This window comes from Cheilinus undulatus, linkage group 21, assembly GCF_018320785.1.
Source record: "Cheilinus undulatus linkage group 21, ASM1832078v1, whole genome shotgun sequence".
Classification (NCBI taxonomy): domain Eukaryota; kingdom Metazoa; phylum Chordata; class Actinopteri; order Labriformes; family Labridae; genus Cheilinus; species Cheilinus undulatus.
In genome coordinates, this window is record NC_054885.1 from 20,065,790 (window position 1) to 20,296,729 (window position 230,940).

The following is a 230,940-nucleotide window of genomic DNA, read 5'->3' on the forward strand; positions in this document are numbered from 1 at the left end:
AAGAACACCTTTGGGATAAAGCTTAGACTGAGGGTCAGGCCTTCTTGTCCAACATCAGTGTGTGACCTCACAAATGCGCTTCTGGAAGAATGGTCAAAAATTCCCATAAACACACTCCTAAACCTTGTGGAAAGCCTTCCTAGAAGAGTTGAAGCTGTTATAGCTGGAAAAGGTGGACCGACGACATATTAAACCCTATGGATTAAGAATGGGATGTCACTTAAGTTCATATGCGAGCAAAGGCAGTTGAGCGAATACTTTTGGCAATATATTGTATTTCTCTATTGCTCAGGTCCTGTAAAAGGATAATTTGATAAGGCGCTCAGCTACAGGACTTGTGCAAGGATCTGACTTATCTGGTAAGATTTTATTTCCATATGATATAATCTAAAAAATTCAACGTTTTGATTAAAGTAAATTTATGACTCTTGAAGAAAAAAAATGTTAGTTTTTCTTGAAAATTAACAGACCCTAATGTTTTTGAGGGGCTCTAATATACTGTCGAAATAATAGCTAGTTCATACATAAATCTTTTGGCAAGAGTTTATTGATGAAGTAGGCTCATTATGTTGGGACTCAGTCAAATGAAATGATTAAAATTGGTGTTAATGTTTCCAAGTGAGACCTGGAGGGCTTAGCTTTTCTTAGAAATGAGTAGGGGGTCCCTAGGGAAAAAAGGTTGGGAACCATTGCTCTAAGTAATAAGACGGGAACCAAAAATATCTTGTTAAAATCTCAAATACTTTTCAAGTGTATGACTAGACTGTACATGCTCAAATACAAAATCAAAGTCATAACAATTGCTTTCTAACATTTTGAAAATTTACATGTAAAGACCTTAAGTACAGCAGTTGTAAGTCTTTGCTGATCACATGTCGTCAAATGGAACCAGTGACTGGTGGAGAGTACAGCGATGATAAATTCACATCAAAACACAAATAATGCACTGTTTGGAATGAACTGACAGCGATTTTAAAAGTTTAACAAAATAAAAAGCTTCAATCATGCTGTCATCAAAATTCACAAATTCTGTCTCTAACAGAACAATTTTAAACCTAGAGTGTATGTATACTGATTCTGAGGTCTAGGTGATTGTCTAAAAACAAGTCTTGCAAGGAGAAGTCTCACCCTTAAATCTTATGAGAGGTAAGTTACTGCAGGAAAACATTAGAAGTCTGACTCAAGTTAGAGTTGCCAGGGTTCTCTGAATAGTGTGGATAGGCTAATTTAGACCCCATAGCATGTATGGAAAATCCAATAAATTAGAGCTAATGTTAAAATGGAACAAATTCCTGTAAGAAACTGCTACAACAGGCAAATGCTCATCTCTTCCTGTAGTGTGGGTTGAGGTCATCCAATCGCACCCCAAAGTCACTGATGAGATAAAGTGAATGTAAATACTGTGCTGACTGGAGTTTTTACTCCACCCTGAGAGGCAAAAGCAAGCTGAAAGTCAATATTTAGGAGTTCAGCCCAGACGTACACCCAATCAATACAGCTGACCATTGAGCTGCCGGAGCACACCAACAACGAACTCTCTCAGCGTCTAGGAAAGAGCAGAAGGACAAACTCTTAGTAACATAAACTGAACTAGCTGTTTCTATGGTGCCAGATCTGCTGTATAAAAACAGTAAAAACATTCCTCACCTGTGGCTTACAGTGCTCCTCGATCCAGCTGAAAACACAGGCAGAGAGTTCTTGAAAGCTGCTCACTGACACAGAATTACTAAATGACTGAAAGAGGGAGTCCATGATGCTCTGAAAAATGTTGAACTTGACTTGGTCAGACACCTGATCCTCCCCTTGCTGTGGGTTGTTCTGGTGGGCCTTCACTATATGCTCATAGTTCCTTTAAAGGGAAGACATTAGTGAACAATTAGAGCATTAAGAGCAGCACTTTGTTACTTTCAGGACATAAAAAGTTACTTTTCAGTACACTTGGTGTCATTTTTTAATTGTAAAATTTGATAGTAAACATACTGTATACTTAAAGGTTGCAGGTAAAGCATTTCTATCTAGAAAGACATCTGCATTTCTTATCAAATCTGATTATGGTTATCCTTCTCTAGATGCAGATCAAGTCAAGAAGTCTTCGTTTGTACATGAATAAGGAATGAATAAAGTTGAATCTCACGTTTTCATGATCTTCAGCGCCATCACTTCTTTCCTTAGCAGAGTTACTTCCTCCTCTTGCTTTTTCTTTTCTTTATGAAGAAAATGGATGTAGTCGATAGCTGCGAAAAAGGAAAAGCTATCAGTTAGGGATTCTTTTACTCTATATACAGATGAGGATGCTTTTTTTAAGTATCTCCCTACCACTGTTACACATAGCATGGAATTTTAACACAGCTTTTCAAAACATCCTAGTTTTATTTTAGATGCTTACATTTTTTACTTTGCACACAGAAACTAAATCATTTCACAAAGACTACCGGGGTTTGAATTATTACCCCCCTTTAAATCTGACCTTTTTTTGTTGAGCCATATTACCAACCACTGCTGTGCAATGATGTGATTTAACTCTGTAAACTTTGTAAAATCAAGCTTAACTGAGAATTAATGTCCAATTTACACACAGTATAAAAACTTCAGTGAGGGTTTGAGCTGTCACCGAGAAAGCATGCAAAAAAAACAAAAAAAAAACAAAACAGTTTAGACTTAAGAAAAGAATAGTTGATGCTCACAAAGCAGGAGAAGGATTTACAAAGTTATCATAGCGTTTCCAAGTGCCAAGAACTGAAGTAAAAAGTACCTTCAACAAATTCAAATAGAGCCTCACAGTACAGAATAAACTTGGCAGAGGAAGAAGGAGAAAGATTTCAAAGACTCAGGTTAAGAAAACTACTGAGAGATTTCTCTAAAGACCCCAGAAGACACTAGAGAATGACTCCTGTTTTCAGCCAAGTCGGGGATTGTAAGAAGACAATCACTTGGGCCCTGTACAGGAATGGACCGGGAGGTTGCAGACCAAAAAATTCAACTTCTGCAGAAGGGACACCTTCAAGCCAAACTGAAGTATGCTGAGGACAACCTGGAGGAAAATTATGCAAACTGGAAGATGAGGCCAGATGAGATCAAACTAGAGCTCTTTGGCCATAAAGACATTACTTATATTTATAACCCAAAGAACACAGTGAAACACGGCAGTGGGAGTATTATGCTGTAGGGATGCTTCAGTGTGTCTGGAACTGGGAATCTCATAAAAGGAGGACGGGATCATGAAGAAAGAAAGAAATGTGAAGATTCTGAATGAAAACCTCAAGAGGTCAGCTGCAAAACTGGGTCTGGGTCATCGCTTTGTCTTCCAACACAACAACGACCCAAAACATATGTGGCTCCAGAAGACCAAGGTGAACCTTATTGACTGACTTGCACAAAGCCCTGACTGGAATCCCACCAAAAATCTCTGAAGACCAAGAAGAAGAAAGAAGACCATCAAATGTGGAGAACTTGAGAGATGTTAAAGAAGAGTGGGCTCAGAAAACGTGTCTGAGACTTGTTGAAAACTTCAACATAAAAGTAAAAAGGAGATCTAACTGACTATTAGCATCAGGAGCTTGGCCCTGGTGGCTTTGGTGAAATATTTTTTTTTTCTGTGTACAAAGTAAAATAATGTCAGCATTCTCTTATGCTCAACCAATTAAAAAAGACACTGGATAACATTCGAAAGCTTTGAGGTAATACCTGGGAATGCACAGGTATCAGTCTAACATCGGTATCTGCCCGTTACATAATATGGCACAAACTGGTATCAACACCTGTTGTGTATCTGTTGTTTCACATTAATTTAAAGCTGGAGAAAAAGTCTACCTAACTTATGATTCAGATAAATGTTTCTTTAATTGAGCCAAAAAAAATATATGCCTTTTGGGAGTGTTACTCCAACAGATGTAATGATAAAACTTTGAAAGTGGCTGATTGTTATTTTAAGTATCAGTATCAATGCTGATTTTCACTCTCAACGCCTCTCCAGTAATAAAAATCTACATGCTTTTTGAGCTACCCTGCTCTGACATAAACATTATCATGCCAAGCTCTTTAGTGACTACGATTCCAATTAGATCTCCTTCAATGGTGATCTACAAAGTGTTTATCTAATTAGATAAAAAGAATCATATCTTACTTTTCTGCAGCACAGTCGCCTTGCTGATCTTCTGTGCACCCACTGCAAATTCAGACTGCTGCTGGCAGGTGGGCACTATGGATTGGAGGTCTTCATAGCCTTTCTAAAGTTTAGTAGGAAAGGAAAGTCACTGAAACAGACCCTATAAATTCACAAAGTCACAGAAACCTGCATCTTATTTAAATACATGTAACATTAGTCTAATGAAGCTTACCTTGATAGCATCCCTGCGCTTCTGCTCAGCCTGTGTGTGTGCTTGCCTCCGCCTATCTTTATAAGAGTCCTTATATGACGTCTCCTGTCTGTAGTCACTGTCTTCATCATCTGTTTATAAAAGAGAAAAATAGTCACAATAATGTGTCTGACAGTGACTAAGATAAGCAGCTGTGGCGCAAAATTAACTTGACAGTTGTCCTCAAACAGAATAAAGATTTAAAAATGTTGCTTGGTCAGACAGAGCTACTGGACTTCTTGGTGCTTCTGTTTCCAAATCAGGAGTTGAATTAATTGATTTGCCAAAATAACTAAAGCTAAAAGGTATTAAAGACTAAAAGTTAGACCAAATTTCAAAATAGCTGCCAAAATTAACACTGTTAATTCAACACATTGTTGAATTAAACACACAATGACAGTTCTTTGTCAACAGGATTTAACATAAAAATGAAAGATTCCAAGTAAAAGTGGACAAGTTTTGCTCACTATCCTCAAGTACGTGGAAAGCTTTAATAATAAAGAAGGAACATAAAATAAAATTGGCATTTTTTTTATTTAACAGTGAGTTTGCTTGAAATATTAAATATCAATAGGAGATAATAATCTTGTAAGTCTGAAATAAGAGAATAAAATATAACCAAATGATAGACTACAAGTCATACAAAGCCAACAAGTCAAACAGTCACATTAAATCTTAATGTATAATTAATTCTGTCTTAAGATACAAACAATTACCTGTATTTGGTACTGAGGAGGCACTTGTTGATCCAATGCTGTTTGCCCTTGACACAACTGAACCTTTTCTAGTAGTTTCTGAAAAGAAACCTGCAGAGCAAGACAGCAGAAACACATCATCACATCTCCAACAACACTGAAAACAGACTTCACAATAACATAGACAAATAACTGTCAAATTAAAGTGAAAACAAGCGTAAATTAACTGACAGGATACTTACTATGATCAAAGCCACTGTCGCTGAAAGCACCGTCTGTCTGCCGAGCCATTGCCAACAGAAGATGGAAAAAGGAGAAAATAGAGACTTAGGAGCTATGGTAATGATGGGAAAATTGTGCTGCCTAACAAAATAATAATAGACAAATAGCTAGTCTCTGTGATAGACAGTATAAGCCCCCACTGAGCATTGTCCTGAATAGTCCAGCACGAGCTGTAACAAATAAGTACATGAATCACAGATCCACTGTTAAATGTAGGGCACCACACCACAAAAGGCACTTTAATTTGTAGTTTTCGAAGTCTTATTGGATAGTTGAGTTATTGAAGTAGGCACGTGAAAGAGAACGCCAAAATAAGACCTTCATCAATGGCTGCCTATTTGGAGTTTGAAACATCCTCCTGACACCCTGCATGTACGTTTGAACACATTACATTTTGGCTTTCATACAACACAAAAGTAAATTACATTATAATTTTTAGGATAACTGTCTAAAATTTCAGTAGAAGTTTACGTAATCTGCTTGGAAAATTGAGGGAATTTGTTTAATATTTTCTGGATTTTCATGATTTTTGGGGGACTTTAATTGTAAATGTTGGGAAAATGTATTCATTTTTCCTGAAAATTTATGGAAATTTTTCAGATTTTCTTTTAGGTGTTTAGGAAATTTTGTTTAGATACTTTTCATAATTGTCCATGGATTTTGGAGAAATTTCTTCATTAATTTTCATGAATTTTAATGGTAAATTTTGGGGTGGAATATATTTTAACATTTTGGGGAACTTGCTTGAAAAATTTAAGGAATTTTCATGAAAACTTTTGGGAGAAAAGAATATTATTCAATCCGTACGCAGGGATTTACAGAAATTTTTGGTTATGTCTTGGGAATTTTTAAGGGATTTTTATGTTTTGGAAACCAATAATTTTAAAGGACATCTTCTAAGACCTCAATAAACCATATTGTTTAAAAAATTGACTTCCCACAAGCAAAGAAATATTTTGTTTTGCATTGTGCATTAAGATCTAAGGTCTATTATCCTCATGCACATATCAGTTTGGTCAGACTCCTGTTTTAGGGTAGGGCTTGGGTTTTATACTTTCCAGGTCCCACTTGTCCCTAATATGTGGCAGGAACTAAAAATGTCTTCTACATAAAAGTTCAGGTCTCAGGATGAAAACACAACAGCCCCAATGGGGCCAATGTCACCCCAGTGATTGTACAGGCCAAATACCAGTTAATCAACAAGGCAACTGCTACCATACCAAGTATTTTATCGAGGACACATACATAATAATAATTTACAGGCTAGAGGAAAGCTTTGTTCAATGCCTCCAAAAAAGGGACGCGGACAGTCACTCCTAAAACTGTTTACATTTTCTAATGATCGTAGTTTGAGTAAACAGATTAAATCACATTAATGTGTCTGTGAATAACAATAGATTTGCAGGTTTATGACATACAGATGTACTACATTGTTCTGACACCCTCTGTGGCAAATTAGCACCTTCACGGATAAAACACCCGGAAGGAAAAGAAAAAACAGAAATGTTAGATTGAAGTAGATCTATTCTAGGCACTTCCTTCCCGGATGTTTTATTTGCTTACCAGAGCTAACAGCGTTAGCTTCTGACTTTAGCAAACACCACCGAGTTAATGTTAGCTATCGAGCTAACAAAGCTAATACTCCAAATAAATGTCAGCAAAAACTTGAACTTTTCGACACATCTACGCCTTTCCCTTGTTACTGTTATACAGATGCTTAAGATAGCTAAACGAGATGAAGTTAGTTAAAACTAATCACTTACTTTCCAGTGATCTTCTGGGTCCGTCATTTTGGCATAACAAAATATCTACTACCGCTGCTGTCTTCGCGTGCTTCCCGTTAATCCCATGTTCTCATTCGAAAGGATGTAGAAAATAAAATCCTTTCGTTCTAATACACAAATTAGCTAAAGGACCAGTCACAGACCGCTCTGTATTCAGATACAGATATTTTTATTAGTTCATAACACGGCTTACTTTATTTTTAATTTGTTCAGACAGAACTCCTGCGCTGAACTAAAACATGTTGAGTTCTTACGGTGACAACTGACGGTAAAAGAAAAACATCCATAAAAATATATATGTCCATATATTTGTAAGTGTTTAACATATTACTTTTAAATCTTTTAAGTGTTACATGACGCTACTTTCTGCGATCGAAACAATATCCTGTAATTTCCGAGGAGACACGAATGCAGCACACTTGTAATGCTTTGTAGTTAACACAGGGCGTCGCTGTTGTACAGCCTTTTTTTTCCATTCAGGACAAACACTCACCTGACAGACTTGACTGCCACAGCAACAGGAGTTCTCGTGAAAGGAAATGATTACAACAATGCAGCCCTAGGACTGTGCAAGTTATGTTTGGCTGGAGGAGAATTAATAACTCAAATATTGTGAAAATGAGCATGTGAGACGCTGGACACAATTTCCCCTTCTAATTGGTTCAATTTACAAATACACCTGCTTGGTTAGCATGTGCTTCTTTAACTATGCGCACTTTTTTGTTGTCGTCCTTAATGTCTATTCTGCCTTATCTAAGCTTATCTACCTACTGGGTATATGGCACATAACGGTTACCATGTTTATCTTCCACCCTATCCTCCACCCTAGGTTCTGTTGCTGTCATGCACAGGAAGTTGCTCTTCTGCTTTTTGAGTTTCTGTGGTTTCTGTCTATGCTAGGGTGTCACACTCCTCTCTCCTTCCTCTAACACACAGCTTTGAGTTTTCACTTGACAGAGTAGTTTTTAGAGAATAGTGACGCTTAGCTGGGTCTTGTGGAGCTGAACAGGCCCATTACGGCCTTTTATTCTCAACCAGGCACAGGCCTATGATAGGCAGACATGACAACAATCTACCTTCTTTTACCAACAAGCCTGTCTTCAGGACTAGGGCAGATTTGGTAGATCAGAGGTTTTTTGCTCCGAAGGCCCAAAGATTTTGATTTAGGTGTGTTTGTTTTACCATTTGGAGTGATCTCCTTTTGCCACCCTGTTTTGGAATAGACTGATTTCTTGGTAGAAAAAGGTTTGTACACAGCTTTCCTCCTGGATTACCTCTGGAGATTAGTGATGGGGAATGCGGCTGCTGGGGGCTTGGAGCAGGAGCCGGCTGAGGGACGAGAGTCCAGGAACTCAGTTGGTGCAGCTTCAGGAATGAGTGAACCAACTCATACCCTGCAGAAGAAGCAGCCAGCTCCCCCAAAACTGCCCATGCCACCAGAGGAGGAGTTGGAGAAGCGCTTCAATGTGGTGCTGGTGAGTGGCTGCACTTGGGATTTTTCACTTGATTTGTTATTAATGCTTGGTTTTGTGGTAAAGGCTTTGGGGAATGGTTTGGAGTAGTAAGCAGGTACACATGATTGTGTTGTGTTAGTCAAAGAATGGAAGGTTTCCTTGTTATAAAGCCAGACACTTACAAATAGTCAATACATGTTGTTGTTTGATGTAAATGCAGACTAAATGTTTTTGATATTATCAGTCTGTTGCATGCAAAGAAAGAAACTCCAAAAAAACAGTGCCTAAAGTGGGAGCCAATAGTCTAATTGTGTATAATTCCAGCCCAAAACAAATTTTCCATTCAAAATAGGGGCATCACAGTAAAAATAACATTACCAGCAGGTTCTCAGACTCGCCAACAGTCTGTCCTTGACTGTTAAAAATATCAGACTAGGAACATAGTGATTAGTAGCTGGCTGGAGAGTTGGCCTCAAGAGGAAGTTGAGCAACACATTCACACGAGTGAGACCAGAAGACCTGAAACGGACTGTTTCATCATTCTTTCAACAGTCTTACAAGAGGTTGGAAAACATAAAATCTTGTAAGAAATCTTTTTACACATGATGAAGAAAATTTCCAAGCCGTTTGCTTTGTATTAAGAGTACCTAACCCCACAAATGTTTTTTTTATACTATATATTTGGACTGAATAAACAACTGATTTAAAGGAATAGTTAAGGTACATATTAAATTTAATGTAAGGGGTTTCTGGTAACGAACATAATAAGCTCAACAGATACATTTAAGTAATATGTTGACTCACCTGCAGAGGCCTCATTCATATCTCAAACTCAATACCTAGATGGGCTTCTTTTCCGACCTTCAGCTTTTTCTCTCTACCCACTGAGGAAAAAATGCTCCTTGTAGTTAAAGGTCACACATTAGATTGGTATTTTAAGTGTCCATGCTTTGCAAATTATAAATGATGAGCATGCCATTGCTGAAATGAGACGCGTTCCAAAGGTTAATGGGAGACTAAATATTGCCTTTTGAATTCAAAGATGTGCTTTTTCCTATAAACTAGATCTTTTGCAGTAAACTTAATTATTTAACTGCACAGTGATTATTACGTTTGTTTTTTTCTCTACAGTGGATAAAAAAGTTCCAAACACAAAATCTTGCACTTTTAAACCAGCTGTGTTTCATACATGGCCAATGCTTAAATATGCCCTTTAATCTACATTGAAAAACATGTTGTTGTTATGGCCCTCTTTATACTGTAAGATGAGCAACTCATGCGTCACATAATTCCACTCCTCAAACCTCTGCCATGCCCACTTCTCAGCATTTTTCGAAATGAACCAGTGGGTGGAGTTCAGCTTATTTGTTGGGGTGGAGTTACACTTTAAAGCACGTTTGAAACCATTTAAAACAGAAAAAAAAAACATCTGAGAATGAAAATGTCATGAGGCAAGAGGACATGAAAATGTGGCTTTCAGGTTTCACAACTTTTATGAGGCATGTTCTTGACATTAAGATCTAGAGGTGGAAAAAGTACACGGCTGTTGTACTCAAATAAAAGTACAGTTTACTGAGGTAAAAGTCAGTCAATCTATTCAAGTAAAAGTAAAAAGGCTTTTAATTTAGATATGGAGTAGCTACCCAGAGTTGTGCAATAAATATGATCTTTCCTTACTGGCAAGCAAGAACAACAAGAGAATAGATCCTCAGCCAAGTTGTTCAGGTAAAGTCACACCTTTATGGTCAAGTCAAATACACAGCAAATTTGACAGTGTTAATTCAATGTGTATAGAGTTAAATTTAAAACTTTAAGAGTGTCCTTATTAATTCCCACTAAAGCTAAAGTTCCTTACTGAATGTCTTGAATATTTAGTAAATTTACAATTCTGCAATAAATGTTGAAAATCTGTGGCAAAGAGGGTCTCCTCTGGAAAGAATGAAGCAGAGACTCAGCCTCAAAGCAAGGCTGTCTTTACAGATGAAGAATATGCACAATGCATCTTTTAGGAACACCTAAAGTCACAGACGAAAACTCCAACTCAGTGTAGCATCACCTGTGCTGCAAATGTCAAAAACAGCAGAAACATGAGCAAAAGATCCTCAGCAGGGATCACTGTAGAACAGACAACACCCAAACACAACTAAACACATCTAAACACTCTGCCCAAAGGCACGATGGGGAACTCCACCGTGCATCCCCCAGATTTGAGATGGCAGTGGGCTTTGATCAGTTGACTCTCTGCAGAGTTGAACTAACACTGATGGATCAACACTGTCATTCTCACTGCTGTTAGGTCAGATCTTTATAAATGGTCAGATTCTCGAAATTTAACAATTAGAATTTCTTTTAATTTAACAAAAGGATCAAATATGTAGCTTTCACCAGACAAAGGCAAATAGCAATGCTTAATTAAATCAGCTTAACACAGAATGTATTAAGCTTATTTAAACAGATTTCATCATGCAATGAACATAACATTAACTGGTCATTTTTATGCATTTTACATGGTATAATGGTGCGTAGAAAAGACTTTTACAACAACATATAAAGCCAATTATATATTTTTGCTTTCTGATGTACCTGAAATTAAAGATTATTATAGAAATGTTTCTAATTTTTAGTTTAATGGCAAATTTGATCATGTTTTTCTAGTTTTTACAGTTTCTTGATATTTGAAATTAATTTGAGGGCCGCTGTCAGTGAGGAGGAGGGCCACATGTGGCCCCCGAGCCACCAGTTGCCCACCACAGCCGTTTTATGTCATCAATGCCCTCTCAGTGGTTATAAAAAAGTATGACATCACTTCCTCTTTTCCCAAAATGTCAAGTTCAAACTCTAGACAGATGTCACTCTGTATCTTCCTTTTCTGTGAGGGTTGTTGTCTTAATGTTTCACAATAATCTCTATGAGGAAGCTAGAGAAGCTTCTTCAAATCCATGTTTGTTCTACACATTAGAAGTAGCCTCTTAGAAAATCACACGACTGCACACTGATATGAATACGTTTTACAATTATTCTTTGGTGTTGGTCTTGAACCAGAGAACCCGCAATTTGACCACACCCTTACCCCACCTGCGAGTCTTCAACTCCCCGCATGCTAAGCAACAGACTGTTTCCGTTTCTGCTTCTCTTTTTTTTTTCTTTTTGTTTAGAGGTATGAAAAAAAAGAGAAAAGCACAACATGAAAGTGCAAACTGGCAAAACTTGTGATCAACGCCCAGTGTCAAGCCGAATAATTTGTCTTGTCAGTAAAATATAACAATAATCAAAACTCAATCAGCCAAAATAAAGACATAACTGTGTGATTTAGGCTTAAGGGTCATTCTTAGACAGTGCATATTCAAGTTTTAGACATCATATGTCTCCCATTAAGTCTCCAATTACCACATCAATGATTTATTATCCTAAATTTGCTTGGTAAGAGCTAATATGGCAGCGGAGTAACCTTTAAATAAGGAAGGGAGCATTGCCGGGCCGACAGTTGCAGCTGAAATGAAACAGTGCTTTATTGATGCGAGTAGTGTAAGATCGAGAGACGGCTAAGTCAACCTGCAACAAAGAGAGAGGGTGGCTCTTGTTCAGACATCTATGACTAATAATAGCATTTTTGTTTTCTAAATAGTAAAATAATTTCCCCCCTGACAAAAACAGTGAGTTTGTCTTCTTTTCATTATCTATATAGCTTTACCACAGGGTGTTCATGATGGCAGAATTTTAAACATTGATTTTATTTTAGTCAAAATCAAATCACAGCAACACTTAATGATACTACAGTGATACAAAAAAGAAATCCTTTATGCCCAATATTGGCTAATTTCTGTTTATAAATGAATGAGAAAGAACAATGAACCATGTGACAGCACCACCCAGAATGCATTGCACAACAAGGGCGGCCTCTATAATTTTCCCTCAGCCAGCTAGTTTTCAATGAGTCTTTTTACTTTCATTCAGAGGTGGAAAAAACACACAACTATTGTACTGCAGTAATATGAAGTTACTCTGTTCAAACTCATTTACCTGAGGAAAAGTAAAATTACTGGTCTATAAATACACTCAAGTAAAAGTAAAAAGTATTTAAAGTTTAATTTAAGTACTGAGTGCAGAGTAGCTACTGAGGAGTTGTATAGTAGAACATGATCTTTCATCATTAGCAAGAACAACAAGAGAAGAGGTTTTCAACCAGGTTGTTAAGATAAAGTCACACCTCAAAGAGTTAAATTTAACATTTAAAGTGTATATTTAGTGTGGATCATCATAGTTAAAGTACACTTTTAAATGAAAAATATCTAAAATATGACGACAGCTGCAGAAACGCTTGAAATCCTGTGGCAAGGGGGGTCTCCTTTGGCAAGAACAAAGCAGAGGGTTAACCATATAGCAAGGCAAATCAGAACTATGTGTTCTTTAAGAGTACCTAAAGTCATGGACAGGAACTCTAACTTAGTGGATGACTTCACTCATGGTGCAAATGTGTGTAACAAAACAAAAGAACAATCTACCCAAACGTGACCCAAAGAACCCCAGCAGGGATCACTGTACAAAAGACAACATCTAAACCCAGCTTAACACATCTAAAAACACATCTCTGCCCCGGAGCATGATGGGAAAATGCGCCCACACACCCCCTTAGACTTGAAATTAAAATCAGTTGACTCCACAGAGTTGAACTAACACTGGTGGATCACTGTCAAATAACTCCAACACTGTAGACTGATTCACTCAGAATGGTTAAAATCGACTCTGAAATGTTTAACCCTTAGATGTCATTACATTTTCTGCTGTGTCCAACAGCTGACTGGGATGTGATGGCGACGTTCTCTCTCTATGTGCTATTGTGTGGTCAGTAGAGGTGGAAAAGTGTGTGAGTATTGTACTCAAGTAAAAGTACAGTTACTCTGGTTGAAACTTTAATAAGTAGAAGTCAAAGCCCCCCTGCTTACATTGTGGCAGTTTGAAAATAAAGTTTGGACTTTTTCCATGAGTTTTATTTTGTTTAAAGTTACATAGATTGTTAAATATAACTTTGACATATATCATTTTGGAAAAGGGCTAAAAATCAAAATGCTATATACTCCTTTATTTCACCTTTTATCACTTATATAGATTGAAGACTAAATCTACTACAACAAATGGATATTTTATCAATTGAAAAGTAAATATAAGGTTTTTTCTCATTTAATTTAGACTGGTAGATTGATCTTTCTCTTTTAACACTGCAGGGGATCTTTGATGCCCACTCATTTAGATAAAAAGGAAAGGAGAGGGAAACGTTTGAATGATTTATAATTGCAGGGGTTTTCACCATCTTTGTTTGCCTTTTTTTCATCACCAAGCTCATCTTCACTAGCACACAAGCTCCAAAGATTTAGCTTGATAAATCTTTGATGTGTGGTCTGGTAGATTTTAATATTGTTGCAGAAGCAGGAAAGTTGGAATGCAAAATAGCTGGATGTGTGAAGTGGAATATTTGATCATGATCATCAAGACAAGTGTGACAGATGTGAAAATGTAGTTTCTTTTGGGTCTTTATTCTCCTGTATAAGATTTTGTAATCATGCTGTCCTCTCTGTGCTTTTGTAGAGCTACATGAACTTACCTCCGGATAAACTGAAGCTTCTGAGTCAGTACGACAATGAAAAGAAGTGGGAATTAGTCTGTGATCAGGTAAGATTTCACAGCTAAACACTGTTTCACCTCTTCAAGTTGAACTTGATCCTTGCACTGTTGCTAACACAGGGCCAGAGTTGACACAACAAAACACCAACACCCAAAATGGATGTGTGGTTAAGAGCAGAGTGCACTGTGAAAACCTTGCAGCACATTTTCTGTGGCGGCAACTGATCGAGGCGTTGTCTTGGAAACAGAGAGCGGTTTGTGTCTGATGTGTTTACTAGCCCTGACAATAATAGCTACAGATGCTGTGTGCCTGCAAATGTGTCTCAGGTGCAGCCGTCCCTCTAATGAAAAGATGAGCTCTTTTAAAAAGCCTCTTTTAACTGAGCTGGCTGTGAATTGTGCCTCCCCAGGAGCGTTTTCAGGTGAAGAGCCCCCCCTCTACCTATCTGGCTAAGATCAGGAGCTTCTACCAGGATCAAGGAGGGGTTTCTCGCAGGGTCAGTGTGAAACAGCACCTTCTTTATTTGACACGTGGTTAACTCTAGATCTGACTCTGCAGTGATGTCTTAACTGTGCTGCTTTTTTAGCTGAAGAAACGGATACAGGATGCCACCCAGGTCCTTAAAGATTTGGAGATATCACTTCGCACGAATCACATTGGGTGAGCCTCTTATGTTAGGGTGGGACCTACTTTATGTATATCTGACTATTTTATGTCTAATGTGATTTGTAAATGTATTGATTATATATTTTACCTCTGACAATCAAACATATATAAACAGATTGCAAGGCATTGTACAAATAAGTTCGGCAATACCCAGGCCTTCCCAAGGAACCGGTTGTGCCCTGAAAACCAAGTGAATGGGCCCACCTCAGCTATGGTTTAGTGATGACATCAGTGCATGGGTGTGCGACTGTGGGTGCTAGCATTCTAGCTAACAGTTACCTCATTTTGTAACTGAAAAGTGTGTAAAACTATTATTAGATTCTGATGTTTAAAGTATTTATTCATGCCACTTTTTAACAGCTTTTTAACCCTATTCACCACTGTTTTGCTTATTTTTGCCACCCTTTACCCCTTTCACCCATTACTGCCATTATTTATAATAATAATAATAAATTTATTCATATAGCACTTTTAAATTACTGCCATTGTTTCCACTTCTTTACCCAGCCAGTTTTTACCGTTTAAACCAATTTTTGCCAATTTTGGCACATTTCTGCCATTTTAAGCCATTTTGGCCTATGGACACCCTTTTTTCCTCTTCTTGACCCCTTTTCACCACCGTTTCTGCTCATTTTGCCAGTTTTTTTTCCACTTGAACCCATCAATGCCACTGTTGAACCCATTTTCACTACTTAATCCTACCAGTTTGTAACTTTGGGAAGTTTTAACCCCCTTTATTCATCTTCTGCCCAGTATTGTTCCATATTTTAGCCCCTTTTTACAATTTTTTTCCCACCTAGGTTCACCCTTTTTATCCCTTTTCATGACCCATTTTTAATCCTTTAATTGCCTTTTAAACACATTTCCCCCACTAGTTCACAATTTTCCCAACCATTTTTGGAACATTTTTGCATTTTTGTAACCAATTTCCATATTCTTTTTCACCTTTTTAACCATTGTCAGCATTTTTTCCAATCATTTCTGGGATTTTACTGTATTTTTGTAAACCATTTTGCCAGTTTAAACCATTTTCCCCCTTCTATTTAACCCCTTTCACTATTCTTGCACCCATTCGTCTAACTTCTCTTCATTTTGTAACCCAATTCTGTCCCCTTTGTCCTTTTAATCACATTTTTTACACTTTTTTAACCCCTTTTCACCATTTCAGCTATCAATTTCTGCAAATTTTAACCCATTTATGCCATTTTTAACTACTTTGCCAATTTTTGCAATTATTTTTCTCTTAAAGTTGTCCCAGTTCCCTCTACTTTACTTCTGGCATCCTTACATTGCTGCACATCATAACATTACATTCTAAGTGGTCTGCCTATCCACATCGTTAATGTTACCAAAAAAAAGGTAATTCTGTTTTAAGAAAAGGGTTTTACATTTTGAAAAAGTTACTACAGCATAAATGAATAATTAATTGTTTGTTGCTTTGATAAGATTTGTTATTATTCAGGTCAAATATAAAATATGGTTATCACAACTTAATTCTACAGGGGCCATCATCCTCAGACCTGTATTTTTGTCTAAACCCTGGCTCTTTTCCTGCATGTCATTCCCCTCTCTTGTCCTTTAATTTCCCACTCTATCCACTGCCCCGTCTCTCTAGTAGGGTTCAAAACTAAAAATAGGGCATAAATTCAGCTCAGTTAATAAAGCAGCTGCTCACAGGGGCCAGCATGGTAAATGGTAAATGGACTTCAGCTTGTATAGCGCTGTTCCCCTTGTCTGCATAGTCAAAGTGCTTTTACACCACAGATAACACCTACCCATTCACACCCTTACACTCCATCCACCCCACATTCACACTGATGAAGTTACTATGCAGAATTGGCCACCAGTATTAGCTAATCCCATATATACTTATCTAATCCCAACCATTGAAGCAGTGGAGCAAACTGGGGTTAAGTGTCTTGCCCAAGGACACATCGACAAGTAACTACAGGAGCTTGGGATCAGACCCACAACCTTCCAAATGCAGGGTGACAGAGAAGTCAGTCGCCCATCTTGGTGCTGTTTGCTGTAGGAGTTTCCCCACTCTCTCCCCACATTTCCTGTCTTCAGCTATTCTATCAAAATAAAGACAAAAAGCCTGCCTATCAACCAATGGTCATATATTGAATCATAAAATTGTAATAGTAGCAAATTAAATCATGAAATTTAGTAAAAATTTAAAAAGTTTCTTTTTATTTTCAAGTAGTGCAGTCATGTTTAAATCATATGTGAGTATTTAATCTGTGACATGTAATGAGATCAGAACTACTGCCTGGTGTTAATATACTTCCTTTTGGTAGAGTATCCTACATTGAAAGTAATGTGGCTGGTCAAGAGGAAGGGCTGGGGTGGTTCCTGTTGCAGTGCTATTTGTAGAAATTGTATTAGCAAGGGATGAACACAAGGTCCAAAGACCTTGAACTTTCACCTCCAAAATCTAAAGAGATCATCTTGAGTCAGAGTTGACATTAATGCAAAGGTCAAAGAAAACCCAGCAAAGCAGACTTGAGACATTGTATTCACAAGCAAGTAAAGGCCCATTGACCCTGGTCTTTGGCCTTTATAATGTTATGAATTTAGTCTTGAGTCAGATTAGACAGTTGCTCAAAGTTAGAAGAAAATCCCTCAAAGGGTTCTTCAGATATCGTTCATGGCCCAGATGTATAGACAGACAACTCAAAATATAATGCCTCCAGCCTCAGATATCACTAATAAAGAGGTACAAAAATATTTCTCTCTGAGTGCTTTAATCCACATTATTTTGTTTGTAGATGGGCTCAAGAGTTTCTCGATGACCAGAACAAAGGTTTGGATGTTCTTGTGGAGTACCTGTCCCACGCACAGAGTGACACCTCGTGAGTACCAGCAGAGTTTGAGAACTCTCTTTGAAACCAATGGCCCTTCAGTGAAATAATTATTACTCTGGATGTTTGTCAAACTCTCCAGGTTTGATGTGGAGAGTGTTGAAAATGGCGGCACCCTGTCAGACAGAGCAAAACCTGCAGAGAGGTCAATGGAAGACTTGACTAAAAGCTCAAGCAGCTCACAGTCACACGGGATGACCAGAGCTGCTCGAGCTCTGACTGTCAGGTAAGAACTTTTACAGAAAGAGAACATATAGAGTAACTGACAAATATCCTGAATTTGCACCCTCTCAGTCATTCATTCATACATCCTTTGCTTATGAGTGGAAGGCAGAAACATAGCAGATTTCTTTAATATTCCTAGAAGAAGAATAGGCTACAGTAAATGTTAGCTTTTTTGCATTTGTGATCATAGTTGTGAGCCTCAAATAAAACATTTACACACTGTAGCCTCTCTAATCTTAAAGCATTTATTCATGTATACAAACACTTTATTTCCTCTTACAGAATAAGCTCCACTCTCGGAAACAAGATGCACAAAAAGTCCCATTCTTCCTACCAGAGAGATGATATTCACGTGTGCATAATGTGCCTTCGAGCCATCATGAACTACCAGGTAAAACGTTCACAGATCCTCCTTTGTTATGCCTGATAAACACTCTTATTTTTATGAGGTGGTTTATCTCAAACCAAATGGACTTTTCTGCATCTTTAAAAACATCAACTCCATTATGGCAGATGTTTAGGTGATCTCTTTCTTTTTTAGTCTGGCTTCAACCTGGTGATGACTCACCCTCGTTGTGTCAATGAGATTACCCTCAGTCTCAACAGCAGGAATCCCAGGTTAGTTCTTATGAGTGTGGGGTAAAAAAGCATTAATCAGTCTGTCTGTCTGTTTTATCCATATCTAATCCTTCCTCTTCACTGACAGGACCAAAGCTCTCGTGTTGGAGCTGCTGGCAGCAGTGTGTCTGGTCAGAGGAGGGCATGACATAATTCTCTCTGCTTTTGACAATTTCAAAGAGGTGAAATGGGTTCAAATTAGTCATTTTATGATATCAAATAACCTCATTTGACTTTAACTGAAGCCTTTTCAGTCAAGCCATTGTTCCAGACTTCCCCTCTTGATTACTCATCATATGTCTGACACGATACCACCCTCGCATGTGTCGTGGTCACAATTATTGCTCATGGGGAACTGTTACAAACATTTGTGTGGCTGCATTGCAAGGGCAATAAAAGGGGGTTAAAAATCCCTATTTGTGTATTGTGACTAAGATCAGGCACCCGTAAGAGATTTCTTTGCATTTACAGTGCAATGTGAATAAGTATTGCCTTCCTCCTGATTTCTTTTTTGCATATTTGTCACACTTAAATGTTTCAGATCATCAAACAAATATAAATGTTAGACAAAGATAACCCAAGTTAATAAAAAATACAGTTTTAGATAATGAACTAATTTATTTAGGGGAAAAGCCATCCAAACCTACCTGGCCCTATGTGAAAAGTAATTTTTAAATTAAATGATATTTGAGATCAGCTGATCTTAGGCAAGTCCTCATCAGGTGACGGCAAGATTTGCTCTAAGCACACTATTGGCTAATTGCACTCATTCTGCCATATTCAAGCTGCTTTACCCTGGCTATGCTTTGCTGCTACCTTTGCAAGCTTTTCTCCCTGCCCCAGGCTTTCTTTGTAGGCACAGGAGGAGGAGGAACGTGGGCTGTTACTGCTCGTTGTCTTTGTCTAATATTTAAATTTGTGTGATGGTCTGAAACATTTCAATGTGACATATATAAAAAAAGAGATCAGGAAGGTGGCAAATACTTTTAAACGGCACCCAATGTTGCCCTAATGCTGTCATTTGGGGGAAAAAAACACTAAACTAACATGAAGAGAAGCATGTTTTAATTAAAATGTAGGTTACAATGAGTTTCCTTGTTTTTCAGGTGAGCAGAGAAAGGAACCGCTTTGAGAAGTTGATGGAGTACTTCATAAATGATGACAGCAACATTGACTTCATGGTAGGTCTACAAGTGTTTCTCCTCCACATTTGGTGTCCCTTTAACATCAAAAGTAAATTTGTGTGTTTTCTTGAGATGTAATTGCTACTATTTGATTTTTTCAGGTGGCCTGCATGCAATTCATAAACATTGTGGTCCATTCAGTGGAGAACATGAACTTCCGTGTTCATCTGCAGTACGAGTTCACTCACCTGGGGCTGGATAAATATCTAGATGTGAGTGTGCATAAATATTTCTTCTGGTCTCTGCAGGTCAGTCTTCATCAAAGCAGAAAAGTTAAAGCCACTGTTGTAGATATCCTTAAAATAACAGTCTGAGTGACAAGGTAAAAGGAGCCAGTCAGTGATCAAACTATTTAGTGCAGTTCAGTATGTAAATACTACCACCAGGGGGCTTTTAAACAAATAGTAGCAAAAGATATTGTGTGAGACACACTGGTAGCTTCTTAATTTGAACTGAAGACTTTGTTAATAAAAACGGAACTCCATAGGGTTTATTTACTAAACAGTAAACAAACAATTATATATGGAGACGGTGATACCATAAATCAACAAGTATACACAATAACAAACAAATCAAAACAAAACAAACAGCTTAGGTAGAGCCAGTCAAACAAGAAGCTACAGTTCTACAGCTACTGGGGATCAGGTCCAGTATGATTCAACTAGAGCTGCCAGACTTTGTAGAACTGATTTTTCTTTGCATGTTAAATGCTTATGAGATATTCTAAAGGAATCAGTTCTAAAACAACTTTAACCAATCCTTTAACAGAAGGACTCTTATCACTAATCTATATTTACAATTTTTTTTTCTTGCAGTAAAAGTGAGAATATTATACAACCTTTAACTAGCATTGGTGCTTATATTCTGTCTGACTAGCCTCCATGTCTTCAAAGAATCAAAGCATTACAATAATTATTATAATAATTATAATATTCTTATAATTCTTGAAGAATAGCATGTTTTGTAATTCAGGTTTCAACAAAGATGATTAAAAGTCTAACGAGACACAAGAAGACTTGTTCTTTATCCATTGAGATATAAACTTCAAGTGAACACACAGTTGGTATATTTTAATATTTGGCAAATCCAGGCCACACATTGAACTTAGTACTGTAGTTATTAAGCAGCCAATTTGATTCTTGGTCTATATTTTCTCCAAATAAAGGAGCTCAACCAGCTGTTCAAATCCTTCAGGACTCTTTTTGAGAACAATACAGGAATCATTTGAATGGAATAAAGCAGTCTGGATAACACAACTGATTTTATCAAGGCTACCCGACACAGCCAAGAACAGGAAGTGTCTTATTTTTTCAAATAATGGAGGTTTAAACCTGAGGGAGACCATTTAAATGGAAAGGATGGTGTAGTCTTAGGTATGGTGGCAAAGCTCGGCAGAAGTATGGCTTCTGACTGATTTAAATAAATCTTATGACCTGAAAATTTATTAAATCTGTCGACAACATTTATAAACGCCAGAACTGATGTCTCAGCATATGATAAAAACAAAAACCAAATACATCAGCAGCATAAAAAGTTATCTTATATCTACAGATATCACCAATTTTCAGCTTGATAGCCAATGCAAACCAAAGGGGGTGAAAGGGGGCCCACATTTTACCAATACCAAGCCCAAATTTTTCTGATGTGTAAAATGAAAAAGACCACTCATTTCAGTCAAAGGCCTTTTCTGCATCTAGAAAAAGCAAAAGACCATCTAGAAGTTTTTTTTAATATTAACACTGGGGATAGGCCCATTGGACAAGGACAGTAATGTCAGCATGTTAACCAGCTTGATGAGCTTGATCTCTCCCTGACTTGGAAATGTCTAGTGGGGCTACAAAGTAAGAGGGGGTGGAGTTTTCTGTTACAGGGATTGCTTGGACGAGAGAACGTGCAGCACCAAAATGAATAAGATACAGGACTGGAACGGCAGCTTATAGTATCAGGGAACACTTCTTTATGTGGCAGTCTTTCACATGATATCCAGCAATTTCATTGCAACTATAAAATACAAAAGTTTTCTGGCTCAAAAAAAAAATATTGGATGCTTCTGAGACAATGCTATCACGCAACCAAAAAATACATGTTACATGGGAGTAGTCATTTGAAAATTAATGATGACGGAAGATAAAAATGAGAATTTCTGTGACAAAAGTGCAGTAATGACAGAGATCTCTATCATTTCTACCATAACATGAGTTACTTTTTTATAAAAATCATTATATCACATTTGTTTGTTAGGGTCTGAGGGTAACAGAGAGTGAGAAGCTGCAGGTGCAGATCCAGGCCTATCTGGACAATGTGTTGGATGTAGGAGCTCTGCTGGAGGACGCCGAGAACAGAGGAGGGGTGCTGGAGCACGTAGAAGAGCTGCAGGAGCACAACTCACAGGTCAGACATGTATTCAAGTCTCTGAGAACAAAAAAAAAGCCTTTTAGGAAGTTTTGATTTTAAAAGAGTGTTGTCTGTGTCGTAGCTGAACTGCCGACTTCAGGAGAGCGAGAATCAGAGTGCAGAGAGGATATCCGAACTGGAGACTCAGCTCATGCAGGCCACGAAGGAGACCGAGCTGCTCAAAGTAAGGGGTGCTCCATGATAAAAAATAATGTGAAAATGAACCATTTTCACATTGTTCCCTCTCATTGAATGTACACATTATCAAATGCAATGTTCCTTCTCCATATTCGACCTTAAATGCAATGTATCTTCCCATCACAATGACTATCGTGTTAATTATGACTATTACTTCATTACCTGGAAGTTGTATAAAGAAAGCCTGCATTGGTTTCTAAATTGCCAGTACTACTATTAATAATGGCATCACTACTCTTGTACTTGTATAGCTCTAGTTAAGGGCAGATATCTCACTTCAATATTAGGTTGGGGGCAACAAACAGGAATATTTCTCAAGAGCAATTCTTGAGGGGGACACTAACGTTGCCATTCATAATCAACTGTACTGGCCAAGTTCGCTATTTTCCTTTGAGCTGAAGATATTTCCCTCAGTATTCTTAAATGAAACTATCACATAGTATTTAATAATTAAAAAAACGTTTCCTCTGATATAATGTTGATAAAGTAGCTGCGCTAGTTCTCAGATTAACTGGACTCTGAATTCGGTTCAGACTGGACCCATTCTCTAGGTTTTTAGGAGGCCAGCCGACCTTTTGGGCAGCCCTGGCACAATGTTTTGGTTAATGATTTTATTCAAGAGTTAGTTAAGTATGGTAAAATATTTTTCTTTTCCCATACTTAAGGATGTGCTGTTTTTTAACACCTGTGTTTGTGTCTTACAGGAAAGTCTGCGAGAGTCCTGTTCCCAGGTCAGCTCTTTGCAGCAGAGAGAGCGGGAGCGGGAGCTGGACAGGGAGCGGGAGAAAGACAGAGAGCGGCTGAGCACCTCTGCGCCTCAGACATCCTCAGAGCTGGAGCAGAAGATCCAGGAGCTGCAGGACAAAGGCCTCATACGACTGGGACGCAGCGCCTCTGGAGGTCTGGACATCCAGGTGGTGCCTGTGACGGTGGTCGAGTACATCGAGACCCCAGCCTCTGCTGCCCCGCATTCTGCGCCACCCTCTGACACTGCTGCCTCATCATCCAGTGGTCCTGCCTGTCCCCCTCCTCCTCCTCCGCCTCCTCCACCTCCTCCTGGTAGTCCTGGAGCTGCTGCTTCTCCTCCTCCACCTCCACCCCCACCACCGCCACCAGGAGCTCCCCCACCTCCTCTTGCTCCTGGTGGAGGTCCTCCACCACCTCCTCCTCCTCCACCTGGAAGTGGACCCCCACCTCCACCTCCCCCTCCTGGTTCTGGACCACCACCTCCACCCCCCCCTCCTGGTTCTGGACCACCACCTCCTCCTCCCCCATTTGGTGGTGGACCCCCACCTCCTCCTGGAGCACCAAACACTCAGTCTGGTATGTTTTTCAGATGAATAGCAGTACTGAAAACTGTCACAAGTAAAAGTCTTATTTATTTATTTCCCTTCTTTGTTTGATTCCTCAGGGCTCAAGACAAAGAAGCCCATCCAAACCAAGTACAGGATGCCGCTGCTAAACTGGCAAGCCTTAAAACCAAACCAGGTGACAGGGACTGTCTTCAATGAACTGGATGATGAGCAGGTCCTAGGGGTAAGTGGATGAATCCTCATTTTTTTAGTCCTTCAGAAAACTTTGATTTCAAATGACTTTTTTAATACCAAACTTTTTGTCTGCATCAGGAGCTGAACATGGAGATGTTTGAGGAACAGTTTAAGACTCGGGCACAGGGTAATCCTGCAGACCTGTCCAAGGTCAAGAAGAAGACGCTCCAGAAAGCCCCCAGCAAGACCACCCTGATTGACTCTAACAAGGCAAAGAATCTGGCTATCACTTTACGCAAGGGAGGAATGGACCCCTCTAAAATCTGCACTGCCATTGAGGAGTATGCACTTCATTGTTGACTTTTCTGAGCAAGCATTCCTTCCCGTTATGACACAAACTAACTGGTCTGACTTTGATGACTTTTTTCACAGCTATGACCAGCAGTCTTTGTCTGTAGACTTCCTGGAGTTACTCGAGCACTTCATACCATCAGATTTTGAGATGAAGCTGCTGCTGAACTATGAGAAAGATGGCCGGCCCCTCGACGAGCTGACTGACGAGGATCGGTTCATTTTACGTTTTGGGAAGATCCCTCGTCTGAAGCAGCGGATAAACACTCTCATCTTCATGGGCAACTTTCCAGAGACTGTCAAACGCCTGCAGCCGGTCAGTTAGTCAGATCTTCTAAAGACTGAACTGAAAAGTATTGTAGAAATTTAATTCTCATTTAGTTTTGACCTCTTCCACAGCAACTGAACTCAATCATTGCAGCCTCGATGTCCATTAAGTCATCAGTAAAACTTAAAAAGATCTTAGAGGTAAGTAAGGGAGAATATGACATCAGATGGAGCTTTCACATTGAAAATTTTTTATGAAGTCCTCTTATGTGCTTCCTTTTAGATTGTTCTTGCCTTTGGAAACTACATGAACAGCAGTAAGAGGGGTGCAGTATACGGGTTTCGGCTGCAGAGTCTGGATCTTGTAAGTAGCCATTTTGCTAACTCACAGTAATGCAAGTCTATGCTATTTTTTAAACATAAATAGCATTGTGTCTTTAAAAATCATCTTTTTTCTATTATAACCTAATGAGGTCTCATTTCAAAAACCAAATGTTTTTCGCTGTTGTAGCTTGCAGATAGGTATTGCTTTTTCCTTTTGGTAACTAAGATAATGCATAGTTATGCTTGATTTCACCATTTGCAATAATTAAATACACAGTTGTATAGGTTTTTTTAGTAACAGTTACAGTGCCTATAAAAATTATTCACCCCTTTGGACGTTTTACACTTGTAATGATTTCATAAATCAATCATGGTCAAAATAATTTGACTTCTTTTTTTTTAGTTATAAAAAGAGCCTCTTTAATGTCGAAGTGAAAACAGATTTCTTAAGAGTAATGCTAATTAAACAAAAATATGTAACCTAAAATAGGTGGCTGAATCTGTGTGGATAGGCCTCAATCAGGCTTGCACATCTGGTCTATGCAATTTTACTCCATTCTTTTTGAAAAACTGCTCAAGCTCTGTCAGGTTGCACAGGGACCAGGCATTACCAGCCCTTTTCGAGTCCAGCTGCATATTCTCTATTGGATTGAGGTCTGGGCTTTGACTCAGCCACTTTCTTGTTGGAAAATACATCTTCTCCCAAGCAGTAGTACTCCTGCAGACTGAATACGATTGTCCTAGGATTTCCTATATTTTACTGCATTCATTTTACTTTCTACTTTTACAAGCCTTCCAGGGGCAGCTGCTGAGAAGCATCCCCACGGCATGATGCTGCCATCCCCGTGCCTCACAGTGGAGATGGTGTATTTGTGGTGATGTGCAGTTTTTGTTGTCCACCAAACTTAGCGTCTTCACTGGTGGCTATAAAGTACCATTTTTGTCTTCTCCAACCAAAGAACTTTCATTCACTTGACCATGTAATCTCCCACATGCCTTTTGGTGAACTCTAGCTGAGATTTAATCAGTATTCATCAACAGTGGCTTTCTCTTTACCACGTTATCTCCCATCTCAGCTGCTGAAGCTTGTAACTTCTTCAGAGTAGTCATAGGTGTCTTGGTGGCCTCTCTAATGAGTCTCCTTCTTGCACGGTCACTAAGGTTGTGAGGACAGCCTGATGTAGGCATTTACATGTCATATTCCTTCCATTTCTTGATGATGGGGGATGTTCAGTGTCTTGGATTTTTTTTTTTTATCATTCCCTGACTTATACATTTCAATAACCTTTTCTGAGTTGCTTGGACTGTTCTTTTGTCTTCATCTTGTAATGGTAGCCAGAAATACTGATTAACCAGTGATTGGACCTTGTAGACACAGGTATTTTTATACTACAAAAAATCTGAATTATATTAAGCATGATCAATCTATAAAATCAATGAAAGGGTAAAACATTGAAGGGGTGAATACTTTCTATAGGCATTGTATTTATCCTACCTGGACTAACCCAATCAACTTTATTTTTTCAGCTATTGGAGACCAAATCAACTGATCGCTCCCAGACATTACTTCATTTCATCACCAACATCATCCAGGAAAAATACCCCGACTTGTCCAACTTCCACACTGAGCTACACTTTGTAGACAAAGCAGCCCTTGGTATGTTCATTCAAACACTCCCTGTTCAGTTGAATTGAAGATTTGTTTTAAACTTGTTTTGTTTGTTTGGCAGTATCACTGGATGGCGTTCTTCAGGATATACGCTCATTAGAGCGAGGGATGGAAATGACCAAAAAGGAATTCCTGGTTCAGGATGACAGTCCTGTGCTGAAGGAATTCATCAAAACCAACAGTGAGCAGCTGGAGTCGTTCATCAAGGACAGCAAAACAGCGCAGGTTAGCTTTTCACACAACTCTGATCAGCAAAAGATTCTTGCTGTTCTCTGGGTTTCTGCCTTTTGAAAGTTTTTTTCCTACTGCTGGTACTTCATTAATGTGTTGCTGTGCTCATGATTGATAAATGTTAGATCTTTGTAAATAAAATCAAGAAAACAGTCTAGACCTGCTCTTTTTTTAAATGTCTTGAGATTTGTTATGCCGTGGCACTATGCAAATAAAGACTGATTGAGCATTTATCTTACTAGGATAATTTTCTTTATCACGTTGTTGATCTGTCTCTCCAGGAGGCTTACTTCTCTGTGGTGGAGTATTTCGGGGAAAACCCCAAAACCACGCAGCCTTCCATGTTTTTCCCGCTTTTTGGACGCTTAATAAAGGCCTATAAGGTGAGGATGTGTGCCAGCTTTCTGATACTCATCTATAACAAATGTTTCTTTTAAGGTAATCATTTTTCTTCTGTTGAATTCAGACTGCACAGCAGGAGCTTGAGCAGAAAAAGAAGATGGAGAGTGAGAGCAAAGAAGAAAAGGAGACAGTGTCTCCGACCAAGCCGGGGCCACAAAAGGTTGATCATTTTTACATATTAAATGTACCAAATTTTAAATATCTGGTATCATTTGTCTCACTTTTGTGTTATTTGAAGGGGAAGTTCCCAGGAAATTTTTCACACAGCGTTTAAAACTTTTGCAAGTAAACTTAATAATAGAGGGAAATGTACTTCAGTTGAAAAGCTCATCTCTCCTCTGTTAGGGGCCCATGATGCCTAAGATGCCCCAGATGGACCTGATAGCAGAGCTGAAGAAGAGACAGGTGAAACCTCAGGTACGAGAAGGGAAAGACGGCGCCCTGGAGGACATCATCACAGGTACAGTAGCTTTTGTCTTCATGGAGGACATGCATGAGGATGTTTTAGTCATGTTTACTGCATATTAGATGGTAACGGGATGTTGTATTCTGCCTGTCTTCACTAAGATTTAAGGAACACACCATACAGGCGGACAGATGTTCGACGGCCAGCACAGCGCCAAGATACTTGAGCTTCTTCTGTTCAAAGATTTTTTACATAATGAACTGGAATCCATTTTAAGCATCCAGATACAAACAACAGGGTTGAGACATTATGTATTTACATTTTTTAGAAATGAGCAATAAGCCATTTGGCTATGGAAGCCCTAAGAGGACATTAACCCATAGATTTTAGTTTACTGAATTTTTAAGTGATTATGAGTAAATCTTTGCTGGTTTTATCCTATCTCCATTTATTTATCTCTTTATTTTAGTATAACGATGTTTGTGTCCAGATGACTTGTTAATGTTAGTCATTTTCTCTAGATCATATGAAACAGGAAGTTTTTTCACTGGTAGAGTCATGAATCTTACCACAAAACTTTTGAATGAGAAAAGGAGAGGATCAATATCAGTTTTGGAAATTCTGCAAAATCCATTGTAAAGGAAGTTACTGTGTCTTAAACACACAGGGTAAACACTTCCTGTGACTAAAAACAAATGTGAGTGGACAAGGATTTTACATTTTATAAGACAATACAACTAGCTGGGTGAACAGTGTTTCTGTGCAGTTTTTAATTCCATTTAAGCGCTGTTTTGACACCTTTTATTCCACTCTGCCAAGATTCATTGCTCTACCAGTGTTTTAAGACTCTTCCTGTTCCATGGCGAACAAAAAAGTGCCAAGACTACATTTTTTAATGTATCTTGAGCTAAATCTGACTTGAACCCACTGGCCGTTGTAAAAGGTTACAACAGTGACCACAAACTGTTTTCATGTTCATATTACATTTGTTAGAAATTGTTACAATTTTTACCTTCCGGCAAATATGATAAATCATTGCAAATGTCATAGTTATTATATTTGTGGGAATTTTATTAAGTTTGCAGTAGGAAACTTTGTGGGAAATTTATTATGTTTGAGGTATTAGTACGTTAAAATCTGCAGATTTGTATTACATTTGTGATTTATCACATTTACAGGTGCAACATGTTATACATTGCTTCTACTATGCAGCACCTCCATATTTTCCATCAGAAATGTCAGTAAATTTGAGAACATTATAGGTTTTGTTAATCTTGTGCAAATGCACAGCACCAAACACTGATTTAAGGGAGTAATTCACAAGTTTTAAGAGATCCCTAGGAAACACTAATTCCGTACAAATAGTGCTTATTAAATAGATAAGGAAAAGCAAGAAAACAACCAAAATTACTTACAGTGGCCAGAAGGAAGAGAATAAAATGTATGGATTTATGTCAACTTAGGGCCTCCATATTTGGCACTTGTGTATTTTGTTTTTTTCCCAAAAATTTTAATGTGTATTGCATGTGTAAATAAATATTAAAGTAGAAGTTACTGGATATTTTGTTCTAAAGATCCAATGAATTTGATTGCAAATCTTACAAAAAACTAGCCAATTTTTTTTGTCTCCTCATTTCTTGTATGCTGTAAGTTTGTAGTGTTTTTACATATCAAGTAACAAATTAAACTGTGTTTTAATAAACAATTTTTTTTAACCAATTATTTCTTTTATTTCACTATAAGAGGGCTCAAAAACAAACCTAGAGAATGGGCCCTCCCAAGCTGTGATTTATTATCTCCGCCAAGGATGTTATGTGATCGGGTGGGTTTGTTAGTTTGTTAGTTAGTTAGTTAGTTAGTTTGTTAGCAACGTAACTCAAAAAGTCATGGACGGATTTTCAGGAAATTTTCAGGGAATGTCAGAAATGGCATAAAGGAAAACTTATTAGATTTTGGGAGTGATCCGGATCACCATCTGGATCCAGGAATTTTTTAAAGGATTCTGTACCATTGGGAGATAGGGCTGCGCTTTTACCATTTTACACCAGGAGATGGCGGACATGAGTAACTTATTCAAAGTTTTGGAGTGTATAGACTTTGTAAGACACACGCCCAGTAGAGGAGACGAGTCAGAGCGTAACACAGAGAAAGACAGCGAATACTCACAATGCTGGGAGGAATACAGGAATATTCATCATCCGACATGACTGTCAGGTGTCTGGTGAGACCATGGGTGCCATGACAAGTCCACACGTAGCGAAGCCAATGCTTTGCCTCACCGTGTCTCCACCCGACTGGGGAGGGAGTAATCGGTGAATTAGATTTTGGGAGTGATCCGGATCATCGCTGAATCCAGGAATGATTTTAAAGGATTCTTCACTATTGGGAGATAGGCTGATGGTGGAGGTCTGCACTCTCTGAGTGCTTTTCTAGTTGATGATATCCATGCATGTGTGTTGGATCAATAGCATGGATCCTAGTTAACAAGTACTTCATTTTGGAGCTGAAAAGTGTATTAAACTTTTATTGGGTTCTGATGTTGGAATAATTTCTTTGTGCCACCCTTTTGGCCACTTTTCCAGACATTTTTCCACTATTAGTTGCCACTTTTCTAAAATCAATTTTGCTTAATATTTGCCTTTTTTACCCATTTTAGACACTTTCACTTTTAACCATTTTTTGCCTCTTTTTAAAAACCCCACATTACCACCTTTTCGCCCATTTTTGCATTTTTCTGTCATTTGGCACTTTCTGCCTATTGTTGCCTCTGTTGACACGTATTTACATCTACTAACCCCTTTCACCGCCTTTTATGCACTTTTGCAATTTTAACCACATTTCACGATTTGTCATGTCCATTTTTGAAACTTATAACCCCTTTTCACCATTTTTAATAGTGGTTTTTGCCTGCTTTTGCCTCAATTTTTATTTTCCCAACTGCCTCTTCTTGCCACTTTTTACTGATTTCAATTCTGTTTTAAGAAAAGAGGTTTACACTTTTAAGAAGGCTATATATTATGGCATTAATTTTTTAAAAGTTGCTTTGAGTGGTTATTATTAAGGGAAAAAAAATTAATTATGGTTATCACAGCTTAACTTTACAATTTATATATGATTTTGTCGACCCCCCTGGGCCCCAGAAAGCTGACCCCTTTATCCTTTATTCAAACACCACTGGTTTGTGTACACATTTGTAAAGAAGACAACTTAGATGAGTTATTATAGAAGAATAAGAGACATCACCATTGTACAAGAGAGCTGCACTTTATTGGACACACAATCACAGCAAATTATGTACAAAAGAAGGCAGGGTCAACTTATGACTGCCTTCTCACAGGAAAAACACACACATTTCTCACAGAATATCATGGCATCCACACTGATAAATTAGTACCTCCAGTATCAGTAGGCTTTTAAATTTATATATCATTATATTATAGATCTATTTTCTGTATTATTTTGTTCTTATATCACACTACTCTACAAGTGGGAGAATCACTCAGTGGAAAGAGTTCACCATCACTGGTGACCTCTCTGGTTGGGGTGCGTTCAAGCATTCGGAATCCTTCTTGACATTCAACACTCTCGCTCATCGTCTTCATGGTCACATAACATCACAGTAAGACTGAACATGCCTGTGTCACAGATAACAAAATAATACTTCCATGTGTGGAAACCACCTTTCTCTTTCTCTCTTTCTCATTTTCTTCAGAAAAACAAGTAGACGACTTTTTTTTTTCAACTGCACCGTGCGATTGCTTGAGACTATTCATGCATTGTTTTGTATATACCTTTGTACCCATCGCCATAGTTTATTATTAAAACATCTTCTTTTGGACATAACAATTTGTAGAACTCGCTAGGAATGACTCGGCCTATTTACAAGTCAATTTTGTTTTGTTTTTCTACTTTTGATGCCAAGATTTTTGAACATCCACACATTCATGTAAAAATCTCATATACATACTATAGAATGTAGGTTCATTATAAAAACAAGAGAATGGCAAAAAGAAGGTAAAACTTTAAATTCAGACACCTCGGCATTATTCCCTTACTGATCCATCTCGGTGGTTTTGAACATCTTCTGTGTTTTAGTATGCTACTTAGAGCCTTTGTTGTCTTTGAATGCGTCCACATTCACATTGCTACCTCTCAGGTCCACATGCAGACATGACACAGAGGAAAATTAAAGCCATATACTTCCTTCTGTCACAGCAGCAAGGCTCTGTGTAAAGCCTACAAGCCATAAAGTGACCTTTTCACAGTAGTGCCCACGTTATATCTTTGCCTTTGAACATCGCGGTCACTAACACCAGCTGAAGCACAAATACAGGATGGGAGGAAAGGAAAGAAAAAAGACCCCAAACAAAAGAATAGTAGCAAAATAAGCCCCTAAAAGCACAGGCACTAGTCCAGCCTCTTACACCGACAAACGTGATCCTTCACATAAGGAGGCAGAGGTGCAAATGAGCTGGACAAGCATTTTCAGGGGCAAGCATTTCATAAATTAAAATTACAATAAATCTAAATCAGTGTTCTTAAAGAAACCCTGGAATTAAAAAAAAGGAACTTCAGTGTATTTTACAGAGTAACCATTATCTATACAGATATTTTTAAACAAATATAAAAATGTTCTGTGTATGAATAAATAATCTCAGTGTGAAATGTAATATCTCTTTCAATGAATTAAAAAAGAAAAATCTGTACAAAATGGTCACTAATATATAAAAACTGAAGAGATGATGACATTTACATTATATAATTTAATCTAGGCCTATATATATATCACACTTTTCTTCACAATTATAATATCATACACAAACATCTCACTTAGATATATTTATATATGTATATTTCTTCTATTTTCAAGTTTGCATGAGATTTTCTGATTGCCAGGGGCATTTACTGTGAGTGTCTTCAACATGTCCTCTAAGCCTGCAGCCATGTTGAAATCACAGCCCACTAACACTTGTCTTGAAAATATTATTCCAGAGAGCACTGTCACGCATTTCTCAGAGGTTTCATCTCAGACTTAACTTGGGGGGGGAAAGCAGCCAAGCGTGAATACTTCCTCCCCAACGCTCACCAGATGCAATTGCAGCAAATTTAACTCAGAGAGTTTATGGATTGAGTGTGGAACAGCATGAGTAAGTGAATTTCTTTCATTTGACTTCACTCAATATGAAACCCAGGGCTTGAACCTGCCTGGCAGAGCTACAGAGCGCCTACGGTGAGGCTTAAACCGCGCTGCTGTGAGCTTGCAGTTTTGCACATTGTTACAGCTTGGGGAGTGTTTAGTCAAATGCCACCGCTGCAACCTGACACACTCTGCATTTCAAGTGTCTTTTTCTGCAAAAAATGGGAACAAGCCCATTCCAGCAGACTCTTCTTTGGGTAAAACTGTAACTCTGGCATTGTTGCTGATCTAATACTGTAAGAACAAAGTCTTAGAGGCACTGGGAAAAACATGGTAACAGGTCCTTGCAGCCTTTCTTAAAGGAAAAGAGCAGAGCCTTGGCTTAATTACAAGAGTGCTAATGACATATTGCACGCTGTTACTGTTCATAAATCAAGGCCTGTTCAACTTTATCCAAGGATAACCTCCGCTGAGAGGTTTTCATTTCACAGACCAAAGACAAAGCAAAGTGAAAAGGGCAGGAGGAGAACAGCCGCTTATTGGCTCTCTGACTGTCAGACACTTCCTCTCTTATCTCTTTGGGTCTTTTATATCACAAGCACCCTTGATGGAAGGAAGGCGAGTCAAAGCAGCCTTATTAAGTAGCCTTCAAACACATGTCCCCAAACTAATCCCCTCTCCTCAAGCTGCCGACTCTTTAACACAAGATCCTTTGCACGTTTTAATCTCAATGCCACAAAGAATTGATTTCACACAGTCATTCTAGTGAACGTGTGAGAAAAATATCACTGTCTTTGTCTGTGACTGACTGTTCAACCTCGTCATCTCCCCGGTGGGCAGCTTTAAGGCGACTACGCAGGATAGGGAGCTTCAAAAAGGGTCCTTGTGCAGAGTGTGCACTTAGGGAATCACTGGCAGGCCTTTGATGTGCTTTAATTATCATCACTTTAACTGCTGTTGTTTAGGCCGACTACAGGCCGAACATTTAGAAATGTTATCATTGAATCAGCTGGAAGGTCATATGAGGCAACAGCAATGCTGTTAAACAATTACAAATACCAGGGAGTTTATTTTCTTCCTCTAAGGAATGTTAGGAACATTGTGCTTCTCACAGTAAACTAGAGGTCAAATTAGAGGGAAGGAGGTCAACTGTGCCATATTTTTAATTCTCTCGTCTGATATCTCTAGTATGTGCTGTTTCTATTTCTTGCACCACTCATAGTGCACAATAATCTATCTGCCATGGAAGATGCATTTTTGTCTCATTCAAAGACGCTACTGTTTTAAAATGAGACCTGCAAATTGCTGAAAACTTTAGTAGCTGCATCCTCGCAGAGAACCTTTGAAGTTCAAAAGAAACGAAAGACCTGAAAGAAACTACTTGATCTGCCGCTCTGTGAGTTGGATACCTTAAAGGGTGAGATCACGTCCTGGTTAATGTGACAAATTTAACCAGAGTGCTCTTTATTAGTGGGGCCACAGCTGTGACTTAAAAATGAGTCATCACAGACGGTTTGCGGAAACAAAAACCTGTTGTCTGTGCTCCTGCAAACAGCTTTTTAGTGGCTGTGTAATGGAACATGTGTATTCTGTATCACTGTGTGTGCTTTAGTCTTTGGAAGGGATTTTTGAGCTCACGTGCCACAGCAACTTTAAAGATGCTACTGCAGAAACATCCTGATTGTCATAACTAATTAACATCGATTTATACACACAGGCAATAATTCACCAACAGTTTTCAATTTACCATTTCCAATCTTCTGTGTAACTGTACCCTCCAGGTTGTACAGTCATGTGCATACGTTTTAGGCATGTAGGACATTAAGGATTCATCATGGGGCCTGATGTGACCCCGGTCTGAAAGGGGGGTGAGGGCAGCCACAGTCAGGCTTTACAGATGTCAACACAGCCATGGTCAAGCTTGGTCACATCTCCTTTGCTTACCAGCCACACCGTGGCTTGTGGTTTTGGAAAGTTACAAGCCATTCAGCATTTCCACCAACCACAATTTTATTGTTGGGAAACCGTTACAAACTAAATTGGGTATGTATAGTATGAAATGAAACACATGCTCCATTTCCCTCTTTGATAGATATAAAGTTCATACTTATTTCAAAACACTGACTGATAATTAAATGTTTATTAAAAAACATCATAAACTGCAGCTGGTTTCATAAACATCCCTTATTCTCACTCAGATAAATCTACACTGGAGAATGCTGGAGTGGCATAAGTGGCTAGCTGGAGTCACTCTGGTACACACCACAACTGAATTTAAGCTAGTTGGCAAGCCCTGATTACAATAACAAAAGTTACTAGGACATGCTGTTGTTGTAGGGATACTGATATGGTGTGCCTTGAGATTTTGGCTAGATCACGGGTGGGCCTTGGACAAAAAAGTTTGAAAACTACTGTCCTAGACTGTGCTTACTCACCACATCCACCCCTGAGTCTACTATTGAGAGGTGGACTTTGTTCTTTATTCAACAGATTAATTTCCATGCCCTTGGTAATATGCTAGGACATCCAGAGCATGACCAGGGTTGTGTCAATTAAGTCATTTGTCTTCTATCTAAACCCATTTTTTGCAACTTTTTGCCCATTTTTGCCCCTTACACTGATTTTTTGCCACTTTTTCACCTCTTCTTTTGCTATTTTTTGCACCTTTCATCTGATTTATGCCGCGATAGGTCCGTTTTGCCACTTCTTTTAGCTACCTTGACCAATTTTTGCCACTTTTAACCCATTAATGCAACTTACTTTTTTCTTACTTTTTTGCCAATTTTTAAAACCTTTTTTTTTTTTGCCTTTTTTACCCAATTATACTTTTTGTGCCTATTCCGCACAATTAACTGATTTTGTCCTTTTATTAAACCCATCTTTTTGCATTCTTTTTGGCTATTTTTTGTCATGTTATCCAGTTTTTGCCACTTTTCACCCATTTTATCTTTTTCTTCCACAATTATTTTATTGTTTTTCAAAAAAAGTTGTCAGTTTCTTCTACTTTATTTTCTAGTATCCTGACATTTGTGCAAATTATGACTTAGCTATTAAGTCTTCCCCATCGTTTAGGTGAGTGTGCCCATCCACATTGTAAACATCACCAATAAAGAAGTAATTCTGTTTCCAGAAAAAGGTTTTGCATTTTAAAAAAATGCTGTATTGTTCCACAGCATTAATAAATAGAATTTGTCTTTTGTTGTTACCTCCGCCAAGGAGGTTATGTGATCAGTTGGGTTTGTTTGTTTGTTAGCAACGTAACTCAAAAAGTTGTGGACGGATTTTGGTGAAATTTTCAGGAAATGTCAGACACGGTAGGAAGAACTGATTAGATTTTGGGAGTGAGCCAGATCACCATCCGGATTCAGGAATTTTTTTAAGGATTTTGTACTATTGGGAGATAGGGCTAATGGCGGAGGTCTGCGCTGTTACCACTTTACACCAGGAGATGGCGGATATGAGTAACTTCAATCCCAGCAGCAGTTTTTTGGGTGTGTTTCTATTCAAAATTTTGGTGTTTATAGAGCTTGAAAGACGCACATCCGGTCAAGGAGACAAGTCGGAGCATAACAGAGGGAAAGACAGCAAATTGAAGCAAGAATACTCACAATGCTGGGGAATATTCACCCTCTGCCATGACTTTCAATCGTCCAGTGAGACCATGGGTGCATCTGTTGGCACCAGTAGCGGAGCCAATGCTTTGCCTCACCGTGTGTCCGACCCACGGGGGAGGGAGTAATCGGCGAATGTCGTGGTGGGGGGCACATGGGGACGGATCCAGGAATTTTTTAAAGGATTCTTCACTATTGGGAGATAGGGCTAATGGCAGCGGTCTGCGCTCTCCAAGTGCTTTTCTAGTTTTAATAAGAGTGGTTATTTTCTAGGTTAAAAAGTATCATTATAACAGCTTGATTTTACGATGGACTATGATTTACCTGACCCCTCAGTTTGGCCCCAGAAAACTCCCCTTTATCCCCCCTTATGGGCGGCCTTGCCCTCAGGTGGACTTAAACACCATTACACGCCTAACAGCAGCCTTAATTTTTGGCCCAAACATGCCTAAAAGTTCTGCACAGTACTTAATTCAAACATGATATGCCAATATAAATCTACTCCACATAATGTGCTTTTTCAAAGATAAACTTGAAAGTTTTAAATTGTAAATCCTGTAAACCTTTTCTTAACAATTGATACCAGGATCATCTTTTTAGGGGTGATTATGAATAATAAAACAGTGTAACATTAAACCGAAGCACACTCTCAGACAACTAAGCACAAGTCCGAGTTCTGGGAGTGAAGACCATCATGTAAACTCTTTACACATTGTGTACAAACAAAAGGGAAAATATAGCACCAGTTCAGAGTTTCAAACACAGGCGATACAATAAAGAAGACGCCCTTTCAACAAAAAACAGCTTTGAAACCACGATTACCATGATCTACCTTTTTGTGCACATTCTTTTGGATGATGCAGGTAAGTGAGAACAATATTATCCTCAACACAAACAACTACGGGACTCACTTGGTGATTATTGCAGCTCCTTTTTATGATAAAAGTCAGAGACATGATTTCTACTCCACTAACATCCCATAGAGTGAGGGTACAGTATAGCCCTGTCTGCTGCTGTCAGTACAACCCATCAGGACCATCTCAGCTTTGAGCGGGCAGCTGATAGGAGAGGAGGCCTGTTTGTGTGCTCTCCATCTTGAAAACTGGCAGTATAACTTTGTAGGAGAACTGCAGAGGAACGATGGCGCCAGATCAGAGCAGGAAATGTGTCCAAGAAAAAAGAGCATGACTACATTTACAGTCCGGGAGTTTGTTTCATGGAAATATGAAGACTGCAAACTGAGATGAAGCTGAAAGTAGTGAGAAAGAGAAGCAAAATACTCCTGAAGGAAAAAGTGGTGTGATTTTTCCATAATGTAGCCATTTTCCCTTTATGGTCATGATGTGATGGTGCTTTGATTCTCTTATGTTCTCGTCCTCCTCATCACGGAGAGTTTCCAGGGGTGAGATCCTTCTTCACAGGTTGGTTGCTGCCATCCTTGCAGCTGTCGAGGCTACAACCGCTGCGCTTTAAAGCCGCAGAAGAGTGGCTGAGGGGGCTCAGAGGGGTGGGAGAGGAGGGAGAAAGGGAGGGAGTGGGAGTGGTAGGGGAGGAGGAAGATGGGGAGGGAGTAGCAGGGGGAGTCGGGGAGGAGGACTGGCTACTATGCAAGGGCAAAGAGGAGGCTCGCTGCTCTCGTAGGAGGCGGTGATGACGGATGGCGGAGGAGAGGAGCAAGGCTTCAGCGCTCAGGCCGGCAGCTGACAGGCTCGCCAGCAGGGCCTTTGCTTGGCTGGGGGAGGCTGTCAGGGAGGGAAATGACCCATCCTGGGGGTATTTCCTCAGGCCAGAAGAGGGCACTCGGCCTGAGAGAATGCCCGTTTTGATACCAGAGAGGTACGGCTCCATACTGCCGCTGGTGCTGATGGTCCCCAAGGCCTTCAGGGAGAGCAGGGCCACCGGAGACAAGGAAGGGGAGGGGGACATTTTCAGGGATCAAAGGGGAAATCATGAGAGTTAAAGTCTGATAATTGACTGGGCACTGTCCCCTGAAGCACTTTCCCTTCCCATTACAGTCAAACATGCCCGTGCATGCATGCTTGCACACACACAAACTCGCACTCTTCCACTAACACACACAGACTTGGGTTCAGTGTAGATTTTGGAGGGGGAAACTAAAAGGATGTGTGAAGCTCTCCATTCGGGATAACAGGAGGAGGAAGTTGAAGAGGCTGGACACGCACAGGTCGCTTACTGCTGCAGGGTCACACGAACAGTAGGTGGGGTGAGGTTGGCCGCAGGCACAGGTGTCGGAAGAAACATGTAGTGGAGGGGGCGGGGGTGAGGGACAGGAAAACAGAACAAGAGACAAACACAGGAGATTGTTATTCAGGTTGATATCAGCATGTGTGATGCAAGCCGTGAGGCAGGCTGCCATCTACACATGACAACCAAACCACTGAGAAACACAGCCTCTGTCACGGGGTGAAACAAACATACATACAGAGAAATAGAAAATTACACTGTTGATGACCATCTTTAGTTTGATTAATGATGCTCATTCTTATAGACCAGCATCACACTTTCAGTCTCTTCATGTAATGCTGGAAATAGTCAGTAGATGGCACTGCTTCAACAGTATGAAACCTGACACATCCACATGTGTCTCTAGTTTGCAGGTGTGGTGAAATCGAGTGGATCTGTTAGAAGGATTAATTTTATTTGGCTAAAACTTTACCTTTATTCTGCATAATTCTACACTACATTAAAGCTTTATTTATGTTTCATATAAGAAACAACAGAAGTAAAGTTTCGCAGCAGCTGTAAAGTTTTAAGATGTGTTTGTTGAGGGATTATGGGATTATTTCAGAGCAAAGGAGAGCAGGTGTGCTGGTCTGGACTGTTCTGCTGGGAGGCTTTCACCTGCTCTGTTGAAGTTCCAGCATGTGCTGCCAACCGTCCCTGGAGAGCGCGGCTGTTCCTTCTGCTCGAGGAACTCCTCTCAAGCCTGGCCGACACATTTATTCTGCTCTGTGAGTGCTGCAGAGCAGCCGCCCTTCATCTCTGCAAACTGCAAGCTGCCTGCCAAACGACAGCCCCCCAGGAAAGGCCTTCACAACCCCCACATCATGTCCACTACCTTTAACTGGCCTGTTTTACCGCCAGAAGTAATAAGAGGCCAAATGGGAAATGGAAATAGGGTCTTACAGCGTGAAAGTGATTCACATTGTCATGCTCTTCTTAATCTTTGCAAAAGCAAATGGACAGAAATTGTGGCTTTGAACTGTCTGTTTTTATACAGCACATTGATCTGAAGGATCCTCCTGACTGGAATACCTCAGAGTAAGCAGAGCGCAATCAGAAAGGCTGATTTTATCATCCATGATAAACACACAGATTACATCAGATCCAAGACTGACAAAGCAACCTGATGATTTGCACAAAAATATGAAAATAAATACGATTTTTTTTTGCTCCAAGGATCAGGCTTAGTTGGATTACATTATTTGCAGGGGCAGAGCCAGAAGGGTGGCCAAGGGTAGCAAAGGATAACACCTGAAATCTGCCACCGCAGGTGCTACAGCAGAATCCCAAAACTGTGATTGGCTAAACAGTACTTGTTCCCTTGGCAAGCATATTTTTGAATGATGAAACTGGCAACCCACATAAAAATGCATGCCTTCAAAATGTTTAAGTGTCCCTCCAGCTGGTGTTCATGAAAAGTTAATGTGCGGCAGCTGCCTTTCATTCAAACTGTGGGCACATTTTATCACCATACTATTGATAATGCTACTTATGATAAAGGCATCTCTAATTTTCTCTTTTTCCAACTGTTTATTTTGTCTTGTGTTGTGTAATGCCAGAATTCCCCCTTTGAGAGGTCAATAAATCTGATCTAATCTTACCTTCATTAGGTAAAGATTTAGGCTATTGGTCAGTCAAAGACTCAGAACTGGTGTCATCATTCCTTGAGTTTGTATCCTGTTAAAACTGCCCTAGAAATGTCAATCATCCCTTTGCCAGGTGGGAAAACAATGATGGGAGGAGAATGAGGGGATAATTTGGGGTCATGTTTAGGGAATTATGTCAAGGAGAGGTTTAACAAGGAAGAGACACTTTTACCTTCATCTGTTGGCTGAGCAGAGAAATCTGCCAGGGTGGGCATGTCTAGTTGTCAGAGCAATAATATCAGTTACAAATGTGATCAGCAGGTGTGAAATAGGGGGGTGGGGGGTAAAAGTAAGATCAGTGCTGTGGTGGCTCACCTCATACAGTGATACAGTATCTAGCTCAATGATAATATATTTATTCAGACAGATGCTGTGACAATGTGAAGATTGTGCATAGATTTTCAAAATAAGCTGTCAACTTTTCTGTTAAAAGGCAGCAGGACGCTTAATTTAATATTTAAAAGGCTTCAGAAAGATTATGACCATGTCAGTGGTGTGCTAAAAAACATTACTTCAAGTGAATAATGAGCCGACAAAAGTTTTTAATCAGCCTCTAAGGCTGTTCGCAAGTGAGCCAGCCGCCTACATAATGAGATGAGCAGCAGATAATCAGCATGTTTTTCCAGCATATTTGACCCTCAGCTAATACATATACTGAATTTAAAACTATTCTGTTGACTGCTTGTTTTTAATTCTCCATCCATCTGTAGGATAAATTGTTACATCTGTGCAGTTTTCAGTTGACATTTAAGACATCAGGACTCTGACCATGATGGAGTGATTTTAGATGTTCCAGCTTGTGGAAACCAAAAACAGAGCATGGGATAATCTGAATCATGCCACATTAGAGTTTAAATTAAAATAGCCTTTTTTCCAGCTCATGCTGCAGTAGATTGACACTTAAAGTCAATGATGGCTAGTGTTAAAAGAATAGAAAATACAAAAAGTTGTCATAGATCTATAAATAAAAAGAAAAAATTGTTAATTCAAACTGTCATGGATAGCTTTTTCATCCTTTATTATGTCGACATATATTGCAGAGAATTTCCATTTTCATTGAAAAGGCACTTTTCCATCTATTTTTATTTCCTTTTTATCAATGGGTAATTGATCATGTGGATACAACAGGATTTTGATCAGTAAATTTTGACAACAGTGGAATTGTTTTCACACTCTCACCTCCAAGCCTGTCACATGCGGTCTTTCCCTTTGACAACAAGATCAACAATGCAGCCTGAATTAGCCAGCCAGCTCCTGTTGACGTAAAACGCACTTTACAGCAGCTAGAGACTGATGCTGCAAATAAAGGCATCAGTTGTTTTCAGCCTTTTCCACAAGTTAAAGGTTGGCAAAGTTTTTTTTCACATTGGGCTAAGGCACACAAAACTCAATTCAATAAATTCTTCTTGTCAAAATGTTTGTTTACATAATTAGCATGGAAGCACTGCCTTGTGCTGAAAAGTACAATACAGCCAAGCACAAGCTTCGTGTTCAAATGTGGGCCGTATTTTATTTTGTTTCTAGAATTTGCCGTGGGACAATCAAAAATGGAGTGTGGGCCGCATTTTGCCCCCAGGCCACAGTTTGGACACCCCTGGGCTTACGGGTAAAATAAAAGAAAGGCTTCATCTATGACTGAACAATCCTTCATAGAGACCTTTGTAATTTTTCATGACTATTTTAGAACAAATGCTATATGACATGAGGAAATTTGATGTAAAAACAAAGTGTTACCATCTTTTCTTAGGCGATTGTTGGCTTTTTAGCTGACAAGAACAAAATGTTGCTGCAGTTTTCTTAAACATGAGTTTTAGCTCGGCCTCTACACTAACCTCCTCTTTTGAGTTTAATCTGTAATTGTTGTAAACCGCCTACCGCTCAGCACCAACTTTCCATGTACAATACTGTGAAAAATATGTCCCCTCCTTCCTGATTTCTTATTTTTTTGCATACTTGTCAGATTATAATTTTCAGATATCTTACATTTAAGTATGTCTGATGATCTGAAACATTTTAGTGTGAAAATTTGCAAAAGAAAAGGGAAATCAGGAATCTTCACAGAAGCCCTATAACTAACTATACCTTTAGAGAAAACATTTTCAGATACGCAGCCTCTTTTCACCATGACTGTTTTAAACAGTTTGTGGACAAAAAGAGCATGCCATGTGTTAGTGTCACACTGAAATAATAGGAATAATTTTGCTTTCATTTGACAAGAGCAGGCATCAATCTTCACCAAAATTAAAGTGGAAAACAACAAGGGGGATAGCAGGGGTAAATTGCAGAGTACAGGAAGTGTAAGAAGGAAAGACACATAATGCAGAGGAAACGTAAAAGACTTCATGGTTTGAAAAAGAACTTGCCTCTTCATGTTGAATAATCACTGATTGCCAGTGACTCAAGGGGGAGATTATTACTTGGCACTGCAGAGATTACTCCCAATCTTTTCTCAGTCTAAGGCGGCCCAAGCTTCATTACTTCCCCCTTTTCTCCAGCCTCTCCCTCTTTGCCGAAAACATCCTAACTCTGCAATTTTCCAGAATGAACTGGTGTCTGAATTCTGTCATATTCTGTGGGGTTTGTGGGTTTAGGTCCACTTCACTGCTCCTGTTATGTTTTCCACTTATATTGACATTAAGTTTTTCTCAGTGTGCACTGGCATGGTGCAAAACCTTCTTTTGCCTTTACAGGATTGTTATGCTTCAGCAGTCCAATATTCTCTTCTAAAGTGCCATCTAGTATCCTTACACCCAGACAAAAAATATTGTTTATAATGCAAAACATCCTGGGATATTAAAACCCTAAAAATAGTTGAGCCAGCAATCTAGCCACCATTAACCACAAATGCAAAGAAAGAAGTCCAGCAAGTTTGCAAGATTTCTGCACTTAAACCTCACTTAAAGCAAGTTTTTAAAATGTATTATATAACAATATATAACAATCTCTAGATATACATTTTTGTAGGTTTGAGCCACCAGAATATTTTCTCAGTTATACATTTTCAAAATGTATACAGGACTATTAAAGCTCTGTAATGCAAAATTAGATTTATTATTTTAATAAATTGAAGCATAATGACAAGGGATAGCATTAGGCCCAAAGTCCCTTTAAAGTGAGATCCAAAATTTGTGTCTCAAACCACTTATTATGTTGGAATAGGGCTGCTATAAACATCTATAAGTGACTAAATTTTGGATTTATGACCGCTGAAAATTTTTTCACCTCTTTCTTGGCTCGGCTTAATTTGGGCAAGGCAAATATGGGGACCAACAACATCACCAAAAGACACTACAGTTTTTTAAAATCACCAAGCAGGTCATGTCAATACAGTCTTTCTTTTGCTGAGGTCACTTACTTGAGAGTTAACAGCCAACCAAATGCTGTTTTTGCTCATTGTGGGGTAAATTTCCCAGATCTATTAGCCACACAGGCCTTTGGGTCAATAAAAGTATCATAGCAGAAAAATATGTGCCAGAAAACAGTAAACTCAATCCCTTACGTCTGTCTCTCTGCTGAGTCAGGCAGAACCAGATGCAGCAGGAGCAAACATCTTACTGGCTGAAGGTGTGTTTTAATGCTGCGTTTGATTGTACTCGGAACTGGGTCGGAAACTCTGACTTCCGAGGTAAATGCGTTTCATTGCATAAGCTCAGAAAACATGGCTGGCCGCAGTAAGCTGATGTTTGTTTTGATGTTTTTCGAGGATCAAAAATTACTTTTGGGGAAATATATTAGCTACTTGAGGGAGAGAGAGAAAGAGAAACATACGTATGACTTGAACGCATCAGCGAGGGGAATCCTGAATGCATTATTGAACTTATACGGGCATCAAAGCAAGCTGTGCAGATGCCTGTACTGTAGTAACACAAATGCTAAATTAGACGACATAAAAGTAAAAGCTGAGGAGAAAATGACTCTCATGGTGTGCGACGCCATATTGGTACGTCATTCCGACCGACTCGGGCTGCTTGGATCCTACCCGTTCCTGAGTCGGAGTCCCAAGCTCAAGGGCTGTTCTATTGCTCTTTTCTGATTCGGAGGTCGGATTTATCCGAGTTCCGAGTACAATCAAACACAGCATAATCGATATTTCACTTGTCTTTAGTCCTGGATGATTAAAAGAAGCTGGCTTTGTCTGTCTCTCTCCATGCAGCCACAGATCAATCTCTCACTTAGCATTGCAAAGTTAAAGTTTAGTAAAGTATCAGATGATAGATACCATTCTTTGCCTGCCAAGTCTGTCACAATAAAAGCCTCCAATGCTAATCCTTAATGAAGATGTTTTTTGAAAAGAAACATCAGGAAATAGAGCTTTCTCAGCAGCAACTAAACAACAAAAATGTCTTATAAACAGGAAAAAGATATAACTCCACATAATTCAGAAAAGGAGATATTTGTAATTCCTTAAGTGTTAAATACAAAGTGAGAAAATGACACCAACGTATTATCTCTAAACCGTCTGCATCATTGCATCAATGTCATTGTTTCTCTGGTGTCTGGAGACTTGTAACATAGCAGAACAGCAGTCAGATGACTCCTCCATTCAGGCATTTTTGCATTTTTTAAAATTTGAGAGGATCGTATTTCTCATGAGTGGGTGTGGCTTCGACGCATTCAACCGACACGCCTACACCATCCTAGAGCACATACCACTGCCTCATTTTTCATAATTTTGAAGCTTAATTTTATAAACTTAGAGATGTTTGTCATGACTGAAAATGGGCCTGGTGGTTCATAACACAGTGGCCTGTCATACAAAACTTAAATACTGATTTTGTTATCACTTTACAGGGACTTTAAACAAAACTTTGAGCAAAAAAGTGGAGCACGGTAAGGCATGCAGAGATGTATGGAACAAGGAGAGGACTGAGTGGGGATGCAGAGTGATGGTAATGACCAATCCTTACTTGATCTTGACTGTAAAACACAGAAGGACAGTGGAACAGCTGTTATAACTAAGCATCTTTTTTTGTTGGGAACAAGGTCAACAAATTTCTTGGCATAATGTGAGAAAAGTTTGATGATTGATGTACCTCTTTTCTCTCTACGGTTTATTATAACACATAAAAGATCATTATGACCTTGGCCGCATACCCATAGGTTACCAAAACTGATATAGACTGGGAAAGTGCCACACAGTCTGTCTCCACAAACAGTCAAGATCAAGTGTGACTGGCTCCAGCAGTGTTAGGACAATACCTGCTGCTGGCCCTGGACCTTCATGAAGTCGTCCCTTTTGCTGCTTTTGGTCTTGTCTGTGCTGTTCTGCTGCAAGTGCTTCAGTTTAGAGGCAGCAGAGGAGTGTTGAACCTCCCCAATGCCAGAACTGTTCCCTCCCTGAGAAGAGAAAAAAAAAGAAGCGAAGAAGAGTAAATCAGACCGTGGTGACGCAGTATATCTTCCTCCTCTACAGTGCCTTTAGTTAACGCCTTAAACACACATCAAACTGTACAGAGTTTGATTTCGGCAAGCAAGTCTGCCTCCTGAGACCAATGAGGTTTTAAAGATCAGAGCTTGTAGCTGATAAAACCCAACAATCCACTTCACAGAGTTTCAGCAACCATCAGTAGAAAGCGACAAAGACCAGAGTAGGGAAACACAGCATCAAAACCGACGTTGCATAGCCTGCATAGCCTGATCCAAGCGACAGTATGCTTAATGATCTCTCCTGCTGAGTTACTGACTCTAAAATGCACAAAAACAAATACATGTTAAGTCCAGTACTATCAAACTGTGCCTCTTGTGCAAACAGAGATATTAGCTTTAGAGAAAGATTAATTTTTATAGTGTCAAAAAGTCAATGTTTCTTTGCTTTGTTCAAAAGTGGAAGCATTTTCCTTATAAGCCTAATCTTTGATAGTTACTGTGAAAGCAGACTTTAAATACACAATTCGTTTGACACCATCCTTGTTCTCAAATGCTAATTAAAACTGAACTACAATGGTGTTTGGAAGTAGACAGCCTGTCAGTGTGGATTTAGTGCCTAAATGAATGAGTGTTGGACAAGAGTAGGTAGAAGGGTCATGTAGAAAAGATGAACATGGCTGAAGTTGAAGTGATGAAATAATGTGTGAAGACTCTGTAATCCTCAGTGATGCTCTCGGGAACACTCACTGGCTCTACATCAGAGAGCTGAAACTCACCATGACAGTGGGGCTGACAGGGACTGCAGCCCTGCCCTGAGTGGGGGGCTACATTCATAGCAGTAGAAAATGTTACAGAGGTGTGGCGACACCTTACTGTTGTTGACACTGAACAAGGAAACAACAATGCTGAGGAGTTTTGACCAAAGTTCTTAATTATGAAGTAGTTCACGCTCTACTAATATTAAGGTGTTGCATCAGCTGTGATAGCTTCAACACAGTCTTAAGGCTTACCTCGTTGAAGGTAGATGCAAGATTCAAGTTATAGACTTGAATCTTACACCTACCTCCTATGAGGTGTAAAGTCCTCTGTAAAATTTGGCTGGAGAATGACGAGGAGCAGAAGATATTATTGTCAATTTGGTGTCAGCGGTGTGTTCTCAGCAGGGGCGTGGCTAGGGATTTTAGGGCTACAGAAAGAATATTACACAGGACCCCCCGTTAACCAGCTAGCCAAGCAACAAAATGTTTGACAAATATCTATGCATTTTAATGTATTTTTTAACAGTAATTTCCTCATTTATGTGCAATATTTTTACTATGGTTAAATTAAATTTACTTGCATTATTTTGCAGCGCTGAGCTACACTATTTTGACATTTTTAATGGAGGAGCAGTGGCCCCCAGTATTTTGTTTTACTGTATTTGATGCAAATTTCAGTGAGTTGATCAATTCATTTAGTTGCTTTGATTTAACAATGAAACTAATTACTAAGAAAAAATAAATAAAAACACACTTTTCATTCCAGGCTTTTAAAGGACCCCTCCCTACTATGGGCCCGGTTGATCAGTACCCCTTTCCTCCCATGCTACTCCCATATTTCTCAGTGATAAGTAACACTGTTGTTTGCCATGAGTGGAGATAATTTCTGCAAAACACTGTTAAATAATCTCATGTTATCAGCAATTTTACCACTAGATATCAGTATTGTTACTTTATACTGCTATTTTATATCACCTATGCAAAATTCTTTCTTAATTTTAATCCACACTCGGTGCTGTTTGAGGATTAACAGCAGTTAGCATTAGTTATTTTTAGCTGTTGCCTGTTCAGAGACAATTAGACATGACAAGGCAGCACTGGATCAAACATTAGGTTAGGAAATGCTTTTCACTGATTGGTTGAAATAATTGAAAATCTGAGACAAGATTTTGGTGAGTTCAGACATAAAGACCTACTTCAAATCTGCCTTATCTCTGCATGGTGCAACAGAACAATCACACAACCTACTTAAGTTATAACTGAACTAATTTCAACATAGAATTTAGACTGCACCATAACAATAGACAGAGCTCACGTATAGCGAGTGCAAAAGGCTGCAGGTGTGAATAGCCATACTTAGAGCTATACAGGTGTCAACAGCCAGGACTGCTTACACAGACAGGCTCTCACGCTCTCTTTCTCTACTGGCATTAAAACAAGCACCATAAAATAAGCTCAACTCGCTGCCTTTTTGCCTCTATAGCTACATTTACTGTAATTTACACTGAGTGTAACATCTTCATGATTTTTCTCTTCACTTGCATTGCAAACATGTTCATAATATAAATATTTGGCAGGCAACTAAAGCATAGAAATAGTCAGAGGACTGCTGAAGCCCTGTGACGTCACACTAAGTCAGAGTTCTGTGTGGACTAAAACAAGGTGGCATCCTGGTGAGTTCATTCAAACTTTTATTTAAGACTTCTCTTCTTCTAATGGTATCTACTTTTGGGTTAAAAATGGGTTTCTACTCTTATAAAGGTTTGTGAAGTTGCTTTAAATTAAATTTTTTACTTTGAACACACTATTTTTTCCTTAATGATTTTTTCACCTGGAAGTAATGACCCAAATTATAAACCTGCCGGAGTTCTGGAAATACAAAAGCAGAATCTTGGGGCGTGAAATTAAAAGGTGACAGTACATAAAATAGGCTTTAAGGCTGGTTTAAATGCGGCACAACAGCTCTAGCTCTTTGACATGTCACTTTGTTTTACATAATTTCCATCAGGAAGAGAAATGATTTCAACACCAAACAGAAATGAGAAGATGGATTCAGTTTGACAAAGCTGACAAATAAAAGGAGAAAAAAGATAAAAGAAGATAAATTTCACCTCTACTACATTTTTTATTGCTTGTTTGTTGTGACAAATAAGGTAAACTAGCATAGATTTACAGACAGAAAGCAGATGACAGAAGAGATCGATAAAGAAACAATTAACTTGGCAGAGAAGCAGCTCAAGCACTAATCACATAACAGACAGGAAGAGAGGAAGTCTGTTGTCTGTCCCCTCTTAAACATTGATTTTTATAATATTCAGCGGAAAATTTGGTCCGGGAGCAGACATCAGAAGCTCAAAAAGTCCAAACAGTCACCCAGAGAGAAGAAAGACAACAGAGCATGCTACTTCAGAGCAGTAGTCTGCACAACAGGTGGAAGTAATGAACCTGGATCGATGCTGGGCTGAAGGAGGATGGTTTGGGCGGGACAGGTGGCTTCCTGGTCTCTGAGGTCACTCGGTCTGTCATCTGGATGTGAGCTCTCTGAGTGTTTGTCTCTGTGGTTGGATGGCCGCTGATTTCAATCAAAGTGTTCTCCAGCTCACGAATAGTCTCCTCCAAGCTGTCCAGCCTCTTGTAGGTGCTGTGTCGGACATCTCCCCTTGTTTTTCTCTGGCTCTGATTGGATAAACTGTCCACAGAGCTGTCTGATCCAGTGGAGTTAAGACAAGTGTTTACTGAATTGTGTTGTACATCAAGAATTCCTTTCGTGTTGTGTTGAAGTGTCAGCACCCTTTCCCCAGTGTCTACTCCTCTCTTCAGAGCCTCCATCATGGAGCTCTGCCAGCTCAAGTGGAGAGAGGATTTTATTCTGGGTTTGGGCACCGGCTTGTTTGACTCTAAAAGAGAGTACAGCAGCCTGTAAGTGTCCCTCACTGATTTTTCCTCTGTGAGGATCACAAGGAGAGGCCTGTCACTCAGCTGGGTTTCAGAGATTTCCTCAGTCATTGGAGAGATGGTCAGAGTCCGCAGAGATTTACCTGTAGTCCTGGTGTGCTCTTGCACCATAGAGGGAGATACCACTCTCACCTCCAGCTCTGTCAGCAGCACAGCAACTTTCTGTTTTAAGTCCTCATCCTCTTTAAATCGACTCTGCTCTCGTTCTGCCTGAGGAGAGCTCACAAATGATTCTCTTTCTTTTGTTATTTGAGTCCGGGAGATTGTGTAATGTGCAGTCTGATCTTGCGATGGACTTCCTTGTATGGGGTCATTTGCTACATCTCTGACAGGCTCCTCTGAGGCAGTGGGAGACGCTGGCAAGCACTCTGTCAGCACGATGTAGGGGACAGGAGACAAGCGCCTTTCCTACAAATGTGGAGAGTACTTTAGAGTTTAATTTAAACACACTTCACTTGTCTACACCAGAGCATAATAAAACAACTCTAGTTTAGCCCACAGCATAAAAGGATATCTAACATTGTGAATAAAAGGTAATTTTATCGTGCATGTCTGCCTAACTTTCTTGTAAAGTAAGCATAGGCACTAGATGTGCTGCCTGCCTGGCCTGTCACATGCAGCTCCCTGTCAAGTCTAAAACATGAAAGGGGGAGTCAGACAAAAATCCTTGTAAGTCAGACATTATCAGGATTTTTTTTTTCCCTCAATACTTGGGTACTAATTGGCTCTCATACACAAAAGACCAAATGTAATCAAACTGCAAAAAACCCCTCTTCATTTCATTGTGAAGAAATGATGCATAGAACACAAAAAGAATAATCAAGCGTGTTGTCTTTCAGTTCAAAAGAATGTTTAGCTAATTAGCACTGTTATCTAATTTTGTGGAACCTGAATTGATCAATATTCTTAATTTTAACTTCAAGTCAGATGAACTGTGATGTTTACACTAGTGCAAAAATTGCAGAACAACCTCTTACTATAACAACAATTGATTTTTTAGCTTCTCTAAGTACATTGTTTGGGTACAACAAGATTATTTCTTAGCTGACTCATAAAGCTATCATCAAAACAAACAGCTATATTACCAGCAAAAAAGAACACTCTGAATACTAACCATCTGTAAAAATCAAAGGAAATTTTTTAGAAAAAGAACATGAATTAGAATCTGATGTTACAAACTGGACTAGCAAATTTAATGCCGACATCTAGCAATAATATGGCTCTGTGTCAGCCTAAGGTGAGTGTACACAATGTTGTTTTTGCCTCAAAGACTTCACACGCCCATATTATGATAATGCATATCGCTGGCATCAGGCCATAAACTCCAAAATCAACATTTTTCAGGGAATCAAAAAAACATTTTTTAAGTAGTTCATCAATGAATGGTCTTTTTGACACCTTTATTGCCTTAAAAGTGGTTGAAACCCACTGACATGTAAAGAGAAAGGGTGACCAATAGAATTGATCTATGAAAAAAATCATGAAAAATGGAGATACAAGGTTCTGGCCGATGTCAGCGATATTGAAATGGTTTGCAATTTTTCTTTTTTGTGGCTGAAGAAATTTGTGTAAAATTAACACAAAATCAAGTACATCCTAAAATCTATTCCAGCCCCATAGTGCATTTATAATCAGCAAAAAATGGATTACCATAACCTGACTCACCAGATAGACTGTTTTTACATATCCATCATATGGGATGGTCTGTGTTTGGGAAGGGCAGAACCTTTAAAAAAAAATCTATGAGAGTGAATGGACAAATGTTCCATCTGTCTTATTCATTACAGGCCAGTCAGAGTGAAAAAACACATAACGTAGTGGGCACAGCCCCAATGAGTAAGCCATAATTCTATGAAAAAGTATTTGACCATACATTGGCTTTATGAACAGAGCGCAGCTGCCTGGCTCTGTGCCAGAAAAGAGACGAAGTCCCTTTTCTGGCTCAAATCTTCAATGATCCATAGGCTGCTGTGGCTGATATTTTTTGAAAATTTACCTCACAATGAACAAAAAACAGCATTTAACTGACTGTTAACTTTCAGTAAAGGCAGTGACATCAGCTAACAACAGACTGTACTGAGATGAACTGCTCTGTGATTTATATCATAGTGTTAGAGGGGTGGGGTCATTTCCCACTGTGGACTCGTGACATCAACAGCCAACATATTTGTCCCACCCAAATTAAACCAAGCCAGGAAAGAGGCAAAAAAAAAAAAAAAAAAAAAAAGTAAAACAGTCTGAATCCAAAATTCAGTCACATGTAGATCTCAGTGTTTTCACATGTTTACAGCAACCATATTCCAACATATCTCGTGTGTTAAGACAAAAATTTTGGGTTTCACTTTACAGGGTATTTAGGGTCAGCGTTCATGATTCAACTATAAGAAAGAGACCGGGCACAAAAGGCAAAAACCACTGCTAACCTAAAAGAACTAAAAGGCTTGTCTCACATTTGATAAAAAATAACCTTGATGATCCCCAAGACTTTTGGGAAAATATTAACATTGGGATTGTGTTTTTATGTTACCCACTATATTTTAGAAAGTTGCGCTGAAAGTGACTGAAGTGAAATGTCAAAACTAACTACTTAGGCTTTATTGTTACATCAATAGGCCTGGTTGTAACACTTGCCATAAAGGTTAGTTTGAACACAATTAATTTAAGTAGAAAATACTTTTCACACCACTCTAGGTAAGAATGCACAGCTCAACAGACAGCAGCCATCATTGTTCAATACCAGTGGAGTCAGTTGGTGAAACAACCTCATGTTGAAGCTGATCGGGAGGGAAGCAAAAACATCTTTTCTGCCAAGAAAAGCTTTTAGTGTGGTTTTATTGCTCTTCTTTTAGTTTCCTGTTCTGATAAAAACTGCCACTAACGCTACATCCAAGCTAATTGTCTTACCAGCAGCCATTGTTTACTGGCTTGCAGTACAACAAAAACCACACCCATGGCTTACAGCCTTATACTCAAACAATGCTGCACGGGCACAGACATTTCAGACCGAAGCTTTGCTACATGGATCTCATGGATGACAGACATGAAATCTGGCCATCCATGAGGTTTTAAAGGGCTTGTACAACTTGTTTTTGCTATTCTGCATATTCAGAGTAAGGATTAATTATACAAAGCATGGACACATTATCTATTGCTGCTCGATAGTGTCTGCTTTAGGAAGGATTTGAAGGAAAGCATTGACTGGATATTGTGAGAAGGCCTGTCAGTAGCTGGTGGTTTCTGTGTGTGGTAAACAGGTTCAGAGGAAAAAAGACATGAATTTAAAAGGGCAGCAAACCACAGCACCCTGGGTCAGTCAGAGCGTTACCTCTAAGCCTGGGGCCTCACAGGGTAAAAGGTCTGGTCTGCAGGGGGGTACACTTGTCCCGCAGTGAGGGCTAACAGGCAGGGAAAAGGGAGAGGGCAGGGAGGCTCTTTCAAACAGCTGGGGAGGGAAAAGGGAGGTTCAAATGCTGAGGACGAAAACACACAACAGCAACTGAATCATCAAATTCAGCCTCTGTTGATTCTGCTTTCCGTCAAATTCCAGGCACTCATTCTCAAACACAGTCCAAGCAGCCATAAAGGTCCATCTGTCTGACTGTGATCAGTGAGCCCTGGGTGATGATGTGTGTGACTGAGCAGTATGTGATCTTTGAGCTCTCCCAGTGCCACGGGCACAGGGACATATGGCACCTGCTGCTTGAACATGTGGTAATGATGGTGAGTATGGGAATATGAACACGCAAAAACCAGAAGCAGATTGTGGGCGTTACAATAAATGATAAAACAAGAGCAGTTTTCCCCCTCATTGAACAACAGTCCATTGAGAATATAATCAACATAATTCATGACCCATCTCCTACGTTACCTCCAATTCAGCAGCGATTTTCTCCTCCTCACGTTCTTCCTTGTCCCCGGAGGCGAGTGTGGGGGGTGTAGATGCAGGACGTGGGTTTTCAGAGACAGCCCTCCTCAATTTCACATGGGGCTTCTGCACTTCAGTCTCTTCAGATTCAGACTTCTATGAATGCAAACACAAAAAGGCTTCAATCGTATCACACGCCAACCAAAACTAAAGAAGTAATGATTTTCTTTTTGTACTACAAAGTCACATTGATTTATACATGTAAGGAGGGTACTTGTCAGTACATATTAAAACTGTTCTTGTGAATGTTCTCCAACTTACTTTTATACTTTTGCCAGGAATAAGGGGCTCTCCACTGCGGCTGGTTAAGCCTGGAGAGGAGGGGAAACTACGTCTGGGTGGTGGAGGAGGAGGGGACTTGGAGGGTTTCTCTGTGCGATACCGTGGTACTGTCAGCTCATCTGGGAAGAGTTGTGATTCAAGTATCTTGAGAGAGTAATACTACAAAAACATGAAAATTATTCTGCATACATGCTTTAAAGAAATTAAAGACATTGCAATTCTTATGTTTAAAACATATTTAGAACTGAAGTCTTTGACAAGTGCACTATTTTAACTCAGCTTTTACACTTTATTTTAGCTTGGGAACAAGCTAAGAAAATCTGATTACCTTCACGGATTGCAAAACTATTTCCTGAGGGAATGAATGCATTTTGAAAATGTATAGGAAACAAAACTGCTAATCTTGAAAAAAAAAAATTGGCAATGTCAAGAGGCAAAAGTTTCTAATGAAGATTCTGAATAAACACAAGATGGTAAAGATCAAGATCCAAGACCTAAAAATACCAAGCGTAGCTCCCCATTTTCTACCTTAGCTGCCTTAATTTGGTGTCAGATCATGCTTGTGCGTTCTATGCACCCTGCAAAACCTTAGATCCCTGCTTTCTGCTAACCTTGCAAAGCAGATGGATACGCCCGTTTCCTTGTTTTTCACTGGCGAATCCATCTTGCAAAGCTCCCCCCTGGCTCAGATCAGAGGACTCCTTCTCCTTGGGAATCAGGATTAACATTGCTCTACACCAGACTTTTGGGACAGACTGCTTCTCCCAAACTAACTTTAGTAACCGCCACAGAAACCTAACGACATAAGGCATGTTTTTAAAAACCCTGTAGAGGACTCACTTTGGCCCTGTTGCCAAAGAAACCTTTGCATGCCTCACTACATCCTGCACTTCCTTCCACCTTGGTGGTCTATCATCCTAAACTGTGTCTTTCCTGGTGGTGGCATGTCAGGGGGAAGACCTAACTCTCTACTCTTCCCTGGATCTGAATGCATCCTTTTTAAATGCTACTCTACTTCTTGCTTTGATGCTTTATGCTGGCCTCCATTGTCCTGAATAAACAACCCTATATATAAGGTGCTACCCATGTACGCAGGTGGCCCAGGTTTGAATCCGGCCTGGGGGCTTTTACTGCAGGTCTCTCCCCACTCTTGCTACAGTTTCTGACTGTATCCACTGTCCTCCTCTATTTAATAAAGGCATGAAAAGCCCAAAAATAAATCTTTAAAAAATAAATAAATAAATAAAAAGTGCTGTCCTAAACTGCTTCTTCTGCTTCCCCTTCCCATGTAGATGCTCTGCCCCCCCCAAAATGTTACCAGCCTATTTTTTGGCTCCCCTTGCAAAACTCTTTCCTCTCTGAGGCCATTTAACTCTAGACTTCAATTCATAGGTTCTCTTTAACTGACAGGCTTTCCTTAGTATCATCACATCCCTTCCCCTAGGCTATACCCCTCCTCTGCAGTGCCAGAGTTGCTGATATCATGCGAACTGTGGCTTTCTACCTGCCCCTGTACTTCAGCCATCTGACTTCACTGACTTCTCAGGGAGTACTGAACAATGTGAAAACCCCGCACTCCTTTAACCACACACTTCATTTGCCCCTGATGCGTTATAAGGCCTTTAACTGATTCTACTTGCAACTCTTCGTCTTACCAGAGCCACGTCTGTATCCTCCCTCTTTCCCAGAGAGCTTGTGCTGGGGCTTGCTAGCACGGTGCTCTGGGGTTCCTGCCCCAGATTGGGGGTTCTGGGAGGTTGGTGTGTTGGAGGAGGGCTTGATCTGCTTGGCAGCAAAGTCTAAGTCTGGGATAGCTTTCATTAACTCAGCCTGAGTCTCCTCCAACAACCGGTTGATGTCCTGGGCACTGTACTGGGTCAGACTGGCACGCTTCTCCTCCCAATCCCTCTCTGCTGCCTGTGAAGTGAAGAGAGGGATATAATCACTTAATATAACACACAGTCAAGGTGGAGCTTCAGCATTGCTGTGACTTTGTATTGATATCATTCCAACAGAAATATTCCTACCAGTCGGACTTCCACTGATAAAGCTTTGTCAGCAGCAGAGCGGCGATCCAGCTCCTCTAAGGCTTTACCCTTGTGGGGAACAGGAGGATGATTGTCCTTGTGAGGGCCAGATGGGTTCCCATGGCCACGGCTGAGGCTTGAGTGCGGGCTCCAGTTGGACAGGCTGTTTCCTCCAAGGTCGTTGATGGTGAGTGGCGGGCTGGTGGGGATGTCAAAGTCTGAAAACTTTCGCAAGTCATCGTTGTGCTTTGATGAAGGACTAGAGAAGTCTTCCTGCTTCTTCCACACCCCCTCATTTGCTTGTCTGGTAATACATGGAAATGCATTTGTTAGTCATGTCTGAAATGTAACCAAAAATGAACAATGAATAACTTGTGAACAGAAAACAACTGTTGGTGGATACCAAATACATCAAAGACTCTGCACTCCAAAGGGTGAAAACTTTGAGTAATAATGACTGATTCTCAAACACTATCAAAGTAAGAATATAAAATATAAATAATTTGCTCTTCTTATTGGTGTGGCTAATCAAAAAAGAATATGGGGTGCTTTTAAAAACATCTAAGCTATAGGATGGAAAATGCTGAAGGGCATGTTTTTAAAATGCCACAGTCACCATAAAAAAGAATGAATGTTAAATCTTTCAAGGCTGATGATTTTTATTTAAATCAACAATATCTTATCAATTACCTACAATACAGCGCCTGTCAGCCACATTAAAGAAAAAAAGGATAATGATCTGCTGATACAAAAATGAGGCTTAAAAACAATTTCTTAGGTAGAGGTACAAAAAGAAAGACCTTAAATCCATCTAGATTTTCCCACTCTAATTTACCTCAATGAAAGAAGTACCTACACTAAAAGTCTCTTTTACTGTATTTTTTTGCATACAGTGCTGTGAAGAAGTATTTGCGCCCTTCCTGATTTCTTATTTTTCTGCATATTTGTCACACTAAAATTTTTCAGATCATCAAACAAATTTTATTATTATGATATTGAGGGAAAAAAGCCATCCTAACCTAACTGGCTCTATTTGAAAAAGTGAACCTTACAACTGGTTGTGCCACCCTTGGCAGCAACAACTGCAAGCAAGCATTTGCAAAAACTGGCAAGGAGTCTGTCACATCACTGTGGAAGAATTTTGTCCCACTCTTCTTTGCAGAATTATTCTAGTTCAGCCATACTGGAGGGTTTTGGATGGCCAGGATTTTCTGGTTGACAGCAGAATTCATGGTTCCATCAATTAAAGCAAGTCGTCCAGGTCTTGAAGCAACAAAGCAGCCCCAGACCATCACACTACCACCACCATGTTTGACTGTTGGCATGATGTCCTTTTAATAAAATACTGTGTTAGTTTTACACCAGATGTAACGGGACACACACCTTCCAAAAAGTTACAACTTTTGTCTCGTCAATCCACAGTACACTTTCCCAAAAGTCTTGGGTAACATGAAGATGTTTTTGCCAGATGTGAGACAACTCTTTGTTCTTTTTGGTCAGCAGTGGTTTTGGCCTTGGAACTCTCCCACGGATGCCAATTTTGCCCCGTTTTTTTCTTATTGTTGAATCATGAACATGGATCTTAACTGAGTCAAGTGAGGACTGCAGGTCTTTGGATGTTTTGGATTCTTTTGTGACCTCCTGGATGAGTTGTCGATGTATTCTTTGAGTAATTTTTGTAGGTTGGCTACTCCTGGGAAGGTAGTCCAGACTGATAGATGTCAGTGACTTTGTTTCTTATCTGTTCCTGAATTTCTTTAGATGGTGGCATGCCGTGTTGCTTCATGAGATCTTTTAGCCTACTTCACTTTACCAGACAGGTTCTGTTTAAGTGATTTCTAGATTTAACAGGTGTGGCAGATCAGGCCTGGGTGAAGATAGTGAAACTAAACTCAGCCTTCCAAAAAAAAAAAAAAAAAAAAAAAATTGTGGCTAATCCCAGTTATTTAATGATATAACACTTTTTCACCCAGGGCTAGGTAGGTTTGGATGGATGTTCACTTCATAAATGATATCATTTAAAAGTATAATTTTCTTATTCACTCAGGTTACCTTTGTCTATATTAAAATTTGCTTGATGATCTGAAACATTTAACTGTGACATATATGCAAAAAGAAAAAAAAACTGCTGATGCATTTGTTCTTATAGCTGAAGCTGGTTCATACTTGCGCATGGTGGCCAGCGTCTCAGTTATGGTCTTGCAGCGTTTTAAAAGGGCATCCAGCCTGTGTGGCTCTTCTTTTAAGAATTTAACAGCCTCCACCTCCACTCTGAGCACCACCCGCATCTTACTCTGCAAGCCTGGGAACTGATCTGCAAAAGACAGAAGAGAAGGAGGGCAAGCATGTTCCTTTACACTGATCAATAATATTTGTCAAAGATCTTAAAATCATCTATTGATAATCAAACAAACATTTTGAGCACTATCAAAGAGGATCATTGAGACAATGAGCGATCTGAGCAATCTTAGACTGATTAAACGTTTGGCAGATTTGCTGTGGGTGACTAAAGATAATCATTGCCTTGGTGAGTAATTACTGCATTATAAACTGTCTGCCAGAGTAGAGGACTGTTTTCTGTGTTGTGCCTTTGCACAGAATGAGAAATGTGCCAACGTGACTCACTTTTCAGTTCTGTGAGCGTTTCTCCCAGCTTTCTCAGAACAGCCGACTTCTCCTCCAGCTCTTGCACTGTCACCAGCTTGTGGTTGACAGACGACTCCTTTTGGATCTCCTCCACCGATTTCTCTAGGTCACTGAGAAGGAACAGACAGAAGGCAGAACACCAGTGATTCCTCTGCAACACTTTAATTTTATTACATTTTTATCTCAGAACTATGCCACTTGAGTTTCAGGAACATTTCTGCCAATAAACTGTCTCTCAATCCACTGGCAGCTAGTTCTTGATCAGTCCACTGTGAACTGTTCTGGACAGCTGAACTGGAGGAGTGTGGACACGTTTTTAAAAGTTTCATGCAACAAATGAGGTGAGAGTGTAAAAGAATAACTTAACAAATTTTAGTTTTTTAATTTTTAATAAGTCGGTCTTCTTTCATTTCATGCACATCTGCCTGAAGTTAAGTAATGAAGAAAAGTTCCATGTATAATTAAAGAAAATAAATTAGCCATTAGCCTGGCTAAATAATAGACATTGATTAGCTGAGATCATCTAACGGTTCAACCAATTAGTACGCAATCAAAACGTCGCTCAGAGTGATTCAGGAGCTCTTGTGCAGCTCACAAAGAAATCCAGGAATCATTACAGCGACGAATATTTTCCACATATGAGAAAGAGTGAGTTATCAGATTATTAAATCACAAGGTAGCTCTCTGTGCTTGGTTTTGCAGTCACTTCAATTAGACTCAGCATCATCTCACATCTGCGATCTTAATAAGCATCTTGCTCTATGCCAGGCTTAATTACAGTTATATTTTCATCTTATCCCTGCCTCAACCTGTGAGTCATCTTATTAAAAAAAAAACAGATATGAACTTTTTCATGTTTCAAGCACTTACGAAATGTGTAATAAAAACCAATCCTCAAACAGGAAACTGTCAACACATACTCAGTACATGGATCAAATGTCATCCGTATTCAGGCCTGCCCACAGAATTGTCTGAGCCCTTGAAAATTCCAGAGAATGGCCCTCCCCAGTTATGATTAACTCATAGTATTAATGTTGGATCAGTAGCACTGATGCTAGCATCCTTGTTAACAGTTATCTCATTTTGAAGCTGGAAGTGTTTTTTTTCCTACCTTTCAGACACTTTTCTATAAATCAGTTTAGCACTTTTTGGCCATTTTAACAAATTTTTTGACATTTCTTGTCCATTTTTTACACTTTATACTCAGTTTTGCAACTTTTGCCACATTATTGCCTCTTTTAACCCTTTTCTGGCAACTTTTTAACAACTTAGTGCTCATTTTTACCACTTTTCTCCTGCCCATTTTAACCCAATTTTCCTCTTTTTTACCCATTCTTGCCAATTTTAACTCATTTTTGCCACTTTCGCTCATTTTCCACATTTCAATTACTTTAATCCATTTTGCCACTTTGTTTTTACCATTTAACACCCACTCCTTGCCATTTTTTACCCATTTTTGCTACTTTACAGTCACTTGTGACCGATTTTTGACACTTTAGCCCATGTTGTGACATTTTGCCTCCTTTTACCAATCCCCCCCATATTCTCCTTTTTGTTGCCAATTATTGACACTTCTATTTGCCACTTGCAGACCCTTTTCACCATGTATTTTTTGCTACTTTTAACTAATTTTGCCTTTCATCCATTTTACCAGATATTCCCCTCTTTTAGCTTAGCTTTTCAATGGACCATGGTTTCTGCTGACAGAAAACTCTCCTATTTATCCCTGTTATAGGCAGCCTTGCCCATATGCATGTCTTTAGATTACTAACTTCTGAGAGTTTGCTGTGTGAAAAACTCGGAGGTAAATATGGGCTTTCATAACCACTGCTCTTCAATAATCACTGTCTGAGTCTTGTACTAACTGCAGCTGCTGAATGATGAGCTCCTCCTCATTGAGATACTTGAGCCTCTCCTCCTCCACCAGCAGGCGTTGTCTCTGCAGAGGATCTTCCTGCTTCCTCAAGGCATCAGCCACACGCACGTTCAGCTCCGCCTCTGTCCGTTTCAGCAGAGATCGCACTGAATTCTGGTTCTCCAGCTGCATGCACACACATTCACAACAACAACATTGTTACTAATAACACCTCTTCCTCTTACCGAAGGTGGGTATGTTGTACATTCAGCAAGAATTTGGCTATAAATTATGACAATGTGAGCCTAACTGGCCTCATGAGAACAGCTTGTTCAAACTGCTTTTCAGTAGCATTGCAGGCTTAACAACTGGACAAGGTGGACAAGAATTCCAGCTGCCTCAGGCTTTTTAAAACAGATTTTTGTGATTTGGAGCAACTGATTTATTTGTCCTGTGTGGCCTCTTGTTTAACTGAGCAAACTTTACAGACATATTAAGCCCACAGAACATTGTTCTCTTCTTAGCTATTGCTCTAACGTCTCAGTGCTGTGTGAGGTTGTGTATCTTCAGCCAGTATACATACAACATTTCCCCTAACACAGAGCTGGGATGCCCTGAGGAAAACCAAGGATGTCCATGACAGAGGCACTGAGAGTGAACCCTGCTCCCCCTCATTGTTATGAATGGAATATTCAACAGGAGTGCTGCTTGTAATACAACTCCCTGAGATGAAAGCACCTGGTAAGCAAGGAAAATTAAATATTGATAACCCTCATGTTCCAGGAAGTGTAACAAGACAACTATATTCCTAACATCTAAAATTACATTGGATATTATATTAAATTGTCATTAATAATAACAGGGAAAAGACAATATTTTAAACAAATAAATAATATTTTTTCTTTTTATTTTTTTCTGTCCTTCAATGCTGTGTTACCTCTTTCCTTGTTCCCTATCTCTCCTGCACACCTAGTTTTAAATAAATCATGAGTTGCATGTAAAATTTAAGCTGTCAGCCCTGGGTAACAATACAAGTCCAGGTTTCAGAGCTTACACTGGGAAAACTTTCAGGTAAATAGCAAACTGCCTTCAGTGGGTGGCGCAGAGCCTCTGTTTGGATGTCTGTCTCAGTGTTTAGCCAGTTCAAGGGGCCCTTGTGAACGCTGTCAGGGGACAAACAAGCACTGCATGCCTGTCATCTGTCACTCCAATTACTCCTTCTTTTCCCTTCCCCTGCAAGAGACTCTCCTCTGCAACTGAAAGCACTGATCCCATCATCTCTTTTTGACGCCTCCTACAGTAACCATGACCTCATCTTCATCATAGATAGATGGAAAAAAATCAGCTGATCTTGACATTTCTGTTAACCCTTTCCTGTAGCACTTCATTTCATTCTGTATCAGGCAAGACATACAGTGTAAAATATGCTGTAATGTACACTATGCTTTTATCTTTCTCACCTTCTATTTCATATTCAATTCCCTAAAGATACAATGCCCTCAATGTGTCATACAGGACAGTTCTGAGAAGCTGCAGGTGTGATTTATGGTATTGAAGTGAAGATCAAATAAACATCAAAGTCACTCATGCCGCATAAATTTGTGTTAAACCTTGTATATCATAAATTTCACATAATGGCAAGAGTTGGTACAGTAAACCCTGATCTTAGTTATGTTCCCGCAGTCAATGTCTGTCCAGCACCACTCTTTTTAAAGGACCTACACATTTGGCTCCATTCAGTAATAAGAGCTGGTCTTTTGGGTCCCGACCGGCTCTTCACATGGAGACAATTTATTTTTTTTACGTCTATTAAAAAACAACAAAAATATAAATGAGAGCTGGCTCCTGTTATTCACATAAAAGAACTGGCTCTTAGAAAAGGCTCATTTAAATTAGTAAATAGACTTGAGATTGTATAGCACTTCTCTTGATGTTTAAAAGCATGTTTATGACAAAATAAGAGAAGCTATGGAGAAAAGCTATTCAGCTCAGTCCAAAACATGGAAAATTATATTTCTCTATTTTTACTGCTGTTGCATAGGAAGATTCTTTCAATCAATGAATTTTTTTCTTTAGGGTCAAATAGGTTCCCTAGGGGGCCAACAGAAGGGTGCCAAAAATGTCGGACAGCAAGGACCCTTCATTTTGGCACCTTTCCCATCTTTTGACAGTGAATATGCAAATAATTGTGCACTGTACAGAGCCGAACTGCATACAATCACATTCTGGGTTTACTTTAACACAGGCTTGAAGGCTTGAAAACAGTCCCAGATGCTCTATGTAACCCAGTAAACACTGTCTACTGTTTTGATAACACTATGAAAGGTAGAAAGTAGCTAATGACACACTCAGTGCTAGCAAATCTTTTTAAATATACAGTGCCTAAAAAAAATGATTCTCCTCCTTTTGATGTTTCACCCTTTAATTTAATTTATAAATCAATCATTGGCTTTTCTGACAGAAAAACAACTTTTCAATGCCAAAGTGAAAATCAATCAAACTAATGTCAATAATATCAAACATGTAATGTTAAATAGGTGATAGCATACATATTCACACCTTCAAGTCAGGATTTAGATGCACCTATGGCTGAAATCACAGCGCTGAGTTTGTGTGGATGGGTCTCAGTCAGGCTTGCACATCTGGGCACTGCAATTTTTCTCCACTCTTCTTAGCAAAACTGCTCAAGCTCTGTCAATTGACCATTTAACCATCACCCGTCATTGAACCATTTCTGTGTCTCTTTCGCTGTATGCTCCAGGTCATTATCTTGCTGGAAAATACATCTACTCCCAAGCAATGGTTCTCTTGCTAATAGGATAAGATTGTTCTCAAGGATTTTCTGATATTTTGCAGCATTCATTTTAACCTTTACCTTTAGAAGCCATCCACGACCCGCTGCCGAGAAGCACCCCCAAAGCATGATGCTGCCACCACAGTGCTTTACAGTTGGAATGGTGTGTTAGATGAAATTTAATGAGTTTTCTTCAACAGTGGCTTCCTCTTTGCCACTCTCACATAAAGCTTTGACTGGTGAAAAACCCTCTAACTTGTTTAAATTACATAATTTTGTTTTGTTTAATTGACATTAGTTTGTAGAAATCTGCTTTCACCTTGAAATTAAAAACATTGTGAGCCAAAAAAACAAATTATATTGACCATGATTGATTTATAAAATCAATAATGGGGTAAAACATCCAACAGGGTGAATACTTTTTATAGGCACTATACAGAGTGAGCTGCTTAATTATGAAAATGTATGCGTCATCATCTTTTGAAATAGTTTCATGACATCAGTTTGTTGCTGTAAAAGCCAGTGCTTATACTTAAACTAGGTACAAAATGCTTTAGGAATGTTTTGTTTTGGGGAAAGGATTCTTTATAGAAAACAAAATACTGTGTGTTTGTGTGTATATATATAATTTTCTTTTTTTTTTCTCATTGGATGAACTCCATACCTGTGTCTTGCGTAGCTGAGTGAGCTGCTTGCGGAGGTCAGTGGCGTTTTGCTGCAGGCCGTGCAGGTGGAGCTGCATCTGCAAGCGGCTGACGCTGTTAGAGGGTGGCGGTGGCATCAGAGCTAGCGGAGCTGATGGTGTATGAGCTGCCAATCACAGAGCAGGACATGGGGAGTCACCAGCAGGTCATTTGGAAACAAATTGGTTAGTTTGCTGGACTGTGCTCTGGTGGGATTTGTAGTCAGCCAGCATGAAACGCGGTACAAACAGTTCACACGCACACGTACAGCAGAAAGGCCCAAAGAAATACATGTACAGAAAATCTGGGCAAATACACATACACACACTGCAACTTAGTGTGTGAATGCAAAAAAGCGCCATAATCACAAAACTCTAAAAGCCCACTGGGAGAAATGTGAGCTCATGCTATTAGTAACCCATACAGAAGTGCAATTAGTCTATTAAGAAGTGACACACAGGGGGATAACCATGCTCTTATCTTAGGACAGGGCTTTGTGAGTATGGCCAACACAGCTAGCTATTCCCACACACATATGCCTCCTGAAAAAACAAACCCCTTCACTCATACACATTTACAAAGGAGTGCATTGTGTGTGACAGAACAACCCCTCTGAGATTCCCAACGGAAAGAACCAAGGAGAAATTCAAAAGGTAGAAACAGAGACGGGACGAGGGGGGGTCCGCTCTCTGGGAAACCAGCCAGAAGGAAAACGTGAGGATAGACACCGCCAGCTACCCAGCAACACCACACACCCATACAGAGAGCCATGAGAGATGTCAGATAGGAAAAATTAAAAGGGTGATAGAGTAGGAGATGACAACTACCTTTCTTCTTCAGCCGTCCAGCTGGAATATAGAAAGAGTGAGCCAGTTACCGAGGAATTAATGAGAGCGGGAGACACAACCAGCGAGAGTCTTAAAAGTTTATATTTACAGATGATGACACTGGAGAGCATTTTTATTGACTTGAGCAGAGAAAATAACAGAGCTGATGGCTTTTTCTTGGCCAAGTATCAACTTATGAGGTAGCTTCGGTGTCCTTGTAATGGCCCTGAGAATGAATGGCCACAAAAAGCTTTTTATATGCCAAAAAGGTGCTAAAATATGGAGAGGGAAGGGAAAACAACTGAACAGGAATAAGAGGAAAAATTCTGAAGTTGTTTGTTTAGTTAAACGAAGTCTGACATTTTGAAATATACACTTAAGCATCAATCTTTGTGCATGTCGTACAGCATTAGTCAAAAGCAGAGTTATAAGCCTTCCAAATACTTCAAAGCTGTCTGTCTTCGCCAAGAGGGTTATGTTAACAGTCTTGTATATTTGGAGCTGTTGAGAGGTGTTACAGAAACAAACAACCCATTAGAAGGTGCAGGTTCTCATTTTTGATAGAGCTTGGGCAGCATTTTTTTGCTTTAAGGAGATGTGTGTAGTGAGGCTTGGCACTGGAATAATTGATTAAATAAAGACTTTTCTCACTTGGCTGCAAAATACAATACTCAAGTGTCTTTTCCCAGGATTTGTTTTCTTCCTTTAAAGTCTTAAAATACCTTAATACTTTTGACAATTAAGTGGATTTGATCAGCTCTTAGTTTTCTGGAGAGAGTTATCCAGAATCAAACTATTATGCTAGCCTTGTGGTTATGTCTCATGCAAAGAGGCTGTGGTCCTCAAAGCAGGCTCCAGCCTGAGGGCCCTTTCCCCCACACCACCCCCAGCTTCTTACTCCATCCCCTGTCCTATCTAAAGGCACAAAAGCCCAAAAAATCAAACAGGAAGAAAATGACACAAATGGTGAAGTGAAACAGGAAAAGAGAAAGGGGGATGAAAGAAGCACCTTGCTTTGCTCATGTTTTTTTTTTTTTTTTTTTTTTCAAGATTTATCCAGGATTATTTCACTCTGACTGTTAGCTTTAAACCAACTTTGATGCATTTGTTTATTAAGTTCAGGTTATTTGGGCTGCTTTAAAAACTGCAAATCTAACTTGAAGGGTACAAAGAGGAGCTTATTCCAGGATTTGCTTCTGTCTGCTGTGCACTGAGGGGTTGTTAATATTTATTGAACAGTGAAAAGCATATTAAGTGTTCAAAATAACGCAGCTTGTAGCTGACATTTGTAGTGTTGGTAACATTTAATTGTGGTCAAATTATTTTATATGAATAATATTTCCAAAGTTTAACCAGTTAACTGAATTTTTATTCAGTAACTTGCTACTGGAAAAAAATTACATGGTCATAAATCTGAATCCCTATTGTTTATCGAAAGTTAATTTTTTTCATTAGCATCACCATAGTTGCTCTGTGACCCCCTGACCAGCTGGCTTTGTTATACCTTTTGGGTTTTCATTATCTGTAAGCCATAATCATCAACATTTCAAGAAATAAAGGCTTGAAATATTTCACTTTATGTGTAATGAGTCTATATAATATATGAATTTCACTTTCTGAAATGAGTGACAAAAATATTGAACTTTTTCATGATATTCCAATTTGTTGAAATGTACCTGCATAGTCAAGAATGAAAGCTCTCCAAGTTACTCACCGCTGTTTTGAGAAGACACAGAGCTGTTTTGCTATCAGGATATATGATCACTATCACATCCTGCTCTGCTCTTTATGTTGCAGGGTGGGCATGTGTAGAGAGAGAGAGAGCAGTGAAGAGAGTCTGGGCTGAGGGGCGCAATAAGAGAGAAGCTCTGGAGTTTACAACCTACTGGTGCTTCATTAAAATTGTCAAGGGATCACGTCGGCACCCCTTTCAGTGTGGTGTCCTGGGTGACTGCTTTTATCACCTATATGCCAAGAACCAGTCCTGCATGGTAACATAAATGTGCATCAGTGGATATCTTAATCAACTGCACAATCAACAGCTATTCAAACAGCATTGTGTTGTATTGGTATCAAAATCAATATTAGATGGGGATCAGACAGGATTACTGCTCCTTTTGTTTCGTCTCCATGTATTATTGAGACCTATTATTATCACTCACTTGGTTAAGATTTAATCTAATAATCTTTATAATCTCACTATGTCTTTGTTTGCTTGTTGTGACACCACAAAACAAATGAAAACATGAAAAGCATTTAGGTGCTGTGGGACTCGCTGTTAGGCACCTCAGAGGTCCTGAGGGTGTGCAGATGGTGCAGGAAAAAAGGTGCAAGAACTTAAGAGATTAAATCACAGACAACATTTTTTACTCATTTTTCACACCAAGGTAAACTTATCTCAAACCAGAATCATGGCCTGTTGGAGTCCCTCTTTTTCAGCTGGTGTCAGGAAAATAACTCTAAAAGAAAATCTCAAACAGCAGGAATTTTGGCTGGGCAGAGGAGTTAGTAACAGGCCGCAAGTAAGTGTCTGTACTCACGTCCAGTAGCTGAGCCATCGCTGTTGGTTTCGGTCTTCTCGCTGGAAGAGAAAGGTAATGGCCGTGAGAACTCCGTCCCTTGGTCCGGAGGGCAGCCGGCCATCATGCAGAGACGCAGCAGGCCGCATCTGAGGATCAACGGCCACAGGGCAAGGCAATTACAGTGCTAATGCTAAAGCACTACTGCTGGACACTATCAGAATGATGGCTTTAACAAGTGTTCTTGTTAATGAGCCTCTACTGGTGCAGAGATAATGTTCAATGTAAATGAGGAATTCTGCTGGAAAGCTATCTTGCACATCTCTATGTATCAGCGCATAAATCAATAGCACACTGCTCTGCAGCTTAAGTTTAGTGATCTATACCGTTGCTGTGCTCACACAGAATAGTGTACCACTTCACTGCTATGGTGCTGATAAGGGCTCTGATAATGGCCTGCTGCTGTTCCTGTCAATAATGCTGCTGATGTGTCTGAGCTTTATGTGTATCTGTGAGTTTTAGAGGTTTAATGGGCTATAATGGAGAGTCTTACGTGCTGTCACTGTCTGGTGCTCTTGTCAGCACACTTTGGACGAGGCCGGTAAGGCTGGCAATCTGCTTCTCCATCGCCTCCATACGTTCCAGACGGTGATCTCTGCAGAAGCAAATGTAATACCAAGGAGAAGCAGAGTCACATTGAAGAATAATAAGGAAAAGCAATTGAAATTGTCAAACAGGTCTGCAAAGTTACAGAGCCCATAAAAAGTATCCACCCCCTTAGAAGTTTTTTTGAATATTATTGATTTAATACATACATCACTATGGTCAATATCAGTTGGCTTTTAATACAAAGAAACTCTAATGTCAAAGTGAAAACAGATATTGTCAATTAGATAAAAAAAACATGTCAGGAAAAATAAGAGACTGCATGAATATTCACCCCCTTTAATCTGACTGACCTAATTCAACAGAAGTCCAGCCATCCGATGCTAGTAATCACAACTAGAGAAATGGGAATCACCTGAGTGCAGTGAATGTGTCTCAAGTGATTGTGGTATGAAGACACCTGTGTCTGTAAGGTCCAGTCATTGCTTAATTAGTATTCCAGCCACCATTACACCATGAAGACAAAAGAACACTCCAAGCAACTCAGAGAAAATGTTACTGTGAAAATTAGAAATCAGGGGATGATACAAAAAAGTTTCCAAGGCACTAAACATCCCCTTAAACAGTGTTAATTTCATTGACTAAAACTATAACTAAAAATGCTTGTTGACTACCCCTTTTTGATGACAAAGACAAGACTAAGGCTAGCTTAAAAAAGATATTTTATGACTACACTCTGATGAAAAGTATGCTTAGTTTTCGTCAAGATGATTTAAAAAACTAAAATGGAATGTAGTTCTTGTCGGACATTCAAAGTCCAAGATATTTCTCCACTGTGGGTAAATCTACAAAAACACAACATTTCTATAGCTCCTCTTCCTCTCAGCTGGAGATGCAGCAATCCCAGGCTTGGCAGCATGTGTAGAACCCACTCACATGACTTGGTACCAAATTCAGGCAAGAGAAAAAATGTTTGGACTTAATGTAAAAACTTAAATGTAAGGCTTTTTTATTGACTACACTAAACCAAAATGTTCTTGAGTTTTTGTCAACCAAAACTAGACTAAAACTTTAAGGGGTAGAAATGACTGAAATGTGACTAAAACTTAAAGGCTTTTACACTTAGACAAAGACTGAGAATAAAATTTTTAAAAATCAGTTGAAATTAACCCTGCCCTGGAGTTCAGTCAAATCATTTATCAAGAAATGAAAGGAACATGGCACATGTGTGAATCTGCCTAGATCGGGCAGTTCTCAAAAACTGAGTGACCATGCAAGAAGAAGACTACTGAGTTAGGCCATCAAGACTACTCTGAAAGAGTTATAAGCTTCAGCAGCTGAGATGGGAGGGACTCTCCATACAACAACTGTTGCCTGGGTTCTTCATCAGTCAAAGCTTTATGGGAGAGTGAGAGGGAAAGCAAGTGTTAAGTCATATCAAATCTCAACTACAGTTCTTCAGAAGGCTTGTAGGAGATTCCATGGACAAGTGGGAGGAAAGTTCTTTGGTCTGATGAGACCAAAATGGTGCCTTTTGGCCATCAGACAAGACGCTATGTTTGGCATACCAAACACTGCACATCACCACAAACACACCATCCCCAATGTGAAGCATGGTGGTGCAGCATCATGCTGTTGGGATGCTTCTTGGCAGCTGGCCCTGGAAGGCTTGCAAAGGCAGAGAGTAAAATGAATGCAGCAAGTTATAGGAAAATCCTGGAGGACAATCTTACTCAGTCTGCGGGAGAACTATAGCTTGGGAGAAGATTTGTTTTCCAGCAAGACAATGACCCGAGGCATACAGCAAAAGCTAAAATCAGTAAAAGGGGAGTTGCAAAAAAGAACAAAAACAAACAAAAAAAAAAACATCTTTAAGCATTAGTCTACTTAAGGACATAATTTTCTACTGACTATCTGGAGTTATTCAATTCTATGAAGGTATGCAAAACAAACCCTAAGCTGATTTTGCCATGACAACGGATCCTTTAACACTGAATAACTAGAGTTTTATTTTAAATTGGTGATAAGTTTAGTGTTCATGCAGGACTCAGAGGCTGAGTTATAAAAAAGATTGTTAAGGTATTACTTAAACAACTGACTCATACTCACCGGCTGTTCTCAGGGTCTTGTCCAGACAATGAGGAACCAAAGCCAGATGTGGTCCTGCTGCCCTCCCCTGGTCCAGCTGTTAGACACAGAGGTTCTGAACCAGAGCTGGGCCTCGACTTTGGGCTGTCCACAAACACAGAAGAGGAGGCGGAGTCCTTGCGGAAAGACTGCCGGACAGGTGAGGCTCTGCTGGGGGAGCTGGAGTACGAGTCCCTGTCCCTCAGCTGCATGTCAGGGATTTTCTGCGGGGATGAGGGGGGCATTCGGAAACCCATGCCCAGTGTAGCTGAGGAGTATGTGTCCGAGTAGAGTGAACCTCCAGGCTTGTAGAGAGAGTCCTCCAAGTCTCCTTGAAGAGCAGCAGCTGAGTAGGTGCTTAGTGAGCGCACAGAGCCACGGCGGTACAGGCCACTGGAAACAGGAAAGCTAAAGGGGTCACCAAGCGTGGCTAACGACTGGGTGGATGCGATGCTGAGGCGGCCCTCATGCATCAGGCTGTAGGGGTCGGCATACAGAGACTCGTTCTTCATCAGGGCCATGTTTTTTGCAGAAACTTCTTCATCAGGCTTGACATCCCGGCGCTCAAGGATGGCGCTGGGTGAGGGAGATAGGCCTACATTGGCACTATGCCCAGCTGAGGGATGGTGGGGATGGCGTTGTTGTTCATGTTGGGAATGAGACCCGGTGAAGGATGGAGGACGACCCCCACTGTAGGAGAGGCGTGAACGGGACGGGGAGCCAGATGCTGAGGCTGTGGAGGATGGGAGGGTGTTGAGGCGTCGAGTTGGGGAGGAGTCCCGAGAGGAGTACACCATCTCCCTCTGACGAAAAACAAGAAGGTTTGGGGGTTAGCATGGAGACTTGGGGGTTACAGTACCATTTCCTATGTGTCAGATTGACTGAAAGTAGGCAGGCTGTCTTTTTTATCTACTTTAAGGTAAAACACTGAATGTATACAGGACTGAAAGGATTTAAAATACAACGCTATTAAATCATTGTCAGGACAACTGAATAACTCCATTTTTTTAAGCTTCTATTTTCTTAGACCTGCATTTCATGGCAACGCATCACAACATTGTTTAAGTTTTTTGACTTTCTTTAACCTGTCTCTGTCTCCTTTTTTCATTTTTTGTTGCCGTGTATCTTATTTTGTTTCTGCAGTATCCTTGTCTTTTATTATTATTATCATTATAAATGTGTTTATTTGTTAAGTGACCATATACAATAATAAATATAGATGTTGCCATTTAATGCATTGTACCAGAGTTAGCTTAAAGCTAGTTCACATCTATTTTTATTTGCTTCAAAGCATCTTAGCAAACATTTTCATGCAGCAATATGTGAAGCACAGCATACACATACATTCGCAGACACAAAATAGTGGAGCATAACAAAGGAATTTGTGCTGCTGAGTATTCAAAGCCCATTGAAAAATTCATATATTTTAAGTAAACTGAAACAACATGAGTTGCTGCTCATGGTTGCATACTATGTTACATAAAAGGACCATCAATTAAAAGTTTTGGTATGGAATTGCTCCAAGATATCACAAAACATGCACAGGGACCAGTTACTAGGTACATGAAAATTCCAACTATTAGCCCTACAGTATGCACGGCATTAAGCATTTTGGCATGCAGTGTGGGTGTTTTTCCTTTTTTCCACCTGGCGCAGATATCGTTTTTACACCATGCTCTCACATTGTTTGAATAGCAAATCAAGTCATTAAACCTGGTCTTAAGTCTAAAGTCTTTGGGGCACCATGATATTTGAAGGACCCATTTGAAAGATGGCCATAAAGTACTGTGCAGAACTTTAAGGCATGTGTGGACAAAAACTGAGGCTAAAGTAAGGCATAGATATGGCAAGTAAGCTGCCTGAGGGCACCATCAGGCAGGAAGAAGGATTACCAGAACCCCAGTCATGCTCTGGATGTCCTTGCATATCACCAGGGGCATGGGAAAATAATCTGTTCATAGAATAACAAAGTCAGCACCTTAAGGGTGGAGTAAAGGGTGAATGTGGTGAGTACGTATGCCCCAAGGCAGGGGTTCTCAAACTTTTCAGCCCATGACCCCCAAAATAACAGTGTCCGAGACTGGGGACCCACCACCTTCCCTGGAGATGGTTATGGAGTTTCACAAAGTATCATGTGCAAATTTACATTTTAGGTGTGTGCTGTAGGCCATCAAATTAGAGCTCTGTGACTCCAAAAATGGACTGTCCATTTCATACTAAGAGGATGATTTGCACCTTGGGTGTTTCTTAGTTTCCCAATAGAGTGCAGCTCTAAATCATGCTTTTAACTCCCTCCCTTGTTGAACCAAGTTTGAGAAATGCATATGTGCTTCTGCAGTTCCTAGGTGACGGTAAGCACTCTGTCTTCAAGTGCCCCTTTCTCTGCTTTGTATACACCAGAACAAACAAGAATCCCAGCATGCACAAACAAATAATACATGCAGCAGAGAACATGCGCACACAATGTGCACAGCTATAATTGCTGTTTTTCACTGCCTGTTTGTATGGTTAATAGCAGTCGTCTTCTCTGTATTGTGTGAATAATGCAGATGGTAAGCAGGGTTTTGTGTAAAATAATTTAAAAAAATGTCTCCCTCCGGCTTCCTTGATCATCACTGAAGCAGAAATAGCTTTGGATGTTAAAATATGCTCATTTCACAGAGGAACATTCTTCTCTGGTGTCTGCACAGCAACAGATGGCCTACTTGAAGATAAGAAACTACATTTCCAGGAGGAATACCTGTTAAATTGCTAACCCATATACATCGAAACAGCCTGTCAAAGTTACAAAGAAATATAAAAAAAACACCATTAACTTGCTAAAGGAAGCATACTAATCCTCTTTATGCAGAGGTACAGAATTGTTGCTGTTTCACTGACAGCTCCGTTGTCAAACATCCGAACAAGAGAGAAAAGATCAGAGGGGTTTCTTTCTCTAAAATATCACAGTTTGCCCTCTTTACCTCCCCAATCCCTCAGCTCCCTTCTCCTTACCCTCAGGTCTCCATTAGCCAGGTGTGCTGCAGCAGGATAGGAAGCGTAGATGGGCTCTTTGCGGTATATCTTGATGATGCTGCGGTCCTGGATGTCTCGTACGTCCTCAAGCTCATAGAAAACGTTGCGTGCCTCATCTTTGATTAAAATGGCCGTGTTGGGCGACTTCAGCATACCTGCTGTTAACTTCTGAGGGAACATGTGCACGATAAGAGCGTGCAGCGTGTCCAGACTGCTCAGCTCGTGGGTAATGTGCACCCGGCGTGTCTCATCTCCATACTGCAGGAATAGTACACCTACAGAATAACAAAGGACAGAGTTTAATTAGACACTAATGGCTTTCAAGTACAGACAGAATGATTGGCAATCAGTTCTTGTTTTTGTCAAATAAGAGCATTATTTGAATGTTTGTGTGTTAAAAGTTACAGCTTATAAGCAGGGGCGGACTGGGACAGAAATTCGACCCTGGACTTTGAGTTGGAGAGGTTCTCATGTAAACTTATCCATAACCAATTCACATATACTATTTGCTGAAGTTCTCTAATGTTGCCATCAGGTTTACTCAAGGAGAGGGGCACTCAGACGAGATGGACACATCTTATCACCAGAGAAAAAGCAAATATCCAGAGACCAAAAATACAACCTCCAAGGTGTAAAGGCTGAAATATATCCGACCTGGTCTTATACCCTATTTTAGGGATAATGTGATTGCCTGCCATGTGCAATTCATTGCAGCTATACCTGCTAATGTTTCTTTAGTGGTGTCTGCTCTGTTTTCTACATCATCACCACAATCTGACATCAATCCGTCCATCATCACCTCCAAAAGTGACCCTGGCCCTGACAGCTAAACAATAACAGCATGAATACTCATTTACTTTATTTCTACTATATTTTGAAGGACTGTTCAGTCATAATGACACCATCTAATAAATTAAATTAAAAACAAGTCAGTATTAGTTTTGTTTGTTGCATAGTGTGACTTTTCTTACAACCTACATATATAACTACACAGCATATAGCCACATATGGTTTCCTGGCAGAGTGATGTGTATTTCAGGCCAAGACGATCTTTGGTCACTTAAGTGCATCAGTCATGATGTCATTCACAGCCGAGATGTATAGCTGGTCGTTACCATAGACATTAGATACGTATATTATGTCTACGGTTGTTTCTGTACCTGTACCTCCTTGCAGTGTTGCCAAATTAGCGGATTTGTAGCTATATTAAGTGAGTTTTCAGACCCCTCTAGTGACTCGTTTTCTAAAAAGCGACTAGTGAAAAATCTAGCAACTTTTTCTGGTGTTATTGGAGACTTTTGAAGACTCTGGCATGAAAGCACGTATCATTGTACCACCTCTCAGTGAGCAGCGGTAGCTGCCGTGGGCCCCTCCCTGTCCCAAAGCACTGAAAGGCAGCCCACTCCTCTCGCAGCAGTCCCTCCCAGCTGCAGTCAAAGCAGGAGATGCTCACGCCTCCATGTCCAGACTACAGATTAACTTCGCTGTGAAGGCACCTTGACAGTTTTTTCTATTGTCTCTTTTTGGTCCATTTAGATTGTTAATGAAGACTGTATATAAAAAAAAAATAAATAAATTGATTTGTTGTAGGCTCTTAAGTGGGCCATAAGGTTTAAAACTAAACCAAATGTAAGAAAACTAAACTTCTAGGAAAAATAGAATGATAAATGATGAACCAAAAATGAAATTTAAAGTAACTCTGCCAGAGTATCTCTTGAGTCATTTTGCCTAGCCCAGATAAAGGAGGGTTGGAATTGTGACGTTATAAAAACAAGAATCGACAGAAGCAAGTTCATTTGTTGTTCTACACATAATAAGGGTCTTTTTACTCTCTTTTTGTCTCTTTTAGCATACATTATTGCTAGTATTAGTGTATACTATTAAAATATAGATTGAGAATCGCAAAAAAATCGCAGAAGAGATAGAGATATCTCATGATTTGACAGATTTACCCACAGTGGAGAAATATTATGAATTCTGAAAGTCAGACGAAGACTAAACTACCTTTTTAGCCATCTTCACAAAAACTAAACTCACTATTCACCAAAGTTTTAGTCATCAAAGAGCCAGTCTTAGTCTTAACTTCTACTTGGAAAAAAGGTCGTTGACAGACATTTTCATTCATGGTTTTAGTTGAAATTAACACTGCCATGCACTACGACCTGTCTGTGGCCTTGGGCCTTTCGTGTATGAACGAAGCTATCAAAGTGTTTTTCATAGGTTGTCTTACCGTGTAGGCCCTCTAATCTTATCTTAAGCCAAGCCCCCAACTAAGGACCCACTTTTAAACATTAATTTGAACTGTTTTAAGTGACAAAATCCCAAAATAATAGGCCAACCTACACTTGTTCTTGACAAACGATCAGTGTATAAACTACCTGCTATTACAACAGTCTATCAGGGCCACTCTGGAAAAAAAACAATAATAAAGAGGAGCTGTATGAGAAAAATTAAGTATTTTTTTAAACAATACTGTAACATAGCATTTTGTCTTTAAAATGTACAGGGACCAAAACTTCAAATTATTTAGAATAAAGTTGAAACCAACCACTTTTCAGTTTGGTTTCTTGGTTTTTTAGCTTCTGATGTCAAAATTCAAGATATTTTAAACTTAGAAATTTCCAGTTTTGCTCATGTATTTCCAACTTTTAAACCCGCAAATTCTGAGTTTGCTTTCTTGTAAACATGTGACTTAATAATCCTAAACATTTCAAATTTTTCCCAATAATTTTAACTCTTTTGCTTTTAAATTAACAGATTTAGGTTAGCCGTGATACACTGTTATACTTTTTGTTTCAAATCAGGATTTTTAAAAAATATATAATGTCAGACCAGACAGGGTCACGACCAGACAGGGTCACAAACCCACTGAGATCTGGCCAGAGGGGGTGCCAGACCCCAGGCTGGGAACCACTGGTGTAACCAATGTGCTGCATTATTGGGGGCCGGTGCAGGTCACAGGTGTGTCATGATGTGCTGTAATGTGCAAAGGCAAGTAAACCCACACATGTATCAGTTGGGGGCTGAGTACTCGAAGCACACACAAGAGAAAGAGTCCAGCATAAAGGAAAGGGGAGGTAAAGCCGTTTGGTTTCCTTGTTTGCACACAGTTGGCCTACATGTCCGTCTCTCCTTCTCTGTGCAGCCTAATCAGAAAACAGCCTGTCCCACAGTCATGGCAACCCTGACTTTTTTTCTCTTTTGCCCGGCCCATCCCACTGGCCCACGAGGGAAATCCCTGGTGTCCCCATATGTCAGTCCGCCTCTGCTTATAAGAAATGGTGCACTGTGAAAATTTTGCCTCCAATAACAAATCAAAAAGCTATGATGAATACGAATAACCTAAAAGAAGCCCTCTTCATGGAAAACTTTGTGCTGCAACTTGTAAATGTAAAGGTGAGTCTGATGCCTGACTAACCTGAAAATTCATCTTCATACACCGAGGGACAAACAAAAACACCAAGGAAAGCAAAGAAAAACCAGTGATTAAAATTCAAGCAAAATAAGTGAGATATTGCAGATGAGAGAGGAAAACAAAGAGAGTGGTTAGTGAAGAGACATGGAGAGAGACTGCTGGCTTTACTGTCTGAACTCATCAGTCACTGCCACTTTAGTTTTACAGCCACTGTCTTATCTCACCGCAGTGATGTAACACCACACCTTAGTATTTATGAGTCTGGGCCGACCTCATACTAATCCTCTCTGCACTCCAGAGGCCCCTTTGTAGTAAACCCGCCCTTGAATGTGTTGTTTACTCCTAGTGTTGTACAAACACATTTCCTCCTGTATGATTAACACAATCATGCACTGTCACAGTCAAATAAACATGCTTGAATGACTACATTACAAAGTAGACCAAAAATAAAATCCATAAAAGAAGTAGTCTAGCCAAAGTGCATTCTTGCCGTCACAATTTGCATGAAATATATTGTATTCAAAACAAAAAGAGAACTTGTTCCAAGTATTTTTACCATTCTGCTTTACAGTTAGCTGCTGAAAGCTGAAAACTTCAAGGATGTTAAACGGATAATGGGGTTAGAGAGTTACTCCATCTCCTGTTCTCTTTAAGCACAGCGGTACATTTTAGCAGCTACATGAGGTAAACTGACAACTGCAAATCTGCCTTAAGTTCGACCGGCATGTTGTGACAGAGCCTGCCAGCAGAGCATCAAATCTTAACCTGGAGATCGTAGCTTATTCTGGCTGGCGGAGCGGGACAGAGGCAGGCTCTGGCGGAATCGGTTCATCCGGTTGAACCCGATGGGCATGTCGGCTTCTGACATGGTCTCCAGGGATTCAGCGGAGGCGAAGGAGAGCTTGGCGGCCTGGTCGGCAAGCCCAGACTGGGTAGACTGGGAATGCCGTGGACTGCGACTCTGCAGGAGAAAAGGACACACAATCGTTTATTGAGAGGGGAACTCTAGGCGGAAATAATGGATTAGACGGGGACGATGGAACCGGAAAAGAGACAGTGAGCACACAATGAGCCACATAACAAGATTAAAAAGACCTTGACAATGGTTTAGTCACCAGCCATTCACTAAGATTTACTGGTGTCACAGTATTTGACTTCAGTTGAATGCTGTAGCAGAAAAACACAAAAAAGTTGTTCCCTAAATCACACAGGACTCCAGGGAGCCAGCTTTCAGAACCCACCTATGGTGTGCAAGAAGCAAAATTAAGCTTAAAATTTTGCCCCGGCTTTGCATAAGTTATGTCATGTTTGCTCTGCTCAACACACCTCCCACAAACCCTCATCCAAACTCTCGTCCCTGTAGGAACAAACTTTAAACAGCCACTTGTGGGTTGGGAGGAGATGCTCATGCAAATCCTTGGCTGTCACTGTGGGTTTATCCTGCCGGTGTATGCCCGGGCATCTCTCAGCTGAGCTCACTGCACTGGCTCCCTAACACCCCCCGCCCGCCACCACTGAAGCCTCTCCTACAGCTCGGAGACTGCTGTAATGAGCTTCAAGAACGCTGCCTGCAGGTTGTTTGGATGACAGAGGCAGACCCACCCTTTTAGCCTGAACTCAGTGGCTGTTCATGTCTCTCCTCCTCATAGCATGAACATACCTGCTTTTCTAACAGAGACTTCTTTTCTCCTTTCTCTGCCTGAGTCTACCTGAACATGAGGCTCCAGTGGATTAGTTTAAGTTATGAATAACAAGTTTTTCTTCCCCAAAGAGATGTGTAAATATGGCTGCATTTCGAATGTGAACTGCATTTTTTACAATTTTTATAAAGTGCCCTTTGAATTTTATTTGATTCATAAGTGGAACAAATAAAAATTAAATAAAATTATGATGTTGGAGTTCAAAAAACCATAAAGGAGCATGTCCAGGCTCATTTAATCCAAAGAGAACTATAACAAGATTTACTCATTCACACATTTACACACATTGATGATTTTGTTAGATGTAGGATAAGACAGAAAGTCATTCTGCACCATAAGCTGAAGCTGCAACCTGAGAATACTTTCATATGGGTGTGTTTCAGTAAACACGATCAGTTCATCTAGTCCAGGGGTGGGCATCTGGTGGCCCGTAGGCCCCATGCGGGCTTCACCTTACTCAATGCAGCCCTCAAGTCATGCTCAAGCTCAAGCTTGAAGAAAACATGACAAAATCTGCCATAAAAACACGAAAAGAGAAACAACTACCTTATAATCTTTGGCATATAACATATTTGGTATACGTTTAGTTCTCTGAAGGAAATGTGTAGATATAACTGGCTGTGCTTGTTTCCTGTTAACATTTTTATATGCAGCACTAAACACACTTACAAAAAGATATGCACAAAAAAATAGTAAAATAGCAAGCAACTTTAATATTTTACCCCTTAAAATGAACCATTTATATTTGTACTTGAGCTCAAAGGCATAAATGTTATATAATAGATGATCATTTAATTATCAGTAATCTCAACAGTTGAACTGAGAATATCTGACAGTTTTGCCCAATTTGGCCCTCTGCAAATGACAATAGAACAAATGCTAACGTGATAGTCCCAGTGCCAAAGTTTAAGTTCCAAGGTCTGTGCCAAATGTATATAAAAAGAATAAATAAATAAAGTATAAATTCTTGAAATGGAGCTCAGTGAAAGTTCAAGCAAGAAGACTTTTTCTACTCACGTTTAAGTCATCACTTGTTCATATCTCTCCCTTTTCCATTCTTTATTTCCTCCCGCTCTGGGGATCAGCTGATTATATCTTTCACTCTCTTAAGTACTCATCAGATTCTGCCACAACCTTGTTTGACCAATCATCTTGCACCTGCCATATTTTAAATCCATCATTCTCTCTTTGCAGTCAGCCAGTTGTTTCAGTGTGGATGCTGCAACCCTCCTCCACCCCAGCCACCTCCATTTAGTTAATCAGCATCTAGTCCAGATCCTAATTGTCTCATTGTCAACGACTTTGCACCTTTCTCTTTCATTATAGTTGTAAAATAAATTATTGTTAAAGTCATATTAAGTCTCTCTTGATTAAAATATTGTGCTCATAGGATTTGAGGTCACAGCGATTTTGACCTCATGTCTTCAAAACGTATTCAGTTAATTCCTGAGTCAGGGTGGATGCAAGGATGGACAAACTTCCACAAATATGATGCCTCTGAGCCTGGCTATCGCTGACATGGAGGCATGAAAATGCGATTGAAATGATTAAGATTGATTAGCTACAGGTTAACTGCTTGATTTGCCTGAAAAACTCTGAATCCAAAGTTACTGAGTTTGCAGTGATGCACTTGAGAGAGAAGCTGCAAATAATTCAACTGAACAAAATACAACTATCAAATGTTTTCATTTTTTTAAGAGGGATCTCTTTGACTGTCAGAGCAGATTTTCAGTTTAAAACAAATGCTCTTGTTGGACACATCTCCTTCACCCTTCAGCTTCCTCCTCTCCTCCTGCCTCCACACTTTCCATGCCCCTCCCTTCCTGTGTTACCATGAAGTCTCTCTGAGACAGAGATCAGCAGACAAGTGCTGATAAACATCTGAAACAAGATACTGAGATTAATTTCAAGGGATGATATGAATCTCAAAGTTGACTGGGTCATGATTAGTCTGTTTTTGGAAAGTCTGTTTGTTCCACTTCAGTTGCACTCTTCTGACAACACCACTTTAATGCACCCTTACATCTGACAGACACTACAGAGTAACACACGTACCACCAGACTCAGAGACAGACAACTCTAATCATATAATCAGATGTTTACTGCTGCCATTCTGCCATACACTGAGCACTTCACTTTCTGCACTTTAAATTCTTTTATCTTACTTTTACGCTTATATATTTTCTATTACTGACTATCCGTTTTTATGCTTTTTTTTGTTTGAACAAAATTCACCATGTGAGCAGCACTGCAAATTTCATTGTGTTTTAATACAATGACAGTAAAGACTTTCTGATTCTGATTAACCCTGATGGGCAGGGCTGCCTCACCTTTCTAATGTGGCGGCGGGGCTAAAGGTTTGTGAGGAAGGGGTTTCACGTAAAAAGTCCCTGGGATTTCTATTGTGGATGAGGTTCTTGACCCACATCCAGCATGCAAGAGTCTAATTTCAATAGTGTATAATAAGTTGATCGGTATAAGAAATGCTCCCCTGGACAGAATTAAAGTGGCTTGGGAACAGGACCTAAATCTGCAGTTATCTGATGAGGTGTGGGAAACTATGCTAAGATTTATAAATTCATCATCTTTTTGTGCCCATCACTGCCTCCTGCAGATTAAAGTCGTGAGCAGAGCCCATATATCTAAAGCCAGACTTTCTCATTTTGGTCAACCCCTGCTGTGATAAATGTAAAAGAAGTGAGGCTACCCTTATCCACATATTCTGGACATGTCCAACTCTCGAAAATTTTGGAGAGAGGTTTTTCAAACCTTATCAAAAATTCTTAATGTAACTCTGAAACCCAACCCTCTGGTAGCCCTCCTTGGCACTACTGGTGATGACATACACTTGACCCCAACCAAAAGCCGCTGTTTGTCCTTTGCCTCTCTACTGGCCAGGCGTGCAGTATTACTAATATAGAGAGACACTGCCCTGCCCATCCAGTCTCAGTGGTTGAGGGATATCATGTCCTGTTTAGACCTCAAAAAGATTTACTACTCCATCACTGGTGGCAACACAAAATTTGAAAGGGCATGGCAACCTTTTCTGGATCACATTCAAAATCTCTCATCAGTTTAGTAGTATCACACTCCTTCTTATTGCTTATCTCTTCTTATAAATTGCATTTTTGTGAAAACATTCATCATTACATACATTTCCTGATTCAAAGTACTTTTCTGCCACCTTTTTGTTAGGGGAAGGGGAGGGGGGTCTCTATATGTTTTCTCTTTACATATTGAAGTTTTTGTGAATTTCTTATTGTTATAAAACAAATAAAAATATTCATGAGTAAAAAAAACTTCTGGGTGACACATGAACAAGATGAAGGAAGCTCTGTCCAACCATGGTGAACATGGAGCCGAGAACAACAAACCATAACCACAGCGTGTTTGGCTTCAGGCTTTTTAAAGATTCTTTTTCTGGCTTTTTGCTCTAATTAAGATAGAACTAAAAAAAGACAAGAAATATTGGGGGAGAGTGTGGGAGGGACACCAAAAGAGAGGGAATTAATTCTGCAACCAGTGCATTGAGGACTACGCCCTCTATATGTGCCCCTGCTCCACCAACTGAGTCAAACCAGTACCGGACATCAGGCTCTTTAAGGATGTCTATACTCAATTATATGATTACACAGGGATTTTTCATTTTTGCTGTATCAGTATTAAGAATGTTGCCATTTAAGCCTCTGAATCGAGAGCCTGCTTGATCCGAGAATGGAATTATTATTGCAAGTCAGTCCAGCACTTTGGTCCAGCCTTAAAGATCTGTACTTTACAAACAGGGGAATGCTATACATTTTTGTTATACATTTTTAACATTAGCATTGATAGATTGATAACATGGCAAAGCTAGAACTCAGAACACTGTGAATAGCGTCCTTAAGCTCATGCTTGTTGTTTCTGCTTGAGTAATAGATTAAGTAATTAATGATGTTACTCATTCATCATTAAGTTAAATAAGTGTCAAGGTTTAATTCCTGTCAATTAATTATGACGATAATTTTACTACCAGTAAAGCAAATGAGCTTTAACATCATTTAACTGCCTCTGTCCCTGATGATTCCCTCTTCAAACAACCTATCTGATGTGTTTGCAGGACAAGATATGAACATCCAGACTGAGAGGTGGAATGATCCTTTATTATGTACGCTTCTTCTGTCACTTTCATAAAATTCAGCCGCACACACCTACACACAGAGAATTACAGCAGTGGTGTCCAGTGATATTGGTCAGAGACGGAGTCTGAGCACACAGAGGGATAGTGATGCTGACAGATAACCCCCAGCATGTCTTCTAATAGGGTCATTTATCTAAACTGTGACCACTCTGAACACAAACACAGCAGCAACCAAAAAAAAAACAAAAAAAAAAAAACAGCAGGTATTGCAGTCTTTCTCAGCCCAGCTACATATGGGATACAAAACATAAGAGGTATCTAATACTGTACAATACAAGACAAGGCTGAGGTTTGATTGAATTTATCTTCTCTCAATCTATTGCTGAATTTACTAAATAACTTCCATACTGCCATAGTTCTCCTGCAGACTAAATAATATTGTCCTCCAGGATTTTCCTGTATTTTCACATTTATTTTACCCTCTACCTTTACAAGCCTTCCAGGCCCAGCTGCCGAGAAGCATCCCCACAACATAATGCTGCCACCACTGTGCTTCACCCTGGGGATGGTGTGTTAATGGTGATGTGCAGTGTTCATGTCTGCCAAATAAAGCATCTTGTCCGATGGCCAAAAAGCACCATTTGGTCTCATCAGACCAAAGAACTTTCTACCACTCAACCATGGAGTCATCCATATGCGTTTTGGCGAACTCCAATCAAGATCTATAGAGTTTTCTTCACCAGTGGCTATTTTTGAAATTAGAAGAAATTACTCATTATACTAAATTATTAAAACTTTGAAATATGCTTGTTGTGTTTCTTTCCAAGGTTCAAAATGTCTGGATTAATCTAACACACTTAAGTTTTGAAGTAACTGTAAACCTAGCTTAGCCAAAAGATTAGTGACAGATTGAAACATGGAGTCTGGATCTGCAAATCCTTAAGCCAGAGTAAAATAACTAGGTGCCATTTTTAAATTGGATCTCTTTTTATAAGACTACCAAACTAAATTGGAGCTTTAGAATCCTTTAATAATTAATAAAATTTTTATCTGATTTTAGTTTTGATGCAAAGTTAAGCTATCTGGCTGTTAACTCCATCTTCATGCTTACTGCAGCAGTGAAAGTTTAACAGTCTTTCTATAACCTATGATTTCTAGACTAACAAGGCCTTTTAAAGTTGTCTATGAAAAGCTAAAGAGTTTTGAATGTGCTGTTATGAAGTGACTTGGCTTCTCATGTCTATCTTTTCCAGCGGTAAAAAAAAATAACTTTGCAGACAAAGTGAGTCATCTCTATTCACTCAACAACTTCCATGAATGTGCTGCTGAACAATAAAAGCCTGATGTATAAATCTGAGTAAGCCTCCCCCAGCTGTCAGCATATATATTCTTTGTCATCTTGTTTTGTTGCAACAGGCTCCAAACACTGACTTCCATATTGAGGGTTTATGTGAAATGAAAACTGAAAAAAATCCCTGTTCAGTAATTTTGCAGTGTAAATATTATATGTGAATACACCATCTGGTCCTGCATCTGGTCCTGTTGGATATGCCAGTGTTATACATGACCGTGTTCACAGCTTCTTCTGAGGGAAACAGACTCTACCTCCTTCTAATTTTCCTCCCCTCCCCTCCTTCTCTCTAAATCTCCCTCCACCTCAACCTTTACGAGCGATCTAGACTTTTTCAACAGCACTCAATTACTGTTGAAAACTCCACACTATTAAAAGAGCACAGCGAGACAGAGAAAGAACAAGTAGGGAACAGGATGATCTAACAAGGAACAGAAGCATTACTGTGAAAGCAAGACATGGCAGCCTGACAGACCCAAGGCTAAAAGATGCATTTAACTCGCCACCTCCTTCCATGTTTTCTCTCATCTTGTGTGATGTCTTGGTACACACAAACACACACTTGCAGGGTTATCTCTCCTTTAAGATAAAGTGACAGTGTTTTGGGATTTTTTTGATGCTTTTGGGAGCAAATCAAACCGGATCTGACACTTCAGTGTTGTCTTGCTTTATCTGTAATCCTTCTGAAGCCCCATATAAGTTTCCAGTCAATGCAATGAAAACTTGAAATCAGTTCAACCGCAGAATGTTTTCATGAGAGATACAAATAGATGACAGGTTACCCAGCATTGAACCATTCATACTGTGATGAAACCATTCGACTGTGTTTATACATAAACTTTTGAGAAATACGAATCAAAAGAGCCTATTTAATCTGCAGCTATGGAAAGACCATGGCTAAATCTTAGGATCACCTCTCATCAGGCCTGCCCACAGAGTTCACAGAAGCTTTTAAAGCTTTTAAAGTTTCTCTGTGTTACAGGGGAAAATTAATGATCTTTAATGTTCAGACTTTAACATGAGACAAGATTTTTCTCTAATTTTCTGTTTCATGTAGAACAGTGTCTGTGACTAGTTAAAGCTTATGTTCTGCCCTGTGGGTCCAGTGAAGGATACAGCCAGTTTGAGGGCTTCTTGCTGTCACTGTGTCAAGTCTTTTACCTCATGGAGGTAAATCTCCCTTTAAGTCAGGAGTCAAACAGTATCATTTTTACCATGGCAGCTATGAAAAGATCTTAAAGGAACTGAATTTAATATTTTAATGCATGAGACTGTTGTGATATAAAATCAAACACTGGTGCAAAGCAGACTGACAGATCCTATTGTTTGTCTCTTTCATCTTCCTGCAGCTTCTTTTCGCTGTTTTCCTCTCAATTTAACTTTAAAACAAGTGCTGTTGCGTTGCTTTCTTTCTATCAGCCTTATTCAGGGTGTAACTGTCTTGTCAAAATCTACCTGCTGGCGTCTTCACTGTCTCTAGCCAGCAGGTAGTCCCATATTTATGTTGACTGTGAGTAGGCAAGTTCTTGACATCTGGACAGTCTGCACAGACACTCATCACGTATACAACTACAGTCTCTGTCCTAAATATGGTGTCTGCTTATAAAGCAAGTTATTTTGAGCAAGTCCATCAAGCTCTTCAAAACTTAAGGAAAATGTGCCCGCTTAATTACTGCAAACTTATTGCAGGGGCTGTAGCTATCTTGTGTCTGGTTGGTAATAAATGGTATGTAAAGTCCCTGTAAAGTGAAATCCAAAATTGGTGTCTTAACAAACTAGATATGTTGGAATATCATTTCTTGTAAACGTTTGAAAACACTGAGAGCTACGTGTGACTTAATTTTGATTTAGATCTTTCTTCACCCCTTTCCTGGACTGGTTTAATTTGGGAAGGGCAAAATAGTGACCATCACGTCACCAGTTGCTGTGGGGACTTAACCCACCCCCCTAACGCTACAATGATATAAAATCACAGAGCAGTTCATCTCAGTACAGTCCGTTGTTAGCCGATGTCACCGACTTCATTGAAAATTAACAGCCAGCTACATGCTGTGCTGTTGCTCACTGTGAGGAAAATTTCCCAGATCCATTAGCCACAGTGGCAAATGGGTCATTAGAAGTATCACAACAGAGAGATTTGTGCCAGAAAACAGTAGATTTAATCCTCAACTTCTGCCCCTGCTCTGGCACAGAGCCAGGCAGCTGTGGCAACCGATGCACCCACACCATTCTTGAGCCGATATTACTGCCTCATTTTCATGATTTTGAAGCTTAATTCTATTCAAGATGTTTTTCATGACTGAAATTTGGCCTGGTGGTTTATAACACAGTGTCCTGCAACAAACCTAAAATAAAGATTTTTTTAATCACTTCACATGGATTTTATGTGATGGTTAAATCCTCTTTTTAGAGGTATGCTTACCTGTACCTCACAACAGGTGCAAGGATCTTTGTAATATTTTCTATGATTGTCATCCTTTCTCTGTAAAGTGACTTGATGTTTAGCTGGACTTGAACAATGACAGAATATCAACTAGAAATGTCAAAGACAGCTTGGTCTGAGTAAAATGGCAATGAGTGTTTGTCTCCTGAGTATTTTCTGAGATGCTGCTATTCAGTTTCTAATATCACACTTCTAATGCCTGTCTACTGTTTTTATCCTGCAGCCTTTTGTTCCTCATTCTCGTAATCTTTTTGTCTGCAGGTGTCTGTCCTATTCTTCTTCTTTTCATCCACTGTCACTCATTTTCCCCCTCTGATCACTCCTAAAGCTCCCTCCTGATTGTTGCTGAGCTGCTGTCAGTCAAGACATCAATGCCCAACTTCTGTCTCTAAGGGCTCAGGCCGAACTTGCATTCATGTGCCATGCTTGTGCTTTTGCTGTTGGCGTCTACATCAGAATTTTGAGACTGCATCTTCCCCCTCTTTACATAACCTGACCCTTTTTTCAAACAAAAGGTTCAAAGCTCTTGCTGAGAAAATAGAGTAAGAACACTGCTCTGTGCGCTTCCCTGTGTGTCATTATTCCGCTCCTTCTTTTCCTAATCTCAGGCCAATCTTCCACCCAGACACATTATCCCCAGCTTCCAACACCCCTCGAGTCCTGTCTCCTTATAATAACAGGAGACATCAATGTGCGAGACCAGTCACTTTGCCAAATTGCTGTGAAGTGTGTCGATGCAACTGCTTTGCTCAGAAAGAAAGGAGTAAAATGGTGGTTTTAGAGGGCGGATGATGGCTTAGATTGCTGGTTGTGATTCTCTGGTCTGACAGAAAACAGAAACATGTGCCTAAAGTCATGACACAACACTGCATGTTTCAGATTCTTAGAAATATGTTTTAGTACCAAATAATATCTTCAATATAGGTTTAATTTTGCACAGTGAAGAATTGTACGCAGTGCAAACTTGCTAGATTCATTTAGAGAGTTTTTAGCCTGCAGGTGGATCTAGAGAGAGACTCAAGTTTGGATCAAAGCTGGTGGGATGAGGGAGCACGATGCAGCTTTCACAAGCATTAATCCACAATGAAAAGAAACTGAGTGTCGACAAGAGGTGTCAATAACAGATTGTGTGTTGAAAAGCAAATAGCCTCAGATCTGCTGCCACATGGACCATTTAGGTGTTTCATTCTACATTTATTACCTCTTGTGAGGCCACTAAATAAATTACAGCTCTCTCTGTTCAGTGATTAAACTGCCTCTCTTGATGCCTTTCTTGGCTGCTGCAAAGCAATTGGAGAGATTAGCACAACAACTTCCTGTGCAAAAAAGTGCAAACAAATAGAAATAACAGTTTTTAGAGCAACAACACAAGACGGCTAATTAATCCCTTGACATCCATTGAACTGACAAACACTGACTATTTTGATAAACAAGAAACATGTTTCAGTTAATTTTGAAGTATCAACATCAATCGTTTTCTGATCTAGCGTCCAAAGAGTGGATATTTTCTTAAATTCTATGACTTAAAAAAGAAGCTCTGAGTTTTTAGACATTAGTCAGACAAAGACAACACCCAAAGGAGTCCTTTTGGCTGTGATACATGAGGATGAGCGCTTCTACATCATTCTTAAAATATTAAAGACTAGTACATTAAACAAGAGAAGAAATCTGATGATTAATTGAAGGTAGAAATAACCATTAATTGCAGTTCAGCTAGAGGGATGAAATGGTCACCCGCACAGTAAAATTCTCTATAAGTAGTGGTACCCTTCTTATCTTAATTACCATTAGACTTCAGGATGCACATCACCACAGACACACCATGCTCACTGTGAAGCATGGGGGTTGCAGCATCATGCTGTAGAGATGCTTCTTGGCAAGGTAGAGGGTAAAATATAAAGGTAGAGTGTAAAATTAATTTGGCAAAATATAGGAAAATACTTGGGAACAAACTTATTCAGTCTGCAAGAGAACTACATCTTTCAAAAAGATTTATCAACAGCAAGAAAGTGACTCAAAGCATGAAGCAAAAGCTATACAGAAATGGATACTGTCTTCCAGATGCAGGTGCAGCATACAACATATGATTGTTTACTAAGGTAAATTTAATTGTAGTCCACAGACAGGGTTTCTTTGTTAATTCACATCTCAAACTGTTTTCATATTAACTTATAACCAAACTGACAAAGCTTAAGGATTAGCCAGATTCCATGTTTGTCATCAGGCAGATCTGTCTAGCAAAGCTTCAGGCTAACATGTTTGTTCCTGGTAAGAGAATGAATGGATCAATCAGTGTAATTTGATGCTCAAATGTGTTTTAATTGTAATGTAAGGCAGCCTTGAATGAGAAAAGTAGAGGGTTGTTATCAATTTTGGAAAATTCTGCAAAATCCAAGGAGTTCTTTCTGAACGAGTCCTCAGAGGAGGTTCATCTCATCCAGAAATAAGTCATTTTACAGTTCACAGAGAGCTGACAAAAACGTGATTTTTTTTTGCACATGAACAAATATCGCAGGACAAGGCTGTGCTGGCTCTCCCTATTAAAGCATGTTAATGTGTCTTAAACATACAGTTTACAAACATCCTTAGACTAAAACTAATTTTGAGTGGACAGGGATTTTTGGAAGTTATGGAAAACAATAAAACTGGACTTGTGAACAGTGTTTCGGTACATTATTTATAATTTCCTTAGAGCGCTGTTTTGACACATTTTAGGCCACTCTGCTAGATTCATGGCTCTCCCTGTGTTTTCAGACTCTGAAAAACTACTTCCTGTTTCATGGCGAACAAAACAATTGGCATGGCTGCATTTTTTTATGTTACTTGAGCTTAAACTGACTTGAACCCACTGGCAGTTGTGAAAGGGCGACAACAACAATGACCACAAACATTTAGTTTTAATGTTTGTTACATTTGTAGGAAAGAACTAAAGTCTTTACTAGCTGCAGATTTCCCTGCAAATGTTATAGCTCTTACATTTGTGGGAATTTAGCTATTACATTTGCATTTGATAACTTCTATTTGATTCATAGGATATACTTTACATTTCTGGGATATTTACGCTAAAAAGCTGCAGATTTGTATATCTTTCTACATGTTAATATTTCATTGGTCTTGCAAACAAAAAGCGCACGGTGCTCTGTTCTGCCCATTTTAATAGTGTTTGTATCAGTATAAAACTGGGTGACATGATTTCATAGCAACATGTGAGACCTTTTTTTCAAACATCTTTAGCACAATTTCACAATTCTATTATAATACTGATAACACAACTTGACCAGAATACTCACGACTGTACGTCTCGACACTGCCATAATCAAAGCTTTTTGACAGTTTATTTCAGAGTAGATTCTCTTTACAGACATCAGGTTCATTTGTTTAGATTCTAAAGCTTCTTAATAATCCAAAAGAAAAAGGTTATACCAGCCACTTCAAAGTCCTGCGCAGCTGAAGTAGTTCTATTGGGTACCAGTTTTATGTGACAGACAGGGCTCTAAATTCCATTTCATATCACTCTTGTTGGAGGTTAAAGTCCTAGTGGGGGTGAGGGATAAATTGCTTAGCCTTCCCCACGGGTCAGGGCAAATAGCTATTGATATTCAGTGACATTTTCCAACCCGTTCAAATGATACTGTGAGCAGGGATTCAGAGTTGACGACATTGCAGATAAGCCCAGGGCTCTTCCCTCATACTCACACATTGACTCACATCAGTAGATTCTTTCTCTTGCACTGACACAACAATGTTTTACACATTACAACCTATAGCCCAAAAAATATTTTACACTTAAAACTGAGCAGAATGTTTTGATGCAGCCTCTCTCAGGAATACATAACCCACAATTCCTCTCTGCAACCTGTGGATAAAAAACACGCAACAGCCCAGCCGTGACTCAAGCCTGCGTGCTAATGTCAAAGCATTATTTCAGTAATGCCTCAACAGCACGTCTGTAATGTCCTCTTAATGTCTCAGTCAGTCTGAGTCATCCTTCAACAGGGTCACATGGCTGCTAGCTGTTAATGCTTGCTGACTGAGGTATCATAAATCCACTGAGAATCGTCTTGTGCAGATTAAATGGAGCTGGAGAAGTTTAAGCTGTCACCAAACCTCAACACCTCTGCCACTGCAACCCACTCGCTGATTCACACACAAGCATACACACAATGCTCGGAGAACCGAGAGATGCCAAGTGAGCCGGGTGTCACAAGGACCGAGGAGACTGGCTGGTGACGCTGACATGAAACACAGACACACAAATACAAACACAAAAAGGACAAATAGACTCACAGCACTGACCTTAAAGCTCCAGTAGTTCGGCTGTTGCTGTGGAGTTCAAGTCCAGTTTCAAAATGTAAAAAAGACAGAAAAAGAAAAAAAAAAAGTTTTAGTTGTTTCATAATGGCTGAAGTTCACAGATAAAAACAAAGCACTATAAAACAAATGGTGCATAAAAATGCCAGAAAGGAGATGAGATAGAATATGACTGCAGGCCTTTGTCCCCAAAATACAATGCATTTGTCCCGTAGAAGCATCATCAGTTGCATTTCCTGAATTGTTTTATGTAATTTGTTCATTTTCTGACAGGCCATTTATGAAACTCATTAATATTGCTGACAGCTTCATCTAATGACGCAATCTAGACCACGATCATTAAGTTTGATTGGTGTTAATGCAGGGGAGGCCGTGTTTTGCAGACACCTGATATAAGATTGGCTGAAACCGGCAGAGGGGAGGAAATAAAAAGAGCAAAACGGACTCAGACAAAAGCCTCCTCTGTTTTCCAAACGTTGGCCTCCCTCCCAGACTTCTCCCACCAGAGGCAAGCAATAGCTCCCTCCTCCCTTCACTCTCTATCCACCTGCTTTAATCTTTAATCACAACCTTTCCACCTCACCTGTGTGTTTAACCAGCCCATGCTGTATATTTGCTCCTCCTGCGGCTCTGACATGTATGAGAATGATGCTGGTATTTTGCTGATGCCTCAGGATGTAAGCTTTCCATTTAATCATTATCATCCCAAAATCGAATCCAGGCCAAGGCATCAAATGGCCCAGAAATACCTCAAAATGACAACGAAAATTAAAAAAGATTGTGCCGGGTTCATGAATTTTAATTCTAATCCTAACTCTTATTCTAGGTCTCGTTCTTATCTGCAGGCGGTGTCTGAAAGACCCTTATTACTCTCCTGGAGCAGGGACGAAAAAAGTGACAGGGAAGTTTTGATTTATGATAACTAGTGTTTTTTTTCATTATCAGCCTTTCATTTCAGTGCTGTCGCGACAAAAGCAGAATCATTTCGGTAAACAAAAATCAGACGGAGCATTTGCATCTGATTACTTTATTGTAATCTAATCTTTCACTTAATATTTCCTCATGTTGATCTGATGCCAAATAAGGATGTCTATCTCTATTTCCTCTTTCTATGTCACTGCGATGACACTGCTTGCTTGAATTTGGCACATTATAAAGTATCATGAATAATGTTATTTTTATATCATTGTTATTGTTGATCATAATAGAAATTATTATAAATCAGCACTTTAAGCATTCATGTATTAATCCTAATGTGATTAAGATAAAAGAGTAGTGCATTCATTTTTAAATCCAATTATTCACTTGCTTTGTCTTTCAGCACACTTTGTTTATACCACTGCATTGTCTCTCTGCAGCCACAGTGATGTAAAATAAACCACTGCACCTTAACGTGTCAATTCAATTTAAATAACTCACACAGCTCAGTGGATGAGTCAAAAGTCATCTGCACTTTGTGTTATCAAACATCACTCTTGTTTCCTTGTAAGTTAATTTTCCTGAGGATAAGTTAAAGTCATAGTCTTCAATCCACCCGTAGTTCCTATATTCTTTCAAAATAATCTGACTGGATGCCACATTTAACACGGTTGACCACTGGATTCATGTGTCTCATATAGAATCATGTGCTAGCATTAAATTAACTGTCCTGAAATGGTTTGACCTGTCAGAAAGGACTTTCACCCTCAATCTTGGTCAGTTCTTCTCTGCTGTGACCCCATTATGCAGTGAGGTCCCGTACAGTTATATTTTAGGCCCCACTCTCTTTTCGCTATATATGCTTCCCTTGGTGTCCATTTTTAAAAAGCACAATTTATCTTCTGAATACTTTTTGTATTTGAATGAGAGGAAATCATAGAGCTTGAAAAACCTGAACTTCTGAATAGTGTTGACAGCGTTCCTGGTCCATCAGCCTACCACTGTCGCCCCTGTGTTATAAACCTTGGTGTTATTTCTGACAGCTCGTTTAAATTTGACCAGCAGACCAGCTCAATGGTCCAGAGACCAGCTTCTTTTAGCTGAGACTGTTGGGAAGGGTAAAGCCCTACCTTCCTCTACAAATGACTTTGAGAGGGCAATCCACATGTTTATAAGCTCTCTCTTGGATTATTGTAATTCTTTGTACGTTGGTATGGATCATTCATTTCTCCACCGTTAACAGTTATTGCAAAATGCAGCTGCTCAGCTTTTGACAATATTTAGGCAATAGTAGTAGCATTAGCCTCCAGAGATTTCAGTGTGCATTGTGTCTTTAACGAGAGCGCAATCAGGGAAGCTAGGTTACAAGCCCTGCAGATGGGTACAGTTTCTATGTAATTTAGCAAGTTTAGGGTAAAAATTGTCCAAAAAAACGATGTATGCAGGATATAAAACAGACCAAAACAACTGATCAGGCGATGGCAGTAAGCTGACTGCATAGCTGAAGGCTGCATAGCAAAACAGTGCCAAACACAGAGTCTTTCTGGTTGAAAAATAAAACACTTTGCTAACATTGTTTTTTTGTCCTTTTTTTTCTTTTTACCTTAAACTCGCTAAATTATGCAGATAAACTGTACCCATGTGCAACACTGTATTGCCTTGCTTTCCTCAGTGCACTCTGCTTAAAGGAGCAAATGTGAAGTGAAATCTCTGAAGGCAAATATCACTACCACTGCCAAGTACCTTATACCACCTAACATGAAATGTCCCTTTAATGTATCATTTAATTTTTTTTTTACATTAATTTTAAGTAAGTAAGCACCAAGTAAGCACACTTACTTTTATCATTTCCACTGTTTTTAAACCAGTAGTTTAAAACCTTTTTGCCCAAGGCACACCATATCCATTTCCATTCAAAATTGCCCCTTTAAAACATGATACTGTAACTTCAGTTGTTGCACAGATGCAGTAATAATGTCCCACAGCAAACCTAGACTTGCCTTCAGGCACCCACACCATTTGAGAACCACTGGTTTAAACCATACACTACTGAGAATTGATAGTTGCAATTTAAGTATGACAAAACATGGAAATGAGACTCATTTAAGTCTAGCATAAAACAGAGGGTAGTAGGTGTACAACAGAATAACAATTGCAAACTATCACAGCTTTACAAACTTTAACATAAAACCTGAATTATGTGATGACAAAAACAGGACATCATCACTTTCATTCTAAAATGAAGAAGGTTTTCCAAACTATTTTATTCTGTACACCACATACTGTTTGGCTGGGGGAGAAGGGACTATATGATCTTTATAATTTAAAACATTTAAAAAAACAACAACAATAACATTGCAGTTATCCAAGAGTGTCTCGCCATGCTGGCATTGAGACAAGTGGGACTGAGAAAATGATACAGAGCCTAATCTCAGCCCACGCTTTCTTCTCCCCATAGCATAGAAATGTCTACCAACGTATGTCAAAGCAATTATTATAAAAGACAACTCTTTGATGTTCCACTGAGGAGAATTGATGTCTCCTGGCTAGTTTTTTTCCCCCAGAAAATCCTGTATCATGCACAGGGAAAACCAAGTATGTCTATGTATAGTCTGGCTGATTAAACTCTCCATTATATATACGTAAAATTATTACCAAAACAACTTTTAAAAAAGCTTTTATTTCCAAAAAAAATGTATTATCACTCTAAACCAGGCTTGAAAATGATCTGTGTCTGTGCAGGAGAGTAATAAATCATAATATCATTGATTTTTCTCTGACGCTGTGTTCAGCAGGCACATTTTCAGCCAGGTTTAGAGGTGAAGGGTTAGATTTTAAGTGAGTCACTTTCAGGATGTGTTTCAGTTTGGACTTGTGTTCATCTCATTTATTCTGTGCAACCAGCCAGTTAAACTTTTGTCCTTGACAATCTGTTAAAATGAGGGGCACTGTTGATGCTTCATAAATAATGGTTGTTCACACATTCAGACAATGTTAATGATTTTATTTTCCCACAAAGCTAAATGACTGTGAGGGCTGGCTTTAATGGTGCAGAAGTGATTTGTGGTCTTGTGTGTCAGTCTCTGCCAGTGTTTCTCTATTTGTTGCTTTAATGAGGCTTACTCACAGTTCTCCGGTAAAGTAAACACTTTCCCTCTCCACCACCTTGTGTTATTTTAACTGTTACTCTGCTGACAGCTGCAGATATTCTGGACTTTGACTTTTAAATGCTGCTGTGAGATAGCGAGAGCAAACTGGAGTGGCTTATTCAAATATCTCCATCCCGACACTCATCAGTGCATTTTCTCTACACTCAAGACATTATTTTATACTCATTCAGCCATAATCCCAGATGACTGATGAAACTCTTGACTGAGCTTAGCTCAAACGAACATCTTGTCATTTTTAACCTCCAGTTAAATTAAATGTGCCTGAAGGAAATAGTGTTACTGCTGTATGTTAGAGTCATCAGATTAATCTTGAGGCTGAAGGGCTTAATGCCGCTCTGACTGCTAAGTAAAGACACTCACTGATGTATACATTTTAACCCACAGTCGTGCATGTGCACTCACTAGAGTTGCCAACGGAAGGACGTTGCCTCACAGAGAGCAGCTACATTACCTGACCTGCATGTAAAGCAGCCTGCACTCACATCACCCCTCCTCCAGCCCCCTCTTTCTCATGTCGTCATCCTTTCTGCACCCCCACCACCCTGTTCTCAATCATTCTTACTCTTTCGCCCTCAATCCCTCTCTGGTCTGGTTTGTGTCTTACTGCAGCCTCTGCTTTTAAAAACATCTGCACTGGTCTGCACAACAATTCAACACCCACCAAAACAGAAACACAACCAACCCTGTGTACAGTTCACAGAATTGTCCACTCATCCTTCGTCTAGCCTGCTGAGCAGATGCACACCGTCACCACAACAACCACAACAAACACAACACGGCGTGGAATCTAATCCCAACTGGCACATCTCCCTCCACACGCACACATCTCTCTAAAACAGCCTCCAGTTTCCAGTCCCTTCTCACCTGCAATGCACCTGTGCCTGTCCACCACTCCTGTCATTCCCGGCTGTCCGTCAGGTGCAGAGAGTCCTCATCGTGTTTTTACCCGTCTCTCCCTCCCTTGGCTTCACCTACCCTCCCTCCCTCTCCCTTACTCAATCTCCCCCTCTCTCTTTCTCTCCGTCTCGCTCTCCGGTAGCACATGCGGCGGATACTCTTTATTTAATTCATTACAACACCAGCCGATTAACTCCTTCGCAGATGGGTGGCTGGCTCCTGCTGGTGCTGGCTAATTGAGCAGAGGGCTGCTTGACTGGCTGCTCTGCTCCTCTCCAGCTCCTCCTCCCCCCACCCTCCTGCTCTGCTTCCTCGCTGTCCACGCTCTGCAAAATCCACGAGATGACAAGGAATCCTGGGCTCTGCTGCTTCCTCCCTCTGTGCAGTGAAAATGCTCTGTCACTTCAGGATCCGTCCACTCACTGAGCTGCTTCTTACAGTTTTTTTTTCCTGTCTGCTTTCTACGTGTTGTTCCTCTCTCTACTCTCTCATCACTTTTGAACAATTCCTCCTTATCCACACAACCTGACCTTTGCAATGCGATATCCCTACTTGCCATTTATGAGAGAGGTTGCCACGGCAACAATGGACTCCACCTGTGTTGCACTTGCCCACCCTTGCTCACAAGCTCTCTCTCTCGCTCTCTCTCTCTTTCATTTTCACCCATTTCCCCGATGTGCTTTTGTCGCATCATTAAACTGAATTCACACTTTTCTTTAATCCACACATGAGCAGCAGAGCACACACCCGGTGTGAGTGTTTGTCTGTGTAGAGTACAACGTGTACCTGTGTGGGAAAGTTAGTGAGATAGGAAATATCAATGGAAAGCTGCTAAAGCTAAAGAACCAGTCAAAACATAAACTCCACTTTAGAATCAGGTACAAACTGGACAGAAAAATATTTCTCTGGACGTTCAAATAAATAATCTAGCCTGTTTGAACTGAATGTATCTAATTGGTAATTAGAGACTTTAGATCTACTGTCACTCTTAAACAGTCCTGCCTCTTTTTGTAAAAGTTAAGCATGTTCTCATAGATGACCTAACAGATTGATTTTGTCTCCCTCAATATAGCCAGTAAGTAAAACAAGAAGCCTCCAACTTCTTTCTTTCTGTGTTTAATTGAAACAGGCAAGACATTCGTCTTGTTTCCTCACAGGACAGAGTACCTTAAAAATGGAAAATGAGATAAATTTTCAAGATTGTGCCAGGTTAGGATTTAAAAAAAAAAAAAAAAAATTCATTTTTGCTTTTTGTTTTTAATTTCAGTTTGGTTTTAAATTAACTTTGAAAATTTGTGTTTCATATATTATTTCTTTGTTGTAATAATACTTCTTGGCAATAAATCCTAAACTGTTGGTAAGCCTGTTTATTTCCCTTTAAATGGTGCCTCATTTTTAAGGAGCATGCATTTGTGTGATTAGCAGCAGAGCTGAGTATGTGGGTTGCATCCATGAAAAACGTGCCGGGTTTTCTCAGTCAGTGCAAAACAGCTTATTTTGCTGTTGCTATCGACTCCTGCTTTGGGCTTGTACACATCTGGTCAAAGTGTAGAGAAGATGCGAAGAACACTAATCTTTTGGTGGAGGCTGTGTGATGTGTGGGGAGTAATCTCCCTCACTGAAAAAAAGAGGCTCGTCATCACTGGAGGAAATCTCAATGCAGAGAGATATAGAGATACAACAACCATCGGTAATCCCATATCTCTGCAGTCAGGGACTGAACTCCATGCTCAGTGATGAAAACGCTCACCCCCACAGAGCGGGGTTTTTCAGAGACTACCTCTAGAATTTGAGGGTGAAGAGGATGGAATGGCCTGCCAGCAGTCCTGACCCCAACCCTACTGAACACTTGTGGGATCATCTTGGGCGTGCTGTTCGTACCAGAGTGACCAACCCAACTGCATTGACTGACTTGCGAAAAGTGCTGGTTTACTCAGCTCCAGCTGTATTTCAAACTCAAAATACTACATCACTCATGAACTATCAAGGTCCCCTGTGGTGTATTCCCAAATTAGTGATAAGAGCTTTTCAAACAATCCAAAATAGCTCCACTGTTGACTGAGGACATGGCAGTGATGGTAGATAAGATTGATGGATTTCAAATCTGGAGCTATTTAGGCAGAATTTTCCCATGATGCCCTTGGGCAGAGTGTTCATAAGTGTTTACATGTATTTAAATGTGTTAGGTGAGTTTCTGGAGGATTGTTAAGTTTTTAATGTTCAACACTTTTGTCCCACAAGTGAAGAAAGGCACTTCCTGACAATAAGCTTGACTGTCTGTCTCATCCTTATATTTGGAAATGTATGCCTTCATTTATCGTCTCAGTTATGAGGTAAAACCAAGGGAGTGCATTGAGATGCATCATAGCTTTGTTTAATCTACAAAATGAAACTAAACTGGTTTTACAAGTTCCTTTAACTTGAAATCACAAGCAAAGACCTATCAGCATTTGTTCATGAACAAAAATAAGTATATACAAAGATTAATCTTGCTAATCAACTTTAAAAAAAAACAAGCAAGAAGTTGCCTAGGTTTTGTTTTAAGTAGATCTGGCAGGATTTTTTTTTTTTATCAATGTACTTGTCAGGAGTGAGGCCCAAAAGGGTCAATTAAAAGTATGGGCTACTCTTTTTTTTTTTTTTTTTTTTTTAAGATTTTTGGGGTAATTTTAGCCTTTAATTCAATTTTTCATCTCAGACGAGACAGGAAATATGGGGATGGAGAGTGCGGGAAAACATGCACAGAGACTGAGAATCAATCCTACACCCAGGGCATGGAGGACTTTAGTCTCAGCATATGAGCGCCTGTTCTACCAACTGAGCTAAACTGGTGCCCTATGGGGTTCTCTAGTGGTTCCCAATCTGGGGTCCAGGAGGAGTACCAAAGATCTTGAAGCGAGGCTTAGTTGTCTCTGAGGTTGTACATATTAAGTTAAGTCATCATTAAACACTAAAAAACAGTTTACAATGGTCTTTTGGTCAGAAAAATAAGTAGAGCCATTTCTTAGGGTTTTATCAATGAAACGGTTAACTATATGTTGATTTTTGTTGGCAATAATATGTCAACAGTTATTTTGTGTGGGTTTTGGGGGGGGCTCAGGTCCTTTTCAATACGAGTAGTGATGGCTCCCAGGAAAATATTTGACATTTAAAAAGCTCAAGACCTAAAATTATTATTGTGTTAAGACTTGATCATTTTACACTCCCAAGACTTGGGTGGCTTAGAAAAAGGTTGGTTGGCCAAACATTTTTTGTAGTGCTAGAGGTTAAAGTAGATATGATTATAGGACATGGAAATAAATCCATAAATCTAAGTCCATAAATCGATGTCTGAGGTAGGGCTGCTCGATGATGGCAAAAATTAGAATTATGGTGATTTTGATTTGTACTGGGATCATTATTATTAAACATGTTGATTTTTACAACATCTGCATCTTATGCAATTGTCTAACTTAAGCACACCTCGCACTTTGAAAACAAGCTATTTATGAATATAAGTAAGAGAAAATATGACTATCACTGGTGTTAAAAGATGGGCCGCAGATGGTGTATTGGTTAAATTGCAATCCATGTTCAAGTCCAGCCTATGGCTCCTTTTCCACATGCTCTCTTATACCTGTTTCCGAATCTCTCCACCGTTCTCCTCTTTAATAAAAGGCATAACTTTCCTCCCTCCCCAATTAAAAAGACATTTAGTTGACATAAGCTAACAAAAATATTTCAGTGGTTAGGCATAGCTGCATACCTGTTCTCTTGCAGAGCGCTCTGACGAGCCCCTCATGCTGGCATGGGAGGGGGATGGTGATGGCGGGTTGTGGTGTGGGCTGTGGTGTGGATGCTGCAGCTGCTGCTGCTGCTGGTACTTGCTCTTCAGGTGATCCATAAATGCATCCCTCTTGCGCTCGATGTCCGCCTTGTGCAGGTTCGTCAGGGCCTCCAGGCTCTGGGCGGCGGTGACGCCATGGCGGTGCTCCGATGTGTGCACCAGGCCCACATTGGAGAAGCGGCGAGCGCTGTTCCCAAGCGTGCGATACTCCCGTGGATACTCCAAGTCATCTGTTGAGATCATGTGACTGCCACCACGCTCGGGATCTGAGAGTCGGAGAATGAAGAAAGGCAGGAGGGAATAAGGAGATAAGGAAAGGAAGGGAGGGAGGAAGGATGCAAAGAAAGGGGAAGGAAAGTGTGAACCAAAGAGGTAAATCACCTCCCACACAAGCATGCAAAAAGATTTCAGGGTGGAGACATACACACAGAGCAGGCACACACAGGTGGAAGCAAATGGAGCAGAAAGAAGGAGAGTGGCAAAAATACAGCATTAAGAGGACAGAAAAGAGAGAAACAGAGAGAGAAAGAGAAAAAGAAATGGAATGGGATGTTAGACTATTTGCCACCAGGACGGAGCCGTTCCCTGCAGAATTATTGATTTCAAGTTCTGAAGGGAAGAAAAATGAGAAAAGTAAAATGCTTCTGCAATAGATCAAAGGAAGCAGCTCCAGCTGAATTTGCTTTGCTGGATATTCCATTGTGATATGCCCTCTTGTCATTTAAAGTGGCTCTTATTGTTTTCTTATGAAACAGAGAAAAATAGAATCTGGAAATTGAGGTGATTGAAAGTCAGGTGGGAACATGAAGGCACGCTGCTATCCTATCTGTCCTTTTTCTGGCTGTTTCACACCAGCTCCTGTCCATCTATCTGAGCGTTCCCTCCACACCCTCTGCTTCTCCCTCACATATTCTCCCCCGTCTCTCTTCTTCAGGTTTATGATTCTGCTGTCCAGTTTTAATGCACGTCACTCTGACAGCCCCTAGCCTTTTATCAGAGCTCTTACTGACAGACAACACAGCTCAGGGAGGAAGGCACATGTATAGGGAAGGGAGGAGAAGACGGTATGGTTACACAAAAAAAAAAATGTGACTGGAAGAATGATTGAACTCAGAGGGTGATAAAGGAGCAGGTTGCCTTTTGCCGGGTGAGTTACCTTGCTTAGGAAAACAGGCCCCGGCGTTGGCTGGAAGACAAAACATGCCAAAAGAGTTAATTTGTGTTTGTGCACAGATGTGCAAGCAAACACTCGTGAACAGAGAAATATGAGCATCAGAAAGGAGCTATCAGGAGATGATGGCTCTTTCTCTGAATAACAAGTAGTTAATGCATTATAGATGCATTATAATGTATTCAAAGGGTTAACATACAGGGAAATGGTGTGCTATGAATACTAAAATCTCACAATAACCATAAAATGGTATAAAAATATTTCATGCACATACAGAATCTTTATAGTGTTAAATTAACTTTGAGGCATTTTTATATATTTAACCTTAAAAAACTGTTATAAAGCAGGCAAAAATTCCAGCAGAGATAAGTCACAAAGAGTATTTTAAACTTGTAGAGACATGAAGTGGACTTTTTGTACATTAAGACTCATCGGCAGCAGCATGAGGATGAGCTGAGAAAGAAAAGCAGCAAAGAGAAGCTCCTCAGGGCAGCAGGAACAAATGGACTGCTAATGAATGTACAGAAAGAGACAGAGCTGGCCAGACCAAAGCCAAAAAGAGCCACAACACTCTCCAGCGAACAGACTTTACACAGAGGAAGCCTGTTCAGGGCAGTAGGTCTGGGATCACTCAAACACAGCTGCAATCAAACTCGTAAACCAATTTCCTACTCTATTCATTCTTGGAGAGATATCACACTCAAGTGTGATCTGCTGTCTCAACACCATGCCCTTGCATCCACTACATTATGAAGTGCAGATAAACTGTGCAGGGGTGAGGCAAAATGGACTGACCTCCCGGCTAATAGCATTAGCATTGAGCTCTATGCGGCGCACCGAGGCCGCCGGCCATATTCATCTAACCCCCTTGCAGCCTCCCAGATCTCTGGTTTACACTTCATTAGGCTGGAGATTATTGTGCATCAGCTAACAAGGACCTGACTCGAGGGCCCCATTACAAAGGATGGCAAAGCTGGGCCTATGTACTATGGCTTATTAATGTGGTGAATGGGCAGCAGTCACAACAGTGGTGAAAGCTGAGAGGACTATGATGCCTCTGGACAAAATCAAATCTGAATAACCACAGCATCAGAAACACATTACTAACATTCATAAGTAGGAATTTAAGAAGATGCCGAACAGTTTGATAGCTTGTAAACAACTGCTAAAAGATATGTACTCTTGGAGTCTTTTCATGAAACTGGTTCTGAATACAGCCCAGAAACTTTTCAAACTGCGGTTTGTGGATGTACTTTTCAAAGCTGTATGCACAGACCTCATCTTAAAAACAGCAGGAGTAACAGTTGTGTGGGCAGAAGAGTAAGAAAAGAAAATAAGAACAGGTTATTCATCTTTACTTTCGCCATTCAGAGCCAATACATTTCCGCATAAGCTTGCAGACAATAACCCTGACAGCCAAAACAATCTGTGCAAGCCCACGCAATGCCAGCACCATTTAAACCTACATAAAAGAGCGTTGATGGGGTGGGTTCCTGGAGAACGCTTTATCACTAAAAAGCAATGTCTGTCAGCAAGCCTGGGTCTGCAGCAGCCTGGATTGCAACTACAAAGACTCAGAGCTTTGAGGAAAAGGTGCAGTGGGTTGGTCCAAGAAATAATAATGTCCATGAATGACAACAGGAGCCTGCAATCAGACGGGATAAGATCTGCGAGCCCAGCCAATGAGGCCTGGCCTGTATTGTAGAGATAGAGAGGACAGTCAAGAGCATTAACCTGGTGATATAAACAGAGACTCTGCAGTAGGCGCTGAGAGATAAGACACAACACATAGAAGAGGAGAAATTACCTGCACAGAGAAAACGATACAAACTAAGAAAAACAACTTCTAATTTAGCAGTCCAACTCTATTTGGTCCTTCAAGGCTACATCCAGCTCTATTTAGTTCAAGTTTTACAAAAACATTTTTAATCCTTTGGTGCCTTTCAAATCTGCACCCTAATAAGCAATTTGGGGACAAAAATGTCCAAAAAGATGCTTGAAAAATGTTATAGGTGTTTCAATCAACTTCATTTGAACAAATCTACAAAATATTCAATTATGTTCAGGACTTTAACCCTTTCAGCACCACTTTGAATACATGGTTGCTCTTTTATATATATTATATGGTGAGGGGCTGGGGTATTTTTTCAAATAATAGTCTTGGATGTGTCAAAGTTGAGCAATAAAATTGATTTTTTTTCCATTATGTTTATTGAATTTTCTTAGTATATACAGTAAATAAAATATCACATATATTGGCAGTGACTCAGTAAGTCAACAAGTAAACACAACAACCAACAAATCAAAACAAACAGCTCAGGTGGGTCCAGTTGTACACAAAGACACAAGCAATTATCCATTGTATGCTTGTAACAGGTCACAATCCAGGCTCAAGAAACTCCCTTTACAATAACGGCAGAGAGATCAGGTCCAATATAATTCAAATAAGGCTGCCGGACTTTGTAAAACTGATCTTTCTTTGCATGTAACATGCTTGTAAGAGAACACCAGTCTACTTCATCCTTTAACAGAAGGGCTCTTTTCACTAATCCATTGTAACAATATATTTTTCTTGCTGCAAAAGTCAGAATGCTATCCAATCTTTTATTTGTGTCAGTGCTTATCATCTGACTTGGAAGACCCAAAATCAGAGAAATGGCATCCATCTCAAAGTTTTTATAAAATATTTTCCCCATTTCAAAAAGTATTTCTGACCAATACTTCTGCACAATTTGACATGACCATAAACAGTGAGTTAGAGTGCCAATTTCTGTTTTGCATTTAACACACAGAGGGAAAGTGGTGGATTAAAGGAATGCCTGCAACTGGGAGATATATGAGTTTGATGTATAATTCTGAATTGACTGACTTTGTTAGTGAGCATATTGAAATCCTTTTGGCATACTTCCAAATACTTAATAAAATTGATTTTGATGCATGATTAGCTTTTTTGCAGTGTCCGATTAAAAAATTGATGACAGACCTATACCATTTGGGGAAAAAATGTCCCATTTAGTCCCTTTATAATTGAATTGCTTAATATTTCTGCAAACGAAGAATAAAACCATGCATTCTGCAATGTCAGTGACTCTTTTTGAAGAAAAACAGTAAAACTGTTTGTTCATTGTTTGTGTATACACCTAGATGGCGCTATTTTCCCGTTAGAAGTCTACGCATGAAATGCATGGTTAAACAACTCTTTAATATATACTGTAGTAATGCTATTTTTAACTTTCACTACAAAAATGCTTTACACCTCTGAGCCCTAAGCTATTTCAACAGTTTTGTTTCTCCTGGACTTACTGTCTTAAAAAAACTTGTAAAACATCAACCCTGTGGTGCACAGCCAAGCTCTAAACATCCTGATTTTTTTGGGCAAGCTGGACTTGCATGCAGCAGTGATGTCACTGGAAATTAAAGTCCCAAGTTATGGGACTAAAAAGGAAAGAAAAATTAAATGGAAATTAAAACTCAAAGATTTTTATGTGTGACACAAAGTTAACGATAATGACTTTTTTGACAACCTTGTTCTCCCATCTACTGAGGACCAAAAAGTAAAAAATAATCATTCAGTGACAACAAAGTCTCCAAAATATTTTCAAATATTTACAAAAAAGTCCTTGCGTTTTTTTTATCTAGCTGTTTTTGTGGCACTATTTAAAGCAGTTCCTGACTGCAAAAACACAGAGGGCCACATCACAGGCTCTCTGTCTCTTTTTCTCTCTATTAGGAGCTATTCAGTCATGATCTGTGCTGTTAAAGTTACACAAATTGACAAAGCATGAGGCAATGACAGAAAAGCCCATCACAAATTATTGTTGGACACGGGAAAAAGAAAACCTGGGAGGCCTAGAAACACTTGGTGCAGAACTGTGTCACAGAAGCCGGTCATGGGGAGAGGCGCAACATGCTGCAAAGGACAGAAAACAATGGAGAAAGCTCATTGAAGCCCTATATCTCATAGGGGACAAAGAGGAGTAAGTAAGTAATAAGCTAATGCGAAACACCAGTTGTAACTTGTAGGCTTGTCAGCAACATCACGGTTACCAGCTTATGATTGTAAAATAATAGTAAATATTACGCTACAAAAAGGCAAATAATCCATAAAATAACATTAAACTAAGATATTGGAGTGGTTTTCGTAAATTTTAGATCTCTATTAACAAAGAAATGTACATTTGTAGCTTGATATCTTCCCTGCATTCTTTCAGTGATAACCCTCAATACCAAAGGAGCTCCAGGAACATCTCAAAATTGAGGGATAAAGCCCTGAAACTCGCCCCTCAACTCTCGGGAGAATTGGGACAGCCCTCGCACTTCCCGGGAATGCGCATTTTGAAACTAAGGGTTAAGATTGAGGGCTGAGGGGAGAATTGGGATTCAGCCTTAATCTTCACAGACCATAGAAAGACACCCAAGTTCCAGACTTCTGTAAGGAAATCAAAGGCATGGCATCATTAGAATAAAAATAGCGACATTCAGGCGGGCAAAATATAAGAGGCTATGATTTATGGTTCAAAGGTTTTTCAACTTTTTGTAACCTGTGTCTCTTCTTGTCATAGATGTCAGAGGGTTAATTTGGCATCAGATTTATGGAATTTTCATCGTCATTTTGCAACAATTTAGCGAATTGCAATCAACACACAAAATGATTGCAAAAAATAAAAAGTGAAAACTTCCTCGTATTGGACGAAAAATCCTGAGTGATAAAATTACTTAGATTTGAATGCATTTCAATGAGCCACATTCTCAACTTTTCAGTTTTTGAGTCATCAGTCTCCACCGCCTTCTGCAGGTTATTTATATTTGTAGGGAAATTCAGCCCGTGACATGAAGCGTTTGCCAACCCACCCACAACAACCATCAACATGAGGATAATAATATCCTGGACTACCTCAGCCAAACACTGAACCCATACGCTTAAAGACAAAAGTGCTTTTGTTTCCTTACAGAACCTGATGGACTTAAACTCAGAGAAGACAGGTTTTATCTTTGCATGGACATACAGCAGGATACAGAGACTTAAGAGATGAAACAGAACAGTAGGTTTAAGAAGAGGAGGAGAAAGAAGACAGTGTAGACATTTTTAACATCTGGGTCAGAAGAGGAGGAAATAAGAGAAGGAACCTCTGGTCTGAAAAGAGGCAAACATCTGGATTATTTGGTGGTCAATTTCTCTATTGGAAAAGACATGTAATGATGCTGGTTTGGCTCTGCAGTGTTTACCCTACCATTATATTAGGGGGGCGCCCCACCCCCCCTTGAAGATCGAGTTAATTTTATTGAATTTTATCTTCTATCACAACACCACTACGCGCGGATAGCAGGTAATGGCTAGCAGCCGAGAGAGTATCAATATTGTGTTATTTTCCTTTATGTGAAAAGTAACAAATTGTGGTAAATGGTTCACAATATTGTCTAATATCGATCGCAGGCCTCTAAATCGAATCAAATCGAATGGAACCGTGGCAGACTTTGTGATATCGGCAAATATCGAATCGTTGTTCTGAGAATCAATATTGTATCGTATCGAGATGAAACTGGTGATTTACACCCCTAGTACCTATATAGACTGACTGAGCGGCCCATCCGTGGGTCACCTGATGACCATTTTATCATTTTAAAATTCATTCATCTGGGATCAATAAACTGGTGGATGGCCCCTTTTGTCTTTTTATTCCTCATGTGCATGTTTCTCATAGCGCTTGATGCTATTGGCAATATTTATGATCGTTATTTATGTTCATAAATAACCCTCATCCGCATGCAGATTACAACAGAACCTCTTCAACCTTTATAAACGTAGGAGTATTGACAAAAGGAAGACAATGGAAGACAATCAATCATCATAAAGAACATTTACAAAAATACATAATCTTACCTATCATAAATACAATTACAAAAAACGGTTTCTTAAAAAATTATTTGGTTATTTATTTTTTTAAATCTTTCAGATGTCAGAATCATTTGCATGTGGAGAGGCCTTTTTGACAGCATAGGTAAACTTTACACTTAATATTAGTATGATACAGTATGTTGAGAGGCACTGTGTCTAGATTGGTGGATATTGCCTGTGCTGGAGGAAGGTGTGCATTCCTCCTGCACATGAATTAATATTTAAGTGACATAGCTGGATAAATTAGTGCTCATTTTGAGGAACCTTAAAATACTTTAGTTATTAATTAATTACTTTTGATTTTGAATAAAGCACAAGGGGATATGTAAATTTTGTGTTTCTTTAATTAAAATGTATTGCTTTAAGTATCTATTTAAATAGGGTTTTCCCTTTGCTCTTTAGTTGAGCTGCATTTTCTCTCACCTGCTGCAGGTGTAAGATTGATCACACCTGCAGTCAGTGTGGCTGTGATGAGAGCTGTAGGTAACAGAGCATAGAAGGTGTGTGTCACTGTTAAGGTGAGGCTATGAGGAGAGCCTTTTCCCCTATGTTGGACTAATTTCTGTTTTTCCTCTGCAGGGGACTATTTTTTTGAAATATTTGTTGTTGTCTTTGATTTATTTTTGATGATCAGAAAATTTAAGTTCTCCTCTGCGTATGAATCCTCCACCTGGTTGCAATTTTTTCTCCCACTCATTGCCTGCCATCCAAGAGCATGACACAGTACTAAAGTAACTCCTGATGTGGTAGGTAGGCAAAAAAAGTTAATTTAACCCCCCCCCCCCACCAAAGCTGTAAACTTAGAGGAAACACTGCTCCATTAGTGGACCCCGAATAATGAGTCTCGCCTGTCCTGTTCTTTCAAATGAACACAAAAGATCACATACATGTTTTAAGAGGGATGCACATCACTATATTGTGTCCTCTAGTGACCGTCCCTATGTTCAAAAGAGTAAAAGGCATGTGAAATTAAAATGCCTCTCTCTCACACACCAACCCACCCACATGCAGCTTAGTAAGTGATTTGGTGATTCACCACATCACTCAATAAGTCTCCAAGATATCCAAAACAGTCAAGAGTCCAACCATCAGCACAAAACCTAATATTTCAGTCACTATCATACATGATAAAGCAATTCGCTGGGTATTACAGGGGCCCAGCTAATTCTGATGACAGTCATACACTTAGTTTAAGCCGTATTTGTTTTTAAAGAATGCACAAAAGTCTGCCCCTGAATTCCTAGAGTGATTCAAGCTTTTCGAATGTCAAAAAATATACTTAGCAATCTCACTAATAAAAATAAAGATATCAGTGATTAATCACATTGTAATGATTTGTAAATGCTGTAATTTTCCTATAATGATAGATTTATTTAGACAGCTCTTTAATTCATCCGTTTGGTTTCTCTGATATAACACTGTCCTCCCTAGAAGGTCTGTTGTTATGCAGATGGTTGGGGAAGGCACTGTGAGCTCTTCCCTCTGAAACCCAGCCTAATTTACTGCAAGCATGGCAGGACTCCTTGTGGGATACTGGCTGTGACAGCATGGTGTGGATAAACTGGCTGAATTTTAACCAGAGCAGAGGAGGGTGGGCGTGAAATCAAGCAGAAATAGGTGAAAAGAAGAAATTTCTCGTGCCTGTTAAGGCTAAGACAACAGTAAAAATGTGAATGAGAAAATTCCACTATATTTGGTTGTAATTCTACTTACAGATGTTAAAAAGAATAGAGAGGGGCATGGCAGGATTGAATATATACTTTCTGGAAAAAAAGCACCAACTGAGCCTTCAAGAGGCCTGCGAATTCTAAGCTCAAGAGCCAGAAAGAAGACTGCAAGTCAACAAGTATAAACCATTCTACCAGCAGCTATAAGAGCACAGCTGGGAATTCTTGAAGTCAAACACTTAGACACCAGCTCATACACCAGCCACTTATTCTCTGTGACATACAGAGAATTACTTTCATTGAGGCATAATCACCAACCCTGCAAAAAGAACAAGTGACTGGTAAGTGGCACTCATTTTACTCAGTGAAGCAGGCACACAGACCTTGAAACTTACAGACATGTTAAAGCAGACATTTCAATTCCAATAAATGGCCAACAGAAAGACACTCAGTACTTGCAGAGGGAGCGTTTGTCTCTGTCTTTCGCTGCTCTAGCATTCTCACCACTTTCTTTATTTAAAACTAAGAGGCTCCCCATAAAGATGCATCACCCAGCAGGCATGTACACTTCGCTTTTATCTCCATTAAGGTAATCTCTGAAAGCTTTGAACCGCTGCTATGCCAAGAGAAGAGAGTGAAAAGGGTTTAAATTGACATCTGGGTAGCAAGCCGTCAGAAGGTCATCCTGCATGTGCTTGGACCTAGTAATGGACGAAGACAATCAGAGATGACTGCAATCTGTAGCTCTGCTCAAACTGATGAAAATGCTTCCTTGCTTGTTACAATATGTACCGTTTTTTTCACCTTTTGCTCTCCTCTGTCTATCCATTAGCTGCCTCTCACTCACACACCAACCCACCCACATGCAAACTTAGTTTCCCTGGGCAACGCCTGAGAATATTGTAGAGGCATCGAAGTTTAAATTGCAGCAGTTATATGGCCATCGTACACACTCAGTTAATCAGAGCATACCAGAGCTCCACAGCAACATCTCCGGAGCAATGTGCAGCTGAGAAAATGTGTTTTTGACCGGAGGATTAATACATGCTGCGGTCTATAAATATGACAGGGTGGATGAAGCAAGCATAATCCACTTCTTTGTTTAGTTGTCATCTTAGTAAAAACTAGTTGTCTCTTTTGTGGAACAGCAAACCAGCAGAAGGTGAGAGAGCCTCTTAATCACAGCCTGATGTTGAAGCAGGTAAGTCATCACACTGCTGCATGCTAGTGTAAAGAAGAAACCAATTCAATCCACTCCTCATTACAGCACCTATAAAAATGAAAAGGGTGGGGGTGAATATTCATGCAGTTATTTTTTTTACTTTATAGGATTTTATTTAATTACAACAATCTGTAGGAATCTGTTTCACTTTGACATCAAAAAGGTTTATTAATAATTTATTGTCAAACAGCCAAATTATATTGACCATGACTGATTTAAAAAAAAAATCAGGTGAAACATCCAAGAGGGTGAATACTTTTTATAGGCACTGTACATCAGTTCTGCTCAGTTTACTGTACTAGGGGGCTGGATGCTATCTGAATAAAATGGTGGCTTGAGGGATTAGAGGTAAAAAGATGTTAGATGGAGAATAAGATGTTCTAGGAGTGAACAGTCCATGCCAGCCTGCCTGCCTGCATGCAGAGCTGCTTCAAAGAGTAGCACCTCCTCTGACTGTGGTGCATGAACCTCTGATCTCCACGGGGTGCAGCTCTGGCTGGTCCACACAGGTGGAGGGCGCCGCTGTCAGAGACCTTAACAGCACAGCAGGAAAGGATGCAGAGCAGCTTTAATCAGCCTTCAGTTGTTAACTGAATGATTCAATAATTAAAGTGCATACTCGTGTTTATTCTGAACAAGCTTTGGTCTGTTTACAGTAAAAAGCGCTAATTCACAGTCAGTCATGTTGCCATGTTATTGTAGTTAACTCATTTGATTTGAAATTCAGACTCTCTTCGATCATGTCACCATACTGAAATTACAAGAAAATAGTTGCTACCTGAAAGATAGACGTTAGAATGAAATTATTGTACCAACCAAACTTGATGTAATTTAAGTCTAATATGAATGGATCACTGTTGGGCTTTTCATGTTGATCCATTTCCATCATCAGTTTGGCCACTCTGGGCAATGCCGACCTGTGCTCAGAATGATCCTGCCCTTTATCAGGGCCCAAATGAGCAAATTTCAAGACCAATCATCTCTGATGACCACTCTTACAGTCTGTTCATCTGAGATTATCTCTGAATGGAAATATAGCTTAAAAGCCTTCAAAATTTAATCAGATTAAACTTCTGTTTAGGGTTGAGGTAATGTGAAGGATACCAAAAGTTAAAATGTTTAAAGCCTAACCTGCAAAACTAATTACAACACATTTTATAAAGCTGAGTAAACAGTCTGATTACAGGACGTAAAGCCTGTCCTCCATTAAAACATCCTAACACAACCTAATTAGCTTACATAGCTCATTTATCTGTAGCATAGTTAGCTTTAGCAACCTTAGCAGGCGTTGCTAAGGCTAACTTAGCTAATCTAGTTATATAGTTAATGTTAAGCTCACAAAGCAGCTATGAAGCATACGTAAGCTACACATCTCTGAAATCTACGTAGCTAAGTAAGCTTTAGCTATATTTGCTAAGCTAAGATTAGTAAAGCTAACTATGCTATAGATAAATGAGCTAAATCTAAGCTCATAAAGCACCTATGTATGCTATGCATCAATGTTATCTATGTAGCTACCTTAGCTTTAGCTATGCTTGCTAAAGCCCACATTGCTAAAGCTAACCTAGCTACTTTGGCTTTTTTTGGTAATGTTTACTGCATAGCTAGCATAGCTATTGTTAAGCTAATCGAGCCACAGATGTGTGTGGCCATCAGAGACAAACTGCCGCAGCTAGACCCCTCTTGGAAATGTCTTTTTTTTTTTTTTTTAACCTATGACTGTTTTATACACATTTAGGCTATGTTGAAATTATTCATTAGCAGAGGTGTCAAGTAAGTAACAAAGTACAAATACTTTGTTACCTTACTTAAGTAGAAATTTTAATACCTATACTTTCCTGGAGAAATTATTTTTCAGCCTACATTTTACTTCTACTCCTCTCATTTTCATGCAATCATCTGTACTTTCCACTCCTTACATTTAAAAATAGCCTTGTTACTCCTATTTCATTTCAGCTTGTTTTCATTCTGGCTTGGCATCATTCAAAAAAACACAAATAAAAAAAACAAAAAACTACCCAGATAAATCGCACCATCCAGATCAAGTGAATATATTTGTGGTCGGATGAGAAGTATAAACATAATACCATTCTGACACCCTATTGGTTTGTAGGCGATCCATTGCACCTTCGGACATGACACAAATCACGTCACACTCCAGCAAGGAAATAGCAGACATACGTAGCCTAGTATAAAGATGTCCATGGCAAAGACTCAAGAGAATTTGAGTGAAATGTCCCAACCAAGCACCAGCTAAGGGGGTTGGTAGTACACATACATGGTTCTTGAATGTATTTGCATTGTACTAAAATGCGTTCATTTTCAATGGGCAGAAATATGGCTGAAACAGGTGCATCCCAAAAGTGTGAGCAGTCATACTACAAAAATATCAAACATGCCAGAAATTTCTCCGACTACTCAAGAGCAACTGATCAAGCCATGGTTGGTCATTGTGTCCACTCTGTAGCCTACACAGAATGACTATAAGAGTACAACCAGTCGTATGACTCAAAACCAGGTCAGAATAGGCTTGAAAGCTCACAGTGTATGCTGGGCTTTAGATGAAAGGCCATTTACAGTATAAGCCATTAAAATGATATCACTGATTCTGATTATTGTTGTTTATTGTCCCCTAATAGGGGATATTTACTAAGTCAGCAGAGATATGTTGCTGCCAATGATGCAGCCTCTTTATTTGTTTCGTTTTTTTTAAAGATGCTCCATCTCTATGAGCGTCCACCAGTACTATTATTTTTAATCTGATACCTCATTGATCACTGCTGCTGGAAACCCTTCTTCCTGCCTGACCGTGCCAAGATAGGATAGATAAGTGCTCAAATCAAACTCCTAAAATCTAAGATCCATCTCTCTCAGCACCACTGTCCGTTTGTCTCCTTGTAGTGCAGGAAAACATCTCTGTTTACAGAGTGAAATAAATCCGGCAGCAGAAAGGTGACTGCAGACCACACCTTGTTTGAAAGTGCGTAGGTAAATGCAGCATCTCATCCATCAAATAAGAAACACTTCAAACCCAAACCACACATGTTGCCCCTTATATCCTCCAAGAAATCCTCCACAGTAAAGTACACAAAAAAACACAATCTTTATCCACAAAGAGAGCTAAACACACACAAATGCATTTGTAAATGCAAAACCAGCCTGAAGCTGTCAACCATAGAGACACTGCTTCAATGTAAGAGAAGTGCCCAGTGTGCTTTCATGCTAATCTCAAAGGATTCATCAGAGAAGCACGATGTGGAGCACTGCTGAGCTACTGAGCCAAGGGATGAAAGCAGCAACAAAACAAAGCATGAAAGAGCGATTATGCAGTGAGGAACACCATCACCTGTGGTACCATCCAATTGTCTTTTTGCCCTGGGAAAATGCACATGTTGACTCTTACAGCCACTAACTCCTTATGTAAAATACTGTTTTTGTTATTTTAAATTAGGAGGATGTTGTTTTATCTCTTGGACATGAGCACAGCAATGGGTGGGGGAGAAGGGGAATGATTAGTGATCAAGATGAGGATTAGTTAGAAGAAGAGAGCAGGGGCAGAGAGCAAGATTAGGATTATTGGGGACAAGAAAGCAGGGAAAGAGAGCAAGACAAGGATGATGGGGGATAATAAAGCCAGAGAGCATGATGATGATGATGATGAAGGAGAAGAAAGCAGGGAAAGAGAACAAGATGATAAGGATGCTTGAAGAGAGAAAAGCAGGGAAAACTACTTTCTTTCTGTGGCTTGTGGGAAGAAGTAGACGACAGAAGACAAAGGTGAAAAAAATGACGACAATGCAGACAAATTTTTCCACTTGACCCAGGATTATGGCCAGAGACGCTCACTGAAAGAGAGGCAAATGTTTGCAGACTGGCCCATAAAGATGCAGACATACCAAAGATGACGAGTCATTTCCAAATTACCTTCAATATTTAAAGTCAGCCCAAGGGCCTGAGAAAATAAGAAGAGGTTGGCTTATTTCTAGTGAGAATGTAGAGGCCCTCCACTGCGTCACATGCTTTTTGTTTACTCACAAAGTGTCAAAGCCATCCAAAAGTTCAAGGATGGATTGTAGTAGTGAAAATCAAATGGCAAAAATCAATCCCCATTAGGACTGCTATTTGAAATGGAAATGCTGATAACAAATATTTTTACCTAACCACTGTAAAAATATTGCATTGATATCAGGAAATTAGTGTTACAAATACATTGAAATGCATAGATATTCATAAAAGAAAATAACTAACAAACAAGCCCTGAAAATAAGATATTTTAAAAAAGCTTGACAGATAGAGATTTCAGGAGAGAATGAGAGTGGGAAAATAAGTACACCAAGGATGAAAACTTTCCTGAGGGGCTGACCAAGACTGTTTATCATGCAAACAGGCCAACTGTGGCTGAGTCGGATGGATAAAAACCCTCGTCCAATCAGGATCTGCCAGTCGTACATTTATCTCACTCACATGTCGCCACATTTCTCACGACTCACTAGGCACAAGTGGGAAGCTTCAGCACTTGGAATGAAGGTGCAAACATTAACAGGGTTTTCCTAGTAACTGAAATGCACCGCCTCGGCTGATAGAGGAGGCAACATTTGATAGACAGTGAAAAGCTGGCAGAAAGACAGTTGGAGGTTGCTGGCAACACATGTACTCCACACTAAATCATGCAGGTCTAATGGGTCGTTATCTGTCCTATAGGTGCTGTAACATTAACAGACATGCAGACAGAAATTCACATATATGTTGTATGTTAAATGCTGCAAAGCTCCCACTTAGTAAAACATGACTGATGGGGTAAAATTTGGTAGAGCAGCTTAGGCAGAAAAGAATATCTAAGGACATAAATGGAAGATTTAAGAAGTCTCTCTATCTGAGCTGATACAGAGCGCCTGCATATTCATGAGATGAGCAGTGTTATTATGAAGGAGGGGGCACAGCACACGAGCAAGGCTGTAAGGGACTTATAAACCTTTTCACAATTGTGGTTCTGCTTTGTGTGCAGCGGGATTCTTACTGTGGCTGCCTGCAGTACATACTGTACAAGGTAGTGAGGTGGAAACAGTTTAAAAGCTATTTAAAATCACACTTCATAACTTAAGTATGAGTTTAAAATTAGCATTGAGTCAAATAACTTCACATCATATCAAAAGGCTACTCAGATATGAACCCACTAAGAGTTATCACCCAGCTTAGCAGCCCTGCAGAGCATCTCAGGCATTTCTAGTTTAATTGTTTAAGTTTTACAGCTTGCAGAATGACTCTAATGGCTCAGTCTCTTCGTGTGCTTTTTTTAAAACATGCTCCAAATAATTGCCACTATTTGTCCTCCTCTCCTCGATGTGAAAATAGCCAATAGTTTAATTACACAGCCGGTTTGGAGCACAAATATGGAGGCAGGACTTGAAAATAAAGCAGAATCAAGAAATCTGTCTTATACTCAGACAGCAGAGGCTGGCAGCTCTCTAAATGGGCTGGTGGTATGTAGTACCTGCACCTTTGGCTGCAATCACAGCACCAAGTACCTGTGGATAGGTCTTCGTCATGCTTGCACATCTGGACGCTGTAATTGGACTCCATTCTTCTTTGCAAAACTGCTCAAGCTGTGTCAGACAGCACAGTTCAGGTCATTGTCTTGATGGAAAATAAATCTTCTCCCAAGCCGTAGTTCTCTTGCAGACTGAATTAGATTGTCCTAGGATTTTCCTCTATTTTTGCCGCATTCTTTTTACCCTCTACCTTTACAAGCATGTGCACATGCTCCGTCACTCTCAGAGGGTCAAAGGTTTTAAAAAAAAATCAGACAGGAATGCATTAGGAATAAAATTATTCTCAGTATCCTATAGAGCTGTAAGTACTGTTCCTGTCCAAAGAGGCTGCAGGTTCATTAGGTAAGCTCCAGACAGGTCAGGGCCTCTAACTGTATCCCGCTTCCAGACGTCTATGTACTGACAGCATAAGGCTGATCATACAACTTGCTGTAGGCATGTTGCCAAGCCTGGCAATAAGAAACCCAAAGTGTCAAAACATGTTGGAGAGAGGTGGGATTGCTTTTTCAAGATCCTTTATAACAACTCTCAAGCTCTAAATATAGTAAAACGCTCCCTTGGGGAAAACCAGCAGGTACATAATGAGAAGTTGTGTAAAAAGAAGGATGTTCAACATGAAAATCAAAGCTTGTGTACAGGATGAAGCTCTGTGTTTAATCTCACAGTTAGGAAAATCAGATTATTTTGCTGTGACAACAAAACAGTTTGGATAAAAGATTGAATAAACTACAGGAATAAGCAGAGCAGTTGAAATGTGACAAGGAGTATCAAACAATGTATGAAATGACAAAAAAAAAAAAAAAAAAAAAACTGCTGCAAGTGTACAGTTGAGCTGGCAGATTTGTGGAAACAAACAAAAATGGCTCTGACTTTAAGAGGCTGTCACTAAAGATCCTGCACAAAGATGGCTGTTATTGCTGAGTTTACTCCTGATGTGTCTTTAAGAGATGAAAACAACTCTCCTGTAGACATGCAAACAACATACTGTTTTTCTTGTATAAAATTAAACATTTAGGGACTAAAACAAGATTATTATTCTAATATTATTTCACCAGAGTGAGAGCCTAAAAGCTGATTTGTGCTGCTAGGATTGGGGGCCTAAAGGTTTCCTAATGGTTGTGTAATGATGTGTAATTTGCACTAAATCTTGTCATCACTGCTGGTTAAATACTAGGATCTCAGCAGCTGCTGGTGAAGCAACATTGTTAAGGTTACTGCTCGTACAGGGCAGAATTACTGAGCTGGCACTGACATTTAGTTTGTTGCTTCTTCTCCAGGCAGACCTGCTGCCAAACCTCTTGTAGTATTAACACACTGCCATGCTTATTTCAGACAGAGCCAACAGGCTAACCTAACAAGCACTCTCCCACAGGAACACATCTGTTGTCAGATTAGTGCAGCTCCGGCCATGGGTTATCAATCAAAGGGCTGGATTATATTATAACATGCTGGAATTCATTCATCACTCACATCAGCTGATTAAATGATTTACAGGAGCAGATGTCAACCAATAGAGAGGCACAGAGAGACAAGAGGAATGTTAAAAGGAGGGCGTACAGAGCCGTATAGACCAAACAGAAGCTATTGAGGGAACAGAAAGTGAGAAAAATTTGTTTGGAGTTCATCTGCTGTTCTGGCTAATGCATCAGGTTGCAACAAAAAACACGGTATTAGCTAATGACTCATAAAACTACAAGTGTGATCATAACCAATTATTATATGCTGTCCTTATGATGTTATCTGCTGTCTTTGCAGCTGTATTAGATTTCATAGTCTGTTGGGGGGGTGGGTAAAGAAGAGTCAATCATGGCAACAACAGAAGTATGGGGATCACCTGATTGCAGTGAATGTGCTCAGGTGGTTGTAGTATAAGGAAACCTGTATCTGGAAGGTCCAGCCACAGCTTAATCAGTATTGATGGCTGCCATAACACCATGGGGACAAAAGAACACTCCAAGCAACTCTGAGAAAAGCTTATTAAAACGTTTAAGCCAGGGGATGATTTCCAAGGAACTGAATATCCCCCAGAGTTCAGTTAAATTTATCATCAAGAAATTGAGGGAAAATGGCACATGTGTAAATCTGCCTAGATCAGACTGTCCTGATCAGACTGAGTGACTGTGCAAGAAAGAGACTAGTGAGAGAAGCCACCAAGACACCTACAGTATGACTCCTCTAAAGGAGTTTTAAGCTTTAGCAGCTGAGATGTGAGAGATGCTGCATACAACTATTGCCCGGGTTCTTTACCAGTCAAAGCTTTATGAGAGAGTGGCTAAGACAAAGCCGCTGCTGAAGAAAACTCAAATTAAATCTTGACTTGAGTTGAACAAAGGGCATGTTGGAGACTCCATGGTCGAGTACAAGAAAGTTCTTTGGTCTGATGAGACCAACATGGTGCTTTTTGGACATCAGACAAGATGCTATGTTTAGCAAACACCATTAACACACCATCCCTGCTGTGAAGCATGGTGGTGGCAGCATCGTGCTGTGGGGATGCTTTTCAGCAGCCGGCCCTGGAAGGTTTGTAGAGGGTTAAAAGAATGTGGCAAAACATAAGAAAATCTTGGAGAAAATTTTACTCAGTCTGCCAGAGAACTACAGCTTAGGAGAAGATTAATTTTCCAGCAAGACAATGACCTGAAGCATACAGCAAAAGCGACACAGAAATAGTTTAAAGACAATAGGTGAATGTTCTGGAGTGATTTATAAAATCAACCAAAGGGTAAAACATCCAAGGGGGTGAATATGTTTTATAGGCGCTGTAATTGTGTCAAACTACAAGAGTGTTTGTCATTCCAGATGTTCATATTTGGGCCTGATGATGGGCAGTGACAACATGGCTGGGTCATTGGCTAAATATGTGCAGTTTGACCCAGACATTATTGTTTGATTAAGCTGTAACATTTATTATCATTGGGCCTGAAATCATTACAGGTCTACACACTAGCCTTGATACTGAAAATCCAAGCAGCTGATGATAGGTCTTCATAAAGACACTAACAAAAAAAGAGTTTTTTTGTTTTTTGGAAACAGTCTTTGAGCTCCAGGTAACCATGCAGGAGCTGCTGAGGCAACAAGGCCAAACAAAAAGACCAGAAGGAAGAGAGGCAAAGGTTCAGGTGTGGAGAACAGATTGGACTTAAACTTTGTGAAAACACTGACAATGAATGACCTTAAAAACCTCAGAACATGCTGTTACTGCTGGAGGCAAACCCTGCTCCATCAGCCCAGTTATCCTCATCAGAGCAGAATTTTCTGAACCTTGTAAGAGAACCACACCACTAGTGTCACTTGTCCTCTACCTGGAGAGCCATTATTTTCCTCGTCAGGAATTACACTGACAGTTTAATTGGTGTGCCACTGCTGGGATTTTTTTTAATTAAAAGGTGCAGGAGGGAAAAGAAACACCTCCCGAAACTGAAAAATAAAAATAAAAGCAATCAATCAAAACAGCCGGCCATTAGCTGAGAGGGAATATGACAGCAGCTGTCACTGTAGATAGGTTGCCTTGGCAACAGGTCAGCTGTTTAGAGAGCTGAATGTGCTTTGAAAGCCTCGACCCAACCTCCCACATACACAGAAACAGCTACACAGACACATTTGTCGGACATGCAGACAGTGTAAGGTCGGCTGTTGAGAGACACAGTTAGTGACAGATGTGGCACGTGCAGGGTGGCAGATTATAAGTTGTCGAGTCAACATGGCACGGATCTGTGAGATGATGCTGATAGTCATGTGTCACAGTACAAACTGCTCACTGTCGACAAGCATTAGAGCAATGATGAATGCAGAGGCTTTTTGGCTTTAACACAAAGGGTTGTAACATAAACAAAAATAAGCTAAACTACTGTCTTTAAACATCAAATCATGTTTAAATCACTCTAAACGTCAAAACTTTAATCCTGCTCTAAGGGGATAAAAAGATGAAACAATAAACACGTAGACGCAGTGTCACAAACACAAAGATGCTGTGTATTTGAAGTAGAAGAAAACTGTGACACAGCTCTGAGATCAGATCCCATTATCAGACATTCAAGCCTGTTTGGAAAGATTTTGTCACGGCTCTTATGATCCCAGACTGAGTGGGGAGATGAGTGGCACACAGCAGTCCCTAGTGGGGTGTTAGCGTAATTGCTTGTTTCACCAGTTCCCAGAGGATTTCACAAAGTGGGCTACGGAGGAGCTTGTCAAAACACCGCAAAACAGCAGCCCCACCCTCTGTCTTTACATCTGCCATCTTCCTCCACTGCCTGCCTGTTTGTCTCCTTCAGAGAGGACAGACAGACAAAATGGCTTAACCTGGAACACGCGATACCTTTTACATCAGGGGAATGCTTGAAGAAAACATATCAAAGATCTTTTAGTATATTTATGGAAACTACCTATAAAGGGTGGCATGTTGAATATTTGATGATGGTATATAGGAAAAAATTATCAAGAGTGCATAACCTTACATCAGTTTTACCCTTTCAAAATTATGCGTCTCTTTTTATGTGGCAGACTACATGATCAAAAAATTGCCTTGAGAGTCTGTAAATAGGGCAGGTTGTATTAACATGACATTTAGAGATGAAACGGTTACCAGTATTTAGAACTGTGGTACAATTCCCCATGGTTATCATATCATTTGTATTTCAATTATCATGATAACCATTAGTGATAACCATGCTTTAATAGCACAGTAACTAATGTCTGGACGGCATGTGTAGGCTGGGTTACTGGTGTAAATGGGGAAAAACGGTCAGAGAGGAGGCACTCTGTGTCTCTCCTCTGCACCTGTTATTGTTACTGTTGATCAGAGTTTAGAGACACAGAGAGACAAGTAGGCCTAAAGAGCACTTTACCTGTAGGTTAATCAATTCATAAACTCAAAACACATCAGCATTATGATTCAAATTAAACCAAAATACAGAAGCCTACCTTTGCCTGTCAAAAATAAAATTCAAACTGTAGTTATGGTATGAATACTGGCTTTTTCTACTCCTCCTCTTTTTAAAAAGCACTCCCAAACTTTAAAACAGCTCCCTTTTGTTCAAAATATCAAACCAATGTTACAGAAATTAAAACTCAAAGATTTTAATTTGATACACAGTACACAAAAACTCCCATCTTTGTGGGACCTAAAAGTGAAAAAAATAAAAGGGGAGAGAAATGAATCACTTTGTACATTTTCGACACAGTGTACATGCGAGCCAACATATTTTCTTGGCCTATTTTTACGCAAAATGCATTGAACTACACAGATAAAACGATCCCATCTACAGCCTCTATGCGCCGGTTCTCTCTGAGCTTGTAATAACCGCAGGATCAATTTTCAAAGAAATCACTGGAGGCTAATGCCACTACTATAGCCAAGCACCTCATGCAACCCAAGTTCAAAATTCCTGAAATATCCCTTCAATATTTAAATGAATTGTTACTGGTATACATTTTGTTCTTCTGTCCGTGTAACTTCCCTGGCTTTATTAATCCTGATAACAGCAAAAACTAACAAATTTACCCAAGAAGGACAAATTAAAACTAATTTAACAATCAAAAGGGGATTTGGATAGACTGAGCTCTGTGTGTCTGTTAGTACAGTAGACTAAAGGGTTAAAACAACATTTAAAACAGTCAAATAAAAACATCTCTCTATACATTAAACTTTCTTTTTCATAATTCAGTAAATGCTCAGTAAAATCCTATCCTGTTTAATACAAGAGTGGGCTCAGATGTATTGATTATGTCACTAAATTTCAAACTGAAATTCTCTGAGAAGTCAGAAATTAATCAAGCACAACATTCAACCACTAAAACTCATTTTTTTCTGTTCAGGAATGCAAGTAAATAACTATAATTTGACATATTAATCAAGAAATAATAATGTGCTTTACCATTTTTTTCAGTTTTTTTGTAAATCAGTAAACTTGAAAATTCATGGATAATAATAACAATTATATTTTAGCATTAAAAATATCATTTGGGTTAAAGTGCTTCTACATATTGGTGTATTAACCATTGCAGAAACATAATAAATGATTTTGGTAATTACCAATGCTGTTGATTTAGGGCAGCTGTGGCATAAACCTTACTTTGGTTAGGGTTAGGGCGGTCTAATAAATTTGTTAAGCACTGTATATATATAAATTTATTTTATTCAGTTTCTTTAACAATATGGTGTTACTATAACAACATACTGCATTTCGTCCGTCTTTTATACTTGTATGTAAAGCTTTTGAGACGTCCCTCTGTTTTAATGCATAACCTTGAACCTAACTAACTCACAGAAATAATCTATAAATCCTGCTCATCACCTTCTCCTTTGTATCAGTGACTGCCTCCTCCATTCTCTACATTCATAGGACATTAGCATCCATGCAGCATGCATTTAACTGTGTTTGGATGCGCATACCTTCATTCACTCAGCACACAACAACTGATCTGTGAGCACATACATGAAGGTTTTCAGCCTCTTTGCTTAAAGGCAACACTGTTTTCTCCTCCTCCTCCTGTCAAGCTGCCTCTTTCTCTGTCTGCATCGGTGGTGCAAGCATCTGTTTTGGGTTGGTGCGCAGAGGGATGAATGGGCGGGGCAGCCGTATGCATAGATGTGGAGGTTTCTATGGTGATGTACTGGAGGTGAGCAGGGAAGAGCAGCCGGTTGGCATGAGGGAAGAGAAGATGACGAGTTAGACGTTAACAAGCTGTCACTGCCAACACAACACAGCGCCCACTGAAACAAGCAAAAAACAGCAAAGGCAACCCCCTGACAGGCATGGTGTATAAACAACAACCTAACAGGCGTGCACTCTGTTGCACCCACAGAGAAGAGGTACAACCTGCAGAGGAGAAGCAAGAACTGCAGGTCAGGTTCAGGCAAGTTTTGTAGAAATACAGGTGCAGAGAGGAAAATGAAAACTATAATGAAAAGATTTTTTGCTGAAAATTGCAGTTTTTACTTGGTGAAAGTTAGGAAAACAGCATCAAACTTTCTGTCCCCTAACCTCAATGTCTCAGCTCTCTCCCAAATGGCTTACCACAGCAGGACAAGGATTAGCCCGTGTTGCCAGCACCACTTCAAAACTTCTCTTCAGCTGCAGCAGTCAAAATCGATCAGCCTCAATGAAGGGATAAGTTCAAATGTGTCCTGTGTGGGCAAGCTGGCTTTGTTTTGACTTTAGGGAATCAGTAAAACATGTTACACTCAATTTTTCTCTTTCTTGGTGTTTCAGCATTAGCAAGACTTGTAAAGGAGCTGAAACATCAAAAATGGTTTGATCAGAATGCACTGTTTGAGTCAATCAAAGATGAACCACTTCCAATCTTTAAATGTCATGATCACAAACCCCATCCAATGTGATTCTGCTTGTATATTTTAGTTATATGGTATTAGTGTGGTAAATTCAATAGCTGCAGTGCTTTGATGCAGCCATTTGTTTGTAACTACATGATTCTAAATGTCCGTTGGGGGTCAGTTAGTGGGGGACAGCCATAGGAAAGTAATACGAATGGAGGAGTTTGTGCTTTCCAGCTCTAAACGTCTAGGCTCGATTACCATCAGAAAAATTCTACATATGACTACGATTACTACACGTTACATAAAAGTGATTTTTACTCCATTATAACAGACTTTCCTGGCGTTACTGAGTCCTGCACCCTCCAGCGTCAAGCCTCGTCTAGCCAGGCAAAGGGAGACAAGAGCCTAAATGTAAAGCTGAGCTAAAGCTAAATGTAAAGCCAGATGTAGAGCTGTTAGGGAGCCAAACAAACCAGCTGAGCTGAGCTGAGCCAACTGATCTGGATCTCTCAAAATAGATTGATTTCCTTCACAACAAGGGAGGCTGGAGGTTGATGAGATGGACTTCAACAGAGGAAATACAAGCAAGATCATAGTTTGTTTGGCTAAAACATTGCAACACTGTACTGAACCAAACCGGATCACTTGTGGAAACCTTTTCTTTCCTTTGACACAAAAGAAGCGTAAGAATTAGGAGGTTTTTTTTTTTTTTTGCATTCTGAAAAGTTGGTGTAGTCGTAAACTGCTTAAAACATGGCCTTTGAGAGCATGTCTCTATGTAGAAGTCACTACCTGCCCCCCAAGGAGAGTTCTCTGCTGCCATGCGACATCATCTGCAAAGAAACCTACATCTGCCCAAGTTAAAACAAGGTTTGAGTTGAGTTATGACTAACCTTTGCAGGCTCTGTGTTCAACGAAAATTTTCAACAACATCCACAGGATGGGTGCCTCACTGGACTCTCTAGACTGGCTATCACTGGAGCTATAGAGAGAAAAGTAAGTGGTCCTGTGGGTGCAGTTAGCACTTTTTAAAGTGAGAACACAGTTCCATTCAATATAAACTGAGACATCATGAACAGCCTCTATTTGGTGATAGTTCCTCCCCTTTATTCTCACAACCTGCCAGCTGAATGAAACTGAAATCTGACAATTGTTAAGTGTTCCGCCCCAGAGCCCCAGAGCACTTGGCAGAACGGCCCATTGCTAATCCAGTGAGCACTAGCACTGACTCCTAACTAGCTGAGAGACAGATAGAGATTGAGATTGACAGAGAGGCAGCTATAGATGGAGAGCTGCTCCGATTAAAGGAGGATGACAGGAATACACAGGCGCAAATGAGTATGCACAGGCTGGCAGAAGGAGGTTGGTAAAAAGGAGACAAATTGACACCGTTACAAAAAAGTGGAAGTGTAGGGAGAAGTGGGACAAACAGGATGTTAGAACATGAGGAAACAGGTTAAGAGGAAAAGAAAACTAAGGAAGAGGTGGCTATTTGGGCCAGAGTGGCCGGATGAGTGATAGGGGAGGAGGGAGTACAGTTAAGGAAGCTAAGGTGAGAAAGGTGTCCTCCAAATCCATTTGTCACCCAGAGACTCATTAGTGTTTAGTGGACGGGTTGTTATAAATAGGCTGTGGAGAGTTTGTTTGACAGGAGGGAGTCTAAGATTTGAGGGTAGGACATTAATCTCAGCAGAGAACTCCCAGGAAAGATGGAGGGATTGACAAACAGACGGGTCTGCCCAAAGAAGAACATATTTTATGAGTCAGCAAGCTCAATTTATTTTTCTCCAACTCCAGTCTTTGACCTTTCCTTATGTGCACATGACACCAAGCTGACCTTGAACTTCACTTTTAAAATCTGGCTCTTTAAAAGCTCCTTTCTGTCCTACACCCCACTTCCTTTTGAATGCATTTTCACTTTGACTGCAGAGCTCTTCATGCTTCACTTGGCACTTTTAAAATATTTCCTGTTCCCATTTCAAAGCTTGTCAGCCTTACTGCATGTTCTCCCATTTCTTTATCTCATTCAGGCTTGTTCTCTTATTTGTATCCTCTTACCACAGACCTAAATATGCAACACTCACTACCTTTAACTAGAAAATAAAAGCCCTCAACTATTCTCATCTCCGGCAGACATCTGGTACATGTTCTGTTCCTAACCTGCTGTTTCTCTCTCCCTCTGGCCAGCTGGAGCAGATGTGCACAAATGCTTCATTTTCTCCGTCTGTAGATGGCGCTTCTAGCTATAGCTCTGCCCTGATGTCACCCTCCTACCACCACCGCCTGCCACACACAAGCTATTTCAAGCTCTAACAAATCCAGTCCTGCCAAGCATCAGCACGCATCCTCTACAAACTTACAGCCCCCAGGTTCCCACCCGCTGACCTCAGCAAGGCCCTTTGGCCCCCCATGCTGTGGATCAAGGTGACATAAAGCTGTCACTGAGTGAAGGGAATGAATGGGGGCGGCTCAGAGCCACAGCTCAATCAACACCTAAAGCCATCTGTAAATAGTCAACCCTGCTGCTTTAAACAGACTGATCATTACTAATGTTTTATTGATCCTCCCTTTTCCTCACACTCCTCACTGCCACCTTATCACAGGCATCAGGTTTACAGTAACTGATATGATCCATACAGACATGAACTTAATGAAAATGATGAAAATGACTGATGTTAAACAAAGATATTGCTCTTTAAGGGCTGAGTATGTTAGTATGGTTCCATGAAGATGACTTCATTACTGCAGATCAGTTTACCCTGTACAAAGGAAGCACAGCATTACTTATTTAAAACAGACCCGCAACATTTAACAATTAGTTATAATCAGCATTAGGCAATTCTTTGATTTGTGCCATAGTATATGACCTTCTTCACAATGCCTTTTTATTAAAGCATAATCAAAATGGGTTTAAAGAGGCAAAATGGGTGGAAAGCATGCCAAAATTAGTTAAGAGAGGCAAAAAAATTGGTTAAAATGGCCAAAAGGGGTTTGAACTGGCAAAGAAACATAAAGAGCTGATAAATGTGATTAAAATTGGCCAAAATAGTCATTAAAAAGTGGTAAAAAAAGGAGTTAAAAGTGGCAAAATGGGTTAACAGAAGCAACAATAGGTGGACAGTGGCAAAAACGGGCATTAAAAAGTAATGAAAATAGATTACAAATGACAAAAATGGGTTAAAATAGGCAAAACTGGGCAGAAAATGTGTTAAAATAGGATTTTAAAAAATGCCAAAATTGGTTAACGGTGCCAAAAAGTGCTTATACAGGCAAAATTGGGTCAAGTGTTCAAAATTGATGAAAACTGGCAGCAAGACTAGCACCAATGATATTGATCCGACACGCATACATTGATGAAACAATCACAACTTGGTAGGGCCCATTCTCTGGGTTTGTTAGGGGCCCAGCCAATTCTGTGGCCTGGATAGAACTACAGGGGAATTACAGTTCTACTGAACAATAAAAAGTAACGCAACATGTACTGCACTTTATATATTCATCTAATTTCTCTGATCATTTCAGGAAGCTCGAAATGTAGTTATGACAAGTCCTCATATTTTATAGACAACAACAGATGTACCAGTGTAAAAATCAGACATTGGTTCTTTTTCCGTAAACTAGGGCTGAACAAATATATATATAGACCCATGTCATGCTTCCACTTCCTCTGTGTTTGATGGAAACCAATACCATCCAAGCATTTCCTTGAACCATCCACATTAAAAACTCCATCTGATGTGACCATCGGCATTCAAAGAACTGAGCAATGTGCATAGAGAGCTTTTCTGTCTCCTGCATGTGAGTCCTGGCTACAGGTGACACTGCTACTATCACAGATACACTGGCGTGACTCTCCAAGCAGATACCTGGTTTTACGTTATGGCAGATCTAAAGCGAGTTTATCAGTGAGAGGACAACAGACATCCACACTGGACGTTTTTTTTTGTTTTAGTAGAGGTTACAGTTGAGATCATGAGCTTATAAGACTAATATGCGACAACTGACGATAAGATTCAATTTTCTGTTGCGATGCTTTAAGATGGGATCTAGTTAACAGAGCACTGTTATTTGTTTGGATGGTTTGTTTTTCAGTGTACAGTATTTTCAGTGGTTGTTGTTAGCTGCTAAGTTATGGTATCAGCTAATGTGCCAATGGGCTAAGGGTGCTAATATGAAGCTAAGTGCTGATGTTGCTAACGTGTTAAACGGAGGTGTATATTGTGCAACTGACTGCATGTGTGTAAGGAAAAGCTCACAACTTTCACACACAGAGATATAAGAGTCTATCCAAAGTCATTTCCAAGATCTGGTCCTGAGTAATATGTGTGAAGCTGGCTATAACAAGAGTCTAACAATTACTCAGCTTGACCATCAGGCTTGTTTTCATATGTCTCAGTGTTGGGTCAGGATAGGAAAGAAAAATGTGTCCCAGTTCCATTTTGGCACGGACATGAAGCTGTATCACACTGTGTCTGTTTTTATATGTCTTATTGCTGTTAAATGCAGGTTATTGGTCACATATGGCTATGTTAAGTTGTACTTTTTCTAAATGGCTGGAATTCTTGAGGACTGGTCATTTTGGCCAGAGACAAAAACACTAGCAGAAACTCTGGATGGACCACTGCGATGGAGACACATCCTTCAAAATAAAAGCACATCATAGACTTCTGCAACATTTTTTCCAGGCACACATCTGCAACCAACTGAAATGGCTTTGCACCCTAATGTTGGGTCCAGACCCTCCAGTTGAGAACCAAGGATGTAAACTAAACATAACATTAGAAAAATATTAAATGTATCATAAACAAATATCAATATGTAAAAATTAGGGAGGAAAAGGTCAGAGTATAAAAGTGCACCTTTTCTCTCTCCACATTTTCTCTTCCACCATGCTTGTCAGAGCTGCTGTCAGAGGGCTGGACTGTGTGATCAAAGTAAGAAAAGGTTAAAATTATAAATCCAAAAATACTGATTCAGCTAAGAAAAAGATATAGCTGTTTGACAGAAAAATTTAATAAAACAATTTAAATAAAAAGACACTGCGTTTATCCAGCAAACGTTCCTGAAAAAAACTGCAATATCTTGCAGAAGGAAAAAATATTGCAATGTCAGTTATTATGGAGCCTTATCTAGAACTAATGTTTTTGTTAAACAAATAATCTAAATTTTTATGATCGTCTTCGGGTTAAGGCTGATTTAGTTTGCAGTATAATTTTTCTTTTAATTATGCACCTGAACAGTTGACTACATGGAAACAAAGTTTTCTAGGAACAAAGAGTTCCATCAAGAACTGAACGTCTTTCAAATAATGAGCAAAGATTTAAGGAGGAGATATTTTATTAATCCCTCAAGGGAAATTCAAAATCTCAGTGTCCCCAAACCTGACTGTGTGTCCTTGAGAAAAGTTTCACTCGCAGCTAAAGTCTTGTTTTGTCTGTAATTAACACTGACTTCTAACAGGAAATAAGAATCTTGATAAAGAAAAATAGGAATTTTTCCTTTTCAGCAAAATCATTTCAGTACTGTAAGTTGTAAAGGCATCAATATAAGCATTATAGACTAGAATATGAAATAAAACATCCATAGAGAAACTTTTTTAATACACTCATTAATTTTCATATATTCAAAACGAACGCTCCATGAGAGCACAGTCCCACAGAGATCTGATGCCAGAAGTCGACTGTTCCTGTTGTGCCTGTGTAACTCCACAGGAAAAGAAAAACATATCAAAGAAAAGCACTAAGGGGGGAACGCTCAGAGAAACTTTTAGCCAAGGCCCTGGGTTGGCTTCTCTCTCTTTACGACCAATTTCACCCGCACATCTCACTTCTCCACTGCACAGGACTGACACACAGAGCAGATCAGGAGTTACACATTTGATCAGAGTCCGAGGAGAAGCCAGGCAGGCAAAGGTGCATCTTACTGAGTAATCACAAAATTTTATCATTTTTGTTTTAAAATATCGTAATTTGTTAAGAACATATTCCAACAATTTGCTAACCACTATCTGTTTTCTGATCACTCAAATTATTATTTTTAAGTGTTCTCTTATTTTTCCATATCTTAGTTACTGTGTGTAAATTTGGGGTGACACACACATGAGAAACATAAAACCATAACTTATGTTGTTACACTATTTATGTTACAGACAGGTCGATCATTAACATATGAGGAAATTTAATTCAAAGTGCCACTTTGCACTTTGGACGTTTCTCCCTCGGAACCCCAAGCCAGAATCTCAATCCTTTTATGTACAATCAAATTTTAGAAACCAGTTTTTTCAGGACAACCTCACTTCCTGTGACATTGGTGAGATATTGAAACGGTCACCATTGCCACCATTGCGCCACACCAGTGTGGTGTCCTTTGAGAAGACATGCCAGTGTTGTGGACAAATATTGAGGCCTTTATTTCAAAATTTGAGCCAGATTGGTTACGCACAGTAAAAGAAATACACAACACTGTGTCACTTCCTGTTGCCAGTAGTAGGCACTATGATGGGATCTTTATATGCAGGCTTGTTCAGTGGGACACTTTTGTGTTGCCAGAGAATGCTGGAGAACATAGAAAAATTTACAGAAAAGTTACATCAGGTTAAGGCCATTTGACACCATCAAAAACACCTTAATTTGAAACTGAGGTGAAGGTGGTGGACTTCCTGTTGGGATATTGGCAGAGGTCCAAGGGTTTTTTTTTGTAGGTCTACTGATGACCCATATGCAGGCCAAAAATCATAAGCATAGGTTGAATGGTCTACAGGGGCTGTTGGGTTTGAGGTAAAAATTAAAGTTTAGAGGAGGAACTTTTCAATTGTCAGAAGGGGGCGCTGTGACGGAGTAATGATACTGATGCATCAATGTATTCAGGATCAGTGTACTGAGATCATGCCTGTGAATTCTGGTGATGATTGACATAAGCACTGCAGAGTTCTGTATGATTATTGTTCCTAGAAGACGGAAACAAAGGCAGAAAAAAAGTTTTCTAAATTCAGTCCCTGGTCATAGCCTTGCCCTGTGGCGTAAGTCAAGCTTCAGATCACGTTTGGTTTCCAACTGGAAAACGTGCAACTTATCCATTGGCCAAAAATGCCAAAATTTGACCAAAAAATAGTTTGTAGTTCATTTCCTGTATATTTTGGAGGACAGTTCTAAGTGACATTTTTTTCATCTTGACCAGATACATATGTGTAGATTTTCATGCATGTAGTTCTTACCCAGTCCTGCATCACACATTTAGGGCCCCCAAGGGACCACTACACCATTGCCTTGCACAAAAGCACTAAAAAACATACATTTCCACTTGGGGACAATTTCATAAGACCCCTAAATTTGCATTTTTTTTTTTTTGCCAGAAGAATAAACTAGATAATAATTCCTTTAATTAATAGTGCCCTCTCATGCTTGCTCAGGCTCTAATGAATGAATTAAATAATAGTATTCTTAGATCTTGGTAATCCAAATACATTCAGGGTTTCTATAAAATATGCTGTGCATTTTCTGACATTTTAAAGACTTTAAAAGTAAGAAATAATCTGCTTTAGGCATGCATACAGTACACCTACTTATTGTGTGTTATCCATCATAGACATACATGCAGCAATCCTACTCCAGAAGAAAACAGCACAAATACAAATCACCTGCTCCCATTGGTCGCCCACTGCTTATTCTTCAGCTGTGTCAAATCTTTTAAACTCATTTTATGAAAACAAAGGAGTGTAGGTGTGTTTAGAAGAGGTGGATGAGGGAAAATCTTTTCAGCAGGGTGAGTTCCTCTTGTTTAATCTCGAAAGATGCGACTGTTTTTCTAAAAATACACACCTCTAAGTTTTTTTTTGATGGTTTAACTCTGTGAACTCTGCATCATGCTGGCGTTGATCCCTAAATCCACACACACACACACTCCCTATCAGTAATAAGTAGGAACAGAGAGCGTGATGAATAAATAATTGTTTAGACTCTGGAGGTTCACTTGACTAATTATCAAGGGGAAAAGATTCTTCAAGAGGAGCAACGTTACAAGAGAGTGAGAGAAAGCCAAGCAGCACATCAAGGATCACTGCACAGGATTCACACAAACACACATCTGAAATATAGAAACACATACAGATCCACATATCCTTATTTGTGATTCTGTGCTGTGAAGGGAAAAAGACAAGAGAGGAGGTGTTGGCCTCTATTGACTCAGAACCCTGAGAGCTAATGAGAAGTTCACACACAAAAACAACCCCACATACACCCATTACTGTCATGTTGCTGGTCGGAGAGTGATCTCAGCACAACCCTCTTCATCCGAGGTTAGAATGGAATCAGAGTTTGCTAAAGGAATCCCTCTCCCATTGGGCCTCATTCACCAATATCTTCAAGAGATTTTTATTAAATCTGTTAAGAAAATTTCTGAGGGATCTACATGGTATTCCTGATACATTCTTAAACTGCTGAAATGTTCACACTTGCTCTCTTAAAGTGATGATTTCCATGTGCAATTAAGCTGGAGGAACATGAATGATTCTCCTAATTAGCAAAGACAAACACCCATGTAAGGACATGACACTGCAGGTCGGTGTGTAAACACAAAAGACAAAACTGGAGAAAAAAAAAACAACAAAGTACTTAAAAATACTTTGATTGTTCTAAAGTGGATGTAGTGCTGCACCAAAGGAGGAAAATTTAATTGCATCTCAGTCAGGACCACTTTATCAAAAAAACACATATGATTTGAAGCTATAAATATTTTTTATTAGCAGCTATATTTATCACGTAAACAGTCTTTTATGTTTGGTGATGTGGCTGTTCTGGGATCCCCTGCCCTTACAAGCCTATACAGAAAGCATCAAACAGGAACACCACACTGTTCATATGCCTCTAAGGGAAGCCTAAGGCAGGGAGAGAAGCAGCAAAAAAACCCAGAGACACTGAAATCAGGAGAATAAAGGAGGAGCTGGGCTGGAGGAGGGTGGCAAGAGCAGAGATTTCAGGGGGGGTAGGGCCCTGTCTGCTATGGTGTCAAAATCAGATGTACATACATTTTTTCAAAACAATGATAAGAAACATAATGTTATGACAGTGTGTTAAGGCCAACCTTAAAGATAAAAAATTAAGAGATTCCATTAAAGTTATGTTATGTTACATTTACAAGAAATAATCTCAGAATTTCAGAGTTTAAAAAGTCCTAAATTTACAAGAAATTTTTAAAAATATCAGGCATTAAAAGTCTTTAATTTTGACATTAAAATCTCGAAAAGTTTTTAAAACCATACATTTATAACATAGTAAAATCAAAAATTTACAAGAAAACAAACAGAAAACAGTGTTTGGATTTTCAACCTTTTGACCTAAAAAAAAAAAAAAAAAAAAAAATATATATATATATATATATATATATATATATATATATTTCCTCCCAATATTAATGACTTTTTAAACTTTTGATTAAATTAACAGAGCCTCATTTTTGAAGAGTGGCCCTAACACACTGTCATAATGATGGATAGTTTATATTAAGATTTTTACGAAGAACAATTGTCCTCAGACAATTATTAACAATAACATAGAGCAAGATCTGCCAATATGATCCTTTTAGTAGTCTCCAGTTTAAAAATGCCACAACTTTTCCTCTTAAAAACAGTTGTAAAATGCTCTTTTTTTTATTTTTATCAACTTTGAACCTGAACTAGCTAAGGCTTCATGCGTTGGGTCAGTAGAGTTTGCCAGCTACATCCAGTTGTTGTCATCTACAGGCCTGTTTTACAATAATAATTTGAAAAAAATGTTTTTTGTTGTATAACTCAATCCCAGAAACTGCTACAGTGAGTCTGACAGTTTAGGAAGAAACTTCAGACTATAACCTTTCTGAAGACACCTTTTATGTGATTGCAATCTAAATGGTTCAAATGCAGCATTCAATTTAATTTAATAGGTGTTCTGACTAATTTTGAATTAAAATTTTATTTTATTGTGTCATTCTTAATCAAGCACAGTGCTGATGAGTGCAAATTAAACATTTTATCCTGTCATATCAGCACTCAAATGTGCTTGAAAGTGATCTGGAGTGTTATAAAATTTTGTTCTTGCCTAAGAACAAATCAAAGATAAGAAAAAAACTTTGGTGACTGTCAGAATCTTCTTGAAAAAGGCATAAAAATGTTTTAAGAAAGAATTTCCTCTTCAGAATGGTTGGTCAATGAGGCCAATTATTGTCATCGCTCTATGTGGCAATCCTGCCACACGTATTTACCCACTGTTCAGTCATTGGAGTGGTAAAATTCTGAAGAATAGCCTGTCTAGCTGGCCCAGCTGTCCTGCAAACATCATCCAAATAGTTTTCCCCATTCACACTCTGTCAGTAAATATGAGCAGACAGCAAAGGGACGAGGGAAATGGAAATGAGGCATAGTTGGAAAAGGGAGTGGCAACACTGACTGAGTGCTTTTATTTTGCCATGCTGCTAACTTCTCCTCTCAAACAGATGTGCTCGATAAATAAAGAACCGCAGGAACAATTGCAGTAGTGTAAATTCAAATAAGTTTTGACTGTAACAAAAAACATTTTCGCTCATGCAAATATGAATGAACACAGAGGCAGAAGTGACGACAGACATCAAATGAACCAAAAGTGACTGGCAACAAATGGTTTAAAAAGTCCCAAAGGCTGCACAGGATGCCATGACAGAGTTTGTGAAGATGCTTGTCATGAATGAGGCATTGGCAGCAGCAGTTTTGAGTCCTGGAGGAGCCGCGGAGCTCTACAGCCCTTTGAACGTACAGGAGGCAGCAGCGGTAGACAGCAGAGCTACGTGACTCTCATGACAACAGCTACAATCACACAAATACATCCAGAGAAAGTCCCTCAGTGCTAGAATAAAACACCACAAACATCCAAGTAAATGCATCAACTGAAAGAATGTCTTGAAAGCAAAGTGGAAGAGAGAGAAAGGAGTAAATAAACAAAAACAAACAGAAGAGGGAGAGGGGACCACTGTGAGCGCCCACCTGAGGGTTTCCCAGCATTCTCCATCTGTGCTCCTTTCCCTCTATCCCTTACTCTCTGATTTCCTCTTGGTCATTCCATCTCTCTGCCCACTTTTTCCTCAGTCAACCCCGTCACCACCTCACTGGGACACTGGCTCAGATATTGTGTAAAAAAGAAATCAAAGAGAGGAAAGGCAGGGAGGGACAAAAGACCATGAAAGAGGTGGGAGAGAGGAGGAGTATGGGAAGAAACACAGCGAGGGAGAGAGAGTGAGAGGCTGCCAGTTCTAAGCAGTGTCTCTTTTCTCTCTTTGTGATTGTGTGTCCCTTGCTGGAAGTCTTGCAGGCTCCCTCTCCGTTTCCCTCATTATGTCCATCTGAGCGGGTCGTGCCAAGCCAGCAGGGCAGCAGAGAAAGAGAGAGAGAAAAACAGGGCTGTGTGCGGCCTCGCAAAACACCTTCCAGACTGGCCACCTCCTGCCGGACACTAAGCAGGGACCTGTTCACACTGGTGGTATGCTGGGGGCCATGGATGGAGCAGGAGTGAGTGTTTGTGTGGGACTGTCATGTCAGCCAAACGGGGCAGCAGATTACTTACGCTCCACTGGCACGTCCCACTTCATCCTTCTCTCCTGTCACCCCGGCAACACCTCCACTACTGCATCACCCCACCTTATCCACCATCTGCCTCCCTCTTCTCCCTCCCAACCTACTTTCTTCTTACTCTCAACGGAACCTGAGAAAGAGTCTTTAAATTTAATTTCATCCATCTCGGAAATCCACACCAGCAGAGTTAACTCCACATTGCCCACAGGAATAGTAAAGATCGTCAATCTCTGCATCTCAATCCGCTCTAATAAAAGAGCCCTATCAAACCAGTGCATACACATAAGCACACAGCCCCCAGGGTGCTTCCTAGCTCAGATAAAGATAACCAATCACAGGCTGGGGAGGTGAAGAGTGGAGCAGTAATTAACACCAGTGGGCCTGGGCTTAGGTTCATATCAACACTCAGCAAAGCTGAGAAAGCACACTGACCAACATCTACTGTTAAAAATTAGAGGAGGAAGGCAAAAACATTGCTTCCTTCTCCTCTGAGAATGACGATGATGTTTAATTAACTTGTAAGATTCAGGACGGATCTTCACAGAAAGCAAGGAGAGGTCAAGGCTGCCCTCAAGGTGCAGCCCCACCTACAGAAGCCATCAGAGGAAAATAGGCTCTGCAGTCAAACAGGATCAGTTATGCATGAGGGCGTGTGCTAACTTTGTGTAACGAGCATGCTTAAACTCAACTCTGACTATTTGCTGTGTTTCATATTTAGCATTTTTCAGGTCAGAGTTAATGTTATAATTGCAATTAATGATGGTCCAATACGAGAGCATTAAATGCTTTTAATTGCAACTAATCTCATTTTTTATTGTCAATTTCAGTTCACTTTGACACTTCAGCAACTCCCTACAGCTACAGTGGTGTAAAGAAGGACATCACTTTCACTTGGTAAAACTGACAGACAGCTCAGTGGACGTCTACCCAAAGTAAAGTCTACCCAAAGCAGGTCTGTATGCAAACAGGCTTCATGGCGGCAGAGGGGGCAAGGATGTTGCCTCACAGCAAAGAAGGTTAAAATGCCAGTGAGGGCCTTTCTGTGCAGAGTTTGCATGTTCTCCCCGTGCATGCACGGATTCTCTCCAAGTACTCTGGCTTCCTCCCACAGACCAAAAACATACTTGTTAATTGGAGACTCTAAATTGTCCGTAGGTGTGAGTGTGAGCGTGCCTGGTTGTTTGTCTTTACATGTTAGCCCTGTGATTGACTGATGGCCCACCTCTTGCACAATAATGGCTTGGATACGCTCCAGCTCCCCGCAACCCTGAAAGGGACAAGTGGGATAAATAATGGATGGATTTATCCAACTGGAAGTCAATCACCCCCAGTTTAAGACAGTACAAAAATCCAAAATGAAACAAAAACAGTTTTAGATGAAAAAAAAAGTGGAATTTTAAAAAGTGCCACAAAGGAAAGATTAATGGCAATTAAACAGAAATCCTGAGACTATAATCTTGATAACAAATTCTACTCATTGACAGCTCCAATTTGTTTCAAAGTCCCTGTAAAATGATGAAAAAAAAAATCTGTATTTTGGTTTGTTGTATGGCAGGCCACTGTTTCATGAACCACCAGGCCAAATTTCAGTCATGAAAAACATCTGCAAGTTTGTAAAATTAAGCTTCAAAATCCTGAAAATGAGGCAGTAGAATCTGCTCTTGGACGGTGTGGGCTTGTCAGTTTGAATAAGCTGAAGCCACGCACACTCACGAGAACTATGATCCATTCAAATTTCAAACAATGCTTCTGATCAGAGCGCAGCTGCCTGTCTCTTTACCAGAGCTGAGAGACCGAAGATCGGGACTCAATTTACCATTTTCTGGTACAAGTCTCTTCATTACAATACTTTTAATGACCTGTAGGCCACCGTAGCTGACAGATTTGGGAAGTTTACCTACAATTAACAGAAACATATCATGTAACTGGCTGTTAACTTTCAATAAAAGCTTTGACATCAGCTAACAACAGACTGTGCTGTGATGAACTGCTTGGTGTTTTTTATATCATTGATCTACATAAAAAAATCAGTCCCACATAGATCTCAGTGTTTACAGCAACCTCATATATCTAGTGTGTTGACACACAGAGTTTAGATGTGACTTTACAGGGACTTTAAATCATAGGACTCTGATAAGGTTATATAATGGTTAAAATTCTCCGTAATTCTAAGTAACAACCATGAATGATAAGAGGAGCATAACACATAGTAAGAATATGCTTGTCTATTGTACGTCTCTCTTTCACTTATTTGTGTAACTATGTTCTTTTAGTTGCTATTCTGCTGAATAACTGTTGTTGTTTTTTTTTTTGTTTTTTGCATGTCGTCACCACTGACTGTTCAGTTCATTCTTCGGAAACAGGTAGCATGACGGCACATTGTGTTGCTAGCAAATAAGCACATGATAAACGGAAACCCCACCTAAAGTACAGATCCATGCATCACTTGTGGTTATGACTGAATTCAAATCATTCTGTGGATGTGAGAGATTGTGAGACAAAGGTCCACCCATCATTGTCAGCTGGAGATCAGCCGATGACACCCACAGATCTCTCACCCTTTGCAGAGCTTCACCTGCTGAGCAGTGCAAGGTTAACAATGACCACATAGGGCTCGACAACTGCTGAGCATGCAGATTTGCTTCCCACTGAGTTCACACATTCAGGCACACCACACTCAAGAAGTATCTCCTGAGAGCACAACCACATATGTGTGTGTTGAATATGTTTTTTTCCTTATATTATTATTATTATCATTGGATAAATAGTAAAGAAGCTAACACCAATACCTCACAAGGGCGAGTAAACAACAAGCAAACTAAACAGTGTATCCTCTATCCACCAAGCAATTTAACTCCCACAAATACATACTGATGAGATATTAATGGCTTACAGTGTCCTCTTTGACCTTTTAATTATTCTGATTTGTGTACAGAGCAGGCGTGCCGTAATTGCATTAGCATCTCTGCAGGTTTACTTAATGTTCCAGGAGAGGGGGAACAGTGATTCAGCCAACAGATAGGATAAAGCTCCCTTTCTTTTATGTACACTAAATGATCCACTGTGTGAATGTGCGTCCCTTTGCGTGAGCGTGCCTGTAGTTGCAGTAAATCATCAGAGATTTATTAGTTCACTTACCACTACTCAAACCCTCTGACGTGCAATTATGCACTATCAGCAAATAAATGATTTGGCCATTACAGGCAATAATTGGTAATGGAACATAGGGTACAACAATACGGCTGTTAAACACCCCGTCTAGCTCTTTGTCACTTGCCCCCTGATTGCCCCCTCTTCGGATTCCCTGTATCCTCTTCTCCTTCCTCTGAGCGTTTCCCAGGAGAAAACCTCTGTTCCCTCTTTTCCTTTATCTTTAGAGCAAGGCATCTGGAAAACAAGCTCCGTCTCCACCGCTCTCAATCACATTCAATCATCCCAATGTTTATGCAGCTCTCTGCCCCTTTCCTACCACGCCTCAGCCTCCTGTTCTCCCACCCTCTTCCCCTCCCGCCTCCCTCTCCATGCCTATGCTCTTACACACAGCATCCCTTATCACAGCCCTCCATCTTTTCATTTCTACATCTCTGTTCAATTGTTTCTTCTCCACTATCTTCAGCCCTGCCTGACAGTTTTCCTCGAACGTTTCCTCTCTACCTTACACCATATTTGTCCTAAAAGATGCTCTACATTTTTTGTGATATAAGGATGGAAGACACAAAGAAATCTGTCAATATTCACCCATAAGGAAGGGTAATTATTCAGCCTTTCTCTGTAATATATCTCTCCTTTTCTCTCCAACAAATGATTATGGCTGGGCTGTGTGAAGGAAACTCTCTGTTGCCTATGTTGTAGGTAATTTCAGATTAATATCAACATGTATTGTGTACATTACAAACACTTTTATGTCACACAAGTACAGATAGCAACCCTGCTATTCGTCAAGTCAACTCCAGTTTCATATCTTCATATCATAGTTTCTAGTTAGATTATGAAAAAATAACCAGACCACAGAAGAGGAAGTCTTGGTCTGGCTATCATCCGTCCGTCGATCAGATATCAGATAAATCCATCATGAAACATCACCGTTTTACCCCAGAGGGTTAAACTGAAAAATTATAGCCAGGAGACATTAAGTTAGAAGTTAGTTGCAATGATTTGCAAATCTCATGCAACCATGACAGAAAATAACACCTCAGTAGCAATTTGAAAGTGATCAGGTTAATTGGTTGGTAACAAACAGAATATAGAAGGAGCATCAGAGAGAGGCAGACTCTCAGAAATAAGGATAGGCAGCAGTTCACCAAAACATGAAAAACTGTCCTTGCAAAGACACAGAAAATTCCACCATCTACAGTGCATAATATCATCAAAACATTTAGAGAAGCTGGAGAAATCTCTGCGCACAAGGGATGAGGCTGAAGGTCAATACTGGATACTCATGATCTTCAGGCCCTCAATTGGCACTGCATTAAAAGCAGGCATGACTCAGCATTAGAAATCACTGCATGAGCTCAGAAATCCCGGTCAGTCAGCACAGTTCCACATGCCATCTACAAGTGCAGGTTAAAGCTGTATCATGCAAAGAAGAAGCCATATGTGAAGACGATCCACAAACACCGCCGTCTTCTCTAGGCCTAAGCTCATTTAAAATGAACTTGAGGCATAATGGAAAACTGTTCTGAGTTCAGATTTCAAAATTTGGAAGTCTTTTTTGAAACCACTGAAGACGTGTCCTTCAAACTAAAGAGGAGAGGGACAATCCTGTTTGTTATCAGCACAGTTCAAAAGTCTGCATCTCCGATGGTATGGGGTTGCAATAGGGATGCACAATATTATCGGCTCGATATTGGTACCAGCAGATATCAAAATTTCTGCCGAAAATTTTTATTCAATATTTTGGCTGTGAATATCAGCATTTTATCAACATAATTTTGGTGATAAATTCTAACGAATTAGCGGAGCTTAAAGCTGGACCAACAGACATGTAACAGTTGAGGTCTTTTTCTTTATTTATATTAATTTGTTTAAACTTTAAATGCGTTTTAAGGACTAAAGTTTGTTTCTTTGTTTATCCTTAAACCTTAAAATTTGTTCAAATGACTTAAGTTCTAAATCATATTTAAATATTCACGGGCCATGCCCCCCTTATTTCCCACCGTGCCCCCCTACCACCCCCAACACCACTCCACCCACTGTATAGGCCTGTGATGCAGAGTTCAGTAAGGTGTCGGACACGGCCTTCGCTGCCAGCGTAACACCTGCAGAGCTCAAACAGAGATGCAAAGCAAACATAAACCTGCACTCACAGAAATATTAAGGCCTATTCTTAAGATTTATGTATTTCAATTGCATATAAAATTTTGATCCATTTAAATTACTTAGATTTAACATAAACAGGCCAATAAACTTTATGTGCTGCATATATATGTATCTCAAATGTAATTGAAACAATAAAGAATGAGATTTATGTAATAATACCAATAGACCCAATGTTTTTTAAATAAATAATGACAGATTTATGTATTCATTATTGATAAATGCAATTTGTTTCAAATACCTTAACTCAAACTGCATGGACTGTTACAGACTGAGAAAAGTTTAGGTAACAGGTTTACTTTTAACCATTTAACTTTAATATGATGTTCTTATTAAAGGTGCAGTGTGTAAAACTGAATATCAACATCTAGAAGTGGGTTCTAGATTGCATTTCTCTGCTGGAAACTGTGGCAACCAGTTGAATTTAATGTGTATCTGTAATGTGAATACAATACAATACAATACAATTACTTTATTTATCCTTTTTTCCTTTTTTCCTCTATGTTACCATGGAAACATGTAAAAATCCAAGATGGTGGCATCCATGGAGGGGACCATCCCTATGTATGAATTAAAGGTTTATTCTGAGTTGTTTTTTTTCAAAATAGCTATTTTTGAATTAAGATGACTGAACGCTAATTTAGATAGACCGTCTTAGAAATGTTTTGCTTTATTTTACCAAGTTTGTTCAGCTAAATGCTACTAGGCTAAATATTACACACTGCTCCTTTAAGTTACTATCACTCTGTGTTTGAGAGAACAGAAGGATTTCTTCATTTACATTATAAACATCAGTTAGGATGTGATTATACATGTGAATGAGTCTTGAATGTTGGAAATATCTGACAGTTACACTGGTTATAATTATTTTATACCAGGGTTATCCAAACAACGGCTCCTGGGCCAAGTGTGGCCCTTTTACAATAAATTTAAGGTTATTTCTATTTAATTAGAGAACATTTGATTCATTTACATAAACAAGACACCCTTTTTATGATAAAATTAGAAGAAAGGTTAAAAAACGGAATTCTAAAAAAATTAAATGGAAAAAACAGAATTTTGAAAAAAATAAAATGGATTTCATAGGGCCCTACACTGAATCCTGAAAGTGAGAACTTTCTTGATTCAACGGCTGTGAAGCACATAATGAACCTCACTGGATCGCCTGTCATTGAGAGTGAGTTTGAGGTTGCCAAAGAGTTTTTCAGCCGACAGAAAAATCTCAACAAAACGAAGAAAACTGGACAATACAGTGCGTTCTATCAATATATCACGCACATCTGGCCGCAATGCCCAGCGTGCTGACTGCATTCAAACATGCAGTCCACAAACCCATGCTTGGGTTTCATGGTTTTCACATGTTGAATGATGTTTACTTTAAATGTTCTGGAAGGGGGTGCGACCAAAAATTGCTCTTTCAACCAAAAAGCTTCCTGACTCCTGGCTTAGATAGTAGGTTAATTGTGCAAATCCCTAATTAATTCTACTTTGATCAGTACAAATGTAAATGCTTGTATACGTTTAGAAAAAAGTGTAATATCTGAATTTGATACAGATATCATGACAGTAATAGCATGCACCCCTATCTTGGCCCAAAATTGTATTAACAGGTCTATCTTATCTACTACAGCATAGAAAATCAATAAAGGAACAACTAAAACAGTTACTTAACACATTCTGCCTTTGTCTGGTTGTGAAATCCTGATATCACAAAAATTGTAGAGTAGCGGTAATGTGGTCAGGGTGGCAGTGGGTGATTGGTGTCACGCTTTGGGCCACATAGTAGATCAGTCTGCTGCCTAAGAAGCACGACCTCACTCTGGTTCAACAACCTCTGTGCTGCTTTCTTCAACTCAGGCATTTGGAGATAAGACAAACAGGGAGAGTGAGGGCAAAGGAGAGAAACTGTGATGACAGCCTAGCAAAAACAACAGTGACCATTCAGGCCAGATCTTATTTTGACACATCATGAGAACAGTCTGTCCGAATCACAGACGTGGAGTTTTAAGGAGAGGGATAAAGCTGCGTGGCTCATCTCTGTGTGAGAAGCTGCATGAGGAGCAAAAATCCATCTCATTACACTCTGCCTTGGCCACACAGGACAACTCTCAACCCTGACATGCCGAACTAGATAAGAGGAAGCCAGAAGAAAACTTTGAGCCGATAAGGACTGGTCCTGGAAAACGCAGACACTGACAAAACGGAAAAGAGTTTGACAGAAATGCAATGGGAAAGAATTCGGGGAGACAAGAGAGAGAGGATGGATGGGTTTGCTGAGTAAATGACTGCGAGCTAATCATGATGCTAATAGTAATGGATAGGCAAGGCTGTCCAGATTGCCTCATTTAAGGACACTTGAGTATCGTTTAGGTAATCTCTCTGATGCATTCACGGTGGATGTGAGTCGGGAAGACAGAGTAATCCATACAAAGACAAGGCAAAGGCAATTTATTCTGCCCTGCCTTCTTTTGCCAGATCTTAAAATATATAATTAAATCTATGTGCTTCACTATCCTCATCACAGCAGCCAATAAGCTGCACCTTTATCCAGCACCTGAATGTTTGATGATGTAGAAATACTGGCTCCGTGGTGAGCGAACATGCAGCGGCGCCAGCAAACAAAATCAGATGAAGCTCATGATGTGTTTCCCGAGTTTTGCCCTCCTTTGATCCTCAGCTGGAAGCAAAGCACAGGAATGAGAATCCGTGACCCTGAACAACCTTCACTGAGGTATTTTACACACTATCCACACAAACTTAACACCATTACCATCGCCCTGGCTCTGGCCTTCACACCACTCTGCAGCCATCTAAAGCCAGGGTCTCCTGCATCAGCACTTTCCTCTTTTTGTTACTTGAATCACTTCTCTCCCATGACTTTGCACCTCCTCTATATTTTCCACTAATCTGTTTTTTATTCCTGACAGTGTGTACGTATTGTTTCTGTCCTTCTTCACTCAGAACAGTCAACAACACCTCAGAGGATCCCTCAGAGGTGTTGTATACTGTACTATGGCCCACACTGCAGTAATGCAATGTTATTGGGGGTCTATAACTCAGTTTTATGTGATCAGGAGCCCCATGGCCCGAGCCGTTGCACCTTGTGACAAACGACCAGAGCCAGACGAGTGTTAGTGAGTCAGACACGCAGAGAGGCCGTGACGACACCAACTCTGAACCTTTCTTTATTTCTGACTACTCCTCAGCATCAAAATGTGCATCAGTCATTGTTCTCTACTGTGTGGGTGAACTCCTCCATCAGTGACGAGCTGGAGCTGCAGAGTTACATTAACATTAAATGTGATCAGTCCATGAGGAATCCAAAGCAGACAGCACAGCCATGTTGGGAGTTTAGCTTTATGAAATGCTACAATGTATGAATCACAGTGCTGTCTGTTTATTCTCTCTGTGGGAAATTCCCGACAGCTTTTTCTCTCACTTCACTGAGGGCTTCTTTAACAGCACAAACTAAAGCAAACAGAGAAAGACATTTTAAACTGCTCGTCTCTGCTTACTGTTGAACTAAGCCAAGGGTAAAAGGTCTCTTTTTTGTTGTTTATTAGCATTTCCTGGCCCCATGAACCAGCATGTAAGAGGCAAGCAAACAGCAGCTGTCAGGAGATTTGGAAAAACAGAATGTACTGCTACCATTTCTAAACAAGATTAGAGTACATAATATGATCCTGGATACATTATTTATTTTATAGCGAAACATTCTGGATAAGAGAAAGAGGACAGCTTTTAACTTCCAGTGTACTGACATTTTTAAGGTCAGATATGGAAGATTATTGCACTGAAATGTCAGAATACTATATGTTCTTAACTTTTACAGTTGTGTCTTGTCATGGTGGCTCTGACGTGGCCACCACCACAACAAACATGGCATGTATCAGAGTGCAGATGGCCTAGTAGTTAAGTTTAATCATCCAGCCCAGATTCAAGTCTAACCTGCTGTTCATGTCCAGCATGTCTCACCTCCCCTCTCTCACCCCTATTTCCAACTCTATCCACTAGCCTCCACTCTAAAAAAAAGGCATAAAAAGCCCCGAAATATATCTTAAAGAACACTTGACATGTATCAAATACTCAATTATTCTCAGCCATCAGCTGTGTATTCTGTCGCCCAGGCTCCCCCATAGCATGTAACTCCATCTCCATCCCCTGCTGCTGTAACGGTGTGGCCCCACTAATCCTTTCCAAGGTGAGTAGCAATGTTCTTAGCTCTGTCCAACCCTGCTGCTTCTTTTTTGTTTTGAATGTTTTTTTTTTTTTAACTCAATAAAAACTGAATTCATAAGTTGTATTTACTAAATAGAGGCCCAATATTTTAATTTTATGGGCAGATGTCACATAATGAGGGAGAAAGGCTGTTAAAAGTGGCCTTTGTGGTTCAATTTGCTATTTGCAAAGCATCAGGATTTCTCACATCCGAGCCTAGCAGCTCATCTCTACTCGTCATCTTTTGTTATTGTTTTGATTGAGCATCCACAGATGCTGAAATTGATATGGTGTGCGTTTAAGGGCAAAAGTTTTAGGTCTGAACTAAGCTAAGCACAAAAAGTAAGGACATTTGTGTTTGGTAGAGTATTTGTTGTAAGAATGCTTCTTGGCAATAAATCTTATACCGTTGGAAATTTTTTAAATTATCCTTTTAAATGGTGACACACTAGTAAGGATCATGTATTTGTTGGATGAGCAGCAGAGCAGAGTATGTGGGCTGTGCCAATAAAAAATTGCCAAATCTTCTCCGCCCATGCAAAACAGCTTATTTTGCCATGCTGACCTAAAGTGATGTAGAGACAGCATTTTAAATGTGCTACCCACTACAGAATGTAACAAAAGTTAAACAGGTAATGTCACTCAGAGCTATTAATTACTTTCCACAGTCTGTGGTCTTCCCAGGAAGTATTGAAGACCTCAGAAAGTTCTGCAGCAGAGTTAGTCTATAATAACACATAACATTTGCATTAACACTTAAATGCTTAATAGTTTCAGTTATGCAAACTTTCACCAAAACTAAAATTCTATTAAATAACCACATCTCAAACAGATTTTCAGTCCACACTGAGTCTGCTCCAAGTTTCTTACTGTAGAAAATGTTCCACTGATAGAAAGCAAAAATTGGGGCGAAAATACAAATGAGAGCAGCTGATTATGCACCAGAGTCTCTTTAAGTAGGAAAAAAATAGCTGTTAGACTAAAGAGTGTTTGCACTGCAAATGGTATATTTAAAATACAATTTCAGTGTTTTGCATCATTGATTTCCTCCTAGCTTGTTTTTCAAGTTTTCTTCTGTAGGAGAAAAAGAGAATCAAATACGTGCTCTGTAAAAGTAGTCTAGTGGACCATTGTTCCATAGGCTTCTTCCATATAGACAGGGTTTTACATTAATCATGTTGCTGCACTATGTCAGCAGTTCTATGAAGTTGCCCTCTCAAGGTCTATCCATCAATCCTCTGTCCCTGATGACCGCTGATCTCTACATGGAGGGGGGCTGTCTTCTTCCCTCCAAAACCCACTGTTGTGTAATTATTTGTTTTTATAAGACATAATAGTTCCATCATGGACAAGAGAAAGCTCCTCTTTTCAGTTCACTCAGAGTTAAAATGATCCATAATTGTCACAGAACCCTGAAGATGCATTTATGTGTATTAATTATGGAAATTTTTTGGCACAAGAACTGAAAACACTCATCCAAATTAGCATCAATAAGTTTAGGAGGGTAAAAAAAGAGGAGCCCAGTGTACTGTGACAGTCTAAGCAGCTTTTTAGAAACTGTTGGAAAGCACACGCAGGCCTAAAGGCAGAGGGGACGCATTAGCATTCAGCAGCAGAGAACAGAGACTCAGTCAGGTCTGAAGGAGATCCAAAGGGAGTAGAGCCGCTCTTTGAATAGGAGGCTGGACAGGACTATGTGACATATCGATCGGTTATTGGCCCCACAGTACTGCACTGTGAGCTCCATCACCGTCACTGCTACACTCTGTCACTCCCTCTTTTCAGCGGGTAATTTGTGGTTCTTTGGATCTTAACATTCTGCCCTACACTTTGGCAGCCATCACATCCAGAGGGAGGACCACTACATGAAATCACTGCTGTAACAACAGGAATTTTAACCAGCCGTAATGTTTCTATACTGTATGTCTGGAATTTCTCCTCCATGTTACCCTGCCTTCACCTCCTAATCTCTTATAATGTCATACTTCAGTGAATTCCTCTTTTAGTTAGCCTCCACCCTGACATTGATGTGCTGCATAATAGTATTTATATTTCCAGGGTGGCAAATTACGAGCACTTCCTATATAAGAGGCTTTCCAGCTTCAGCAAGCAGCTTTAACTGTTCTACTCAAGCTTATCAGCGCAAATCCAGACGTCCTTGTAAGAAAAAAAGACAAGGTTCTGCTGACAATAAAGCAGCAAAAAAGACTTCAACAGTGTATAAAGTGAAGTTTCTGTTCAGTCTTTGTCCGCGCAGATGTTGACTCGGATAATCTGCGTGCGGAGAAAGAGACCATATTACCAATGAGTCCACTAATTGGCTCTGTAATTGGCTGCAGTTAGAGAGACATCTGTATCAAACAGCGAGTTAAAATATCTGCAGTAATGACCTGCAGTATCTAAAAATGTAGCAAAGCAGATGAGAGAGGATCAAGGTTTTCACAGAGGGGAAAAGGGAAGAGAGAGGGCGATATGATAGGGAGGGAATGGTGGTGAAAGGAAAAAAAAAAAAAACACAAAATAGAAAGGAGCTCAATAGGGCAGCTCCTGGCCTTTAGAGGCCTTTGATAAAACATAATTTGGTCTGATAATTCCTGGCTCAATGTCAATAGTGTCAACACACCCACAACCATACAGCTACAGAGCATTAGTCCTTTTAAGAAGGATGATAATATGCTTGCTTTAAAGGCAATACATAAACAAAATTAAATGCTTAAAAAGGCAATAGAAGGAAGTATAGATCTATAAAACATCTAATAATATTACATCTCTTAGAATGACTACTAATTTAATGCAATTTTCAGCTTCATCTACAGTTAAATAAGCTGTAAAATGTTCAGCTCTCATCATATTTCTTTATACTCAACAAGATAACTGTGTTGATTTTCAGCGTAATTCCCCTCCTCTGACCAAACTCATCAAGGGTATGAGTATTGGATGGTTCTAAAGATTACCTTGACAGATTTTTCTGTGGTTGTGTTGTGATCTGTCCCTCTCTAACTGGCTCCAAAGATGATCAGACCCACTCCAACTTAAGATCATGAATATAAGATGTAATAGTATTGTTGATAATATTGCAGTGTCGTTGGAACATGTGACTCTTTTAAGTGACAGGGAAAAAAAGTGTTGTGTTTTAGTGGAGCTGAGTGAAGGGAAGTGGGAGCTACAGCTACCATCGGCCCTTGCATACCCATCATCCTTTGCCCTCCACTTGCTGGCTTGATCTAACAGCACATAAATTGGTGGATGCTACGAGTTGCAAGGGAGAACTGGGTGAAAAGTTTTAGAGATTGTGGAGCTCTGGTGACTTAAATCTGACTTGTGGAAGCATTTTGGTTTCCCAGAGTCCTGAAATAAGAAAGAAGAAAAGGTGACGGACAAACAAAAAACAAAAGGCAGTCACTGCCAGACTGCAGTGAAACATGATGGGGAATACGAGTAGGCCTGCCCACAGAATTTGCTGTGCCCCTGAAAAACCCAGAGAATGGGTCCTCCCCATTTGTGGTTGATTGATAATATCAATTCATACGTGTTGGATCAGTAGCATTGGTGTTGACATCCTGGCTTACAATTAATGAATCTAGTGTTAGTTCATGCAGTACTTGGAAGTCATATGCCCAGTTGTGATCAGCTGATGGCCAGCTGATCCTAATCACCACCTCCCAGCTACCACAGCCAACCATAGCTCTTTCTCTCAACACAGCATTGTATTTAAAAATGGCTGACTTTTCACTAATTCCTGCTTGCAGTAATGCTGATGCGCCATGCTGCTGCTGCTGGCAAAGCTTAACCTCCTCCACCCCAGCCTCCTCCTTTATAGTATAAAGCTTGCTGCACCCTCAAATCAGAGTCATTCTACTCTGGACAAAATGCTTTTTACCTAATTTCATTGTGTGTGGTATGCATAGTCATAAATGTATCTATCCATATGTAGGTTCCTAGCTATGCACTCCCTAGAAAGTCAAAGCATGCTGTTTGAATGACCTAGGGAACTTCATTAGAGCACAGCCTTCTCTGCCAAGTAAAACTATCAAATCATATATAATATAATAATAAAAAATGATTTATTCATGCCACTTTTACCCCTTTTTAATACTCTATTTGGACAATTTTGTAACTGTGTCACTTTAACCCATTTTTTCTCTATAACCTTTTTTGCAAATTTTCACCTATTTTCCCACTTTTAACCCCACTGTGCCACTTATCAACTGCTTTTCATCATTTTCCAATCCAATTACTTCTTTTAACCTCCTTTCACCACTCTATTTGCCAGCTTTGACCAGTTTATGCAACTTTAAACCTTTTATGCCAGTTTATGCAATTATTAAATTATTTTTCCCTTAAGGTTTGTCTCAGGTTTTAGAAGGTTAGTAAACAGACTGGAGCCAAAGTATAAGTATATACAGTATATTTAAGCCTTTGTAATATTGAAGGATCAACTTTTGTTTAATACATGCCAGCATCACTTTTGTTACATGTCACTTGTTTGTTGGGTTTTCTCTAATACCAAAATAAGAACCATACCATAGACTTGCTACACTTGTTACTAGATTTTGATATCATTACATCCCTAGTGAATATTAAGCTGTTCAGTATTTACTATTATTAATCCTGGGAAATGGAGAGGCATCTGGCTGCAGCCCTCGGGCAAACCTCTACGCTGGGGCGAAACCTCTACGCTGGGGCGTGACGTATATTGCCCGAGCCGGCGGACCTCTCCGCTGGGGCATGACGTATATTACCCGTGATGAAATTTCAGCTCTATCCGCTTGCTGACAGGCTGACCCTAAACCTAACCAGTCGGATTTTAATGCCTACACCTAACCAGTCGGGTTTAAACACCTAAAACAGCCAATAAGGAAGCAAGCTGGCTGAAGGAGGAAGCACAACAAGAATAGCCATGGCAATAATTGTAAATCGCATAAAGTTAATGGACATCAGAAGTGAAGGACCAACTTGTTGATCTGTGGTAACAGCATGAGTGTTTACAACAATCAAACTGATAAGATGGGGAGCTGGACCAACATTTCTACTGCAATACATGTAGCAATTAGCTAGCAGACAGCCACAAGCTTTAAAACAATAAAGTCACATTCAACCATGTGAGATTTGGAGTTTTGAGAATAGAGACTGGTTGTCAGTGAACAGAATCGGTACGTTTTTACTGGGCTGTGTTGGTCATCTCATTACACAACACACTATAAAACAAAACAGCTAAATCTGTCATTATATGTCATCATGTGTGGGGTATCACATTGAACAAACTGGTCAAAATTTTACTTTTTTTGTTTTTTCTTTCAGTGTGCAGCTTTAGTGGGTATAAGTGTAAGAAGTAGTGCCAATCAGAAATGGCCGCAATAGGAAAACATGTTATTTAGGTTGTAAAAATTAGATTTAGCTACACCACATTCACTGAGGGAAGAGAGAGTTATGTAAAACCAAACTAGATACCATTAACACAGAATCTCTGACAAATCTATAGAGTGTGTATGTTGGTGTGTGGACTGGCAGGTCAGGGCTGCTGATGCAGAGTGCAAGAGTGTGGGCGGACAGTCTGCCTCTTGAGCGGGAGTTGGCTGAGAGAAGAGCCATCTGGGAGAAAAACCTGCAGATCCCCACTGCAGCAGAGTGCCGCTTGCAATTAAGAACTCACGAAAAGTTAATCCGCAGTTCAATGTTGCGGTTTCCCTTTGACAAAATAGCTGAAACCAAAACACAAAAACCTCTCACAGCAAAAACCATGGGACTTCGTTTTCCTCTGTAGACTTCACAGTGCCCTCTGATGGCTACAAAGAGAAAGATGCTGAAAAACTGTTTACTCCTGCTTTATAACACACCTGGCAACCCAATACACTAGTGGTGTTCAAAGACAGTGCCAAATATCATTAGTGTTACAGCTGTGAGGATGCTTACTTGTTCCTTGTTCCTGGAAACCTGCTGTGAATTTCAGACTACTTAAAGCTTTCCTGTAGAGCTATGTTTATATGGGTCCCATTCTTGGTATGTTCTTGTGTTTTAAGGAAAAATATACACACATTGAAGCAACAGGATACATACAAAAGCTAGGGAAGCACAATATTGGTATCGGACAGTGGCTAAAAGTTAATCAATGATACTGGTTGATGTTTACATTCCTGCACTAAAGCCAGTTTCATTTTTTACACTTGAGAAGAACATGTTTTTGTGTTATTTCAAGAATTTTCTCACGATTGCTTCAGGGAACCACCCTGCAAACCGGATTTTTTTATGGAGAATTTATTTTACTTTGAAAGCAGAAATTCCATTAAATGGGTCACATTTTTATTTGTTGCACTGTCAGTCATCAGGTTGTTACACTGCTGTTTAAAACTTTCACATGGCAGGTGAGAGTTGGTTTGGCTCTTACTGCAAAAAAAATCATTTTACATAGTACAGTCATGTGCAGAAGACATAAGCGTACAGGATGCTAAGGATTCATTACAGGATCCCATGTGACAGAACTCAGGGCTTGGGGGGGGGGCAGCTAGAGATAAGCTTGATACAAGTCGACCCATTCGGCAGCCAACGTCGGCTAGACAGTATTTATTTGCACAGGTCTTTTGACCCCTGGTGCTAAGCCCAGGCTCCAGCCCCCGCAACCCCCAAATGGAAAAACTGCTGTGGAAGACAGATTATATCTTTCATTTATTGTAGAATCGAATGTTTTCGTCTTGTTTATGTCTGTTTCTAAAAGAAACAGACTGTCACAGGAAGAATAATGCAGTAAATTCCAGTACAGGAAAGGTTTGGTGTTATTTACAACAACAAAAAAGTCTACATATCAGTATTAATATTGATAATTATACAGTGTTAGCTAGTGAGTTTGGGAATATCAGCATGTAAAATATCATCAAAAAGCCCACAACTGTGCATTCTTAATTAAGCCAATCATTAAGCCCATCCACTGATGAACAGATGTATGTCAAACATACACTAATACACCCAAAAGGGTGGTGAGAAGCAGCTTGGACAGTTTGATGTAAAGATTGTCTACTGTCCTATCAAGAAATGTTGGCCCCACTTAATTTAACAAATTATTTCAGGCATAAAAAGTCTTTATTCAACACTTTAAAATGATTAAAAAAAAGGATCCACTTGACCAGATGCAGCTGTAGTGATGTCAGATCAACTGTTTGGTCCAAGTTGTTGCAGTCCTTTCTTATTCCCAATCTTTCTGCATCTTTATTAAGGTTTAAAATTCCCCTAATAAAAGGCTGAAAATACTTTCTTTCTAAAAACTTTAATTCTATTTTGTCTGCTATCAGTTACACCCATTAAGTCATTGTTGGCTGCCCTCGGCAAAAGAGCAACCCCAGCTTCCTGTGTTTTACTCATAAATCACTCTAATCAGCAACATGCAGTGTGCTGCACCAATATCTTTGTTTTTTTTAATAAAGTAATTGGAGAGAGAATCAGCATCAGGAGGTACCCTGAGTTGAAACTAATCAGTTCATCAAGCACCCTAACACACTAAACATAAAGCTTTCAGAAGAGCACTAGTATTGTAGATGAATGGAAGAATGTGTTTAACACCTTACAGAGACTCTAGGACATAACATACATCAGAAATAACTAAGGTTTTTGTTTCTTAAGAGACCCTTTTTTATGATGCGTCTCAGAGGAAATCACATCTCAGCTAAAAAAAAGAAATGTATGTATGCACACTGATCATGACTTTGATCTTCATGTGTTTTGACAGTGAACAAAATTATTCCATACATATAAAAGCTCAAGGCCACACGTCTGTCACCCTCAAACAGTAAAGCAGACTCCTCTGTTAACAGGTGGATACAGAACAAGTATTCCCGGTCTCTGTCGAGGGAGATGTGTGGATTTATCACTTAAAGCCTGACTGATCTATGAGGGACTCCCAGCCTTTACCTGAACCCTGCTTTCTGTCTGAGCCCAGCCCTGTAACCAAAGTAATCACTCTGCAATACTTAACCACCCACTGAGATTGTACAGGTTAAAAGATGCACAGAAATAAATGCTGCATAGCAGACTTTGTGCTGCTGATCCTAAGTACTAGGAAGAGCGCCAGAATTCGTGACTCTGTTACACTGAATCCCAATAAAACTTGAAGGTTGCATAAAGGTCATGTTTTCATAACACACTGACATCATGATGGTTAACGTGAGCAAATCTCCAGCGCCTCTCAAGGTTCATCATCCCTTGGTCATCGAGACCTTCAGGGAGTGAGATTTAATGGACTCCAATCAACTGCTGCTATCTATCCTGGTTAATCCTCCTCTCTGCTGCAGAGATTCCTCATCTGTCTCCATAAAACCACCATTGGTCTCCACGGGACTGTGCTGAAACTTGAGAGGCTTGTTCACCTGTCTGAATATCAAACCGTAGATCTGATTCCCTGGATGCTGCAGAGGAGCTATTGCCATGGAGCTGACACCTAAGAGATTCACGGATGTGATTAGGGCGTCTGCAAGAGTGTGGAAGTGTCTGCTGGAGAGTGTTGTGTTCTCACCTGGAACATTAAAAGCAGGTATAATCATCTTCCATTTCTTCAGGTCATAGAAAGGCTTGACATTTGCTTTGTTTGTCTCTTCTGCCTGACTGCACATCAGTGTCACCAGTGGAGCAAATGAGAGAGCATGCAGAGTGTGCCGGGTGTTAATAATGACTGAGCAAGGGAATTAGAGGGAGGGCTAAGAGATGGAGGAGGGTTTAAAAAGGAGAACTTGTAAAAATAAAGCAACAGATTACAAAAGATGAGAAAAACAAAGAAGAGGGCGAGGTCTGAGTGTGGCCTCTGTCATCTGTTGACAGTTTAAAATAGAGTGGGGGGGCCTGCCCCTGTCATTCCAACATCAGCATGATGTGAGCCCACATAGCGAATTGCAGAATCACAGCAACTCAAGGCTATTAGAGCGCAAATCTGACAAATGAGATCCTGAGCTTTTTTAACCTTTAGAGGACCTGACTCCAGAAGCCGAGACATCACACTCTTATCGCCTCGTGTGCATGTCTGCTTTCAGTCCCATACTCTCTGGGATGTGCGAATGTGTCAAAGGGATGCAGGATCGGACACCCATGGGACAGGATGTCCAATCCTGTTGCCCTACCAGGGGGCAAAAGCACTCCTATTTTCCTCTCCAACCTCCTCGCACTTTCCAGCTCATGGCCTTCTCCTCTTTTGTGTGTCTGAGTGGTGATAATGGCAGGCTGTCCGTCACGCAAGGTCTGACCCAGATTCACTCGGGGAGGAGAACGGAGGACAGTGAGTGGGGTGGTTGGGATATCTCAGTCATTCACCAATGGGACCCATCCTTCATGTTTAGAGCTGCCTGCCCCCCAGACGAGGTCAGCAGGAGGCAGCAAATTCAAGGGTGCTGTCTAAACGGCATCTACTGCTTGTAGCACTGCAGAGACAGGACGACACTGTGGTTGACTAGCTGTCTTGTGTGTGTGTGTGTGCCAGATAAAAACCAATGAACCCTGTAGTTCGCAGTCCAATGTGATCATAGATCAACATCAATGCCAATCTAGATTTTCTCCCATTGCCTTGGCTACAACTTGCTACATAGACATGATTTACGAGGAAGAAGATCAGAGGCAGAGAGAGACAGAGAGGGCATGTACAGACCCAGAGAAGCATAAAAATATATATTATCATAGTTCATAGAGAATAAATGTAAGTTTCTAAGTGGAAGAGGCAACAAAGGACACCATTATCTATGTAAAGAGATGTTACGTTATGGATGCATACATAAAATGATGTCTTAAACACAACCTATAAGGCTCAGCTCTTCAGCCTCAGACTTGGACCAACTTTCATGAAATAATAACTGTAAACCTGTTATCTATTCCAGCTTTCCCAAACCTCAGTATAGTACTCAGTACTCCAGTACTGCTGACCAGTTTGAAACCCTAAAAATCTTTTGAGGCCACCAAAACCCTTGTTCAACCGTAAAATGACACTGAATATTCAAATTTTTATTCAAACTTTTTTAGAAACAGGGAATTTTGATGCAAATGCTTTGCTTTCAGATACATTAGCATTACTCAGAAAATGTTTGTGGGGTCACACAGTACAGCTGATAAGTCACTATATTTTCTATTGTAATATTCATCTGTGTAAATATTCTTTGTGGTCGAGCAGACTCTCCTCAAGTAGCATGTCTGTCATCGAAGTCACTGATAATTCTTAAAATTAGGAAATAAGCAGCATAGTAAACTGTGACACCTGTCGTGTACATCAGACAAAAGAAACGAGAAAAAAGCGATATCAGTTATAACTTAAGATGGTTGGTTACTTCTAAATAATTATGTAATAAAGTATTTTATGGTAATTTAAAATGTGATTTCATTTTAATTTTTTATTCTAATAAATAATCATATAATTGTTCGATGTAAAAACAGAAGAGCAAAAACATCTTTTCTGCTGAAAAAAGATTTTAACCCTCAGAGACCTATGTTATTTTTGCCCGGACTTTTTGATTAAAAAAAAAAAAGAAGCAAAAACTCAACCCTGTATGTACAGTCAAGATCTGAACATCACTTTGTTCAGGACAACCTGGGCTCTCAGAATATGTCTGCTGCAGTATTGTTTCTTGAATGAAAAAAAAAATAATAATGGGACTATAAAGACAAAAGAAAAAAAATCTTTAAATAAAACTCAATGATTTGCTCTCTTCTCCAGTTTCTAAGTCTGTGCACACACGCCCTTCAGCAAAGCATGATGTGATTATGCAGCAGCCTGCCATTGGTTGTCACAGCCCAGTCGCAATGCATTCTAGGATACAGAAAGACAATGTAAAAATGGATTTTAATGGGATAAAAGGTTTTCAAAATTGGAGTTGCCTGTGTAAATTTACTCTTCAAAGACCCAAAAAAATCACCCAAATTCTAGACTCACAAAAAAACATTCTGTTAATGCTACAAAGGCATGGGTAACATCATGCCAGAGGGCTCTCAGAGGAAAAACAAGTTAGTGGCTATGATTTATTGCTCACAAGGTTATTTAACTTTGAATAACATGTGTCTCTTCTTTACATACAAGACAACACTGGTCTAAGAGGGTTACTGCATGATTTGAATTTTATTGATATTTCTAAGATTTTAGTTATAGCAAATGACCTCTTGCGGCCCATCTACAACTACCTCTAGGGCCCTGAAATATACATGTCATTATATCATAATAATAAAGGAGCAAAAACATTTTTTCTGCCAAGAAAAGCTTTCACTGTAGTTGTCTACTCAATGCTGTCCAATTCTGATTTTAAAAAAAATTCTGCTATTATTACACCCAAGCTGATTGATTCACTGGCAGCCATTGTTTACTGGCCTACAGTGCAACTAAACCATGCCCACAGCTACAACTTCATTCCGTTCAAATGACACTGACTGGTCTCTCAATTTCAAGCACAAGCATTTTAGACAGAAGTTTTGCTTTAAGAATGTGCCTGATTAAAAAATGCCATCATAAATTTTAGGGGTTGTATATGGGCTTTTGTTGTGGCAAAACTCCAGACCGCCTCCTAGCTGGCTACTTTTTACTGCAGGCTTACTGCTCAGTGTGTCTGTGAAAACAAAAGCACTGCTTTCTGATAGATGAGCTAACTCTTAAGGTCTTTGCACATCGAACCTGCTCTGTTTGGACGTTTTTCACAGACACTTTGCACACCAAGTCCGATTCATTTTCATTTCATGGAAATATTTCCAGTACAAGACAAAATGGCTTCTTACTGGGGAGACAAAAAGCAGTAAACATAATTTTCTTTCATTCTCTAAAAAGAGAAAAAAAAACTGAAACTACATGTATGTTTTTAAAAATGTTCAGGATTTCATGTTACCTCTGTAGTCATGTTTTTAGTTTTGATTGTTTGGTCCGTCACCTGCGATGCATAACTATATGTGACCATGACAAACTCAACTCCTATTACAATGCATGAAAGAATTAATCCAGACTTGATCCAGACTTAGGTAATTTCAAACTTGGACTGAAGCAGTTTTTAAAGAGGACTTAGTCTTGCAGTCATGAATGATTATGCACTTCCTTTCTAACTTTGTGCCATTGTGTGATTATGTATTTTATGTCTTTGTGTTTTGTCCCTGTAATGTTGTGCTTGTTTTGTGTGAATTTGTTGCCTTTTAATGTTTTAATGTTGTGACTATTTGTGTGTATTTGGGAATTTTATGTATTTTAAAAGCCCAGCTAGGGACGGGCATTGCAAATTAGCTCAGGCTACAAATGCTGTAGTGTGTGGTAATGGTTTACTTGCTTCATACTTGTCCCAATACAGATGAACATTAAATAAATAAATAAAATGTATTGTGTTAAAGTAAAGGCACAGTGTTATGGTAAATGGTTAGACCTTTAAAGTGAACAACTGTGGGGTTTTAAGATGTATGGCATCGCCTATAGATCCATGGATGGAGGAAAATATCTGGCCTTTTCTCCCTTTCGTTCAGTTTGATCGCTCTTTGCCATCCCCCTTCTCCCTCTACCTCTCTCTCTTCCCCTCCCCGTGTCCTTCATTTGTCCTTGCGTGACAGTGCAACCGCAGCGTGCTTCACCGTTTCTGTGGGAGGTAGCTCTGGGATCCCAGCGTGTGGGAGAGGACTTCTGCCTGGCTCCCCATCTATCTGTCGCTTATCTCAATCATGCACGCTCTTGCCACCCCCCTCCCACTGTCTCCCAATCTTTTCCTCTCTGCTGTCACATGCAGGAAATTTATCACTCTTTCCATTAGCTCTGTCTGCCTCACTTTGTTTTCTAAACATAGGGGCATTTCTCAGTCAATCATCCAGATGATGACCAACATGGAACTGTGGCACTCACTGTTGTGGTTTCTGTGGAGTCGTTTGTTAATGAATGCTGGGAGTGTAGAAAATAAAATGCAGCTTTGTTCAACAACCGACCATATGTGGATATTAAGGTTTTTGAATTCACTGTGACAGTTTTGTTATTAAAATGGCAGCCATGTTACTTTTATTATTAAAGAAATCCAACCATTCTTTCCCACCCATCACTGTCAGATTAATTTCCCTTTGAACATGATGGTTCTATAGAACAAAATAGAAGATGTATAAATATAGAGAAACACATGAATTTAGACCTACTTATGGTAAATTGTTTGATAAACAGCTGAAAAGCCCATGAATAGTATACATTTAGGAGGACACTGGTCTCTACTTCAAGGTAAAACAATGCATTTGATTAGTGTTGGGTACGAGTAATCGATTACTCTATGTGGCCTTCATAACTGGAGTAATGTTTCATTGCTCATACACTATGCATGCTGAAAAGCTGCAGAATTTTGACTCAGTCTTGATTTTCCCCACTTATTTATACATTTTAACAACCATCTGTTGCATTGCTATCTCTTGTTTTTCATTCGGATGTCAGATTTGAAGCAGCACACCATAAAAAACTTTGCAAACATAATTCTGATAAGTGAGTATTTGAGTCCTGAAATGACTGTAAAATCCTATCACTATTTGATAGCTCATAGTGAGGAAGCGCTATGTGAGCCTTCCACCAATACTACTGTGCTGTTAGTGAAGAACTTATTATTCTCCCCTAGTAAGAGCCCAGCGGCAGATTTTTTTTTACTAATCATAAGTATACCACATTCCATTCTCCACTGGAAAGCTTCTCAGGATTCAGACAATTCCAGGACAAAAACCTCCACAGCACAATTTATGCATTTGTTAGACTACAAACAGACAAACAAAAATTGAAGTGACACCGCTCACCATAAAAATTCAACTGCACTCTGCTGATCATAATAATCCATCAAAAACAGTTCTGCTACATCAGAAGGAGTAAATTTGAGTACAGGATGATATGTAAATTAAAAATTCATCTATTTCTCCAACATAAAATTTATTTTAAATTATTATTTTCAGTCTTAACATGTATGCACATTTCCATAAAAACTAATATGATGCCTGTATGTTGAAGCACTCAGGAGTAGTGTATAGCTGATTTTCTGTTCTTTTATTATCAGCGTTGAACCTAACTAGCTAAGGCTTCATGCTTTGGTCCAGTTGAGTTTTTAAGCTAATACCTTACAGCTACAGTCATCTTCAGGCCTCTATTACATAATAAAGTTAAGACTGCAAAAAAGTTGTTTTTTTTTGTCATAACTCAATTTTAGTGGCACCTACAGTGAGTCAAACTATTTGGTAAAAAAACTTGAGTGTTATCTTTCAAAAGACACCTTGTACTCCAAATGGTTCAAACACAGTATTACATTTATTTTTGGTATGCCTGGATGGGTTTTTTGACTAATTTTACACAGACTTCTATGGGGTTAAACCGTGATGTTAGCCAGTAAATTGTTACCTTGTATACCTTGATTTCATTCAGAACCATCAGCATCAAGCAGGAACAGCACACATTCAGCCAAATAAAAGAGCAGCTGGGGTGGAGGAGGGTTTATCAAAAGAGCAGTCTGAAGAGAGAGCAGCAGAGTGTAGCCAGGCAAGGGAGGTTAAAATAAGTGTTAATCAGCTGGCCATCAGCTGATGAGGGTTTGCCTGAGATCAGCTGTTTTCATGTAGGGCAACACCCGACTCCGTGGCCTGCCTGAACTATAAGCTCAATATTTCTGAGTGAATTCACTCTCTGTAGTCTCTTAAAAGTGATGAGAAATTTTAAAAAATGAGTTAGATTTAATTGCAAACCTGGAACACAGAAGTGCAACTATTTTCATTGATCCATAATTCTCATCAGCTGCTAAAACTGGGGGACAAATTCTGCTGCTACCTGATAATCATGATTAATCATTTTCATAATCACTCTCTAAAAACATAATCAGCACAGTCACACAAACGTGCACACTCGCAGACGTTTTTCATCACAGCTTATAGCTGCAGAGAAATCCATCTGATTGAGAGCGCTATAGCGCCAGATCTAATTAACAGCGTTTGATTGTCTTGCCGCAGAGGTGGAAGTCATTACCATCATAATTCCTCGTGAATGCTGAATATGGTGGTAAAAATACTCACAGATGTTTGCTATGAGAGTGCACTGTGGGTAAGACTGAATTTAATCTAGTCATATTGGCAAATCATGACATCAGCCCCCATCATGCGGCTAGATGCAGGAATTGACATTGTGTCCTTCATTTCTATGAACTTCTGACAGTTTTTACTTTTATTATCATGATGGCAGAGGAAGACAGAATTGCTGCCTTCTCATTTTTCTACCAGATACTGACTCTCTCGCCAGTTTGCATTCACTTCAAAGTCTTTTGAGCATTTTGAATGGGCTGGAGGAGACTAATTAGCCTCCCTGCCTGTACAATCCTGGCCTTTGAAAGGGAGGGAAGCAGACAGTGGCTTTAAAGGGAACGGAGGAAAAACAGGAAGTTGTACATCCCTTCCTCAGTCTTTTTCCAATGATTTACAGCTTATATCTGCAGCATCCCCTACGTTCACTTTTTCTAAAGCTTACAATCATTCCTCTGGACATCAAATGGACTCCATAGCACATACAATAAAAGATGCCAGGGTAAAAACGACCAGCAGATTCACACAAATCACATACACATAAACACATCATACTGACAGAGACAGAGAACGGTTTGATTACAGGAGCAAAGAGAATCCCAAAGAAAAAAACAGTTTCACACGGCTGTGTGAAATGTTCTCTCAGGCTCCACTTGGCAGACAAAGTAGGCCTAAATGATTTATGAGAGGCAACAAAGCTTGCCAGTTGTTTGTTTTAGATAAATGCTACACAAAGCAAAAGCTCACAAACCTGATGATGGGGAACAAAGAAAGATGAAAGTTTTTGGCATTTAAGATGAAAAAAAAGTTTTCCATATTTCTATTGCAGTTCAAACCTGAGGGCTGTGCAAAGCTTGGCAGAGATCGATGTTTCTGTAACAGTGTAACAGATCTGAAAAGGTAACGCTTTCAAAAGAAATGACTGGCATAGAATTTTAAGCATCCTGGCTTACCTTCTGCTGCAGGATCTCTGTGTCCCAGCACCAGCACCCTGCTGAGTTCCTGCCCATCAGACATGAACACCTGGTAGTCCTCACCAAATATCCCCTCCCCCTGCATCGCCAGCCAACAGCCTTTATCCATCCAGAGTACCTGCAGAATTCTACACAGCTCAGCACAGAGGAACCGCTACACCAACTGAGTACTAGTGAGCACAGTAGCATTTCAAACTGTACAACACTGTTCTCCTATAAAGTAACGTAAAGTAACATCATGCCTCAATGATTATGAATGATTATTTTTGTAAGAGCTAGTGAAGGTAAAATATAGCACAGGCCTAAATACGGTGGTCGACATATTACAGTGAACACACACAATGAGTGAGGCCCACTAACAGCATATTGCACTCTTGTTTTCTTTTTCATACACGTACGCTACTATGCATTCTTGCAACATCTGCGCTCTTCATCAGCAGCACGCTTATTCACGCTCGGGATTGGAGACGAGCGCTCGGGGCTGCAGAAGCACTTCCCTCCTCCTTTCCACTCTCTCTCTTCCTTGATCTCACTCTTTCCATCTTTCTCTTTTTTGCGTCTGAAAGGTTTCTGTGAAAGGCCCGAGATGAAAGGCCGCCCTCAATGGGAGCGTGATTGCAGAGACAGCGCTCGAGGCTCAAGGTGTTACCAGAATTGCTCACTCAGAGTCGCTCCACCCCGGCAAAGATGTGCATTGCAATCGCCCACAGTCTGTGACATCATGAAGATGCTCAGGTTAACCTTCTGTGTCACACACGTTTCTCAGTAGTGTGGCCATATATGGCAAAGGAACCCACACTGATGCATTTCATCAAGCTCATAATTTTGTCTGTGGAAATGTTCAGATTGTTGTCCTCTGTTCAGTATAAAGTGACAGTGAAGCAAAACGTATTTAACTTGAAACTCACTGGACTGAACTGTGTGGTACATCATGGCTGAGGCAAATAATAATATTTCAGTTTCTTAAAAAGTATGGTGCTCTGGACAATCTAACTCACTGTGTCACTAATAATGACTCCTCAAGGCTAAATATCAGCCTTGAGGAGTCATTATTGGCTCCTCAGAGCTGATTGGCAAAAATTTCCCTGCCTGCAGATGTGATATTTCACTTTTTAAGCCAAAATCTGCCGCTACCAATTTCAAACCGATATTATTAAGCATCCTCAGTGATATTTATCCTAACACATTTTTGCAGTTGTACCGAGCTGATTCTAAACAGTCTGACTATCAAAAAGCAGAGTAATGCTTTTTGTCAGGGAAGACCTGTCAAAATAAGGGGGGAAATTTTTTGGGGGCAACCTGATAGCCCAAATGTTAGAGAACTGGACTAGTGTTTCCAAACAGTGCAGTTCATTAAATCACAGTGAGTCAGATAAAACCATAGAGGGGTCCTAGGGTCCTCCCCCAGAAAAGAAATGAAAATCCAACACTGAATTCCTTGAATTATAGAGAAGAATCACACAATAATTTGTGGAGGAAGGGGGGCCGGTTTAGCTTAGTGGGTAGAGCAGGGACTTGTATACAGAGGCTATAGTCTTCAACACACTGGTCATGGGATTGATTTCCAGTCTCAGCGCAATTTGGTTCATGTCTTCCTCCCTCTCTGCCCATATTTCTTATATCCTGTCTCTCTTCAGCTGTCCTGCATGAACAAAGGCTTAATAAGCCCCCCCAAAAAATCTCTAAAAAACATGTAGAGGCATTTCATTAAAACCGTACAATGTTGGCTTGAAAATAAAAATTGGATAAGGACATGTCTAAGTCTAAGTGCCTTCAATTCAATTTCAAATGTGCAATTTAAGGCTCTTTAAGGATCTGCAGGAAGCCCGTGTGCAAATAAAGCTTTCTTTGAGATGCTAGCAGGGCTAACGTTTAGAGACTCTGTGCTAGTATTACACTAGGCGAAAGCTTTTAATTATTTGCAATTTGAAATCTTGTCCTTTAAAGAGCATATTCAGCATGTTATTAAAAAGCTGAAGGTTTAACTTGGTTTTCATTATAGAAACAAGTCCTGTTTCTTCTTCTACGGCAAAAAAGACTAGTTGAGTTCACTTTTTTTCCCATCGTTGATAATCAAGATGCTTTGTTTTAAGACCCTGCATTTACCCTGTAAAATCTATCTGATCAGGAAATCTAACTTCATTGTTTTTCTGTTTAATAAAGTGATGAAATTATGATGTGTGTATACAAGCATTTAATCACAAAAAAAGCATTTAAACGTGTGAAGAACTGTCTCACAAGTCTTATCTGTCAGAGACAGCAGCAGAACAAGCTGTTCCTTCCTGTTTTAATGAATGAAAAATGTATTCTGACTTGTAAAAAATAGATCTACATTCAATTTTAACTCATCATCAAAGCGAGAAGAAGCAGCATGATATGCTGTGGTAATAATTACAACAAGTCAAGTGTGGGTTTCTGTTCATGGTTTGTCCAAAAGTTTTCCTCTGGAGTGAGATCCAGATTCCACTGTGTGCTTATTCCCCCATAATCATTTTCAGTCTAAATTCTGAGAATCATGTAAGTGTAACGGACTGCCTGTGTCGTGTACAAACATCACCATCGCTGCATGCCTTCTGCGCTCATCCCCTCACTGTGCAACAGAGATTTCTATCTTTGACTTCAGATGTCTGTATTTCTTTTTTCTTTATTTCATAATGAATCTGCATCACTTACTGCAAGTGATCCTTTTTCTGCTGTTCTGCCTAATTAAACTGAAAGCTCAGCTGTGCTAATCTCTCCTGCAGCTGAAAACTGGAGGACAGCGCAGATCTGCAGGAGGAACTTTAGTGGAGGAGAGAGGCACAGTGTAGTTTAACCCCGACCAGGGAGACATACTCAGGGCAAATATGAATATGTGCACAGTAAACATAAACCATCCCTCTCCTTTGTAAGGAAATTTTATTACAAATGGGCCACTTCCAATGAGAATCTTTCAATTCTGATTATTTGTGTCTGTGTAAACATAGCTAGTGTCCAATAAACAGACACTCTAAAATCATTTTCAGTTAACATTCCATTAATTTCATGTTATCTTGTCATTTTAAAGTACATTTTAACTCATCATCCAATCATTTGGAAACAGGAAAAGCTGGGCTAAAGTTCATGTCCATGAAGCTTGGATGAGGAGCACTGGAGAGATTTTTCATATTGAACTACATTTTTTAATGCTTTCAGGTATAAAAAAAGAAGCTTTAGAAAAGCTCACAGCTTCTTCTGACAACTCAAGTCCACCTATGAGCATCAGCAAATCATTCTTTTTTTCATAGAGAAATTTTTTTTCATGAGAAATCAAACAGCTCAGAAAGGAAGTGCCATAATTTTCCAGTACAACATTTTTTCAATTCAATTTTTTTTCTAAATTCAACTTTATTTATAAAGTTGCTAAAATGGAGAAAAGGTCAGAAGTCTAATTTAGGATTAAATTATGTCTGACCCATTTTAAAGTAGTTACACAAACGTTGGCTCCCATTAGCTTCATTAGCCTTAGCTAAAGCTAGCATAGCTGCTCTATTATTGCACTACATAAGCCAATGTAGCTAAGTTAGCGTTAGCATAATGAGTTTTAGCAAACTCAGCTTAAACTATGTATTTCATGTATATACATGGCTTACATTAGCTGCGTTAGCTACGTAGCTACATAGCCACATTGTTATCTATGGCTAAATTAACTTTAGCAATGTGAGCGTTAGCAAACATCACTAAAGTTGACATAGCTTGACAGATAAGGTAGATATGAAGCTTACGCAGCTGTGGAAGCTTAGCTCGGTTACCTATGTAGATTATGCAGCTATCTACGTTAGCTATATAAGCCACACTGGCTGCATTGTTTTTTTTTTCATGGAGGATGAGTTTATTTTCCTGCAAGCAGACTGTTCACTCAGCTTTGTTGAAATTTTCAAGGAGGATTTGGCTGCAGACCTCTATGGTGGGGCTTTCATCTCTATACCTCTACAATGTGGCGACTTCAACTGTGGGGTGGGAAGTGACATACATTACCCAGCCATGATCAGAATAACATACCAAATGATGTATATTTTTCACTCACTGTCGGAGGTTACGGTAAGTGGCTGTTTTTCAAAACAGCAGAATTTCATAAGTAGAAATTGAAAATTTACTGAGGGGGATACATTTTTATTTGACACACCAGGAAACCGAAGAGGGTTAGGCACCTAAACTTTAAAGGTTAGGGTTAAGGGAAGGGGGATAAAATTAGAAACAACACACTACAAGCTAAGGAAGAACCCAGCAAGGGATAGCATGTCACCTCCTGCCCCATGGCTGAGGTCACCCCATTGTAGAGGTCTGCAATAGATGAGCCCAAGACACCCCACCATAGAGGCCTGCAGCCAGATGCTTCTCAAATGTTTTATAATAAGGTTTTGCAGGTCAGGTTTTTGACTTAACTTATGGCATCCTAACCCTTACCTTAACCCTAAACAAAACTGTAATCCTATTTTATTTTAAAAGTTTAGCGTGGATTTCGGCTCCAAGATATACGTCATCTCAGATGAACGGTCATTAAGAGTGGCCATCAGCAATGAGCGGACAGCAGCCAGCCTGTCCTGTTATTTTTGCCTCTTTAATCACTGGGTCAGTTTCTTTTGAAGAGAAGGACATATCTGTGGATGATTTAGCTCTCAGCATAAACCTTGTGCATGAACACTGAAGGATAGTGAGACAGTTTTGGAATTTCGTGACAAACACGCTATTTGTCAAGAATAACTTCTTTAATCTGCTAATCTAATAACTGAACGCCTGAGGGTTGGCAAAGAGAGCAGCTGGCAGCACCAAACATTATCTTTTGTGAAGCTGAGTCCTTGAGGAGGAGGCTGGACAGACAAGACGATGGGCACCAGACTGACAAAACTGCCAAGAGGAAGAGGTTTATAGTCTCAAAACCCCAGACAGTAAAAATCTATATTCATCTCTCTCTGTAGTGAGAGGAAATGTTCAAGAAATCAAGGATCACTCTGGCTCCTGTGGGCAAAAGCCACCAGAAAAGCAGAGTTTGGAAATCAATGAGAAGGGTGCAGTGATCTGTCTGTATGCAGCTGACCAGCAGCTTTCATGGGTTCAGACACTACTTTGTGTGTTTGGTGCTGTCATAATGGAGTAAGAATGAAATGCTGGACCAAGACGAGATTTAATCACAGCTAAAACAACACACTTTCATTCTCTCATTGAAACTCCAAAGATAAGGATTTAAAACCTGAGAAAGTCGCTTTTTCTGCTTCACAGGGTCTCAAATCTCCATGATTGATTTTCCTTAATTTGATATGAGTTGTCTTCCTCCGGATTTTATCTGAGATTTAAAAAAAGACAAGAATTGAAATATAAAAAGAAAACACTAAGAAGCAATTTCCAGATTTAATTACATCCTGCTTTCACATAAAAGAACCACAGAGAAGCACAGAGAGTCCTCCTCAGTATGCCTTGGCTATAACAATAGCAAACCCAGTCTGTGCTATAATAAGAGAGGCTGCAGGTCGATAATGCAGAGTAATGTTGCTGTAATGTAACCACAAACCTATGGCTCTGTAGGGTCAGGGTGATTACCAAAAGTTGAAAGATGCTGCAGTGAAAGTGAATAAACTCAATCAGATGTGAGTGAGGTAAAGCACCGGATGGCCAGATTTACAACACACCTCTATCATGACGCATGACATTTAGCATGTTAGTTTGCTTTGCTGTAGCCAGTGACAGGCATTAGGGGAGAAAAGGAGTGCTGAGCTTTCCCTGGCTCACTCTAAATATGCAGAGTATAGCTGCAGCTAAAGTCAGTTGTCAAATCTATGGAGAGACGGACAATTAGCCTCTAAATCCCAACGATAATATGCAAACGCACAAAGACATAGCCTAACCCCTAAACCGGTGGAAACAAAGGATTTGCCGCGCAGTTCTTCTTAATGCGTCACTCAATTCCAAACCATCACAAAATTGTCCTTTTTTTTCTGGCTTCAGTTCAATTACAGCGACTTTGTGTCAGAGACACAGATAATATGATGATGGGGATAATGACAGTGAAAAAAGCAGCTGTCGCTTTTTGTGAATGAGACACAGGTGCAAACAGACTCAGGCAGCTCAAGCCTGAAAATTCAGCAGAAATCATTCCGGGCAAAGAGACAGGGAATAAAAGCCCACCCTTGAACTCTTAGAGACAGTAATATGCTCTCAGAGTGGAAAGGAGATACAGGTGTCACAGCCCAATATTTTTCTGGATTGCTCTTGGGCTGTTTTAAAGCTGAAGTGATGGGATCTGGCACCAGCAGCTTCCATTTAAGTGGTCTGCAGGGTTAGAACACAGCCTGGAATTAATTATGATGCTTGAGTGGGGATATTAATTCAAGCTAAGCTCAGAAAGGCAACAGAATGTGAAGAGAGGATGGTAGTCATGAAATCAGTATGAAAATCAACTGCTGGGGTCCTATTATTTAAACAATACTGAAGGTAATTAAGGAAGGTGCTAGCAGCAAATGTTTACTTTCTATGTGACTGGTAGTTTACTGATTACTATTGTTGACTCACTGATATGCTATTTCTCTAATCCATGCAGGAACATAAAATCCATACATGAAACACTTAAAAGCTGCTTAACAAGTGAATACATTTAGCCTTGAAAAAAGTTAGATTTTTCAAAGTGTTTTCTTCAGCAAGACAACAGAGATAATACTGATAGATTCATTTAATAGATAAATAATGATTTGCTCCAGACAGGATGCTTAATGTGTAGACAGACAACACTAACTGAACAACTGGCTCTTTAGAAATAAGGAAAAGTGAATAGTCAGCACATACGTTGTCCTTAAATGTCTCAATGTGGGCAGGGCAGTAGCACACAGGCCCTCAATGGAACCTTTTCAGCAAGAAGCCCTCATTAGTCTACACTGACGAAGGCTTCTTGCTGTTTTGTTTTTCTGCAAGTTATCTTTTGGCTGCGCACCGGAAGAGTTTTAGGTTTTGAGCATGCTCCTTTTCCAGCTTGTTAAATAATAAGACAGAAATTTCTGTTCTTGCATTTCATACAATTTCTAAATCAACCTGTGCCAGATATCTAAACGCTAAAAACCATAAAAAAAGGCCCTGTCCCAAAACAGAACTTATGGAACATTTAGGGAAAGTTAATCTGGAATTTTTTTTAATAATAAGAAGAATTTACTGACATCTTATACACACTGTGAATAAAGATGGACAGATGCATCAGTTTGACACCACTATAGGCCAGTATCAGCCCTTTTTTCAAAGCTCGGCCGTCTGCAAATATTGTGGCCATGAACTGATGTCAGTAACAGATGTTTGTTGTATCAAATCAATTTAACACTAACATTTAGCACACTGCGCCTTTAGAATCAGTTCATCTCTACTACGGCATGCAAAAACCGCCATAAGGGGTGATACAGCAGAGAGCTTTCTGGACCCTGCCACAAAGTTGATCTGTGCTAACCATATTTGATATTTAAATGGAATAGTGACACTTATCAAAACAACAAAAAATGAATCTTTATTATGTTTTGCAGTAGTACAATATAACTTTTTTCAAAATGTAAACCCCTTTTCTTTAAACAGAATTACCTTTTATAGCAATGTTAACAATGCTGATGGGTCCATTAACTAAACCACTGGGAAAGTAATGTTAGACTTCATAACTAATCCATGCTGTGCACAAATGTGAAGTGCCAAGAAAAAGTCAAAGGAACTACTTTAAAATAAAATTATAAAATAATTGCAAAGATAGGTTAAAAGAGGCCTAAATGAGCTAGGAGTGGCATTAATGGCCAGAAAAAGTCATGAAAAGGGGTTAAAAAGTGGCAAAATGTATTACAAGAGGCGCAAATGAAATTAAAGAGGCAAAAATAGGTTACTACTACAAAGCAAATGGGCAAAAATGGTGAAAGAAATTTTGAAAATGGGTTAAAAGCAACAAAAAAGCTGCAAAATGGCCAGAGTAAAGGAGATTAAGAGTGGCAAAAGTTGGGCTGAAAGAGGCAAACAAAAAGTTGTTTAAAAAATAACTTAGAAGTCACAAAAACACCTTTTAGCTCTAAAATGGGTAACTGTTACTAAGGATGCTAGCACCAATGCTACTGATCCAACACACCATCTAGAGATCCTTGTGATTGCTCATGTTTACTACAGGTTTTGGATCTCCAGAGATGGGGCCTCTTTAAGTTTAATATGGGCTGATCCACACTTGCAGTTTACATGAGCAGTCACAGTTGGGGCCACCATCGAACCCACAGACAAACCCACATGGGAACCATACTGTGGCCTGCATATAACTAGGGCTGGACAATTAATCGCAAATTATATTAAATCGCAATATGGCCTGCTGCAATTTTCAAATCACAGACAGTGATCAAAATACCAGTTTGATACAATTTTTTTGCAGTACAGATTTTTTGCTCTACACATTATGCAAACATATACGATCATTCAAATTTCTTTTAAGGATTATTTCAACAAAATCCCTCTTTAGGTATACGTTTTTATTTATTCAAAAAAAAAAAAAAAGATCATCCCCTTTAATACAGCACTTGATATTATTAGATGAGGAACCTAAAAATAATCGCATATCAAATTGCAATAGCAATATTGGAGGGAAAAATAAATCCCAATTACATTATTTTTACAAATTGTTCAGCCCTACATATAACCCATATTGGGCCCACATGGACATGCTGGTGGAACCACATCAGACTGATGGCTGGTGGTCAGAACACACCACCTGGTCACCACTTTGCACAATCTTTTTGAACTGATTTCATTTTCAATAATTTTACAGGTTTGAACATTAATTTCTTAAACAGAATTATCTGGTACAGCTATTTGACAGACATGTTTGTGCAGACACACAAAGACATGGAGAATTGTGAGCTTGGTTTCTCTGTTTTTTCTTTAAAACTCTCAGCCAGTATCATCTCTGCTGCTGTGTTGACAGCCACACCTCCACTGCTTCTACCATTCGTGTGCATACACTATCTTGCATCTACGTAGGATTAATTTTTGAGGACCTGCACAGCAGATGAATCATACTGATGCTTGGGATGCATGGTAGCCGTGAGGCGTTCGCATACATGTAGATAACAGCGAGTTTATGTCCAGCCAAAGAACTTATTTATCCTAGCTTAAAGCAGTAAATAGCACATTTTAATTACTCTTGGCTCCAAGCTCAAATCAAGCAACTGTATCAACAGTCGTTTGAAACTCCATTAGTCCACTGTGTGATTTTCCATTAAGTGTTTAATACACATGGATTTCTATGTCACAGTGGAACCCATTACTGGGAGATTTTCTTTACTATTAGGAGACTCCAGGGAGACTTTGGTGCATCCTTCTGCTCCCTTTCCTGTAAAGGATCCACATACTGACACCAGTGAGGCCAGCATTCAGAGGACGTCCTGTCAGGTGTGAGGCATGCAGAGATAGATCGAGCCTTTTTGTGACTCATGGATTGGCTGGAACAGACTGAGGACGAGGAAAAGGAACAAACAGCCACAACAAAGCCCTCCATGTCCCTGAACTCCTGTGTCAAACACCCACCTACAGAGCAGAGGCAAGAGAAATCAATACAGACTCATGCTATGCCCAGGCAGCATCAGGTATATTCGAGCGTGAAGACGAAACAAGAAAAGAAGGGAGAGAGAGAGCACAGGAGGAGTGGAAGACAGTGATGAGGCACATTCTGAAGGCCAACGCTGCTCCCTATTGTTAGCAGAAATGCTCTCAAGCTTTCCTCCATTACATGATGCTCATATTCTTTCTACCCTGACCTTCTACTGTCAGATCTTCCTGTGCTCTCAAGTCTCAGTAGAAATGATTAATCTCTGTCAATCTGGCTTTTTGTGTTGATCTAAAACCACTCATGTATTGTGCACAAGAACACACAAAGTTGAAAAAAAAAAAGAAAGTCTGGAACAAGAAGTGAACTAAGACCTTGCAGGATGAGTTAGAGGAGTAAGTAGCTGTGAGCAAGCAGGTGACCAACAACCCCCTAAGGGCTGGGTGACACCTAAAGGCCACAGCTTGGCTTTTTCAAGACATCTGCAGCTTGTCTCATTAGTATTCAGCTATGAATCATTCACACGCAGCCGGCTATCATCATCAGCAGAAGGAGAGAGACACATTCACATGAACACAAACACCTAAAAGCACATACACATAAAACACAAACACCAGAAAATGAACCAAGAGGAAGAACATATAAATAAATACACTAGGACTGTCAGCATTAACACCTTATACGCAATTACACTGAGTTCTTACATTAACACGTAACATTTTTAAAAAATCCCATTAATCACACTTTTAGTATTTAATAGTACAAAAGCATGATGCTGCTGTGTTAACCGGGAATTATTGGACATCAGTGAGAAATCAAAATAGTCTTAAAGGAGCTGCACAGTGCACATTAGAGATGTTCCAACACCATTTTGCCCCCTTGATATTGATTCTGATTCCAGAGCAAAGGGTATCGGCTGATATCGAGTACCGATCAGATACTGGTGTACTTTCTGGACAGACTGTTCTGTGGAAAACTGGCACATCATTTTAGCCCTACAGAGAACTCAGACCATGGCTTAACAAATAGAAACATAATGTGACACTTTAAGTTGTTTCCCTTCTAATCGCTGTGAGTCTAACTGTTAATTATTAAAACAACAATGTGCCATTCAGGCCATCTCCATCACGACCTGCATGCACAGTTTGGCACAGCATGACATGGTGACAAAACAGCCAGCCCCTCACAAAGGGAAAACTATATGATCATAAGCTTTTCAGCTAGCGGCAATAAATGAGCCAAAATTTATTTAAAAAAGCTCACATCAGCAGTAGAGTTGGTCATCTCTCAGACAGACTGAGGCTTTGATGCCTAACTCCTATGCATGTCAAAGTTTTCTTGCAAGACAAGGGCACAAAATTACTCCCCTGCTATGCCATCAGCATGTTGATGTGTATGTATGAAATATTGCTGAAGGCCAGTTGGGCACATTACAGAGCAGCTTCTGCCATCAGTGTGTGAATGTGGTGTGAATAAGTGGATGTGCCATGAATTTTTTTGTTCTGAGTAGTCTAGGAAAGCCTTTTGCAAACTTAAGCATGTCAAAGGCCATTTTTAAAGATTATTTTTTGGTCTTTTTTGCCTCTTTTTTGATAGGTTAGCTTAAGTGAGAGGGAATATGGCGAGAGAATGGAGAAAGACATTCACCAAACAACAACAAGACCGGGAATCGATCCTGCAACCAGTGCACTGAGGGCTATATCCTGTGTACAGAGACAAACTTGTGCCCCATAGGCCCATTTCACAACCTGAATATCTTCTGATACCCACCAAAATCTCCACACATACCATATCATAAGACTAAAAGTGTTACGGTTAATAGAGAATTACAATAAAAGTGTTTTCGGAGACATTGCAAAGACTAAAAGTATAATTAATGAGCAACTACTGTTTGTGTTGTTTTCCTGAGGTTTCCGCAAAGTCAACTTTGTTGTCTTTATTATATTCATCTGTTTCAATGTACTTTCTGGCTCTGCAAAGTTTTTTTCTGGTAACATTAAGGTCTCCAAAGACAAACAAATTCTCATAATTAGCAGAAATTCATTGTATTTCAAAATCAGTTATAATATGATACCCGTTCTGTACATCAGACAGGAAAAAAAAAGAAAAAGTTTACATGAATGGAGACATGGGAGTTAAAAAAAATCTAAACAGGTATAGTAATGAAGTATTTTACAGTTCTAAAATTAGCCAGCCCATTAGGGGATTGTGGCCCACACTCTGGAAACACTCACAATTACTGTTTTCTTCTTACAGCTAGTAAACTGATCACACAATGCAGCACTAGTTCCTCCCCTGCTTTGACCAGATGAGTTGTTGACAGTCTTTGCTGTATAAATGTAAAAAAGCAGACTAAAAGCTTTTTGTTTTCCTACATAAGGTGAGACCTCTCTCTTGTATAAGCCCATCTGCATGCTGTGCAACAACAGTTTTCAGTCATCACACAAGCAAGAACAGATTATTAATGCAGAGAGGATCAACTTGAAGTAAAAGTACTCCTCTCCATCTTTTTCTCTGCTTATTGAAGATGTACAACTTCACAAAGGCGCAACAACTTTGTAGCCCTGAGATTTCATCGCCATGCTCCACATCGATTGCCTTTAGCATTGTGCTGTGACAGACAACAGTGTGGTCAATGATAACCCAGTAAGCTACAACAAATTTGTCAATTTGCTCTAGACTTGGCATTTATTAACTACATCCCATCTAATGTCTCCCAAGGGCTCTATTTTCTCTAAAACACTGTGATAGCAGATGTGTTTACATGCATGCATCAACAGTATATGAAGATTTCAATGTTTCCCCTTACCTGCTCAGTGCAGTATCAACATGCATGCACATAACTTTCTCTCTTCCTAGCAGCATTTCATACTGTATTGAAATGTTCTTCACTGTTCTCAAGTTGTGCTTCACACATCACAGAGTGAGAAAGACAGAAAGTAAGCAGTTGTGCAATTTCAGAGACAACACCAGGGAAGACACAAAGCAATAAGTGCAAGTCTACAGTGGATTCGGCAACCTTTTCTGGCATTTTCCACAGCTGAGAAATCCAAATCCAAACCTCTCAAAACACATGATGCATTAAAATGATTAATATTTAAAGCTGTGTTTCAGGGTGAATGTCAATGAGGTGTGTGAGTGCTGCAGAAAAAAATAAACTGTTCTGGGTAAAAGCAGCTAAAGTCAAGGGAACGACTGCACAACAGATACGGGCATATTGAAAACTCCCAAGAGGGGTAACGTACAGTAAATTTCTCATAGAATCAACTTCAGAAATATATTTATCTCTGTCACTACCCAAGAAACAACTTCAAATTATATTTAGTTATACAGCTTAATTCAAATCTGCAGATGCTAACCAATTAGCTGCATTGGTATAATTAAGTTATAAGCCATAAACACAAAATTCGAAATCTAATGATAGATTATAAAAGGGATAAAGAGAAGAATATATAAGGCAACCTTAACATTGCCAAAAAACACAGGTTTGTTTTTAAGGCAAATTTCTAAACAGTGAAGCAGTGTACTAACTATTAATTCACTAGTCAGCAAATATATAAATCTCTTTAGCATCTCTTAACACTTAAAGCCTTGTACAAACTCGTTCTCCCATCTCTTGGGGACCAAAACATGAAAAATTAATCATTCTGTGACAAAAAGTCTTTGAAATATGCTCATATTAACAAGAAAAAGTCCTTGCCCTTCTTTGTATTAGCTCTTTGTGTGCCATTATTCAAAGCAGTTCCTGTCTGCAGTGACACACAGGGCCACATTACAGCCCCCCTGTGTCTCATTCTATTATGAGCTACTCAGGCCTTTCCCCCAGGATCTGCACAGTTACAGCTGCACAGTTTGACAAAGCATGCCATTGGTTGTCAGCCCATCACAAAGCATTGCGGGATACAACTTGGCAGTTAGCATTCAAAGCTATCGGCAGAAACAATCTAAAATGAATTAAAAATCGATTAATAAAAAAGATGTTCAACATCAGACTTTCTGGTGTGCATTTAATCCCTACATACCCCAGTAACCCAGGTTACAGGCTAGCAAGAAAAGCTTCCATGAGGGATTCAAAGGCATTGATGGCATCATTGTAGAGTGTAATGGCTAGCTTCAGTAGGGAAAAAGTAAGAGACTACCATTTTCCATTCATAAGCTATTTAACGAACAAAAACCTCTCTTATTGTCATATATGACACATCAGTCTCAGAGGATTAAAGATACAATAATTTTAATGTCTGTTACAGACAGAGAACAGAGGAGAGAGACGGTCTCATGTCACCTTTACATCCCAACCTGCAAACTGATGACTGCCCTGGACACACACTGACACCGTAAAATGAATGATTTGACAGGAACAATGCAGTTAACATAGTTTCATTACAGAGCATAAAGCTGATGTGCTGCACAGAGAGTTTATAGCAATTGCTAATTTCCAACTCTGTTCCTAGATGGGCCTTGAGTAAACAGTTCATAAAACATACAATTAACAACATAAAATGGCACAGTAATTCAGGGAAAAAAGCAAGACAAAAAACAGAAAATATTAATGACAATTCAGAGAAAACAAATGATTTTAGGAAGGCACCTAATATTAATGTAGGAATACCCTATCAATTTGGCCTTTAATTACTTTAAAATTTTGGTATATGTTTACTTTTAGTAAACCTTTATAACATGCAGGTTGGAATTTTTTTAAAAGATAAATTAAATAACTGCAGTTTTGGGAGTCCAGGAGATCCTTTTTTTGTTGCCACGATATTGAAACTGGTATCGATATTGTTTGACTTTAAGTAGTATTATAGCGAAATTCAAAATACCAGTATCCTGAAAACCACACTTTCAACTAGATTTATGGACAACATAACATACTTATAGGTGAGCATTTACCTTCATGTATAGTTACTGAATGGATTGAGTTAAAGAGTATTTGAACTGGACCTGCAATGTATCAGACATTAAATTCCTTTTGGATTTATAATAAATGTATGCAGGCGATTGTGTAAGGAAATGATTAACCAATATCGTAATCACTTTCTTCAGCTCTAAAGATACTCAAGTTTGATCTGAAAAGTCCTGCGCTAGTAAGGCAATGAAAGAAACCACAATGAATGGCAAATTAAGCAGGTTTAAAAAATAAAAATAACACTAGATCTTGTAAAGAAAAGGTGTAGGCCTTTAATATGTTTGAGCTTGTCCTATAATTCCCATTTACTCCTTTCCATGTTACAAATAATGCACAGGTATCATGGAGGTCTGAATGACAGGTAGCCACCCATCTCTGTATGCTTCTACATCTCAGAGCAGCTGTTTGGCAGTGGGAGGGATGAGGCCAGGCTGGTTAAGTCTACTTGCCAAACCCCAGGGCTTTGCTTCTCGCTGCAGCTCTGCAGCAGTCAGAGCATCACTGCTGCTGCCATCTAGAAGGTGGAGTTGATATTTTCCCGTGATGGCACTTGGCACCCTGGTGTGCCAAGATAAAGTGGGAGGAAGGAGAGAAAGCTGCAATACTAGACGAATAGCCAGCTAGTTCCTGGCCAAACAACATCACATCTGCCAAAGCAAAGGGAACAGGCCAAAGGAGAAACACTGCCACACCCACCTCTCTGCAGAGAGGGGTAGTGATAGAGCTGAAGAAACACTGCCATCTTACTCCAGAGTTACCCACACAAATACAAACTAAAGGCACAGAGAGACAAATGCATTATACATATAAACACGCACATGGGCGTGCACTAACAGAGACAGAGATTGTAAGGTCGGGTTGTTTCTAAACACCTGCGAAAGATCAGGTGCTTGATATATTGCTGGGGAATACTGCCTGCATGCACAATGAGACTTATGCATTGTTTATCAGGGTGAATTTGAATGTTAATGTGTTTTCTAGGGGATAAGGGGACACACTGAATGACTGCAAAGCTTTAGATGTGCAAAAGTGAGAAGGAGATCATGCCTGTGTGAGCTTATATGATGTTTGATGAGCATTCATGGGGGCGGGGGGGGAAGAGTACAGCATGTGCACAGGTGTCAATGCATCAACGCCAACAAATCTAATGATTACATGTGTACAGCATTCAGCATCCATAAAGTGTTTAACCCCAGAGCCTCAATTCCTCCAATAACATTACCCAGCTCTATAACATTACCCAGTCTGCCTTCTCACTGCACCTCCACAGCCTCAACAAGCTCCTCAGTGAGCCTCTCGTTTCCTAGTAACTGTGGGAGGAATGTAGGGCTTGGTGAACGGAGGGGTTTGCTAATCGTCAAATGACTGTCAGTTTTGTGCATGCATGCATTGATTTCCAAGCGATTTCATTTGTTGGTGTTCGGACAGTTTCTCATGCATGAATGTCTATGCCAACGTGAGAATACACACACTGTTGCACCTACATTTGTCTAAAGCTACTTCAAATTCCCACAATTAATTCCACTCTAATGAGGCAAAAATGTTCACTTCATTTTGAAACTGTTCTGAAGAGGTGTTGATTCAATTTAATGAATATTTTCTTGGCTACACTGTTAAATTAAACAGCGTCAAACAGAGAAGTGTTCCTTTGAACAAAAGCCTCTACTAAATTATATTGTAGCATTGTACTAAATGTACCGAACAAATTCATATAAAAAAGGATGGACTAATATAGGAATGATGTTCAGTTTTTCTCCACATAAAACTAGAATCTCATGGGGAAAAAAGCTTCAAACAAGCACAACAATCTAACCTGACACACCACATTGACTGTCATATTTACAATGCATGGGACTGCATAGATTTCCCACCCATCTGGGCAGCTGTCCATAGTCTGTGTTTAGGTAGGGCAGAACCTTTAAAAAATCTTAAGAGGCTGACAAACATTCTGTCTGTTGCATTCTTTAAAGGCCAATCAGAGTAACAAGACATTCATTGAAGTGGGAATGAGTCAAGAGCTCGACAGGCAGACGCTATCGTTGTTATTGTCAGTGGGGCCAGATGGTGAACTAAACTCATGCTGAAGGTGGTCAGTAGAAGATCAAAAACATCTTTTTCGCCAAGAAAATCTCATTTTTCCTTCTTTTGATAAAGAAATATTGTCCATTTCTGATAAAAAAAAAACTGCTATTACAGCCACAGCTTCAGTGGCAGCAGCCACTGTTTACCTGCTTGCAGTACAACTAACCCCTCCCATAATCACTGCAAACTAATGTCGAGATCAGCAGGGAGAAGAGCAGAAACATATTTCCTTCAGTATGGTTTTTAGCATTTTATCTATCTCTGTTATGGCTATCTTTATGTCCAATTTTACAGGCTTTTAATTATTTAGGATTTTTAAGTAAACTTTTAATCGTTTTACCATGGTTTACGAATTTCAATGTCTCTTCTTTTATTGATTATTTCATTATTGTCACTTTTCATTTCAATTCTCTTATTTTAATCAACCACCATTACTTTTCTACTGTCCTGTAAAGCACTTTGAATCTGCAATTGAATTTCTGTGAAATATTCTGTATAAATAAAGTTTGATTAATTGATTGAAGTCCCATGGGAAAAACTGCAGTGAATGTTTAATCACAGTAAACTTGTTTTCATGATTTTAGGAAGCTACAATCTAGACTGAAAATGAAGCGACATTATTACCCAGCACTACTGGACGCCACCTAGTTTTCCTCAAATGATGGTGACTAGTCATTCATTCTCAGACTTAGCACAATCATGTCAGACTGACACTTTGCAATATGGATCTGCGTGATGACAGGCATAGAATTTGGCCAATCCGTCGGCTTTGCAAGGTTAGCAAACAATCCTCATGAGGGCAGAATTAACTGTGATATTGTGGCTTTTGGTTTAGTTGTGCCTTCCTGGTTTCACTTATCCAAGTTAAGTCAAATGTGAAAATGTATTGCTTTCTTTTGTTTCATATGGCTGTAAATGGAATAATTTGGCAATATGGATCACAAAAATATGTAATGAAAACAATCAGTAGCTTTTAAACAACATACTGGAGAACAAAACGTCCACAGCATGACAACCTTCAAACATCCTTGTTCTAACCTACCGGCAGAGCTCAGGCTTGGCAGTGATTACCTCTGTGTGCAGTCCTCAACAGAGCTCCAGTTATTGAACAAGGTCAAACATTAGTCGGCATCTCTTTCCTGCTGAAATAATGACCACTGAGTGACTCTCGACAACAATAACAAGGCAGCCAGTTATTTTTCTGCAGTGCCATTTCCCTGCCCCTGTCTCTCTCTCACCAACTGCTCAGTACAGTCAGAAAACCAGTCCATCTTAACACTTTCTCTTCTCATGATCTCAAGAAATCACAGCACAGTGTGTTTATCTCCTCAGCCTGTCGTGTTATTCTGTCGCTCACAGGAGATGTTTCAAAACTGCCGATGCCATGCATGACGTTAAAGGCCCACTTCTTCATTCCTGTCTTTGACTGGGAAGGATGCCACACAGCTAATCAATCAGAAGACGCAAACGCTGGTGGGAAACAGGTCTGTCACGAGACAACAGTGCTGACCTTTTCACACCCCACTCCTCTGATACTTTGTGGCAGTGAGTTAGGACACATGCATGGATTTCGCAAGCAAGATTTATGACAGGAAGTGGTCCCCTGCTACAGAAAATCCATCTTTGAGGCCTGGCCAGACTACTGGATAATGCAAGTCAGTATCCACTTCCCAGCCGGTTACAAGTCATTGCATGAACATTAGCAAGCAATAATGTAGGAATTGGTTTCCTTGTCAGAGGGGTAGCTCCTAGTGGGGAAAATTAGAGAGGAAATGGAAAAAGTGATCCACAAGGTTGCAGCAGAGCTCAGTCTTTGTTACTGCAGAGACCTGTCATAGCATGAAGGAGACTACACCCGCGAGGATGAGCGTATGCTGAAATGAATGGGTAATTTAGGAGATTGAGACTGGTACACAAGGGTCAGTTGATGCGATGGAGGTTTAAATGTTGACTGGGAGGAAAGATTGAAATCTAAATTGGAGCCAAGCCCTGAGGCGACGCAGACTTGTTTGATGCTTCAACTTGCAAAGTTATGCTGAATCTCTGGTTACAGTTTGATAAATCAACCTTTAGTCTGAACCTAGCGAGCCTCGCAGAGAGGAAGGGCAAAGAGGGAGATGGTGAAGGAGTCTTATGAGACCGAAACCAGAATGAGTTGAGGGATATTTGGATCCAGTCGGGAGCAGAAGGAGGCTAATCTGCCAAAAATCATCAGAGCCTGTGCTGCCTGCTTTGTATTCCTGCCTGTGCATCTTGGGAATGAAAATCAGCAGTGATGGGAGGAGAACGTAGGAGGAAATGGTCTGTATGAGAAGAAAGAACACTATTACTGCTCTTTCTAGCACCTCACTAACACCATAACCATCTTTATTTCCTCTAACTGTTTGCCTTTATTTCTTCTACCTTTCCTCTGAAGTAGTTTTAAGGAACACCTGTGCCCCTTTGTCGGTTGAAGTTCAGTAACATGAATGAGTCTTAAGCCCGGATGTAAGCTAAATCAGACTCCCTGGTATGATACAGAAGGTGACATGTTTGTAAGTGATTCGGCTCAACTCTCTCTGAACCCTTTTAAGCATTAAACTGGTTTTAAATCTTTAATATTAACCACGAAACATGCCTATGTTATAAAATACAACCTTTGCGGTAAGGATAACAGTGCAACATGATCAGCATCTCCTATGTTTAGCCTGCTGCTGGCCAGGCACAGGAAGGAAGCAGATGTATTTGAAAGTGACACTGTGTGCCCTATTTCTACAGAATAATAGAGGCAGAGTGTATGGATGTTGCTATTTCAGGTAGAACAAAACACCAGGTGAGGCTAAAATGCATGATGGACCCCATTGTTCAACAAGAACTGTTCCAGTACAAAGATGAGCAACCGTAATGTTTAACTTATAATTTCTGTTTCAAGCATTTTTTCAACAAGGAAGCAAAATTTACCAAAACATTAACTGTTTCTCTCAACCTGGATGAAGCTAAATGATAGATGAGAAAAACATGTCTGACCAGGAAAACAAGAGTCAGTGGGTTACCTTCAGTTCAACGCTGCACTTGCATCATGACTGACTATGAGGAAGTGTTTCAAACTGGTGGCACTGAATTCACTCAACAATACACTGAAAACAAAAATTACATACACACTCACACTTTTTAAAAAACCTGCACAGTAATTTTACCATTTTCAAGATCAGGATTGATAATGAAATTTAATAAAAAACACAAATTAGTCAGTTTTCTTCATCCTTTAAATACAGCGTGCACTAGGAGTAGTGACGGCCACAGGCTAGTTAGGCCTTAAGGGGAACCTTTTTCATGATTTACCAAAATTAAAAGGTTTTAAAATCTACTCAGGCTTACACCCCAGTGAAGTCTGTACTTACACATAAAATTAATCTATTTGTCAATTTAACCGCAGCTTCATTTCACATTTCCATGGAAAAAGACTAATTTATTTTTGCAGATCCAAACAGGGCAAAATGTGACCGCTAATCCCCATCCTAAAATTGAATTCTGCCTTTTGCCCTTTACATAATAATCGCCCTATTTTATACATACTGATCTGCAATGCACCAACTGTTAATGAAGCAGAAACAGATGCCATATTCATATAGTGCATCACAATCAGTAGTAGGGTATGTTTGAACAGACTGATAATCTGTCAAACTGCCAAGAAGAAGAAAAGTTGAATTTTTACGGCTTTAATGTGCCCAAATGTGTCATTCTTATTCTGATGAGTTTACACACATTGATAGGGATGCACAGATGCATCCAGCCAACACTGGTATCAGTAAAAATCTTTAAAAACTTCAGCCACTGGCAAATAATGTGGGCATGAACAGATATCCATTGCGGATATCAATTGTGTCAATGTAATGATGGCATTTTGCTCAAGAAGAAATGTATTCTTTGGCAGAATGTGTGTCTTTTTTTTTTTTTTTTACTTTCTTTCATTCTCATTCTTTCCTAAAGGCTGTCCCCCACTTCCTGCCCCTCAGCGAAATTCAGGATCAGGTGATTGCAAGCAACCTATTGCCACATCTCTACATATTGATATGTTTAAATGAAATAAAACAAGACACATGAGGATCCTTCCATGTCCTTCTCCTACTACTGCACAAAGTAGCTCTATACCACCTGTACTTTCAAATAGCCAGCACAAGCTTTTGATTTAAGGTACATTTTGTTACATCTCTCTCCAGCCCACCTTAATACAGAACAACTTGTTTTTATGACTCACAGGCCGGAGCTTTAAAAAGAGCACATTAGGACACTGAGACTTTTCTGTAGACTAACAAAAGCTCTGAGCCAGGAAACACTACAAGATAATGAAGTAAATACATGCCTTATGGACCCACTGTGAAATCCCTAAAGGGTCATTTTATAACTTTCAGCCACCTTAAGATAAGATGAGCTGACAAGAAATTGAACAAAAAAAAAAAAAAAAGAGGAACTGATGTAGGAACTTCTTGTTGTAGTGATAGATAGATGTGTCATCAAAACATTTTTTTTTTTTTTACATGGGAGAGAGCTGTTGAAATAGAAAGCCACCTTTTCTTATTTTGGGCTTTTTATCACCACAATTCACCGACCTCTACAACTCAGTTATGTTTCCATGATCTCATTGATGTTTCCTGGAAATAAAGCTGGTCTACCCTTGGCATATTTGTCTTTTCTATCTAAGCCATATTTTCCCCTGCTGGACTGCTGAAGCCCCTGTGACCAAATAAAAGCTAATCAAAGGAGATAAACTGACTAAGATCATGACATGAATAAGATTTTATTCTGACAATGTGGTCAAAATGTGGTCAAAACAGGATTCCTGGAATTCCAGCATTAGCATTAGTGAGGTGTAAATGTCACAGGACAAAAACAACAACATAAAAACTTTGATAAAAAACAAGGTCTGAGAGAAAATGTGTAATTAAGCAATCTTTGTTTGTATAGCGCTGATTCATGCCAGGGTTTTCTCAAGACGCTTTACCAAGTGAGGGTAGGTCAAGACCGTTTTCTCTGTTGTCACAGATTATAAGGACCAGCATTAATCACCATGAGCACAGTACTAGCAGTATTTAACCCCATTACAGTAAATAGAATAGATATGCAAAATAGAGGGAAGGCTGTCTTATCACCTTGATGGAATTGGGTCTAAAAGACAGGGTGATAGTTTAAACCAGTGGTGATTGGCTCAGGACCCATCATCTACTCCCTAATGAGGAACTGTGACCCAAATATTTGATATTTTTCAGCCGATCAAATTTATCACAAGAAAATTTCCCAGTTTGGGACTCAGTATCCAGTGTTAATTTAGTTGACTAAAACTGTGACTAAAAGTGTTCGTCAACAGCCTTTTTTGTCCCATGACAAAAACTAGACTAAGACTAACAAAAATAGATCTGTCATGACTAAAACTGACAAAAAGTAAGTTTCGTTTTCATCAAGATGACTAAAACTAGACTAAAATGTAATAAAGTTTTTCAGCTGTGTCTTTTCTCCTTCTCAGCTGTAAAAAGCAGGGACCCCAGGTTTGAAAGAAGGCATAGAACACACTACTATGATTTGGTACCAGATTTAGACAAGCAGATAAATGCTTGGACTAAAAGTAAAGACTAAAATATGAGGACTTTTTACAGACTAAAACTAGACTAAAATATTTTTGAGTTTTCGTTGACTCAAACGAGACTAAAGCTGAAAAAGGTAGAAATGACTCAAATGTGATTAAAACTAAAAGACATTTCATCTAAAGACTATAAGTAGGACTAAAATTAAAAATAGCTGCCAAAAATAACACTGTCAGTACCAAACATAAGCCAAAAATGACAGAAGAAAATAAGCATGTTTGGAGAGTTTTTCCATTGGAACACATTTGCGACCCACTGAAAAGGACTCTGTGACCTTCTTTAGGGTCCAGACCCAACAGCTGAGACTTGCCTGTTTCGATGAAAAAGAGATAACTGGTCTTAGTTCTTGAAGATTGACTTGGGAAAAATAATCTAGGTAGGTATCTGGTTTTAAAAGTGAGTGTACTGTACCAGAGATCAAGAATGAATCAACTTCTGGGTCAGATAAGAAACTGCTAATTTTGTCCGTAATTTTTACATTTTTTTTTACAATTGAAATCATCAGCGCCAAGAGCTAGGAAAATGGAGGGCTTAGTGGAGCTGTGACTGTCTGTCAGCCTGGCTACAGTTCTGTAAAGGCATAATTTAATCAAATGTTTTGAATTACTTTATATTCAGAGTAATTTATCCAAGAATAGCATTTGGGGCTGGATAACTTAGCGGGTTACATAGCTGACTTTGGTATGGGAAATTGATGGTTCGAATCCCAGTCAGTGCATAGTCAATATCCAGCTTGGGCCCTTGGGCAAGGTCCTTAACTCCAGGAACACCTGTCTACCTGTCAGATGTAAGTCTCTTTGGATAAAAGTGTCTGCTAAATGACAGTGTAACATTTTTGGCTTGTGTGTTTGGAATAATAACTAACATTTCTCAAGGAGACTAGTTTACTTTAGAGCAGTGGTTACCAACTAGTCTATCCTTAGGACCCACCACCTCCTCCTTAATGAGACCCAAATATGTGGATTTTTTTCAACTACTCTATTATTTAATGAATAATATTGAAGTTTTGACCTCAGGTGGAGAAATATGACAGAGCAAAGAGAGAAAGAGTTTAAGCACTTATGACCCACTGAAAATGGATCCACAGCACCCTTTTGGGTCCCAACCACTGCTAAACTGTAACAGGTCCTCCAAGCACCAGAAGTAGCTCAGTGCCTTTGCTTCTTCAAAGTCTCACCAATAAGGTCATGTTAAGTAAAAGAGAGTATGATTTATTTTTTGTCCCATCCGAGACTTAGATGCCTTAGTGTAGTTTAATAATTCATGCATCACTCTCTTTGTTATTAAACAAGAATTTAAAAGGATGGCTTATGAAATTAATTCCATAGACATGCACCAACAAGAAACTCTGTCCTGTACACGACTGGGACATGAAAACAAGGACTTTAATAAATATATGTAATATTCAAACCCTTGAATCACTGACGACCTTGAGAGCGTAAACTGCCAGTGGGAGAGCCTCATCATTATTACCCACGAGCTCCTGGAGTAAAAGCACAAACCATTCACAAAAAGTTTCACCCTTGCAACCTTACCTTTACAAAAATTCACATCTGAGAACAAAACTGAAAACTGCATAGCTTTTTTTAAGAGCTCTGCAGAGTTAATTTACTAAAATAGTCAGTTTTATCAAAGCATGCCTTAATTAGTTCAGCCCAAATGTTGTACTGTGTGTATATCAACGCTCCTCCATGCAATAAAGCCCAGTACATATATGCACACATGCATGTAGATGCACACATGTAAGCTCAAGCCGTGCTACATTTAGAACTTGCTGTGACAAGGACACTGCATGAGGCAAACCTAGCACAAGGACTAACCTGAATAGAGCTGTCTGGCTTTTTCCTGTCACACAAATTACTATGTAGGTGCTAAGACCTATTTATGCATGCAAGGTTGTGCCCCAGGATGTGTGGAATCTGTATAACATGTAAATATTTTGTTGAGCAGATTTGCAGAAATCAGAACAGCTCTGGCAGACGTTATTCCCAGCAGGGTCAATTACTTTCGGAAATGCCCACATAACATGCAGCTCGTCTGCCATAAAACATTGCATCATCATCAGCCAATCACAGGGCGGCATCATGCGGCTTTGTGTGATACAAACCTGGGGAATAAGCAGGTGCATGAGTACAAAACAGTGACTATGCAGAGATCCACTCATGACTGCATGGACTCAAACATTTGGACCGGAAACTCGTGTTGTTTGTGAACTGATCCGTGCTTGAATCAACTTGAACAAAGACAGTAATATAGCGTGGATCCATTGAGGCTGTGTCCTCGCATGTTAGATAAATATCCAACAGGCACGAGATGACATGATCTGGCATCGTCCACCTGTCTTTTGCTTTCAGCATTGTCCTCTGAAAAGAAAGGGCGGCAAACAGACCAGGCGGAATCAGCTGTTTGCCAAACAACGAGCATTATCCAAGCAGACAAGAATTTATCTGCTTCTTTTCCTTAATGCAATCTTAATGTAGCTCACATCAGATAGAAACTGAGCACAAGGGTGTAAAGTGAATTAATAATATCATATGACTCAACTCATGAAAAAGAGTCTTCAAACATTTTCTGACTTCATCCAGACTCCTACTGAATTTTCATACACTGGATTGAGTTCGTCATCATTTTTCCACCATGTCTGCCCCAGTGTAAAAATCGTCCATGTTGTGTGATCAAATATAGCTGAGAAAAGAGCAGGAAACAGTGGTGTAAGCCTGAATGCTTCTGGATTCACTTTATATCCACCACCAGCATGTCATCATATAAAAACATCCTCTTCTTCATCACATACCCTCTACGCCCACACCACGTCTATGTCTTTGCCAGTGTTCAGCTTTCATACAGTATAGCCTCACTTCAACATGCAGCAGAACGGCCTCTCATTCACTGCAGGACCCTGTCTGTTCTGGCTTTGCCTCACTGGAGAGGATCAGCAGACAGACAGACATGTGTGTTGACATAAACCTCAGCTGAGCACACTAGGTATAACATGGAGGCATAAATCTACCATGATCTGTCTCTCCACAATGGTAATATCACAATAAGCACTTGCTCTCCAGCAGAGTAATGCTGGGTTTTATGCTCAACTCTGCTTAATCTATTCTCTACAGTTTAGCCTAGCAGTGAGATCTGGTACAACTCTAATGGGTTTATAAAGATGCTGCTGTGTGCTATGATGGGCAGTTATGAAACTGTGTCTACAATGTGGTATTTCTTTATTGACTGCCTTTGCAAAGCTAAGCTGGATCTGGAAATTTTTAGGCTCGCTTATAGGATGAATGCATAGCTAAAATATTAGCATGGCATCAAGTGTAGTTAGTCCCTTCAACTGTTGAAATTTTGCTTTTACATTCAGGCCTCCCTGCTTTGGATTAAAAGTAACCCATCTCATTATTTTGCCTAATGCATGTCAACCTCTTTAAGATAGACACTGACTACAAACTGAACTCCTGCTTTACAGCTATAAAGTAAAAAAAAAAAATCCAACACACCCATGGCCAGTGAAAAAAGGTCTCCTGACACCACAGCTTGTGTCTGCCTTCACCTGAGTCTCAAACTGATTTCCTCTGCCTTTAAGAGACTGATAAGACCAGCTGACAAGAGCATTCAAACATCAACCTGAAGAAATGAGAACTGAAATCTTCCAAAGGTCATCCTGCAAAAAAAAGCAAAACACAGCAGCAAAAACCTGACCAGACAAGTTCAGGACATCAATATTTTACACCAAACACCTCAGAGAAGAATCAAGAAAAACAAGCACAAGCAAACAATTCCACTTCAACAAAAATCCTTTAAATCCTGAAAGAAACTACTTCACACACTGTGATTACATACCTGTCCATCTACATGCCAACCATTTTTTTGCTTTATGTCCTTTCAAACTTCCGTTCATTCTTTCCTGCTCGTCCCAGCCTCCACCTTATCTCTCGTCCCCTTGCCCACTAACTGCCAGATCGTCCCTGAGTGACAGACAAGCCAGGGACGAAGAGGAGGGGAGACAGAAAGGAGGGGGAGATATAGGCGAGGGAGGATGAAGAGTCATGGAGGGAAATGAAGGTGGATGAATCCCTGAGCTGTGTTGTGTTGCCCTTCTCTCTGAAAAGTGAGGGTTCGCCCTTTTCACCTCTACTCCTCTCCATTCCTTTACATCTCAACAGCAGATCTTCTGTTACAGCCCGAGGCCTTTAAATCCCAGGAGATGTAGTGTATTTTTCTCAAGTCTTTTTGACTTTAACCTTCACACCCTGTGTGATTTTTTTCATATTGTTTTTCTCTATATGGACGCTCCCTTTCCGTCAACTACAGGTGTACTAAAAACAGAGTCCTAGCAGATACACATTTAAAGGAAATCATGCCTGCATCCTAACTGGATTGGAGATCTTGTGTTCATATTCAAGCACAGAATAAAAACCACTCAAATGGTAATTCACCAAAGGGCTTGCGATGACAGAGACGATAAGAAAGATGAAGGGATTGAAAGAAATAAGAGGGAGAGAGAGAGAGAGAGGCCCAAAGGGAATAAGACAGCATCAGATGAAGAGTTGACCCACCCAATCATCCATTTCTAACACCATCCCCCATTCAGTCAATGCAAAGATGCCTCTTCCCATCATTAACAATAATACCACAACCACTGATTCTTCTATTTGTCACAGTGATGTTTGTTTCTTCTCCGTTTTTTCCACCCCACACACCCTTTGGAGAGCTTTACTCCCCAGAGGTCGTCCATGTGGTTGACAGCGGCACTCAAAGCAAGCAAATTCAACACACACACCGGCAAACAGAATTTTACACTTTGCGCTCAACTAAACATCTCTACCAGTCCCCTCCCTCCCTCTTACACACCCACCAGCACCACCTGCTACACTGATGGTACTTCTCCTGTACAACACCCCTCCCATTTCTCGCTGCTCCCACAAATATTGCCTCCACCCAGTGCTCCCAACACCTCCAGCACCTCATCCTCGCATTCAGCATCTCTGCAAGCCTCTCCCCAGTACCCGCTGCCCATTAACTGCCGCTACGTTACAGCATCACTCTCTACAAGCCCTCCGCCCAACCCCCATCCTCTGCTTCCACAGAGTGTAACAGGAGGACAGCGAGCCAGCTGCTTGGATATCACAACCTGCAGATTCAAAGAGATACCTGCTATACAAGTATGAAAAGAGAAAAGGGGTTGACATGCCTTGGGATGGTGCATTGCCCATGCTGCGACACGGACCGCTGCAGCTGAAAGTGATCGCGTTTCCTGTTCCCCCTCCTCTTTTTTTTCCTCTCTCCTCCTCCCTCCTCCTGTCCCTTGCTTTCTCTTCTTCTATAAGCCGCTGGGTCGCTCCTTCCTCTTGCTGGTCGCCACGCTCCTATTCGCTCCTCTCCTTCTACCGTCCTCCTTCCCTTTGTCTCGCTCTCGCTTTCTCTTTCCCTCTACTGGAACCTCCTTCGCGAGATGGCTGTGGTCCAGCAGCAGCGGCAGCTCCTGACAGCACTGCGCGTGTGTGGCTGCGAGCACGTGTATGTGTGAGAGAGAGAGGGGCGTACTCCTTTGCACTATGAGCCTTAGGAGAGTGTGCATGCCGGTGCAGGGATGTTCAGCACATAGCTAAGAGTGAGGTGCAAATTTTACCCATGATAAATTCACACCTACTCTCTCACTTGCTCACTCCATGCCTTATTTTTTTCTCTATTACACATTTTTCTCTCTCTCTCTCTCTCTCTTTTCTTAAAGACATAGGCAGCACGCTGCATTGCTACACGCCTAGGGCACAACTCATGATATGGTAATAAAGGGGAGTCCAGGGACAGGGTCCTGCGTGGGGCTCCACAACTGAGCTAGCAGGAGGGGCGGGCAGAGAAATGCTTGAAGCATCTACTGTACCAAGAACGGGGGAGGATAAGGGGGGAGGGTGTTGCTGGTGATGCAAGGAAGGGAGAGACTTGAGTGAACACTTGAAATATTCCCCTATGACAACAGTAACTAATGATGAAGCTGTGCTGGGCCTGAGGCAAGGCTGTGCAGAACTGGCATGGTAACTTGAGTGCATCAGCAGGTGAGAGTGGAGGACGCGTCAGGAGGGCGCCTGCATCACTGTGGCCTGCAGCTCCACCCGGCTGGATGTTTGTTTGTAAGCATAAATTATCGTTCTTTTGATTTCTATCACCTCTGGGCACCAGTAAACTAGCAGGGCAAAAGTGGGACAGGGTCCAGCTTTATGTCAGCTGTTCAAGAATGCCCTTGAAACACAATGGAGAGAAATCCATACAGAAATCAATCATGTACAATAGATACTGTATCTGATAAAGGACAAAAAAGGACAAAAATTGAGCTACTAGTATCAAAGGGAAGTAAAAGATGGAGTGGAATAAAGTGCTAAATAGCACAGAAGCAGACTCTCTCTTATCCACAACACCTGACAGAGTGTTGCTGTCAAACAGTGAGAGGTTACCCTTGTGTAGCAGCTAATGGCTTCTGATGAATTAAGAGAGTAAGAGAGTAAGAGAGAGCAAGAGAGAGAGAGGAGGGAGAAAGTAAAATGCCAGGAGATGGAGAGATAAAAGAGGATGGAGGGCCATGATGAGAATGATGAATAATTTATGGTTGGGCTGCACATGACTTACCCAGCACACTGGCCTGTCCGTCATGTCCAGCTGGCTCACAGTTTCAAGGAGGAGACAGCCTCGGCTTGTCAGCTGGTGCCTGTTCACCTGAGCTGACAAACCCTGCAACAGCACAAATTAACAGATAAGATAAAGGTTAAGGTGAGGTAAAGTAAGACATGGATGGTGAGTAAGATAGTTGTAAAATTTGTGATTTTTTTCGAAGTTTTGTGATGGAATTATAAGGAAAAATAATCAATCAATCAATCAAACTTTATTTATATAGCACTTTTCATACAAGACAATGTAGCACAAAGTGCTTTACCAACAGATAAATTAAAAGAAGATAAAAGAAAGTATGACTGAAACCCACTCCACACAGTATTGGCAAAATCCATCATAAATAAAAGACACTAGTAGAACGGGAAAATGTATGTACCCAGTACTCACCAAGGAAATGCCATCAAGGTTTAAAATGAGTAAACTAAACAGCATAAATAGCGAAAATAGGTTATTTTAGTCAGTTTTACAACAGTTTGATTATACTTAAATGGTATTAATCAATTCTTTATTTTCATTTGAGCCTCATCACCACTTGAATTCACTTAGTAATTCAATACTTGTGATTATTATAGGTTTTAGAGTTATAAGATAAATCTGGTGGTACTTCCATTAATTATACAGTATTCTGATACCAATCATGTCTTGCCTCCAAATGAGGTCAGTATCTAGAGACAACCTCACCAACTCTAATGTCCCCTGTATCTAAATACTTTTAATGTGTAAGTAAATACTCATTTGAGGGCCTTTAAAGGGTTAAACTGTTGGCCTCTTTTGGTTGCAGCCGTCCTCAGTGTGTGAATGTGGAGTGAATGGGTGTAAATGGGTAAGCATGACCTGCAGCGTAAAAGGCACTTGAGTGGTTGGGTGACTAAAAAAGCTCACGTCCATTTACCATCATTAAACTAGTATAAAAAGCATAACTATACTACTTAAAATACTAGGCTGCAAATCTTTAACAAGTGCAGATGCAAATATAAAGTCAACTCTACAAACTTCAACAAATTAAAAAAATCTCAACACAGTTAAAAGGCATGATATTTGGGGGCTTTTCCACTATGATTTTTTGCAGAACCGAGCCAAACCAGCTGATTTGCTTTTCCATCACCTGTTTCGCCTAGCCCATGGGGAGACGGGGAAATATGTTTCATCCCTGCCTCTGCTCCAGCTGTCTATTACTCTGTTGCAGTGGTGGTCTAATGTCAGCATTCACTGTACGACTCAAACATTTATGACGCAAGACCAAAACTCGAGATTTATATGATCATACTATGGTCCAATAGTTGCATACGGCTTGACACACTGACGAGTGAAATCAGGAAGGGCCAGGAGCAGCTCCAGGATTACAACTTTTTCTGCACCTACCAATAACAGAAGTTTCACCCTTCCCCCTTCCAATAGACAAATAAATTCTTTACTTTTGAAAAAACAAAATGCAGGAGATGTTCGAAACATTAGCCCATGACAGAGTCTGTCTTTAATTTATTAACTGGCGCTAGTAAAGTATGCTGTTCTCACTGCCCAACCCAACAATATGATTATGTTCATTTTCTGCTCTCTAGAGACCTATAAAATCAATCATCAGAAGACTGATCTTTAACTTATATGCAGGAAAATTCTCTCCTTTTGATGATGAGCACGAAATATTGTTTATTAATTGCAGAGAGAGAGAGAGAGAGGGAGAATTTGAAAAGAGCAGCGTGCAGGCTATCGGTCTACGGTTTGATTCTTCCTTTAAAACAAAGTAAAGTCAATCAGATCAGCCAGTGGAGAGAGATTGAGGAGGGCTTAAAACACTGCGTCATCAGCTCTAGACACGCCCTCAAACGGGTAGCTCGGTTGTAGTGGAAAAGCAAATCTCATGCCGCGCTGGGCTGCTGTGCCGAGTCAAACCGAGTAGAACTGAGCTGTGCCATGTAATGGAAAAGCCCCATTATACTGTTTCTAAATGTAATCTTAGAGAATTGTAAGCTAATAAAAGGAGAAAAAGTAAATAATCACACCCCCATGTTGTCATTCTGCTGTTGGTGCAGAGGGTGAAAAATGACAAATGCTACAGTAATGACACAGGAATAATGTTTAAACTTATTCAAAAGTGGCATAAAGTAGGAAAATATTTCTAATGCACAAATGGTGTTTAGCACCTGGTGCTCAGTGCCTTAATTATATCACAGCAGTTAACATTTAAGCAGCTTAAAACCCTCAGTGATGCCAAAACTCATCTTTAAACTCCCTAACATGTCTGATGAAGGATTAACTGAAAGAGTGGTGACTATTTTAAAGTCACTGGTTATTTAATTCTACGCAGCACCTCTATCTATATCCGAATGTCTATCCAGGTCACCTGATTTTTTCCCTTCGGATGATTTTGGCATCCCCCTAGGGCAAAGCAGTACCTCTTATATCTTTGCTGATCCTGTCTTGTGCGTGCATATGTAATCCTCCTGCTTCATTTTAAATGGCTAATGTTCAACTCACTGTCTAACTGTCTGTAAAAAATTGTGAACAAATTCTCTTTTGGTTTGCATGCTTTAAATCGCTTCACTGGAATCCAGCACAGAGGCAGCTGTAACTGGTACAAAAATAACTGTATAAAATGGTCTATCTTCCTCCTGAATGTCTGGTTTCCTTTTGTAGCTCATATAAAAGCTTGAGTATTAATTTCAGTCTCTTTCATAACCTGCTTAAATCTCCTCCAGGTATGTTTAAGTAAAATACACTATTCATTTCATCTTAGACCAGCACTAATGCACACCTGCAGGAATATAGGACTTATCCTCAGACACTTAAAAGAAACAATGCCTTTAATTGATACATTAATATGCAAAATGTATATTAATACCTAAACATTAGAGAGCTCATAATGTGGCTGTATTAGGAGAATAGTGCTGCTATACAAGCAGGCAGAAGTGGACAAAAGGCAGCAGGGATCAGCATTTGATTGAAACTGATCCTGAAAGAAGCATCTGAGTCAGCTCTTATTCTGTAACTTCAGCAAGGCAACAATATTCATTTCATGGACCCTATACTGTTGTGCCATATATTAAATTAAGATGCTGCTAATAAAAGAACAAATGTTATCAGTCCCTGGCTTCCATTTTCTACATCTTTCTGTCTTTTCTGGAGCAGCACAGTGGCCCAGAGTATAGTGCTATTGCCTTGCAGCAAGAAGGTTCCTGGGTCAAATCCCAGTCAGGCCTGTGATTGGTTGGTGAGCAGTCTAGTCAACCCTGAATGGGATGTGCCGTATAGGTAATGGATGGATGGATGATCCCTCCTTTCATATACAGTATGTTGACATAGAAAAAGAATCTGCACCTTAAACTGCTGCTGCCTGGCTAAACTGTATTTTATGCTGTATGCCTGGGTGCAACTATTTAAAAGACTAATAAAAGGGTGCTGCAGCAGGTTTAATTGATTCTCTCCCCAAGGACATTGTGGTGGTAATATTCACCATCATTTCTGATACTACTTACTATACCACTGTCTCATACATTGTTCAAGAAAACAATGCTGGAGATTAAATAGTGCTGATGATATTTTTTGCCTCAGGGCTTCTCTAATTTCCAGAGCAGGAAGCTGCTCATTGTAGAGGTGCAACTTACTGAGTAAGTAAACTGTGTGGAGTTAGTGAGCACGCTCTGCAACTGTTTTCTTTTTTTTTTTTTTTTTTTTTTTGGAGATTTATTTTTGGCATTTTTGCACCTTTATTTGTTAAAGGAGGACAGTGGATAGAGACGGAAACAGGGACAAGAACAGGGGAGAGACATATGGTAAAGGGCCTCAGGCCGTATTCGAACCCGCACCGTCCGCATACCTGGGGCATGCCTTAAACCGCTATGCCACCTGCACCCCTCTGCAACTGTTTTCTAATAAAAGTATATTGGTTGTTTTATTTTTGGCTTTGAGTCTGGCTGTACTGTGTAGTGAATTATCAGAGAACTCAATCTAAGAAAATTTCCCCCTCAAGATGTTGTTTTACAAATTCCAAATTCATGTATAGATAGAAATGTTTGGCTGTCCCTGAGGAGCAAAAAGGAACCCTGTTTTTCCTGCATGTCCTCCTTCCTTCTCTTCATCTCAGCAATGAGAGCTCATCGGCCCAGAAACCCTTCAGCACATTCAGTGGCACAATAGATCTGCCCTCGCTTCAGTGGAAACTAGCCATCTGAGGTTATTAGAGGGGGGCTGGGGAGGAATGTCAATGACAGAGTCACTTGGATGTGGGGGAAAAACACCCTCAACAGGCAGGAAGCATCAGTGTTTAAACTGCAGAAAGAGAAAAGATACCTGTCATAGTACATCACTTATCCATCCATCTTTTTGTTTAGTGCATGCTGAAGGATTCCACATACAAAGGCTACATACAGTGCATTCAGAAACTGTTCAAAACTCCTGCGCTTTTTATGATTTTATATGTTAAAGCCTGGTGTTACAATCATTTAAATTCATTTTTTCTCTCTTTAATCTATACTCAGTACCCTAAAATGACGGAGTGAAAACAGATTTTTAGAAATCTTTGCAGATTCATTGAAAAGAAAAAACCTGAGCTATCACATTAAAATAAGTATTCAGACCCTTCTGCAACAACACTTGAATTAAATTAAATTGATTGGACCTGATTTGGAAAGGCACACATCTCTATAGAAGACCTCCCAGCTTACAATGCATATCTTAGCAACAACCAAGCCATGAGGTCAGAGGAACTGCCTGCAAAGTTCAGACGGGATTTGTTGCAAGATACACATCTGGGGAAGGCTAAAAAAAATTCTACTGCACTGAGGGTTCCTAATAGCACCTTTAGCATCTGAATGTGCATGTAGTTGTGTTTTTCTATTTTAGTTCTGTGATATAAAACAGTTACTAGGGGTGGGAATCACTAGTGGCCCCACAATATCATAATACTTGGGTCACGATTTGATACCAGGCCTTGCAGGATCATTTGTCCACTTGATTTTAGGAGCTTCAAATGACAATGTTTTACTTTGTAGTTATAGAGGAATTTCACACTGATGTTTTGTCACATAATTGCAGCCCTCTGTGTTGATGTAAACAACTCTCCTTGCAGTAAACTAAGTGCACTTTCTGAGACTAAATTACAGCCTGAACTCATACCCAAGAGGAAAATGCAGTTTATATTTGCTAAACTTCATAAATAAAATTAAAGAAACCCCAGTTTTGCTGAATATCTATGTCAACAAGATTCAGAAAAACTGTTGAAAATCGTATTTTTTTTTTTTTTTTTTGTACTGAGTAAGATTCACCAAAGCAAAAATATTTTAAACCATTGTGGAATCAAACTGGAAGATAACAAAATTGAAGGGGGTCTGAATAATTTTCTAAATGCACTGTTCATCTCTGCAGAGAGTTGTTCCTATCTCATTGCAACCTTCAGAGTTCTAAGCAATAATCAGCTGGAAGTGCGACATGCAGGATCCTGTCAGCAGATGGAAGAGTTATAATTTGTTATTGTAGCATCCCTACAGTCTATAAAGCAGTACTACTGCTCATATTTCATACATGATAATAAATGCTGTATACATGTTATGGCTGTAGCATACAGTACTCTATTTGCAGGACTCTTTTATGCTGGAGGTTGAAAGCATGTGGAAGAATATAAAACAGACTGTGTCAAGGATGTGAGACTATGCATGTGCAATGGATAATTCTAAGCATTATAAAAGAAGACAGTGCAGTGTAAGGGCAGACAACCTCATAATAGAAATACTTTAATAGGCAGTAGCTTTAAAAGGATGTAACTCAGAGCATATTTATAAACATAAAGCTTGCAGATATTAAGAATAACTTTAGCTGCAGTGTAAACAGAAAAAAAGAGAAAGTATTTCAGTGCAGAAACTTTGACTCAGTGGAAGAAAAACATCTTTACACTGCCACAGCCAATGCATGTTATAACCTTAGAGACTCCCACTGGGTAAAACAAGAAGAAAAGAAACAAGAGGAGAATATAGAAGAACTGCAGAAGAACTCAAGTCCGTAACCATTGGAGAAATAACTAGATTAATTTATTCAAGTGTGATTTAGCATGTATTTAAGATATTGAAACGCGGTCAGATCTGGGATGAGTTCGGTGCGTACGGTCAGAGTGCAAATCCCAATGAGGTTTTTAATAAATTTCTCATTGGCATAAAAGCAGCTGCCTTCTGTAAACATATAAAAAATTCCCCACAAATGTAACTGTTAGAGCCATAAAGTAATTTAGGTATAGTTTTGCATATTTTGCTTGATTTAAATAGTAATTAATTTATTTTGATTTTATATTAGGATTGTAAGATAGTCTTACATGCAATCTTTTTCTAATATTGGTTTATTGTAGTATTTGCGTCTAATCAGGATTTCTGTGCTCAATTAGTTTGCCCTGCTACCGCAAACTTACCCTCTGCCGTAAAGCGCAGCCAAGTGTAGTAAAGTAATGTAAAGACACCTGCGAAACACATGGTCTGAGGGGAGGGACTTTCAACTAAGCAGGACAGGGAGCAACAGTATTTCTGACCGTTGCTATGTCGTCTTAGTAGTTACTGTTTGCTTATTTTGGATATAAATGCAAAGAAAGCTTTAGCTGACAACTTTATTTTTGTAACCTTTTTGATTTTTGGAAAAAGAGATGGATTGCTTAATTTTACGCCTGCTTTTTTCCTTCTTTTGGATTATACATGGAACGCATGAGTCAGAAAACTTCATGTCCTGCAAGATGTGGCAAAGGAGGTTTTGGTTTTTTGTTGCCACTACAGTAACTGTTACATTTGCAGAAGCTTATTACATTTGTGAGAAGGTAAACATCTCTTATAAAGTTTTTATTATTTCCCACAAATGTAATATTACATGAACACTAAATGTTTTTAGTCCTGATGATTTTTTTTTTTTTTTTTTTGTTCACCATGAAACTAACCTGACACGCCAGATGGATGTGTTTCACACATCCATCTGGGAAAGCTTCAATAGGAAATGTTTGAGAAAAGGCAGAGGCTTTGAAAAAAACTCGGAGTGTGATTGGATGAACGTTCTGTTTGTTACATGTCTACGGGCCAATAAGAGCAACAAAACATGTGACATAGCAGCTATCGAGCTCTGCGTGCGCAGCTTTGGGGAATAATGAGAAACATGGCAACTATAGACGTGTAAGTACTCGACTTTTGTGGTTTTTGAAAAGAAAACAACTCACTGCTCTTTTTTGTTTTTCTTTTAACGAAGAATTGTTGTCAAGTTCTGCTAAAACTTACACTTTGGCAGCATCCATGCTAAGCTCTTCTGCCATTATTGCACCAGCCTCTTGCTGCTGCTTGTTTACGTCAAGACTCTGCCGTGCCTGAAAGTACTGCCCCTCGTCGCTGATTGGTCCTGCCACTTTGTAACCAGGCCCAAACGGTTCAGATGGGAGCTTAACAAGATGGATTCACCAGTGAAAAACAAGGAAATGGGCGTATCCATCTGCTTTGCTAGGTTACCATGAAACAGGAAGTAGTCTTTTTAGGGTCTTAAAACACTGGTAGAGACATGAATCTCAGCAGAGTGGATTACAATGTGTCAGCACTGTAAGGAAAAAATAAATAATTAACAGAAACACAGTTCACCCAGCCAGTTTTATTATTTTAACATAGAATCCCTGTCCACCCAAAATTTGTTTTTAGTCTCAGAAAGTTTGTAGCCTGTACGTTTAAGACAGTAGGGAGTGCCAGAAAAGCCTTGCCCTGTGAGTTTTGTTTACATGCAATAGTATTACGTTTTTTTTGTTTGTTTTTTCGTTTTTTTTAGCTCTCTATGAATGGTAAAATAACTTTTTAAAGTCAGATGAACTCCTCGTCAGGCTTAATTCAAGTAAAACAAATAAAAATCAAAAATTAATAGCAACCCTCTCTTTTTCTCATTCAAAACTTCTGTGCTATGATTTATGGCTCTACCAGTGTTCTAAGACTCTAGGAAAAACATCTGTTTCATGGGGAACAAAAAAATTATCATGACAACTTTTTTTTACACGACTTAAATTGTAAGTAAACCCCCAGCTCAGGGCAATTTTGAAAAATGCCAAAAAATGGGCAGTTTGGTACTGAGAGGAGGAAGGGGAAAAGGACAGGGTTTTCTGGATGAGGCAGGAGTGACAGTGACGTCCCCTTGCCAGAAAGTGACACAGAGTTCGGAAGCAGTGCTGCCTCAGAGCAACCTTTTGAGCTGGAGGAGTTTCCCCCTCCAGAGTCCCCTGAAGCAGGCTGTAGTGTGGTGGTGGACCATGGTGGTCCTGAGCACTACCTGTTTGGGCCGTTGGCTCCAACACTGGCATTACTAAAACCGGAGCTCTCAGAGCTGATGGTAGGATTCTACATCACATATGCCATGCCTTTTCAAAAAAACTTTTTCAAAGCTAGTTAAAAGCCATAAAATGCAGATTTTTATCAGTTTGGTGCAAATGTCAGAAATAACACCAGCATTGATGTGTTTCATTAAGGAAAGATTAGCAATTGACTGGGGAGTCAGTCATCAGGGGGCCTCCAGACAAACACAGGTAATCATCCAATAAAAAATTATCTTAACTATTAGCAGTCTCATTTGGAGTGTAAATATTATTCCCAGAGTGTATAATATGGCATCAAAACAGAATTTGATGGTCTAAATACTCCTGAAAAGGGTCCCTCAAAAATTTCCCCTAGGTCTTCATATCAAGATAATAGCCAAGTATATCTAAATATCAAATCCACAAAGTAGTGGATGACTGTGTGGTAAAATGACCTTAAATACATTTTTAACTAGAAAAGCACTCGGAGAGCGCAGACCTCCACCATCAGCCCCATCTCCCAATGGTAAAGAATCCTATAAAAAAATTCCTGGATCCAGACAGTGATCTAGATCACTCCCAAAATCTAATCAGTTCTTCCTTATGCCATTTGTGACATTTCCTAAAAATGTCATGAAAATCCATCCATAACTTTTTGAGTTATGTTGCTAACAAACTAACAAACTTATACCCCTTTCCCACTGGCTGAAAAACCTGTTTAAACCCGCTAACAATCAGCTCCTGTCGGCAGTGGGAAAGGCTCTAGTCGGCATTCAGACCCGCGTCAACTGACCTTGCAGTGGACACAGGTTTTATCTGCTCGCCTCTGATCAGCTCCAGTGGGAACATCACACCCGGGTGAACGCAGGATGACTTTGGCGTAACGTGCCTACATTTATATTAATACAAGTAATACATTTATATTACTTGCCTGTTGTGATCTCACAGATCCTTTTTGTTGTTGTTGCACAGAAACTTTATTCTGTCTGCAGTGCATTTAAGCCTGATGTGCTGGAGGAGGCAGGAGTGTAAAGGCAGAGGTTTCGCAGCATGGCAGCGCAGTTTAACAGTACATATAAACACAAAAATGCCCATGTCATAATGAACGTATCTGCTGAGAAAAATATATTTTCCGCGAACAGATTTACCTTATTAAGCCTGTTAAAACCTCATGGATTAGCTCATAAAGCGCCGTGCATCCTGTCTGTGCGCAGCTGGAAAGAGAGATCCATTTCAAACAATATAATCTATTAACGCTTTATTTATTTATTTATTGCATTATTTGCCTCTTGGAAATGATCACATCGGTCCTCTTTTTTTTTTTGTTTATTACACAGAACCTCCAGCCTGTCAGCTGCACATTAAAGCCTGATGCGCTGCTGCTGGAGGAGACAGAATAGGCAGAGGTTTTGCAGCACGGCAGCGCAGTGTAACGGCACATATAAACACAAAAAATGCTTTTCTGGCTCACTCTTGTCATAACGAAGATATCTGCTGAAAGCTATTATTTTTCCATGAACAAGTCAGGCTTCTACAGCCTTGGACTTCTCATGGATTATCACATGAAGGACAGCACTTCCTGCGTACAAACGCAGCTGGAGAATGGGAGACTTTCCTAAAAGGTTGTTTCTATTTCCCCTTATCATATGTCTGCTCCTTGGAATGACTATATATTCTTTTTTTAGTTTTCACCCTTAAATCTCATTCTGAAAACTCTGTCTTCTCCTCCATCAGCTGTTAAGCCAGATGACAGCTGATGAAGGAGACCGAAGTTTGGCAGGCTGAAGTTTCTGTTTTAAATCCTTAAAAATATCGATGTTTTCTGATATATCCAAGAAGCAGATAGATGTTAAAAATTTAAATAGAAACATTGTTTAGAAAACGTTCTCCTTAACTTTATTTCCTGCTTTTACATGCTAATTTTAGTGGGAAAGCGGTATTACAAACCCTGCACACATAACCTCCTTGGCGGACGTAAAAATTACTTTTTGAACACCTGTAGTATGCATATTTCGAAGCCCTGGGTGTGACATGAAGGTGTTTGTTTTTTAATCCGCGCGCGATTTATTCGTATCTCGTGTGCACGGCGAGATACTGAGAAATCGCGCGCACGAGATACGAATAAAATTCGCGCCTTATCAAAAAAATAAACAGTTCCTGTCACCTCCTGGGCTACGTAGCATATGTTTCTTTATGTGCATTTAAGTCGGACATTGCCAGTAGACATGTTAAATTAAACAAACAAACAAACAAAAAACTATTGAGATGCAGAAATTTACACATACTTCAATAAAAGGTCGATATTAGAAGGTTAGAGCCAAAAATTAGCACCCAACACATCAGCAGCTAGCAGTAGCTAGCTTAGCATAAGCCATGGTTGTATCCATATTTATCTGTACATATGTCTCTGCCTCCACATTATCACAATCAGTTATGCTGGCCTCTTACTCACCCCAAACTCTGTCATTTCGGCAAAAGTTCGTTTAACTTGCAGTTGACAGCTGAAGAAAATGATGCCAGTCAACAGGTGAGCTTAACATGTTTTTCCTTTTTTTTTTTTTTTTTTTTTTTTTTTTTTAATAAAGCTGCGTCATCAATAAGGGTGTATTTGATTTGTGTTACAGCTGGCGCCGGTGGTCATGTGCGGTAACACCTGAATAGAAGGTCAAGCAACTACATTTTTAAATTCTACTTAAGGACGTCTTTATAAGTCTTTTTGTATTATCAGAATCAGATGTCAAAACACCATGCTTTTGCCTACAGTGACGTAGCACGGTACGCGCGGGTTATGCGCCATTGATGGAGGTGCAAACAACCCGCAGCGCCTCCTTTCACCTTGCTGGAAAGATCCGGAACACTCTGCAATGACATGCAACTCTGGGGAATCAGTGTGATGCAGGTATTTGGAAAAATTACCATTATGAAAAATAAAGGTTGGGTTTCCAGCTATTTGTTTTCCAAATTCCCAAGCCATAAAAAGGAACACATGAGACTAACATTAAGGGCACAGACCTTTGAAGACAGACATTTACCTGCATGAAATAGCATCAGATATTAGGCTACAATAACTGTAAGTTTGGGTTGTAAATGCACCTGTTTTTATGCCTCTCTTAATTGCTTTCCATGAAATTACCTGTTCTTTTTTATGCATGTATTTTCATGTCCTTGTGTCTCATGTTTTTTCCCTGCTATTCATCGCGTAGAACTCAGTTTGTAGACTGACCTCAGGTCCATTTCAAACGAGTCCTGCCTATAAAAACAAGCCTTTCAGACTTCTTTCAATGACTTGGAAAAATGAGTATGTGGAATTCCTGTCTTAATATTCTACAAAATTGTAGTGTTGTCCCTTCACAATACATCTTCACTAAATTTGTGCAGAAATGGCTGTGTAATCATATCTACAGTAAACAGGGAGCTCGTTTTGGTTGCACCTCCTGCAAATGACCACGCCCCCAAAAATGTTAGTCTGAAAGAGCTGGGAAGCACTCAAAAGAGCAGGCTAGTCATTGCTTGTTGAATTTTTGGACTGGGTACACTGTTTTGAGCAACACTTTAATTTTTGCTGCTTGTCAGCGGGGTTTAATATGTCAAACTCACCGGTTAAACTGCTTCAGAGAGTCTGCTCTTGGTAGCTTAACCTTTAATATTTTTGTGTTGGAGATGGGAATCTAATTGCTTATTTTTAATAACCTGTCAGATACAATGCAGTGGAGTAAACACTGCATTTGCTGTAGGCCAGAACTCCACTAAAAGAAACACTGCTTCAAAATCAGCTACTCAGAGTACCTAAAAAGTTCTCAAGTTTGCAAAGAACTTAAGTTCAAGTTTGAAAAATGTAAACTTCAGTATTTTACCAATAAAGAGGATGCCAAAGAAACAAGCAGCATGTTCAGTGGACGAGTTGCTGTGCACTCCGAAAAAAAAAAATCCAAACAATGGTTCCTGCATTCTGTTTAATCCCAGGAAGACAGTTAAATGGATTTAATGTGTTATACAAGTGTCAGTATGAGTCCAGAGCATTAGCTAATGGTTACAGCATTCACTGGCAGGAGGTTTATTCACATCAAATGATCCCGCTAAATATTTTTCAGGCACACAGCAGACATCATCTTTCTTTGACTAGAGGACAGATTCAGCTGTTTTCGTAAAATCAAAGAGTTCTTGGCCTCAGTATTCATCCGCTGCCAATCAACTGGACAAATCTTGTGTTTCCATGGCAATGTGAAAGGCCAAGACTGACTTGTCTGGGTAGAAAGGTGCAGTCGATGGTGAACTCCGTTTCTTTTGGTGTGTGGGTGGATGGACAGGATTGAAAATACCAGGCCAGTCATGGACCCACTGCGGAGCACCTTCTGTGACTTCTGCATGCCAAGAAATGCAAGTGACCATTAATGTTACATGTGCATGCATTCAGTATGTAGACAGCAAATGTAGTAGATAAGGAACACTCCCCTGCACTGCATGAATGCATGCATTTAGGTAAAAGCTGAACATTAACACCAAAACACAAATGTAAAACTGACATCAGACAGTGGGGGGTTGTTTATGTGACTGCCAGGAGGCTTACCTTTTTTACTGTTTTTTAAAGGAAAACAACTAAAATGAATGATCAGTGACAAACAAAGGTGCAAGGATCTAGGATCGAGCTTTTCAGTAATAGATATTCATACTTCCCATACAGTGTAATAGTATATGCAAAGGTCCTTCATTAGGAGGCCAAACCAAGTTTAAGACATGAGATATTGTTTGCAAAATGTTACTATTGACTTGTCTTGGTGAAAACAGAAAATAATCAACCTCCAAAGTGTATTTCAGGTGAAGACCTGTCTTTGCTAGATATCCCAAGGAGGACAAAAAATGGTCTAAAAGTGCAAAGAGGGATGCTGAAGAGTCGACATAATGGGTGACAGAGGGGCTGATGTGCTGTGAAACTTGGTGTGATGTCACACGTCAAGGTGAGATTTAGTGGACCAAGCTAAAGGTCAAGTTTGCTGCAGCATGTGTGACTTTGGAGAGTGTGATTGTACATATTTTATTCCAATTATTTCAGACTCATTGCAGATTTGCTTGGAAAATCAGGGGATGTGGCAGAGAATGAGACGATGTCACCTACTTGAAGATGGAAAAATGTGTTAAAATCGTGACAGTGACTCAGATCCACTGTGCTCTTAAAGAACAATTATAAAGTCAGATCTCGCAAATAAAAATTTCCTAAGATCATGTCACTGCATTTCATTTCCGCATAAAGGGTAACCTTCACACAACCATGAAATCATCAGCTGCCCACTGTCCAATTAAAGAGTCTTATTACAATAAAGGAAGCACTACATTCCCATATGTATGCACCCTTTACACGTATTACTATCTGTGTCTTGTCTCCTGCCCTCCCTTCTCCATGTCTTCCCAGTCCCTCTCTATAAATACATAAGGTGCTGTTTCCAAGGTAACAACTCTATGGAGAATTGGCCACCTTAAAATCTAGATGTAGCGGAAAAGAGGGGTGAGTGATGAGCAGAGGTCTGCAGTAGAGAGACCCGTCATGTTCTTGATGTCACCATCTGTCCATCTGTGTCCCTTGGGATTGTGCATCTTCATTAATCCAGCATTCTTCATCCTGCAGGCTATGTCTTGTAGGGAATGTGAGAGACACGTTTGAAATGACAGTGGCTGGATGGGTTGTTTGATTAGTGATCATCTTTGGATTAAAATGCCAGGTAAGTCCTGTCCACGTGGTTCTCTTGTGACTAACAGGAAATATCTTCAGTATGTGCATTGAAGTCAATAGGACTTACTGATGAGAAGTAATTTGTATCAGACATGAGCCAAACTGAGCATGCAGTTCCTTATCAGTGTTAATATTACAAACACAGCAGCAATTTTTGACAAATTTATGTCCATTCAAAGACCAATTTTCTGACCCTGAATTTAATCATCCCTCTTCAGATGTTATTACCTGCACTAAGGCAAAAAATTGTAATACATTTATTTTTAAAAAATGATTTCCCCCTTTTATGTCTTTCTATTAAAATAATAAATACTAAACCTGAGGTCTTGGCTTTGGTGTCACCCCTCCAGCTCACTTGGCTTTAATCAGAATCATGTGAGTTCACTGCCCTCTAGTGGTCACAGATGAGAAAAGCAACTACACCAACTACTAAAGTTCAAAGTTTAGAATCTCATGTGCTTACATTTTTTTAAATTATTTGTACTATGTTGACATTCAAAGCCTTGTAATAGCAAGTACCTTTGACATTAGAAATGACTGTCTGATAACCTAAAACTGAACCAAAGGTGCTTCCAGATAGGGTTGTCCCAACATATTGTAAGCCTTAACCTCTTAAGACATCCACATATTACATTATAGTAACAATTTTCTGCTTTAAGAATTGATGACATAATAGTCCAGAATGTCAATTCAAGTTTAAGGTATATAGTTGAAATGCTGGGATAGTACGCTGTTTGGATATGTTGGGAAATCTTAATGGAAATTATCAAGTAGTTTAGAAAGGAAAATGGACTCACCATAGCTGCTACAGGTATTGAGTAATACAACAACAACAACAACAAAAAAATTCCCATCTGAATTTGTGTTGTGAATCAGAGGCCTATAGCTGGGAGGTATTGGCTGGACCAACGAATGATGCTGTAGCTAGTTCAGGTTCAAAGTTGATACAAATAGAACAGAAAGTGAGGAATTTACACCTGTTTTTATGTGGGAAAAGTCCAGGTGTTTCAAACTGGAGACTCCAAAAAGTATCACGGTTTGCAGATACTTTTCTTTATAATATAAAATTAATTATTAGAGCAAATACAGTGGATGACTGAGAACAACAGCAAATTTGAAATTTTACAAAACCTGTTCATGTAATCCTGTTCACGGACTCTCAATTTGGCCTGATTAAGATTGTGGGGACTCTTTTGGATACACCAGGATTGTTTTTGACTTGTTTTGAATGACCTAAGACTGAAGTGTCTGAACTCTTTTTCTGGTCAAGGCAGCTTACAAGCAGAGCCGTTATTTTTAACATCAATGTAATTCTGGTCAGACTCATACCACTGGTGTGAGAATATATGTTTAGCTAATTTGAGGGGAATTTAAAGAATGTGTTCATAACTGAAGTATTTTTCTCTCATATTAATGACAGACAAGTACAGCACATGTACAATAGAGATCTCTTTAATATAGTGCATTTATCAGATGTTACCACGAGTTTAAAAAAGCATAAAAGGTAATAAAGACATACAGATGCACATACCCTGTCAATTGTACAGAAACAATCTCCAAAATTAAAGCTTCACATCTGACCAAGGGTATGTGTATGACTTCAAGTTAAAATACATTTTCTTAGAGAATATATATACATTTGTATGTTTTGCTGTGTACATCATGCCATTTATCCTATGAACTGTGCAGATGTTTAAAAAAAAAAAAAGAACAGTCCAAAAGGAAAACATCAAAATAAAAGTTGTGGAAAGAAAGCAGTAAATAAATGTTACTTTGGATGTCAGTATTGTTATGACTAAGTAGGTTTATTACTTTCTGGAGCCTTTGAGATGGTGGAATGTGTGAAAAGCTATTCTGTTAATGGGTTAACTGGTGCAGCACATTTTACTTGCACGTTTTAACTGTCTGCTGGTGAAGAGCAAAAGGAAGTGTTATTGTCTATCAGTTCATTTCAAGGGCTGATGGATAATCCACTGTCTTCACATAAGCCTGTGTTGTGCTGTCTTATTAAATCGTGCAAATGACATTAGAGGAAATTCACCCAGTCAACTTCCAGAAGCAGGGCTCTAGCTACATGCAGGAAAAACACCATAAAGCCTGAAGCATTGAGTAAGCATTTACAGCATCGATAGTCCATAGCAAACACTTTTTAACTAAACTGTACCATGAATTGCAGCGGCCAACTTTTTCTTTTCTCTTTTTTTTGTTTTTCTTTTTTAAGAAAATGTTCATCCTCTGGAGACATCTGATGGAGCAAATCCAAAACTGAAGCAAACACAAAAAGCCCTTTCAAAATCTCACCAATTGGTCCCAAGAGCATCTTTAAAAGAAAGGTCAAGACTGCACACCTTAAACATCAGGTCATGCATAAATAAAAGCAATCATACAGGTAGAGAAAATAATATAAAAAACATTAGTTAAAAAGAAAACAGACAATAACCCAAAGAAATGGCTGAAAATAAGACAATCAGTGAAGAAAAGGATGGAGTGGGAGCAACTCTAAAAAGGCAACAACCCTCCAAATCCACACAGCATCCAAAGCATTTGGTTAGGACATTGTAGCTACAATGAAAGAAAATATGTTAATTTGGAAAATGTTTTCATGGTAAAACCAGTCATGACCACCAGGGTCAAAGCTTCAATCTAAAAAATTAATCTAAAATTAAAAAAAAAAAAAAAGTCTGAGATGTGATATTCTTTGAAATCAAAGAGGCTACACTTGGTATACTGTGCGTTTTCAGGCTTGAGAAAAAATCAGAAAGGCCTTTCGATCACTTGCAGATGTAAACCTAGGTCAAACAGGACTCTGCATCCTGTGTCTACAGTCTTACAGTGGAGCGACGAGGTGCTTCACAGTTAGCTGTAACTGTGTTCAAGGCACAGCAGGGCCGCTCCCACTCAACTCACACATTCATGCAAAAATACAACCAAACACACTCATACAGTGAACAGATGCAAGGGGAGCACTGGCCATCAGTTCAGATGTAAGAGGGGAGGAAAAGATTAGAGAGACTTAGACCAGGACCAGTGCCATCTCCCACACTCTGCAGTCACACAGATGACACAGAGGAGGTGAAGCGATGCATCATTTTGCATTTCTTAGCTCATTTGAAAGCCAGTCAAGACCCTCATAGAGACCATCTCCAGTAGTGGCACATGTTGCCTGGATATACCAGTGTCGTTGACGCAGGGATTGCAGCATCAGCTTATCTGTGATCTCTGCAGCACTCATGGCATTGGGCAGATCCTGTGGGGGCAGAAAAAATACATCAGTGAAAAATCAAACAACACCCATTATTGCTTGTGTGGATCGCTTTCAAGCAAACTGTAATCACCATCTGCTTCACAATTACAAAAAAAGACTCTGAAATTCAATTATTGCAGCAAGCAAATTCCATGCGTATAGGTCACTAGACAAGAAATCAGTACCTCTTCAGAACTGTGATATAAAACTCACCTGTTTGTTGGCAAACACAAGCACCACACAATCCCTCAGTTCATCTTCACTCAGCATTCGCGACAGCTCCTCCTTTGCCTCCCCGATTCTCTCCCTGTCATTACTGTCCACTACAAAGATGACGCCTGAAAATGGAAAAAATAAGAGATGATGTTATCAAGGAACAACAGTCTTCCCACTTTAGGAGATCGGCAAACATCAGAAAGTTTCTCACCTTGTGTGTTTTGGAAATAATGCCTCCAGAGTGGTCTGATCTTGTCCTGACCACCCACATCCCACACTGTAAAACTGATGTTCTTGTAGTCTACTGTCTCAACATTGAAACCTGCAGATGAAGGGAAGAAAATAAGATTGTGTTTTTGTTAGAAAGATATCAGTCTCTTTGTCTGTTAAATGGATTTCTCATATGGATAAAAGGGAGAACTTGCCAATGGTAGGGATTGTCGTGACTATTTCTCCCAGTTTGAGCTTGTACAGTATGGTGGTCTTTCCAGCAGCATCAAGTCCTACCATCAGGATTCTCATTTCTTTCTTGCCAAACAATCTGTTAAATAGACTACTAATGTTAAGTCCCATCTTGGCTCACCTGCAAAGGAAAAACATTTTATGGTGAGGTCTCTAAATATTTCAATACAATTATGGAAAGGCTGGCTGGGAGACGCTGATGTCAGCTGTCTTATTACAGAATGCATTCAGGCAGAGTGCCCAGGTATGTTTACAGCAGCTTTAGTAGATGCTGAAAATTTGAGCATGTTTAATATTTTTAATGTCCAAGAGGAAAAAGGAACACATGGGAGCAGAGACTGTAATGCAAGTCAACAATAGATCTTTGGCAGCCACTGGTGTTTTTCCACCTGTGTGTAAACTTTTTTGTCATTCAACATGTAGAGGGTAAAATGGTGTTTGGCAATTTTCAAATCTCAAGATCTTTCAATTATTAAACAATATACAGGTTTGCAGAGAAACACTAAATGAAATAGCTGTTTGTATTTTTGAAAAAAAAAAAAAAAATGTAAATATGCCGATGCTGCCAATGATTTCTATAAGCAACATTACTGACAGCACACCTAAACACAGGCAGCTCACCTGCTGTTTTGAAAACATATGATAAGCTCAGGTTAGCTTTTTTTAAGAAACTTTTTAAATATGTTGCTTGCTGATGAAGAAAGTCATGAAAGTAGGTGTAGGCAGAAAAAAGACTAAAGGAGAGGCACAGGGCATGACAATGAAATGAATTAAAGCACGGTTAAAATGGTTAAATAAGGCACAATCAGCAAATACTCGGTTAATGGCTCTGTTGATAGACATCAGCAAAGGATGTGGCACAATCGGATGTCAGTAACCAATTTGTACGTGCCATGTCAAATCAGTTTGATTATGGCATCTTTTTAGGGTCAAAAATGAAAGAAAGAGCTGATATTGTGGATCTTTTTCACCTATAGAAACAATTCAAAAACATCTTTGTCAGAATTTGTTAGCAGCTAATTTGTAATTTCTAACATTGGTATCAGTATTAGCCTGGATTTTCACCATCAATACAGCTCTAGAAATTGTATCTCAAAGCTCAGTTCACTACTTATGTGGTATAAAGTGACATCATTAATCAAACATTAAAAAGGCTTTTATTAACCGATAATTACCTCTTCTGACAGGTCAGTGCAGAAAGGATGTGTGGAAGAAGAAGTTTAAGTGACATTTTACCTGTGCATAACAGTCATACTAAAATACACAGTTTATGAGTAAGTCTGAGTCCTTTTCTGTTTCAGAAACCACTGACTTTGAAATAGCGACTTTGACTCATTGCAAAACTGATATGAATTGCTCAATTGAGGGGATTGTTTAATGGCTCTCATTTTTAATAAAAAAAAACATGAAAAAAAGGAAAGAATGATTTTTTTACAAAGTATTCTAGAAAAATAATTGACACTTAAATGTTTGCATGATGTGCGGAGCATAAGATCTCTGCCTCAAAAGGTATTAAACTGGAATTTGTAAACACATTTCAGATCAAAGAAATATTGCTCCCTCTGTAATTTAAAAACTGCAGAAGGATATATTGGGATTTTATCCAAATTATAATTAATCATTGAAAGATTTACAAAAATGCTTGAAGAAAGGCCTTTGAGTTTCAAATTGTGTCACTACTGCACTTTGTAGAAGTATCTTTACTTAAAAAAAACAAAAAAAAAAAAACAAAAAAAAAAAAGGAAAACTTTAAATTTGGGAAAATATTAAGTTATTTTAAAGACCGTACTATTTTTGCATTCTTATGTGACAAGCAAGTAGACTCATGATACCATTTACATGTTATATTTTAACTGCAATCGCGAATTGCAATGTTGTCCAGTATAATCGCAAATTCTTAACAATTCATGCAGCACTAGTCTGCAACAACTCTGCTAATCAAAGACATAATTTAGTTTGTTTTGCTTAGCTGCATGAGAATGTGAAGGTGGAGAGCTCATTGAGAAAGGCACCAGGAAGTAAACGTGACCATACTTTTCCAGTTCACCGTTTGCCAGAGGGAATGAATATAACAATATAAGGAACTGTTAGATTTCAAACTAATGAACCTGTTGTCAAAGTAAAACAATTATAACATGAGGAGGCTAGAACTATGGTTGAAAATTTAGCAGTTAAAATAATAAAACACAAGTGTCAATATGAGGGAGCTGCTTTTGGAAAGGTGAATAAACAACAATAATTTCCTGTTCTCTTCCAATTTGACACAGTTCAAATCGTAAAGACTGAGGAAGATCCACTACGGTCGTATGAAGACACAAAACAGCCTTTCATGTACTGGCTGAAGTAAACTGTCTACTATCACTACTACACAATAAAAGGCTTAATTCATCGCTTAACAGCAGAAGCCTAGTGATGATTAAGTAGAAGCAATTGTGGTGATAATGTCTGAGGATTAACATTGGTAACTAAAAAAACAATGATAGTACAGAAAAACTAAGAGAAAAGACCTGAAACACGTTACCACCAAATGGCTAAAACAAAACGTGTATTAGCAAAGACAGCTATGAATGAGAAATAAAAGGATTAAGAAAGAATGAAAGAAAGGAAAGGAGAAAGAAATAGTTGACTTAAAACAATTCTGGTCATCATTTTTCAGCTATATCTGAACTTCACTTAAACAAATCCAACAACTTCAAAGGCAATTACATTACATGTAAGTTGAAAAACAGCTGATGTTTACTCAAGCCTCTCAATTTTGGGTGTTAAGTGTTTTTTTTTTTTTGTTTTGTCTTTTTTTTTATCTGCCCTTAAGAATTGATATCCATCCTGTTACCTTTGTCCTTGCAAAAATATTACATTTTATCCATGTGCTGGTTTGAACCCTATCAAACAGAGTTGAATTCAGATTCTTATCCGAGATCATATTGGCATCCAACCTAAGACAACTGAGGACGACCTATTAGTAGGTGGCTTTCTGGTAAACAGGATTGACAGGTTCCTAACCTAACAAGGCACGGCAGGCAATACTTGTAATCTTAAAACTTAAATTAAGTTAAACGTGTTCAAGGTCTGAAATTAATCTGTTTGTGTTGGGTTTAGATAACTTGTAATTTTGTAAATGAAAATCGTAAAATTACCATTGGCTTGGTTTTGAGGTTACCAAATATACTGTAGACAAGATAACATCAGATTGAACTCCTTTCTACCTTCCTTCTCATAGAAGTCTAGTTGGCCACACACATTGTAAACTAAACTTAAAGGATATTAAATTTCAATATTTTAATGTGTGTTAAGCTGCCCCAGACTTGGCTCCTAGGTTAACTCAAACGCCCAGTAGAGCAAAACGTCATTATAAAGGCAGTAGATTAGATTTACAGTGAAAATTGGTACAGTTAAGCACTGTGTGTGTGAAAACGGAGAACATGAGTCGTGCTCTGAATGAATCTCTGAACTCTCAGCTATCGTTAGCCTTAAAGCAAAGTGGATGCGTTAACGCTAGCATAACCGCATTAGCGTTAACTTACTGGTGTACCAGCAGTGATATACCGTCGTCACCCTTAATTCAAACGGATCATTAATGAACTCTGTGTGTACTAACACGACTCTGGCTGGAAAAATAATGTTTTTAATTGATCATTTTCACCCTTATTCTTTTAAGCAATAGATGTTTTACAATTCACTTGATAAAAATACAGTTGGTTAGAGTTAAACTGCTAAGGAAACAGCTAACAAACTTAAGTGCCTGATTCCAAGCTAACCAAACTTGCAGAAAAAAAACTCTAACACTTAAATATTTCACACTGTTATTTGTCCTTAACCCAATACACTGTAAATGATATCATATAACATACTACTGATACATCTTTCTGAATATATCTGTACCTTTATTCAGCTCCTTGGTCCTTCTTGAATGGTCTCGTACAACAACAAAATGGCGTTTTCCGGCGTCGTCCGTGTCTTGTTCTTGGCCGTCGTCATCAGCGTCGTCGTCATAGATCGACACGTAGGCCACCCTTGTTCGATACGTGTACGCGAGCGCCATGTTGGAGAGGAGTAGCCGTGGCAGCAAATAAGTGAACAGGCAAGTCACTGACAACAGGAGTTTATCCACAATTAAATTATTCATAAACCGCTAAAATATTTCTTTTATTAAAAACGGGATGATGAATTCAATGTAAGGCCTCAATACTGTGCTTAATATTTTATAAGTTTACCATTTGACTCGCAGCCCTTTTCGAAAACGATAGATACCCAGAGCTGCCAACTCTCACGCAATGGGCGTGAGCGACACGCAATTGCCACCTTACACACGCTCTCACGCCACACAATTTATTTCTCACGCTGTCAAATCCGAAAAAGACAATTAAGGGACTTGTGAAGAGAGCAGAACAAGCACACAGCATTAGCGTTTGGACTTCCTCTATCATTTTACAGAATAAGAGCGCACAAGGCAGCTCTGGCCTATGAAGTCTGGCCGACAAAGCTTTTATTTTGAAAGCAAATTGAACGGTCTTGTGCGCATGCTACTTGCTTCTGCGAGCTTGGCGAACCCGCACGAGAGCACAGCTGGAACTTCATCAAAGAGATGTTGGAGGATTTTGAGAAGAGGCTAGTGGTAATTACAAGCCTAGCTTATATCCGAGTTACAGAACGCTAGGCAGAGAAACAAAACAATGGAACTAGATCCATGCCAAAAGTTTATTTTTTAATTTTGAAAAGAAATTTAATCGAAAAAAAAAAGAATTTGAAACGAAAAGTTTATGGTTTGATCCTGAATTTTGAACTCTGAACTGAAACTAAAGATAAGGTGGTGTTATTTTTTCAGTCCAGGTTTAATGTTTTCAGATTAAAATCTTTTTGTTTCACATTCAAATCCTCTTTTCTTGGGTTCAGATTTTTTTTCCCTTACAGATCGTATTTTTTCAGGCTGAAACTCTTGGCCTTATTCTGGTGTGGGTGGCGTGGTCTTGACTGAGAAGGGTGTGGAACTGTGAGCGACAGCATAGCAAAGAAGCGCTCAGAGCCTTCCCCAATAATGTTGACTTCAGGAAACGTGGGTACTTTGAGATATATACCAACACTTCCTATACACTGTATTCACCTAATTAGATATTCAAAGGGATGTTGAGGACAAAGGTAGCTTTTACAAGCTGTTTTAGACAACTCTTAGCAATTATTCATCTATTAAAACATTTAAACATGTCAGATTATACGTTTATCATACTTAAAGAAACAATTTTTCCATTTCTGTGTTGGACTGTGAATACAGCGCAGCAAGGCTACCCTTTAAGCCCACTACTTTTTATTTTAGCGATTTAGCCCCTATCAATAAAACTTAAAACTACACAGTCCATTCATGCAAGCAGGAGTGAGTCACTTTATAAGGTTTCTTGGTGTGCTGATGATTTCAGGCTTTAAGATGAACTATTCAAAAGAACATGATTCCCTTTTAATGCCAAGGCAAAGCAGATACACGGTGCAGGCGAGCCATTTTGTCTGTCAGATTCAGGGTTTAGATATCTGGGAGTCAGTATCAGCCCTTCTTTCTCTGGTTGGTTTGAAGCTAACTTCACACCTTTGCTTGAGAAATTAGAATTCACTCACTAATTTCATGGTTTGGCAGCAAATTTGAAAAAAAAAAAAAATAGTTTATTGGTTTCAACATCCAGATTGGTGCAGGGCAGAAGCAAACCTTTGTACTGCCATCACTCCATGTGTTGATCACTCCAAAACTCCCTTTCTCTCCATCACATTTCCCTCCAGTCCAGTAGTTAGTTCTTCATGAAGAATCTGGATGCAGTTTAGACGAGCATTGAACCTACCTAACCTTTCTATGTTAAAGGGATACTCCAACATTTTGACAAATTTGCCCATTGTCATAATCCCTATAGTCTTACTAATAGGTTCGTTACCTTTAGTTGTTGGTGCAAGCTATTTTTAGATCGGCGCTGCTGAGTTAGGAGCTGTTCTGCCAACACAATGGAGTCTTATGGTATCCCAGCTTTCCCTCATCAAACTCATCAAATACAGAATCCAACAACTCCAAAACGCTCTTGTGGACAAGTTGTGACTTGCACATTCACCGCGCTATGAAATAATAACATATAATTATGTATCCCTTTAAGCCCAGTATGCAACAATCATTTTTTTCCAGCTGCCAAATGAGACGTCACACTTAAACAATGGGACAATATGGGACTAAGGACTTGTGAGGATTTTTTAGATCAAGTTTTCTCCAGCATCACAGATTTAGCCAATGTCTGCTATTTCTTTAACCTAGTTTTTCTGGTACCTCCAGATTGGCCATTTCATTCAAAGTCACAATTCATCATTTCCTTATTTGCCTGGAAGTTCCAGCTTAGATGTCATCCTACAGATGACTTAACTCCAAAAGGTCAGATTTCTAAATCTATAATTCAATGATGTCGTTGCACTGCGTTTCAGCAGACACCATTCAAATGAAATGGGAGGAAGAACTATAGACAGGCATTCCTGAACTTTCATGGGACAGAGCTTTGAGTGGGTGAATAAAACATCTAAATCTGATTCTGTTCAAAGTCCTTCATGGCGTTCATTACAGTAAGGTCAGACTGGCCAAAATACAGACAGATTTAGGTGAGGCGTGTGAGCGCTGCAGAACTGCTACAGCACATGTTTTGGGCGTGTCCCAAGATGAAAATGTTTTGGACATCAATATTTGAAATCCTGAATGAATTCTGCATCAACAATTTAAAAAATCAAATATTCCCATTTCAATCAAGGAAGATCAACCAAGAATTTCTGTCATGTCTGGGACCCTTCACTGCTTTATTTGAACAGTCTTAATACCCCCCCCCCCCCCCCCCCTTAATAGCTTGTTAACAGAAGCGTAGAGCACTAATACCTGAACCAATGGACACATCTCCATTTTCCATACTTATTTCTTTAAATTCATTATTTATGTTTTATGTCTAAAAAATCAATACAAATATATGGAAACAATACTTACTGTGAAATATGTGAATCATTCTTTAGAGTTTGATTGGAACAGCAATGAATTCTACATTTGAGCAACCTTAAATCTATATTTTTCCTGATGTGTTCATGGAGGTTAGCTATAAGTAATATTCTAAGTAGGGTAAGATAATCCCCTCGGTACCATATTACACAGCCTAAAGGTCCTATCAGTGAGGGACGGAGGAATGTTACAGCTGTTTTTAATAGGAGAGTAGATGGAGGCGGAAATGTCTCCTAAATTGATGGAATGATAAATCACTGGACAGGAGTGAAACTGGCACGGGGTTGAAGGGGTGGGTGGAGCAGATAAAACCGACCTGAGGCTGACTGGGCTGCAGGCTTACTCCATGTGAACCCAGGTTTCAGGGCTAGAAGTAAGTTTTCATCAGTCCAATGTAAAATAGACAATAAATTTAGTTGAGTAAATTCTACTCAATTTGAATAAAATTTTACTCTGAAAAATATAACATTTGGTCCCAGTTTATTTGGAGTAAAATTTACTCTGCTTGCAGAGTAATGTTTTCAGAGTTGCTTTTACACTATAAAGTATTTTATTTAACTCTAAATGATGTTTATGTACTCCACTATGAACAAAATTTAAAAAACTCTGCATCAGCTCTGCTCACTACAGAGTAATACAGGCCATAGTTTACTCATTATAGAGCTTTTTTCCCTCGATATAAAGTGCTATTTAGTCCTTTCAGAGCTGTTTTTCATTCCTTTTAGAAATGTTCACTCCTTATGGTACAATTTCTCCTCCATTTGGAGGGTAATGCTTATGTAGAACTGTATCTTACTCTAAATAGATTAATCTTCCTCTTTATAAGGAGCTACATTTTTCTTAATAGATAATTCAGTCTTTCCACCTACAAAGGGCATGACAACAAAAGAGGGTCTTTTGGCTTATATATATTAGACATAGTGTTCTTCTTATATTACAGGAACAATTGTGATGAACATGGTAAGGACCCAGGAGAAGAGCACAAGAAGAGGTAGTCAGTGCAAATGATGGTGAGCTGGCTGGTGGTTGGCACAATCACTGGCAGCGAGATGAAGAAAGAGGACAAAATGGAGTTAGACAATGCAAAAACTCACCTAAAATCACTAGATTGTCAAAGGTTGAAGATGAGCCAGGTTACCTGATTAGAAGCTGTAGTACACAGGTGTCTGAAGGTTCATCACCAGGTGAGGAGGTCTTGATTGCAAAGGATTAGCTGCAGCTGGGATACCTCACAAGCTGCAGCTGTGACCAGCCATGAGTGATGCCAGCTGAGCTGGAACTTAAGTGGGTGTGGTTAAAGTTTTACTCCAGCAGAATTTACTGTGTTTTTACTCCAACTCTGGTGGTGGCTGGTAAAAAATACAGTGCTTAACAATTTTTTTAGACCACCCTAACCCTAACCAAAGTAAGATTTATGCCACAGCTGCCCTAAATTAACAGCATTGGTAATTACCAAAATCATTTTTTATGTTTCTGCAATAGTTAATACACCAATATGTAGAAGCTCTTTCACCAAAATTATATTTTTAATGCTAAAATATAATTGTTATTGTTATCCATGAATTTTCAAATTGACTGATTTACACAAAAAATGGAAAAATAGTAAAGCACATTATTATTTCTTGATTAATATGTCAAATTATAGTTATTTACTTGCATTCCTGAACAGAAAAATGAGTTTTAGTGGTGAATGTTATGCTTGATTGATTTCTGACTTCTCAGAGAAGCCCAGTGAGCCGGCTCAAATTTGGGTGAATTCAGTTTGAAATCCCTCATTCCTGTTCAAAATGGTACAACGTGGAGAGCTCACTGAAAATGAAAGAGTCCGCATTAAAGCACTTCATAATGGTGGATGGTCTTTGAAACAAATATGACAGGTGGTCTAATAAATTTATTAAGCTCTGTACACTCAAAAAAGAGTAAATTTTACTACTTCTCAGTAAAACATTTTTTTACTCTGGGAAAATTGCTCCCCAGATTTTCCTGTGTACGTTTGATATAACATGACCAATAATAATACATGAAACTGGGTAGGGCTAGACCTGCAAGTTTTCTGGGTCTCTGAAGAGAATTCCTTTGAATTTGATGTGGTCTATCATTCCAAAGAAACAATAATACGCTTTAATCAGAGATTTGAACAATTCCTTTTTGATTAGAGTGGGGATGGTCTGGAAATATAAATACATTCAGGCACCACTTTCATTTTTACAACATTAATTCATCCAACCATGGACAATGGAAGGTTCCTCAATCTTTCCATAACCTTTCTACATTTTACAAACAAAATGCTCAAACTCTTAGTGAACAGGGATGAATATACTGACGTGATCTCAACCCCTAGGTCTATCATTACTTTTTTACCAGGGGTGTCCAAACTGTGGCCAGTGGTCCAATTCTGACTGGCCTGCAGAAAGTTCAAGAAATAAAATGAAATACAGGCACATTAGAATGTGAAGCTTGTGCTGTATTGTACTAGTTTACTCTTAGTTTAGACAAGGGGAGCACAATATGCTGATATTTAGCCCAAAAATTCATTTTAGCTGATAGACTGATATCAATATAGATAAACATAGCTCTGACCTAAAACGCCAAAAGAACCATGGCAGCAAATATCAGCATGAATGGCGCTCATTTGCTTAATCATCTGCTCCATCTCCAGCTCCACTTTACAAATCATATTCAGGCACCATCACTCCTAAAAAGTTTGTCAGCTTCCTGCAGTTTACTCTTATTTAGTGTCTGAATGTCAGAGGTGGGGTAGTGCATTACAGGCCCTTGTGGCGTGGCCTAAGCTTTTGTCCATAACAGCATTTTTCCCCCCTTACATTACTTTTACTTTTATACTTTAAGTAGTTTTGAAACCAGTACTTTTATACTTTTACTTGAGTAAAAAGCTTGAGTTGACACTTCAACTTCTACAGAAGTCTTTTTAAACCCTAGTATCTATACTTCTACCTGAGTAATGAATGTGAATACTTTTGACACCTCTGCTGAATGTTAAGATGAGCCGCCAGCGTCTCCCCTCTCTGCTCTCATCCTGACTAGGGCCAGATCCAGGAGCAGACAGGACCACTTTATGTTGTGGCTAATAATGGAAAGCTCTAATGTAGGCCTTTTTTAAGTAAGGAAACTTTGCTCTTTATAGAGTGCAGTGGCCCTGAAAAGTGCCTTTTGTTTGTAAAGTACTGTAGGGTTGGTCACAACTAAATGTCTCCAGGAGCGCTTGGCAGCCTCAGAGGGGAACTACCAAGTGAACCTCTCCCTCTGCAGCATCAGTAACCTGGTGGACAGACGACCGGCACTTTCCATGGGGACTGAGTCTTCAAGGTAGGAGGTTGGGCCTCTGTTGTCCTCAGGAGGCTCTGGAGGATGCAGGTTGCTTTCACACAGGTGTCTACATGTGGAGAGGTTTCTCTATCACCTACCAGAACATCTAAAACCTGGAAACAAAGATCCCAAATGTGCACTCTACCCCCAGCAGAGCCCAAGACACATGAATTATATATTCATATATATAAAACACATGCATGGGGTATCCTGCCATGTGATTCTGAGTGCCACGATGGCAAGAACAGCATCAAAGTGTTCCTGAGACAGCCTGAAGAAGTACCTGAACAAATGCAATCAGCTCCTGGCACTGATGCAAGAGTGTTCTCATCCAACAGGAAGAGATCTTTACAATTCTAGGTTGTAGTGCCTCTGGCGGAGTACCCACAACAACCAATGAGAGCGAGAAGATGGGGTAGTGTCACAGACGGATCATACGTACTTTCACCGCTCACAACCATAAACACAACGGTACCTTAATTTCAGCCATGATTCCATCCCAAGTCTTTCCCATGTTTTATGATTTTGCTGCACCTATAACGCATGCCAGGACAGCCTGTTGTGGAGAGACAGCAAGACAGTATAAACAGACATCCGTGTTTTGTATGTATTTAAAAGCCACTTACAAGTCTGGAATTATTTGAAAAATCTGAAAATGAGAAGTTTATCTAGATTTGTCAGGTGAATGAGGCCTAAAGTAAGTGTTCAGAGGTATCTGAGTGAGTTTTTGCAGGTGTCTGACTCATAAGGCACTCGAAAAGATTTCCAAGGAGGCAGAACAATCAGTGAGCTAAAGGCAGCTGTTTTAAGTCAAATTACATTACTATTTACGACATTAAATAGTCAGGTACAGTTCAACTAAAAAATCATATGTCCAGCCTAAGAAGAAAAAAAAAAACTCAGAAATCCAAGCTCACCATCATGAGGAAACAAACAGAGGTATGGGGGCTAAAGACCCCAAAACATATCCTCAAAAGTCCCATTTCTTTTAATGGGAAATGAAGACTAAAAGAAGAGCTTGGTTGTATTTAAGAAACATAAGAGACTGCAGCATTCTGTGAAAAAATTGTGAATGATGGGGTCTCATTATGTTAAGAATGGGGATCATTAATTTTTACCGAAACTGATACTGTTATCGATACTCCTTATTGATCCGAGTCCTTATCCATACCACCAACAATACTTTTCTATAGACAGGGGTGAAGACAAAATGAGGATGAATACTTACAATAAAGGTGGTAAGAACTGAGTTTTGTTTGAGCTAAAATGTCATTATTCAATCTGTAACATCTATTCCACATCCCTCAAATACAAATAATTTCCTTGTATTCAAAGCTGCATTTATTGATGTTTCTTGTAAAAACTAAATGTTCCTATCTTTCATGGGACATTTGAACATATCATACTGTATAGGATACAGTCATCGAATTTTCTGAGGTTACCTTAATGCACCATAATTTCGGCTTTCAGGTTGTAAAGTTTGCTAATAAACTTCAGTTCTGTCAATTCTGGCACTAATTTTTTACACTGGATTCATATTTTTAACAGGACTTGTTGTAAAGTTTGGGAGCATTTTTGAGTATTCATCTATCTATAGTCACGGATGAACGTGTTGGCACCCCTGGAATTTTTCCAGAAAATACACCATTTCTCTCAGAAATTGTTGCAGTTAAAAATGTGTTGGTATAACCATGTTTATTGGCTTTATGTGCATTTGAACAACACAAAAAATCTGAAGAAAAAAACCAAAACTGACATAATTTTAATGATGACTCAGCCTTTGTGTTGTGTGCCTGTGTGTGTCACACTAAGCATGGAGAAGAGAAAGAATAGCCGAGAATTGTCTGAGGACTTAAGAAGCAAAATTGTAGAAAAATATGAACAATCTCAAGTGTCAGCTCGGACCATACATGGTCATCTGAATGAGATGAAGCGTTATGGCAGGAGACCGAGGAGAACCCCACTGATGAGACTAAGGTAGAGCTGTTTGGAAAAGCACGTCATTCTACTGTTTACAGAAAATGGAATGAGGCCTACAAAGAAAAGAACACAGTACCTACAGTCAAACATGGTGGAGCTTCAAGGATGTTTTGGGGTTATTTTGCTGCCTCTGGCACTGGGGGCCTTGACTGTGTGCAAGAAATCATGAAATCTGGAGACTATCAAAAAATTTTGGGCTGCAATGTAGGGCCTAGTGTCAGAAAGCTGGGTCTGCGTCAGAGGTCATGGCTGTTCCAGCAGGACAACAACCTGAAACAAACCTCAAAAAGCACCAAGAAATGGTTGGAGACAAAGTGCTGGAGAGTTCTGAAGTGGCCAGCATGAGTCTGGATCTAAATCCCATTGAACACCTATGAAGAGATCTCAAAACTGCTGTTGCAAGAAGGCACCCTTCAAATCTGAGAGACCTGGAGCAGTTTGCAAAAGAAGAGTGGTCCAGTTGAGAGGTGTAGGAAGCTTGTTGATGGTTATAGGAAGCAATTGGTTTCAGTTATTTTTTTCCAAGGGTGTGCAACCAAATATTAAGTTGAGGGTGCCAACAATTTTGTCTGGCCCATTTTTTGAGTTTTGTGTAAAATTATGTCAATTTTGTCTTTTTCTTAAGATTTTTTGTGATGTTCCAATGCACATAAAGGCAATAAACACATCTATACCAAAAACATTTGTAATTGCAACAGTTTCTGAGAGAAATGGTGAATTTTCTGGAAAAATTCCAGGGGTGCCAATACTTTTTGTCCATGACTGTACATGAAGAATAAAACTGTCTCGGGCTCTCCTAGCTCAGTCTCATCCTTCTGTCGCCTACCACCTCTCACTCCAGCTTGTGTGCATGGGGGTGTGTCCTTCAGTCACAACACCAGGAAGGTTGCAGTCATCACAAGGAAGGGGGGTGAAATTACACATGAACTGAAGCTATTTGTTGTTTTAGCAAGTGCTTCTCATTATTATCACATTGATGAAGTCAAAGAATAGCAGATCAGTGCTGGTCTTGATGCAAAATCCCGAGTCCAGCCAGTCCGAGACTGAGTAAAAATGCTCTCGAGTCCAAGACAAGACCAAGACCTTCAAAATGTGGTCTCGAGTACAACACTACTAGCCACCACCCCCCTCCTCGTAGGAAAAATAATTTATCATAGTGGGAGAAAAGCAACATTTTTCTTTTTCTTTACTTTTTAGAATTACTTTAATTTGTTTTGTAATTATAAAACCAGACGATTATTATCTTGTATGATCTAAACCTGCCACCATTACCCCTCATCGGAGGACAAATAACTTTATTCTAGTGGGAGAAAAGCAATGTTTTTATTTTTAAAAATGGTAAAAATATTCTCATTCTAATTTTAAAATACTTAAACTACACAATTATTATTGTTGATAATCTAAATCTATTACCACCACCCCTCATCAGAGGACAAATGTCTTCAGTATAGTGGGAGAAAAGCAATGTTTTCCTTTTTTAATTTTAAACTTATCTCATAATTTAAAATTAATTAAACTAGACGATTATTATATTTGAAAATCTAAACCCGCCACCACTACCCCTCATCGGAGGACAAAAAACTTAACTCTAGTGAAAAAAAACCTACCACTTTCTACTTATTTTTGTTTTTGAAACTACTTTTATCTTATTTTTTAATCATTAAGCTAGACAAGGGTTATCTTTTTTCATTTAAAAGGATACTCCAAAATTTTGGCAAATTTGCCCATTGCCATGATTCCTATAGTCTTAGCAATAGGTTCATTTCCTTTAGTTGTTGGTGCAAGTTGTTTTTAGATCTGGGGGGACCGATATACCAGCTGCACAGCTAATGCTATGGAAGCAGATGTAATTTTTTGCTTTCACGCTCTCGTGAACAAGTTGTGACCTGTACATTCACCACGCTATGAAATAATCATGGAACATTACGAGACAGAGATGTTTTAAAGTTTAATGCAAAGCCGGAACTACACTCCAGACATGGCTGCTGCACTGTGTCACGCAACCCAGTGGTTTACTCAAGGAATAGTTCAGAGTATTTGCTTCATGTGTCGTAATGTTACATAATTATACGTTATTATTTCATAGCGTGGTGAATGAGAGCATTTTGGAGTTGTTGGATTGTGTATTTGATGAGTTTGATGAGGGAAAGCAAAAAATTCCGTCTGTTTCCATAGCGTTAGCTGTGCAGCTGGTATATCGGTCCCCCCAGATCTAAAAACAGCCTGCACCAACAACTAAAGGAAATGAACCTATTGCTAAGACTATAGGAATCATGGCAATGGGCAAATTTGCCAAAATGTTGAAATATCCCTTTAAACCTGCCACCACCACCCCTCGTCGGAGGACAAATAACTCTATTCTAGTGAAAAAGACTACATTTTACTTTATGATTTTAAAAATTACTTTTATCCTATTTTAAAATCAGTTAACTGGACGTGTATTATCTTTTTAATTTAACCTCACCAACCCCCCTCATCGGAGGAAAAATAACTTACTTATAGTGGATGGTTTTGAAATTTTTGTTTTGAAAGACTTTTATTTTATTTTAAATGCTTAAATGAGAATATTAATTTTTTTTTTATTTAATCCTGCTACCACCACCCCTTATTGGACAATAAATAACTTTATTCTAGTGGAATAACTACAATATTTTACTTTTTATAAAACTACACCTACTTTTATTCTATTTTAAATTTTTAACCTAGATGATTATCATCTTTTATATTCTAAACCCACACCATAATCTAAAATCAATTTCATAATCTAAAAATAACCGCCACCAGCCTTCATCAGGGTACAAATGACTTTCTAATAGTGAAGCAGCTACATTAGCAACATTCTACTTTTTAAAAATGTCAATTAATTTTATTCTACTTTTAAATTATTTTACTTGATGCTTTGCTTTCTGTCGTTGCTCCTGTACTCGTAGAAGCATCTGTGAAAACTCCTTTGTCTCCCTCGCTTCCTGTTTCTTACTCTCCCTTTTCCTCTGCTCCTGCCTCTCCAGAAGCGCATTTGTGAGGTCACAGACCTGGCTCTCAGCCTCTGCTCTAATTCATCCCAAAGGTGTTCTATCGGGTTGAGGTCAGGACTCTGTGCCAGCCAGTCAACTTTATCCACACCAAACTCTCTCATCCATGTCTTCATGGACCTTGCTTTGTGCACTGGTGCACAGTCATGTTGGAACAGGAAGGGGCCATCCCCAAACTGTTCCCACAAAGTTGGGAGCATGGAATTGTCCAAAATCTCTTGTTATGCTGAAGCATTCAGAGTTCCTTTCACTGGAACTAAGGGGCAAAGTCCAGCTCCTGAAAAACAACCCCACACCATAATCCCCCCTCCACCAAACTTTACACTTGGCACAATGCAGTCAGACAAGAACCGTTCTCCTGGCAACCGCCAAACCCAGACTTGTCCATCAGATTGGCAGATGGAGGAGCGCGATTCATCACTCCAGAGAAAGCGCCTCCACTGCTGATCAAATGACAACAGGAGGAGGTCCTTAAACCTAAAAGTGATGGATGATTATCCATTTAGTGAACTGAACTTTTTTTCTTTAAAAATCTAGAAAAGAAATAAAAATTACATATTTAAAAAGTCCTTCTTTTCATACCAAGATAATTATCTTTTTAATTCAGCAAATACAAAACAGATTTGTATTTTGTAAAATGACTGCAATACACTTCGGTCCATGCAAGATAACATTTACAATTGCTTAAGACTTTTTAATACAAATATTCTTGTTGTTCCATAGAGGAACAAAGCAATTTAAGGCTACATAGGATAAAACTTTTTGGTATGAAAACTTGATTAAAATAATAGAATTGGTTAAAGAAATAAGTATGCCTGTAGTCTGTAACAAAACAATCATCTCAAAAAAATCAATTCAGATTTCAGAGAGCTATGAACATTTATATCATGGACAGACCTCCCACTGCCGTAGGCTTACTTTCATATTAAATCACAGTGACACCTCCCCAAAATGGCGCCCACATATTCTTCTTTCATATTTTTTGGTGACTGAAAAAGATGGTACAGGACTAAAACGCCATCTTTTGCTATTGCATATGAATGGCAGTAATATTTTTTTGGTGTGTGCGATCACTACCAAGCTAAGAATATCATGGAAGTAAAAATCATGCACTCAACATGTTGAATAAAATTAAATGAACATTATGGAATAATTTTAAAGTCAGTGAATATATCCACAAGCCTAATGTTGAGCAGTAGGCCCAGCCCTACTTGTATAGATAGGGCATACTGTTAGGTTTTAACACAGTTATCAGTTACTTCTGATAGGTTGTAGCTAAACATTAGTTTCTAGAGTATTTTCACCAAAATGAAACTAAAGATCTCTGAATAATGTATTGTTAATTTAAGACTACTTTGCATTTTCATTTGTGATGTTAAGTATTCTTTCTTATTTTAGTTATTAATGAAAAAGATCATCTACAGCTTTATCAATATGGCAAATGATTTTCAGCTTTCATTATTAAGCCAACTGTTTTGCATTCAGTCTTTCAATGTATTTTTTATAAAATGTATTCAGAAACCATATGAATAAAGTTGTCTAGTCTTGCTTTTATCATATCAGAACCATATCCAAAATATAAACAATATTCACCCAAATATCCCCCACTCCAAACTTGACTCCTGTAACTCTCTTTCTCTGGTATCGATAAAAAATTCACTCTACTGCCTCCAGATAGTTTAGAATGCAGCAGCTAGGCTTTAAAAGACGGGATCACATCACCGCCATTCTAGCCTCTTTACGTTGGCTCCCTGTTGGTTTTAGAATTGATTTTAAGATTTTAAACACCACTTTTAGAGCACTTAGAGGTCTGGCAACAGGCTACTTAACTTTTAACCCCCTATGAGCCAGCGTGCAGTCTTAGGTCCTCATGTGGGTCCTCCTGGTTGTTCCAAAGTGAAGACTTTTAAGTCACTAAAGGTCCCAGGGTCACTAAAGGTGACAGGGCCTTTTCCATCAGGGTCACTCGACTTTGGAATAACCTGCTTCAGGAGATAAGGTGTGCAGAATCAGTCAGCTCTGTTAAATTCTTTCATAAAACAAATTATTTATAAATGTGCTTTTATGTGATGTTGTCTTCTGTCTTTTGCTGCTTTTACTTTGACTGGTTTTCCCCAAAATCCTAAATTTAACTTAAAGCTTTTATGTCTACTCTATTCTATTCTGTATTTTATGCATTGATTTGGCTGTTATTGCCTACAGTATATTTCTTCTCTTCTCTTATTTGATTTTAGAGCTTTTACCCCTCCCTCCACTTTTGTTTTTTATATCTCTTTTTGCTTTTATATCTGTTTTACCTGATTATCTTTCCACTTATTATTATTATTATTATTGTTATGCTACAATTTCTACCTTTCTAATTTTTGTTTTCTGATCAAATGATATTGACCCATTTTAATTTTTTTGATCTATTCTTATAGTTTTGATTTCTATTCTATTCCATCTCTTCTTCATATCTCATATGCTTTTACATCTTTGGTTTTGAGGTTGTTTTTTTTTAAAAATATATTAGGGTTCTTGTGTTGACTTGATTTTTCTAAATTATTCTGGGTTTTTAATGTTATTTTATTTTTTTTACTGGATTTTTAGGTTTTTAGGTTTTTATAATGGCTTGATGATATGTTCCTATGTTTTTAGAATGTGTCTCCTGGGTCATTATGATGTTATGGTTACATTACTGGCTAAACTGTAGTATTATTAGTAGTAATAGTATTATTATAATAACTTTATTTGTTTTTTAATAGGCTCCTCTGTTCTTAGGGTTTGTCTGTCTTGTTGTGTTCTTATGCTTATGTTCTGATGTTTGTCTTATTTGAAATTCTGTTTATTGCCAAAGCATTTTGTAAACACCCATTTTAAAGGTGTTATACAAATAAATATATTACCATGATCATTATTATTCAGGTTCCCATTTTAAAATTTCCTTGCTCATTTGGATCCACTAGATGGGGCTCCATCCATGTTATTTTCCTCCAATAAAGATTGACAAAAATGGTTTAATGTAATTTGATGAACATACTAAAAGGTTTTATATCTAACAAATTGAAACCTTGGGAATTAGAAAAAATTGCGTTTGAAATTGCTGAATTAAATCCGGAAAAAATGCTACTGATCAAAAGAAAACAAGTTAGGCTATGCAAAGTCAAAGAAAACAAGTTATGCAAAGTCAAATGTGAGTGGAAAACGTTACTGAATTACAAGAACATGTGACGTAAGACAGAGTTGATTTTTAAATACTGAGCTTCCCTGTCTGCAAACATGACTCAAATTGAGATCTGGATCTCAGAACTTGTAACCAGCACCACAAAGGACTTTTAGCCAGATGTATTCGAAATTTCTACAACAGCAGGTAAACTCAAGGGTTTTGCATGTCCGACTACCTGGGTGGCGTTGCAGTGGGAGGGAACCTACAGTAACAATGTTGCATCCAATGAGGGTGCAGCAAGATGATGCCCTCAACTCCCGAGAGAGGAGCAGTGCCTCCCAGCGAACCACAGGGCCTGGCGCACCGGATTGAAAGTCTGTGTGCACGCGGGGCCGTTTAAAGAGATGCGCCGAACAGACGGCACTGACTTTCTCCATTGAAGAATCAGCGAGATGAAGAGCAGCGCCAACCCGGCACCATGCGCTCCAGGCTCCCACGGACCGCCTGCCTACTGCGACTCATTGCGCTGTGCATCCTTCTCTCGCAAACTGCAGCTTATTTTGGGTCAGGTCGTTTTCTTTTTATCCCTTATTATTTCATTTTCTGATTGCTTTTGGTGTTTTTGACGAAAGAAGGATCATAACAGCAACCTTTTCGTCAAATTACGCACGCGTAATGGCGCACAAAGTATTGCACTGAGGAAAAGATAGCAAACATTAACTTTAGTTGTAGCCCAGCAAAATATCTACAGGATCTGGGTATTTAACTAATTTAATTTGTTTAGGTGCTGTCTTTATTGTGCTTAAAGAACAGGAAAACAAAGAAGTTTCCATTTACATTTTCCGATAGATTCTCTATATTTTTAGGGGACATTTCGTCTTATCGCCAAAATAGTAAACATTTTACCGTGCCAGCAATGTTGGAAAGTAATTCACGATCACTGCAGAGTACAAATAAGCTCAACTGAACCCTGCTTTTTCTTCTTTTCAGACTGACAGGTCGGGAGCCCCTGGTGTTCTTACCGGGTCCCTTCTCCAATGACCCTCCGACAGGTAAAGCGCACCTGAAGCAGTGCGAGCAGATGACTCTGACCAGGCGGCAGAAGAGGCTGTGTCGCAGGGAGCCCGGTTTGGCCGAGACGCTGCGGGAGTCCGTCCGCCTCAGTCTGCTGGAGTGTCGCTATCAGTTCAGGAATGAGCGCTGGAACTGCAGTCTGGACGGCCGAGGAAGCCTTCTGAAAAGAGGTACACCTTTCAGTCAGAGTATGACTTAAGCATGCGTTCAGATTTGATATTATCCAGCATACCTCTATAGGTTTTGACATAAGTGAGACAGGTGCACATAATTTTCTCCTGACTGAAATTCAATAATAAAACAAGTTACTATTTCTACACTGGCAAAAAAGTAATATAAGTTTCTAGGCTGAAGATTTATAAATGAAATAGTGTAAAATATAGATAAATAATTATCATAGCATTTTCCAAAAACAAAGAGCATTGTTAAAAGTTTTAGAAGATTTATATTTGCTAGTATTTGCAATTGCAAATCCATCTAAAAATGTTCTTATGTTTGGCTTCCTGTATCTAAACTGTGTGAAATTAAAGTGATTCTTTAAAACATCTACAACTCTAATACCAGCAAATTTATTAAAAAATACACCAGGTGATACTGAATTTCTGATACTGTGTTACTTAAGCAGCCTTCCTCGGCTAGAGAAAGTTTTCCTTAACAACTTTCCATGATCATCTACATTTATTGATTCGTGACTTAGAAAAAAAATGGGAATGCCCATATTGCATGCAGATCCATGCAGGTCTGCTGTGCACAGAAAATACTCTAATGCATATGGATATCAGTGTGTGGGAGAACATGAACAGGTCAGCACGGAGGTAATGAGGGAGTAGAAAGCCAAGAAATGTGGTGTGGTGGAGAGCGCTCTAGCCCTGTGGTTATTTTTATCTCGGGAAAGCGCCCATTCCCAGAGGAAAAGGGTGGCATGATTACCCACTTTCATCTGGGAAAATCCTTCCTAGTCAAAATAATAATTAATTGGATCAAAATATATCCTGGTGGTGGCTCTGGGGGAAGCAAATAACAGTGCGTGGCCAAAAGAAAAGGTCAGAAGACTGATTATGACACAAGAAAACTTGCAGAATAATGCTGAGGCTGGAGGAAAACCATGACAACTCTCTTTGTAAACATTTGGTTTAAAGACTTCCTCACTGTACAAGGGACATTTTGATGTTTGTAGACCACAATTTAATCCCTAAAGCTCTTCACTCTTAAAAATGGCTTTAAAGGCATTGCATTTAAATCTCTTTAAATCTACCCTAAATCTAAATAAAGATAAAAACTGATACACATTTGGATTTTTACACCCTTTCCCATGTTTTTTCCATCTATTCCAGCATTCAAGGAGACGGCCTTCCTGCTGGCAGTGTCCTCCGCAGCGCTGACCCATGCACTTGCCAAAGCGTGCAGTTCGGGCCGCATGGAGAGATGCACATGTGACGAATCCCCCGGCATCCAGCACAGGGAAGCGTGGCAGTGGGGCGTCTGTGGTGACAACCTGAAATACAGCACCAAGTTCCTCAAAAAGTTCCTCGGCCAGAAGAGGGTCAGCAAGGACCTAAGGGCTCAGATCGACGCCCACAACATCAATGTGGGGATTCGGGTGAGTGTGAACAAACAGAGGAGGGCATGAAACGTGCTGCTCGTCGCTTTATGAGGTTGCCTCCTAAGCCCGAGGCATTGAAAACATCACCCATACCTGAGCCACGCTGGCTCAATTAGCTTGGCTGCAATTTTACAATTATACCCCTGACGCACTCCGGCACCATCAGAGACAGCTGAATCCTAATCCTAACCTGTGTATTTGTACATTGCAAGCCAAACAAACGCCCCCTTTTTGCTGCTGTCCTGGTGAACAGAGGGAAAGGCGGCGCAGCATGGAGACAAGACGGCTGTGGGGTGGTTGGAGCCAGGTGTATTTAGACATGATAAAGCTTGCTGTGCGGGCCTACAGAAAATTAAAGGTCTCGTGTCAGAGACAACGATTATAACTGTGGCCTCTTTTTAATATACGAGCGAGCATTTTTTTCCACTTACAGGATCACTGTGCTCTTCATAAATCCAACTAATGTTCATAACAACCAGTGTGGAGCTGTGAAAAAGCAGGCCTCAGGGTGCTCCTTCTGCACATAGATAGAGCAGAGACAAAAAAGGAAAACCACAACAGGAAGAACTATCTTATCTCATCTTAATGTTTTCCTTTCTTTACACCAATGTGGCTTGAGAAGAGACCACGAGCCAAAAAACAAGAAGAGGTCGGCGCCCCCCGATCTCTCAGTAATGGTGCTCTGAACTCCCTCAGGGGTTCATACCTGCAATGGGAGGAACAGAGCAAAACTTTTCAAGCCACAAGTCCCCTCTGGCTCCCTGAGGATGACCTGTCTCTGGCCCCCTCGACCACGACAGCAGCTTTCAGGCTGAGTGATGGCACTCTCATTGCTGACCATCATCCTCAGAGAGCTTTTAACCTACATCCTGAGTGCCATCACAAACCTCTCCTCTGTTGTTGTTTTCTTTTTTTTAGCACTTTTACCACAGAAATTCTTATCAATGTTTTCCATGAGCAGGCATGTACAAAGAACAGGGTGGAGAGATTCCACTGTCTGCACTGTTTGTCACCTCCGCCTCAGGCTTTCTGAAGAGAGACAGCAGAGAAGCAGACTGAGCTAGTTTCAACACATAGGGGGGAAAAACAAATTGCAAGAGCTGTCCAAGTGAGAAATGCGAGGTAAATGAAATACGACATGCTGAAAAGTCTTTCCCTCAATCCATTATGTCAAAATTTTTGACTGAGGTGAGCTAAAGGTGCACTACAGCAGACCAAACCCCCCACCCGGCCTGCAGGAAACTGTCTCACTCCGTCCAGATAGACCTCTCAGATAAGAGGCCAGGTAATGAATCAAACTGAAAGAACTGACATCTCTCCTTCCTTTGCTTTTCTCCTCTATCAGGCAGTGAAGAGCGCCCTGAAAACAACCTGCAAGTGTCACGGTGTCTCTGGCTCCTGCGCCGTACGGACGTGCTGGAAGCAGCTGTCTCCGTTCCACGACACCGGGCGGCTGCTGAAGTATCGATACGACACCGCTGTGCGGGTGCTCAGCGTCACTAATGCTGCCACGGGGGAGACAGAGCTTGCGGGCCCTCGTAGACATGGACAGAGCCTTCGCACCACAGATCTGGTCTACCTGGAGGACTCCCCCAGCTTCTGCAGACCCTCCAGATACTCTCCAGGAACGGGGGGCAGGTCATGCGCCAAAGATACTAGCTGTCAGAATCTGTGCTGTGGACGTGGTTATAACACAGCCATGCATCTCACCAGCCTGTCCTGCCACTGCCAGGTGCGCTGGTGCTGCCATGTGGAGTGTCAGACTTGTGTGAGAGAAGAGGAGGTGTACACCTGCAAAAATGCATAAGAGAAAGAGGAATGTGGGCAAAGACTTGCTCCTACAGAAATGTGGTGGAATAAACACATGTATCATTAGAATATTGCAGGTTATTTGCTTATACCACCTGTTTGAAATGCAGCAGCTTTTAGGTGAGAATGTTATGACCTCCTCTGCTTCTCTTGCTGGATGCACTGAATCGCCGCTCTTCTAGGACGGAAGGAAATGAGCTCTTAGACAGGTACCGGACTGGACGTGACCTGCAGTGAGACAACAAACAGTGACTGTGCTGTATAGATCTGCCCCTTACACTTGACTATTTATTACCAGTCATTGTGCCTGTTGTACTGCTGCTTTATACTCCTTGTAATTATGTTTTGCCACTGAGGCTAAAAGGCCTTAAAAGGAATCCACCTGTCTGTCTCTGTCTGCTGTGTTCTGATTAAAAAGCACTTAAGTTGCTCTTGCTACGTATGATAAAAAGTGTATGATTAATCTTAATAATGTTTGAACAGAATCACTGGAAGCTTTCAGAGGGTGGTTGATGCCATTGAAACATTGTAACTACATGTATTAACAGGGAAACAAGACTGGTTTCAGTTGCTCTTATGGAAATATCTATGGAAATGTACGTCTAGCTCAGCAGAACAAAGGGAAACAGCGTAATAATAGGGGAACACCAAACAATGTCTTGAAACACTATTTCTGCACATGCCTGACCTCCATCCTTTTAAAGAAGTACACATTATCATACTTTTAAGTTTGCCCAGCTCTAATTTCACCTCATCTTTCTTCTAAATACCTTTGAAGTGGGCCAATCTTGCTGCTTGTTTCCCTAAATTGCTAATCAAAGAAAATCACCCTGTTTACTCCCTAATTTTCACATCCACACAAACTTCCCATTTGTGCAGGTCAGAGCCAAAGCTGAAGTTTTGTTGGACTGATTCTGAACTGTATATCTGATATGAATATAACTCATGTCAGCGCTTCAGGCGTGTGACAATGTGGAATCATAATTTTTCTACCTCACTTCATCTTTTGGCAAAACTATCAGTAAGATTTATGAGCTATGCAGAGTTATGACTTCTCCTTTTATTGTTTTAAAGGTCTTATTTTAGATTTTGTACAGCTCTTTTGAATTTGGTAATATATATATATCAAATGTTTTTTTTTAATCATGCTGCATCACATTCTTATTTAAAATAAATAAGATTTATACGACGAGCTGTTGTCTTTTTTTTGTCATGCACCCACTGCACCTGTCATGAAACCCTGCGCCCTGCATCTATCAAGCAAAACCACTTCCTGCTGATACCGCCCCGCCTTCCTTTTCATCTGAAAGGCCTGTGGTCTCGATGCATCACCCTTTAACCGCCCAGCAACAGACGAGAGCCGGGTTGGGTGGAGGACACACGTACAGGTGTTGTGCCTCCAGCCAGTGCACGGACACATCACAAACACTGATGATGACTCAGGAAAATGTGGCTGACCCCTGATTCACCGTTAGAAAGTAACATTCAGCTGCCCCCCGAGAATGACAATGAGAGCTATTTACGTGCTATTATCCGTGAATCATAACTTTCCACTCATTTGTGCAGCATTGGTGAACCTACAGCACACAGATGGCTATTGTACGAGGTATTTATGCAGCAATGCTGCGTGCTTGGCTGCTTTTGATGTTGCTCTCTAATTACTATGATTGCACATTATTATTCCTTATTAAAAACATCAAACTTGAGTATTCAGTGGGTTATAAGACAACCGTTAGATTGCTATTTTTTCTGCAGATTTAATGACCCTAAACATCTCTTAAATGGATGTAGAGTGTTTGGTATGGTTAGGGTAAATTATGTCTCAGTATGATGAGCATAGTGTGCCTCCAGGGCAAGAATGCGCCCAGTTTATATAACCTATATAATCTCTAATTTGACTTTAAGATGATGAACTGTCACTTAGTTTAAGTTAAAATTTGTTTACAAGAGTTTTAAGTTTTCCTCACGTAAAGAAAATCAATGCAGATAAAGAGATAAAGAGTAAAAAAAGCATTCCTCCTAGATTCTTTCTACTATATACGTAAATACTCTCAGCTTTGTAGTGAAAGAACAATTAAACCTACTGGTATCATTAAGGACATTTTTGTCCAAATCAGTCACTTTAAAAATTATTTTGGCAATCATTTAGGCTGTGTTACTGCAAATGCAATTTTTTTGTAAGAAGGTTTTTTTTTCTTGATAAATTTTTAAATTATTTCTTCACATTTTTAAAGGTGCAGTGTGTTTTATTTAGCCTAGTAGCATTTAGTGGAACAAACTTGGTAAATATGAAACATAACATATATAAATAGGCCCTTTTAAATTAGTGTTAAATCACCTGAATATAAGGGCTGCCAAAAGATACAATTTTAAATTGTGATTAATCACAGGATTTACTTGGTTAATCACGACTAATCATACCCTGCTCATCACATTTGAAAATTTCACTGTTTTGCATATTAAATTATTATTGTGTCATTTTGGATTTTTCTGTCTTAAACTACCTGCTTGGATACAGATCTGCTTTATAGATATATTAAAGATTGTTACATAAATTTATCACGGAAAAAAAGAACTTGTTATGGATTGAAAAGGAAATAAGGGGACACTGAAAAAGAAAATATCACAAGTTGCAGATGACTTTTGACTTCTGAGTTTTTATGAGGAAATTAGTCATTTGGGAACTGTGGTGGACATATTTTGCATCAAATGCCTCAATG

At 39.5% G+C, this 230,940-nt stretch overlaps 5 protein-coding genes and 2 long non-coding RNA genes across 14 annotated transcripts; 3 read left to right on the plus strand and 4 right to left on the minus strand.

The window, feature by feature from the left end:
- Window positions 1–529: 529 nt before the first annotated feature.
- On the minus strand, window positions 530–7,182 carry mlx (MAX dimerization protein MLX). Its single transcript, XM_041816724.1, has 8 exons — window positions 7,096–7,182; window positions 5,293–5,329; window positions 5,072–5,161; window positions 4,338–4,447; window positions 4,124–4,226; window positions 2,135–2,234; window positions 1,648–1,849; window positions 530–1,546 (listed from the first exon to the last, which is right to left on the minus strand). The coding sequence occupies exons 1-8, from the start codon at window positions 7,120–7,122 to the stop codon at window positions 1,490–1,492; spliced, it is 726 nt and encodes a 241-aa protein (XP_041672658.1). The 5' UTR covers window positions 7,123–7,182; the 3' UTR covers window positions 530–1,489.
- Window positions 7,183–7,592: 410 nt separating this feature from the next.
- On the plus strand, window positions 7,593–29,178 carry fmnl1a (formin-like 1a). The gene is made up of 25 exons (XM_041778000.1): window positions 7,593–8,591; window positions 14,154–14,237; window positions 14,600–14,686; window positions 14,777–14,850; window positions 17,628–17,711; window positions 17,803–17,946; window positions 18,228–18,336; window positions 18,487–18,563; window positions 18,652–18,745; window positions 19,670–19,744; window positions 19,849–19,959; window positions 21,989–22,138; window positions 22,224–22,325; window positions 23,044–23,662; window positions 23,751–23,875; window positions 23,965–24,167; window positions 24,259–24,493; window positions 24,577–24,645; window positions 24,728–24,808; window positions 26,296–26,425; window positions 26,499–26,662; window positions 26,950–27,051; window positions 27,135–27,230; window positions 27,416–27,530; window positions 27,638–29,178. The coding sequence occupies exons 1-25, from the start codon at window positions 8,406–8,408 to the stop codon at window positions 27,700–27,702; spliced, it is 3,381 nt and encodes a 1,126-aa protein (XP_041633934.1). The 5' UTR covers window positions 7,593–8,405; the 3' UTR covers window positions 27,703–29,178.
- A 9,107-nt stretch (window positions 29,179–38,285) lies between these two features.
- si:ch211-278a6.1 (SRC kinase signaling inhibitor 1) lies at window positions 38,286–198,149 on the minus strand. Of its 8 annotated transcripts, none has more exons than XM_041817240.1 (23): window positions 198,059–198,149; window positions 187,284–187,385; window positions 98,568–98,914; window positions 89,823–89,849; window positions 76,681–76,876; window positions 75,919–75,930; window positions 72,480–72,775; window positions 69,468–70,288; window positions 67,306–67,407; window positions 66,774–66,814; window positions 64,234–64,254; window positions 63,388–63,533; window positions 59,940–60,115; window positions 58,054–58,184; window positions 57,595–57,742; window positions 55,429–55,732; window positions 55,057–55,318; window positions 53,381–53,520; window positions 53,063–53,215; window positions 52,520–52,636; window positions 48,685–49,602; window positions 45,314–45,451; window positions 38,286–38,420 (listed from the first exon to the last, which is right to left on the minus strand). In XM_041817240.1, exons 3-23 carry the CDS (start codon window positions 98,889–98,891, stop codon window positions 38,415–38,417), a joined length of 4,479 nt encoding a protein of 1,492 aa, XP_041673174.1. In that variant the 5' UTR covers window positions 98,892–98,914; window positions 187,284–187,385; window positions 198,059–198,149; the 3' UTR covers window positions 38,286–38,414. The 8 variants fall into 8 exon arrangements, with proteins under 8 accessions (XP_041673174.1, XP_041673170.1, XP_041673175.1 ...); XM_041817236.1 differs by having other exon boundaries at window positions 66,774–66,901; XM_041817238.1 differs by having other exon boundaries at window positions 38,336–38,417; window positions 66,774–66,901.
- Window positions 198,150–198,373: 224 nt separating this feature from the next.
- On the plus strand, window positions 198,374–200,738 carry LOC121529416. Its single transcript, XR_005993577.1, has 3 exons — window positions 198,374–198,505; window positions 200,422–200,561; window positions 200,657–200,738. It is a non-coding gene; the product is annotated as an uncharacterized LOC121529416 (long non-coding RNA).
- Window positions 199,868–213,388, minus strand: LOC121529415. Its single transcript, XR_005993576.1, has 2 exons — window positions 213,345–213,388; window positions 199,868–199,967 (listed from the first exon to the last, which is right to left on the minus strand). It is a non-coding gene; the product is annotated as an uncharacterized LOC121529415 (long non-coding RNA).
- Window positions 202,768–209,220, minus strand: arf2a (ADP-ribosylation factor 2a). Its single transcript, XM_041817245.1, has 5 exons — window positions 209,136–209,220; window positions 205,217–205,374; window positions 205,003–205,113; window positions 204,789–204,913; window positions 202,768–204,578 (listed from the first exon to the last, which is right to left on the minus strand). Exons 2-5 carry the CDS (start codon window positions 205,362–205,364, stop codon window positions 204,417–204,419), a joined length of 546 nt encoding a protein of 181 aa, XP_041673179.1. The 5' UTR covers window positions 205,365–205,374; window positions 209,136–209,220; the 3' UTR covers window positions 202,768–204,416.
- Window positions 213,389–223,764: 10,376 nt separating the features above from the next.
- Window positions 223,765–229,405, plus strand: wnt9b (wingless-type MMTV integration site family, member 9B). Its single transcript, XM_041778614.1, has 4 exons — window positions 223,765–224,298; window positions 224,725–224,978; window positions 226,143–226,408; window positions 227,757–229,405. The coding sequence occupies exons 1-4, from the start codon at window positions 224,213–224,215 to the stop codon at window positions 228,216–228,218; spliced, it is 1,068 nt and encodes a 355-aa protein (XP_041634548.1). The 5' UTR covers window positions 223,765–224,212; the 3' UTR covers window positions 228,219–229,405.
- The last annotated feature ends 1,535 nt before the right edge of the window (window positions 229,406–230,940 follow it).

Excerpts from the sequence above, each read along its gene's own strand:
- mlx (XM_041816724.1), bottom strand. The coding sequence starts at position 7,122 with ATGACGGACCCAGAAGATCACTGGAAA. Across the intron at positions 4,227-4,337 it reads AGCGCAGGGATGCTATCAAG|AAAGGCTATGAAGACCTCCA; the intron begins GTAAGCTTCATT and ends ACTAAACTTTAG. Across the intron at positions 1,850-2,134 it reads GCGCTGAAGATCATGAAAAC|GAACTATGAGCATATAGTGA; the intron begins GTGAGATTCAAC and ends TTCCCTTTAAAG.
- fmnl1a (XM_041778000.1), top strand. The coding sequence starts at position 8,406 with ATGGGGAATGCGGCTGCTGGGGGCTTGGAGCAGGAGCCGGCTGAGGGA. Across the intron at positions 14,851-17,627 it reads CTTCGCACGAATCACATTGG|ATGGGCTCAAGAGTTTCTCG; the intron begins GTGAGCCTCTTA and ends TTTTGTTTGTAG. Across the intron at positions 27,052-27,134 it reads GCTTAATAAAGGCCTATAAG|ACTGCACAGCAGGAGCTTGA; the intron begins GTGAGGATGTGT and ends TGTTGAATTCAG.
- si:ch211-278a6.1 (XM_041817236.1), bottom strand. The coding sequence starts at position 98,891 with ATGATCTCAACAGATGACTTGGAGTATCCACGGGAGTATCGCACGCTT. Across the intron at positions 67,408-69,467 it reads CAAGACCCTGAGAACAGCCG|AGATCACCGTCTGGAACGTA; the intron begins GTGAGTATGAGT and ends TTGCTTCTGCAG. Across the intron at positions 66,902-67,305 it reads GCACCAGACAGTGACAGCAC|ATGCGGCCTGCTGCGTCTCT; the intron begins GTAAGACTCTCC and ends GTTGATCCTCAG.
- arf2a (XM_041817245.1), bottom strand. The coding sequence starts at position 205,364 with ATGGGACTTAACATTAGTAGTCTATTTAACAGATTGTTTGGCAAGAAA. Across the intron at positions 205,114-205,216 it reads CACGACAATCCCTACCATTG|GTTTCAATGTTGAGACAGTA; the intron begins GCAAGTTCTCCC and ends CTTCATCTGCAG. Across the intron at positions 204,914-205,002 it reads TTATTTCCAAAACACACAAG|GCGTCATCTTTGTAGTGGAC; the intron begins GTGAGAAACTTT and ends TTCCATTTTCAG.
- wnt9b (XM_041778614.1), top strand. The coding sequence starts at position 224,213 with ATGCGCTCCAGGCTCCCACGGACCGCCTGCCTACTGCGACTCATTGCG. Across the intron at positions 224,979-226,142 it reads AGGAAGCCTTCTGAAAAGAG|CATTCAAGGAGACGGCCTTC; the intron begins GTACACCTTTCA and ends CATCTATTCCAG. Across the intron at positions 226,409-227,756 it reads ACATCAATGTGGGGATTCGG|GCAGTGAAGAGCGCCCTGAA; the intron begins GTGAGTGTGAAC and ends CTCCTCTATCAG.